This window comes from Anser cygnoides, chromosome Z (assembly GCF_040182565.1).
Source record: "Anser cygnoides isolate HZ-2024a breed goose chromosome Z, Taihu_goose_T2T_genome, whole genome shotgun sequence".
In the NCBI taxonomy this organism is placed as follows: Eukaryota; Metazoa; Chordata; class Aves; order Anseriformes; family Anatidae; genus Anser; species Anser cygnoides.
Genome location: NC_089912.1, coordinates 45,572,565 through 45,860,922, shown reverse-complemented (window position 1 = coordinate 45,860,922; position 288,358 = coordinate 45,572,565). Strand labels below are relative to the sequence as shown.

At 40.5% G+C, this 288,358-nt stretch overlaps 3 protein-coding genes and 6 long non-coding RNA genes across 19 annotated transcripts; 7 read left to right on the top strand and 2 right to left on the bottom strand.

The window, feature by feature from the left end:
- Positions 1-15,408: 15,408 nt before the first annotated feature.
- LOC136789083 (uncharacterized) lies at positions 15,409-16,758 on the top strand. Its single transcript, XR_010827865.1, has 2 exons — positions 15,409-15,825; positions 16,073-16,758. It is a non-coding gene; the product is annotated as an uncharacterized lncRNA (long non-coding RNA).
- A 10,124-nt stretch (positions 16,759-26,882) lies between these two features.
- On the top strand, positions 26,883-28,231 carry LOC136789097 (uncharacterized). Its single transcript, XR_010827886.1, has 2 exons — positions 26,883-27,299; positions 27,546-28,231. It is a non-coding gene; the product is annotated as an uncharacterized lncRNA (long non-coding RNA).
- Positions 28,232-35,606: 7,375 nt separating this feature from the next.
- LOC136789095 (uncharacterized) lies at positions 35,607-36,955 on the top strand. The gene is made up of 2 exons (XR_010827885.1): positions 35,607-36,023; positions 36,270-36,955. It is a non-coding gene; the product is annotated as an uncharacterized lncRNA (long non-coding RNA).
- Positions 36,956-44,329: 7,374 nt separating this feature from the next.
- LOC136789132 (uncharacterized) lies at positions 44,330-45,679 on the top strand. The gene is made up of 2 exons (XR_010827944.1): positions 44,330-44,746; positions 44,994-45,679. It is a non-coding gene; the product is annotated as an uncharacterized lncRNA (long non-coding RNA).
- A 5,066-nt stretch (positions 45,680-50,745) lies between these two features.
- On the top strand, positions 50,746-52,544 carry LOC136789150 (E3 ubiquitin-protein ligase Topors-like). The gene is made up of 2 exons (XM_066989026.1): positions 50,746-51,612; positions 51,859-52,544. Exon 2 carries the CDS (start codon positions 51,888-51,890, stop codon positions 52,524-52,526), a length of 639 nt encoding a protein of 212 aa, XP_066845127.1. The 5' UTR covers positions 50,746-51,612; positions 51,859-51,887; the 3' UTR covers positions 52,527-52,544.
- Positions 52,545-71,333: 18,789 nt separating this feature from the next.
- Positions 71,334-81,814, bottom strand: LOC125180301 (uncharacterized). The gene is made up of 3 exons (XR_007158653.2): positions 80,077-81,814; positions 72,975-73,039; positions 71,334-72,521 (listed from the first exon to the last, which is right to left on the bottom strand). It is a non-coding gene; the product is annotated as an uncharacterized lncRNA (long non-coding RNA).
- LOC136789070 (uncharacterized) lies at positions 73,029-76,182 on the top strand. The gene is made up of 3 exons (XR_010827837.1): positions 73,029-73,515; positions 75,039-75,145; positions 75,586-76,182. It is a non-coding gene; the product is annotated as an uncharacterized lncRNA (long non-coding RNA).
- Positions 81,815-81,977: 163 nt separating the features above from the next.
- Positions 81,978-203,271, top strand: VPS13A (vacuolar protein sorting 13 homolog A). 7 transcript variants are annotated; one of them, XM_066989086.1, is made up of 73 exons: positions 81,978-82,135; positions 89,267-89,310; positions 89,818-89,860; positions 90,854-90,949; positions 91,227-91,328; positions 92,139-92,248; positions 92,545-92,604; positions 93,749-93,808; positions 94,031-94,111; positions 94,546-94,603; positions 96,782-96,909; positions 97,128-97,234; positions 97,932-98,103; positions 98,474-98,536; positions 101,893-102,028; positions 102,724-102,818; positions 103,612-103,754; positions 105,322-105,523; positions 108,763-108,877; positions 111,916-112,052; positions 113,018-113,150; positions 113,969-114,086; positions 120,751-120,889; positions 123,730-123,814; positions 125,874-126,046; positions 128,602-128,758; positions 129,131-129,210; positions 129,433-129,492; positions 129,585-129,741; positions 133,407-133,523; positions 133,607-133,710; positions 134,104-134,271; positions 134,889-135,196; positions 135,919-136,066; positions 136,887-137,037; positions 138,371-138,495; positions 139,399-139,568; positions 140,202-140,422; positions 140,975-141,207; positions 143,729-143,821; positions 144,360-144,716; positions 145,490-145,591; positions 146,889-147,044; positions 147,148-147,409; positions 148,423-148,583; positions 150,301-150,404; positions 152,652-152,949; positions 154,071-154,466; positions 155,170-155,274; positions 155,373-155,519; positions 157,212-157,250; positions 158,344-158,472; positions 159,191-159,324; positions 162,006-162,135; positions 163,961-164,196; positions 168,130-168,283; positions 169,002-169,148; positions 169,715-169,796; positions 171,155-171,224; positions 171,766-171,871; positions 174,101-174,214; positions 176,038-176,183; positions 176,298-176,379; positions 177,027-177,140; positions 177,596-177,671; positions 177,777-177,940; positions 178,293-178,338; positions 178,590-178,713; positions 180,366-180,480; positions 194,115-194,200; positions 194,845-194,968; positions 197,588-197,662; positions 200,017-203,271. In XM_066989086.1, exons 1-73 carry the CDS (start codon positions 82,036-82,038, stop codon positions 200,065-200,067), a joined length of 9,624 nt encoding a protein of 3,207 aa, XP_066845187.1. In that variant the 5' UTR covers positions 81,978-82,035; the 3' UTR covers positions 200,068-203,271. The 7 variants fall into 7 exon arrangements, 6 of the variants coding, with proteins under 6 accessions (XP_066845187.1, XP_066845188.1, XP_066845189.1 ...); XM_066989087.1 differs by lacking the exon at positions 157,212-157,250; XM_066989088.1 differs by lacking the exons at positions 194,115-194,200; positions 194,845-194,968; positions 197,588-197,662; positions 200,017-203,271 and adding an exon at positions 182,520-183,157.
- LOC106045455 (guanine nucleotide-binding protein subunit alpha-14) lies at positions 195,549-285,675 on the bottom strand. Of its 5 annotated transcripts, none has more exons than XM_066989092.1 (8): positions 285,233-285,463; positions 252,445-252,629; positions 213,730-213,884; positions 211,885-212,013; positions 211,136-211,265; positions 209,305-209,458; positions 208,258-208,334; positions 195,549-196,866 (listed from the first exon to the last, which is right to left on the bottom strand). In XM_066989092.1, exons 1-8 carry the CDS (start codon positions 285,351-285,353, stop codon positions 196,765-196,767), a joined length of 1,053 nt encoding a protein of 350 aa, XP_066845193.1. In that variant the 5' UTR covers positions 285,354-285,463; the 3' UTR covers positions 195,549-196,764. The 5 variants fall into 5 exon arrangements, with proteins under 5 accessions (XP_066845193.1, XP_066845194.1, XP_013051411.1 ...); XM_066989093.1 differs by lacking the exon at positions 195,549-196,866 and adding an exon at positions 206,506-206,826 and having other exon boundaries at positions 285,233-285,461; XM_013195957.3 differs by lacking the exon at positions 195,549-196,866 and adding an exon at positions 256,534-256,647 and having other exon boundaries at positions 206,867-208,334; positions 285,233-285,365.
- Positions 285,676-288,358: the final 2,683 nt, after the last annotated feature.

Here is a 288,358-nt window from a genome sequence, read left to right as displayed (position 1 = left end):
CATCTACCTTGTACATTGAACCTACCACAACTTCTCTTGGCAACCTGTTCCAGTGCCTCACTGCCCTTACAGTGAAGAATTTCCTTCTAATGTCTAGTCTAAATCTACCCCCTTTTAGTTTAAGACCATTCCCCTTGTCCTATCATTATCTACCTGAGTAAAGAGACCTACTCCATCCTTTTTGGAAAACCCCTTTAAGTATCGAAAGGTCACAATGAGGTCTCCCTGGAGCCTTCTCTTCTCCAGGCTGAACAGCCCCAGCTCTCTCAGCCTTTCTTCATAGGAGAGGTGCTCCAGCCCTCTGAGCATCTTTGTGGCCCTCCTCTGGACTCATGCTTATAAGTCCACTTCCTTCTGGTGCTGGGAGCACCGAACCTAGACGCAGTACTCCAGGTGGGGCCTCATAAGGGCAGAGCAGAGGGGGACAATCACCTCCCTCCCCTGCTGCCCACCCCTCGGTTGATGCAGCCCAGGATGCAGTTGGCCTGCTGGGCTGCGAGCTCCCACTGCTGGCTTATGTCAAGCCTTTTGTCCACCAGAATCCCCAAGTCCTTCTCTGCAGGGCTGCTCTCAAGGAGTTCTTCTCTCAGTCTGTGCTCATGTCCGGGATTGCCCCAGCCCAGGGGCAGCACCCTGCACTTGGACTTGTTGAACCTCATTAGGTTCATGTGGGCCCACTTCTCCAGCCTGTCCAGGTCCCTTCCCTTGTGGACCTGTCAGCCTTCCCTTGTGGACTGATGCAGTTACTCCATCATAGAAGGCCACCAGATCAGTCAGGCACGATTTGTCCTTGGTGAAGTCATGCTGGCTGTTCTGGATCACCTCCTTGCCCTGCATGTGCCTTAACATTGCCTCCAAGAGGATCTTTTCCATGATCTTGCCTGGTACAGAGGTGAGGCTCACCTGTCCGTAGTTTCCAGGGTCTTCCTTTTACCATTTTTAAAAATAGGAGTGATGTTTCCCTTTTTCCCATCACCGGGGACTTTACCTGACTGCCATGATTTTTCAGATATGATGGAGAGTGGCTTGGTGACTACATCAGCCAATTCCCTCAGGACCCTGGGATGCACATCATCAGGGCCCACAGACTTTTAGTTGTTAAATTGCATCAGGAGGTCCCAAACTTGCTCTTCACTTAAAGTGGGAGGGACTCCGTTCCTCCAGCCCCCACCTACAGGTTCAAGAGATGTGGGAAGCTTGACCACCAGTGAAGTCTGAGGCAAAGAAGTTAAGCACCTCTGCCTTCTCCTCATCTGTCATTACCTTTTCTCCATCTCCCTTTGTCAGAGGCTATACACTCTCCTTAGTCTTTCTTTTGCGGCCAATGTACCTGTAGAACCCCTTCTTGTTATTCTTTGCATCCCTTGCCAAGTTTAGTTCTGTCTCCTGATCCAGGAAAGCCAAATGTTTCCCTGCGCATCCAGACAGCATTTCTGTACTCTTCCCAGGGCACATGGCCCTGTTTCCACTGTCCGTGCATTTCCTTCTTGTGCCTAAGTTTGACCAGCATGCCGGTCAACCATGCCGGTTTCCTATCTTCCCTGCTTGCTTTATTACATATGAGAACAGAGAACTCTTGCACTCCAAGGAAAACATCCTTAAAGAGTTGCCAGCTCTGTTCAGATCCTCTGACCCTAAGGACCATGTCCCATGGGATCTCCTCCACTAATTCTTTGAACAGACGGGAAGTTGGCTCTTCTGAAGTTCAGGGTCCTGACTTTGCTCTTAGCCAGGCCCGTATCCCTCGAGATCATAAACTCAACCACGGAGTGGTCACTACAACCCAGGCTTCCTCCAGTCTTCTTTAATGAGTTCTTTTGCATTAGTGAGTACCAGATCCAGTAACGCCTCTCCTCTGGTTGGTATGTCTAATACCTGGATGAGGAATTTGTCATCAGTGGACTCCAGAAGTCTCTTGGATTGCTTACTGCCTGCTACGTGGCTTTCCCAGAAAGCATCTGGATGGTTAAAATCCCCCAGGAGGATGAGAGCCTGTGAGTACAATGCTTCCGGTAGTTGGAGCAAGAAGGCCTCATCAACAGGATCCTCTTGATCATGCTGCCTGTAGTGGACTGCAAGCACAAGATGGCCTTTGTTGGTCTGGTCCTTAATTTTTACCCATAGGCTCTCAACCTGCTCTTGGCTGTTTCTTAGAGGGAACTTTTCACAATCTATCCATTCCTTAAGATAGATGGCAACGCCCCCACCCTTCCTCTCTTGCCTGTCTCTCCTCTAAAGCTTGTAGCCTTCTATTCCTGTGTTCCAGCTGTGTGATATGTCCCACCACATTTCCTTGATAGCAATTAGATCATAGTTTTCTAAGTGCACCGTGGCTTCCAACTCCTCCTGCTTGTTTCCCATTCTATATGCATTAGTATACAAGTATATACAAAAAATGGCAACATAATTTGTTTTGAAACTTAGTAAGATAAAACAAAGTCTTCTGTGAGCACGTGAAACACTAAAAGCTGGGGCACTGTAGACTTCTAGCCTGTGTTCCCCAAAGCCTGTCACTCTCAAATCCCCACCTGAGTCTCAGCTGTTCGCTTAGTTACCAGTCTGCATGAACACTGAAGAAATTTCATACTTTTGAGATTTCTAATTCTATATTAAGGCGGAGGCTTGGCTGAAATTAACCGGGTATTCACAAAAAGGAAAGAGGAAATACTGATTGAAAGTCTGACTACATTTTTTTTTTTAAATTTGTTAATAAAATAAGAGAACAAAATCATAGTGGTAATGTAACCAATACAACACAGCCAAAGACAGTGTTTGGACTATTTCAGACTGAACTATTAATGGGGACAAGATTTAACAGATCCAATATAAAATCAAACATTGTGAATTACAGGCTGTTGATAGGCCCTTAGAAACATAAATTAATTAAAACGTACTCCCCATACATCATTTCACAAACACGCACAGAGAAAAAAAAAACACAGTACTAACAGACTAAACCCTGACTACAGCTGATGTACAATTTGCACTGATATTTATGAGAGCTTTGGCTTAATAAAAACAGTTTAAATTATGCAGTCTAGTGAGTCTCACAGTAAAGCTTAGAGACTAAAAGTCATTCTCTTTATTCAAATTACCATAAAACAGTGGCAACTGCATTTGAATAAGGGTAACAAAGCTGTTAAGATATGTCATGATGAACATAAGATCCTGGTTCTAAGAAGAACAAGAGGTTGTATGTATTTAATTTTTTAAAATATTGTGAGATTGCCTTTAGTTCTTGTAAAAACTGATAAATATGAATGTGAAGATGAATAAAATATAAGGTCATCAGCAGCTCACCCTGTTTTATGAACTTTGATCATGTAATAGGGTTTGCATTTGTTTCTCAGATATGAATGGAGATGGAATTCAAGATAAGATATTAATCATAATTAAACTGACTATGACAGGTCTATGGTGACAAATTCTTAACGACCACAAAGAATGCTTATCCATAATGAGCTGCTTCATTCATTAATTTCCTCATTAAGAGGGCCTCCCCTTAATAAGTCCAGTAAAAAGTTGATATAATATTGTATTTGTATTCTCTTTTTTATCAATTTCTACTTTAGTGGTATATTATTCAGAAAATGAAATAAATCATTTAAAACATATAATTGCTTGTATATATTCATATAGTAATTCCCTAAGCGATGCTGTGTTTATAAGTTGTCAGTGTGCATATTAATTTGTCATACCCACCAACCTCATGTTCATTTATTTACTACTAGCCATTGAGAAGTAGATTAAAAAGCACATGCTGCCCCTTCTTTGAAAGTTTTATTAAGGCCAAGTAGGCCAAACAGTATATTCCAATTGAAACCTGCTGTTTGCCAGGACTCGAAAATTACTAATTACAGTTCTAAGTGACTTAATATGTTTGTATGCATGATTATTTATGAATACACGTTAAGTGCTGCATAAAATAACACTTTCTCATTTCAATATTAAGACCTATTAATTGTTCAGTATGTACAGGTTCATATGAACTTGTTGAATATCATTAATTCATTGAAATGTGTGTCATATTAGTAAAAACTGGTGATGGCCATGTGCAGAATAAACAAAAAAATGGACTAAAAATGTGTCATCTTTTTCCCTCTTCTTCCCTCCTTCTCACCATCAAACTAGACCCTCATGAATACCTGTATTACTACTACCCAGAGAAGTTACTGACTAAGCTTTTACTTCACAAAACAACAGAAACATGCACACAAGCAGCACATCAGTAAGGACAAAAATCATGTTGTTCCTACCTTTGCCAGACACTGTTCAGAATGACAGATTCACAGAACATCTGAGGAAGAAACGACCTCCTGAGATCACCTGGTCCAGGCTTCTGCTCAAACAAGGTCAGCTACTGCAAGTTGCCCTGGACCATGTCCACTCAGGATTTGGTTGTCTCTAACCAAAGACAGAGGCTCCTCATCCTCTCTGAGCAACCTTTGCTGATTTTTGGCCACCCCACAGGAGAAAAGTGTTTCCTTGTGTTCAGATGGAATTTCATGGTTTTTAATTTTTGCCACTTCCTCTTTAGCTGTCAGTGGGCACCACTAAGAGTCTGGCTCCCTCTTTCCCATTCTTTCCCATCAGGTATTTACACACGCCCTGAGCCTTCTCTTCTCCAGGCTGAACAGTCCCAGTTCTGAAAGAAGTCCTTTCATCACAGGAGAGATGCTTCATTCCCTTCATCATTTTTGTGGCCTTCTGCTGGACTCATTCCAGTATATCCTAATCTCTCCTGTACTGGGGAGCCCAGTACTAGACACAGAACTGCAGATGTGTTGTGGTGGTTTTACACAGCTGGGCATCTGAGCTCCACCACAACTGCTTGCTCCCTCCCGCTCCTCAAAGGGAAAGGGGGAGAAAATACAATGAAAAGGGCTCAGTGGTTGACACAAGGACAGGGAGATCACTCAACAATTATCGTCACGGGCAAAACAGACTCAGCATAGGGAGATTACTACAATTGATTGCCTATTACTAACAAGCTAGAGAAGTGAGAAACAAAGGAAAGAAGCCAAAAAAACCTTCCCCCCATCCGTCCTCTTCCACCTTCTCCTCCTAAACAGTGCAGGGGAATGGGGAACGGGGGCTGCGGTCAGTCCCTAACACTTCATCTCCGCCGCTCCTTCACGGTCCCTCTCTGCCCCTGCTCCCCGTGGGGTCCCTCCCACGGGATGCCGTCCTTCCCAAACTGAGCCTGCGGGGGCTGCCCACAGGCAGCAGCTCTTCAAGCACTGCTCCCACACGGCTCCGTACCACGGGCCATCCCCCAGGAGCAAACTGCTCCAGCACGGGTCCCCCACGGGTGGGCGGCAGCTCCCCCCAGACCCCTGCTCCTGCGTGGGCTCCTCTCCACGGGCTGCAGCTCCGGCCCGGGGCCTGCTCCTGCGGGGGCTCTCCATGGGCCGCAGCCTCCTCCAGGCCACCTCCACCTGCTCCAGCGGGGGCTCCTCCACGGGCTGCAGCGTGGAGATCTGCTCCGTGTGGGACCCATGGGCTGCAGGGGGACAGCCTGCTCCACCAGGCCGCAGGGGAACTTCTGACCTTGGTGTCTGCTTGGCTGTTTTTCTCGCATTTTCTCACTCCTCTCTCCCAGTTGTTCTTGGGCAGCACTTTCTCCCTTTCTCACAATGACGCATCCAGCGCCGTTCACTGGCTTGGCTCTGGCCAGCAGCGGGTCCTTTTTGGAGCTGGCTGGAACTGGCTCCGATCTGATGTGGCAGCTGCTGGGCTCTGCTCATGGCGGACGCCCCTGCAGCCCCCTACAAACCTTGCCACATAAACCCAACGTAAGAGCTCACAAACTTTGCCAGACATACAATGATTTCTTCATATTTGACTGGTTAAAAAAAAAAAAAAAGTAAGGCGCATGTCAAATATCATCATGCAGAATCGTAGTATTTCTTTCCCACTAAAAATGTGCAGCAAAATAAATTATTTTCTTCAAATATAGTCATAATGTTTCAGCAAGTTTAAATTTGTTAGTATTCCAGGTTGGCTGACAACTCCAGAATGCTCCCAACTCTAGAAGAGATCAATTTTGACATCCTATGAAAATGTGGCCCATAAAGGTGGTGTCAGAGTATACTTAGAGCTATCTTGCTGGATCTGTGTGGTGGGTGAATGCTTCGTTTCATTCTGTGACGCAGTTTAGATTCTCTAAATTTTCACCTATCCAAACTGCAAGTTGAATTGTTGTCTTTTCCGACTAATAGAATCTGTTACGTACTGTTGAACCTACTAATGTGTTCCTATGCAGAACAGTGGTTGATTAAGCTTTTGTTGAAAAAAAAGCAACTCAAAAGTAGTAACCAAAATTATTGTTTGATTTTATTTTGCTGAAAGGAGTTAGACAACAATCTCTCTTGAATTGGAGAGAATTTTATTTTTTTTAAATAAGATTGTATTTCAGAATTCTTCATCCTTCCTTTCTTCACATAAACTTACTGACATCAATTTCAAAACTATTGTTCTCGTAACTATTTGACGATTTCCCATTGTGTGGGTTATCTTTTTGTTGTTGTTGTTGTTTGTTTTAAGGAGCTTTGAATTTACACAGCTGATGCAGTTCTCACATTCCTTTCAGGCTTATTGTCATCATACCTCTCTCTGTTCAATATTATCAACACCGGCCCACTTATCACAATCCCATTTGAATCAAAGGCAACTTGCTTCTTGTTGGTGAAAGCTTTCAAGCTTCCCCCTTGGGAACATGGGTCTTCCTCGCTGGGCAGCCCCAGAGACCCCTGTGATGTCGCCAAGCAGCGACTGTGACTGCCCGTGACCTCAGTGCTTTTCAGCAGCTGTAGGCTCTGTCCCCGTGCCTTTTGTCCAGGAGCTCCTGCGGGTGCACACGCGAGGCGTGACAGCTCCTGCAGGACCGTGGCTTGTGCTTCGAGCTGTGGCTTTTGGAGAGCAGCGGCTCTGGGCGCAGAGCAAAGGCAGCCTCTTGCAGCGCTCCCCTCCACGCTGACAGCTGCAGGGTGCTGCGTGTGGGTCCCACACGGCGGCTGTCCCAGGAGGGGGCCAAGGTCTTTGGCAGCGCTGAAGATTCCTGGAGAGTTTCTCCACCGTCCCTGAGCGCCTCTGTCAGGTACCTCAGTTCACCCCAGTCATACAGGGCCTCAGGGAGAGAGCACGTGGAGATCAGGGGTCGTGGACACCCCGGCTCTTCCCCAGAGCCCCAGAGCTGACGGGGGAAGGCAGGGCTGGAGGGTAGCCCCTGAGGCTGGCTGTCCCACAGGACTGCTGCTGCTTCTCAAGCCACAGGGAGCCCCTTTGGGAGGCCCTTTCCTACCCTCTCCCTCAGCTGAGGCTCCCTTTCTTTTTCCCCTCCTAGCACCAGACAAGGTCAGGCACGTGGCAAAGATGTCGGGGCAGGACATGGCAGCGGGTGCCCAGAAAGCTATGGAGGAGTGCGCCTTAGGCGTGACTGCCGGCGCCAGCCAGCAGCAGCAGGCCAGGCCGTTGGAGGCAGCAGAAGACCTCCTGTGTCCCATCTGTATGAATGACATCGAGAACGCAGCCTACGTGGCCTTCTGCTTGCACCGCTTCTGCTTGGAGTGCATCCAGCAGTGGGCCGAGAGGAAAGCCACGTGCCCCATCTGCAGGCGGCCCTTCCACCGGCTCCTGCACTCGGTGCGAGCGGACGATGACTTCCAGGAATACGTCGTCGTCTCTTCCACCCGTTGCCGCAGGGACGTGGCCAGAGAGAGGGACCGGAGCAGGTCCCCGCACCGGCAGTCCAGCCCACACAACTCGGCCGCTGACCACAGCCCTTCAGCACCCGGAAGGAGGCCTGTGGGACGTGACCCAGCATCCGGAGAAGATGCCATTCGGGGGCCCTCCAACACCACCTCCCAGCAGGCTCCCACATCCGGCACTTCTGGGGAGCCAACCCGGCTGAGTACAGGGCAGCACCCGGCCGGCCCTACGGCCGCACCTCGCGCCAGCTTCAGAACAGTGCTGCGGCGAGCTCTGGGGCTTGACTTCTGTTACCTCCAATAAACATCTGGGTGACATTCAGGGGAGTGTTTTTTAAACTAACAGAACAACCCACACTAGGGAATGGTTTCCGCCACTGACTCAGCAGGGGAGGAAATTTCCGGGTCTGACTGCTGACTTGGTGTAGCATAAATGCCACAACAGAGCATGTCTCCATGCTGCTCTCCCAGACTCCTCCTTCCCAGCACCGGCCCAGTGGTGCACAAGCCCTCTGACCCCACGGGTTGGTGGCAGATCCTCAAGACCTGCACACAGCTCAGCTGCCATAAACACGGCCATGCTGACAGCCCCATCCCTGGGGATGGCTCTTCTCTTTAGGGGAATCACTGTCTGTTTTGGAAAAGCCATTGCAGGGGAGTGAGGCCCTTTGTTGACCTACACGCCTCTGCTCGGTCTCTGTGGGCAGAGGAAAGCTCTGGACCCCCAGCCTTCTGGGAGTCCTGCAGAAATCCAGCAGCAGACTGCCCTTCAAGCAAAACACAGTTTTTCCACAAGTGGAAGCAGCAGGTGAATCTGTGGGTTGCTCCTGCACAGCCTGCTCCAGGTGACCCTGCTTGAGTAGTAAGGAGGTGGCTCTTCTGCCCACCCTCAGTGGAAAGGTGCTAGCGTAAGGGCCCAGAGCGGCCCCTGTGGCTGAGCTATGACCTCCACGTTGACAAGGCGGAACCAGGCTCTTCACAGCAGTGCACTGCGATCTGAAAAGTGTGTGCCCACCTACACTGAAAGAAGCCAAGTTCACACTGGAGAGAAAGGGAAACCTTTCTGTTCGTGGGGAATCTCCAGAAGGGAGCAGGTTGCCCTGAGAGGCTGCGCCACCTGCATCCTTTCAGCTTCTCAAGACCTGGCTGCAGGAATCGCCAGGGCCATGTGGTCTGACGTCCTTGCTGGGGCTGCTTTCAGCAGCAGGTTTTCCTGGGGACCTCCAGGGCTCCTTTCCAACCTCAGCTTTCCAAAATGTTCATTCCCATATGTTATAGCCTCTATTACTCTGGAGGATTTTGTGTCTTCAAAGACTTTGTGGGTTCTCCTCACAGTGTCTGAAGGCCTCAACTCTCAAGGAGTTCTTCTCTCAGTCTGTGCTCATGTCCGGGATTGCCCCAGCCCAGGGGCAGCACCCTGCACTTGGACTTGTTGAACCTCATTAGGTTCATGAGGGCCCACTTCTCCAGCCTGTCCGGGTCCCTTTGAAAGACATCTCTTCCTTCTTTGGTATCAACTGCACCACTCAGCTCGCTGTCATCTGCACACCTGCTGAGGGTGCTCTCAATCCCATCGTCTACATCGTTGATGAAGATACCGAAAAGCACCGGTCCCAAGACAGACCCCTGAGGTACACCGCTCTTCACTGGTCTCCACCTGGGCATAGGGCCATTGTCCACCATAAAAGGCCGCCAAATTGGTCAGGCATGATTTGCCCCTGTTGAGGCCATGCTGGGTGTTCTGGATCACCTCCTTGATAGGACAAGGTTAGATAGATTAGCGGGCAGTGAGCTGGTAAGGGTTGTGCAAAATAACAATTTTCCCCAGGGGACAGTACTGCTCAACATGTCATTAATGACCTGGACCATGTGCATCCTTCAGCACATTGGCAGATGATACAAAAATGGGAGGAGTGGCTGGCAGACCAGAAGGCCATGCTCTCGTCCAGAGAAACCTTGACAGGCTGGAGCAACAGGCTAACAAGAGATTTATGGTGGTCAATGGCCCTATGCCCAGGTGGAGACCAGTGACGAGCGGTGTACCTCAGGGGTCTGTCTTGGGACTGGTGCTTTTCGGTATCTTCATCAACGATGTAGACGATGGGATCGAGTGCTCCAAGATGACCCAGCCCAACCTCTGACCTAACACTAACAAGTCCTCCACTAAACCGTTTCACTAAGCGCAACGGTTCTCCTTCTCCCCCGGCCTTGCCATTATTCCCCCTGGCACAGCTCCAACAGGCCTTATTTCTGCCCCGTCCCCCTTCTTACCTAGTTTAAAGCCCTCTCAATGAGCCCTGCCAGCTCCTGGGCTAGGATCCGTTTTCCCCTTAGAGATAGGGACCCGTCTGCGGCCATCAGGCCAGGTGCCCAGTAAAGCGCCCCATGGTCAAAAAAAACAAAATTTCTCTGTTGGCACCAGCCTCTGAGCCACGTGTTAATCAGGTGGGCTTTCCGTGTCCACTCTGTACCCCTCCCTGCTACTGTAGGGGTGGACGAAAACACCACCTGTACTCCCGCTCCATCCACTAACCGTCCCAGTCCCCTAAAGTCCCTTTTGATAGCCTTCAGGCTTCTCTCTTCAATATTATCACTGCCAGCCTGGACTATCAAAAGCGGATAGTAGTCAGAGGGGCAAACCAGGTTGGGAAGCTTTCTGGCCACATCCCTGACCCCGGCCCCAGGGAGGCAGCAGACTTCCCTATGGGTAGGGTCAAGCCGACAAATAGGGCCCTCTGTCCCCCGGAGAAGGGAGTCGCCTACAACAATTACCCTTCTATCTTTCTTGGTGGAGGCAGTCTTGAGGCGTGGAGTCGACCTCCTCACCCTAGGTATCCTCCTGGGTAGACTTTCTACCTCATCTTCACCCAACGGTCTCTCAAGCTCTAGGGCCTCAAACCTGTTTGTGTACGCGCACCTGGGAAGGTGGGGGCAGTAGGGGGGGGGCGTCACCTGCGAGGTCGAGCAGGGACCTGTCTCCATTCCTCCTCAACGCCTAGGTCCCCTCCCTCTGCCCGACCGGGCAGGGGGTCCACCCCCATTTGGGGTGTCTCACCCCGGTACCTCTCCTTCACGCCCTGCAGGGAGTCGCTCCACCAGTCTATCTCCCGCTCACACTCCCTGATAGCCCTCAACCTCTCCACCTCCTCCCTGAGCTCTGACACCAGGCGGACCAGGTCGTCCACCTGCTCGCACCTCACGCACACAGTCCCTCTGCCTCCCTCAGATGGCAGCAACAGGCTCGGACACTCCCTGCATCCAGAGACCTGAACTGCCGCATTGTTGAGCGGGCAGTCAGTCTGGGTGGTTACAGACTCTCTAGAGAGAGCAGTCTGCCTGGTGTAGACCACTGCAGCCCAGCTAGCGGTCAACAGCCGTTAGAGCAGTTGTTCGTATGGGCGGGGGGGACACCTTCTGCCCTCTCTGCCCGCCCTGCCTGCGCAAACTGCCGCGCCGCTCCTTTTTGACGCGCCGCGCCCTGTTTACCCGCCCTGGCCGCCCCGCTCCCGGTCGCCCGCGCTCCCTAGGGGCTGCTTTTGAACGGCCGGGGAGGGGGCGCTGCTGGCTCCGCCTACGCCTCGTCAGCCTCCCTCGCGAGGGCGGCCGGGTCCTGGCGGCTCCCTCGAGCGGCCTCGATGTCGGAAAAAAAGCCCTGCCTGTCCCGATCCCCCGCTCCGCTGCAGAACGCGTGTGCCCCGGAGCCGATCGCCTCGACAAGAGCTGCCCTTCCCGAACTGAGCCTGCGGGGACTGCCCACAGGCAGCAGCTCTTCAAGCACTGCTCCCACACGGCTCCGTACCACGGGGTCCATCCATCCCCCAGGAGCAAACTGCTCCAGCACGGGTCCCCCACGGGTGGGCGGCAGCTCCCCCCAGACCCCTGCTCCTGCGTGGGCTCCTCTCCACGGGCTGCACCTCAGGGGTCTGTCTTGGGACTGGTGCGTTTTGATATCTTCATCAACAATATAGATGATGGGATTGAGTGCACCCTCAGCAGGTGTGCTGAGTGGTGCAGTTGATACCAAAGAAGGAAGAGATGCCTTTCAAAGGGACCTGGACAGGCTGGAGAATTGGGCCCACATGAACCTAATGAAGTTCAACAAGTCCAAGTGCAGGGTGCTGCCCCTGGGCTGGGGCAATCCCGGACATGAGCACAGACTGGGAGAAGAACTCCTTGAGAGCAGCCCTGCAGAGAAGGACTTGGGGATTCTGGTGGACAAAAGGCTTGACATAAGCCAGCAGTGGGAGCTCGCAGCCCAGCAGGCCAACCGCGTCCTGGGCTGCATCAACAGAGGGGTGGGCAGCAGGGGAGGGAGGTGATTGTCCCCCTCTGCTCCGCCCTTATGAGGCCCCACCTGGAGTACTGCGTCTAGGTTTGGTGCTCCCAGCACCACCAGAAGGAAGTGGACCTATAAGCATGAGTCCAGAGGAGGGCCACAAAGATGCTCAGAGGGCTGGAGCACATCTCCTATGAAGAAAGGCTGAGAGAGCTGGGGCTGTTCAGCCTGGAGAAGAGAAGGCTCCAGGGAGACCTCATTGTGACCTTTCGATACTTAAAGAGGTTTTCCAAAAAGGATGGAGTAGGTCTCTTTACTCAGGTAGATAATGATAGGACAAGGGGAATGGTCTTAAACTAAAAGGGGGTAGATTTAGACTAGACATCAGGAGGACATTTTTTCTGTAAGGGCAGTGAGGCACTGGAACAGGTTGCCAAGAGAAGTTGTGGATGCCCCATCCCTGGAGGTGTTCAAGGCCAGGCTGGATGCAGCCTTGGCCAGCCTGGTCTAGTGGGTGCCATCCCTGGCTCTGGCAGAGGGATTGAAGTTAGCTGGTCTCTGAGGTCCCTTCCAACCCAAGCCATTCTCTGATTAGTCGGTTTGTTTCTGAGGATGTTAAGAGACACGGTGTCAAATACCTTACTAAAGTCAGGCTAAGCAGAATGAACTGCTCTTACACCATCCACCAAGCTGATCACCCCACAGAATCATAGAGTCACAGAATATCCTGAGTTGGAAGGGACCCACAAGGATTATCGAGTCCAACTCCTGGCTCCATGCAGAATGACCCCAAAATCAAACCCTATCTATGTCTGAGCGCGTTGTCCAAACGCTTCTTGAATTCTGTCAAGTTTGCTGCTGTGACCACTTCCCTCGAGAGCCTGTTCCAGTGCCTGCCCACCCTCTTAGTAAAGAGCCTTTTCCAGATATCCCTCTTTCTTGCTGATGAACCGTTACCTAGCAAAAGGGGTTACTGAAATTACTTTCACCCAGAGTCCCACGGCTAGGAAGAAACTCCGCCTTGGACAGAAGATCTGAGGCAGGAAGCGACCTCCTGAGATCACCTGGTCCAGGCTTCTGCTCAAACAAGGTCAGCTAGTGCAAGTTGCCCTGGACCATGTCCACTCAGGATTTGGTTGTCTCTAACCAAAGACAGAGGCTCCTCATCCTCTCTGAGCAACCTTTGCTGATTTTTGGCCACCCCACAGGAGAAAAGTGTTTCCTTGTGTTCAGATGGAATTTCATGGTTTTTAATTTTTGCCACTTCCTCTTTAGCTGTCAGTGGGCACCACTAAGAGTCTGGCTCCCTCTTTCCCATTCTTTCCCATCAGGTATTTACACACGCCCTGAGCCTTCTCTTCTCCAGGCTGAACAGTCCCAGTTCTGAAAGAAGTCCTTTCCTCACAGGAGAGATGCTTCATTCCCTTCATCATTTTTGTGGCCTTCTGCTGGACTCATTCCAGTATATCCTAATCTCTCCTGTACTGGGGAGCCCAGTACTAGACACAGAACTGCAGATGTGTTGTGGTGGTTTTACACAGCTGGGCATCTGAGCTCCACCACAACTGCTTGCTCCCTCCCGCTCCTCAAAGGGAAAGGGGGAGAAAATACAATGAAAAGGGCTCAGTGGTTGACATAAGGACAGGGAGATCACTCAACAATTATCGTCACGGGCAAAACAGACTCAGCATAGGGAGATTACTACAATTGATTGCCTATTACTAACAAGCTAGAGAAGTGAGAAACAAAGGAAAGAAGCCAAAAAAACCTTCCCCCCATCCGTCCTCTTCCACCTTCTCCTCCTAAACAGTGCAGGGGAATGGGGAACGGGGGCTGCGGTCAGTCCCTAACACTTCATCTCCGCCGCTCCTTCACGGTCCCTCTCTGCCCCTGCTCCCCGTGGGGTCCCGCCCACGGGATGCCGTCCTTCCCGAACTGAGCCTGCGGGGGCTGCCCACAGGCAGCAGCTCTTCAAGCACTGCTCCCACATGGCTCCGTACCACGGGGTCCATCCCCCAGGAGCAAACTGCTCCAGCACGGGTCCCCCACGGGTGGGCGGCAGCTCCCCCCAGACCCCCTGCTCCTGCGTGGGCTCCTCTCCACGGGCTGCAGCTCCGGCCCGGGGCCTGCTCCTGCGGGGGCTCTCCATGGGCCGCAGCCTCCTCCAGGCCACATCCACCTGCTCCACCGGGGGCTCCTCCACGGGCTGCAGCGTGGAGATCTGCTCCGTGTGGGACCCATGGGCTGCAGGGGGACAGCCTGCTCCACCAGGCCGCAGGGGAACTTCTGACCTTGGTGTCTGCTTGGCTGTTTTTCTCGCATTTTCTCACTCCTCTCTCCCAGTTGTTCTTGGGCAGCACTTTCTCCCTTTCTCACAATGACGCATCCAGCGCCGTTCACTGGCTTGGCTCTGGCCAGCAGCGGGTCCTTTTTGGAGCTGGCTGGAACTGGCTCCGATCTGATGTGGCAGCTGCTGGGCTCTGCTCATGGCGGACGCCCCTGCAGCCCCCTACAAACCTTGCCACATAAACCCAACGTAAGAGCTCACAAACTTTGCCAGACATACAATGATTTCTTCATATTTGACTGGTTAAAAAAAAAAAAAAAGTAAGGCGCATGTCAAATATCATCATGCAGAATCGTAGTATTTCTTTCCCACTAAAAATGTGCAGCAAAATAAATTATTTTCTTCAAATATAGTCATAATGTTTCAGCAAGTTTAAATTTGTTAGTATTCCAGGTTGGCTGACAACTCCAGAATGCTCCCAACTCTAGAAGAGATCAATTTTGACATCCTATGAAAATGTGGCCCATAAAGGTGGTGTCAGAGTATACTTAGAGCTATCTTGCTGGATCTGTGTGGTGGGTGAATGCTTCGTTTCATTCTGTGACGCAGTTTAGATTCTCTAAATTTTCACCTATCCAAACTGCAAGTTGAACTGTTGTCTTTTCCGACTAATAGAATCTGTTACGTACTGTTGAACCTACTAATGTGTTCCTATGCAGAACAGTGGTTGATTAAGCTTTTGTTGAAAAAAAAGCAACTCAAAAGTAGTAACCAAAATTATTGTTTGATTTTATTTTGCTGAAAGGAGTTAGACAACAATCTCTCTTGAATTGGAGAGAATTTTATTTTTTTTAAATAAGATTGTATTTCAGAATTCTTCATCCTTCCTTTCTTCACATAAACTTACTGACATCAATTTCAAAACTATTGTTCTCGTAACTATTTGACGATTTCCCATTGTGTGGGTTATCTTTTTGTTGTTGTTGTTGTTTGTTTTAAGGAGCTTTGAATTTACACAGCTGATGCAGTTCTCACATTCCTTTCAGGCTTATTGTCATCATACCTCTCTCTGTTCAATATTATCAACACCGGCCCACTTATCACAATCCCATTTGAATCAAAGGCAACTTGCTTCTTGTTGGTGAAAGCTTTCAAGCTTCCCCCTTGGGAACATGGGTCTTCCTCGCTGGGCAGCCCCAGAGACCCCTGTGATGTCGCCAAGCAGCGACTGTGACTGCCCGTGACCTCAGTGCTTTTCAGCAGCTGTAGGCTCTGTCCCCGTGCCTTTTGTCCAGGAGCTCCTGCGGGTGCACACGCGAGGCGTGACAGCTCCTGCAGGACCGTGGCTTGTGCTTCGAGCTGTGGCTTTTGGAGAGCAGCGGCTCTGCGCGCAGAGCAAAGGCAGCCTCTTGCAGCGCTCCTCTCCACGCTGACAGCTGCAGGGTGCTGCGTGTGGGTCCCACACGGCGGCTGTCCCAGGAGGGGGCCAAGGTCTTTGGCAGCGCTGAAGATTCCTGGAGAGTTTCTCCACCGTCCCTGAGCGCCTCTGTCAGGTACCTCAGTTCAATCCCAGTCATACAGGGCCTCAGGGAGAGAGCACGTGGAGATCAGGGGTCGTGGACACCCCGGCTCTTCCCCAGAGCCCCAGAGCTGACGGGGGAAGGCAGGGCTGGAGGGTAGCCCCTGAGGCTGGCTGTCCCACAGGACTGCTGCTGCTTCTCAAGCCACAGGGAGCCCCTTTGGGAGGCCCTTTCCTACCCTCTCCCTCAGCTGAGGCTCCCTTTCTTTTTCCCCTCCTAGCACCAGACAAGGTCAGGCACGTGGCAAAGATGTCGGGGCAGGACATGGCAGCGGGTGCCCAGAAAGCTATGGAGGAGTGCGCCTTAGGCGTGACTGCCGGCGCCAGCCAGCAGCAGCAGGCCAGGCCGTTGGAGGCAGCAGAAGACCTCCTGTGTCCCATCTGCATGAATGACATCGAGAACGCAGCCTACGTGGCCTTCTGCTTGCACCGCTTCTGCTTGGAGTGCATCCAGCAGTGGGCCGAGAGGAAAGCCACGTGCCCCATCTGCAGGCGGCCCTTCCACCGGCTCCTGCACTCGGTGCGAGCGGACGATGACTTCCAGGAATACGTCGTCGTCTCTTCCACCCGTTGCCGCAGGGACGTGGCCAGAGAGAGGGACCGGAGCAGGTCCCCGCACCGGCAGTCCAGCCCACACAACTCGGCCGCTGACCACAGCCCTTCAGCACCCGGAAGGAGGCCTGTGGGACGTGACCCAGCAACCGGAGAAGATGCCCTTCGGGGGCCCTCCAACACCACCTCCCAGCAGGCTCCCACATCCGGCACTTCTGGGGAGCCAACCCGGCTGAGTACAGGGCAGCACCCGGCCGGCCCTACGGCCGCACCTCGCGCCAGCTTCAGAACAGTGCTGCGGCGAGCTCTGCGGCTTGACTTCTGTTACCTCCAATAAACATCTGGGTGACATTCAGGGGAGTGTTTTTTAAACTAACAGAACAACCCACACTAGGGAATGGTTTCCGCCACTGACTCAGCAGGGGAGGAAATTTCCGGGTCTGACTGCTGACTTGGTGTAGCATAAATGCCACAACAGAGCATGTCTCCATGCTGCTCTCCCAGACTCCTCCTTCCCAGCACCGGCCCAGTGGTGCACAAGCCCTCTGACCCCACGGGTTGGTGGCAGGTCCTCAAGACCTGCACAGAGCTCAGCTGCCATAAACACGGCCATGCTGACAGCCCCATCCCTGGGGATGGCTCTTCTCTTTAGGGGAATCACTGTCTGTTTTGGAAAAGCCATTGCAGGGGAGTGAGGCCCTTTGTTGACCTACACGCCTCTGCTCGGTCTCTGTGGGCAGAGGAAAGCTCTGGACCCCCAGCCTTCTGGGAGTCCTGCAGCAATCCAGCAGCAGACTGCCCTTCAAGCAAAACACAGTTTTTCCACAAGTGGAAGCAGCAGGTGAATCTGTGGGTTGCTCCTGCACAGCCTGCTCCAGGTGACCCTGCTTGAGTAGTAAGGAGGTGGCTCTTCTGCCCACCCTCAGTGGAAAGGTGCCAGCGTAAGGGCCCAGAGCGGCCCCTGTGGCTGAGCTATGACCTCCACGTTGACAAGGCGGAACCAGGCTCTTCACAGCAGTGCACTGCGATCTGAGAAGTGTGTGCCCACCTACACTGAAAGAAGCCAAGTTCACACTGGAGAGAAAGGGAAACCTTTCTGTTCGTGGGGAATCTCCAGAAGGGAGCAGGTTGCCCTGAGAGGTTGCGCCACCTGCATCCTTTCAGCTTCTCAAGACCCGGCTGCAGGAATCGCCAGGGCCATGTGGTCTGACGTCCTTGCTGGGGCTGCTTTCAGCAGCAGGTTTTCCTGGGGACCTCCAGGGCTCCTTTCCAACCTCAGCTTTCCAAAATGTTCATTCCCATATGTTATAGCCTCTCTTACTCTGGAGGATTTTGTGTCTTCAAAGACTTTGTGGGTTCTCCTCACAGTGTCTGAAGGCCTCAACTCTCAAGGAGTTCTTCTCTCAGTCTGTGCTCATGTCCGGGATTGCCCCAGCCCAGGGGCAGCACCCTGCACTTGGACTTGTTGAACCTCATTAGGTTCATGAGGGCCCACTTCTCCAGCCTGTCCGGGTCCCTTTGAAAGACATCTCTTCCTTCTTTGGTATCAACTGCACCACTCAGCTCGCTGTCATCTGCACACCTGCTGAGGGTGCTCTCAATCCCATCGTCTACATCGTTGATGAAGGTACCGAAAAGCACTGGTCCCAAGACAGACCCCTGAGGTACACCGCTCTTCACTGGTCTCCACCTGGGCATAGGGCCATTGACCACCATAAAAGGCCGCCAAATTGGTCAGGCATGATTTGCCCCTGTTGAGGCCATGCTGGGTGTTCTGGATCACCTCCTTGATAGGACAAGGTTAGATAGATTAGCAGGCAGTGAGCTGGTAAGGGTTGTGCAAAATAACAATTTTCCCCAGGGGACAGTACTGCTCAACATGTCATTAATGACCTGGACCATGTGCATCCTCAGCACATTGGCAGATGATACAAAAATGGGAGGAGTGGCTGGCAGACCAGAAGGCCATGCTCTCGTCCAGAGAAACCTTGACAGGCTGGAGCAACAGGCTAACAAGAGATTTATGGTGGTCAATGGCCCTATGCCCAGGTGGAGACCAGTGACGAGCGGTGTACCTCAGGGGTCTGTCTTGGGACTGGTGCTTTTCGATATCTTCATCAACGATGTAGACGGTGGGATCGAGTGCTCCAAGATGACCCAGCCCAACCTCTGACCTAACACTAACAAGTCCTCCACTAAACCGTATCACTAAGCGCAACATCCAAACGTCTCTTAAAGACCTCCAGGGATGGTGACTCAACCACTTCCCTGGGCAGCCCATTCCAATGCCTAACAACCCTTTCAGTAAAGAAGTTCTTCCTAATATCCAACCCAAACCTCCTCTGCCGCAACTTTAGCCCATTCCCCCTCGTCCTGTCACCAGGCACGTGGGAGAATAGACCAACCCCCACCTCACTACAGCCTCCTTTAAGGTACCTGTAGAGAGCGATAAGGTCGCCCCTGAGCCTCCTCTTCTCCAGGCTGAACAATTCCAGCTCCCTCAGCTGCTCCTCGTAAGACTTGTTCTCCAGACCTCTCACCAGCCTCGTCGCCCTTCTCTGGACTCTCTCGAACACCTCGACGTCCTTCTTGTAGCAAGGGGCCCAAAACTGAACACAGCACTCGAGGTGCGGCCTCACCAGAGCTGAGTACAGGGGCACAATCACTTCCCTAGACCTGCTGGCCACGCTGCTTCTTATACAAGCCAGGATGCTCTTGGCCTTCTTGGCCACCTGAGCACACTGCTGGCTCATATTCAGCCCACTATCAACCAGTACTCCCAGGTCCTTCTCTGCCAGGCAGCTTTCCAACCACTCGTCTCCCAGCCTGTAGCGCTGCTTGGGGTTGTTACGCCCCGGGTGCAGGACCCGGCACTTGGCCTTCTTGAACTTCATACAGTTGACCTCAGCCCATCGGTCCAGCCTATCCGGTTCCTCCTGCAGAGCCTTCCTACCCTCGAGCAGATCGACACAGGCGCCTAACTTGGTGTCGTCTGCAAACTTACTGAGGGTGCACTCAATCCCCTCATCCAGATCATCGATAAAGATATTGAAGAGGACTGGCCCCAGTACTGAGCCCTGGGGGCCTCCACTAGTGACCGGCCTCCAACTGGATTTGACTCCATTCACCACAACTCTTTGGGCCCGGCTACCCAGCCAGTTTTTAACCCAACGAAGCGTACGCCAGTCCAAGCCACGAGCAGCCAGTTTTTTGAGGAGAATATTGTGGGAAACGGTGTCAAAAGCCTTACTGAAGTCAAGGTAGACCACATCCACAGCCTTTCCGGCATCCACTAAGCGTGTCACTTTGTCATAGAAGGAGATCAGGTTCGTCAAGCAGGACCTGCCCTTCATAAACCCATGCTGACTGGGCCTGATCGCCTGGTTGCCCTGTAAGTGCCGCGTGATGACACTCAAGATAATCTGCTCCATGAGCTTCCCTGGCACTGAGGTCAAACTAGCAGGCCTATAGTTCCCCGCGTCTACCCTCCGACCCTTCTTGTAGATGGGCGTCACGTTTGCTAGCCGCCAGTCGACTGGGACCTCCCCTGATAGCCAGGACTGCCGACAAATGATGGAAAGCGGCTTGGCCAGCTCCTCCGCCAGTTCTCTCAGTACGCTCGGGTGGATCCCATCCGGCCCCATCGACTTGCGTACATCCAAGTGCTGTAGCAGGCCGCCAACCATTTCCTCGTGGATAGTGAGGGCCACATCCTGCTCCCCATCCCCTTCCACCAGCTCAGAGTACCGGGTATCCAGAGAACAACCGGTTTTGCCGCTAAGGACCGGGGCAAAGAAGGCATTAAGCACCTCAGCTTTTTCCTCATCCCTTGTAACTAAGTTTCCCCCCGCATCCAGTACAGGATGGAGATTCTCCTTAGTCCTCCTTTTGGTGTTGACGTATTTGTAAAACCATTTTTTGTTATCTTTAACAGCAGTAGCCAGATTTAGCTCCAGATGAGCTTTGGCCCTTCTAATTTTGTCCCTGCACAGCCTCGCAACAGCCTTATAGTCCTCGTGAGTGGCTCGCCCTCTTTTCCAAAGATTATAAACCCTCCTTTTTCTCCTAAGCTCGAACCACAACTCTCTGTTCAGCCAGGCCGGTCTTCTTCCGCGCCGGCTCGTCTTTGGGCACGTGGGGACGGACCGCTCCTGAGCCAGTAAGATTCCCTTCTTGAAGAGTGCCCAGCCTTTCTGGACTCCTCTGCCCTTCAGAACCACCTCCCAAGGGACTCTGCCAACCAGTGTCCTGAACAGCTCAAAGTCAGCCCTCCGGAAGTCCAAGACAGCGGTTTTACTGGTCGTCTTCCTGGCTTCGCCAAGAATAGAGAACTGAACCATTTCGTGGTCACTCTGCCCAAGACAGCTCCCAGCCACCACATCTCCCACCAGTCTGTCACTGTTTGTGAACAGAAGGTCTAGCGGGGCACCTCCCCTGGTAGGCTCTCTAACCAGCTGCGTCAGGAAGCTATATTCCACGCTCTCCAGAAACCTCCTAGACTGCTTTCTCTGGGCTGTGTTGTGCTTCCAGGACATGTCTGGGAAGTTGAAGTCCCCCACGAGCACAAGCGCTGACGATTTTGCAACTTCTGCCAGCTGCCTGTAGAACTCCTCATCCGTCTCCTCATCCTGGTTCGGCGGTCTGTAACAGACCCCCACCAGGATGCGTGCCTTGTTGGCCTTCCCACTGATCCCAACCCACAGAGACTCAACCGTATCAGTCCCAGCCTCAAGTTCCACAACATCAAAACACTCTCTAATATAGAGAGCCACACCACCACCCCTTCTGTGCTGCCTGTCCCTTCTGAAGAGCCTATAGCCAGACATTGGAGCACTCCCGTCATGAGAGTGGTCCCACCACGTTTCCATGATGGCAACCAACTCATAGCCTGCCTGCTGCACGATGGCTTCCAGTTCCTCTTGTTTGTTACCCACGCTGCGTGCATTAGTGTAGATGCACTTCAGTCGGGCCACTGCCTTCTCCCCCGGCCTTGCCATTATTCCCCCTGGCACAGCTCCAACAGGCCTTATTTCTGCCCCGTCCCCCTTCTTACCTAGTTTAAAGCCCTCTCAATGAGCCCTGCCAGCTCCTGGGCTAGGATCCGTTTTCCCCTTAGAGATAGGGACCCGTCTGCGGCCATCAGGCCAGGTGCCCAGTAAAGCGCCCCATGGTCAAAAAAAACAAAATTTCTCTGTTGGCACCAGCCTCTGAGCCACGTGTTAATCAGGTGGGCTTTCCGTGTCCACTCTGTACCCCTCCCTGCTACTGTAGGGGTGGACGAAAACACCACCTGTACTCCCGCTCCATCCACTAACCGTCCCAGTCCCCTAAAGTCCCTTTAGATAGCCTTCAGGCTTCTCTCTTCAATATTAGCACTGCCAGCCTGGACTATCAAAAGCGGATAGTAGTCAGAGGGGCAAACCAGGTTGGGAAGCTTTCTGGCAACATCCCTGACCCCGGCCCCAGGGAGGCAGCAGACTTCCCTATGGGTAGGGTCAAGCCGACAAATAGGGCCCTCTGTCCCCCGGAGAAGGGAGTCGCCTACAACAATTACCCTTCTGTCTTTCTTGGTGGAGGCAGTCTTGAGGCGTGGAGTCGACCTCCTCGCCCTAGGTATCCTCCTGGGTAGACTTTCTACCTCATCTTCACCCAACGGTCTCTCAAGCTCTAGGGCCTCAAACCTGTTTGTGTACGCGCACCTGGGAAGGTGGGGGCAGTAGGGGGGGGGCGTCACCTGCGAGGTCGAGCAGGGACCTGTCTCCATTCCTCCTCAACGCCTAGGTCCCCTCCCTCTGCCCGACCGGGCAGGGGGTCCACCCCCATTTGGGGTGTCTCACCCCGGTACCTCTCCTTCACGCCCTGCAGGGAGTCGCTCCACCAGTCTATCTCCCGCTCACACTCCCTGATAGCCCTCAACCTCTCCACCTCCTCCCTGAGCTCTGACACCAGGCGGACCAGGTCGTCCACCTGCTCGCACCTCACGCACACAGTCCCTCTGCCTCCCTCAGATGGCAGCAACAGGCTCGGACACTCCCTGCATCCAGAGACCTGAACTGCCGCATTGTTGAGCGGGCAGTCAGTCTGGGTGGTTACAGACTCTCTAGAGAGAGCAGTCTGCCTGGTGTAGACCACTGCAGCCCAGCTAGCGGTCAACAGCCGTTAGAGCAGTTGTTCGTATGGGCGGGGGGGACACCTTCTGCCCTCTCTGCCCGCCCTGCCTGCGCAAACTGCCGCGCCGCTCCTTTTTGACGCGCCGCGCCCTGTTTACCCGCCCTGGCCGCCCCGCTCCCGGTCGCCCGCGCTCCCTAGGGGCTGCTTTTGAACGGCCGGGGAGGGGGCGCTGCTGGCTCCGCCTACGCCTCGTCAGCCTCCCTCGCGAGGGCGGCCGGGTCCTGGCGGCTCCCTCGAGCGGCCTCGATGTCGGAAAAAAAGCCCTGCCTGTCCCGATCCCCCGCTCCGCTGCAGAACGCGTGTGCCCCGGAGCCGATCGCCTCGACAAGAGCTGCCCTTCCCGAACTGAGCCTGCGGGGACTGCCCACAGGCAGCAGCTCTTCAAGCACTGCTCCCACACGGCTCCGTACCACGGGGTCCATCCATCCCCCAGGAGCAAACTGCTCCAGCACGGGTCCCCCACGGGTGGGCGGCAGCTCCCCCCAGACCCCTGCTCCTGCGTGGGCTCCTCTCCACGGGCTGCACCTCAGGGGTCTGTCTTGGGACTGGTGCGTTTTGATATCTTCATCAACAATATAGATGATGGGATTGAGTGCACCCTCAGCAGGTGTGCTGAGTGGTGCAGTTGATACCAAAGAAGGAAGAGATGCCTTTCAAAGGGACCTGGACAGGCTGGAGAATTGGGCCCACATGAACCTAATGAAGTTCAACAAGTCCAAGTGCAGGGTGCTGCCCCTGGGCTGGGGCAATCCCGGACATGAGCACAGACTGGGAGAAGAACTCCTTGAGAGCAGCCCTGCAGAGAAGGACTTGGGGATTCTGGTGGACAAAAGGCTTGACATAAGCCAGCAGTGGGAGCTCGCAGCCCAGCAGGCCAACCGCGTCCTGGGCTGCATCAACAGAGGGGTGGGCAGCAGGGGAGGGAGGTGATTGTCCCCCTCTGCTCCGCCCTTATGAGGCCCCACCTGGAGTACTGCGTCTAGGTTTGGTGCTCCCAGCACCACCAGAAGGAAGTGGACCTATAAGCATGAGTCCAGAGGAGGGCCACAAAGATGCTCAGAGGGCTGGAGCACATCTCCTATGAAGAAAGGCTGAGAGAGCTGGGGCTGTTCAGCCTGGAGAAGAGAAGGCTCCAGGGAGACCTCATTGTGACCTTTCGATACTTAAAGAGGTTTTCCAAAAAGGATGGAGTAGGTCTCTTTACTCAGGTAGATAATGATAGGACAAGGGGAATGGTCTTAAACTAAAAGGGGGTAGATTTAGACTAGACATCAGGAGGACATTTTTTCTGTAAGGGCAGTGAGGCACTGGAACAGGTTGCCAAGAGAAGTTGTGGATGCCCCATCCCTGGAGGTGTTCAAGGCCAGGCTGGATGCAGCCTTGGCCAGCCTGGTCTAGTGGGTGCCATCCCTGGCTCTGGCAGAGGGATTGAAGTTAGCTGGTCTCTGAGGTCCCTTCCAACCCAAGCCATTCTCTGATTAGTCGGTTTGTTTCTGAGGATGTTAAGAGACACGGTGTCAAATACCTTACTAAAGTCAGGCTAAGCAGAATGAACTGCTCTTACACCATCCACCAAGCTGATCACCCCACAGAATCATAGAGTCACAGAATATCCTGAGTTGGAAGGGACCCACAAGGATTATCGAGTCCAACTCCTGGCTCCATGCAGAATGACCCCAAAATCAAACCCTATCTATGTCTGAGCGCGTTGTCCAAACGCTTCTTGAATTCTGTCAAGTTTGCTGCTGTGACCACTTCCCTCGAGAGCCTGTTCCAGTGCCTGCCCACCCTCTTAGTAAAGAGCCTTTTCCAGATATCCCTCTTTCTTGCTGATGAACCGTTACCTAGCAAAAGGGGTTACTGAAATTACTTTCACCCAGAGTCCCACGGCTAGGAAGAAACTCCGCCTTGGACAGAAGATCTGAGGCAGGAAGCGACCTCCTGAGATCACCTGGTCCAGGCTTCTGCTCAAACAAGGTCAGCTAGTGCAAGTTGCCCTGGACCATGTCCACTCAGGATTTGGTTGTCTCTAACCAAAGACAGAGGCTCCTCATCCTCTCTGAGCAACCTTTGCTGATTTTTGGCCACCCCACAGGAGAAAAGTGTTTCCTTGTGTTCAGATGGAATTTCATGGTTTTTAATTTTTGCCACTTCCTCTTTAGCTGTCAGTGGGCACCACTAAGAGTCTGGCTCCCTCTTTCCCATTCTTTCCCATCAGGTATTTACACACGCCCTGAGCCTTCTCTTCTCCAGGCTGAACAGTCCCAGTTCTGAAAGAAGTCCTTTCATCACAGGAGAGATGCTTCATTCCCTTCATCATTTTTGTGGCCTTCTGCTGGACTCATTCCAGTATATCCTAATCTCTCCTGTACTGGGGAGCCCAGTACTAGACACAGAACTGCAGATGTGTTGTGGTGGTTTTACACAGCTGGGCATCTGAGCTCCACCACAACTGCTTGCTCCCTCCCGCTCCTCAAAGGGAAAGGGGGAGAAAATACAATGAAAAGGGCTCAGTGGTTGACATAAGGACAGGGAGATCACTCAACAATTATCGTCACGGGCAAAACAGACTCAGCATAGGGAGATTACTACAATTGATTGCCTATTACTAACAAGCTAGAGAAGTGAGAAACAAAGGAAAGAAGCCAAAAAAACCTTCCCCCCATCCGTCCTCTTCCACCTTCTCCTCCTAAACAGTGCAGGGGAATGGGGAACGGGGGCTGCGGTCAGTCCCTAACACTTCATCTCCGCCGCTCCTTCACGGTCCCTCTCTGCCCCTGCTCCCCGTGGGGTCCCTCCCACGGGATGCCGTCCTTCCCAAACTGAGCCTGCGGGGGCTGCCCACAGGCAGCAGCTCTTCAAGCACTGCTCCCACATGGCTCCGTACCATGGGCCATCCCCCAGGAGCAAACTGCTCCAGCACGGGTCCCCCACGGGTGGGCGGCAGCTCCCCCCAGACCCCCTGCTCCTGCGTGGGCTCCTCTCCACGGGCTGCAGCTCCGGCCCGGGGCCTGCTCCTGCGGGGGCTCTCCATGGGCCGCAGCCTCCTCCAGGCCACCTCCACCTGCTCCAGCGGGGGCTCCTCCACGGGCTGCAGCGTGGAGATCTGCTCCGTGTGGGACCCATGGGCTGCAGGGGGACAGCCTGCTCCACCAGGCCGCAGGGGAACTTCTGACCTTGGTGTCTGCTTGGCTGTTTTTCTCGCATTTTCTCACTCCTCTCTCCCAGTTGTTCTTGGGCAGCACTTTCTCCCTTTCTCACAATGACGCATCCAGCGCCGTTCACTGGCTTGGCTCTGGCCAGCAGCGGGTCCTTTTTGGAGCTGGCTGGAACTGGCTCCGATCTGATGTGGCAGCTGCTGGGCTCTGCTCATGGCGGACGCCCCTGCAGCCCCCTACAAACCTTGCCACATAAACCCAACGTAAGAGCTCACAAACTTTGCCAGACATACAATGATTTCTTCATATTTGACTGGTTAAAAAAAAAAAAAAAGTAAGGCGCATGTCAAATATCATCATGCAGAATCGTAGTATTTCTTTCCCACTAAAAATGTGCAGCAAAATAAATTATTTTCTTCAAATATAGTCATAATGTTTCAGCAAGTTTAAATTTGTTAGTATTCCAGGTTGGCTGACAACTCCAGAATGCTCCCAACTCTAGAAGAGATCAATTTTGACATCCTATGAAAATGTGGCCCATAAAGGTGGTGTCAGAGTATACTTAGAGCTATCTTGCTGGATCTGTGTGGTGGGTGAATGCTTCGTTTCATTCTGTGACGCAGTTTAGATTCTCTAAATTTTCACCTATCCAAACTGCAAGTTGAATTGTTGTCTTTTCCGACTAATAGAATCTGTTACGTACTGTTGAACCTACTAATGTGTTCCTATGCAGAACAGTGGTTGATTAAGCTTTTGTTGAAAAAAAAGCAACTCAAAAGTAGTAACCAAAATTATTGTTTGATTTTATTTTGCTGAAAGGAGTTAGACAACAATCTCTCTTGAATTGGAGAGAATTTTATTTTTTTTAAATAAGATTGTATTTCAGAATTCTTCATCCTTCCTTTCTTCACATAAACTTACTGACATCAATTTCAAAACTATTGTTCTCGTAACTATTTGACGATTTCCCATTGTGTGGGTTATCTTTTTGTTGTTGTTGTTGTTTGTTTTAAGGAGCTTTGAATTTACACAGCTGATGCAGTTCTCACATTCCTTTCAGGCTTATTGTCATCATACCTCTCTCTGTTCAATATTATCAACACCGGCCCACTTATCACAATCCCATTTGAATCAAAGGCAACTTGCTTCTTGTTGGTGAAAGCTTTCAAGCTTCCCCCTTGGGAACATGGGTCTTCCTCGCTGGGCAGCCCCAGAGACCCCTGTGATGTCGCCAAGCAGCGACTGTGACTGCCCGTGACCTCAGTGCTTTTCAGCAGCTGTAGGCTCTGTCCCCGTGCCTTTTGTCCAGGAGCTCCTGCGGGTGCACACGCGAGGCGTGACAGCTCCTGCAGGACCGTGGCTTGTGCTTCGAGCTGTGGCTTTTGGAGAGCAGCGGCTCTGCGCGCAGAGCAAAGGCAGCCTCTTGCAGCGCTCCTCTCCACGCTGACAGCTGCAGGGTGCTGCGTGTGGGTCCCACACGGCGGCTGTCCCAGGAGGGGGCCAAGGTCTTTGGCAGCGCTGAAGATTCCTGGAGAGTTTCTCCACCGTCCCTGAGCGCCTCTGTCAGGTACCTCAGTTCACCCCAGTCATACAGGGCCTCAGGGAGAGAGCACGTGGAGATCAGGGGTCGTGGACACCCCGGCTCTTCCCCAGAGCCCCAGAGCTGACGGGGGAAGGCAGGGCTGGAGGGTAGCCCCTGAGGCTGGCTGTCCCACAGGACTGCTGCTGCTTCTCAAGCCACAGGGAGCCCCTTTGGGAGGCCCTTTCCTACCCTCTCCCTCAGCTGAGGCTCCCTTTCTTTTTCCCCTCCTAGCACCAGACAAGGTCAGGCACGTGGCAAAGATGTCGGGGCAGGACATGGCAGCGGGTGCCCAGAAAGCTATGGAGGAGTGCGCCTTAGGCGTGACTGCCGGCGCCAGCCAGCAGCAGCAGGCCAGGCCGTTGGAGGCAGCAGAAGACCTCCTGTGTCCCATCTGTATGAATGACATCGAGAACGCAGCCTACGTGGCCTTCTGCTTGCACCGCTTCTGCTTGGAGTGCATCCAGCAGTGGGCCGAGAGGAAAGCCACGTGCCCCATCTGCAGGCGGCCCTTCCACCGGCTCCTGCACTCGGTGCGAGCGGACGATGACTTCCAGGAATACGTCGTCGTCTCTTCCACCCGTTGCCGCAGGGACGTGGCCAGAGAGAGGGACCGGAGCAGGTCCCCGCACCGGCAGTCCAGCCCACACAACTCGGCCGCTGACCACAGCCCTTCAGCACCCGGAAGGAGGCCTGTGGGACGTGACCCAGCATCCGGAGAAGATGCCCTTCGGGGGCCCTCCAACACCACCTCCCAGCAGGCTCCCACATCCGGCACTTCTGGGGAGCCAACCCGGCTGAGTACAGGGCAGCACCCGGCCGGCCCTACGGCCGCACCTCGCGCCAGCTTCAGAACAGTGCTGCGGCGAGCTCTGCGGCTTGACTTCTGTTACCTCCAATAAACATCTGGGTGACATTCAGGGGAGTGTTTTTTAAACTAACAGAACAACCCACACTAGGGAATGGTTTCCGCCACTGACTCAGCAGGGGAGGAAATTTCCGGGTCTGACTGCTGACTTGGTGTAGCATAAATGCCACAACAGAGCATGTCTCCATGCTGCTCTCCCAGACTCCTCCTTCCCAGCACCGGCCCAGTGGTGCACAAGCCCTCTGACCCCACGGGTTGGTGGCAGATCCTCAAGACCTGCACACAGCTCAGCTGCCATAAACACGGCCATGCTGACAGCCCCATCCCTGGGGATGGCTCTTCTCTTTAGGGGAATCACTGTCTGTTTTGGAAAAGCCATTGCAGGGGAGTGAGGCCCTTTGTTGACCTACACGCCTCTGCTCGGTCTCTGTGGGCAGAGGAAAGCTCTGGACCCCCAGCCTTCTGGGAGTCCTGCAGAAATCCAGCAGCAGACTGCCCTTCAAGCAAAACACAGTTTTTCCACAAGTGGAAGCAGCAGGTGAATCTGTGGGTTGCTCCTGCACAGCCTGCTCCAGGTGACCCTGCTTGAGTAGTAAGGAGGTGGCTCTTCTGCCCACCCTCAGTGGAAAGGTGCTAGCGTAAGGGCCCAGAGCGGCCCCTGTGGCTGAGCTATGACCTCCACGTTGACAAGGCGGAACCAGGCTCTTCACAGCAGTGCACTGCGATCTGAAAAGTGTGTGCCCACCTACACTGAAAGAAGCCAAGTTCACACTGGAGAGAAAGGGAAACCTTTCTGTTCGTGGGGAATCTCCAGAAGGGAGCAGGTTGCCCTGAGAGGTTGCGCCACCTGCATCCTTTCAGCTTCTCAAGACCTGGCTGCAGGAATCGCCAGGGCCATGTGGTCTGACGTCCTTGCTGGGGCTGCTTTCAGCAGCAGGTTTTCCTGGGGACCTCCAGGGCTCCTTTCCAACCTCAGCTTTCCAAAATGTTCATTCCCATATGTTATAGCCTCTATTACTCTGGAGGATTTTGTGTCTTCAAAGACTTTGTGGGTTCTCCTCACAGTGTCTGAAGGCCTCAACTCTCAAGGAGTTCTTCTCTCAGTCTGTGCTCATGTCCGGGATTGCCCCAGCCCAGGGGCAGCACCCTGCACTTGGACTTGTTGAACCTCATTAGGTTCATGAGGGCCCACTTCTCCAGCCTGTCCGGGTCCCTTTCAAAGACATCTCTTCCTTCTTTGGTATCAACTGCACCACTCAGCTCGCTGTCATCTGCACACCTGCTGAGGGTGCTCTCAATCCCATCGTCTACATCGTTGATGAAGATACCGAAAAGCACCGGTCCCAAGACAGACCCCTGAGGTACACCGCTCTTCACTGGTCTCCACCTGGGCATAGGGCCATTGTCCACCATAAAAGGCCGCCAAATTGGTCAGGCATGATTTGCCCCTGTTGAGGCCATGCTGGGTGTTCTGGATCACCTCCTTGATAGGACAAGGTTAGATAGATTAGCGGGCAGTGAGCTGGTAAGGGTTGTGCAAAATAACAATTTTCCCCAGGGGACAGTACTGCTCAACATGTCATTAATGACCTGGACCATGTGCATCCTTCAGCACATTGGCAGATGATACAAAAATGGGAGGAGTGGCTGGCAGACCAGAAGGCCATGCTCTCGTCCAGAGAAACCTTGACAGGCTGGAGCAACAGGCTAACAAGAGATTTATGGTGGTCAATGGCCCTATGCCCAGGTGGAGACCAGTGACGAGCGGTGTACCTCAGGGGTCTGTCTTGGGACTGGTGCTTTTCGGTATCTTCATCAACGATGTAGACGATGGGATCGAGTGCTCCAAGATGACCCAGCCCAACCTCTGACCTAACACTAACAAGTCCTCCACTAAACCGTTTCACTAAGCGCAACGGTTCTCCTTCTCCCCCGGCCTTGCCATTATTCCCCCTGGCACAGCTCCAACAGGCCTTATTTCTGCCCCGTCCCCCTTCTTACCTAGTTTAAAGCCCTCTCAATGAGCCCTGCCAGCTCCTGGGCTAGGATCCGTTTTCCCCTTAGAGATAGGGACCCGTCTGCGGCCATCAGGCCAGGTGCCCAGTAAAGCGCCCCATGGTCAAAAAAAACAAAATTTCTCTGTTGGCACCAGCCTCTGAGCCACGTGTTAATCAGGTGGGCTTTCCGTGTCCACTCTGTACCCCTCCCTGCTACTGTAGGGGTGGACGAAAACACCACCTGTACTCCCGCTCCATCCACTAACCGTCCCAGTCCCCTAAAGTCCCTTTTGATAGCCTTCAGGCTTCTCTCTTCAATATTATCACTGCCAGCCTGGACTATCAAAAGCGGATAGTAGTCAGAGGGGCAAACCAGGTTGGGAAGCTTTCTGGCAACATCCCTGACCCCGGCCCCAGGGAGGCAGCAGACTTCCCTATGGGTAGGGTCAAGCCGACAAATAGGGCCCTCTGTCCCCCGGAGAAGGGAGTCGCCTACAACAATTACCCTTCTATCTTTCTTGGTGGAGGCAGTCTTGAGGCGTGGAGTCGACCTCCTCACCCTAGGTATCCTCCTGGGTAGACTTTCTACCTCATCTTCACCCAACGGTCTCTCAAGCTCTAGGGCCTCAAACCTGTTTGTGTACGCGCACCTGGGAAGGTGGGGGCAGTAGGGGGGGGGCGTCACCTGCGAGGTCGAGCAGGGACCTGTCTCCATTCCTCCTCAACGCCTAGGTCCCCTCCCTCTGCCCGACCGGGCAGGGGGTCCACCCCCATTTGGGGTGTCTCACCCCGGTACCTCTCCTTCACGCCCTGCAGGGAGTCGCTCCACCAGTCTATCTCCCGCTCACACTCCCTGATAGCCCTCAACCTCTCCACCTCCTCCCTGAGCTCTGACACCAGGCGGACCAGGTCGTCCACCTGCTCGCACCTCACGCACACAGTCCCTCTGCCTCCCTCAGATGGCAGCAACAGGCTCGGACACTCCCTGCATCCAGAGACCTGAACTGCCGCATTGTTGAGCGGGCAGTCAGTCTGGGTGGTTACAGACTCTCTAGAGAGAGCAGTCTGCCTGGTGTAGACCACTGCAGCCCAGCTAGCGGTCAACAGCCGTTAGAGCAGTTGTTCGTATGGGCGGGGGGGACACCTTCTGCCCTCTCTGCCCGCCCTGCCTGCGCAAACTGCCGCGCCGCTCCTTTTTGACGCGCCGCGCCCTGTTTACCCGCCCTGGCCGCCCCGCTCCCGGTCGCCCGCGCTCCCTAGGGGCTGCTTTTGAACGGCCGGGGAGGGGGCGCTGCTGGCTCCGCCTACGCCTCGTCAGCCTCCCTCGCGAGGGCGGCCGGGTCCTGGCGGCTCCCTCGAGCGGCCTCGATGTCGGAAAAAAAGCCCTGCCTGTCCCGATCCCCCGCTCCGCTGCAGAACGCGTGTGCCCCGGAGCCGATCGCCTCGACAAGAGCTGCCCTTCCCGAACTGAGCCTGCGGGGACTGCCCACAGGCAGCAGCTCTTCAAGCACTGCTCCCACACGGCTCCGTACCACGGGGTCCATCCATCCCCCAGGAGCAAACTGCTCCAGCACGGGTCCCCCACGGGTGGGCGGCAGCTCCCCCCAGACCCCTGCTCCTGCGTGGGCTCCTCTCCACGGGCTGCACCTCAGGGGTCTGTCTTGGGACTGGTGCGTTTTGATATCTTCATCAACAATATAGATGATGGGATTGAGTGCACCCTCAGCAGGTGTGCTGAGTGGTGCAGTTGATACCAAAGAAGGAAGAGATGCCTTTCAAAGGGACCTGGACAGGCTGGAGAATTGGGCCCACATGAACCTAATGAAGTTCAACAAGTCCAAGTGCAGGGTGCTGCCCCTGGGCTGGGGCAATCCCGGACATGAGCACAGACTGGGAGAAGAACTCCTTGAGAGCAGCCCTGCAGAGAAGGACTTGGGGATTCTGGTGGACAAAAGGCTTGACATAAGCCAGCAGTGGGAGCTCGCAGCCCAGCAGGCCAACCGCGTCCTGGGCTGCATCAACAGAGGGGTGGGCAGCAGGGGAGGGAGGTGATTGTCCCCCTCTGCTCCGCCCTTATGAGGCCCCACCTGGAGTACTGCGTCTAGGTTTGGTGCTCCCAGCACCACCAGAAGGAAGTGGACCTATAAGCATGAGTCCAGAGGAGGGCCACAAAGATGCTCAGAGGGCTGGAGCACATCTCCTATGAAGAAAGGCTGAGAGAGCTGGGGCTGTTCAGCCTGGAGAAGAGAAGGCTCCAGGGAGACCTCATTGTGACCTTTCGATACTTAAAGAGGTTTTCCAAAAAGGATGGAGTAGGTCTCTTTACTCAGGTAGATAATGATAGGACAAGGGGAATGGTCTTAAACTAAAAGGGGGTAGATTTAGACTAGACATCAGGAGGACATTTTTTCTGTAAGGGCAGTGAGGCACTGGAACAGGTTGCCAAGAGAAGTTGTGGATGCCCCATCCCTGGAGGTGTTCAAGGCCAGGCTGGATGCAGCCTTGGCCAGCCTGGTCTAGTGGGTGCCATCCCTGGCTCTGGCAGAGGGATTGAAGTTAGCTGGTCTCTGAGGTCCCTTCCAACCCAAGCCATTCTATGATTAGTCGGTTTGTTTCTGAGGATGTTAAGAGACACGGTGTCAAATACCTTACTAAAGTCAGGCTAAGCAGAATGAACTGCTCTTACACCATCCACCAAGCTGATCACCCCACAGAATCATAGAGTCACAGAATATCCTGAGTTGGAAGGGACCCACAAGGATTATCGAGTCCAACTCCTGGCTCCATGCAGAATGACCCCAAAATCAAACCCTATCTATGTCTGAGCGCGTTGTCCAAACGCTTCTTGAATTCTGTCAAGTTTGCTGCTGTGACCACTTCCCTCGAGAGCCTGTTCCAGTGCCTGCCCACCCTCTTAGTAAAGAGCCTTTTCCAGATATCCCTCTTTCTTGCTGATGAACCGTTACCTAGCAAAAGGGGTTACTGAAATTACTTTCACCCAGAGTCCCACGGCTAGGAAGAAACTCCGCCTTGGACAGAAGATCTGAGGCAGGAAGCGACCTCCTGAGATCACCTGGTCCAGGCTTCTGCTCAAACAAGGTCAGCTAGTGCAAGTTGCCCTGGACCATGTCCACTCAGGATTTGGTTGTCTCTAACCAAAGACAGAGGCTCCTCATCCTCTCTGAGCAACCTTTGCTGATTTTTGGCCACCCCACAGGAGAAAAGTGTTTCCTTGTGTTCAGATGGAATTTCATGGTTTTTAATTTTTGCCACTTCCTCTTTAGCTGTCAGTGGGCACCACTAAGAGTCTGGCTCCCTCTTTCCCATTCTTTCCCATCAGGTATTTACACACGCCCTGAGCCTTCTCTTCTCCAGGCTGAACAGTCCCAGTTCTGAAAGAAGTCCTTTCATCACAGGAGAGATGCTTCATTCCCTTCATCATTTTTGTGGCCTTCTGCTGGACTCATTCCAGTATATCCTAATCTCTCCTGTACTGGGGAGCCCAGTACTAGACACAGAACTGCAGATGTGTTGTGGTGGTTTTACACAGCTGGGCATCTGAGCTCCACCACAACTGCTTGCTCCCTCCCGCTCCTCAAAGGGAAAGGGGGAGAAAATACAATGAAAAGGGCTCAGTGGTTGACATAAGGACAGGGAGATCACTCAACAATTATCGTCACGGGCAAAACAGACTCAGCATAGGGAGATTACTACAATTGATTGCCTATTACTAACAAGCTAGAGAAGTGAGAAACAAAGGAAAGAAGCCAAAAAAACCTTCCCCCCATCCGTCCTCTTCCACCTTCTCCTCCTAAACAGTGCAGGGGAATGGGGAACGGGGGCTGCGGTCAGTCCCTAACACTTCATCTCCGCCGCTCCTTCACGGTCCCTCTCTGCCCCTGCTCCCCGTGGGGTCCCTCCCACGGGATGCCGTCCTTCCCAAACTGAGCCTGCGGGGGCTGCCCACAGGCAGCAGCTCTTCAAGCACTGCTCCCACATGGCTCCGTACCATGGGCCATCCCCCAGGAGCAAACTGCTCCAGCACGGGTCCCCCACGGGTGGGCGGCAGCTCCCCCCAGACCCCCTGCTCCTGCGTGGGCTCCTCTCCACGGGCTGCAGCTCCGGCCCGGGGCCTGCTCCTGCGGGGGCTCTCCATGGGCCGCAGCCTCCTCCAGGCCACCTCCACCTGCTCCAGCGGGGGCTCCTCCACGGGCTGCAGCGTGGAGATCTGCTCCGTGTGGGACCCATGGGCTGCAGGGGGACAGCCTGCTCCACCAGGCCGCAGGGGAACTTCTGACCTTGGTGTCTGCTTGGCTGTTTTTCTCGCATTTTCTCACTCCTCTCTCCCAGTTGTTCTTGGGCAGCACTTTCTCCCTTTCTCACAATGACGCATCCAGCGCCGTTCACTGGCTTGGCTCTGGCCAGCAGCGGGTCCTTTTTGGAGCTGGCTGGAACTGGCTCCGATCTGATGTGGCAGCTGCTGGGCTCTGCTCATGGCGGACGCCCCTGCAGCCCCCTACAAACCTTGCCACATAAACCCAACGTAAGAGCTCACAAACTTTGCCAGACATACAATGATTTCTTCATATTTGACTGGTTAAAAAAAAAAAAAAAGTAAGGCGCATGTCAAATATCATCATGCAGAATCGTAGTATTTCTTTCCCACTAAAAATGTGCAGCAAAATAAATTATTTTCTTCAAATATAGTCATAATGTTTCAGCAAGTTTAAATTTGTTAGTATTCCAGGTTGGCTGACAACTCCAGAATGCTCCCAACTCTAGAAGAGATCAATTTTGACATCCTATGAAAATGTGGCCCATAAAGGTGGTGTCAGAGTATACTTAGAGCTATCTTGCTGGATCTGTGTGGTGGGTGAATGCTTCGTTTCATTCTGTGACGCAGTTTAGATTCTCTAAATTTTCACCTATCCAAACTGCAAGTTGAACTGTTGTCTTTTCCGACTAATAGAATCTGTTACGTACTGTTGAACCTACTAATGTGTTCCTATGCAGAACAGTGGTTGATTAAGCTTTTGTTGAAAAAAAAGCAACTCAAAAGTAGTAACCAAAATTATTGTTTGATTTTATTTTGCTGAAAGGAGTTAGACAACAATCTCTCTTGAATTGGAGAGAATTTTATTTTTTTTAAATAAGATTGTATTTCAGAATTCTTCATCCTTCCTTTCTTCACATAAACTTACTGACATCAATTTCAAAACTATTGTTCTCGTAACTATTTGACGATTTCCCATTGTGTGGGTTATCTTTTTGTTGTTGTTGTTGTTTGTTTTAAGGAGCTTTGAATTTACACAGCTGATGCAGTTCTCACATTCCTTTCAGGCTTATTGTCATCATACCTCTCTCTGTTCAATATTATCAACACCGGCCCACTTATCACAATCCCATTTGAATCAAAGGCAACTTGCTTCTTGTTGGTGAAAGCTTTCAAGCTTCCCCCTTGGGAACATGGGTCTTCCTCGCTGGGCAGCCCCAGAGACCCCTGTGATGTCGCCAAGCAGCGACTGTGACTGCCCGTGACCTCAGTGCTTTTCAGCAGCTGTAGGCTCTGTCCCCGTGCCTTTTGTCCAGGAGCTCCTGCGGGTGCACACGCGAGGCGTGACAGCTCCTGCAGGACCGTGGCTTGTGCTTCGAGCTGTGGCTTTTGGAGAGCAGCGGCTCTGCGCGCAGAGCAAAGGCAGCCTCTTGCAGCGCTCCTCTCCACGCTGACAGCTGCAGGGTGCTGCGTGTGGGTCCCACACGGCGGCTGTCCCAGGAGGGGGCCAAGGTCTTTGGCAGCGCTGAAGATTCCTGGAGAGTTTCTCCACCGTCCCTGAGCGCCTCTGTCAGGTACCTCAGTTCACCCCAGTCATACAGGGCCTCAGGGAGAGAGCACGTGGAGATCAGGGGTCGTGGACACCCCGGCTCTTCCCCAGAGCCCCAGAGCTGACGGGGGAAGGCAGGGCTGGAGGGTAGCCCCTGAGGCTGGCTGTCCCACAGGACTGCTGCTGCTTCTCAAGCCACAGGGAGCCCCTTTGGGAGGCCCTTTCCTACCCTCTCCCTCAGCTGAGGCTCCCTTTCTTTTTCCCCTCCTAGCACCAGACAAGGTCAGGCACGTGGCAAAGATGTCGGGGCAGGACATGGCAGCGGGTGCCCAGAAAGCTATGGAGGAGTGCGCCTTAGGCGTGACTGCCGGCGCCAGCCAGCAGCAGCAGGCCAGGCCGTTGGAGGCAGCAGAAGACCTCCTGTGTCCCATCTGTATGAATGACATCGAGAACGCAGCCTACGTGGCCTTCTGCTTGCACCGCTTCTGCTTGGAGTGCATCCAGCAGTGGGCCGAGAGGAAAGCCACGTGCCCCATCTGCAGGCGGCCCTTCCACCGGCTCCTGCACTCGGTGCGAGCGGACGATGACTTCCAGGAATACGTCGTCGTCTCTTCCACCCGTTGCCGCAGGGACGTGGCCAGAGAGAGGGACCGGAGCAGGTCCCCGCACCGGCAGTCCAGCCCACACAACTCGGCCGCTGACCACAGCCCTTCAGCACCCGGAAGGAGGCCTGTGGGACGTGACCCAGCATCCGGAGAAGATGCCCTTCGGGGGCCCTCCAACACCACCTCCCAGCAGGCTCCCACATCCGGCACTTCTGGGGAGCCAACCCGGCTGAGTACAGGGCAGCACCCGGCCGGCCCTACGGCCGCACCTCGCGCCAGCTTCAGAACAGTGCTGCGGCGAGCTCTGCGGCTTGACTTCTGTTACCTCCAATAAACATCTGGGTGACATTCAGGGGAGTGTTTTTTAAACTAACAGAACAACCCACACTAGGGAATGGTTTCCGCCACTGACTCAGCAGGGGAGGAAATTTCCGGGTCTGACTGCTGACTTGGTGTAGCATAAATGCCACAACAGAGCATGTCTCCATGCTGCTCTCCCAGACTCCTCCTTCCCAGCACCGGCCCAGTGGTGCACAAGCCCTCTGACCCCACGGGTTGGTGGCAGATCCTCAAGACCTGCACACAGCTCAGCTGCCATAAACACGGCCATGCTGACAGCCCCATCCCTGGGGATGGCTCTTCTCTTTAGGGGAATCACTGTCTGTTTTGGAAAAGCCATTGCAGGGGAGTGAGGCCCTTTGTTGACCTACACGCCTCTGCTCGGTCTCTGTGGGCAGAGGAAAGCTCTGGACCCCCAGCCTTCTGGGAGTCCTGCAGAAATCCAGCAGCAGACTGCCCTTCAAGCAAAACACAGTTTTTCCACAAGTGGAAGCAGCAGGTGAATCTGTGGGTTGCTCCTGCACAGCCTGCTCCAGGTGACCCTGCTTGAGTAGTAAGGAGGTGGCTCTTCTGCCCACCCTCAGTGGAAAGGTGCTAGCGTAAGGGCCCAGAGCGGCCCCTGTGGCTGAGCTATGACCTCCACGTTGACAAGGCGGAACCAGGCTCTTCACAGCAGTGCACTGCGATCTGAAAAGTGTGTGCCCACCTACACTGAAAGAAGCCAAGTTCACACTGGAGAGAAAGGGAAACCTTTCTGTTCGTGGGGAATCTCCAGAAGGGAGCAGGTTGCCCTGAGAGGTTGCGCCACCTGCATCCTTTCAGCTTCTCAAGACCTGGCTGCAGGAATCGCCAGGGCCATGTGGTCTGACGTCCTTGCTGGGGCTGCTTTCAGCAGCAGGTTTTCCTGGGGACCTCCAGGGCTCCTTTCCAACCTCAGCTTTCCAAAATGTTCATTCCCATATGTTATAGCCTCTATTACTCTGGAGGATTTTGTGTCTTCAAAGACTTTGTGGGTTCTCCTCACAGTGTCTGAAGGCCTCAACTCTCAAGGAGTTCTTCTCTCAGTCTGTGCTCATGTCCGGGATTGCCCCAGCCCAGGGGCAGCACCCTGCACTTGGACTTGTTGAACCTCATTAGGTTCATGAGGGCCCACTTCTCCAGCCTGTCCGGGTCCCTTTCAAAGACATCTCTTCCTTCTTTGGTATCAACTGCACCACTCAGCTCGCTGTCATCTGCACACCTGCTGAGGGTGCTCTCAATCCCATCGTCTACATCGTTGATGAAGATACCGAAAAGCACCGGTCCCAAGACAGACCCCTGAGGTACACCGCTCTTCACTGGTCTCCACCTGGGCATAGGGCCATTGTCCACCATAAAAGGCCGCCAAATTGGTCAGGCATGATTTGCCCCTGTTGAGGCCATGCTGGGTGTTCTGGATCACCTCCTTGATAGGACAAGGTTAGATAGATTAGCGGGCAGTGAGCTGGTAAGGGTTGTGCAAAATAACAATTTTCCCCAGGGGACAGTACTGCTCAACATGTCATTAATGACCTGGACCATGTGCATCCTTCAGCACATTGGCAGATGATACAAAAATGGGAGGAGTGGCTGGCAGACCAGAAGGCCATGCTCTCGTCCAGAGAAACCTTGACAGGCTGGAGCAACAGGCTAACAAGAGATTTATGGTGGTCAATGGCCCTATGCCCAGGTGGAGACCAGTGACGAGCGGTGTACCTCAGGGGTCTGTCTTGGGACTGGTGCTTTTCGGTATCTTCATCAACGATGTAGACGATGGGATCGAGTGCTCCAAGATGACCCAGCCCAACCTCTGACCTAACACTAACAAGTCCTCCACTAAACCGTTTCACTAAGCGCAACGGTTCTCCTTCTCCCCCGGCCTTGCCATTATTCCCCCTGGCACAGCTCCAACAGGCCTTATTTCTGCCCCGTCCCCCTTCTTACCTAGTTTAAAGCCCTCTCAATGAGCCCTGCCAGCTCCTGGGCTAGGATCCGTTTTCCCCTTAGAGATAGGGACCCGTCTGCGGCCATCAGGCCAGGTGCCCAGTAAAGCGCCCCATGGTCAAAAAAAACAAAATTTCTCTGTTGGCACCAGCCTCTGAGCCACGTGTTAATCAGGTGGGCTTTCCGTGTCCACTCTGTACCCCTCCCTGCTACTGTAGGGGTGGACGAAAACACCACCTGTACTCCCGCTCCATCCACTAACCGTCCCAGTCCCCTAAAGTCCCTTTTGATAGCCTTCAGGCTTCTCTCTTCAATATTATCACTGCCAGCCTGGACTATCAAAAGCGGATAGTAGTCAGAGGGGCAAACCAGGTTGGGAAGCTTTCTGGCAACATCCCTGACCCCGGCCCCAGGGAGGCAGCAGACTTCCCTATGGGTAGGGTCAAGCCGACAAATAGGGCCCTCTGTCCCCCGGAGAAGGGAGTCGCCTACAACAATTACCCTTCTATCTTTCTTGGTGGAGGCAGTCTTGAGGCGTGGAGTCGACCTCCTCACCCTAGGTATCCTCCTGGGTAGACTTTCTACCTCATCTTCACCCAACGGTCTCTCAAGCTCTAGGGCCTCAAACCTGTTTGTGTACGCGCACCTGGGAAGGTGGGGGCAGTAGGGGGGGGGCGTCACCTGCGAGGTCGAGCAGGGACCTGTCTCCATTCCTCCTCAACGCCTAGGTCCCCTCCCTCTGCCCGACCGGGCAGGGGGTCCACCCCCATTTGGGGTGTCTCACCCCGGTACCTCTCCTTCACGCCCTGCAGGGAGTCGCTCCACCAGTCTATCTCCCGCTCACACTCCCTGATAGCCCTCAACCTCTCCACCTCCTCCCTGAGCTCTGACACCAGGCGGACCAGGTCGTCCACCTGCTCGCACCTCACGCACACAGTCCCTCTGCCTCCCTCAGATGGCAGCAACAGGCTCGGACACTCCCTGCATCCAGAGACCTGAACTGCCGCATTGTTGAGCGGGCAGTCAGTCTGGGTGGTTACAGACTCTCTAGAGAGAGCAGTCTGCCTGGTGTAGACCACTGCAGCCCAGCTAGCGGTCAACAGCCGTTAGAGCAGTTGTTCGTATGGGCGGGGGGGACACCTTCTGCCCTCTCTGCCCGCCCTGCCTGCGCAAACTGCCGCGCCGCTCCTTTTTGACGCGCCGCGCCCTGTTTACCCGCCCTGGCCGCCCCGCTCCCGGTCGCCCGCGCTCCCTAGGGGCTGCTTTTGAACGGCCGGGGAGGGGGCGCTGCTGGCTCCGCCTACGCCTCGTCAGCCTCCCTCGCGAGGGCGGCCGGGTCCTGGCGGCTCCCTCGAGCGGCCTCGATGTCGGAAAAAAAGCCCTGCCTGTCCCGATCCCCCGCTCCGCTGCAGAACGCGTGTGCCCCGGAGCCGATCGCCTCGACAAGAGCTGCCCTTCCCGAACTGAGCCTGCGGGGACTGCCCACAGGCAGCAGCTCTTCAAGCACTGCTCCCACACGGCTCCGTACCACGGGGTCCATCCATCCCCCAGGAGCAAACTGCTCCAGCACGGGTCCCCCACGGGTGGGCGGCAGCTCCCCCCAGACCCCTGCTCCTGCGTGGGCTCCTCTCCACGGGCTGCACCTCAGGGGTCTGTCTTGGGACTGGTGCGTTTTGATATCTTCATCAACAATATAGATGATGGGATTGAGTGCACCCTCAGCAGGTGTGCTGAGTGGTGCAGTTGATACCAAAGAAGGAAGAGATGCCTTTCAAAGGGACCTGGACAGGCTGGAGAATTGGGCCCACATGAACCTAATGAAGTTCAACAAGTCCAAGTGCAGGGTGCTGCCCCTGGGCTGGGGCAATCCCGGACATGAGCACAGACTGGGAGAAGAACTCCTTGAGAGCAGCCCTGCAGAGAAGGACTTGGGGATTCTGGTGGACAAAAGGCTTGACATAAGCCAGCAGTGGGAGCTCGCAGCCCAGCAGGCCAACCGCGTCCTGGGCTGCATCAACAGAGGGGTGGGCAGCAGGGGAGGGAGGTGATTGTCCCCCTCTGCTCTGCCCTTATGAGGCCCCACCTGGAGTACTGCGTCTAGGTTTGGTGCTCCCAGCACCACCAGAAGGAAGTGGACCTATAAGCATGAGTCCAGAGGAGGGCCACAAAGATGCTCAGAGGGCTGGAGCACATCTCCTATGAAGAAAGGCTGAGAGAGCTGGGGCTGTTCAGCCTGGAGAAGAGAAGGCTCCAGGGAGACCTCATTGTGACCTTTCGATACTTAAAGAGGTTTTCCAAAAAGGATGGAGTAGGTCTCTTTACTCAGGTAGATAATGATAGGACAAGGGGAATGGTCTTAAACTAAAAGGGGGTAGATTTAGACTAGACATCAGGAGGACATTTTTTCTGTAAGGGCAGTGAGGCACTGGAACAGGTTGCCAAGAGAAGTTGTGGATGCCCCATCCCTGGAGGTGTTCAAGGCCAGGCTGGATGCAGCCTTGGCCAGCCTGGTCTAGTGGGTGCCATCCCTGGCTCTGGCAGAGGGATTGAAGTTAGCTGGTCTCTGAGGTCCCTTCCAACCCAAGCCATTCTATGATTAGTCGGTTTGTTTCTGAGGATGTTAAGAGACACGGTGTCAAATACCTTACTAAAGTCAGGCTAAGCAGAATGAACTGCTCTTACACCATCCACCAAGCTGATCACCCCACAGAATCATAGAGTCACAGAATATCCTGAGTTGGAAGGGACCCACAAGGATTATCGAGTCCAACTCCTGGCTCCATGCAGAATGACCCCAAAATCAAACCCTATCTATGTCTGAGCGCGTTGTCCAAACGCTTCTTGAATTCTGTCAAGTTTGCTGCTGTGACCACTTCCCTCGAGAGCCTGTTCCAGTGCCTGCCCACCCTCTTAGTAAAGAGCCTTTTCCAGATATCCCTCTTTCTTGCTGATGAACCGTTACCTAGCAAAAGGGGTTACTGAAATTACTTTCACCCAGAGTCCCACTGCTAGGAAGGAACTCCGCCTTGGACAGAAGATCTGAGGCAGGAAGCGACCTCCTGAGATCACCTGGTCCAGGCTTCTGCTCAAACAAGGTCAGCTAGTGCAAGTTGCCCTGGACCATGTCCACTCAGGATTTGGTTGTCTCTAACCAAAGACAGAGGCTCCTCATCCTCTCTGAGCAACCTTTGCTGATTTTTGGCCACCCCACAGGAGAAAAGTGTTTCCTTGTGTTCAGATGGAATTTCATGGTTTTTAATTTTTGCCACTTCCTCTTTAGCTGTCAGTGGGCACCACTAAGAGTCTGGCTCCCTCTTTCCCATTCTTTCCCATCAGGTATTTACACACGCCCTGAGCCTTCTCTTCTCCAGGCTGAACAGTCCCAGTTCTGAAAGAAGTCCTTTCATCACAGGAGAGATGCTTCATTCCCTTCATCATTTTTGTGGCCTTCTGCTGGACTCATTCCAGTATATCCTAATCTCTCCTGTACTGGGGAGCCCAGTACTAGACACAGAACTGCAGATGTGTTGTGGTGGTTTTACACAGCTGGGCATCTGAGCTCCACCACAACTGCTTGCTCCCTCCCGCTCCTCAAAGGGAAAGCGGGAGAAAATACAATGAAAAGGGCTCAGTGGTTGACATAAGGACAGGGAGATCACTCAACAATTATCGTCACGGGCAAAACAGACTCAGCATAGGGATATTAATACAATTGATTGCCTATTACTAACAAGCTAGAGAAGTGAGAAACAAAGGAAAGAAGCCAAAAAAACCTTCCCCCCATCCGTCCTCTTCCACCTTCTCCTCCTAAACAGTGCAGGGGAATGGGGAACGGGGGCTGCGGTCAGTCCCTAACACTTCATCTCCGCCGCTCCTTCACGGTCCCTCTCTGCCCCTGCTCCCCGTGGGGTCCCTCCCACGGGATGCCGTCCTTCCCAAACTGAGCCTGCGGGGGCTGCCCACAGGCAGCAGCTCTTCAAGCACTGCTCCCACATGGCTCCGTAACATGGGCCATCCCCCAGGAGCAAACTGCTCCAGCACGGGTCCCCCACGGGTGGGCGGCAGCTCCCCCCAGACCCCCTGCTCCTGCGTGGGCTCCTCTCCACGGGCTGCAGCTCCAGCCCGGGGCCTGCTCCTGCGGGGGCTCTCCATGGGCCGCAGCCTCCTCCAGGCCACCTCCACCTGCTCCAGCGGGGGCTCCTCCACGGGCTGCAGCGTGGAGATCTGCTCCGTGTGGGACCCGTGGGCTGCAGGGGGACAGCCTGCTCCACCAGGCCGCAGGGGAACTTCTGACCTTGGTGTCTGCTTGGCTGTTTTTCTCGCATTTTCTCACTCCTCTCTCCCAGTTGTTCTTGGGCAGCACTTTCTCCCTTTCTCACAATGACGCATCCAGCGCCGTTCACTGGCTTGGCTCTGGCCAGCAGCGGGTCCTTTTTGGAGCTGGCTGGAACTGGCTCCGATCTGATGTGGCAGCTGCTGGGCTCTGCTCATGGCGGACGCCCCTGCAGCCCCCTACAAACCTTGCCACATAAACCCAACGTAAGAGCTCACAAACTTTGCCAGACATACAATGATTTCTTCATATTTGACTGGTTAAAAAAAAAAAAAAGTAAGGCGCATGTCAAATATCATCATGCAGAATCGTAGTATTTCTTTCCCACTAAAAATGTGCAGCAAAATAAATTATTTTCTTCAAATATAGTCATAATGTTTCAGCAAGTTTAAATTTGTTAGTATTCCAGGTTGGCTGACAACTCCAGAATGCTCCCAACTCTAGAAGAGATCAATTTTGACATCCTATGAAAATGTGGCCCATAAAGGTGGTGTCAGAGTATACTTAGAGCTATCTTGCTGGGTCTGTGTGGTGGGTGAATGCTTCGTTTCATTCTGTGACGCAGTTTAGATTCTCTAAATTTTCACCTATCCAAACTGCAAGTTGAATTGTTGTCTTTTCCAACTAATAGAATCTGTTACGTACTGTTGAACCTACTAATGTGTTCCTATGCAGAACAGTGGTTGATTAAGCTTTTGTTGAAAAAAAAGCAACTCAAAAGTAGTAACCAAAATTATTGTTTGATTTTATTTTGCTGAAAGGAGTTAGACAACAATCTCTCTTGAATTGGAGAGAATTTTATTTTTTTTAAATAAGATTGTATTTCAGAATTCTTCATCCTTCCTTTCTTCACATAAACTTACTGACATCAATTTCAAAACTATTGTTCTCGTAACTATTTGACGATTTCCCATTGTGTGGGTTATCTTTTTGTTGTTGTTGTTGTTTGTTTTAAGGAGCTTTGAATTTACACAGCTGATGCAGTTCTCACATTCCTTTCAGGCTTATTGTCATCATACCTCTCTCTGTTCAATATTATCAACACCGGCCCACTTATCACAATCCCATTTGAATCAAAGGCAACTTGCTTCTTGTTGGTGAAAGCTTTCAAGCTTCCCCCTTGGGAACATGGGTCTTCCTCGCTGGGCAGCCCCAGAGACCCCTGTGATGTCGCCAAGCAGCGACTGTGACTGCCCGTGACCTCAGTGCTTTTCAGCAGCTGTAGGCTCTGTCCCCGTGCCTTTTGTCCAGGAGCTCCTGCGGGTGCACACGCGAGGCGTGACAGCTCCTGCAGGACCGTGGCTTGTGCTTCGAGCTGTGGCTTTTGGAGAGCAGCGGCTCTGCGCGCAGAGCAAAGGCAGCCTCTTGCAGCGCTCCTCTCCACGCTGACAGCTGCAGGGTGCTGCGTGTGGGTCCCACACGGCGGCTGTCCCAGGAGGGGGCCAAGGTCTTTGGCAGCGCTGAAGATTCCTGGAGAGTTTCTCCACCGTCCCTGAGCGCCTCTGTCAGGTACCTCAGTTCAATCCCAGTCATACAGGGCCTCAGGGAGAGAGCACGTGGAGATCAGGGGTCGTGGACACCCCGGCTCTTCCCCAGAGCCCCAGAGCTGACGGGGGAAGGCAGGGCTGGAGGGTAGCCCCTGAGGCTGGCTGTCCCACAGGACTGCTGCTGCTTCTCAAGCCACAGGGAGCCCCTTTGGGAGGCCCTTTCCTACCCTCTCCCTCAGCTGAGGCTCCCTTTCTTTTTCCCCTCCTAGCACCAGACAAGGTCAGGCACGTGGCAAAGATGTCGGGGCAGGACATGGCAGCGGGTGCCCAGAAAGCTATGGAGGAGTGCGCCTTAGGCGTGACTGCCAGCGCCAGCCAGCAGCAGCAGGCCAGGCCGTTGGAGGCAGCAGAAGACCTCCTGTGTCCCATCTGCATGAATGACATCGAGAACGCAGCCTACGTGGCCTTCTGCTTGCACCGCTTCTGCTTGGAGTGCATCCAGCAGTGGGCCGAGAGGAAAGCCACGTGCCCCATCTGCAGGCGGCCCTTCCACCGGCTCCTGCACTCGGTGCGAGCGGACGATGACTTCCAGGAATACGTCGTCGTCTCTTCCACCCGTTGCCGCAGGGACGTGGCCAGAGAGAGGGACCGGAGCAGGTCCCCGCACCGGCAGTCCAGCCCACACAACTCGGCCGCTGACCACAGCCCTTCAGCACCCGGAAGGAGGCCTGTGGGACGTGACCCAGCATCCGGAGAAGATGCCCTTCGGGGGCCCTCCAACACCACCTCCCAGCAGGCTCCCACATCCGGCACTTCTGGGGAGCCAACCCGGCTGAGTACAGGGCAGCACCCGGCCGGCCCTACGGCCGCACCTCGCGCCAGCTTCAGAACAGTGCTGCGGCGAGCTCTGCGGCTTGACTTCTGTTACCTCCAATAAACATCTGGGTGACATTCAGGGGAGTGTTTTTTAAACTAACAGAACAACCCACACTAGGGAATGGTTTCCGCCACTGACTCAGCAGGGGAGGAAATTTCCGGGTCTGACTGCTGACTTGGTGTAGCATAAATGCCACAACAGAGCATGTCTCCATGCTGCTCTCCCAGACTCCTCCTTCCCAGCACCGGCCCAGTGGTGCACAAGCCCTCTGACCCCACAGGTTGGTGGCATGTCCTCAAGACCTGCACACAGCTCAGCTGCCATAAACACGGCCATGCTGACAGCCCCATCCCTGGGGATGGCTCTTCTCTTTAGGGGAATCACTGTCTGTTTTGGAAAAGCCATTGCAGGGGAGTGAGGCCCTTTGTTGACCTACACGCCTCTGCTCGGTCTCTGTGGGCAGAGGAAAGCTCTGGACCCCCAGCCTTCTGGGAGTCCTGCAGCAATCCAGCAGCAGACTGCCCTTCAAGCAAAACACAGTTTTTCCACAAGTGGAAGCAGCAGGTGAATCTGTGGGTTGCTCCTGCACAGCCTGCTCCAGGTGACCCTGCTTGAGTAGTAAGGAGGTGGCTCTTCTGCCCACCCTCAGTGGAAAGGTGCCAGCGTAAGGGCCCAGAGCGGCCCCTGTGGCTGAGCTATGACCTCCACGTTGACAAGGCGGAACCAGGCTCTTCACAGCAGTGCACTGCGATCTGAAAAGTGTGTGCCCACCTACACTGAAAGAAGCCAAGTTCACACTGGAGAGAAAGGGAAACCTTTCTGTTCGTGGGGAATCTCCAGAAGGGAGCAGGTTGCCCTGAGAGGCTGCGCCACCTGCATCCTTTCAGCTTCTCAAGACCTGGCTGCAGGAATCGCCAGGGCCATGTGGTCTGACGTCCTTGCTGGGGCTGCTTTCAGCAGCAGGTTTTCCTGGGGACCTCCAGGGCTCCTTTCCAACCTCAGCTTTCCAAAATGTTCATTCCCATATGTTATAGCCTCTATTACTCTGGAGGATTTTGTGTCTTCAAAGACTTTGTGGGTTCTCCTCACAGTGTCTGAAGGCCTCAACTCTCAAGGAGTTCTTCTCTCAGTCTGTGCTCATGTCCGGGATTGCCCCAGCCCAGGGGCAGCACCCTGCACTTGGACTTGTTGAACCTCATTAGGTTCATGAGGGCCCACTTCTCCAGCCTGTCCGGGTCCCTTTCAAAGACATCTCTTCCTTCTTTGGTATCAACTGCACCACTCAGCTCGGTGTCATCTGCACACTTGCTGAGGGTGCTCTCAATCCCATCGTCTACATCGTTGATGAAGATACCGAAAAGCACCGGTCCCAAGACAGACCCCTGAGGTAAACCGCTCGTCACCGGTCTCCACCTGGGCATAGGGCCATTGACCACCATAAAAGGCCGCCATATTGGTCAGGCATGATTTGCCCCTGTTGAGGCCATGCTGGGTGTTCTGGATCACCTCCTTGATAGGACAAGGTTAGATAGATTAGCGGGCAGTGAGCTGGTAAGGGTTGTGCAAAATAACAATTTTCCCCAGGGGACAGTACTGCTCAACATGTCATTAATGACCTGGACCATGTGCAGCCTCAGCACATTGGCAGATGATACAAAAATGGGAGGAGTGGCTGGCAGACCAGAAGGCCATGCTCTCGTCCAGAGAAACCTTGACAGGCTGGAGCAACAGACTAACAAGAGATTTATGGTGGTCAATGGCCCTATGCCCAGGTGGAGACCGGTGACGAGCGGTGTACCTCAGGGGTCTGTCTTGGGACCGGTGCTTTTTGATATCTTCATCAACAATATAGATGATGGGATTGAGTGCACCCTCAGCAGGTGTGCAGATGACACCAAGCTGAGTGGTGCAGTTGATACCAAAGAAGGAAGAGATGCCATTCAAAGGGACCTGGACAGGCTGGAGAATTGGGCCCACATGAACCTAATGAAGTTCAACAAGTCCAAGTGCAGGGTGCTGCCCCTGGGCTGGGGCAATCCCGGACATGAGCACAGACTGGGAGAAGAACTCATTGAGAGCAGCCCTGCAGAGAAGGACTTGGGGATTCTGGTGGACAAAAGGCTTGACATAAGCCAGCAGTGGGAGCTCGCAGCCCAGCAGGCCAACCGCGTCCTGGGCTGCATCAACAGAGGGGTGGGCAGCAGGGGAGGGAGGTGATTGTGCCCCTCTGCTCTGCCCTTGTGAGGCCCCACCTGGAGTACTGCGTCTAGGTTTGGTGCTCCCAGCACCACCAGAAGGACCTATAAGCATGAGTCCAGAGGAGGGCCACAAAGATGCTCAGAGGGCTGGAGCACATCTCCTATGAAGAAAGACTGAGAGAGCTGGGGCTGTTCAGCCTGGAGAAGAGAAGGCTCCAGGGAGACCTCATTGTGACCTTTCGATACTTAAAGAGGTTTTCCAAAAAGGATGGAGTAGGTCTCTTTACTCAGGTAGATAATGATAGGACAAGGGGAATGGTCTTAAACTAAAAAGGGGTAGATTTAGACTAGACATCAGGAGGAAATATAAGGGCAGTGAGGCACTGGAACAGGTTGCCAAGAGAAGTTGTGGATGCCCCATCCCTGGAGGTGTTCAAGGCCAGGCTGGATGCAGCCTTGGCCAGCCTGGTCTAGTGGGTGCCATCCCTGGCTCTGGCAGAGGGATTGAAGTTAGCTGGTCTCTGAGGTCCCTTCCAACCCAAGCCATTCTATGATTAGTCAGTTTGTTTCTGAGGATGTTAAGAGACACGGTGTCAAATACCTTACTAAAGTCAGGCTAAGCAGAATGAACTGCTCTTACACCATCCACCAAGCTGATCACCCCACAGAATCATAGAGTCACAGAATATCCTGAGTTGGAAGGGACCCACAAGGATTATCGAGTCCAACTCCTGGCTCCATGCAGAATGACCCCAAAATCAAACCCTATCTATGTCTGAGCGCGTTGTCCAAACGCTTCTTGAATTCTGTCAAGTTTGCTGCTGTGACCACTTCCCTCGAGAGCCTGTTCCAGTGCCTGCCCACCCTCTTAGTAAAGAGCCTTTTCCAGATATCCCTCTTTCTTGCTGATGAACCGTTACCTAGCAAAAGGGGTTACTGAAATTACTTTCACCCAGAGTCCCACTGCTAGGAAGGAACTCCGCCTTGGACAGAAGATCTGAGGCAGGAAGCGACCTCCTGAGATCACCTGGTCCAGGCTTCTGCTCAAACAAGGTCAGCTAGTGCAAGTTGCCCTGGACCATGTCCACTCAGGATTTGGTTGTCTCTAACCAAAGACAGAGGCTCCTCATCCTCTCTGAGCAACCTTTGCTGATTTTTGGCCACCCCACAGGAGAAAAGTGTTTCCTTGTGTTCAGATGGAATTTCATGGTTTTTAATTTTTGCCACTTCCTCTTTAGCTGTCAGTGGGCACCACTAAGAGTCTGGCTCCCTCTTTCCCATTCTTTCCCATCAGGTATTTACACGCGCCCTGAGCCTTCTCTTCTCCAGGCTGAACAGTCCCAGTTCTTTCAGCCTTTCATCACAGGAGAGATGCTTCATTCCCTTCATCATTTTTGTGGCCTTCTGCTGGACTCATTCCAGTATATCCTAATCTCTCCTGTACTGGGGAGCCCAGTACTAGACACAGAACTGCAGATGTGTTGTGGTGGTTTTACACAGCTGGGCATCTGAGCTCCACCACAACTGCTTGCTCCCTCCCGCTCCTCAAAGGGAAAGCGGGAGAAAATACAATGAAAAGGGCTCAGTGGTTGACATAAGGACAGGGAGATCCCTCAACAATTATCGTCACGGGCAAAACAGACTCAGCATAGGGATATTAATACAATTGATTGCCTATTACTAACAAGCTAGAGAAGTGAGAAACAAAGGAAAGAAGCCAAAAAAACCTTCCCCCCATCCGTCCTCTTCCACCTTCTCCTCCTAAACAGTGCAGGGGAATGGGGAACGGGGGCTGCGGTCAGTCCCTAACACTTCATCTCCGCCGCTCCTTCACGGTCCCTCTCTGCCCCTGCTCCCCGTGGGGTCCCTCCCACGGGATGCCGTCCTTCCCAAACTGAGCCTGCGGGGGCTGCCCACAGGCAGCAGCTCTTCAAGCACTGCTCCCACACGGCTCCGTAACATGGGCCATCCCCCAGGAGCAAACTGCTCCAGCACGGGTCCCCCACGGGTGGGCGGCAGCTCCCCCCAGACCCCCTGCTCCTGCGTGGGCTCCTCTCCACGGGCTGCAACTCCGGCCCGGGGCCTGCTCCTGCGGGGGCTCTCCATGGGCCGCAGCCTCCTCCAGGCCACATCCACCTGCTCCACCGGGGGCTCCTCCACGGGGGGGCTGCAGCGTGGAGATCTGCTCCATGTGGGACCCATGGGCTGCAGGGGGACAGCCTGCTCCACCAGGCCGCAGGGGAACTTCTGACCTTGGTGTCTGCTTGGCTGTTTTTCTCGCATTTTCTCACTCCTCTCTCCCAGTTGTTCTTGGGCAGCACTTTCTCCCTTTCTCACAATGACGCATCCAGCGCCGTTCACTGGCTTGGCTCTGGCCAGCAGCGGGTCCTTTTTGGAGCTGGCTGGAACTGGCTCCGATCTGATGTGGCAGCTGCTGGGCTCTGCTCATGGCGGACGCCCCTGCAGCCCCCTACAAACCTTGCCACATAAACCCAACGTAAGAGCTCACAAACTTTGCCAGACATACAATGAATTCTTCATATTCGACTGGTTAAAAAAAAAAAAAAATAATAAAATAATGTAAGGCGCATGTCAAATATCATCATGCAGAATCGTAGTATTTCTTTCCCACTAAAAATGTGCAGCAAAATAAATTATTTTCTTCAAATATAGTCATAATGTTTCAGCAAGTTTAAATTTGTTAGTATTCCAGGTTGGCTGACAACTCCAGAATGCTCCCAACTCTAGAAGAGATCAGTTTTGACATCCTATGAAAATGTGGCCCATAAAGGTGGTGTCAGAGTATACTCAGAGCTATCTTGCTGGATCTGTGTGGTGGGTGAATGCTTCGTTTCATTCTGTGACGCAGTTTAGATTCTCTAAATTTTCACCTATCCAAACTGCAAGTTGAATTGTTGTCTTTTCCAACTAATAAAATCTGTTACGTACTGTTGAACCTACTAATGTGTTCCTATGCAGAACAGTGGTTGATTAAGCTTTTGTTGAAAAAAAAGCAACTCAAAAGTAGTAACCAAAATTATTGTTTGATTTTATTTTGCTGAAAGGAGTTAGACAACAATCTCTCTTGAATTGGAGAGAATTTTATTTTTTTTAAATAAGATTGTATTTCAGAATTCTTCATCCTTCCTTTCTTCACATAAACTTACTGACATCAATTTCAAAAATATTGTTCTCGTAACTATTTGACGATTTCCCATTGTGTGGGTTATCTTTTTGTTGTTGTTGTTGTTTGTTTTAAGGAGCTTTGAATTTACACAGCTGATGCAGTTCTCACATTCCTTTCAGGCTTATTGTCATCATACCTCTCTCTGTTCAATATTATCAACACCGGCCCACTTATCACAATCCCATTTGAATCAAAGGCAACTTGCTTCTTGTTGGTGGAAGCTTTCAAGCTTCCCCCTTGGGAACATGGGTCTTCCTCGCTGGGCAGCCCCAGAGACCCCTGTGATGTCGCCAAGCAGCGACTGTGACTGCCCGTGACCTCAGTGCTTTTCAGCAGCTGTAGGCTCTGTCCCCGTGCCTTTTGTCCAGGAGCTCCTGCGGGTGCACACGCGAGGCGTGACAGCTCCTGCAGGACCGTGGCTTGTGCTTCGAGCTGTGGCTTTTGGAGAGCAGCGGCTCTGCGCGCAGAGCAAAGGCAGCCTCTTGCAGCGCTCCTCTCCACGCTGACAGCTGCAGGGTGCTGCATGTGGGTCCCACACAGCGGCTGTCCCAGGAGGGGGCCAAGGTCTTTGGCAGCGCTGAGGATTCCTGGAGAGTTTCTCCACCGTCCCTGAGCACCTTCGTCAGGTACCTCAGTTCACCCCAGTCATACAGGGCCTCAGGGAGAGAGCACGTGGAGATCAGGGGTCGTGGACACCCCGGCTCTTCCCCAGAGCCCCAGAGCTGACGGGGGAAGGCAGGGCTGGAGGGTAGCCCCTGAGGCTGGCTGTCCCACAGGACTGCTGCTGCTTCTCAAGCCACAGGGAGCCCCTTTGGGAGGCCCTTTCCTACCCTCTCCCTCAGCTGAGGCTCCCTTTCTTTTTCCCCTCCTAGCACCAGACAAGGTCAGGCACGTGGCAAAGATGTCGGGGCAGGACATGGCAGCGGGTGCCCAGAAAGCTATGGAGGAGTGCGCCTTAGGCGTGACTGCCGGCGCCAGCCAGCAGCAGCAGCCCAGGCCGTTGGAGGCAGCAGAAGACCTCCTGTGTCCCATCTGTATGAATGACATCGAGAACGCAGCCTATGTGGCCTTCTGCTTGCACCGCTTCTGCTTGGAGTGCATCCAGCAGTGGGCCGAGAGGAAAGCCACGTGCCCCATCTGCAGGCGGCCCTTCCACCGGCTCCTGCACTCGGTGCGAGCGGACGATGACTTCCAGGAATACGTCGTCGTCTCTTCCACCCGTTGCCGCAGGGACGTGGCCAGAGAGAGGGACCGGAGCAGGTCCCCGCACCGGCAGTCCAGCCCACACAACTCGGCCGCTGACCACAGCCCTTCAGCACCCGGAAGGAGGCCTGTGGGACGTGACCCAGCATCCGGAGAAGATGCCATTCGGGGGCCCTCCAACACCACCTCCCAGCAGGCTCCCACATCCAGCACTTCTGGGGAGCCAACCCGGCTGAGTACAGGGCAGCACCCGGCCGGCCCTACGGCCGCACCTCGCGCCAGCTTCAGAACAGTGCTGCGGCGAGCTCTGCGGCTTGACTTCTGTTACCTCCAATAAACATCTGGGTGACATTCAGGGGAGTGTTTTTTAAACTAACAGAACAACCCACACTAGGGAATGGTTTCCGCCACTGACTCAGCAGGGGAGGAAATTTCCGGGTCTGACTGCTGACTTGGTGTAGCATAAATGCCACAACAGAGCATGTCTCCATGCTGCTCTCCCAGACTCCTCCTTCCCAGCACCGGCCCAGTGGTGCACAAGCCCTCTGACCCCACAGGTTGGTGGCAGGTCCTCAAGACCTGCACACAGCTCAGCTGCCATAAACACGGCCATGCTGACAGCCCCATCCCTGGGGATGGCTCTTCTCTTTAGGGGAATCACTGTCTGTTTTGGAAAAGCCATTGCAGGGGAGTGAGGCCCTTTGTTGACCTACACGCCTCTGCTCGGTCTCTGTGGGCAGAGGAAAGCTCTGGACCCCCAGCCTTCTGGGAGTCCTGCAGCAATCCAGCAGCAGACTGCCCTTCAAGCAAAACACAGTTTTTCCACAAGTGGAAGCAGCAGGTGAATCTGTGGGTTGCTCCTGCACAGCCTGCTCCAGGTGACCCTGCTTGAGTAGTAAGGAGGTGGCTCTTCTGCCCACCCTCAGTGGAAAGGTGCCAGCGTAAGGGCCCAGAGCGGCCCCTGTGGCTGAGCTATGACCTCCACGTTGACAAGGCGGAACCAGGCTCTTCACAGCAGTGCACTGCGATCTGAAAAGTGTGTGCCCACCTACACTGAAAGAAGCCAAGTTCACACTGGAGAGAAAGGGAAACCTTTCTGTTCGTGGGCAATCTCCAGAAGGGAGCAGGTTGCCCTGAGAGGCTGCGCCACCTGCATCCTTTCAGCTTCTCAAGACCTGGCTGCAGGAATCGCCAGGGCCATGTGGTCTGACGTCCTTGCTGGGGCTGCTTTCAGCAGCAGGTTTTCCTGGGGACCTCCAGGGCTCCTTTCCAACCTCAGCTTTCCAAAATATTCATTCCCATATGTTATAGCCTCTATTACTCTGGAGGATTTTGTGTCTTCAAAGACTTTGTGGGTTCTCCTCACAGTGTCTGAAGGCCTCAACTCTCAAGGAGTTCTTCTCTCAGTCTGTGCTCATGTCCGGGATTGCCCCAGCCCAGGGGCAGCACCCTGCACTTGGACTTGTTGAACCTCATTAGGTTCATGAGGGCCCACTTCTCCAGCCTGTCCGGGTCCCTTTGAAAGACATCTCTTCCTTCTTTGGTATCAACTGCACCACTCAGCTCGGTGTCATCTGCACACCTGCTGAGGGTGCTCTCAATCCCATCGTCTACATCGTTGATGAAGATACCGAAAAGCACCGGTCCCAAGACAGACCCCTGAGGTACACCGCTCTTCACTGGTCTCCACCTGGGCATAGGGCCATTGACCACCATAAAAGGCCGCCATATTTGTCAGGCATGATTTGCCCCTGTTGAGGCCATGCTGGGTGTTCTGGATCACCTCCTTGATAGGACAAGGTTAGATAGATTAGCGGGCAGTGAGCTGGTAAGGGTTGTGCAAAATAACAATTTTCCCCAGGGGATAGTACTGCTCAACATGTCATTAATGACCCGGACCATGTGCATCCTCAGCACATTGGCAGATGATACAAAAATGGGAGGAGTGGCTGGCAGACCAGAAGGCCATGCTCTCGTCCAGAGAAACCTTGACAGGCTGGAGCAATAGGCTAACAAGAGATTTATGGTGGTCAATGGCCCTATGCCCAGGTGGAGACCAGTGACGAGCGTTGTACCTCAGGGGTCTGTCTTGGGACCGGTGCTTTTCGGTATCTTCATCAACAATGTAGACGATGGGATTGAGTGCACCCTCAGGAGGTGTGCAGATGACACCGAGCTGAGTGGTGCAGTTGATACCAAAGAAGGAAGAGATGTCTTTCAAAGGGACCTGGACAGGCTGGAGAAGTGGGCCCTCATAAACCTAATGAGGTTCAACAAGTCCAAGTGCAGGGTGCTGCACCTGGGCTGGGGCAATCCCAGACATGAGCACAGACTGAGAGAAAAACTCATTGAGAGCAGCCCTGCAGAGAAGGACTTGGGGATTCTGGTGGACAAAAGGCTTGACATAAGCCAGCAGTGGGAGCTCGCAGCCCAGTAGGCCAACTGCGTCCTGGGCTGCATCAACAGAGGGGTGGGCAGCAGGGGAGGGAGGTGATTGTGCCCCTCTGCTCTGCCCTTGTGAGGCCCCACCTGGAGTACTGCGTCTAGGTTTGGTGCTCCCAGCACCACCAGAAGGAAGTGGACCTATAAGCATGAGTCCAGAGGAGGGCCACAAAGATGCTCAGAGGGCTGGAGCACATCTCCTATGAAGAAAGACTGAGAGAGCTGGGGCTGTTCAGCCTGGAGAAGAGAAGGCTCCAGGGAGACCTCATTGTGACCTTTCGATACTTAAAGAGGTTTTCCAAAAAGGATGGAGTAGATCTCTTTACTCAGGTAGATAATGATAGGACAAGGGGAATGGTCTTAAACTAAAAAGGGGTAGATTTAGACTAGACATCAGGAGGAAATTTTTTCTGTAAGGGCAGTGAGGCACTGGAACAGGTTGCCAAGAGAAGTTGTGGATGCCCCATCCCTGGAGGTGTTCAAGGCCAGGCTGGATGCAGCCTTGGCCCACCTGGTCTAGTGGGTGGCATCCCGGGCTCTGGCAGAGGGATTGAAGTTAGCTGGTCTCTGAGGTCCCTTCCAACCCAAGCCATTCTATGATTAGTCAGTCTGTTTATGAGGATGTTAAGAGACACAGTGTCAAATACCTTACTAAAGTCAGGCTAAGCAGAATGAACTGCTCTTACACCATCCACCAAGCTGATCACCCCACAGAATCATAGAATCACAGAATATCCTGAGTTGGAAGGGACCCACAAGGATTATCGAGTCCAACTCCTGGCTCCATGCAGAATGACCCCAAAATCAAACCCTATCTATGTCTGAGCGCGTTGTCCAAACGCTTCTTGAATTCTGTCAAGTTTGCTGCTGTGACCACTTCCCTCGAGAGCCTGTTCCAGTGCCTGCCCACCCTCTTAGTAAAGAGCCTTTTCCAGATATCCCTCTTTCTTGCTGATGAACCGTTACCTAGCAAAAGGGGTTACTGAAATTACTTTCACCCAGAGTCCCACTGCTAGGAAGGAACTCCGCCTTGGGAACTGAAGAGGACTTCCTATGTAAGAAACATGGTGTACACTTAGGAGCTGTCTGAGGGTGGAAATGAATTAGAGCAGTGGACATTAAGGAGTTTGTGGAGCTAAAAGAAAAATAAAGGGAGCTGATGTCCAAATTTGAAATGCCTTTCTGAGTATGACTCACACAGTACCTGTGGAGAATGAAGTGTAGGAGCTTCTGCTCCTGTGCTGCCTCTGGTGAATTAACCATAGTGTAGCTTGTAACAATAATAGTTTACCACATTTGAACATGAAAACACTTGTTAATTCTGAATGAATGTCTTTATGATCTGCATTAAGCAACTTTTTAAAACTTTCGTTTTTTCTTTTTCAGAATAGTAGATGTCGACTTGAAACAAACAACATGAATAACACTTATAAGGTAAGGTCTTATTTTGAAAAGAGAAGAAAGCCTCAAAACATAACCTTTGCAGAAGATACTGTTTTTTGTTTGTTTGTTTGTTTGTTTTTCTCTAAATATAAATGATTGGTCTTACTTGCTTATTCAAGAACAGATTTGACTGAGATTCCTACCCCGAATCTGCTTTAGTTACTTTTACTTAACCTGAAAAAAGAATTTCGCAAACCAATTCTATATCCTCAATACACTACTACTCACAGCTGCTCTAGATAAATAATAAGAATATTGTCCTGCAGTTACAAATAAAAACACACAGATTATAAATGTTTCAGGTATTTTCTCTAAATTGGAGGTCACTGCAAAAAGATGTTAAGATAATAAATCTACCGTATAAACATATTCTCCTGGCACTCAGCAGGGGCCCGCTTGGGATCATTTATCTCCACTTCATTATCTTGTCTGCATTATTCAGCAGCCTAGTTCCTGCTCAATGGGCTTCGAACAACTTTTAACAGCCAAAATCTTCTTCAGTTTTGACTCACTATCTCACTTTGCATTTAAGGTTCAAAGTTGTTCAAATAGCTATGAAAAATTAATGTAATTAATGCCATAGTTCAGTGTTTGTTATTCATATGGGACTGTAAATATTCAGCTTAGAATTAGACGATATACATGGCAAGTTCCCATGTAAGCAACATTACATTCACTTTCATATATGAATAACAAGTGTTAATTCATAAGGCATGTGATACAACCTTCAGGTATATATAGATCTTTGTGAAATTATTATTATTATTTTAGAATTACAAATACTGTATTTGTTTTATATACAAGGATGAAGAAAAGATCAGCATCTTGTTGAAATGAAACTTTGAGCAAGAGTAAAGTTTTATTGGCATGTATTCCTAAGTCTTTGGCATGTAAAGTACTTAAAAATCCATAGAAATATGTATTAGAACCACGTATTCCTGAAATATGACCAGAACATATTTCAATCTAAGGGTGTCAAAGGGATCTGTAATACTGGTTTTCTAATTCCTGGAGTTCCAAGCAAACTTCTTGACAGTTGTGAGACCATAATCAGCATTAATTTTTGTAATGGTTAAGTCTGGTAAACGAACAGCACAGAAAGTATGGGATTATCTTAATCTCCAGGATAGACAGATATATTTTGCATTCTGCACATTGTTATGTCTGGTAGCTCTATCTATTGCCAGAACAAAGTGTAATTTGACTACTGGTGAAATGCTGTGAGAGGTACATACAAACAGTAGAGACTATATAAATGCCATCAGTCAAAGCCATATTGAAATTTATATCACATGGAAGACTGCAGATCAAAGTAAAATATTTTTTTCCCCCTCTCTAACATTGGAGTAACACAAATACCAAAACTTTGGAAAACTGAAGAAGTATTAAATATTCTTATATACCCATGTTAAACTTTCTACATGCTTATCTTTGCAAACCAATATGTAAAGTTTCACTGCTGCAGACGAATTCTCTCTTAAGTCCAAAAATCATGCCACTGAATTTATCTCAGCACCAACTGATGCAAACTTGTTTAACTAAATTTCATAATCAAATATAGAACAAAGTTCTTCTATAAGAAAGTGATTGCAGGAACTGCCAGGAATGCATGTCAACACAGGACAAGTCTGAAAAGTGGCAGTGCTGTAAAACAAAAGGAATTTGCAAAGAAATATCTGCTCCCGATAAGGATTTTCCATTAGTGTAACTTCACAGTATCACAGATTTCTAGGTTGGAAGAGACCTCAAGATCATCGAGTCCAACCTCCGACCTAACACTAATTACTCCACTAAACCATATCGCTAAGCTCTACATCTAAACGTCTTTTAAAGACCTCCAGGGATGGTGACTCTACCACCTCCCTGGGCAGCCCGTTCCAATGCTTAATAACCCTTTCAGTAAAGAAGTACTTCCTAACATCCAACCTAAAACTCCCCTGTCGCAACTTTCGCCCATTCCCCCTCATCCTGTCACCAGGCACGTGGGAGAACAGACCAACCCCCACCTCTCTACAGCCTCCTTTAAGGTAACTGTAGAGAGCGATAAGGTCGCCCCTGAGCCTCCTCTTCTCCAGGCTGAACAAGCCCAGCTCCCTCAGCCGCTCCTCGTAAGACTTGTTCTCCAGACCCCTCACCAGCTTGGTCGCCCTTCTCTGGACTCGCTCGAGCACGTCCATGTCCTTCTTGTAGCGAGGGGCCCAAAACTGAACACAGTACTCAAGGTGCGGCCTCACCAGAGCCGAGTACAGGGGCACAATCACTTCCCTAGACCTGCTGGCCACACTGCTTCTTATACAGGCCAGGATGCTGTTGGCCTTCTTGGCCACCTGAGCACACTGCTGGCTCATATTCAGCCGACTATCAACCAATACTCCCAGGTCCTTCTCTGCCAGGCAGCTTTCCAACCACTCATCTCCCAGCCTGTAGCTCTGCTTGGGGTTGTTACGCCCCAGGTGCAGGACCCGGCACTTGGCCTTCTTGAACTTCATACAGTTGACCTCAGCCCATCGGTCCAGCCTATCCAGATCCTCCTGCAGAGCCTTCCTGCCCTCGAGCAGATCAACACACGCACTTAGCTTGGTGTCATCTGCAAACTTACTGAGGGTGCACTGGACGCCCTCATCCAGATCATCGATAAAGATATTAAAGAGGACTGGCCCCAGTACCGAGCCCTGGGGGACACCACTAGTGACCGGCCTCCAACCAGATTTGACTCCATTCACCACAACTCTCTGGGCCCGGCTATCCAGCCAGTTTTTAACCCAGCGAAGCGTACACCAGTCCAAGCCCCGAGCAGCCAGTTTCTTGAGGAGAATGTTGTGGGGAACGGTGTCAAAAGCCTTACTGAGGTCAAGGTAAACCACATCCACAGCCTTTCCCTCATCCACCAAGCACGTCACTTGGTCATAGAAGGAGATCAGGTTCGTCAAGCAGGACCTGCCCTTCATAAACCCATGCTGACTGGGCCTGATCGCCTGGTTGCCCTGTAAGTGCCGCGTGATGACACTCAAGATAATCTGCTCCATGAGCTTCCCTGGCACTGAGGTCAAACTAGCAGGCCTATAGTTCCCCGGGTCTACCCTCCGGCCCTTCTTATAGATGGGCGTCACATTGGCTAGCCGCCAGTCGACTGGGACCTCCCCTGATAGCCAGGACTGCCGATAAATGATGGAAAGCGGCTTGGCCAGCTCCTCTGTCAGTTCTCTCAGTACCCTCGGGTGCATCCCATCCGGCCCCATCGACTTGCGCACATCCAAGCTCCGTAGAAGGCCGCCAACCATTTCCTCATGGATAGCGAAGGCCACATCCTGCTCCCCATCCCCTTCCACCAGCTCAGAGTACTGGGTATCCAGAGAACAACCGGTATTGCCGCTAAAGACTGAGGCAAAGGCGGCATTAAGCACCTCAGCCTTTTCCTCATCCTTAGTAACTAGGTTTCCCCTCGCATCCAGTAAAGGATGGAGATTCTCCTTAGTCCTCCGTTTCGCGTTGATATATTTGTAAAAGGATTTTTTGTTGTCTTTAATGGCAGTAGCCAGGTTGAGCTCCAGATGAGCTTTGGCCTTTCTAATTTTGTCCCTGCACAGCCTCGCTACATCCTTGTAGTCCTCCTCAGTGGCCCGCCCTTTTTTCCAAAGATTATAAACCCTCTTTTTTCTGCTAAGCACAAGCCGCAACTCTCTGTTGAGCCAGGCCAGTCTTCTTCCACGCCGGCTCGTCTTTGGACACGTGGGGATGGACCGTTCCTGTGCCATCACGATTTCCTTCTTGAGGAGCGCCCAGCCTTCCTGGACTCCTCTGCCCTTCAGAACCGCCTCCCAAGGGACTCTGCCAACCAGCGTCCTGAACAGTTCAAAGTCAGCCCTCTGGAAGTCCAAGACAGCGGTTTTACTGGTCCCCTCCCTGGCCTCGCCAAGAATAGAGAACTCTACCATTTCGTGGTCACTCTGCCCAAGACAGCTTCCGACCACCACATCTCCCACCAGTCTGTCACTGTTTGTGAACAGAAGGTCTAGCGGGGCACCACCCCTGGTAGGTTCACTGACCAGCTGCGTCAGGAAGCTATCTTCCATGCTCTCCAGAAACCTCCTAGACTGCTTTCTCTGTGCCGTGTTGTGTTTCCAGAATATGTCCGGGAAGTTGAAGTCCCCCATGAGGACAAGCACCGACGTTTTTGCAACTTCTGTCAGTTGCCTATAAAACTCCTCATCTGTCTCCTCATCCTGGTTCGGCGGTCTATAACAGACCCCGACCAGGATGCTAGTCTTGCTGGCCTTCCCGCGGATCCTAACCCACAGGGATTCAACCTTATCATTCCCAGCCTGGAGTTCCACAACATCAGAAGATTCTCTAATGTAGAGAGCCACGCCACCACCCCCTCTGTGCTGCCTGTCTCTCCTGATGAGCCGATAGCCAGGCATTGCAGCACTCCAGTCGTGGGAGCGGTCCCACCACATCTCCGTGATGGCAACCAAGTCGTAGCCTGCCTGCTGCACAATGGCTTCCAGCTCCTCCTGTTTGTTACCCATGCTGCGTGCATTAGTGTAGATGCAACTTCTCGCGTGATGTCTTTCATGAGTTTGACCACATCATGATCCTCCTAAAAAATTAATAGTTGAAGCTTACACTTCTGTTTCCATTCTAAAAATACATGAAAAGGAACAAAATAAAATAGTCAAAAATATTTTGCTTTGAAAAGCACTGTGTTTAACGAAGTCTCATATCTCCCTGAAGATCAACTAGTGAAATTTGTAGACTGTGTACTGGTAGTTTTTTTGATTCCTCTGGATGAAGATATCCACATTGAGGCTTTGGATAACTTAATAGACTTACAGAGCACAACTCCACTCATGCTCTTCAACCATGTTTGAATACTTAATAGCATCCTGAGAGAACACAGCCCCATTAAGATACTTGAAGAAGAGACAGAGAGAAAGGGGACAAAAAGCAAAAATACTGCAGATCTTGGGCAGGCTGTAGCTGAGGAAGAATGTCCCTGTCTGAAGATGTGAATTTTGGTACACTAAGTGTATTTGGTACACTGAGTGTATTTGGTACACTGTCTACTGGCTTTTGGGCTACAAATCTGAGATTTCCTCATGCCAAGAAAAAAGCAGAAGCTGAAAAATTTGAATGAATATATAATTTTCTTAATGCTTGCCTCCATGCTGAGATAGATTCAGTACTGAGAAAATCTAAAAGTGGCTTAATATTGGCCAAAGGAGCTCTCTAAATTTTTAGTACTTCTGTAGGCTATGTGAAGACACAAATTTGTTATAATAATGCTGCTAGAAATGAACAATTTGTGAGTCAGACAAAGTGACTGACATACATATGATGGAACTTCTATATCTTATAACTGTTTTTAAAAATTATTTTCAGAAGAATAGTTTTCTTGAGGTGGTAGAAACAGTTTACTGTGTAGACTTATTTTCATAACAGATTTATTAAGAGATTTGGTGCCTTGGTTTATATTATTATCTCCCTACCAGTTAAGCAATCTAGCAAGAAATTTTGATTTTACAGCAGTGAATCACTCTCAAGAGTATTTTCATTCCACTGTTTACTAGGAAATTATTTGAATGGGATTAAGAACAACTATGTATGAGCGTACCAATGGTAATGATACAGTAAGCCAGATAAGGTAAACCAGAAAATAAAGAGAAAAACTATGAAACATTACTAGGCATGATAATTCACCACTCAGAGTGAGGACACCAGTCCAGATGTTCCCATGCTTCACTGATTTGCATTTATTGTGTGATATATTTATTTATATTTCAGATAGAGGCAATATGCCTTCAAAATCAGGGTCTTTTTTTTTCTTTTTTTTTTCTTTATTTTTTTTTTTCACTTATGTAATTATTGGAAAGAATTGCTCATCCTCAGGAGCAAATGCGACAACACTAGTGTAGCTGTGCCAGCAGTTGAATAATATATGTTCTTCTGTCAAAGGCTGTTAAAGCGTGAGACCGTAGCAGCCATAAAGAGACAAATGCAATCACACAAAGAGTTATCAGCTTTATGATCTGAGGAGTCTTGACACTACTGTACGGCTACTGGAAGGAGGGTCAAGCGACGAGGAAGGAATACAGGGATGCTGTTCGTGTTTGTAGGGAGAAAATTCATGTGGCCAAAGCCCAACTAGAGTTGAAGCTGGCCATGTCTGTGGGAGACAATAAAAAAGGTTTTTTTTAGATATGTGAACAGAAAAAGGAGAACCAAAGAAAACATAGGTCCACTACTAGATGGGGAGGGTCTCCTCACAGACAATGACATAGGCAAAGCAGAGACATTTAACGCCTTCTTCGCCTCTGTCTTCACCACTGATGGTGGGCTTCGGGACCCAGGGTACCCTGAGCTGGAGGACCATGATGGTGGGAATGACAAACTCCCAACCGACCCTGAACGTGTGCGGGATTTGCTGCTCCACCTGGATCCATACAAGTCCATGGGTCCAGATGGGATTCATCCCAGGGTGCTTAAAGAGCTGGCAGACATCATCGTGGGACCTCTCTCAATTATTTTTCAACGATCTTGGGAATCTGGAGAGGTCCCATTGGACTGGAAGCTGGCAAATTGTGCCAATTTTCAAGAAGGGTAAGAAAGAAGACCCTAGCAATTACAGGCCTGTCAGTCTCACGTCGGTGCCTGGTAAAATTATGGAGAGGATGATCCCTGAAGTTATTGAAGCGCACCTGGGGGACAATGCAGTCGTTGGTCCCAGCCAGCATGGGTTCATGAGGGGTAGGTCCTGCCTAACAAATTTGATTTGTTTTTATGATAAGATCACCCATCTAGTCGATCACGGGAAACCAGCGGATGTGATCTTTTTGGACTTCAGCAAAGCTTTTGACATGGTTTCCCATAGGATCCTACTGGACAAAATGTCCAGCATACAGCTAAACAAAAACATCATCCGATGGGTGAGCACCTGGCTGATGGGCAGGGCTCAAAGGGTTGTGGTAAATGGGGCCACATCTGGCTGGTGGATGGTCACTACTGGGGTCCCTCAAGGCTCCATTTTAGGGACAGTCCTCTTCAATGTTTTCATAAATGATTTGGATGTAGGACTAGAAGGTGTTTTGAGCAAATTTGCTGATGACACCAAACTTGGAGGAGTTGTGGACTCGGATGAGGGTGGAAAGGCCTTGCAGAGAGATCTGGACAGATTGGAGAGGCGGGAGAACACCAACCACATGAGGTTTAACAAAAGCAAGTGCCGGGTCCTGCACCTGGGATGGGGCAACCCTGGCTATACGTACAGACTTGGGGATGAGATGCTGGAGAGCAGCCCTGCAGAGAGGGATCTGGGGGTTGTGGTTGACAGCAAGCTGAATATGAGCCAGCAGTGTGCCCTGGCAGCCAGGAGGGCCAACCGTATCCTGGGGTGCATCAAGCACAGCATTGCTAGTCGGTCGAGGGAAGTGATTGTCCCGCTCTACTCTGCGCTGGTGCGGCCTCATCTCGAGTACTGTGTGCAGTTCTGGGCACCACAGTACAAAAAGGACATTAAACTGTTGGAGAGTGTCCAGAGGAGGGCCACGAAGATGGTGAAGGGCCTAGAGGTGAAGGCGTATGAGGAGTGGCTGAGGTCACTGGGCCTGTTCAGCCTGGAGAAGAGGAGGCTGAGGGGGGACCTCATCGCAGCCTACAACTTCCTCGTGAGGGGGATTGGAGAGGCAGGTGACCTATTCTCTGTTATCACCAGTGACAGGACCTGTGGGAACGGTGTTAAGCTGAGGCAGGGGAAGTTTAGGCTGGACATCAGGAAGAGGTTCTTCACTGAAAGGGTGGTTGCACACTGGAACAGGCTCCCCAGTGAAGTAGTCACTGCACCAAGCCTGTCTGAATTTAAGAAGAGATTGGACTATGCACTTAGTCACATGGTCTAAACTTTTGGGCAGACCTGTGCGGTGCCAGGAGTTGGACTTGATGATCCTTATGGGTCCCTTCCAACTCAGGATATTCTGTGATTCTATGATTCTATGATTCTACTTGACATTCTCAATTCCAAGCTCAGGTTTCTCCTGTTGATTGAGCAGCACTACAAAATACCTCACGTAAATGAATGGATTTTGTGTACCCAACATAGTGTAAGCAGCATGCTTCACTTTTTAAAGAAGTTTGGTTAGCCAACAAAGCACTAAATGCTTATTTATATTTGACAGCAGCCACAGACAAATGGAAATGGCCATCTTCTGTAAAAAATCACTAAAACTGTTAATTCTCCTCTTTTACCCTTCTTCCAGTTATCAGTCCAGGTGGACCTGTTTGGAAGATGAGTTACACAGTGTGTGGAAGAGCAAGATGTTCTCCAACCTGCATATTTATTTGGGGTAACAGCTTTGTTTTAAAATCATTATTATATCCTGTTCATATTATTAGGAAACTAATGAAGTTTCGCATGAAATTCACCAGTCACATGAACCAAAGAAGCAATCTATTAAACTTAGCAGTTTGTCTAGCAGAAAAATTATGTAATTGCTTCCTGTTTAAATTCTGATTTCTACCTAATTTGTATCTGACTCAGTTGATTAGAATCTTGCGGGCACAACTAAAAATGCTGTCAAAATTCCTAAACTAAAAGTAATTTTGGAAATAAACCATATTCAATTTTCAGTGGTGTTCAATGACCAGAAGAAATATAGATATAACAATTTTTTTCTTTGCTGATCAATTTTGTGGTATTGATGTATGATAGTTTCATTTAAGACATTTTGACATCTGCACTTTTCAAAGCATTAATTTCATATTCTGTCCTTTTACTAGTTAGATGTCATTTCAGATACCTTAACAGCAGTCTTACCAACATTTCCACAACTAGTGCAATGTTGAATCTTTCTTATGCAAAACTGTACAATAAATCTGGGCTTTTTTATTTTGATTCCTGCAAATTAATTACAGCCACTTACTTCTCCTTTGAGTTTATATTTTGTCCATTTTTTTTTCATTACTCTTTCCTTTGCACAGAGAAAGAAATTAAAAAGATCCACAGTTGTTCTGTTTAGAAGGTAGTGGAGCAGATTCCTGAACATACTACTGCAACACAAAAAATGTGTATTATAGGTTCATGTATTTTTTCCTCTCATTTCTTTCCCTTCATGCACAGCTGTTGGACTATCGGCAGCCACAGACAAGAAAATCAAATGTTAAAAGTTAATAGGAAAGGAATATAAGACATCATCATTATATCAGTGAATAAACATTGCTATATAAAACCAATGTCCCACTTGCAGCCTGAAGAGATAAACTAGAAAACAAAATACAAGAAAATTAAAATAGGCTATAGACATATAAGAAGAAAAATCAAAACTGAAGGTTTTTAAAATCATGAGTGGCTTCCAGGTGAGTTTTGATGATAATTAGGCCTTATATCAAAATAGCTATACTACAGCTCTTCAAACTTAAACTCTTCAATTGATGTTGATATCACAAAAGTATTATTTCATGATGTATTATGTCCATTATATTATTCTCAGCTCTCCTCTGATCCACTCTTATCTATATTGAACAGGGAACATGTTTTTCTTTTTACCTTCAGCAATAACTGTTGAGCTATCTACTCAAAACTTGCTTTAGTATGTGGCCTGGAATGTGATTTTCAGAAGGGATTTTCAACTACGCCCATCAGTTTCTGTGGGCAAGTGTATTCTAATAAAAATGTATAGAGAGTATAGTCTGTATTTACTCCCACATTTCCACAAATAAAATTCCACAAATGCGTTAAACCTCCTGCACCTCTACTTGCCTGTTTGTTGCTCAAGTCTTGAGCTGGCTTCCCATCCACTCTGCAGAATTAGGAACAGTACATCAGTAACTAGTACACTGAGGAGAAACAGACCTCAGTTTTAGGTGTTCCCACCAACCTCCATGGCAGCACTGCCCTCATTCTGAACCATCCTGGCATAAGCATCTAAGTTATCCTCTGTCCTCATGAATACTTTCAAATGTTGGTATGTCAGAAGTATATGCAGAAGTATAAACTATCTTCCAAACATGTCCTGTGGAAAACTTCAGAGATGGCTGTAAGCAAAACAAAACAAAACATCATTATACATGTGGTTTTGTATTATCAGCGAATGTATTAGCCAGATCATTGCATTATTTGTTTGGCGTATGCACGCTGACAGCCCCTCACAGCATTAGTCTTTTCAAATGAATAAATCTGTTTGAAATGGATTAGCCTCCTTACTTCCCTGTGTAAGAATAATGCTACTGATGCAAATGTAAATCAGCTCTTTTCTGTCACACACCACATTCAAAGCAAGTGCTTGCATTACAAAGGATATTGATTTGCTCTGAAGGTGTGAAGTAGTGTAGTGGTAACAAAATTCTAGGCAACACTTGCTGCCATCTTCTGGTTTTATGAAAACCAACAAATATATTTTTAAATGTCTTTTCCTTGAGCTGAAATATTCCTCTAGGACAGACAAAAAATGAAATACTACACTACTTTAAAAATCTACTCTTCAATTTCGTAGCGATGTTTATGTCTTAGAAGGATAAGTCTACAAAAAAGTGTATATGAAGTTTGCGGTTTTGACAAAATAAAACAAGGAACAAGGACAAAATACAATGAATTATGTTTTATTGAAACTAAGACTTCCTGAAGATTTTCAGTGCAAGTAGTCAGAGACATGCATTATGTTGTACTATAGTATCTGTATGATAGACATGTATTATTGATGCATTATGTGCTGTATTTTATGCTGTATAAACATGTTACATGTATTAAAAAAAAAAAAAGTGATTCAACAATAACAACAACAACAAAATAGAAGGTTAAGGTAGGTTTTGGGCTTAAGTCCTGTTGACATTGGGAGCACATTCTGCTTTTGGAAATTGAAATTTGGCTTTTATGCAGTACTAGGAGAAGTAGGAGATGGAATCAGGAGAATGCTAAAGAAAATTCTGAGGCACAAATCAACATGAATTCAGCAAAGGCATGAAATCGGAGACTAGACCCTGAATTCTTAGGTCCAAAACACCAAAAGTCATGTGAGTACTGAACAGCAGCACGAGGGTCTGCAAGTTAGCTCCAAATAATCTCATTCTGGAATTGGATGAGGACCTTCATTTCCAAGAAAGTAGGTTAATTAGCCTGGATATATAACCAAGCAAATGATTCAATAATACAAAATGCATGCATGATGCCATACCACAATTTATGAACGTATTATTTCTTTTGCATGGTGGTCACCAGACACCTGTGCTGTTCAGTTTGAAAAATGTCATTTTCACTATATCTTTTGGGTCTCTGTCCTAGTTTGGCTGGGCTAGAGTTAACTTTCTTTATAGCTGCTGGTATGGTGTCATGTGAAACCATGTTTATAAGGCAATGATGTTGCAATTGTTGCAGAGCAGTGCTTACAAAAAGCAGAGGACTTTTCAGCCTTTCATGCTGCCCTGTGAGGAGACTTGGGGTGCACAAGAAGCTGGGAGGGGACAAAACCAGGACAGCTGGCCCAGACTGGCCAAAGGGACATCCCATAGCATATGGTGTTATGCTGAACAATAAAACTGAGGTGAGCTGGTTGTGGGAGGCTCTGCCATTGCTCGGGGACTGGCTGGGCATCAGAGGCTGGAGGTTAGCAATTGTGCTGTGCATCTCCCCCCTTCCCCTTCCCCTTCCCCTTCTTCCCCTTCTTCCCCTTCCCCTTTTTAAATTGTCTGTACCTCAAACACCGGTCCTTACACTTCTACCTTTTCCAGTAATCTCCCCTATCCCCTGTGGGGACTAAGCGATCAACTGTGTGGTGCTGAGCTGCCTGCCAGGTAAACCACAACTGTCTTGGTGCTCAAAGACCATTTTTGCTTGAGAAAGAGGAGATAAAAGCCTCCGCTCCCAGTAATTCAGCACTAAGACTATTTCAGCAGAAGCCACAAAGCACCTCATATCTTTGTCTACAAATCAAAACCTGTTCTTTCAAAACCATATGTCATTCTCCTCTACGTGTCTGTAAATCTACTACATGCCACTGAAATCCATAAAATTACTGTAATCCAGCTGCCTGTGCCTTTAAACCTCTATGATTTCACTGCTGTGATGCAGGAAGCACCCTAAAGTGGAAGTGGTTTAGATGCATTTCACTTTGAAGGCTCTGAAGCACAGCAGGCAGCCTGCCTTGCCTGCTGGCTAGAGCTGTTTGCCTGTGTTCGGCCAAACTACTTAAATAGCAAAACTTTAGCATGCATTTAATGTCCTGGTACCTCAATTCAATTCCTAAGATTCCCTTCCTTTTTGCTATACTTTCCCAAATAATGTATGGGCAGCCTGTGGACATGTCTTGGAGATTTCAACAGCCATCAACGTAGATTAAGAGATACAAAATCAAGTTGAGCAACTTCATGTGCCTGTGACAAGATAAACATCATGCATTTTTTAATACTCATTCTTTCAACTACAGATGGTTGCCCAGTGGAAGCAAAATTTAAGAGAGACAATTTCACATAGAGATGACCATTATGTGAGTTCTAGTCCTTATTACACACTTGAACTGACAGGACTTGAACTGACTGAACGAACTGGAGTTCAGGTGCTGTGTGGTCTGTAGATAAATAAGTTCAATACAAGTGAAAATACGTGAAGAAATTGCTAAACAGAATTCTACAGCACAGTGTCAGGTAGAAACCAAGAATCAGCCTAGACCTGCCATGAATCATTAACATGTTCTTTGAATAGTTTAAACAGATACCTTTGAAAACTTAGAGAACAAATAGGTAATAAGGTTATCTGCTATTTACAAAATTTTGTCACCGCATTAAAAAAGAAGGTAAGAAATGTAAAATAATCAAAATAATCATTTTTCAATATGTGAAAATTTTAAATATTTGGTAATTCAAAGATGTACACTGATGTTGAATAATTTAATTATACTACAGATTCAATAAATGCAATAGTATGTTTCTACTTGCCAGTGGCACAAAAACATGTACTACTGTCAAGGCCACACAGTATTAGAAATAATTTTAAAATGCTCTAGACAAAGGGTCACCAATTTTTTATTTTTCGTTTCATAAAAAAGAAAAATTAATCACACTGAGTTTTTACTTTGGTAAGTAAGATGTTTGATGGCATAAATCAAGAGGACATATAATGCTAATGTTACTTAGTGACTTACTGATATAGTAAGTTCCCTGTACATAAAGTAAAATACATGAAGTAAAGGACAACCTTAAATTGCCTAACATTGATTTAATACACCAGTGAAGAGTGATTTCTATTTCCTCTTATATAATTTCCTGAAGTACAAGTTATCTCTATCTATCTCTGATTTTTTTTCTCTGCTTTCATTTTTATTTTTTTAACTTTCCGTGGCCCTGTATCCAAGATGCATTTTAGCTTCACTAATTTTCAAGTCATTTTATACTAAAGTCTAGATGTGTTAATCAGAACAGCTAAAAACCACCCCTTTTCTTAAGTCAGAAAAATTGTTTTGATGAGGTCACAAGTTTCCTTCTCTATTTCTTAACTTAATTTCAGCTGCCTCTAAAATTTTACTTATAAGGCTGATTTCACTAGCAAAACCAGATAATCAGGAATATTCCATCACAGCAACTGCTTTAAACTAAAAGAAGTTTTAATCAAAAAGAAGGAGGTGAAAGTATAAACAAGTGAAAATACACAAAACATTTTTGCATTTTTGCACTCCTCTGCCTTAAAGAATTTGTAAGGTACAGTCTGCAACGTAATTACAAAAGCAAAAAACAATTTTTAGAAGGGAGTGTACCCCACTGCTTTTCTTGAAATCCTTAAAACTATCTTATAGTAGATATGTAAGTTCTAACTTGCAGTGTACTTCATTAATGTGATACTTATTAAATTTCAGCTGAAATTTAAAATATGTTTCAAATTTTCTTTTGAAAAGAAAATGTACCAAGAAAAGAACGTACCACAACCTAGGATCTGATGTAAATTGTATTGTCTAGACTGACATTTGTGAAGGGCTTGCATGAATAAATAAAAAGCTAAATGCCGCCTTTCCAGTGAGATATATCGGTTCTTAAGAGAAAGAATACTGACTGATAATAGCATAGGCACTGCTTTGCAGGGAGGGAGTGGTTTCAGCTCAGTATCAAGTAGCAAAGGACAAAGCTCAAGCAATGTACATGTGCAGACTTTGCACTTTGAAGATGGGTGGGTCTCTGCTTTTCCATTTTGCTTCGCTGTGTTTCCCACGTGACCCTTCTATTTCTTATCAGTGATGACTAGCATCAGCCCCCCTGAAGGATTACTGAGCATGAGTTATTAGCTACTTCTGAGTAAGTCTGCACTCTGCTCTAGCGTGTTTCCCATATATAAATTTATGTATATTTATATCATATATAAATATATATATGGGAAACACGCTAGAGCAGAGTGCACACACATATACATATATATTTAACAAGAGCAAGTGCTGGATTCTGCACCTGGGACAGGCTAACCCTGGCAATATGTGCAGACTGGGGGAGAAGAGTCTGGAGATCAGCCCCACAAAAAGGGATCTGGGCGGTTCTGGTTGGTGGCAAGTTTAACATGAGCCAGGAGTGTGCTCTGGCAGCCAAAGGGGCCAACTGTACCCTGGGGTGCATCAGGCACAGCACTGCCAGCTGGTCGAGGGAAGGGACGGTCCTGCTCTGCTCTGCGCTGGTGTGGCCCCACCTCAAGGGCTGTGTGCAGTTGTGGGTGACACAGTATGAGAGCAACATAAAGCTATCAGAGTGTCCAAAGGAGGGCTACAAAGATGGTGAAAGGTCTGGAGGTTAAGACATATGAGGAGCGGCTGAGGTCCCTTGGTTTGCTCAGCCCCGAGCAGAGCAGGCTGAGGGGAGGCCTCATGGCGGCCTGCAGCTCCCTCACGAGGGGAGCGGAGGGGCAGGCGCTAAGCTCTGCTCTCTGGGGACAGCGACAGGACCCGAGGGAACGGCATGGAGCTGGGACAGGGGAGGGTCAGGCTGGGTGCTAGGGAAAGGTTCTGCACCCAGAGGGTGGTCGGGCACTGGGACAGGCTCCCCAGGGCAGTGGTCATGGCACCGAGCCTGCCAGAGTTCAAGAAGCCTTTGGACAACTCTCTCAGACACATGGTCTGGTTTTTGGGTGGTCCCGTGTGGAGCCAGGAGTTGGACTTGATGGTCCTTTTGGTCCCCTTCCAACCCGGGATATTCTGTGATTCTATGATAATGATAAATGTAACCATTCAATTTCATTAGACTACCTGGGCAAAGTGTTTTAAAACAAATTGTGCTCTAATGTCATGTGGATTTTAATTACAGAGATCCATCACTTTCCTGATAGAGTACAACTGCCAATATGCCCTGTTCCTGTAAAGAAGCTCACACAGGACAACTACTGGATTCAAAATTGCCATATGAGCAATGGAGTCCAAGTACCTTCATTTACAACTGCATTGAGTAATAGTGCAGAAGGATCATGTAATGAGACATGGCAATGGTGTCTCCAGTCCCTCTGGACTGAGCAGGGTTGTGAAAGCCAACACCCCACCACAACAGGGTCACTGTCCACACCCAAATGATACTTTTAAAAGCTGCTTTGTCAAGGCCTGTCTGCAGAACCTCTCCACAGATTACACTATCAGTGACTTTTTAAAAGGGGAGACAAATGTAGAATTAATACCTAGGACTTCTATAGCTTATTTTCAGTGTGTACGTTGTCTTCCTTACACTGTGGACAGAGATAAACCTCGTAAGAATGTCTTATAATTGGCAACCAGCTCTATCTTTCCTTCACAGCTTTTGACCTATATCACCTATTAGTAATATAGGGAGATCACATAGACTTCCTCCACCTACTTCCATATAGAAATGATCCACTTGCTACTAGATGATTGCTGCGATGCCATGGGTGCCCTCCAAAGGCCAATTCCACCTGAAATCCAACTGTGTTTCTGTTATATGAATTTATGTTTACCCTGTGCATTTAATTTAAAAGGTGACATAAAAAACCTTCAAATTATTCCTGTTAATTGTAATTATTTTTTGAATATACACTACCAGAAAATGAATGTTCCCATAAATCCAATGCAACGCCGAGAAATCTCCTTAAATCCACCAGATGGCGGTGTCTCTGTCATTTAGCAATGAAGGCTCTCCAACTGCAACTCCAAGGTCCTTAAAATTACTGGCTAGATCGTTACTTCACTCTGATTCCTGCGGTCTAGCAAGGAAAAACACCAAGTGTCAAGTTCAGTATCCAAAGGTTCCACTATGGTTAAGGCTTCCCACTTGTATCTGAGATTTGTCATAATCTTTACTTATAAAACCATTAAAATTTTTATTTATTTTTTATGTAGTCTTGCCTTTTAATGTCTTTTTTTATTTGCTTGCTTAACACATTCCTATCAGCTGCTCCATGACACAGGACAATTTTAAAAATACAGTTACTGCAAAACAGTTCCAGCAATGCATACTTCATGAGAAGAAGTCGTATTTCCCTTTTGGCCATCTGATAGAAACAAAGAAAAAAAAAATCAGTCACACACAGATCTTCAGATCTTTCACCACACACTTCATTTTTCTCTTGTCTTCATCCCTAATTTTTCCTAAACCAAAAAACCTACAAGCATGTTTTTAGCAGACTAAACAGTCTTACAAGCTGAATCCAGCCTACAAAGTACCATTTGACTGCTACCACTACTGCTACTACTGAACTGCAGCATTGTATCAGTACAGCTGCAAGCAAAACATTTTTTTTCTTTTTTTTTTCTTTTTCTTCCCAGGGTTCAGTAGTGCAACAACAGAAGTATGAATACAGCATAGGAAGTGCAGGCTTCATTGACGACTAGTGCTTAGGGTTAATTAAAACACAAATAACATATTCAGTAATTATCTAGCATGTATAAACAGAAGTAAAATGCCACACGTTGTGCAGGATATGCAGCATACTCTGAGTATTTACCTTTTCAGCAGAGCAGGAATGCACATAGTTGCTGAACAAATGGAGCTGTGCTTCTCCTGCAGAAGCTAGGAGTAAATAAAAAGATGAGGATGGCTTATGAATGAAGTGATTTCTTGAAATTAAACAAAGGTGTATCTAGCTGCCATCTGAGTCCAAAACAGGTCTGGGTTATAGCAGACCATATATAGCAGACCATTCTATGATTCATTCTAAACAAAATAGCTGGTAGAGTGTAGCCCAGGCAGTTCTGTCAATAGCACCAGTATCATGCAACTGATTTTATTAATGCTGGTTTCTTTTCTGTAAATTTGTCACATCAAACAGATATAATTTGTATTTCCAGTATTCAGAATCGCCCTACTGATGCTGTTTCTGCTGGAATAACCCCCTGTATAGTTTACTGCTAGGAGGACCAGTGACAACACAAACACTGCTCTTCTGAAAACAGACAGCAAAAACAAATGCTACTGCAAACCTCTGCTGTTTGGGAACCTGGCTCAGAGTGTATGTGGTTGTGGTCCAGGAAATTGCCGCTTTTGAGGTTAGTTGCTAACATTGCTGCCTTTTTTTGGTTTAATTTTTTCAATTTGAACTCTTCAGAGCTCTTTCTCCATGTTTTACCTACACAGAAAAATTAAGGTCCAGTACAGAGCGCCAAAATACTGTGAGTTATAATAGAAATACAATATAAATAGGCTTGAAATGAGTCTAAGAGCTCAAAGGATGAAAGGTCTCAATGTTTAGTCATTTTATAGCAGAGCCATGTTCATAGTATGTGTGTTCAAGATGTGTATTCCATTCATTCTTGTCCTTTCCTCCGTCAACTTTTTTTTTTTTCCTAACAAAACTTTACTATTAACCATTCAGTTCTACAGAATATTTTCTTTTAGTAAAGTACTATATTTATGAGGGTTTGTTTTTTTGTTTATTTCTGTTTTTCTGATCAGCCCCGGTAATGAAAGACCTAGAAAAGCCAAAAATTACATGTGGAGAAATTCCCTCTCAAACAGTTCAAAACACAGAAGGAATTATTTATCTCACAAACTTTTGTCTTGATTAATGGCTTTTCATTATATATTTTTTTTAAACTGGAAATCTCTTAAGTCTATTTGTTGGAAAGAGCTATTGCTAATAAAAAGTTGTGAAAGATTTTTGTCTGTGTGAAACTGCAATCCACAGATCTGGAGGCTTTTTTTTTTTTTTTTTTTTAAATATAGGTATATGGCTACAGTATTTCTTCATATTGCCTCCATTCAGATTTTTTTCTCTAGGCTTGACTTCAGTCCAGGTGCTTTCTGTAGTTCCTTTATTTGCAACAAATTCTACACAAATGCCTTAGGTGAAAAAATCTCTCCTTCTATCACTTATGAAACCTGGCTATGTGTCTGTTGTTAAAAGTATGGATGTACTAAGAAAGTCATGGATACGGCTTGAATTAACTTATTTTTCTAATTAGTAAGGTAGGTGCTACATTTAACTGAAAATATTTGAAGATTAAATTCAAGCATTTTCAGGATAAAATAAAACTCTTCTCAAGTGAAGAAAGGTTTAAAACATTTTCAACATAGTAGGCATCAAGAATCAGAGAAATGAAAGACATTTTAATTTCAACAAATCTATACTGATTTTAAAAACAACACAAGATCCCATAATGCAGGGTATAGCAAATATTCACAACATGGCTAAGTGTATAGCATAATTCTGTATTTTAAACTATGTTTAGAGTTTATCTACTCTTCATGCAACTATCAATTCATATGACAAACTATGTGTGTATAACTTAACGCGCACACACACACCACCACCAACAACAAAAATCAACCTGTAATTGCAGGAAACATATCTGGGTTTAATTCTAAAACACTGTCTGAAATAAAGCAGATCCTGGCCTACTAGAAACATCATTGATCTACTACTTTGCTTCTCATTCTCAAAGGAAAGATGGTGTCCTCGTACTAAAATTAAACCTTCCCATCAACAGTAATTTCTTGGGCCAGTCTATTGTTTTTGATTGAAATAATTGAAATCCCAGCTTTATTTGTGATGCCTTGTGTTGTCTGACAGGCATTTCCATGAGTCAAGAGAAACACGAGAAAGTAAAACAAAATATGCTCAGTGTGCTGTGATTTAAATTTATCCTGCCAACAGTGCCACATCAATATTTCCAGCTGGTAAGACAAATGTGTATTATTTTGAACATGCAAATATAGTATTTCCAATTCTATTTTTCTTTCTTAGTCATGTTGCTTTTCATTGTTTATGAGTGATTTACTGAATCTTAAATGAAATGCAAACATTTGAAATCTGGTGTAAATTACATTTATTCATATCAAGAGAGTACATATAATTTTAAGTGTAGTACTTCATCAGTTCTTTTAATCAACTAAATCTGTAAATATGTCAAGTATATTAGAAGAAACACTTTTGCCTACTGCTTTTTTAGACTGCAATTCCTTTTACTGTATTTTCTGCTTACTTAACAGAGTATGTGCTGGTTTTTGCTATTTGTACTGTCTGTTTAAAATACTTTTAATGAAAATAAAAATAGAACTTCTAACTTGTTAATGTTTCTCCTGATTTTTATTGTTTTCCTCAAAACACTTCAAAACAGGTTCCTACCAACCCTGATAATCCTTCAAATAATTATGTAGAGGATTAAAGAAAATCGTGAAAACACTGTCATAAGCCCATCTGGTGAAAATCAAAGAATTCCAGTAAAGATGGTATTTCACATGACAGGAAAGCCAAGAAATGTCTTGAGTCCTGAAAGGATTCCCAGATTCTTTATTCCCCCTAATCAAGACCAATGAAGATTGTAAGAACCAGACCAATATATCTAATCTACAGGAATGTCCCATATTAATTAAAAATAAATATATATATATTTTTCAAAAGTCTCACTTATTGATTATGAAACAAAAATTATAATCAATAATAATAATCAATAAAGCAAACTATAACAACAACAATAACAACAACAACGTCGTTCAATTACCAAGCTACCAAAATAAAATGAGGACTATGGAAAACATCAGTCTAAATGGCATATGTGTTGAATCACATGGATTAAGTGCATGGCAATTGTCAAAGCATGGCATTTTTGAATTCCTGGGATATTTGTATGCAGGAAAGGAATCTGTATTCCAAATAGATTTTGCAACTACCGCAACAACACAAAAAGAAATTTCAAAGCAAATATATATGAAACTTTTTTAAACAACTAACTGCAGACATTACCATAAAATTCACGTGAATTAGGTCAAAACTACAACACATTCTTACAAGAAAGTACTGCCCATTAGGAGAGAAAAATGCCATACTTCTCTCTTTATGAGGAAGTCAGCTCCGAGATCCTCACCGACTGAATTTATTAGTAACTATATCTCCAAAATGACATCTAAGAAGACTTAGCAAAGCAAATCTGTGTCTTCTACAGAAAAATGCTGATCTCCAGTCAGTAACTCTGAGTATCTGATAAAAAAACATAGGCTCATTTCTTACGTTGTTTTCTGCTCCAGCATTACCCCTTGATTTCATCCTGTATAAGAAAGTACTGCAGAAACCACGAGTGAGGTTCTTGCTTTCTGGTACAAGTACAGGAGATCTGTCAGTGCAGACAGGTAAGTATCATTCTTACTCTTCCAGCCAGGATGACTCTCCACCTAAAAACCTCTCCACATGTACTCTTCTATTTGTATGTGTTTACAATATAATAATAGAGACAATGTGTGGATGCAATATATTTGGGCTTCTTTAGCATCAGGCAAAGTTATGCGTTTCCCTGCTCTTGCCATATGTCAGCTCTTCAGTTAAGGTAGGAAACTCCCACTTGGTTGTTTCTTCTCTGTTACCCATTCCCATGTAGGGCCAGATTTTTATAGTTGTTTAGGCACCAAAAAATAGACACTGGTTGTTAGTGCTGTGAGCGATTGCAACTGTTAATTCCTGCCAGCAGGCATCAACAAGAGAAACCAGTTCCCATCTAACAGGAGAAAAGCCACAGCTTACACTATTAGGGATCAGCTGAAAAAAAAACCTTGAAGATCAGTCACTTGCACGAAGAGAATGTATTCAGAAGCCTACTAGGCTGAAGGTTTCCGATTCACCAAACCACCAGAACATGTTTCTTTAATGACAGCAGGAAGAATATAATTATTCTCTATTTTGTTCTAGAACTGCAAGAACTGAGTTTAAAATTAAGCTAAAATGTCTTACTGATAAGCAGCCCTCACACTTTTTATAGCATGCTGTGATTGGAAGGGAAATTCAGGAGGGGTTTTGCCTCTGAGTTCCAAAGGATTTAAGGAGTTTAGGTACCTAGCTCAGTACTGTGGACTTACTTGAGCAAGATTACTACACTTTTCAGCAGTTACCAGATTGCTGATTGCATAATTGAAGTAATTTAGGACGTACATATACTTCACCTTGTCCTGACGGAGAGGAGTGTGTAAGTAGAGCAAACAGATTGTTGTTGCACCATGATTCAGCTGATTCTGAAGGAGATTTAAAACCATGGAGCTCTGAGAGATTTAGAAGCAAGGAATCCCTGTGGTGAGTGGTTTTACTGCAGTTCTGAGTACATTCTAAAATAGTTCATGGGTTTTGACATCCCTGCAGGACTGATGCGATCCTGGTTTGGGGGACACACTGAGTGAAGTTCATAGTCCATCCTGCTTTATTCACCACCCTTCTGGTTTCTTTAAGTGTAAGCCAATTTGAAAGCACTATGTGCAACGTGGAAGAGGCAGTGTTAAACACTTTCATATCTATGAAGATGAAAATAAATGGAATTATGGCAGTATGCCTGAAGTTACGTAACTTCATGAGATCCTGGAAACTAGGCGTTTGTGAGGAAGACAAATCAACCAGAAAACATACTTTACCTTTTTACTATGAGCAGATTTAGTTGCCTGAACTCCAATATGAGTCTGAGAAGGCTGTCAGTGGTTGCCCTGTAACAGAGGACAGCACTGCAGATGGTCTGCCATCCCAGAGAACCTGTGAGATGTTGACTCACTTCTGTAGAAATCTGAGCAGCATTCATGCAGTAATCAGCATTACTGATTACTGAAAGAAGGCTATCCTCCTGGGATGCCTCCTTCAGCACGAAGAAGACTGTGGCCTCCAGCCTCAGCTTGAAGAAATGGTATGAGTGGGAAGCCTGGAAACCTGATTGCTAATACTGAGGTGATTGTTAAACATTTTTGGTAAGGGTTTGAAGTTTTACCGAGGTATCAGCAATGTTAACCATGTTGATTCAGGAAAAACACAGATTATTAGTGGATTTATACGGGGACTGCAGGATCACACAGAACACCAGGTCAAGTGCAAAAATTCTGTCCAACTGGCTGTGGCCTGTATGCAGACAGGGTTCTCAAATTTCAGAGAAATCCCAGGGAGAAATTTTGGTCCATTTGGCTGGACAGGTGGTCAGCAGATACGCTACTGTCTGATGTATTCCATCCCATACTTCTCAGCTACTGCTCCAGTGGGGCTTGAAATCACTCTGCTGGTGTTAGTCAGCTGTGGGGCCATGAAGATGGATGGAGGGGAAAAGAAGGACTGGCCCTCCTCACCTTGGCAAAGCTGTATTGTTACAGATTTTGAATTATATTATAGTCACTAGTAGGGATCATATATTTATGTGTGGCCTTCTGTGCCAGACTTACCAGTTCGTCAGCTGTAAGCAGTTTTTTCAATGGAGCTTCAAGGCTAGCTGACTGCTGTGGCAGACTCACCAATATTTTTTGCAGTGGAAAGATCCACCATACCGAACAATTTTTTTGTAGCCACAAAAAGAAAATTCTAAAGCAGAGAAGCTTTATCTATACTCTAAGAAGCTGCAGATTGACAAAAGGAAGTTAATTTTGAAAACTGACTGCTGGAAGAGAATTCTGAGGTTGCATGCTGCCAAAGTCCAACTTCTAAAGTAAGTGAACAGGAATAAAGCATAACCGTTTTTAACAATTAGCTCTCTCACAGCTAAATGTGAAAACATGTGATTTAGTCACAAAATAAGAAGTGCCCTGTGTTCACACTTCAAAGACCTCTTGTAAGAAATGTAAAAGACTGTATGTATGTATTTGTGTAAGACATACAAAGAAAGACTGCTGCATAAATGTGTATGTGAATGAGTGCACGGACAGTTACATTTGATGATGGTATGATTTTTCATTGTCTGCTATCCTTCTTCAGTCTCACTCTTCCCCTCATGCTTTGTGTTGATAGACAAAGAAAAACAGCAGCATCCCTGATAAAAGTGTGCTTCCTTAAATCAATCAACTTCTTTGTAAACAATTCTGCCTGTCGGGGGGGAGATAACGCATCACTGAAGCAGCAGGCTGTGGGTAAATACCCAAGTACATGCCACACAGTAGAAGGAGTGGTCAGGAAATGAGATATGTAGCATTCATTTATTAGTATAAGGAATGAAACAGTGTATCATTTCTGGCAGTCTTTCCATTCCTACTACCCTCAGTAATTAAGACATACTAAATTTAATTTAGAGTATCTGCTAAAAGATATTCAGAATTTGTATTCTGAAATAAAAAATATTTTTCTAGTGCAAGTACACTCTAAAACAGCTGCCTGATAACTGATCTTTCAAGAATAACAGAGTGCAACTAAATCCAGAACTTAATTAATCTTCCCTTTAAATATTTGGGCCTAGTTTAAAAGCAGTAAAAAACACCACCAAATTCCTATCACTGAGCTCCTATTGCATCTCTTTCTTTAAACCTGGGATTTACATTTTGTTTACAAGTTGTTTTGGCACGATCCATAAGTACTAAAGGAAGGAGTCAGTCTTCTACAAGTCTTTCTTTTACAAATCTACTTGCAATTTACACCAAAATAAAATGTCTGTTATGCATTTTTTCACTTCTAAATGTTTTGGGCTTCTTTCTTATTCTATGTGCACATGGAAAAATGAATCCTAAACTTACTGCTTACTCTTTGCTCTGTGAAGAGCAGTCACAGAAAGGCTGAGTTTGGAAGGGACCTTTGGAGGCTGAAGCACAGTGTTCATTTTCTACATAACAAAACTTCTGAAAACAAATATATTTTCAAAGCTTTGAAAAAATCATAGTTATATTTAACTTACTTTTGGTAAAAAAGAGAAGAATAGCCATGTCCTCTTTCCACTTTACAAGTCACATGAGCAGCAGCAACCAGCAAGTCCTGCTAACTGATATCAGCAGAACATTTCACATTGAACCAACGTGCCACAGCTGACATTGTTTTAGCAGGTTTTATCTTTCAAAAATATTAGTAAGCAAGATTGATTCTTGCTTACAGATGCATTTCACTTTAATGGATCATTGACAGACTTGATGTGTGTGGTGGGCTGACCTTGGCTGGCTGACAGATGGCCACCCAGCCGCTCTCTCACTCCTGCTCCTCAACAAAATAGGAGAAAATGAGGAGGAAAAGCTCCTGGGTCGAAATAAAGACAGGGATCAATAAGCCTCATGGGCAAAACAGACTAATCTTGGGGAAGATTAATTGAAGTTATTGCCAACTGAAAACAATGCAGGATGGCAAGAAACAAAGACAAAACTAAAAACACTTTCCCCCGCTCCTCCCTTGTTCTGAGCCTCGACTTCACCCCTTCGTTCCTTAATCTTCAGCTTCCTCCATGACCCTGCCTAAACATTACAGGGGGGATGAGTACTGGGGATTTCAGTCTGTTCAAAACACTTCTTCTCTGCATGGGGTTCCATCCTAAAATTGTCCAGCATGAGTCCTTTCTATGGGCTACTGTCCATCAGGAACAGACTGCTCCAACACTGACCCCCCATGAGCCACAGTTCCTTCCAGACCTCCTGTTACGTGCCTCTGTGGGCTGCGGCTCCTCCCAGGATCATGCCTCCACTGTGGTCTCCTCCACAGGCTGCAGCGTGGAGATCTGCTCCACGTGGGACCCATGGGCTGCAGGGGGACAGCCTGCTCCACCAGGGGCCTCTCCACAGGCCGCAGGGGAACTGCTGCTGCGTGCCTGGAGCACCTCCTGCCCTCCTGCTGCACTGACCTTGGGGGCTGCAGGGCTGGTTCTCACTCCTCTCTCCCTGCTGCTATCATGCAGCAGTCTTTTTTTTTTTCTTCTTCTTTTCTTTTTTTTTTTTTCCTTCCCTTCCTTCAATTCGCTTTCCCAGAGGCCCAACCAGCGCTGCTCACTGGCTCGGCTCTGGCCAGCAGCAGGTCCCTTTTGGATGTGGCTGGAGCTGGCCCTGACCTGACATGGGGCAGCTGCTGGGCTCTGCTTACAGAGGACACCCCTGCAGCCTCCTGCCATTGAGCCCCTGCCACATAAACCTAATAGATAAGAAGCTATAAGAAGCTATAAAAACTCCAGGCTCTGCTTATCAGCAGAACATTATGAGCTGATATTAAACCTAATTTTTGCAGTTCCAGGAACAAGCTGAAGAGTAATTATATGCTTTCTGCTGCCATCAGAGAAATGCATTGTGACTGTCTCGCAAAACAAAAGCCTCGTGGGTGCGGAAGGCATTCACTCAGGGCAAACATGACCCAGATTCTTAACTTTTATTGACCAGATCCCCCGCCCAGTGAAGTGCATGGGAGCCGACTTCTCCGGAGACGCGTCTTAAATTCAGCAGGGTTTAGTCACGCTGCTAATAATAGCCCGGCGACTTCCAAAGAGCTGGGAGATGTAGCGACTTCTATATTTGCCTAGCCTGGGCAGGAACAGAGTTCTTAAAAATAAATAAATAAATGAAAATACAACGACAAAAATCAAAACAATAATAATAAAAAAATAAAGGCAGAAGCATCGTGACCACGACGTTTAACCCCCCCCCCCCCCATGCCAGCCAGCTGACACCTGACACAAATCACCACACGGGCAGGAACCTGCCCGCCCGCCCCGCCCCCGCGGCGCCAAACGGCCGCCCGCGCGCATGCGCCGGGAGCAGGCGCCGTAGACGCTGGCGGGCGGGGGGCGGGGCGCGGCGCGAGTGGGCGGGGCGGGCGCGGCGGGTGCGGGCGGGGCGGGGCAGCGGCCGGGGCCGGGGCCGGGGCCGGGGCCGGGGCCGGCGGCGCGATGGTGTTCGAGTCGCTGGTCGTGGACGTCCTGAACCGCTTCCTCGGCGACTACGTGGTGAACCTGGACAGCTCCCAGCTGAAGCTGGGCATCTGGGGAGGTGCGGGCCGGCGCGGCGGTTGCGGCGGTTGCGGGGGCGGGGCGGCGGCGTGAGGCGGGGGGCTAACGGCCGCCGGGTGCACGCGCTGCCCCCGCGCGGCTCCGCACGGTCCCGCCCGGCCCCGCCGTGGCGTTGCGGCCGTCGGGGGCTCGGTCGCCGCGCCCTGGGCGCTGGCGGAAAGTTTGCCGCAGGCCGCCTCCGTGCGGGGCCGGGCTGGTCGCCTGGGCTTTTTGTTTTTTTATTATTATTATTATTGTTCTCCCAGAAAGAAGAAGCTAAAAATAAACGCCGCGGGTTCTGGCGGCGTGCTGAGCGCCGGCGAGGTGCCGCGGGGAGTGACCAGCCTCGGCGCAGGCAGCAGCCGCGGTGTCCCTTCGGTGCCGTAACGCGGAAGCCTGCGATAGCCGTCTGGTAACGCGGGGGAGCCCGCGATAGCTGTCGCGTTCCCTTTTCCAACGCGACAGAGTCACGACAGCGGGTGCCGGCGGGGCGGTGGCCGGCTGTCCTGTGGGCAGCACGGTGGGCGCGCAGCCCTGCCGAGCCCCCTGCGTAACAGATGCACGGGGGAGCCGCAGCACCCGTCTCGCTTCCCTGTGCGTTTGGGAAGAGTAGGCTCAAGGAGAGGAAGAGGCGTGCAATTAACGGGCGCGTCTGCGGTGACCGCCCCGACTCAGTTTTCAATGTGCGTGCCAGGCGTCTGCAGCATCAGCAAAAGCATACGGAGGTGAAGGTTTTTTTTTTTTGTGCGTGTGTATGTGTTCATACGTCTGCAGGTATGAAGCATCCTCAGGGTATTCGTGCCTAGGATTCTGTTCCCAGGTACTCACGTATGTGAATCAGATTTTGGATGCTCCTTCTGGACGTTTTTTTGCATCTTGGATGTTTTTGTTTCGCTCTGCAGTTTTTGGAAATGGTGTCTTTATTTGATTGCGTCTCTGTGGCAGTATTTTGTCAGCTAGTCAAGGCATTTATTTGTAGGATGTCTGCAAAGTTCAGGCTCTGTATGGAGTCTTAATACTGCAACAGCACATGTAACTGCTGGTGAGAAAGTAGTAGTTCTTGGTCTGCGGCATTAAGGCCAGATATAGCATATTTATTCCAGATTGTGTCTTATTTGAAAAATGTGTTAGACTGGTTCATTGTGAACTTAAGTTGTTTGGTTGTCATAGTTTTTTCTTTCTATTCAGGGAAGGCAAGAAAAATATGTAATGTAAAGTAGAGAATGTTCTATTTGGCTCCGTTTATACATTACAAATGGGTAAAAACTTACTTTTTAGTACTGCAGATTACTGGTGATTGCTCTTGGCAGCTTATGCTTCTATGAGGCAACTCTTACCAGGTTGTATGTGTCTTAGCTTTCTCATCTGAAGCAAAGCCAAAACCTAAATAGATGTCAAGTTTTGATATTCAGCTGTGACATTTTATGTATATGTGGAGCTCAGTTTCAGGATTTTCATATGATTTCCTCCTTAAGTAGTTTTAACATTTTAGAGGTTTTTGAATATATTTTTCTTTAAACTAAATTCCTTTTTCGTTAGTATGGTGCCTTTGCGCTAGATTCAAATTAGTTCTTCTCTATATAGTTTGTACACTTGTGTTACGTGAAAATTGATACGTAATGCTATGTCTTGCTCGGATGCCCAGAACTGCTGTGTAACGTTGTTGAGAAATCATCCGTAGAAGGTTACTTTTGCCTGGTCCATTGCACAATGATGTTTCATGTATGTACATCTTCATCTATGTTTAATGGTGTGTTCATCTGTAATATTTTTTTCATTCCAAAGATCTTGGAGATCTTTGTTCCTCTGACTAAAAGGCAGTAACCATTAGTAGTGGTAGTAGACATTTTGTTATGTGGAGGCTGTCACTGATTAATAGATGCTTATGTACATGGAACCTGATTTACTGATCAAGTCTACTGATAATTTTATTGCCTTCCTTATAACTATAATTGTGGAACTGAATTCTCTCTCTCCACCTCCCCCTTCCCCCCTCAAGAAAAAAGCACTTTTTTTTCTACGTATTTTGTGTAAAGTTAATGCATTTGCACGTTTGTTTGCTCTGAAAGCGCTTCGGTTACAGCTAGGTGTTTGTCATGGTTCTGTGCTGTGCGCCTTTTGGATGCTATGGCACTGTTTGGGTGCTGTGCATTAATGTATTACATTTTTAAAAGCGTGTGTTTCGTCCACCTCTGATAGATTAAATACCCGAGGGAGTTTATTTAGGTGCTGTAGTGAAGAAGTTCTGTCATTGTGTATTTTATAGCTAGCCTGTTTACGTTGATCTTCTGTTGGCAGACTCTGAATATGTATATACAGTTCCCTCTCCTGCGAATTTGGCAGCTTTATTAATAACTTTAATAAACACACATAACATTCGTTTCGGTTTTGTATAAAGAGAGAAGTCAGGATGTCATACGAAAGTCATTAAATTTCGATCTGTGGAATAAAGTTGCATGATGACACACTTCTGCCAAGACACATGGACACAGTAACTAGACATGTTTTAAAATGTTTTCTTCTGCTCACTGAAAAAGTCAGATGGAAGGATAAAAATCCCAACTGTCTCAATACTACAGATGGGATGCCTGGAAACAGGCTCTTGGCTGGGAGAGTTGCAAGAACTTGGTGACCTGAAATATAAAAGGTAATTCAAAAAGGAGAGTGCAAAACAAACTAGAAAAGTTAAAAAAAAAAAAAATCAATTTGAACATGTAAGGCGTACACTGGAAAGACAAGGGCTCAGAAACAAATATAATGGGAAAATAAATTGTTTTCCTTAAGACCTCCATTTGTATGAAGTAGAATAAAACGTTATTTAGTGTGCTTGGCAGCCATCAAGGAAAGTTATTGATCAGATGGGAAGGCCAGTGATTTTGTTATGGTCTTTGCTTACAAAGATAGTGTCACTGAAAATGCTGTATTGATATGTAAGAACTTGCCTTAGAAGAACAGGTTAGATGAATAGTTAGATATTTTAAGACATTTTATAACTTGTCAAGTTATAGCTAATACCTGAAGAAGTGATTGAAGCAGTCTGAGATGTTGCTGGTTATCTTTCAGCAGTGAGGCATTGGTGAGATTTCCAGACACCATGGCAGACCAAGCAGTTGTTTCACCAATGTCCATGAGACTATTATTTCTTTCGGCTGTGTCTAAGTAACTTCATTCAGTGTCTTGATTAGACCCTTTGAACTGCACTTTAAAATTCTCTGCTGACTTGGGCACACCCACTAATTAGCTAATGTCTCAAGTATATCTTACATAACTTGCTATTTGAATAGCTGGTGTCTCTTATTGTGGCAGATGTATCGGTAGGCTGATACAGGCAGATACTTGACACAAGTTTATGAGCACACAAGCACTTCTTACCTACTTCTTCTGGCTACACCTATTAGTATAATAAATGACTAGTTCTTTTACATGCTGTGCCTTGTTTAAGTATAGCAGGTGCAGTCCTTGCCCTCACATATCAATAAAGTCATTTGAACTGACTGAGGGATGTAGAATATCTAGTAGTTTCTGCTGCCTTTTGTGATCTGTCAATAGATGTCAATAGAGAATGTGTTATGGCAGACACTCAAACCCTTGAAGACTTCTATCCTGTCTCCAGAAGGTATGATTAAATACTACTAATTAACAACACAAATTCCAGTGGGAAATGACTGGCAAGGCAGCCATTTGTAGAAACTGATCAAAGGGTTTCACAAGCTCAGCTTGTCTCAGTAGCGTGATGCTGTTGCTAAAAAACAGAAATTCTGTTAAAATATGAGCAGGAGTGTTTGATGCTGATCAGAGATGAGCTGAGGTATGTTAAGTTTCTGTTGTCTGTCATCTTTAATATCTCTTTCACTCATCTTTCCCATCATCAGAAGGTCTCACCCCCACCCCTTCTTATTTACAAGGACAGCAAAGGTGTAAGGCATCCATAGGTTAAATGAGCAGGATTTTTGTGAGGATTAATTTCCTTCTCTACCTGTAGCTTTTGTTGACATCCATAACAAAATTTCAGTTAGGCCCCTTTAGTGAGACGGTTTACTAAATGTTATCTTATTTTCTTGGTGTCTCTTTGTGAGACACCTAAGTCCTTGGTAGTAGATATTGGCTCATGCACTCAAAATATAAATACGAGTGTCTAAAATTAGGGCTATAAACCTATATGATGAGAATGATATAAGAATGATGATGAATGTTAGATTTCATTGAATTAACTTGCAATGTCCAGAGATTAGTGGAGGTAAGAATTTGATTCCTTTATAGGCCTAGTAAACCCTAGACTGGGCTATATGTAATTACAAAGGTTTTGTTTTTTGTTATTGTTTTGGCTGTAAGCCTGCATGTTTTACCATAGATATTTATCCAAATCCAACTACTTGTATATACAGTTTTAAAGGTTATTTAGATGGGCAGTTTTAACACATCTTCTTACCTGCATGCACTAATGTCTTCAATACAAAGAAACATCCAACTGCCCACAAGGGGGAGGGGTAGGGGGGTGGGGAAGAACAAAAACCACAAATCTTGATGTATTTTGAAATGTTTGCAATTAAAATCCAAAACAGTAAAATCGAATGGCTCTTTTATGTCCAGCACCAGACCTTTAGTTCCTTATTTCAATACTTATATTTTTTAGTGTGGCTTAATTTTTTGTAGTAGAACAGTCCCCATATGATGTAGTTGCACTTACAAATCGGTACCATTGCAAGTGAAACATTTGTATGTGATAGAGACTAAATTTTGGCAAAAAAAAGGAGTACAGACATGGTCAGTTACAGTGTCTCTAATCATGAGTGTTAAAAGTGGGTGCCAGCTGAGGTCTCCTACCTTTGGAAGTAGTTCAAGTTTGCTTGCAAGATTATTTACTTGGTCTCTTCCTTGCACTGACTGCTGAGTATAGAAAAAATAAATGTTGCATAAAGGCACAAAACACAGTACTTCAGTAGCCTTCTGTGTGCCTTGATAGTCTATTCAGAGTGGTCAGACTCTCAAGGTTTTTGTAAGTAGGTTGTGATATTTTTAGTAAATGTTGAGTAAATTGATATTAAAATTGAGATGATCACAGCTTTACTAATTTATGTATCTTCTAATGATTTCAAGTAAAACTGTTAAACTTATAAAATTTAAAATCATAAACGTAGGAAAGTGGTGAAAATTTTTTTATCCTGCTCCCCTATCTGAACTCAATATAGAATTGTCAAAAGCTTCTTTTTTGAAACAGTACAGAAAAAACATCGTGTTTACTCTCTGTCAGTATGACATGCTCAGGTAAAATAAGCTATAGCTGTCCATGACAATTTTTTTTTTTTTAAGTGCATGGGATAATAATCCTTGCTCACTTTGCAATGATTTGTTTTTGGAAGCATCAGTGCTGTCACATTACAGCCCAAGGAACTGTGCTTCAGCTGAAATGTGTCATATGCCAAACCCTTGATAAATGCAACGTAATGTTTACTTAGCCCACAGTGAAAGTGAAAGAAACTAAACCCAGTTAAATTACTTCATATGTCATGTAGTCTTAGAGTTGTCTGATGAACATCTCAGCTGACATGTAAAAATATAAGCTGTGGTAGCTTGATTACAAGTCTGAACCTTTATGCTGTATATCTCTTGAATTACTTACCATGGATACAACTAGTGTTGTCTTCTTGGAGAAGATGAATGCATATTATTTTTATTTATTTATTTATTTATTTATTTATTTATTTCCCCCCTCTCGTATAATGGAACTTTCTCTGGTGAGTGTTAAAATGTTCTGTTTAGGGTAAGCTTTGTCGGGGGATAAATTTAGTATAGAACTAACCCCAACAGTAAATAAAAGGCACTGCCTTATTGTTTCCTATAGAACAGGTATAGTTACTAGAGTAGTTACAGACTACCACAGGGAATGCTTTTTTTTTTTCCCCCCCATTTTCTAGTGCTTCCGCCAATTTGTTTGTATTGTAAGGTTTAAAAGTGGAGCACACAGCTCAAAACCAACCTTTTGTGTAAAGTATTTCTTTTGATAGCCTGGTAGCAGCACATAGCAAATGTATAGAATTGTACTGGAAATGGCTATCTATAGATTGTTCTGATGAATACATTAGATCATTTAAAACTTCATATTTTGTGAGTACTGCAAGATGGGTAGGTTAGTTCGCCTAGACAGGTCTACAACAGCAGTTCAGCAACTAGAACCAACTCTTGCAATAAACGTCCTTTTGAGATTAGAGTCCCGTTTCCCAGAATTGATGCTACTTTGAACAGCAGTCCAAAGTAGTCATCACTGTGTAACTGCGAGAATAATTCTTGTAGTTGGAGGTCCTGTCCCCTGATAGGTTTGCCCATTTCTAGCTTGCATCTCCAAACGGAAAATATTATTGAATCAAAGAAATCGTATTTGCAATCTTAAGTCGTACTCCTTTGCAGGCTTGTAATCCACTTCTGGTTTCCTGAATCTCATTTATGCCTCTGTTCATCTGTATCAGGTGTCTGTTCCATGTGTATACATTAACACTATACAACTAATTCAAAGGTAGCAATGTCACGAATTTCCTGGACACTTAAAATGTTCATTTGTGATGGCAAGCATTTGATGTGGAGTATGTTGTAAAGACAGATCTTACAATTAGAATGTTCTGTGTTTAGAGGATACTGAAGTTACTGTTGTCTTACATCTAAAAATTAGATGTACTGAAGTGCTTCCTGTGAACTTTCATAAGCCTGTAAATGCAATTTGCAAAACTAAGGTCTTTCAGGAAAAAACAAAAAAAACAAAAAAAAACAAAAAAAACAAACATGTAAAGCTAAAGCTGTAGTGTGGCTTATGTTCCCTTCACAAGTGTAGGAAGCAGATGGTTGAGGAAACAGAAGCAAATTTTTAATTTTGAATGGGTCCTTATGAAATGCGACAGTCATTTCCTACATTTTTATTTTGAGGAATCATAGGTTCTTTTCCATGGACATGCAAGCTCCATGAAAAAATCCCAGAGAAAGACTGTTTTGTAGCGGCTGTGAACAGTGTATTCTTAATCGTCTTTCGTGAATACTTGAGGTGTGGACTGGGGGTACCTTCCACAGTTGTTAAGGCTTGTTTAGTGTGTACCACTACTACTTTGCTTTTTGAAGTTTTACCTATTGGCTTCTTTGCTTTTAGGAGCTGTAGCACTGAAGAATCTTGAAATAAAAGAAAATGCACTGGTAAGTCAGTGAAAGCAAAAATAAAACTGCTGCAAAAATTATTCTAGGACATCTTTGGGGTTGGTTTTTTGGTTCTTATTTTAGAATATGCCGACTTTAAATGAAAACTTACTGTTCTGTTTGCTTTGCACTAGGGTGTGGGTTGTCTAATAAATTTGAGATTACATTTGAAGATGAAGGTATACGTTGGCTTCAAATAGTATGTTTTGCCAAAAGAGTACTCAACAATTTCATAAAGTATTGTGTTTAGGTAAAAAAGAATACTGGAAGAACTTTTTTCTCCCTACAGCTTATGGAGGTAGGAGCTTGCTCTTAGGAATGTATTTAGCATAGCATGGCTGAACAGTCTAAATCAGTAATGACTTGCATATTCTATTGTATTCAGTGTTTTTTTCTTCCAGTGATTCAGGGGTATGTTTGTTGTTAAGGTTATTTCTGTCTTCTCTTATTAGTGAACATTTCACAAGTTGCTGAAATGAGTTTGTATTCTAAAACACTTTCTTTTAGAGTCAGCTGGATGTGCCATTTAAAGTTAAAGCAGGACATATTGGTAAGTTACATTTTGTAATATACCCATGCAGGGGTTACTAAACATACTGCTCATCCTTGCAAGTAGCTTTGGACATCCTAAGCAAGTAATTTTCATAATTTGCTTGATTTGCATGCTTTGTACATCCTGATTTTTTTTTTTCCTGAAAAAACTTTATTGAAGAAGTTTCTTCCTTGAGCAGAGATGTTATAGTTAAGACATTGGATTATTGTCTAGTCATGTCAACATTAATGAAAAAATAACCTGAAATAGAAAAGATGAACAACTGAGTAGTACTGAGTATCATCTGTTTTTTAAAGCAAGATTCCACAACTGATTTTGCTACCCTCTTCACTTTTTCTTTTCACTTTTATGGAAGGTTTTCTCATTGCCAGTTGACTCTTGTAAAAGTTAATGGTTTCTTAAAGTGAACTAAATCTAAAGCCAATATGTTTCCTTCAAATCTGCCCAGGAAGAAATTTTTCTTGTGACTGACTTCGTAGTTTACTAAAATTGGCACTTGTACGAAGAATGCGAGACACTGTAATGTCGGGATCCCCATGCTCGCAGACATGTACACTCTATTTTAAGACTCTCTTTCGCAGGAAAAGAAAGCAAGAAAAATGTTCTAAAAATTCTGCTTTTGGTAGTGTTAAGCTGACTGATTATGTATGAGCTACCCATGTTTTTTTTTTTTTTTGTTTATGCGAGTGCTGCAGTGGTTTTGGAAGAAGGAGACGTTATTAGGAAGACTGACTATAATTTAAAGGGGTAAGGAGAGGAACTGCAGACGTATTAGTTCAGTTGGTGGAGAAAATTTGCTGAATTTTCATTTGGATGCAGTGTAAAACAGACAACCGAAAGGACACCTACCTCAGATGCACTTTTTTTTTTCCTTTTTGATATAATAATTGTTCAGAGCTTTTGTGGTTAGTGTCAATTACCTTTCTAAAAATCTTTCTCCTAGTCATGTATTTAACTGTATAGCTGAACTGTTCTTCTTTGTGTTTCTAGGTCAACTTAACTTACAGATTCCATGGCAAAACCTTTATACTCAACCTGTTGAGGCAGTTCTTGATGGAGTTTATTTGCTTATTGTGCCCACAGCCAGTAAGTTAATATAGTGACAAAAGTGAATGTGAATGGATGGGATTTCAAAAGTCTCTGTAATTGGTTGGTATTGCGCTTTATTTTCAGTAGACACTCTTATGAAATTCACTTAAGTAATGGCAGTGGGGTGTCCTTCACCAATTTAGATTTAGTCAGTTAATTTTTCCTTGTTATGTAAGTGTTAACAAAATGTGTAAATAATTGTTTTTGAAACAGCATCTTTCAAAAATGTGCAAAGTTTTTCATATTTTTTACGTTTTTCACATTGTGTATCTAGGCATAAAATACGATGCTGAAAAAGAAGCCAGGCAGCTCTTGGAAGCAAGGCAAAGGGAATTGCAAAGGATAGAAGAAGCAAAGCAGAAAATAGCTGACCAAGGTAAGAGTAGGAAAAGACAGTGAAAGTGATGCTATTTTTTTAAATCCAGAAAGATGTTGTATTTATCATTTAGTGTTCTAGATTCATGTTTTCCTCCTGATATTTAAAGTAACCTATCAGTTACAGTTTTCTATTTACATGTAGAAAGTTTGCAAAGTGTCCTAACTGTTATTTGAGTTAGCTGTTAGCTGTTGAACATTTTGTGTGAAATAGTGTTCATCTTTGGAAATCAGATGCTGTCTTGCATAGAATTTTGATTCTCTTGTGTGTAGGTGCCATTAATATTGTAGCATGTGTATCCTGAAAAGAAAAAGTTTCAAAAATAATGTGATCTGATGTAAATAAAGCTTTTGAAATATTGTTTCTCTACTTGTAGCATGTTGCCTTTTTCTTTCCTTTTCTTTTGAAAAAAAAAAACTCTCTATTTTTTTCCCCATTAGCAGTAGAATTTTATTACTCTTTTTAAAGATTTTGTGTAATTTGTATTTTGATGGATGTTAAATCTTGTCATCTTAAATAGAACTTTTGGTACTTCTAAAGAATATGTCTTGACCACTTTGAGTATCAGTAGCCATCTCATACTTTTGAATAACCTGTGTCAGATAATACGCTGAAACCTTACAGTCTGAGGATATAAATGTTACAGATTATACTGAAAGAGAATATTTGTATGAAGTTAGAGTACAATTTAAGAAAATACAAGAAAATTTAAGTATCTGTCAAATGAACTTTATGATGTTTTTTCCCTCTAGTTTAGTTCAAAAATACTTAAATGCAAATGGAATATTTAATTCTTTTCCTTAAACTTAGATAAAGTAAAAGAAGAGAAACAAGACACTTTTGTAGAAAAACTAGTCACTCAGGTCATCAAAAATCTTCAGGTGAAAATTTCCAACATCCATGTTCGCTATGAAGATGATGTAAGTAATTCTGTTTATCTTAAGATAAGGCATGTGTACTGTAACATTAAATTAGGAACCTGTCTTTTTTTCCCCCCCCTTGTTACTTTCTGTGGTGAGAGAAAACTAGTAAAGTTTTGAAATTTCATAGTCTTCCACTAAAAATGAAAACTAATAAAAAGGTATTATAAACATTGTTGTAGTGAAGATAATAGTGTTGTCAGATCTTTCATATATATGTATTGTAGGCTATTTATTTTCATATTTAAATTTAGAGCACATGATAAGATTTTTTTGTATTTTCTTCACTTTATTAGATCACAAATCGGAATAATCCCTTGTCATTTGGGATTTCACTTCAGAATCTAAGCTTGCAGGTAATTTTATTTTTCATCTAAAAAGCATGCTGATGTAGACTGAAAGGTGAAGTTTGATTTTTTCTGTCTGGTAACATACTGTCTAATGAAAGAATACCCACAATCTTAAGCTATGCATAATGGTAACTACTTGGTTTATTAAATCCAGAATAAATATTGATAGGGTTGCCATTAAAGATAAAAAGCTTGGTGATAAAACAGACCTTTGGTAAGAAATTTTTATTCTTCTGCCTGCTGCACTTTGTGGTTGCCAAGCATCAGACTTAACTAGATTTGTGCTCTTCATAATCTGTGAATATTTTATTGAAAGTGCTGTGAGGCCCAAGAAGGAAGCTACTACTCTATCTTAGGAAGATTAAAAAAAAAAACAAAAGTGGGTGGCATGTTGTTTCAAACTGGAGTTCTGTTCTTTGATCTGCAAACTTCAGTTTATGGAGCAAATATTAAGGTATTTTAGACAGTATACATTTATTTTGGAAGAATACCTAGTAGAAGCAGCCTGCTAGTTTGCTCTGATTCAGTAGCTTTTCTGTAAAACTAGTAATTCTAAAGAAACTGTATTTAAGTATTACTTTCTTGAATGCAATAATTGTCATATGAATTCTTGTTTGTAGCCTGTTTAAGACACAGTGAAAGCTTTTTTCCAGCCTTTTCCCCCAAACAATTTTGCATGATGAACAAAAACGTGGGTATTCTTAATACATCGCTATTGAAGTACTTGTCACACTTGTCTTGAAAATGTACAGTAGGTTGTACAGGTTGCTGTTGAGCTTGAAATAAGCTGCTACTTCCAGAATTACAAAAGAATTCAAGTCCCTTTTTATCTCTTTTGAAAGAGTTTACCTATAAATAACATAATTATAATAAATATAAATAAAAATATTTTGCAGTACTGGAATCTTTTGGTTCTTGTGTGCAGCCTGCCAGTCACTTCATGTATACATATGTTTTTTCAGTAGCCTGATGAAGTTTACACTTAAGAAAATAGTGGTTTAGTCATCTGAATTCAGAAGATGGTTCCCATTAATTTCAGTGGGTTTTCATTGTGCTGATAGTTCTGCCTGTTCTACTTGTTTGTTTCAGTGATGATAAAATGTTGGTGTATTACAGGTAGCAGAATAACTTTCATTAATTCTCATTTCAGACCTCAGATAAGAATTGGAATCCGTGTTTACATGATGAAACTGCCAAGTTGTTCTACAAGGTACAGTATAAACTGTATGCTAAAGAAACAACTGTTGCAATACAAGCTAGCAATGAGTTTCAATTCCTTTTATAATAAGAAGCTATAACTATAGGCTTTAAAATAAAAAGATGTGCAGTCTGCAAGGAACATTCTGAATGTTTTTATTCATCCAGACTGTGAAATTCAAATTTCATGTAAAATTTGTAGATGTATTAATACATATGATCTGGTTTTTTTCAGCTTGTACGACTGGATAACCTTTTTGCTTACTGGAATGTGAAATCGGAGATGTTCTATCATGGGGGTTATGATGAATCATTGGTAAGTAAAGGTGTCTACTATTCTAGTTCAGACTGTGAAGCACTGACTGTGCTTCACATTCAGTTCTGCTTCCATTTATGTTGATGTCCTCGGGAAATGCTTTGTTAGTAATGATTTATTAGGAAAAACAGTAAATGTTGAAGTTTTTATGTGATTGAACGCTCACCTGAGAGGGAGGAAAAAAAAAAAAAAAGTCCTGTGCAATTACAAAACTATATACAATAGATGGTCATTTTACAATCCAGTGATTTTAGTAGCTAAAACAATAGACCTCTAATAAATTTTATTATGTTTAAAAATAGATGACTGTTTTGAATTGTACTGTGTTTGAGAGGGATTATCTGAAACCCATACCAAATCATTAACCTTTTGTATTTTAAAAGTTTATCATGAAATAGAAATTAAACTCTTTTTAAACTCCACTATATGTTTAGGTTAACTTGAAACAGGGAGTTGCCTGCCACAACGTGATTCCAGAGGGTTATGATTTTGGTAAGTGTTATTACTTTATTTGGAGCTGTAATATACATGTACATTTTAGTTTTCATTTTTAATACCTCTCAGAGATTGATAATTTGTCTGTTATTCAAAGATCTTAGTAAGGAGCATATTGTGGAACGCATTATTTCATAGGATTAACTGTCTCTCTTACACTGAATACAGTACTGTATACGTATCCTTAAAAAGCCTTTGATTAAAGTCTTGAATCATGTATCTTTCAATTGTAGCGTCATAAATACTCATTGTTCACATCCATTGAAATTTCTTTAAGAAGTTTATTAATAATCCGTGTATCATAGAAGTTATGTGAATCAGGGTGGTTTGAAAAATAGATTGATAGTCTTCGGGTCACACACCGTAAGGGCCGTGTATCAATTTTTGTTAGAGGTGGAAAAAGTAGCCAAAAAACTATGATGCATCAACCTTTTTTTATATAACATAGCACTGCCCTATTGCAAGTTCTAGTGCTTTGAGCGTTGCTTACGCTAGTCAGAAAATCTCATTGGCTCCACTCAAACATGGTAGTTGTTTACTTATCATTGCACAGAAGAATACATGGGTTTTATTTTTCATATGCTTATTTAGTAAGTGTTTACAAGGCAGAATGGCTTTTGAAGAGCCTGCTGTAAAGCAAGTTTGTAGTTCATCATACACAAGGTTAAAAAGCATTAGTTTTTATCGATTTTTCTTACTGCCTTTGCCTGAAGAAGGAAGCCATTTGTTTGTCACTATTCAACTGCCAGAGTACTATTTAGTAATATGTTCCAATTTGTAATCTATCTCTTTCAGTTGCTAGCTTTGACTTTCTTTACAAGAAAATAATTGTAAACATAATCTGTTGTCCAAGTCCTTACACAGTAGTTCAAAATGATTGAATGCAAAATTCCAGGATTCAGAATTTAAGCTCTTAAAATTTAGCGGTGCCATCAGACACACAGATATTTTAAGAATTATGTCATGCCAGTATTCTGTGGTAAATAAAAATTGTCTGTTGCAGAGCTGTTCTAATATCTCTCGAGTGAGACATTGATAGGAATGTATAAAGTCTGTTTTTGTTGCTTGAATTCAAGCAACGTACACAAGTTCATAATCATACACAAGCATAATAGTAACACGCAGGAAGGATGAAAAATTAAGTGTAAGAAGCTAAATACAGGGAGAAAATGAACAGAAATGCTACCACATAAATTTCACAAAGAATAATGAGCTTAAAGTAAAATGAAGTTAGGTAGATGTAAACATTGCTTCATCTTGGAAGGGTGCCTGTTTTCTGCATGTATGAACCTGACAGTGAATTTAGAATATTTGTTATGTAGATGATGTGTCAGTATTTCTGTTAAAGGAGTTCTATTTGATAAAAATACGGTTTACACGAATTCAACCAATATACTAATTCTTATTGTTTGATTGCTTTCCTGAAACGGATGGAAAAATTGAATCAGATGTGATGTCTGAAGGTTATATTGAATGCCTGCTGTTGCCAAATTGAAGAACAGCATTTCTGTTCTGAATCTTTTTTCACATGTGACCTGCTTCACTTTACTTAGCATCCATATTGATTTTTTTTTCCCATGGTTACTTAGGCTTTTATTTTGGAAAGGTGGAATGTTTGCTACCCACTAGTGTGAGCATAACATCAAAAAGCCTAAAGCATCAATACCATTAATAATAATAATAATAATAAAAAGGTTGTTTTCATTTTCTCTTTTAATGTGTTACATTTTAGGCAAGTCTGCGTTAATGTATAGTCTTGAAACATGGAATCAAAATTTCCTAATACAAAGGAATTACAACTTCGGAAATTAATACAAACTTAGATTGCTTGAGCAATGAATAGCCTTTTCATTTTTGGAAATGAGTATTCTGAAGTAAAATGTAAGGCACAATCATTATGGAATAAGATTTGTAGTGAAATGCTATTTCTAAGACCATTTTGTGCTATAAATAGCCTATATAATAGGATTTTTTTTTTTGCAAATATAAATTGTTAATTGAAACATCTGACATGTTTTAGTGCATACAGTAAATTTTCGGGAAATGTTCCACTAGCCATATCACCAGAATAAAACTGGAAATCTGAGTAGAGATAATTTTAAGCTGATAAGTATCATTTATGGCAGTCCTAAATAATTTATTTGCCCTTTTTAAAAATCAACGTCTGTTTTTCAGTATTCCGTCCAATTTCAGCTAAAGCCAAACTCCTTATGAATCCTCGATCTGATGTTGATTTCTCATCTCCGAAAATGGATTTAGATGTAAAGTTACAGGACATAGCTGTTGAATTCAATAAACCACAGGTATAAATTATTTTTTGAAATTATATGTAGTGGTAAAAAGTCTTGTTTGCAAACATAATAGGACAAAGTCTGAAATGTTATGATAAGTGCACAGAATTGATTCTCATAGTGTTACTTTTCTTTGTAAATTACTTTGTCTTTAAAGAAAGAAATGGTTTACATTGTTGTTCTCAGAAAAAAACAATAACACTCAGGTTTGATTTTTTTTTTTCCCCTAGTATTTCAGTGTTATGGAGCTTCTTGAGTCTGTTGATATGATGACTCGAAATCTGCCGTATAGAAAGTACAGACCTGATGTTCCATTGCACAACAATGCCAAGATGTGGTAGGCCTCCTCCGACTTTGAAAGCAATTTGTCAGTTTTTCATTTGAAATAGCTATCCAAGGGTTATTTCTTAGTTTCAGGAGGAATTGACTTCTAAACTCCTTAAATAAATCCTCTGTTTTGTTTAATATTTTCACTAAGCTGGCAGTACTTAAAAAAAACAAAATCAAAAAAATACTGCTGCTGAGGTCCTCAAACCAAAGATACGGAAACAATATTTGAAAGTGTGTATCTACTGTCTTAAGAGACTGTTACCAGAAAATTAAATCTGATAATATTTTAATATCCAAATTCTGTTTTGATGAAGGAGAGGTCATTGTGCATTAACTACTGTTACAAGAATATGGCTATGCAGATCACAAAGAGTTTTCATTTCTTTTTAGAAGTTGTCTTAGAAGTAGTCTTATGAAATTGTTTTGATATTGTGTGTGTGTGCGTGCATGTATGTAGATATATTGCTGGGCACTTTTTCTACAAGATTACTTACTAAGTTTAGGGAATAGCATCCTGTCAACATTGGGTGGAAAAAAAATTACATTTCTTAAGTTCTTTTGTTGAGCACAAGTGTGGTATTAAACAAGGGATTTGACTATTTCACAACTTAAAGTTGTATTAAGTGAGAGTCTGCATAGCTCTAGGTGTCTTTTCAGTGTGCCGACAGAAATGTAAACTGTACTTCACTTGACTGTGCTTTTAGGTGGAAATATGTTATTTATGGCATCCTTGAAGTAAATGTTCAACCTAAACTCCAAATGTGGTCATGGGAACATATTCGGCACCACAGAAAACAAGTGAAGAATTATAAGGAGATGTATAAAATGAAGATAACATCAAAAAAGCCAAATGAAGAAATCTTAAAATTTTTGGAGGTGAGCCATTTTACATTAAAGGCTTAAATGTTGTTCATCTCAGTATTTTCTTAAACATTAATATTTACATGTTCATCAGTCAGTACTAATTTACAATAAAAATTTTCAGCGGATTGATTTGCAACTTCAACAGTACCTTTCTCTGTGAATAATATTAGTAAACACTAGTTATTTTTTAAAATTAATAATTATGGTGAAGAAAAACATACATGGATGTGCTTTTCTTTTCTAGATTTATTAAAGTTTTGAACTTCAGCACATTACTTGGGTTGTATTGAAAGAGTCGTTACTGTTATTTACTGTAAGACTGTGAGCCATGAATTCTAACCAAATGCAATTGTCAAAAAATAATTTGTTGCTTTTCTTCTAGGAATTTGAAAAGACCTTGGATATTTTTAACATCACTCTAGCAAGGCAACAAGCAGAAGTTGAGGTAAAATTTCATCATTTAATTGAGTCCAAGAACATCCACAACATGAGCTTGTGGACATTTTAAGCAAATGTGTTTTAGTTTTGATGTTTCAATTATGCAGTCTTCTTATTTCCCTTGTGTTTCATATTTGTTATTATAATGCATAGTTAGTATCAGACTACAATTAAGCAAAAGTTAAATAGCTTCATATACTACTTATTTAGACTAACGGATTTGGGGGTGAATTTCTTTCCCTTTTTGGCAAGAAAGATCTATCGCAAAAATGCAGTCAAAGGATGATAGAGTAAGTCAAGTTGGAAGCAATTATTTCCATAGCTTGACAGTTTTCAGGCTTTTGTTTTGTCCCCAAACAGCCTAGAATTCACTAGTTTATTCCTCTCCTTCCTAATGCCCTGTTGAAGTGGTCTGAACACCTATTTATCTAGTACGTTCACATTTTGTTACTATTTACAGATGTTATTCCAAATATAGGTAATACAGAATAAATTTAAATAGATAATCACAATAAAGCAAGATGATGTGGTTTTAGAAGTAGTTACACCTAACTTGTTAGCATTGCTTTTCCTATGATAGTATGTATGCTCTTTAGTTCTCAATATAAAATAATGTCTGAGCATTGTCTGAGGAGAATATGAAATTTGGAATCTAAGATGTTGTATTGATAGTAAAACTTCATGAATCGCGATCATTTATTATCAAAATGCCTGAAAGAGACATGTGAAATTGTTGTTTTGTGGAGTATATTAGTTAACGTATGAATGCAGTTGCACAGTGATAGATACGGTATTTCCAAAAACTCTAGTCAGAGATCTGTAGATGTGATTTTTCCTTCTAGTTGTCTGTACCTAAATCCAGACCTAGGTGCTTGTATAGTCACTTTTCAGCCTTCCTCAGAACAGGAAGACACGTTCACGTTCCTCCTCTTCAGTTGTTTGGGTGAACTGGAGTGTGTTTCATTAGGAGTTTTTTGTTTGGATTAGTTCTCATTTAATTTTGGCTTGTTTTTATCTTGTACCATGTAGTTTCTTTTGGTTTTATCTCTTCCCTCCTACTTCGGGTGAGGTGAGGGGGGTCTCAAAGAATTTCCATTTTTTTTCCCTGTTTTTTTTTTCCTGCTGACCTAATTTTATCCTTTTCTCCAACGTGACCTTGCTGCTTACAAAAGGTTATGTCAGACTGCATTCCTGTGATGATCATGTTCCAGTCATGAGTTTTAAGATAGGTTCTGTCATGCTTTGAAGATGGTTGCAAGCAAATGAGTTTTATTTCTTTGGGCCTTAAGCCCTGCATGTGAATAGTGTTAGGGAAGCACCTTGAAGGGTAGGGTAGGGTAGTTCAGCTGGAAAGGACCTTCAAAGATCAACCTAGTCCAACTGCTAGCTAACCCTCTGAAATAATTTCCAGGTATTTAATATCAGGTTACGGTGATCCTGAACTGTTCTAACTCTATTGATGGGTCAGAAGCCATCTGCCTTATTGGTATCAGGTGACACCTCTCAAGAAGGTCTCAAAAGGATATTGTAAGAAGCAAGCCTATTAGTAGCTTGGGATCCTGACGGTTAGCTTTAAGTCAACTAGGAATTTAAAGGAACACCATATAAATGTGGGCTGAGTAAAAACAGATGAAAGACCCTATTGTTTGTTAAGCTATTTGTTTTTTTAAAATCACACCTAGAGTTGAATTTCAAAGGTTTGATTTTCTCCAGACTGTGAAATCAAGTTCCCCAGAGCTCAGGTTTGTGATGCCAATGCCATCTGATCTTCTGGGAACTTTGTAGCAAGAATTTTCTACTGCAAACTCTAGGCCACTTTTTAACCTTTATCACTAGCACCCTCTGCACCAAAAACCAGCTTCAGTGGTCAAGTCCCTGTATCAGCCTGAGAAATTCTTGTGCTTTCAGTCTGGAGAAAACTTTATAGATGATTCACTTAAATCAGAATAGATGATGTTACTCTTGGTTCTCCCTTTCTTTTAAGCAGAAAAGTTTACCTTGCCAACAATACTTCTATAGACTGGGCTTATATTCATTTCAAGGCCACTGTAAATGAGGCAGGGGAAAAGCTCAACAGGATTTCTTCAGAAAGGGTGAACTTCACATCACGCAAAGAAATTTTCTATATCCTTGTATAAGTACATTTTCCTCCCTTCCTTCTATATGCTTTCTTACCTTGGGCTCTGGTGCCAGCTGTAGCCTCAGACATATATGGAATCATGCCTTTATGTGTCACTTCATGTTTGTGGAAGTTGTTCTTGAACACCTACTCCTTGGTGTCCTAGAAATCTCAAATTTTAGAGGTTTAACATCATTTTTTTAAACATTTTGTCCATTCTTTCCTTGGGTCATTTGTTCTCTGACAACTGCATGATAACTTGGATGATTTTGTGCAAAGTTTTTGAGATCTGGTGTTCATTAGCTGATGTTCTGCATCATTCGTCTTAGGTAAAGCAATAGTACCAGTTCTGAAGCCTTTATGTTTTTATAGTGAGGCCTGCGTTCAACTGCTCTTCAGTGGATAAATGTAGCAAATCCCTAAAAGAAAGTTCTGGTTTATTGCTAGCTGTTTTCCATAGTTGGCATATGTGTCAGAGACTTCTGTTTAAACAGCGAGAAGGAATCCCTATGTCACTGACTTTAGGTATCACATTCACTAGAACATCTCTAAAGTCAAGGCTGATCTCTAAGAGTTTGTCTTTTGTGATTATATTAGTCACAAAAATACTTAGATGGTATGCTCTGCTATGGTTTGAGAGCTAATCTGTCTCTTAGATTGCTTGATGTGCATTTGCCATCCCTTATGCCAACCTGTGGTCAATTCGTGATGTAGGTTGTACTTTCTATGAGGACCCAGTATTAAAGTCATCACTGACATCAGGCAAGATGTCTCCTAGCTTTTGAAATAATCAAACTGGGAGAAGGCAGGGCATTTGTACTGTTGTAGTTACATGTATCAGATCCAGAAATGTGTTCTTCTATTCTTCAGAGTAAATATTTTATTACTGAAGTAATATTTTTTGTTTTTCCATGCTGTTTCGGACATCCACCTTGAAATGAAAAATATAGGGATCATTTAAAACTTGCCCTGTGCTAACTATTTAGTAGCTCACATGTGTTTTTAATTATTCTTTTTAAGGGCACTGTTTTAATGCAGATAACCATGTAAAGTTGGAGTGTTTGGGTTTTGTGTGTGTTTGTGTGTGGGGGAGAGCTAGAGAGAAAATCTGTGTAAGAAACATTTATTGTCTTAAAATCAATTAACTTTTACTCACTCTTTTTGTTGAGAAAGGTGATTGATTTTATCCAAGTGAGAAGACAGAAGCGTGAAGAAAATTACTTGCATGTGTTTGATAATTTCAGGCAACTAAAGCTGGATTAAAAATATACAGACCAGGAGTGAAACAAGATGATGAAAATTCTGGTGGCTGGTTTAGTTGGATATGGGGCTGGTCAGGTGAAAAAAAGGAGGAACAGAAACAAGAAGTAAAGGGTTCAAGTATGTTCATTTATTGCTATTTTTTTTCTGTTATTGAAAATTACTTATTAGAATAATAGGTCCTTAAAAACAATTTCAGAGGTTTTTTTAACACTTGGGCTACTAGTTGTTTGGCATTTGCATTTTCTCTTATTCCTCCCCCCCTTTTTTTTTTTGCTGATGAGGTTATAACTTACTTATTACAGTGATATCTTGTACTTCCTTCCATAGCTGTTTCTGAACTGTCTTTGATTCATGCTTTCTCCTTTCCCAGTTTTAACAATTGTCCGCATAGAATACTGGGGGGGGGGGGGGGGGTTGAAATGCTAAAAAAACAGTAACAGTTAACAGAATGTAAGCAATTTTATTTCCATTATTTTTCTAATTTGGCTATTTCATGCAGTGTATTAGAGTATGATTCACTTAAGTACAGAGCACCTAATAAATGTTCTGAAACACAGAAGTCGAGCCAAGAAAGGTGTTTGCTTTGTTAGCAAGGTAGGAAATGAAATATTTCAAAATACATGTGTAACTGCGTTTTAGAGCGCAATTTAGGAGACTTAAGACTTTACTCTAAACGTAATTTTTTTGCTTTTACTGATTCTGGGCATTGTTGGCCTATCTACCATATGCTACCTACCAAATACTTGAAAATATATAGCAATATTTGTGTTTTTCAGATATCTATATTGTGTTTAACCTATTGCATGTCACAGGTCTTGAAGAGCTGATGACACTTGAAGAGAAAGCTAAACTTTATGCAGCAATTGGATATAGTGAAACAGCTGTGGATCCAACGCTTCCAAAATCAGTAAGATATAAATATAATGTTAAACAACTACTAATTTTATACTAGAAGCCAAAATCTAAGGGTTATAGGGTATCGCTTTTCAAATTACTTGAAACTCTGTCTCTATATTTGAGTAATGTCATGACACTTTTAAATTAAGTTACTGCCTGCGGCCTTTGAACGGAACATACTTAGGTGTAGTTTCATGAGAGTGGTTATAGAGCTTACTTTGAATATTCTGGAAAAGCTCAGAATGAAATCTTGCCCAATTAAGTTAGAATAAAATCATATACGTAGTATATTGTTGTTTAAATTATGAAATATTTCATATATCCTCTTACAATAGTCAGAAACTCTTAAGGAAAGTACATTAACTGCTTTACTAGACTCTTAAACATAAATTGTAATAGGCGGAGTAGGTGAGTAGATGAGGATAGAGATGATTGGACTAGCTGAGTAGGTCAGGAAAGAGATGATTGAAGGACTGTAATGGGAAAGAAGAACATCTTTGAACCATTCAGAAATAGCCTGATAAGTCATCTTTAGGTGAGATACCATGCACAGTACAACAGACTGCCTTCCAGCTCTGTCAAACACCCTTTTTATCAAAATGTGATACAGAGACCTCTATATCAAAGGCATATGTTTGCAAGCATAGTCTACCCTTACTCTAACCCTGCCTCTTCATAGTAACTATTTGGGATTACTTGTTACTAGCTAGGGTGAAAGCTACTTGTAGTACTAGAAAAATTTTCACCACTTCATAAGCTTTGTTCAAATGTATTTTGTAATTCACTTTTTCTTGCTTATCTAGTATGAAGCCATGAAGTTGTCTGTGAAACTATTAAGCATGTCTATATCAATAAGAGAAAACAAGCAAACCCCTGAGCTGGTAAAATTTACATTAGATAGCTTGAGTACGGTATTCACACAACGGCCAGGTGCACAAGCAATAAGGTGAGCTTTCTCTGTCAAACTGTTTTTGCTTCTTATGCAATGTTGATGATGGCTAACAGACATTATAAGACTCTAATGACGTTTAACTTCCGTTTTTCACTTTGATTTGTTGTGCAGTTAGGGAGCTGAATCTTCATGCAACCAGTGGACCAAGTGAATGGGTATTGTTTCCAGAACTAAATTCTCCATCTTCAGATTTTTTTGTGCCAATACACATCTTCTGTTTAACCAGTTTATAATTGTTATACACAAGCAATCCCATTACTAACTTTTTTTTTTTGCCTTGAAAAATGTCTGTTACTCCTTTTGAAACTTAATCTGAACAAAGTTATCTCATAACTGCTGGTGTAAAGGCATCAAGCCTTAATAATTTGATCTCCTGCTATGATAAGGTCACATGCTTGGTGGATGAAGGGAAAGCAGTGGGTGTAGTCCTTCTGGATTTCAGTAAGGCCTTTGATACTGTCCCTCACAGTGTTCTGGACAAACAGTCCAACTGTGAGATGAATGGGTTCATGCTACTCTAGGTGGTGAACTGGCTTGATGGTAGAGCTCAAAAGGTTGTAGTGAATGGAGCTACATATGGCTGGCAGACGGCCCCTTCCAGCTGAACTATTCTATTCTAACATGACTGAAAAGTTCTTCCATTTTTAGTTCAATTTCTAGATTTGCAGAAGAAAACTGTAACTGATGATTTTGACTTGTTTTCACGTTCTCACACTAGAGGACAAAAAGCAGTGATATGTGAAATATTTGATTTACATTTCAAATATGACTTAAATTCTGGGGAAGGATAGGCTTCATGTTTTAAACTTTGTCCTCTTTGCTTTGGGGCATATTAGGTTATACTAAGATAATATTGATTTTGCATAGTGTTAAAAATATTTTTTGGTTTATGTTTTGCTTGCATCGTTTCTGTTCAGTCTCTTGAGCATCTAAATGGCCATGCTAATGCTGTCATCTTGAGAAAAAGGGAGAAAATATTACGGTTGTACAGGGAAACATTTTTGAGTGTTGAGACATTAAGATCTTTAACTGAGAACTGTTAAAGAGGTAGTCTGGGTGACAGGAAAAATAAATCCCAAACCTAAAAAGAATACTCCAGATTATCCAGCAGTAATGAGACTATTAATCTTGTACACCTCTTGTGGATTCTCTTTTACTCTCTGCACTGGAACCCACTCCTCTTTGTGTCAGTGTTCCCTGGTATAAACACTGCCATTTAATTTTTGAACTCATTCTACAGAACTTCCATTTGCATCTTTGTTCCCTACCCTGACACCTCTTCTCATGAAAAATGTGAGGTGAATAATTTGGATTCCCTTTCTTACTCACTTTACTCAAGTGTGGCTAATAGACACAAAAGATAATGAAATGAAGAACAGGTAACACACAGATATACAGATATCCTTAGACTAAGCTATTTATATTTGAGGATGGTTAGAGGTGATGTGCAGGTGTTTTGATTTTTTTTCAGTTCCTTGTACTTTTATACTTTTATAATCTAATTGCACATATGGATATTACATCTGAACATGCCGCTCATCTTTCTTTTTTTTTTCTCCAGATTTGAAACGAAAGTAACCTCACTTGAAGTTACGGGCATGTCCCGAGAAAACTGTACACCCTGTCTGCTATCTTCTCGAACAGTCTATTCAGACAATAGTACCTCACTCTTAAGCATAACGTTTGAGACTAATCCTTTGGATGAGAAGGCAGATCAGAGGCTTAGAATTGAATCACAGCCACTGGAAATAATATACGATGCAGTAAGTAAATATTTGAATGAACGGTGTATCTTGAAAAAGCTTACGTAATAGTAAAATAGCTACTCGGACCATGGGACTTGCTCTGACAAACCTGGTCGACTGGGGGCTGATGGGTACCACCTGCCAGGGAAGGGGAAGAGCATCTTTGGTCATAGCCTTGCCAAGCTGGTGAAGAGGGCTTTAAATAGAGTTGCCAGGGCAGGAGAACCTCAATCCATCCCACTCCTCCCAGTTTGATGCAAGTGCCAGGGATAAACACCCAGAGCCTGGGGAAGGGTCATGGGTCAGCAGGAGAGCACCTGAAGAGCAGCAGCACAAGGGAATTCCAGCCACTCCAGCCAGCGAGTCAGTTTCATCAGGGGCCCAACTTAAATGTCTCTGTGCTAACACAAGTAGCATGGGGAGTAAAGAAGAGGAGTCAGAGATGTACGTATGCCTGCAGGGCTTTGTTCTCATTGGCATTAGAGACGTGGTGGGACAGATGGCTCCCACGACTGGAGTGTTGGAAGGACGCAGGCTGTTTGGGAAGGCCAGGCGAGGGAAGCAAGGAGGGGGGCATCACCCCGTGTGTCAGTGAGCAGCTGGAGTGCTTGCAGCTCTGCCTGGGGATGGGTGAGGAGCTGAGAGAGAGCTTGTGGGTCAGGATTCCAGGGAGGGCAGGGACAGGGGACCTTAGAGTGGGAGTGTGCTACAGGCCACCTGATCAGGAAGACCAAGCAGACGAGGCCCTCTATAGGCAGACAGAAGCAGCCTCACATACGCAAGCCCTGGTCCTCAGCGGGTACTTCAAGCAGCGTGGTACCTGTTGGAGGGACAGCACAGCAGGGCATAGGCAGTCCAGGAGAGCCCTGGAATGCGCTGATGACAAATTCCTTCTGCAAGTGATAGAGGGGCCCACAAGGAGAGGTGCTATGCCAGACCTCATTCTCACCAACAAGGAGGGTCTGGTGGGGAATGAGAAGCTGAAGGGCAGCCTTGGCTGCAGTGATCATGAAATGGTGCAGTTTTGCATTCAGGGGGCAGCGAGGAGGGGGCACAGCAAGCTTGCTGACCTGGACTTTTGGCGTCTTGAGGGATCTGCTTGGTAGAAGAATACCATGGGCCAAAGCCCTGGAGGGAAGAGGGGCCCAAGAAAGCTGGCTAATATTCAGAGATCACCTCCTCCAAACTCAGGAGCGATGCTTCCCAGCAAAGGGGAAGTTGGGCAAAAATGCCAGAAGACCTGCATGAGTGAACAAGGAGCTCCTGGCCAAACTCAAGCAGAAAAAGGAGGCATGCAGGGAGTGGAAGCAAGGGCAGGAAGCCTGATGGGAATACAGAGAAAATGTCTGAGCAGCAGGAATAAGGTTAGGAAAGCGAAAGCCCTGTTGCAATTAAATTTGGCCAGGAACGTCAAAGGCAACAAGAAAAGCTTCTATTAGGTACATCAGGGTTAAAAGGAAGACTAAGGAAATGGTGGGTGCCCTCCAGAAGGAAATGGGAAACCTGGTTACCCAGAATATGGAGAAGGCTGAGATACTCAATGACTATTTTGCCTCAGTCTTCACTGGCACGAGCTGTAGCCACATGGCCGAGGCCCCAGAAGGGAAAGGCAGGGACTGGGAGAATGAAGAACCACCCAGTGTAGGAGAAGACCAGGTTTGAGACTATCTAAGGAATATGAAGGTGCGTAAGTCCATGGGACCTGATAAGATACATCTGTTGGCCCTCAGGGAACTGGTGGATGTAGTTGCTAAGCCACTGTCCATCATATCTGAGAAGTTGTGGCAGTGTGGTAGAGTTCCCGCTGACTGAAAGAGGGGAAACATAACCCCTATTTTTAAAAAAGGGAAAAAAGGAGGACCGGTGAACTACAGGGCAGTCAGTCTCAGCTCTGTGCATGGCAAGATTATGGAGCGGGTCCGCCTGAAGACTCTGTGAAGGCACATGGAAAATAAAGAGGTACTTGGTGACAGCCAACATGACTTGACTAAGGGCAGATCATGCCTGACAAATCTTGCAGCCTTCTATGACAGTTACAGCATTGGTGGAGAGGGGAAGAGCAGCTGATGTCATCTACCTGGACTTGTGCAAAGCATTTGACACTGTCCTCTATGACATCCTTGTCTCTAAATTGGAGACACGTGGATTTGATGGGTGGACCACTTGGTGGGTAAGGAATTGGCTGGATGGTCGCACTCAAAGAGTTGTGGTCAACAGCTCAACGTCCAAGTGGAGATCAGTAACAAGTGGTGTTCCTCAGGGATTAGTACTGGGACCAGCACTGTTTAGCATCTTTGTCAGTGACATGGACAGTGGGATTGAATGCACCCTCAGCAAGCTTGCCAATGACATAAAGCTGTGTGGTGTGATCGATGTGTTGGAGGGATGGGACAGCATCCAGAGGGACCTGTACAGGCTGGAGAGGTGGGCCTGTGTGAACCTCAGGAGGTTCAACAAGGTCAAGTGTGAGGTTCTGCATCTGGTTCAGGCAATCCTAAGCACAGATACAGGCTGGGCGGAGAATGGATTGAGAGCAGCCCTGAGAAGGATCTGGCGGTATTGGTTGATGAGAAGCTGAACATGAGCCAGCAATGTGTGCTTGCAGCCCAGAAAGCAAGCTGTATCCTGGACTGCTGTAAAATAAGCAGGGCCAGCAGGGCGAGGGTGGTGATTCTCCCCTTCTACTCTGCTCTCATGAGACCCCACCTGGAGTACTGTGTTCAGTTCTGGGGCCCCCAGCACAAGAAGGACATAGACCTATTAGAACAAGTCCAGATGAGGGCCACAGATGATCAAGGAGCTAAAGCACTTATAGGAAGACAGGCTGAGGGAATTGGGGTTGTTCAGCCTGGAGAAGAGGAGGCTCCAGGGAGACCTTATAGCATCCTTCCAATACCTAAAGGGGACCTACAGGAAAGCAGGAGAAGGACTCTTTTGTTAGGGAGTGGAGTGATCAGACAAGAGGGAATCTCTTTAATCTAAAAGAGGAGAGATTTAGGTTAGATAAAAGGAGGAAATTCTTTACTCTGAGGGTGGTGAGGCACTGGACCAGGTTTCCCAGAGAAGCTGTGGATTCCCATCTCTGGAAGTGTTCAAGGCCATGTTGGATGAAGCATTGAGCAACCTCATTTATTGGGAGTTGTCACTGCCCATGGCAGGGGAGTTGGAATTCAATTATCTGTAAGGTCCCTTCCAACCCAAACCAATCTATGATTCTGTTAAATTTGCCATGTTTAATTGTTGCTTTATTTTAACAGAGAACAATAAATAGCTTAGTAGATTTCTTCAGGCCTCCAAAAAATGTACATTTAGAGCAATTGACGTCTGCAACTTTGATGAAGCTTGAAGAATTTCGTGAGAAAACATCAACAGGCAAGTGCTGCATGCTCTTCTGACGAATTTTAGATTCTACAAGTATGAAAATATTTAATATCTTTCTTTATGTGGATGCATTGACCCAAGTCATAGGTTTGTAATAAAACAAATAAGTTGAATGCTTTGATCTTGTTACAAAGCATTTGTTCTAGGAATTGGGCAATTCTATTTCTGTATCTTTTTCAACTTCCTTTGTAAATATGCTCCATGCACTGAGGTAGTGTTTCAATATTTATACAGTTGGATTCCATACAGAGGTAAAACAGTTTGTTAATTCCAGTTTTTCCATTTTTGTTCATCTGAGTATCCAAATAACCTTAATTGTGTCTTATTCTTGATGATACCGAGATATAGGTTGTCTCATAAAACTCTTAAATCCTTTTCAGAGTTGTTGCTTTTCAGCACACATTCTTCATTTATAGGTGAATGTTGATTTTGATCTTGACTGACTGAAGTCATATAAACTATATCTGTCTTTCAGTTACTCAGCATTGAAGCCATTCCCCTCATTTTAATTTCTTAATCTTAAATTATCTTAAAAAATCTTAAATTTTTATCTCTGGAGGTCTTGTATTTCAACATACAGATGAAAATGGTAAATACCTTTGAGACAAATACTGAGATATGTGGAATTAACTTGTATGAGTAAGGGTGTCTGAGGCACTATAGGTCAGAGGCGTGTCCAGCTCAGTGTCCTGTCTTTGACTTGTGTGTGGGAGAGGGTGCTAAGGGGAGTTTTCACATATAAATTCTTTTTAAAAGAAAAAAAAAATCAGTGTGAGTTTTACCTCATTTAGATCTGTAATATGTTAATATTTAAATTAACATATGAACGTTCCATAATAATAAGTTAAATCATAGAAAACTCAAGTACTGTGTATTTCTTTTATCAATCTAGTATCAGGAATGAAATTGGGCATCATTTATATATCTACTTGTTAGTTCTTCTTTGGCTGAACTGTGTGCAAGCCTTTATACTGTTTAATTAAGGACTGAAGTCAAAATAACAAGTCTATAGTTAGGTGGATCATCTTTCTCATCTTTCCTGTCAGAAACTTCTCCAGCAGTATTGAATATATTGATATCGCAGGTCATTCCTGAGATTATTTTGGAAAAAAAAAAAAATTTGCTTAATTGCAATATGCTTGGCTCTCTACTCATTATAATTGAACACTGATTCTGAGCATGATTCATTTATTTCTGGAAATAAGAAATGCTACGATGCTTCAGTTATAACTTAGATATAGCATAACTTCAGAGGTATATCCCTACCAGTAACTCTTACTTCTTCAAAAATATTGAGTTGCCAGTAGTAATCCAAAGGCTTGTTTCTTTCATGAATGAAAAACCCAACTGAAATTTCTAAAAATAAGTGGTGTGTTGCTTGTAAAAGAAAAAGAAAAGAAAGAAGGCAGATTAACATAGTCCCTTGCAGCACAGTATTCTGCTGATCAGAGGTAGAATTAAAAAAAAAAAAAAAGGAATCATATCATTGATATGTTCAGACTTGCTGTCCTTCTCAGTAAAGAATATTTTACACGTGTCTTTCAAGCAGTAAAAGATAGCTGGAAAATACTGGGGACCTGTGAACTATAGAGCTGAAGAAACTCTCTACTCCAAAATAATAATAAGTTTCAGTACCACTGAAAGGCATTACAGAAGTCTGGTTTCCCAGAGTGCAGTTTATGGACTCACTTAACTGAGTTCTTTTTTCAAAGGAAATAAAAAAGGCTGTTCTGGAACCTTCAAAGTCACTCAAGTATGGTTAGGTATTGAAAACTGAAAAAAATCTTTTTATTAATCTAAGTTACTTTACCTTGGAAATTCTGTACTGTGTTTGTCATCCAATTCTTCATTGACTAGTCTATCTGTCCTATGGCACTACAACCATTGATAATGTTGGAATAGTTTTAACTTATTTCTTCCTTAATATCTGAGTTGAGCAACAAAGTTTCCTATGTGTTTTGTACAATCACTTCATGTTTTGAAATCTAACCTCTTTACACTATACTTCTTTTCCTTACTGATGTGGGTGTTCTGCAGTGCGATGTCATCTTGATCACTTGTTACATCTAGTTCCGTGATTAACTTGTTTCATCCGGTAAATATTTAGCGGGTTGTGGCTGCATCATAAGGCAGTTTTCAGTGCTAACGTGAAGCAAGGCTACTCATTCCTCTTCAGATGGGGGGGGGGGGGTGAAGAGAGAATTTGATCTCAAACGTTTTGACAATCTGAAACTCCCAACCAGTTGAATAATTTTTGAACAGATTTTTTGCAAGACCTTGCACTTGCTGATCATCAGGATAGAGATGCTAGTCAGCAAAATCAGTGTAAATGTCAGTATCTTAGTAGTAAAAATATGGGCAGTTTGACAACCACAGTTGGACACTTCCAGTAAGAGCTGCTGGAGCAAGTTAATTTCTGAATCTGCAGAGCACAATGGGTTATCTCTGCAATTGTCAAGTTGCATTACACTTTCCAGTTACCATTTCACCTCTGCTCAGTATGAAGCTTTTTTTGGAATTGCATGTTTCTGTGTTGTATTAGTGTTTCTACTTCTGCATTAGCATTGTTCGCCATCACCATGTCATCTATTTGGTGGGTCTTTTAAAGATATCCTGTGTTTTTTGGCTCAGAAGAAATTTAAAGAGCATCTGTATGTATAATTAAACATGATAATTAGATGGCAGTAGCAATATGGGAGATGGAGTAACTTCCTTCTTGCAGAAAACTTTCATGCATGAAAACTCTGTTCATGCAGAAAGAAGAGATCTGCTGAAGGGGATGAGTAACTATGCAGAGAGTACAGATAGGAGGGGTGTGTATGTACTCTCTGCTTACAGAAGCGTGGATCTGTTCTTCATGTTCAATAGTTTCAACTCCAGATGCTATGGGTCTTGCTGAAAAAGAACTAGTTATATAGTGTTCACAGCTCCATTAAAGTTAGGCAGGAATTTCTCTTATAGCTTCTTTTAATTCCGTGGGTTTTGTGTGGATTAATTTATTCATATTTACTAACTGTGTTGTTTTTCAGGTTTGTTGTATATTATCGAAACCCAGAAAGTTCTTGACCTCAAAATTAACCTCATGGCTTCATACATAATTGTTCCACAAAAGGGATTCTATGACTGTACATCAAATCTACTCCTTTTGGATCTTGGTAGTCTTAAGGTATGTATTTACCTGATGAAGTAATTCAGCAAAAATGTTTGGCTTTTATGTGATTTGTTGTTTCTTGAATTTGTATGTATTGTATCTTAGTGCGTATATGTACCTAGACTTCTTTAAGGTTGCCCAGGCAATATTAATGTGATTATTCTGAGTGTTCAATCTACTAATTATTTTTAATGTGAAAGTAGTCATAATTCAGTAGCACTCAAAAGAGAAATGTCTTAAAAACGAATATTTAAACTGTTTTCACTGTTATAAACCTCACACTGAGCACTGTCTGGCTCTGACAAAAACAAAGATCAGTGCAAAAATTATTAGACATTCTAAGGATGATAGACACATCTCATTGGAGATGAACAGCAGAGAGGGCACATACAAATGTAAGACACCAAAGAAGGGTAACCCAAAGCTGAATCAAAGACGTAATGACTGATATTAAAGCTAAGACACTGAACATTGATAATGAATGGTCCAAAGCCCCTTTTCTGTTTTACTCAGAGTTTGTGTAATAAGTTACAGGGTAATGCCACACCTAAATTTAATAGATAGATAAATTTTAAAATAGATTGTGCTACTATGGTGATTAATGCCATATTTTTGTATATAGAAAAGTGAACATTATGATGTTACTGATTATGAAGAGTTTGAGACTTGTCTGGATTATGAGTCACTTACTAAAGGAAATTAAAATAAATTCCTTCTGTACAAAATATTGTATGAAACTTGATAGATGTTAATTTCTTTCTTTCCTTGAAGAAATGATGTTTAGTACTTCCCATTTTTTGTTTTGATATAGCTGCTTGTGTTAGATATCTCCTCTGCTGTGATGTTTCTAAGACTCTGTGCCCTTATAATGAAGGTTTAAATTTAATCTTTTGTCGTGGTAGGATCAAGTATTCATAGAATTACTACTTTGACTATTTTGAAATTAATTACTGCTTTTTTTTTTGTGACTGTGGTTTAAGATGAAAAGCAAAAGTCGTTCTGATTTATCGGAACTTAAAGTAGGACAAAGCAGTATTGAAGATATAATGTCAAGAGCTTATGACAGTTTTGATATCCAGCTCACCAGTATACAGTTACTCTACAGCAAACATGGTGAGTATTCATAAAAGTAAATCTGTCTTCAATAGATTAAAAATATTTCAGTAGTTGATGTACCTTTGTATTTTTAACTGAAACGGTGGAGAATCTTTGGGACATGTTTCTTTAAACTCAGATTTTAAACTCCATCATGTGAACATACTAAGAACTTCCAAAACATACATCTAGGTCTTAGATTCCAACCTTATCTTTTGCTAAATAGATGAACCAAACCCCCTGTTTTTGAAGATTCCAAAATGCCTCATTTGATTTAGAGCGTAATAAATACGTACTTTTGCTCTTATTCCAACAGTGTAATTAATTTATGATGTATTTTCATTCAGTGCCTTTTTCTGACTTCCGTCTAAATTAAAAGCAGAATCCATGAGTAGTTTCAGGTATGATCATTTTGTGAGGGTAAAGAAAGGATCAGAATCCCTTATTGAGGGAAACTTCTAGTAGTAGTTTGTGAACTAACAATGTAGAAAAAGTCAGAATCAAAGAAGTCTAAGACATTTAATTCTTGTTCCGGAGGAGAATCCAAAGCCTGAACTCCTAGTACAATGCATGTTAAGAATTAAGTCCTTAGAAATCTGCATCATTGTTTGGGTAGATGTTTAGATGTGAACAGTGGAAAGTATTAAGTACTGCAGTGTGTCTGAAGTCCTGATCCTGTACAGTATGCATGTATTGAAGAGCTATTAAAGAGACTCTGTCACCTAAATTTTTAACAACGTATATTAAGTAATATCAGGTGCCTTAATTCCGTAATATGTGTAATGGAAAGAAATATCATTCAGTTTCAAAGCTTAGGGATTTTTTTGTTCCTCTAGATGAAAACTGGCAAGAGGCTCGTAAGCTGAAATACTCATCTCAACATATCTTGCAGCCCTTGGATGTGAAAGTGGAATTTAGCAGAGCTATGGTTGTCACAGATGCAAGAATGCCCAAGTAAGTCTAGTTCCTGTTTTTGAATTTTACAGTAAATTGTTTTTTTAGGGGGAGAAGAAAAGATAATAAGTATCTATTTATAATTCTTACGCTATTTTACATCAGCCACATGTATCGCACTTCTAAGATTCACATTTGGTCCTAAATACTTTATTAAATATACTAATCATAGTCCAAATTAGGTTTTTCTGATACACATTTTAGTCCTCATTGGAAATACAGAGGGACGGGAAATGTGAACTTACAATGCCTCTCTTATAAACATCACAAAATACTTTGAAAAGTGATTTGCTGTCTTACTCCCTTACTTTTGTTTAGGTTATTTGTCAGTGATGTTTATCTACCTCAGATCTCTTCTCAAGGAAAGAGCTTTTAATGCATAGAGTGTACACTTAGGCTTATTTAGCAGAAAAGTTATTGCTTATGGAAGTTGTACTCAGAAGGCGTTTTCATGTTACTACTGTTGAAGCAAATTTGATGTCCAAGACCACTGAGACAGAAGGGCAAAGATAATTCTGCATATATTTTGGAAAAAACATCCTCACTAATGTCCGACAAGGACACTACTTGCTAAAAATTCCATTGTTTTTGAAGTGCCATTAATGCATTACAACATAATATGTTTTTTAGGACAATCATGATACAACAAACTAGCTTACACTTCATTCTTAAAACTATTAGAAATTCAGATTTTAGCTAGGCACTTATGGGCATAAGAATTGGCATAGGCCGTGGCAGAAAAAAAATGTTTAGCACAGTCAGGGGGCAATTTATGAAATGAAAATTGAGAAGAATGTGAAGATCATAAAGACCAGTTGTTCTCCAGGTACCCTGTCCTCTGAGCTGGTAGATGGGGAGCAGAGTGAAACCCTCATAACTGGCGAGGAAATGGTTAGCGACCTGCTTAACTACTTAGACATATGCAAGTCTTTGAGGCTGGATGGGATACACCCAAAGGTACTGAGAGAGTTGTCAAAAGTGCTCACCAAGACACTTTCCATCATTTATCGGCAGTCCTGCCTATCAGGGGGAAGTCCCAGTCAACTGTCAGCTAGCAAACATGATGCCCGTCTGGAAGGAGTGTCTGGGAAACTCCAGGCCTATTAGTGTAACCTTGGTGCCGGGGAAGCTCATGGAGCAGATTGTCTTGAGTGCCATCATGCTGCATCTACAGGGCAACCAGGTGATCAGGCCCAATCAGCGTGGGTTTATGAAAGGCAGGTCCTGCTTGACTAACCTGATCTTCTGTGACAAAGTGACGTGCTCAGTGGATGAGGGAACAGCTGTGGATGTGGTCTACCTTTACTTCAGTAAGGCTTTTGACACTGTTTGCCACAGCATTCTCCGGGAGAAACAGGCTGCTCATGACTTGGATGGGTGTACACTTCATTGGGTTAAAAGCTGGCTGGGTGTCTGGACCCAAAGAATTGTGGTGAATGGAGTTAAATCCAGCTGCAGTCTGGTCTGGTCACTAGTGGAGTCCCCCAGGGCTCAGTACTGGGGCCAGTTCTCTTTAATATCTTTATCAGTGATCTGGATGAGGGGATCAAGTGCACCCTCAGTAAGTTTGCGGACAACACTAAGTTGGGCACAAGTGTTAATCTGTTCGAGGGTAGGAGGATTCTGCAGAGGGATCTGGATAGGCAGGGGTGATGGGCTAAGGCCAGCTGTATGAAGTTCAGCAAGGCTGAGTGCCAGGTTCTGCACCTGGGGCACAACAACCCCATGCAACCCTACAGGCTGGGGGAGGAGTGGCTGGAAAGCTGCCTGGTGGAAAGGGACCTGAGGCTATTGGTCAATAGCCAGCTGAACATGAGCCAGCAGTGTGCTCAGGAGGCCGAGAAGGACAACAACATCCTGGCTTGTATCAGAAATAGTGTGGCCAGCATGACTAGGGAAGTGATTGTCCCCCTGTACTCGGCTCTGGTGAGGCCGCACCTCAAGTACTGTGATCAGTTTTGGGCCCCTCGCTATAAGAAGGACATCGATGTGCTAGAGTGTGCCCAAAGAAGGGCAACAAAGCTGGTGAGGGGTCTAGAAAAACAAGTCTTAGGAGGAGCAGCTGAGGGAGTTGGGGTTGTTTAGCCTAGAGAAAAGGCTTCGGGAGACCTTATCATGCTCTACAATTACCTTAAAGCAGGCTGTAGCGAGGTGGGGATTGGTCTCTTCTCCCAAGCGCCAAGTGATAAGACAAGAGTGGAAATGGCCTTAAGTGGCACCATGGGAGGTCTTGATTGGATTTTAGGAAAAATTTCTTCACTGTAGGGGTTGTGAAGTATTGGAACAGGCTGCGTAGGGAAGTAGTTGAGTCACCATCCTTGGAGGTCTTCAAAACACAGACTCACAGAATATGCGTCTAGTTGTCAAGCTTAGTGACATGGTTTAATGGCAATGCTAGGTTAAAGGTTGGGCTATATGATCATAGAGGGCTTTTACAACCTAAATGATTGTATTCTGTTCTATGAATCTAGGATTTGTTTACTCAGAAGTAAAATAATGCATACCACTGATGCTGTGTGTTGTGAATACAGAGCATTGATTTTGTGGTACAATGGTGCCACCTTCTGGAAAGCTGGGAAGCTAGCTTCTGAATTTTGATGTCTGACATGGTAAAACATTGTACTCTTTTTCCTCCTTACCTTTTCTATTTGGTGGAAAAGGTTAGATAAGAGAACTAAAAAGACAGATTCCTGAGAGTTGTACATCAGGAAGCCCAGGGAGAGAAAGTGAGATTTCATTTCTGTGGTCATATAACAGACTGTTGTTTTAATGTAGGTTTGTAATTGGGTTATGCTAATATAACCTGGGTTAAGGAGTGTCTGCTCTTAATGAAAGCACCTATTGCTGTATCATATTACTACTTGTCATGGCATGCGACACAAAGAGAAGCGTATACCAGTTGTGCTTTTCCTTTTGACTGTTTATCTCTGTCAAGACTGATTCTAAGAAATTTTTCCATAATGTATGTTATTTGTGTTCCATATTCTCATATGGTCACTTAAATGACAGTAAAAGGTTTCTAACTACTTGCTTTTGTTGTTGAAGCATTATTTCTTGCAGATCAGCTGGTGCTCCTTTGAGTGTCTGTGCTATCTCACAGCTGTTTGATTGTGATAAGCATATACCACAGTGAGTTAAGGATCAAAACTAACATCTTAACCCTCACCAAGAGCAAATAGCCAATCTAGCATAACTGAACTTTTTACTTTCTTCAATCTCCAGATGATTCTAGGATGGATTTTGAAGATGATACTGTAATACTTTAGTCCTCTACCAGTCTCAAAATAGCTGGGATAGCAGCTCTTCACATGATGGTGGAGATTTGACCTTCTCTTTAACGGCTTGCTGCTGCTGCTTCTTGCTTCAAATTCTTTAGAAGTTTGAAGTATTGAGAACTTGGATTACCTTCTGGATAGTACATATCCTGTTATGACTGTGTGACAAATTTTCAAATTTGGTTATCTATCTCACAAATTGGTTAAAACAACAAATGTTTTAATTGTTCCTGTTTTTTATCTCTCACTATTGTGGTGGTTTTAACCCTGCTGGGCAGCTAAACTCCACCTCAACCACTCTCTCACTTCCCCTCCTCAAAGGAAGAGGGGGAGAAAAGGAAAGGAGAAACTGAAAGCAAACTAAGAGCACCTTCCTCCCCACTCCCTTCTACCTCCTCCCCCCAAGCAGCACAGGGGAACAGGGAACGGGGGCTGTAGTCAGTCCCTGACACTTCTCTTTGTCTCCTCCACGTCTTCACGGTCACTCTCTGCCCCTGCTCCACATGGGGTCTCTCTCACAGGATGCCGTCCTTCCCGAACTGAGCCTGTGGGGGCTTTTCACAGGCAGCAGCCCTTCAAGAACTGCTCCCACACGGCTCCGTACCACGGGGTCCATCCCCCAGGAGCAAACTGCTCCAGCACGGGTCCCCCACGGGCGGCAGCTCCCCCCAGACCCCCTGCTCCTGCGTGGGCTCCTCTCCACGGGCTGCAGCTCCGGCCCGGGGCCTGCTCCTGCGGGGGCTCTCCATGGGCCGCAGCCTCCTCGAGGCCACATCCACCTGCTCCACCGGGGGCTCCTCCACGGGCTGCAGCGTGGAGATCTGCTCCGTGTGGGACCCATGGGCTGCAGGGGGACAGCCTGCTCCACCAGGGGCCTCTCCACAGGCTGCAGGGGAACTGCTGCTGCATGCCTGGAGCACCTCCTGCTGCACTGACCTTGAGGTCTGCAGGGCTGTTTTTCTCACATGTTCTCACTCCTTCTTACACCTAAAAAGCTTGTAATTGGATGCTTGTATTTTCTTGATTCTTTAATGTTGCATATACTTCTTCAGGAGACCCTTGAATCCAGTTGAATTATTGTTCAAAACAGTAATGAATTTACCAGGCCTTAGTGCTGGCTTTGCTTAGGAAGGCACGTCTCTATATTGATGCCTGAATGAGAATAGTAATTTATGTGATTTACATTGATTAAAGAGCACTAGATCAAGGGCCTTTCATTGCTGACTTGTATTTTTAAAATATCAAGGCATCTGCTCATATTTTTTTTACCCTTAAAATGAACTTTCACTCTGTGTTTGGATCTGATTATCTGCCTTTCATTTCTGAGAATAGGATGCAGCGCTCCTTATAGTTTCTGTGCTTTCGTCTTTGGGAACACTAATAAGATTCTGTTATTTTGTAGACTGTTTAAGTTTTTTATTTGTTTTCTCTGGTTGTAGGGTTCCCCCATTTTGTGAAGCAGGTTACTGGGAGAATGTCGTGTGTTTTTTGAAGGTGTTTGAAGGTAGTACTAGGATACCAAAGTTGAGAGCATCCTACTATACAATATATAGTCTCCATTTAAAAAAATAAATACGTCCTATTTGAAGGAATGTCCATATATGACTGGAGCTTTGAAAGTGGTTCTACTTTAGACAGAAGGAAATGTTAAGGATGCCAGTCTGAACCATGGCAGAAGTTTCTGCACAGATTCCTTCATGGACCGAAGTACCGAACTCTTCTATTCCTCAGTTGCTGCCCACAAACTGAGAACAACTGCATTCTACTTCTAGATGTTTTCTGTATGTTAAAAGCTTTTTTTAAAGGACCAGAATTATTTGCATTATCTATGCCTTGTGTCTGCTAAATGCTCTCTTATGCCAGGTATATATGGGCTGTCCGTTTTACAAATAGTCATCAGAAGCTGACCTTTCCCTCAACAACTAGCAGGCAATAGCAGGGCATAGAGTAAAGGATGGGTGCAGTTGATTACAATATGAAATCTTTATCCTAGTTGCTGTAGTCTTGCTTAAAGCTAGTAAAGATGAGAGTGAAGACTTCATCTCTCTCTCTCTATATATATATGTATAAATCTATGGGAAAAAAAGAATGATATCCATCTTTATCGTACAGCTACACACTTGTCTGGTTGTCCCCCTTCCTCTCCCCCTCCCTGTCCCAGAACCCCCTACCCTGCCCTCCCTCGACACACCCCCCCAACACAAAAAAAAAAAAAAAAAGGAAGAAAAACGGGGACAACAAAAAGTGTAAATTTCTTTCTAACAGTACTGGAATTATGAACATAAATCATAAGTAGATGAAATTAAATTCCTTCAGGCTTTATGGATCAAAAACATATACATAGTAAAAACCTAGAAACTTGCTGCTGCTATTTGACCGGTATAGATTCAGGTTTGCTCAGTTATGAAGTGTTTTTTCCAGTTACTCTTGTATCTCAAAGTTAGTTGAGGGTGACTGAAAACTTTGGATTTTTTTTTCCCCTCACATTATCTCCATGTTCCTCTGGAGACTGAGCCTTGAGTTGAGCACAATGAAATTGACAGGAAACAACAGGTCCTGTTTCTTACATCCACTGTGTTAAGCGTCTGCTGCTGCCCGCTGTTGGTGATGGTTGGCTTATTGAATGGACCAGACCTCTTTTATATGTTCTAATTAGCTGTTGGAATAAATACATAATAAGTTTCTTGGAGACAGTTTTCTATGCTGCTCAGTTCTGTGAGGAACTGGGATGCGTTTTATGTCTTTAAAAAGACAGTGACTATATTCAGTTCTACTTCATATCATCAAAAGTCTATTCAAACAGAGTTAAAATACATTTTATTGATGACATTTTTAAAGAGTTATTTTATTCCCCTGTGTCTTTTATGTCTATGACATTTAGTTTACATAGCGAACATGGAAATAATATTAGAGCCAGGTTAAATATACATAACTTCAAGAAAGTTATTTGTGAAAGTACACAAAATTGTAATTTTAGGTTGAAATTTTAGGTTGCAAACATTCTTACGCAAAAAGTTTTTTTTTTTTTTTTTGTAAAATACTGTGTGAGGGCTTAGCTGTGTGATTTACTGCAAGTAATTAAATGAAAAATACGAACAAGAATGAGCAATTTCTGATTGTAAGGATGGTATGCTTTATGTAACCAAATCAGGAGTTATTTGCAGCCTTCATCCAGAAGACTTTGTACCAAATGCAAATATAAATTAATATCTAGATATTTGTTAGTTAGTGATCTCTTCTGTGTGCAACAGAAGTTACATGTCTGTATTAAATGTAATGGTTAGATGACCTTCCTTCTGACCAGGAAGAGTAGTGTATTTTTCAGAAGAAAATGAATGTGATGTCTGAATGAAATAGTTATACGATAACATCGATTATTTATGTAACAGGTTCAAACTGTCTGGACAACTGCCTTTACTTTCAGTCCAAATATCAGACCAAAAGCTGACAAGTATCTTGGAGCTAATTGATAGCATTCCTAAGCCAGAAAGTGCTCCTGCTACCACTTCTCCTCCAAAAATAACTGAGGTAAGATTTTTAAAAATTATTTCATCAATACTAATGACAAAAATAAATTTCTTGTGGTTAGCACTGCAGTTATTAAATGAGCAGAGGAAAGTGAAGAACAAGCATTTACTTAGAACCTCTCAAAACTTGTAGCTAATTCTGTAAAGCTATAGAAATTTTACTTGTCATTTAGTTTGTGTTCATTATGATCCTTAGTCTGTAATTACGAGATTTATTTATTTTTTTTTTAACTCAGCCACCGGAAAACTATGACAAAAAAAGTACTTTTGCGACTCTGGGACTTTGCTTCGTATTAATCTTGATGAACGTGTGTTCATCATTCATGTTTAGCTGAAGATTAATTTAATTTTACCTTCAAGCTTACACATGCATCATAGTGTTTCAGAGTTTCGGTTCAGCTATTTTGTTTAGAGAAAGAAATAGCTAAAATTTCATAATTTTAAGCAGTTTAAATACTATGTAGATGTTAGGCAGCAGTTTAAAGCAAAACAAAAATACCCCATCAGTGGTTAGTATTGGCGCAATAGTGCCTGTCTAACAAAAGTGGTATTTGTCACTGCTTCAGTTCAACTCACTTCAGTTTCTCACAGCTTTTTAATTATTATTATTGTTCACTTATATAACACACTTGAGTTAGTGCCAGTTCTGTCTTGTTTTTCTAAGTTCTTGGAGTGTGGAGTGAATTCTATCCCTATTTCCCTACCTCCTTTCCTAAGTGAAAATCATTGGAGTCAATGTTTTATGCTTTCTTAAAGGATTGGTACTTTCCTGTTAGTATTCCTGAAAAGTGTATATTAACTTTTGATAATCATCTGTTTTTAAGAAAATTAGGAAGTGAACTCCTAATTGCTTATTTTTAACATCACTCTAATCTGCACAATCTGGCTATGTTTTATATATATATTTTTAAAACAGTTTTCATTGTAACACATGCAAAAGATTCTTGTTCCACTTTCTACATGTAGTGGCAGAATGGTGACAATTCACACATTCTCAGTTACTGCTCTGGGTTGTAGGCAACTGCATCTTAAAATTACAGACTTTTGTTAACACCCGTTTCCCCAGATACATCACAGAATGATGATTGCCTTCCACTAGATCAGGTGGCTCATAGTCCCCTTGAACCTGGCCTTAAACACTTCAGGGACAGGGCATCCACAACTTCTCTGGGCAACCGGTTCCTGTGTCTCACCACCCTCAGAGTGAAGAACTTATTTGTAATGTTTAATCTAAATCTACCGTTTTTTAGTTTAAAGCCATTCCCCTTTGTCTGATCACTCCACTCCCTGACAAAAGAGTCCCTCCCCAGCTTTCCCATAGGCTTCCTTTAGGTATTGGAAGGATGCTATAAGGTCTCCCTGGAGCCTTTACTCTTCTCCAGGCCGAACAACCCCAATTCCCTCAGCCTGTCTTCATAGAGTAAGTGCTCCAGCCCCTTGACCATCTCTCTGGCCCTCCTCTGGACTTGTTCTAATAGGTCTGTGTCCTTCTTGTGCTGGGGGCCCCAGAACTGAACACAGTACTCCAGATGGGGTCTCATGAGAGCAGAGTAGAAGGGGAGAATCATCTCTGTCTCCCTGCTGGCCATGCTTCCTTTGATGCTGCCCAGAACACAGTTTCTGTGCTTTGTGTGTGCATTGCCAGCTCATGCTGAGCTTCTCATCAACCACCACCCACCGGTCATTCTCCTCAGGGCTGCTCTCAATCCATTCTCCGCCCAGCCTGTATTTGTGTTTAGGATTGCCCCAGCCCAAAAAAAGGTCCAGCAAAGGACCTTGCACTTGGCCTTGTTGAACCTCATGAGGTTCACACAGGCCCACCTCTCCAGCCTGTCCAGGTCCCTCTGGATGGCATCCCTTCCCTCCAGCTTGTCAACTGCACCACAGAGCTTGGTATCACCGGCGTAGTTGCTGAGGCTGCACTTGATTCCATTATCCGTGTCTCCAACAAAGATGTTAAACAGCGCCAGTCCCAATACAGACCTCCAAGATACACCAGTTGTTGCTGATCTTCCACTTTGATGTTGAGCTGTTGACCACAACTCTTTGAGTGCAACCATCTAGCCAATTCCTTACCCACTGAGAGGTCCATCCATCAAATCCGTATGCCTCCAATTTAGAGACAAGAGCGTCATGGGGGACAGTGCAAATGCTTTGCACAAGTCCAGGTAGATGGTATCAGTTGCTCTGCCCCTGTCCACCAAAGCTGTGGTGGAGCTCTACAATACAAAGCTGTATTGTAGAAAGCCACCAGATTTGTCATGAAGAAATTTGAACACAATGTGGACAATCTTGGACAGAATTTTGGACACAATTTTGTCATGCATGATGAAATTTGGACACAATTCTGTCTACTATTATATTCTCTCTATCCCTTTTTTCTTTTTTCTTTTTTTCCGTTCTTTTTCTGTTCTTTTTCCTTTTTCCTCTACTGCCACTGGTATTGTGTAATTTTATAAAGAACAGCTAGTCTTTTACTGTTCTCTGAAGTTGCCATTCTGTAATCCTTTGAGGGACTAGGTTTTGTCTTTCCTGTGTTTTGTATGATGTCCGGTCTGTGTCCATATTTTGATCTGTGAAGTTGGATATTTGAACTTCTTTGCTCTGTTTCCAGATGGATTATCTCTGCAGCTATTCAACTGTGTAACACCTGCTGTTTCTGTTCTATTTAAGCCTCTTTTCTTCCTATACTTTTAGTTATTAATAACATGTTCATTTAGAATGTTTTGTGCTTAAAATAAAACTGATTAAGTTCTAAAGCTTCTATGCAGCAGCATTTGTGCATGCAATAGCATGAGCAAAGAATTCAAGCAAAAATTTATATGGTGTCTTCTATTTCAGGCTGCGATATCCCCTGTACTCTCAGTGCCACATTTATCACAAGGCGTGCTTCCTGTTTTGGATCTTCATTCGTTTGCAGAATCAGGTAATACAATCTATTTTACAGTCTGATTTATTGAACAGTTCAAGTGAATTTTTTAACTACATTGGGTTCATTTGTTTCTCCTGGAGTAAGTTACCATTCTGAGGCTTTGTTTCAAATTTTTGAAGCTGCGCTATATTCTGTTTAGTTTCTTATTCACTCTGTACAAAACACTTATGCATTTACTCTGTACAAAACATTTATGCATTTTCTCAAAGCAGCACAACTTTCAGTGCTTGCTCTTTCCATTACTTCTCTTGAAGTAGAACGTTTCTTTCACAGGATGGGTTGTTTATTTTTTGTCTTTGGATATGATACAATAGATATCTATCAGAAAAGACATGTGGTGACTCATACTGTGTTGGAAAATGGTGAGACTTGTGATGGCCTCTATTTATATGGGTCTTTAATCTGCCATTGTTCCCTACTGAGTAAATTTTTAGCAGAATTTCAAGTTCTTCATATTTCAAAAAGCTTTAGGTTTTAAGTCATTTTCATTAAGTGTGAAGAATTCTGGGTCTATGCTCATTGTGAAATAAATTCTGTAAAGAACTCTTGTAGGACATAGAGAATAAAATTAGCTTTTTCAATAACCTGTTAACCTGATGAAGTGTGCAGCAGTGCTCTGAATTTTAGTTTTTTGAATCAAACCTTGGACATTCTGGTGAGCATTCCTGGTGGATTTTGAAAATCAAAACTAAATTGAGAGAAAAGCAAAGATCCACTAAGTAATTAAGTGTAAAGTTAAAAGTCCTAGGAGTTGGATATTCAGGGTGTTGATTCAGAACGTCTGTAGTAACATGTATGTCATTTTTTGCTTCAGTACATACTTAGTCCTCTCATCATGATTTTAATTATTTTCTTTGAAGGTTTTTATCTTTTACTTTGTTGCATATAGTACAATTAAAAAATACTAAGTGACTGTGAGAAACTACTGTGTTATAAACAAACAGCATTTTGACTTTCACAGGATCAAGCAGAAGATACACTACAGAGGAACTGATCATGTTTAATACCAACTTTCTGTTCAAACAGTTTAGCTTAATTGTAACATTCCATCTAATAGTTATAGTTGAAGAATAATGAAATATATCAGCGTTGTTTCAACATCAGTTGCCCTACCTTTGCCAAAACATTCAGTTGTGGAAATAGAGAAGAATACTTTCTCTGCTCTCCCAAAGTCGATGATGGATGTAGTTTGTGACACTAGCAGAATTATAAGCAAAGCTAGTTATTTTTTCATTGATGTAATCACTTCTAATTCAGTGTGTGTACAGTGTGTATACAGATATGGATCTGTGGATCTTCATCTATTTTTATGAGTTCTGTTAGATGCCCAAAGGTAAAATATCTTTCCCTTCTTAAAATTAGGGTGAGGTGAGAATGAAAACATGTAACAGTTAATTTGAGAAAGTAATAACTAGATTTTGATCGAATCAGGTTTGTTTTTAAATTATATCATACATGGCAACTGTGCAAATGTTTTGATTGACTCATGTATTTCCCTACCTTCCCCCCAGATTCCAGGGTGCTTTTAAACCATAGAATATACCTCCTCAAGTCATCTGTTCGGTTTTGTCAGAAGAAAGATAGATGTTCCTTTAACTTCACAGCTGCTGGTTTCTTGGTGAAAGGAAAAAGCCATATTAGACTGTTCTATCTATTGGTCATTGTAATACATGTCTAATAACGTCAGGTGGAATAAAGCTTTGCTTTTTCTCACAAAGCTGATGAAGTCAGCAGCAGTTGGTTCAGCAGAAGAAATGTCTTGCCTTTAGTGTGGACTAATAGCTTAATGAGACACTGTGCTCATTTTTGCATAGCCAGTAGTGAGAGAATGCTGTCAAAGGAGTTAATGAGAGTTGATGATGTGGTAGTGCAGCTGTAGGTGTTGTGGAGGCAGGAACTGAGGCAAGTGTAGAAACAGATTTAGCTAGGTGATCTTCCCAAAGTTGTCTACATCTCTAAATATTTACATGTACATAAAAATTCTAGGTCATATTACTGCAAAATACTGGTTATCTAAAATGTGTATGTAACATTGTTGTGAATTAATCTTTAGAATCAGAAGAAGAATTTTATGATGCTCTAAGCAGTCCTGTGGAGGACATGCCATTTTTCGAAGCCCCATCTGGTTCCCTCACACGAGCTAGCAGTATAAAGCGAAAAAAACTACGTAAACAAGAATCTTTGAAAAATATGACTGAATTTCAGCTGAGGTTTGAAGTAGCTGAGGTAAAGTTACATTTTTTTTGTCTCTCCAAAGCACACCTGATCTATGACTCTTTCCTGTTCATTGTGTTCACAAATTCATGTTTGTAGAATTACTGATTCGCTGTTTCTTGCTCAAACTATTCTGGAGTGTTCAAGAGGTTGTTTTTGCTTTCAAGTCACAATTATGCTTCTGCATCTTCATCTGTACTGAAATACCTTGTTTTGTCTACTTTCCCAATTCATTTTATCATTGAATTTCCTTTACCTAACCATCACTGGTAGAGCTCAGAAGCAGTATTATTCTTTGTGCGTTCTGTTTTTTTTTTTTGGCTTAAGATGTAGTTTTTGACATCTCTTTTCCAAACACTTCTGTGACCACTGGGAAAACTTAATTAATGTTTCATGTCATACAATCACCCTATTTTTACCCTCTGTTTCTTTTCCAATTCTGTTGAACTCAAACATAGCAAGTTCACTGTGAGGCATTTAATGGTTATTCTTGCTGCTTCAGACTTGAAAAAGAGTATTTTACCTAAGTGCTATCTGACTACATCAGTTGGTCTAATAACAGATAGTGGCAATGACAGTGTTATTGCTGCTACCCAGTGTATAGCTTTACAGACAAACCATACAAAGTCAGTTAACTTTACAGATTCTGTTTTAGGGTAGGATTTACAGAAAGGCTTCAACACATAGTAACTAGCTTGCAGCTTCTTGTTATGCTCTAGACTTCTAAAAATAAAAAAATAATGAAAAATCATTACTATTTTTTTTCTTAAGAATGGCTAAGATGTTTTATTTTATATTCTTCTTTACTGGTAACTCTACCATTTCACAGTCTCTAAGAAAATGATATAAATAAAATCTGTAAAAAATCACCTACCTCTCCATTTGTTGCCTTTATAGTTTAAAAATGGAAAGGAAGACTGCGTATATTTATTTTGCTTAGTTTATGAAAGACGATGACAATGGACAGCTCACGTAGATATTTATTTAACAACATCTTTGTTGCGTATGATTGAAAAATCTGGAACTTCTCTTGATTGATGTTCAGTTTGCAAATTCCTTAATGGCAGAGCTCAAAAAAAAATCCAATCACAGAATCATTAACGTTGGAAAAGACTTTCAAGATCATCTGGTCCAGCCATCACCCTACTACCAATGTCACCCACTAAACCACCTCCCTGGTCCTGCTGACTACACTATTCCTGATACAAGCCAGGATGCCGTTGGCCTTCTTGGCCACCTGGGCACACTGCTGGCTCATGTTCGGGCGAGCATCGATGAGCACCTCCAGATGCTTTTCCTCTGCACAGCTTTCCAAGCACTCCACCCCAAGTCTGTAGCGCTGCATGGGGTTGTTGTGACCAAAGTGCAGGACCTGGCACTTAGCCATGTTGAACTGCTTCCCTTGGCCTCTGCCCATCGACCCATCCTCTCCAGGTCCCTCTGCAGGGCCTCCCTACCCTCCAGCAGATCGACACTTCCCCCCAGCTTGGTGTCATCTGCAAACTTGACTTTTAAAAACTCTCTTTTCACCTGAACTGTGGGGGGGTTCTTCTGTTCCCCGTACCAGAATTCCAGGTCAGAAGGATGAGTACCCTCAGGATAACTGGTCTGGCTAGTAAAGACAGATGCAAAGAAGGCGTTTAAAACCTCAGCCTTTTCCTTATCCTCAGTAGTCGTGTTCCCTTCTGCATCCAGTAAAGAAATGGAGATTCTCTTTGGCCCTCCTCTTGCTATTAGTATATTTATAAAAACATTTTTTGTTATCCTTGACTGTAGTGGCCAGGTTGAGCTTGTGCTGGTCTTTGGCCTTCCTGATTTTTTCTCTGCATATGCTGGCAACTTCCTTGTACTCTCCCAGAGCTTCATGCCCCTTCTTCCACCAGAAATAAACTCTTTTTCTCCCGAACACACAGCAAAATTTCTGTGTTCAGCCATGCTGGTCTTCTTCCCTGCCAGCTCATCTTATGGCATACAGGGACAGCCTGCTTCTGTGCCTTTACGACATCCTTCCTGAGGAGTGTCCAGCCTTCCTGGACCCCTTTGGCCTTCTGGACTGGCTCCCAAGGGGCCCTCCCTGCCATTGTCCTGAACAATTCAAAGCCTGCCCTCCAGAATTCCAAGGTAGCGGTTTTATTGACCCCCCTCCTGACTTCACCAAGGATAGAGAACTCCACCATGTCATGGTCATTATGCCCAAGACAACTCCCTACCACCTCATCTCACAGTCCTTCTCTGTTCATGAACATGAAAGCAAGTAAACAATGTCCACTGAAAATCTAGTTTTGACTGAGTTGAACATTACTAAATGCTTTACAGAACACTTTTAAAAATTAATTAGATCCTATAAGTGTAACTTTTTTCAAACATACATACAATACATTTTTGTTAAATCAGCATCAAACAGTATTCTAGTAATTTTGCTTGTTGAACTCTTTATTTTTTCCATGTCTTTGGCTGTATAAAGTTTAATGATCAATATGCCTTAACCAGTAAGTATATGTAAATATATGATCCTAAGTAAAATCTAAGAAGATAATTCCCTACCTTTTTTTTTAATTTTTTCATAGGTCTTAATAAAATTATGCCGCCTTACTGATAATATCGAGACACCTGTGCTGCAGCTTGAGGTTGTAGGGTTAGGCACTGAACTTAAATTAAGAACGTTTGACATGACTGCAAATGCTTTCCTGCATGAAGTTTGTCTGCTGTGCCCAGAGTATATGGGTAAGTGTTTGTATGCTGGTCAAAAAACCGATTCATTAATAGCTAATAACACTTTGAATGTGTCTTCAAAAAGCCTGCAGGGCTTTCTTTTGTAAGCTGAGGAGGATCCACTTCCGGAATTAAATATAAGGTGTAAAAAAGGGAAGATAATTCTGGAGCTCATTCTGTTAGTAATGCTTTTGTAAATTTGTTCCAGTGCTGATGATTTTAGGAGAGGCATCTATTTTAGGTGTGCAGAAGAGCTTTTTAAATTAAATAGTCATGACAGCTAATAGTCTAGTTTATAGGCTATAGGTGATCAAAAGATGCATAGGTACCTCGTCAAATTTTTTTTCTTTATTAAAAAAAAAATCCTTTTTCTTTTTTTTTAAGACGATAATGGAAAACCAGTTTACATAATTACTACTTTGGATAATGTAGAAGATGATCTTCTCACTTTGGAGTATATAAAGGTGGGAAAACAGCAGACTTTTCTTTTGAGTCATAAGTTAATAACAAACTACAGTATCACCGAGAAATGCTTTTTCCTTACTTAACCACTTCTTCATATATTGAATGTTATGTGCAAAATCTGTCTGATCCCTAAACAGACTGACTTACATATCATAAGCTATAACTTGAAATTTGCAAACATCTCCTGTTTGTCTTGTTTATGTGCATGTTTGGTGGAATAGGCTGATATTAATGGACCAGAACTGAAGACTGCGTATCAGAATGTTCTACAGAAGATAAAGGTACGATACATATATATTTAAACATTTTTTCTACATTTGGGGGACTGATTCATTTATAATCTGATTAATTAATAATCTGATTATTCTTTCAGGTGAACTTTTCTTCTCTTGATGTTCATCTGCATACTGAAACTCTCCTGAATGCCATGAACTATCTAAACAATCTTCTACCCAAACAAGAAACTAAAGTTGCAGAAGAACCAGTTCATGAAAAAATTGAGGAGAAGAAGGATGTTCTTAAGAAATTAAGTAAGTTTCTTTATTCTTTTTATGTCTTTCTTTTCTCTTCCCTCCTCTAAGACAGACAGATAACAGACATATTTGCTATTTTTTTATAAGTTCACTTCACAGTTTTTCTAATTTTGATGGTGATAAAAATGTTAGCTAGCAGATTATTATTGAGTAGCAAGGGTATGGTGTTACTCCTTCGCTGGAAGAGTGTAGCAGAGAAATAACTGTATAATTAAATGATCTAAGGTAGTTGCTGCAGCTGTTGACATTTCCTGAGGTAGAAATAATAAGCATGTTGTTTGAGTACTTGTCTTCAAATTCGCTTAGTTATGATAAACTGTGTTAAATAGTAGCTTATTGAAAATTATATTCCTAATGGTGTTCTGCAATATAATAAATATTTTTGCATTACAACGTTTATAAAAAAAAAAAAAGATCTGTATAAAAATTAAGGAAATAAAGATCTTGATGGGTTAGAAAATTTAGCACAAAGATGAAAACTTTTGCTAATAAGTGTATTGAATGCATTCTAGACAATTTTGTGCTTTCAAAGTTATAGCACAATGTGAATTTAACTATTCAGTGAGATGACTTTGTTCACCATCTTTGTTCCTATCATAAAAATATTTTTATTAGTTTAGGTTTGTAATCTACTCATTTAGCAATTTATTAATATGTAAACACTGACTGTAGATGTGAATACAAAATAGACACTGATGCATTTCATAAGCTCCAGGACAGGTCTGTTTATTAGTGAGCTACTCAGTTGCTGAATGAATAAATTCTATCTGGCACCAATTTTGTTGGCATAATTTGTTGGACTTACTGCTTTAGATGTATGAACTTGCACATGAGTTTGGATTTAGTTTGTAGTGTAATAAATAGATGGTCCTTGCTCAGTGGAAGCTGGATTTGAGCATTTAAAATCTTTTGTTATGAGATGCAGGTAATATAGTTCATTAATATCAATTACCATGTTTTCAGGGACACATAAGTAGCACATAAATTCCTGCAATTTACAAGTGATCTGGTGAGTCTCTTTATCAAAGATACCTGGTACTCTTGTAGGTACCTGATTTGTACATATAAATTTAGGGCTACTCACCTTCTTTGGCATTCAGAAGAAATGTTGCATCCTGAAAGGGATGCGGACCAGTCGATTATCCAATAATATTGGTCTGAAGGAATTATGCTACTGCAGTAAGGTTCATCTCATCTCCTTCCATGTTCTAAGTGTTTTCTGTCACTTATGCCTTGGACAAGGCAAAAGATAAGTACCTGTCTATTCAGTAATAATTATGATTGATTTCTTTTTGTCTATTCAAGGCACATAGCATATAAAAATATAAAAAAATTCTCTTTTTCTGGGATGAATTGAGACTTTTGATTTCCTTACAGTTAATTTATCCTCTTTGTTTGAGGAACATCAGTCTCTTGTGAATAACTTGCTTGTCATGCAGTCCTACCATTCTCTCACCAGGAATTTGATGTGTCTGATTTGTTGATAATGTGGAGCAGCAACAAACAACCAGATCACCTCCCTTGCTTGCTCTTGTGTCTGGGAGCTGCTTTGAAATTAATACTTACATTAAATCCTCAGCAGTATGTCAATAATATTCCTTTCTGCTGTGAGAAGGACTTCTCTGAGATCTTTGCAATTGTTTCTTTCTATTAATTTTAAAACAATTAGATACCTGCTATTTATAGTAAAAAATTATAATTGAAATACCCCAAAACAAAACAAAAAAACACCACACCCTACAGACAAAAACTAGGGCAGAGGATAATTCTCAAGATGATTCTTGTTAAAGTGTTTTAATACTCGCTTTTGTGTAAGCGATTTCAAGGAGCTCTGTCATCTGACTGACCTGGTAAACTGGTGAGATCTTTCTGAGGCTGCCCTCCTTCACTGACATGAATTCTGACAAGCATTTTGAGTTAAAATTCTGTACTAGTTCTATATTCTTAAATCCCAATATCACATTTGCAAAATTTGATGAGATTGTCGAGAAGGTTGCTGCCTCTACAAAGAAATATTTGGCACAATAACATGGTTTAGTGGGCAGTATTGGTGATAGGGGACAGTTGTACTGGATGAGTTTGGAGAGCTTTTCCAACCTTAACCACTCTATGATTCTGCGTTTGTAAGTCTAGTAGTCAGTGGCTAATATTCATACTCAGTGACTCATAGTGACTAATTCACAATGTTACTAAGGGTTCATGTTTTTCTTACGGGAGACAGGTGAAATAGTATCCTGATTGTGTTTTTTGAAGAAAAATTCGAGACTGAAATAATACCTATATTAGGGGAAAAATAAGCAAGCTTTTGGGTGCACAGCATTTTTGGGGATTCGTGTAATTGTTTTCCATATGCACTTAAATGAAATAAGTTATGTTAATTGTTTAAACATTATGAAAGGAAAGGTAATTATGATCTCTGTGGCACAACAGGTTATAAATAAAACAGGGGAACATAAGGTTTGTAGCCTTTGTTTTTCAGGGGGTACAGTGGAAGATGAAAGGTATTTGCCTTAGGATTGATGAGAGTTCAGTTGGGGTGGGATGTGGAAAAAGCGGTAGTAATGTTACACAGTGTCTTTCAGTTGATGATTTCTAAATGTTCCATCAAATTAGTAAGAATTTTAGATTCTCAGCTCTTTTTCTGAAAGTGTTTTGTAGGACTCTATTGAACAATAGAACAAAGAAATAAAGGATGGAAAAATTGTTCTGTTGAAAAAAAATTCTTCAACTATATTTTTTCTTATTTTTTCTGTAAGATCGTTTTAATTCATGGTGGGTTTTAATTTCAGTTGTACTGGGACATGCTTGGACACAAGGTACATTTGTGTACAGATTATGTTCTGTGAACTTACAGATTCTGGTCTGTGGTTTACTGAACTGTGAACAGATGATTCAGCGCTTCTTTATTTTTGAATCATTTTGCTATGAAAGCAAACACCAAAGTGCTTGAAAAGCCTTGTAATGAACAGCAACAAAATAGACTTTCTTAGGTGATGCTCTTCCCTTCTCCCCCACTCCTGTATAACTTTGCAGACTAAACTTTTACTGTGGATAGTTGTTGGCTGAGGAGTTTTCTTTTGTTAGCAAGGTACAATAAAATCGTATGACTGAACCTAATATATTTATGGAACTGTAGTTTGAGTCTAAGGATTGAGAAGGCCTTAACATACATGCAATACTTAGATGAAATATCTCATCTGAAAAGCTGTTTAAAACTTGGATTTAGGAAATTGAGCACAGATACAGGAAAAAATCTCCTTCATTATGTAAACAAGACCATTAGTTGGAAATGACTCATCAATAGAACAGGTAGAAGAGTATATTAATGCAGCTATCATGTTAACGCTATTTGAAGTAAACTGCTTAGTCCTGAATACAGTATTTCTAATTTTGCTTTGTGCCATGTGGATATATATAAAATGTATTTCAGTTAATAAAATACTGATGTTGTATACCAAAGTTTGTGAAACACATAACGATCACTGTATATGCAATCAATTCCTTCCTGTCCTACTTGTTAGAATGTGTGCTGTGCATCTTGTCCACACTGTAGACTTTCTAGACTTCAGAGAAGGGGTACTAAATTTTCTGTCTCTTCTTGAAGAAAAATTATTTTTGTCTCCTCCTTGAAGAGCTGCATTTTTTTTTGGTATTTCCTACAGCATCAAAAAAATCAAAGTATGAAGATGTTATCGACCTCAATATCTGTGCGGATTTGTCCTGTTTACGTGTCTTTATTAGAGAGAAAAAACACAGAATAGCTGAAATTCACATTGAAGGTAAGAATAAAATTTTAATAACAGAGGCACAAAACTTTGTAACCAGAAGAATCTCTAGATCTTGTATGTCAATTTTTTTAAAGGTCTGGATAGCCAAGTGATCATGAAAAAAACAGCAACAGAAGTGACTGCAAAATTAAAGAACATCATTATCATGGATTCTGATGAGATGGCATTGTATAAAAAGGTATGTATTTGCATGTATCATTGATCTATGAATGGATTATAGATGCTAAATTGACCTGAACTGTGAAATCTACTTTTTCTATGTTTGCTAGGAGCATTATTTTCTACAGGCAGACTTGTTTCTCTCCATAGCCAGTATTGTTACACCAAAATTTTGTCGATTTTGTGCAACTGTGATTCCTGGTTGCTTATTAGGCTCAATCAAAAGAATTGTTCAAGATGAAATTCTAACTGAATATTTTCAGCTATTTCAAAGATGATGATGTTGTTTGTTTGTTTCATTTACTGTTAAGGTATTTAAACTAAAAATGTTAGAAGCGTGAGATACTATGTTGGAATTTGTTTTCTCTAGCATAAGTTTTTACATTGGAGGTGCTCTGTTTTTCTTCCTAAGGCTCTTTACATCACGGGAAAAGAAGTCTTCAACTTCAAAATGATATCTTATATGAATGCTACAGATGGAATTGCATATACAGATATGGATGTTGTTGACAATAGTATTAGCCTAACAGTTGGGTGTATTCAAGTAGTTTTTGTCAACAAGTTTGTTTCTTCTATTTTGGTAAGTTAAATTTTCCAGTTGATGTTCCTTAGCATGCAAACAACATTGCCAAATCTAGAAAAGGATAAAGCATCCCATGTAAGATGGTGCCCATTTGTGTTAGAACTCTTGTAATCTTGTAAAACCTTTGCTGAATATATGATTGAACTATTTACTTTTCTTCTCTATATTTTCATTATTGTGGAGTGGATGGTTAAGCAGTAATATTTGCTGATATTATCCCTTTTTTTAATGATCTGTGGCAAATTATAGATACATGGACTGTTTTGTGGTGATGAAATATAAGTATTAAGCCATGAAAATGAATGCTTTTTCTATACATTCTGCTAAATAAATCTATCTTTTACACTGCAAATGAGTAAATAATTCATACAAGTCATGTTACAAGATCATTGCTGTTGCCATCTGACTTATCAGATATTTAGTATGGAATTTTATTTTTATATAGGCATATTTTGTCATATTCTGGGAGAGATTATCCTACTAAGGAATTCAGAAAAAGTGTTTAGCTAAAACAGTATCTTTAGATGGTTTGCTATTTAAAATACTATGATTCTTAGAGTTCTTGAAGTAATGTAATTCTTAATAAAACTCCCAAATTCTGTATTTTTTCCTAGGCTTTTATAAATAACTTTCAAGCTGCCAAAGAAGCTCTTACTGAGGCAACCGTTCAAGCAGCAGAGAAAGCAGCTACAGGTGTAAAAGAGCTAGCAGAGCGTAGTTCTCGTTTGGCACTAGATATCAATATCAAAGCACCTGTTGTGATAGTTCCACAATCAGCAGTGTCTGCGAATGTCCTGGTGGCTGATCTTGGTCTAATCACTGTAAAGAACCATTTTTTTATTGCTAAATCAAAAGCTTGGTACAATCTCCCACCTGTTGTTGACTCTATGACAGTGAATTTGAGCGAACTGAAGTTATACAGGTAACATTGTGTCAAGATTTTTCAAATTTCTATAGTCATTGTGGAATACTTCAGTTGAAGAGCTTTGAGAAGTTGTTATATCAAAATAATTAATGGTTGGTTATTGCCAGATACAGTAGTATCTTGAAATATAACAGCAAATTAATACTTTGTAAAAGAATTAAAATTTATGGCTTAGGAGAAACAGCAATCTACACATCTCTTAATAGAAACAAATGTCTGTTTACAGACTGTCATGTAGATTAATAAATTTGGGAATTATTTACTGCTTTGGGACAAGTTAAACCACTTGTAACTGGGTATTTTAGCCTTTTTTTTAAAGCTGTTTTTATCAGGAAATAAATAAAGGCAGATAGATGTAAAGAAACATTCATAAATGGGCTTTGGTACTGGGGATTAAGAGCAGGAGAGGAAGAGGAAGGGGATTTTCAAACAGTTGAAGAATACTGAAGAGAGGAGGAACTGCTCTTCAGCTGATCAGAGGTCATAACTTGCAAAAAGCTAGTATGCAGGACATATGCTCTGTATATCTCCTCCCTGCAGAGAAAGGATGTTGCTGGAGTAAAGCTTTAACTAGAAATTCTAGGAGTAGTGCACTCAGCTATGAAGACTGTTTTACAGCACTTTTCAAAAAGATTAGGAAAAGACTGAAACGTGTTCATGTTTGTTAGAACATATAAGTGTAGTATGTTGTGCTGAGAGTACTTAGTTTCTCTTCACAGATCATACTATGAGCAGGACTCATTGCAAAGTGAAGTACAACTGCTGCAACCACTCAATCTGGAAGTAGTTGTTGAACGAAATTTAGCTGCTGCATGGTATAATGAAGTTCCCGATATTGAAATATCTGGACGACTCAAGCCTATGAATGTAAGCAGTCATTTCTGAAAGCAACTGTTAAAATACCTATGGAAAATAGATTTATTTTTCCTGTCCATAAAAAACCATGCTCACTAGCTTATTATTTGATCTAAAGACACAAAGGTAGAATGGATTTTGTTGTTTCATACAGGAAAAGGGAAGTGAATACATTTTTCCTCTAATCTGGATTTCATCTGCAATACAGCAGATAGACTTTGTGCTATATATCACTGTTGCCATTTAGAAATAAGTATGCTTTTATAGCCTTGTTTTATGCATCTTTTGGTATCTTTGAAGGATGGAGTGGAAGAACTTGGGTTTTATTCGTCAGTTTATTAGTGACATGGCCAACTGCAGAACTCATACCTACAACAAGCTTCAGTTAGTGCACATTCTCATTTAAATTAAATGTCATAAAACTTAAAGCATGTCAGATGTATGAGGAAACCTTTTTGCCAAATTTTGAAATAAAAGTAGTAACCCTTGTTTTGAAGTACCCTTTGACTAAACACGCTTAACAATTTTAAGCAACTATAGGTCAAACTGTATGTGTATTTTCTAAAATTCAAATTCTAAATTGTAGCTTTGCAAAGAACGTTTGTGGAAAAAACAAAATGTGTGAACAACTTTTGATTTCTAGAATTTACTTTAAGGAATTGTGTAGATTTTGGAAAACTGTTTTACTTGTTTCTTTAGTCTCCTAACTAGTGATTCAAATTAGATGAACTTTGTTTATTTATTTATCTAAAAACTTAGATTTCAGCTACCAAAAGTGTAATGAATAGATACGGTCTAAGTTTAATAACAATCCTTTTTTTTTTTTTTAAAGCTAATTCTCAGTCAGGAAGACATTACAACAATATTGAGGACACTAAATGAAAATATATGTGGAAGCTCAGATGCATCACCACCTTTACCAGAACCAAAAGATACGACTAGCCATTGTAGTGATATCCACAGTACTTCACAGCAATCTGCAGGTAATGTATTCTATAATCAAATGTTGTCTAGCTTTTTAGGTATTACTTTCAACTTATTCTTTTTGTTGTAATTACGTTTATGAAAAGATGCCAGATTCATTTGTTTTTAACAGTATTCCTCTATTATCTTGACATCGTTTGTTGAAGCATACCCAGCATTAATGGTAATGACTAGGACCGACTAGGCTGCTGTAGTGGGTGTTACAGAATGATGTGTTTTACTGCTCTTCTGGCAGTAATGCAGTGAGCACATAAAAGGCTGTCACCTGGATTTGGTAACATCCTAACTTTAGAAAGTTGCTCTATTAGTCTTTTTCCTCTGTATGCTCGTTCTGTTGCTATTAGTATTTTAAAAGTTTGTCTTGTCGTAAGTATAGAATAGATCAAAATAGTGCAGTTGGAAGGGACCATCAGAGAACTTCTAGTCCAGCTGCCTGACATCTTCAGGACTAATCAAAAGTTAGTGTTGTAATGAGGTCACTGTCCAAATTCCTTCTGAACACTGACAAGCAACAGCCACCTCTCCAGGAAGCCTGTTTCAGTGTTTGACCACCCTCACAGTAAAGAAATTTTTCCTGATGTCCAGTCTGAATCTACCATGGGGTGGCTTAGTGCCATTCCTGCATGTCTTGTCATCAGTTACCAGGGGGCAGAGACTGGTACCTCCCTCTTTGCTTCTCAGAAAGTTTCAGAGAGCAGTAAGGTCAGCTCTCAGCCTCCTTTTCTCCGGACTAAACAGGCTAAGTGTCCTCAGCCTCTCCTCATAGGACATGACTTCCAGCCCCCTTACCAGCTTTATTGTCCTCCTCTGTAGGCTTTCAAGGACCTTAATGTACTTCTTATGTTGTGGAGACAAGAACTGCACACAATATTCAAGGTGCAGGCCTCACTAATGCTAAATATAGTGGGAGAATCACCTCTTTTAACCAGCTGGCTCTGCACCCCAAAATGCAGTTTTGCCCTCTTGGCTGCTGGGGCATACTGCTGGCTCATGTTGACTACTTCTGGCATTACTAAAAGTTATCCCTGCTGAGTAGGCATCATTAGTCATAAACTGCTCAGCACACACTCAAAAACAAAGTAGGAACTTGCATTCTGAGTAACATTCCTGCATGGAGTACTGTATATCATTAAAGGAAGCTGTACGCCTGTATCTTAAGTGGTCAAAACTGCATATAGAAGATACATGAACAGCATTTTACGTTCTCAAATGTATGTGATTTTTCTCAACCTGATTGGATTATAGTTTATTATAGTGATTTTTGAGGATATATATTATTTTCCTTATTTGCTGTCAAGTTATTTTATTTAATGTGTTTCTAATTTCTGAAAGGTGTAACAGTCGTGACATCAGCTGTAGTAGAATTGCATTCACCTGTAAAAATAAAAACAACACTAAAACTGGATTTCAGATTCGACTCCCTGACTTTGGTGCTGTATAGTCCAAACTCAAAACAGGTAGGTATAGTTTTGGTTTCAGGGAGAAAGAAATAATTTTGAGGTTGCCTAGAGTCCTGGAAATTATGCACAGGAATATTTCAGTTTATGAGCAGAGAGAATGATTTCTAGTACTAATAACAAACACAGTATAAATGATAAACAATTATTTTAACTAAATCACCCATCAGGAAAGACAATGAATGGCCAACGGTAACACGTCATACATGGCAGCTTCTCTGATGTGATTTGACTTCAAATTTGCTGACTTGATTAAAATCTTGATTAAAATCTTTTAATCTTGATTAAAAGACTGTTTTGGGGTAAAAATACAGAGGAATGCAGGCCTTTTTTTAGTTATACATACTTGTGTGGATACACAAGTAAAGTTGTGGAGAGAGATTTAGAATACGTATCACAGCACGAATGCATTTTTAGTTTTATTGGTTTAAACTTCTAAAACTTGTCAGCAAATTTCTGACAAAAGGTATGTTAATATTTTGTTGTAAAAAAGTGTATTAGTTTAGATTTTGAAGACTGGCTAGACACAACATAGTGTCCCATACAGCCATATGGGAAAAAATTAATATCTCACATTTGGCATTTTTTGCATATACTGCATGTTGTTAAACTTAAAAACAGCAAAAACAATCAAAAACTACATATGACAGTTTATTTTAAACAGTCTCCCTTTTACTAATGCGGACTTGCTCTAATGATCTTGTAGAAAGGTAAAGCTTTCTTTTAACAGAACTTTCTCTGTATGTTGCTGATTTTTGTTGTCTTTTGAATTATCAGTGAGTTCATTTAGTATATTGCTATTAGAACTCTAACCAGTTACAATAAAGCTGTATATCACACCTGTGTGTAATCTCCATTTCCTGTAAGCAAACATACAAATATATTTTCATTCCATTTAAACAGGTTACAAATTTGGATCAGAGAGATGACCTGTTGAAGCTTGCAGAGTTTAAGTTAGTTTTAATGTCAGCTGCAGTCAAAATGTTATCAGATGGTTCAATGAATGCTTCAGTCAAGCTAGCAAACTGTACATTAGATGATAAAAGACAGTCAATCCAGAAGGCTACACCAAGGTCTGTGTTTTGACATAAATTACTGTTTTATTGGAGTTTGCCATAGAGTTGCAAATATTTCTGTTTTACTGTTCTTTTAAAAACAACTGTTTTTGATGTAGGTAGTTCTTATTGTACATGTTACAATTTCAGTGTTTGTGAGTAAGACTTGTGTTTCCTATTTGCCATTTGTTCCATATGTTTTTGTGACAGACCAATATAGATGCTATTGACAAACTTGAAGTAACTAAGTGCTAAAGGAAACTGCTTTTACTTTCATTTTACTGTTTTTTTAAATTTACTGCTTTAATAAACCAGTGGGTAGTAAGACTAAGATTTTCTTTTCAAAGAATAACAAACTTAGGTATGATACTTTGAAATGTAAACAAATAATTGTGATAGTCTATCTTGTTAAAATTATGAACATCTTTAGTTGCCAATATGCAGGAGTCATGTCAGTTTTGAAGTTTTATAGAATTTATGTTGATACTGATTTGTTATGTTTTAAAGCATTGGTTAAGCTTTAAGGTTTTCAGTATTACTTTTTAAGTACAGTTTTGTTAATGTATTGCATCTGGAGAGAATTGAGTATTTTTCAGTATTTGTGGCTCTTTTCTTATTGTCTCCTTAAATGCTGCCTTAATGGTTTTTCAGGATGGTGGAAATGAAGCATGGATTTGAAAAGAAAGTTATGGTGGATATAAGCTATAAGCAGGGGAGAGATGGCACTGTTCTTGACATGATTGTTCAAGAGATATACCTTTGTGCAAGCATGGAATTTCTACTTACTGTTGCAGATATATTCCTAAAGGCTAATGCAGAAAGTGCTGCTGCACAGAGAAATCTCAAGCAGTCATTACCTTTAAAAGAGCAAGGTACATGCTGGAAATACTTTTTTAAAAGAAAATAAATAAATATATTTAAATAAATATCTAGTTATATTCAGCATTATAATACTCTAAAAAAAATATAATACTCTTTTCATGTTGTTTTGTGTGTATAGCACAGCTTCTTTTAAGCATTGATGTTTCTTTCTTTGCATCACCAAAATTGGTTTATGACCCTCAGTCTTCACTTCCAAATGATGCTCTGTCTTCTCAGAAATGCCTAAAAATTGATTTCTAAAATTAAATAAGTTGGAAAAGGAGAGTTACATCTGGCAATCCCTAGATTTGTTTGTCTACCACAATCATGATTTTTTGTTATGTCTGAAAGCAGTTAAAGCTTTAAAAGTTTTTTATCTCCAGTAAAGTCTAGAAACAGGTCCCCTGGCAGGGATCTACATGTTTCCTGATGCCAGTTTTGCTAGATCTTAGCACTAAATCTTTAAAATACTTCTAAATGTTATAAACAATCAAAAAAAAATAGATGTAAATAATGACAGTTTAAGCTTTGAGCAATTAATCAAATCGAATTTGTTTTTGAAGCACCTGTGCAGCCTGTATCTACAATGGAAATGAACATTATTGTTAAAAATCCGGAGATTGTGTTTGTGGCTGATTTAACAAGAAGTGATGCTCCTGCATTGGTGGTTACAACACAGTGTGAAGTCTTCATTAAAAATAGCCCTGAAAGGTATAGCATGACAGCTGCTGTTAAAGAGATACAAGTGAAAGCATGCCCATTTCTTCCAGAAAAAAGGAAAGGGAACGTTACTACGGTGAGTTTAATAACATCCAGTTTGTTTTGAAAAGACACTGTATTACTTGTGCTACTAGAATGTAAGTTACTTCTGAAGCTTTCATCATTAGAATGTCTATTATGGACATATGAATAAAATGTTGTGTTTGCATTGTATTGTTGCTTTTATTCTCTTCTGTGTATTAAGCCAAAAAGTCTCATCTTAATCTGTGGCGTTGAGGTTTGCTTTCAATGACAATGGAAAAATTAAGAGCCTGGAGGAGTAAAAATGTAATAATCTCTGATGTCCCATGTAAGCCAAATAAATGGTATTTTGTGAGAATACACTATTTCAGATACAGTGTAGTCAATTTGGAATTTCAGTCTGAAACTTTGTGTTAAATAGCTGTGTTAGTGAATAACAAAGGATCACAGACAGAATGGAAAGTATATATTATGAATTGTCTACAGTAAGCTATTCATAAATTTCTTCATGTTAAGGTCCATATACCATTGTATTAGTGCTTTGTGTGTATTTTGGCAGCAGAATCAGACTTGTTCGTCACTGGCCAGCTGACTCCTGAAGCTTCTTAAAGCTTTTCTGCATCTACAGCAGACTAAATGTCAGTTAACTCTAAAATGATATTTTATCAGAGAAAAACAGTATATCCAGCCACATATCTCTGTCCTCAAACTGCAGATAAATTTTGAAGAACTAGTCCTTTCAGCTCTTATTAATGCTCGCCTACTTTATGGAGCTATGTAGGCCAAAACAAAGCTGTAACTGCAAAGAATAGGGGCTTCCACTCTATCTCTTTATCAGATACATTCATGGAAGTCCATCCCTGGAGGCATTCAACGCCAGGCTGGTTGTGACTCTGGGCAGCCTGCTCTAGTGATTGGCAACCCTGCCCAGAGCCAGGGGATTGAACCTAGATGATCTTTATGGTACTTTTCAACCTAGGCCATTCTATGATTCTATTATCTTACTCCTTGGGTAGACAGTCTTTGATTGCATTAATCTGTTAAAAATCTGTGGTTGAGAAAGTAATTTTTGCATTGATAGACACAGTACAGTGCAGAATCTCTTAATTTCCATTTCTGTAGATGGTGAATGTGGCACAAATGTCGCCATCTTTATAGAATGCAAGTAAAAGCATTCCGGCCCTGCTTTCATTTTTACAAAAACATCTCAAATCAGATGATCAGATGCCAGATTCTCGCATCTCAGACTGTAGAAACAGAAGATCTGTCTGACAGAATCTTTATGATGAAAGAAGAAGCGTTTTAGGACGTTAGTTTTGGTGCTCAAAATAGTATCTGCCCTCTTGGAATGATTCAGAAAGTTCTCAAGATTGAAAATTCTCAAGGGGTCAAATAAAACGTTCTCTGCAGGTAGCATTGTAATTAGCCCCTTTTGAAAAATACAGAGAAGAAATCTCTGAACCCAGCTTTTCCATAAACAATATAATTTCAGTCAGGTAAATTAATAAGAGATCCAGAGATTCAGATGACATTCCACTGAATTTAGTCAAGCAAGAAAATGTATGCTATGATGTTTTATGAAGGTTGTAAGATTTCTGAAGGCTCATATTCACATGAAGATTTTATGATGCCTAAACCTTGAGGACACTAGTAGTAGATGAACTTGTCCTCCAGGTGAATAGATTCCCCAGATCTCAGCAAGCTAGCTCCTGAATTTAGAGTGGTGCAAATGATGAAGTTCTTTCCATACATTTCTCACATGTACATTGCTCTAAGGAAGAATATATTATTTTTCATTCTTTATTGTACCACCAAAAATGTATTATAAATAAATAAAATAGTGAATTTGAGCAGCAGTGGTTGAAATAATAACATAGACCAAAAATTGTTAGATCAAACTCACTGGGGAAAAGGATGGTAAAAGTGATTCAGAGTATATCTATGCCTCCAACATCTGATTTAGATGTGGACAGAGATGCTGGGAAAGATTACAAAATTAACATTGCTGGAAATTATTTTTAAAAAAACAACCTTATCTTCTCAGGTAAGGGACTCAAGAGTGAGTTTTGCTGTCAATACAGTTTCATTAGTAGCTGTACTATTTACATCAGCCTGCTTTGTTAAACGCGTAGGTTTTGGTTAACCTTGGTAAATGGGAGTATGTAATGTTTGTAAAATAAAGCTATAACTGAGTCACTGTGATTTAGTGATGTATTTATTCAGTATGTTTGCTTTGTTTTTAATGTCTGAAAAGTCTGGTCCTCCTCAAAAGTCACAAGCATGATGATGCACAGTATATTTGAAGATACCTGCAAATTTTACCTAAAGAATATAGTTTCTATAGTGTAGTACATTTTCCTGTAGTTGACATTTGATGCTCTGATGATTGAGAATAACTGAAATGGTGCTTCTGATGCTTTTTTTCTTTACGTTGGAGCACATATTATTGTTAAGGTTGCTCTTAATTTCGAAGAACGAATAATGATAACTTTTCAGTATTTTTGACGTATGGTATTTAAAATTATATGCTTTTTAGAATATTTTTTTTCTCAACGTGTTTTTACTCTTTTGTGTAGGTACTACAGCCTTGTGACTTCTTCTTTGAGATGAAACAATCGGGTACTAATCCACAGTCAGCTGATCTAACGATTAAATCTCTGACAGTAAAAGTAGGTAGATATTTTCATGGTTTTTAGTTCTCTACTCCTTCCTGCTCAGAAGGCTTTAAAGTTGCTTGTGGGATACGTTTCTTAAAAAAAAATAAATAAATAAAAATCAGGAATGACTGAAGTGGTGAATTGTTTCTGTTCTTCATCGGGTCACTTTGCTGTTTAGGATGTAAAAACAAAAAAAATAATAATAATAACTATTATGTCACAGTATTTTTGGATGTTGAGTACTATAAAATAGCCTGATGTACAGAATTAAGTTTTGAAGTATTCACATATGGTGTTGGATGATGTAGTTTCAAAAGCTCCTATCTGGAAGAAAGGCAGGGGTTGAAAATCTGAGCAGGTTAAAATGTAGTTTATGGAAAGAAATCCGTATTCACATGTGAGGAAAGAGTCCTGTAAGAGAACAGAAGAGTAAGAGAACAGAACTATTTTGTTGGTGTAACATAATTCGTTAAGATTTTGTGTCTGAAAGTAGCATACCTTTTCCTGTACTAGCTTCTCGTTTCCAATTATTCCAACTTCTTTTTTGTAGGTTTCACCAATAATCATAAATACAGTAATCACTATTACCTCCGCCCTTTATCGAACTGCAGAAACAACAGAAGAAGAGATCAGTCAAATTCCTCCAGACTTGTGGAATATGAAAGATGTAAAAAATCTAAAAATGTGGTTTCTTGAAGAGTCAAATGAAAATGAAAACACAAATCCAACCTCTGAACTGATTCCCACAGGAGAGTCATTGAAAATGAGTGTAGAATCTGTTGTTCTAACACTTGAAGCTGGGGTTGGCCACCGAACTGTACCAATGCTCTTAGCCAAATCCTCATTTCTTGGAGAAGTCAAAAACTGGAGTACACTTATCAACCTACATTCTCAGCTTGAGCTAGAGGTGGGGAATCCTAGATGAGGAAGAAGAGTTCTCTTAAGATATTAAGCTCATTATGTTATTTAGAAAATAAAAAAAAAATAACCTGTATATTTGATGATTAAGCTCTTGATGATACATATTGTAGTAGCAGGACAGGAATAAGGTGTTAAGGTAGCTAAAGTGAAAATCTAATGCATTAAATATAAGGTACTAATCATAGTAATTGAGTTTATACAATCTGACATTTATCCACATTTAAAATCAATACAGCTTCCTAGAGGACTGTTGTGACAACATTAAGTTTTGGAGTAGCAGCTTGCTAAAACTCTTTGACAATGTTAAATTAAGATTGCTATATAAGATATTCATATGTCATTTCTATAAAGTATTATGCGATATCAGTTTCATACATAAATCTCCAAAAAATTTCCAATATTTGGAAATTAGTGATATAAAATTCATTGGTCATTGTAGGTAGATTTGTCCTTATTTTATAGTGTTTTAGACTTGTAGTGCCTACAGCATAAGCAAAAATTATAGTTTAAGTGGTAGACCTTATGCAACTTAATTTGGAAATGGGTCTTTCCAGTAGAGACTTACATACCTCATTTATTTACTTAATTTATTTGCTTCGTCTCATGGTAGGAGTTGACTAAAAGTCCAATCTGACTGTCTTTTATATTCCAAAGTAATTAATATATTTGTAAATCAGAATTTTAAGTCTTAAAATCCGTAGAGCTTTTGTTGATTTAAGCTGTATGCAATTTCCTAACTGACATTTCCATTTCCCATAGGTACATTATTTTAATGAGATGTTCGGGGTGTGGGAACCATTACTTGAACCACTAGAAATTGAGAAGACTGATTTATTCAAACCCTGGATTCTAGAAATCAAGGTATATTTCCCAAAGCTGAACTCAAATCTTTTAATTCCTTTGGCAGGGGGGTGGGGGGCATAAAATTATATTGTATATACTCCACACCTTTTATTACTGATATTAAAAAAAAATAACGATTTTGTTCCTTCTTCTTGGTTATTGATACTTTTTTTTTCCCCTGTTAGTGAATGAAACCAGGTCTTTGCACCAGTAAATATACAGACTCTCATATCTTTTAAATAATACTGTCTTTTAGGTGACAGGAAGGTTTGATTCCTATTGCACTAGATAATCATGACGGTTTTATGTAAGTCTCTAAAGTCAGGTCATATGTTATTGATAGATTCAGTGGCTTTGGAAAGATAGAAGAACACTCGTATTGTTCCATGGTAGTATCTGTACCGTACTGGAAGCACTGACACCCGTGGGAGTACTGCTCTTCTTATTTCAACTCCATTTTGAAAACAGTCTTGATTCTGGTTTCAAAGTAGTTAAGGAATTTTTTTAAGGAAAGGAGATGGTGTTTTGTGTTTTCCCCGCTCTCTCTTAACTCTCTTTTATTGCATTGTTTTCTGATTTGCGTAATTTTTCAATTTTTTTTTTTCCTGAGAGCTTGTTCAGAATGGGAAAACTGTCCTCCTCCTACAACAGTTAGTATCAAACAGCTTTCTACAGCAGTGGCCTCGGAAATTAAGAAATTGCTTTTATGAATGTTCCTAAGAAGATAAGAGCCCTAATGCAGGAGGAAGGTATGAGGTAGTGAGTCAAGGCTCATATTTTTTTGCCTAGATTTGAAATGTAGCATTTGGAAATGCATCATTTCCAGAAACATTGAAGTCCTGAAAAATTTTTCATATAGATGTTTTTGTTTTTTTCTTTTTTCCTGTCAAATACAAAAAAACATACAAAGTGAGTACATGGTTTGGAAACGTAAACTATATTTGGAGTTAGTGTTTTAAGAATGAGAAATAAACTATGTATATAGTTTTTATATAGTGATATTAGATGTGTTAGGATGAATGTTTTCACACAGCATTAACTAGGTATGTTAGTGTATGGGTATGTTTATTTTTGAATAATGATAAATTTAGCTGCTATAATTGGAATTTCATTGACTTCTGAAATATATCTTTTGCTTGTTGCCATCTTCTTTCCCTCTTTTTGTTTTAAACTGAGAATAAAACCATGAGCAGAATAGGAAAATAGTATAGGGCATAGAAGTGGGAAGAGAAGAGGAGAAAAAAAAGTCATGAGATGAAACTTGCTTTACAGAAAGAATGATCAGATAAGAATTTAAAAAAAAATCTCCTTTCAGATGAAGAAGAAGCCTAAAAAAGCATTAGTTGAATCGGATGCAGAAGAAAACTACAAAGTTCCAGAACACAAAACAGTAATAAATGTTTCCTCAAAAGACCAGCTGAATATTACACTATCCAAATGTGGTTTACAAATGTTGAGTAACTTGGGCACGGTAAGAAAAATAACGAGTGTCAGATTTGTGTTAAATGTATTTTTGCACAGGTTTTGTTGAAGCCTTACTCAGTATATTTGTGTTTTGTATCTTTGCTTTCTAGGCATTTGCTGAAGCAGCAAGTCAAACTTCAGACATCTTCAAAAAAGACCGAGCACCATTTGTACTAATAAATTCTTTAGGACTTCCCATCACTGTCTCACCCAGTGATTCCTTTAGTGTCCTCAATGTCGAATTTGGAGCAAAAATATTTCATTTAATAGATGGAGAGAATTTAAATATGGAATATGTCAGAACTAAAAACGAGAGTGACCAGTTCACCGCAATGACCACTCTGAGTAGCAAAAGGTTTTACATTCAAATCAGTAAGTTCCAAAATTCATAAACCTCCTGTTTTTGCAGCATGGGGCATGATGCATCTTCTACTTGTCAGTAAATACTGGAGGACTGCACAACATGAAAGGAATGATTCTTCATATTCTAGATGCATCTCAGTGTTTGAAATCCTGCTTTGGTCTTTTTAGCTAAAAGTTGCCTGTATATTGCTTGTTAAATAAATTTCCTACTATGGTAACTTATTTAGATAACTAATATTTATTTCCTAGTTTTATTGCAATCAAATGCTTTTTGTTCGTATTCACAAGTTAATGCAGAATTAAGCTGCCGATTTTTTTTTTAACAATACTGAAGGCTGCATATATACATGTTGAGAGAAGTTACTCTTAAGAAAATAATGTTTTAATTTAAAGAACACAGTTAAAGCTGAAATAAAATTTAACAATTTTTAATGGTGTATGAGTTAACCGTGGAAGTTGGTTTGTCATAGCAATTGACGGTTTTTCAAAACTGATTTGGCAAACAAATCTTGACCATATGATTTATTAATAGTTGAATTATTTTTCTAATATTTATGTGCTGTACTTTTTTAATAAGCCATAATATTTTGTAAATATTTCTCTCTAGGTACCAATTTTATTTGCAGAGGCAAAAGATGGAGTGTACTTAGGTTATGTACATTCATAATTTATTCATTTATGCCTTTTCCTGGGGCGGGGTGGGGGGTGGGGGTGTAGAATCTTTCCTAGGTTGGACCTGGCACTTAGGGACATGGTTTAGTGGGTGGCATTGGTAGCAGAGGGATGGCTGGACCAGATGATCTTGAAGGTCTCTTCCAACCTTAATAATTCTATGAATCTATTTATTTGGTGACACTACAAGTTTGTCAGTGAGACTAAAAGTGGTGATTGTCCTTACTTGTTTGCTTTAAATTTTTGTGGAGATAACGTGGTACAGAAAATACTCTTGTGTACATTTTTGTATTTTAAATGTATCTTTATCCCCCTGTTGAGACTTTCATTTCTCACCTTGTATGTTCTAGGTCCACATAATCATTCCACTGTGGAGAAGATTCCGTTAACAAAAGTGGGTCGATGTATTTACAGAGTAAGGCATGAGGAATCAGGTGTTGAAAGGTCCATTGTCTGCCAAATTGATACTGTTGAAGGAAGCAAGATAATAACTATACGTTCTCCTATCCAGGTATATATCCAGTACATATCCAGTATCCCCTATATTATAATTAATTTTTTTGTTAAATTTTTAATGAATGTAAATGATCATAAATATATAGTCTATAAATAAATATTTTTACAGCTGTATTTTACAAACTGATCTGAACAATTAATATCAATCTGCTGCTGTGTATTTATTATAAGGAGATTTAGAAGAGATTTTCAAGAACAAAAAGCTTTTTCAAAATGATGAAGGGACATGGATGGAGTAGTATTAGAAATGGACCAGATGTTAGATCAGCATAATTCATCACTAATGTTTTCTAATACTTGCTCTAATCTTAGTCTAGTGAAATATTTGCTCTGTATGAAATTTTCGAACCTCTTAAATTTACCTTTGTTCCTCAAGGTTATCCTTCTGTTGGATTATTTCTTTTTCTTCATCCTATACCATTGACACTTGCATTTCAAATTTAATACCAAACTAACTGAAGAGTGAGCCCTTTCAGTACACCTTTAATAGTCTTTTTGATAGACATGTAATTTATTAGGCCAAGGCAAACAGAAGTGTATGGATGGTCCAAATAGTAGTATTCTATGATAGTGTCCATTGTTACATGGTTAATGATCAGATTTACTGTTTTTTTCCCTATGTTAAACTTCAGCTTTGATATCAACGTGGTAACTGGATTTTGGTCAGTGTCTAGGCTTTCTTGTGGTTGCACAAGATCCTGATGTAACTGCAAATGGGTCAAAAATAAAAAAGCATTTTTCTAGTATTTGTGTGCTCGTTACATAATGAGAGCTTGGATGTCTTAGTACAGGAAATATAGCACTTCAGAGGGGACAGGAAAGAATAACAAGTATATTCTATATATTCTATATAGGGTTGTGTGCTGAAATATCAGAACTGGGTAACTATGCAGCATTTATAAAAAGTTATTACGCTTTTTGTAAAGCGTAAAGAAGAAGTAAAGCGTAATGAAGAAACTGCTCTGCTTGGAAACCTAATAGAATTTTAACATTAACTTTGAGTTATTAGTATACATTAATGACATGAAAGAACGATATTCTATATTTGTTTAATGCATGCTTTTAAGTTAGGTAAATCTATATATGTCTATGTAAAATTTGTAGAGTATCTAGGCAATATTAGACATGTCCTCCAGAGAGACCTGATAAGGAAAACATTAAATAATTGAAAAATTTAAAAAGGGAGCAACTGATTATGACTAATTTCCCAGAGTTAATAATACAGTTAAATAAACACTGAAATAGAAAACTGATGTTTGCAAAGAATGAAAGAGCTAAATGTTCACCCAAATTCAATGTATGTTAATGGTTTAACTGTGAGTACAGTTTTGCTTCCCTTGTGTTTTCTTCCATAAGAATTTTGACCCACAGACCTTTGTATCTGTTACATTTTTAAAAGAAAGTTCTTTGGAAAGTTATTAGACAGTTCAGATTTATTTGTCTTTGATTTTGCAGGGTATGTTTCTCCTTGAAAAGAATTTTACAGCTAATTTAGTAATTTCATAATTAAAATATAACATTAAACTGCACAACAAAATCATTTAAGGAGATTTGCTGGTATTAGAGACAGTTCTTTTGAAATACCTGACCTTGAATGGCAAATGGGTAAGACGAACAGTGAGAGAGTCCTCATTCTGTACTCTCTTAGGCTCAAAAAAGTTTATTTTACCATTTTTTCCTAATGTATCTTGCTGGATTTTTATTTTACATAGATAAGGAATCATTTTTCAATCCCGTTCAATATTTTTGAGGAGGGAAGATGTTTAGGGACTGCATCACCAGAAAATGAATTCAACATACCATTGTCCTCATACAGGTACTTTATTGGTTTTTTGTTTGTTTGTTTGTTTTGTTTTTGTCATGGAATATGTTTATACATTGCCAGTTATTGTATCCGTATAACTATACAAAAAAAAAAAAAAACAAAACTGTTTCCCATTCCTACCTAATACTGTAATATAGTATAATTATAATACTGTATATACTGTATATAATACTGTAATATAGTATAGTTATAGTATAATATTATACTGTGATTATACTATCATTGTTGGTTAGGATCTTCTCAGAGCATCTGTTCTCAGTTAAATTAAAATACCATTTAATTGAAATGGATTTTTTAGGCACTTTTGAAATCCATTTTACCAAACAAATTAGCTGAGCATTGACTGTCTCTAACAATTCAAGTCCAGGTGCTTCTGGGACACAGTCATGCTTATCAACACAGTACAGACATTTTTCTTAATGGAATGATGTCTAGTGATGTACTACAGCTGCTTTGTTTTTTTTTTTTAAAAAAAAGTCTTTTGTTTTTAGTGATACTGAAATGTAAAGTTGAAACTAATACATTTAAGCACTTCATCACACATTACATCAGTGATACAGAAGAAGACATGCCAACCTTAGAAAGACTTGGCTTCCAGCACAGCTATGCTATTAGCACCTTCAAGATAACACCCAACTGAAACTGCAGTGAGTTCATAAGTACCATTTAGCTGAACTGTCACTAACTTTTAGGCAGATGTTTGCTTTGACTGTTTCTAGAAATGTAGAGGTTTTTTCCGTCTGTTTTCACGGAAACATGTCCCCCCCCCCCCTATTTTTTTTCTTTTCTTTTTTTTTAAGGCTGATAGGTAAGTACTGGCAAGTATTACAGTATGCAGGTTTCTTTGTGCTGAAGTTTGCAAAGCAACCATAACAGTTATAGAATGCTTCCGTGTTCTGCACAAGTCATTGGAAGCAATCCTTCTGTTTCAATTTTCTTTTTTTGTTAAATAAGCTACAGTGTACTGAACATGCTATTAAGTTCAACAGTATTTCTACCTATATATATTTTATTTAATAAGATTATTTCTTAATAAGGTTTAGCAACCTACTGATTAACTACATGGGTATATTGGTGAGTCTCCCTAGACAGTCACAAAATGTTCATTGACAAAAATCTTCAGTCAGGGAACAGCCTATTGGGCTAAAGCAGATGCCTTACAAAAGCCATTTCTATAAAAATAATCCATTAATTTAATGCATAACTTGCCCAGAAAGAAGGGCACATTTTGCAGATCTGTCTAAAGAGTGAATTGTTTATTCATATGTTTTTCATGGAAAACTGAGTATAACAGCTCTTGTAAGGGATTTCAGCAGCCTTTCATAAGAATCCCCAACAGCCCCTTCTTTCTGAGTAAAGCATATGAAGGTATGGAACAAAAACCCACAGCCGGTACAAATCTAGGAATCTTTGGGATCTAAAATACTTTTAGCTACCCCACTTGAGCAAGACAAGGCAGCCAATGAATTACTGTCAGAAATCATCAATATTTTAAGTAATACTAGGGTTGTTAGTATTACTAACTTATTTTACTAAATTCTCGTGGCCAAGAGGGCTAATGATATCCTGGGGTACTTTCAGAAGAGTGTTGCCAGCAGGTCAAGGGAGGTGATCCTCCCCCTCTACTCAGCCCTGGTGAGGCCACAGCTGGAGTATTGTGTCCAGTTTGGGGCTCCCCAGTACAAGAGGGACATGGAGCTACTGGAGTAGAATAGTTCAGAGGAGGGCTGAACTTGAGATGATCAGAGGGCTGGAGCACCTGTTGTACGAGGACAGGCTGAGAGAGCTGGGCCTGTTTAGCCTGGAAAAGAGAAGACTGAGGGGACACCTCACCAGTGCTCATAAATATCTGGGGGGAGGATATCAAGAGGATGGAGCCAGTCTCTTTTCAGTTGTGCCCAGTGAGAGGACAAGAGGCAATGGGCACAAACTGAAGCACAGGATGTTCCAGCTGAATATGAGTGGGCACTTCTTTACTGTGAGGGTGACAGAGCATTGGCACAGGTTGCCCAAAGAACTGGTGGTTTCACCTTCTCTGGAGATACTCAAAACCCTCCTGGCTGCCATCCTGCGCAATGAGCTCTAGGTGATCCTGCTCAGCAGGGGGCTTGGCCTAGGTGATCTTCAGAGGTTCCTTCCAACCTCAGCCATCCTGCGATTCTGTGATTGCATCCTACTTTATTGTAATTAAAATATTCAATCTCATACTGAGTTTCTTTTAAATGTTTTCATTTACAGATCCGCACTGAGTTTGCAACCCGTAGCCAATGAAAGTGGAGTGGATGCAGAATATGATTTGTGTGAAGGAATTACATTTGATGAAATTATGAAAAATGTTGACAGCTTATTACAAAGGAAATGCCAGTCTGTGAGGTCAACTAACCACTCCTTTGTCATCAATATTGTTATAGCAAAAGACACATTGATATCTACTTTATGTGCAGATGATCAATGGGATTTTCCGTATGTCGTTCATTTATGGCCTTCTGTTCTTCTCCGCAATCTTCTTCCATATCACATTACTTACTCTGTAGAGGTAATTCTTCAATTCTTCCATTTTTGTGGTGTTGCCCATCTGTGTCATAAAAGTTGATTAGCTGGTTGAACTATATTTGAAAATGGGTATTAAAAGAAGTGGCTTCTGTTAGAGTTTTTCTGAAGCAGAGTTTACAGATCTTGGAAGGGTAAGTCTGTATCTACAAAAATGAAGCAGCACCAGAATGGGAAAAATGGTGGGTTTAATCATCAGTAATTACTCATATTTTAGATACATAGGTAAAGACAAATTTACACTGTATAAGCTTAATCCTATGGGAGAGTCACTTTCTGATTTCCACGTGCAGCTTGAGCCTAACTAAGCAGTGAAGTTTTTCCAATGGATTATGATCACCTCAAGCAACATAAATAGGTCAGCCTACATTAGCATTTTATGTGCTGTCACTAGCTGTCACTAACTTTTAGTAATAGCATGCTTTTAAGGAGTTCTCCCAGTGCTGCATTTTTGCCAGGTTTTGGCTTGAATTGCAGCCAAAGTGCAAGACAGTGCACTCTTTTTAGAAGAAATTAAACAATTAGGTGCCCTTTAACTGTTAGTGGGCCATCATTCCAAGACCAGACATGAGCCACTGTCAAGTAAAACACCTAAACCATGTAGTGTTGACACTGGTTCCTCAGTACTAAATGTTTCATTTTGAGGATATGTCCTGATTGTGTTCCACTACTTACTGATGTAGGTTTAGAATAATAGAGTAGACACTGAAACATTTTTTTGAAACGGTCTTAGTGATTAGTATTTGGATGCAGGTAAAATAATTTAATAATAATTTTTTATTATGAATGCACAATTACTAGAGCTAGAGACCATGGCCTCTGCCATGTGTTTGGAAGTAACAGGCTCTTTCTGTATCTCTCTTATGAATTTAATGAAAGAAATATTGCGTTGAAGAAATCTGTCATTTAAACGCATTTGAATTTTGTGACAGTTTTTTTGTTAAATACTAATAACAATGCATTGATTTTTTGGGGGGGGGGTAAAATATATTTAGATGTTTAAGAATGTGACAGTTACGTAATATAATAATCATTTTACAATTTTGCCTAAATAACTTGTATCTTAATTGTCAAAGATAAGAAAATGTACACTTTTTTTTTAATAAGGGAAATGGGAACAAATATAACACTCTGGAAGATGGATGTTCAGCCCAGATTCATAATGCAGTCTTGGATCAAACAAAACTAGATTTACAGTTGCTGAACTATCTAGATCAAAACTGGAAAAGTGAGTACCATATAAAGAGTAATCTACCAGAAATCAGCTTCACAACATTCTACTGCATCACGGAGCTGGATAAGACTGAACTGGATATTGCTGTCCACGTGACCTACACAACTGGGCAGATGGCTATAGCAATTCACAGTCCATACTGGATGGTAAATAAAACTGGTCGAATGTTGCAGTACAAAGCTGATGGTATCCACCGCAAGCATCCTCCGGATTACAAAAAGCCGCTACTTTTTTCTTTCCAGCCCAAAAACTTCCTCCAAAATAACAAGGTATTACAGCTAGTAAAATTTGATAGCTCTGTACTTTGCTCGTGCTGTACAGAAGTGTTTTTACACTTTGAAAGCTATCTGCACTGTTATGTTCCATAAACAGCATGAATCTTACTGTATTTCTGTCTAAAGGCAGAATATTTTAAATAATACAGTGTGTTGATTTGTGTATGAGATTTTACTTGTGACAAGTTGAGGACAGGATCTTCATGTTTACTTCTTCTGGAGTATCTTACACTTAAAATGCGTGTTCCACATAGCCTGTAGTTAATGGTGGCAAAAAATATCTTTATGTGAGTCAATACTGACAATTGCAATGTCTTGTCTTTTTAATAGAAACATTAGTATGCACTTACGTTTACATTTGTATACTCTATATGATTTTAAAAGACTTAGGATTTGTTTAAAAATGTAAGGCTCCGGTGCTTGAAAAGTGAATACTTGCAGTTGTGGTTGTTAGATACAGTCTGAGTTGGTAGTAAGCTAAGGTTAACTTGCAGCTTACCATTTGACTTTCCTACTTGAGGTTTTTACTGCTGATTACTACTGACTGAGGAATGAGTCAATACTGGCAGTTGTCTTGTCTTGATTTCTTCCAATGTTTCCAATATGTGCTTACATTTATATGTATACATGTCTATATATGTGATTCCAAATGTCAGTGTTTGGAAATTGAAAATTAACACAGGCTGCTGCTTTATAGGTACAGCTTATGGTAACTGATAGTGAACTGTCAGATCAGTTTTCACTGGACACCGTTGGAAGTCATGGTTCTGTGAAATGCAAGAGTCATAAAAAGGAGTATCAAGTGAGTGAAATTTATCTTGCAAATTCATTACTTTCTGAAAAATATAAATGAAGTAAGAACAGACCAGCATCTGTCTAACAATATTTTTCTACTCACAGGTTGGTGTCACCATAAACAACAGCAGTTTTAATATTACTAGAATTGTGACTTTCACTCCATTTTTTATGATCTCAAATAGAAGCAAATACACTTTGGAAGTATCTGAAGAAGGCAAAGAAAAGTGGATACCCATCGTTTTGCAACAGGTAAACTTACCAAGGAAGCTATTCCGGTTGTTTAAGAAAAAAAAAATAGTTTTGACACTCAGTGACAGGAGGTAAGAGCCATGCAGTGTTCAATGACAATGTCTGAATAAATTGTATTGCTTTTTTAGTAAGTTATCTGTGTTCTCTTACCTTTTCTCAATGTTGTTTTAGGACTTATTGTAAACCTGCTTCACATTTATAATTGGAATGTTTTTGGTGTTACCAGCATCATAAGCAGTGGTATGCGGAAAAAGAGCTTTACTGTTACTGTGTTATCTCTCTCTGCAGTGGCACTGAAATTTCTGTTCCGTTTTTGCAGTGATACCCGGTAGAGTGGTTTGGCTGACCTGGTACATTACATGCTATGCCACTTGCTTATAGGAAGAAGGTCCCTCGTATGGGTCAGTTCAGATAGGTCCAAACTGTTTTTCTGTCTCACTTTTTTTTTTTTTTTTTAACTTCTTAATATGTTGTTTCTGGAGATGGATCACTGACACCCAGGCCAAGTGGTGCAGAAATGGCAGCTTTTGTCTGTGTTGACAAAGTCTACTCAGCTGAAGACCGGGCATGCAGCTTCACTTTTTGCACTGCAGTACCCTTGTGTCCGATACAATTATTTTGTGTGTGTAGTTTGAGTTCAGTGCCTCTGAGTTATTATGTTGAGAGCTTCCTTCAGGACATGTAGAAGAAACACAGCCAATCTGTGGGAGATTTTTAGGTCTGTGAAAGCTGAAAGAATACTGCCTTCTGGGAAGAGTGAAATCTCCCTCTGCCTCTCCTCCAATGGGTCTTGGAAGAGAGCATACCCAGAATAGAGACAAGCCTGTTAGAATGTTAGTTCATAATATCTCAGCTTCATTCACTTCCCTGCCCAGCATCCCCCACTCCTTCATTCTACTTTGTTGTTTTCAGTTAAGCAGAATCCTTTCTGCTGCGTTTCTCTTTTTTTCCACTCTTCTTTCTTAGCGACCAATAGCCTGTCTTCTCAGGGAAAGAACAATGCTTGTGTAGAGCCCATCTATTCTTGGACTCGTTTCCTGTCTGGAAAGCAGTTGATCTGTCAGAAACTTTAATTTCTACTTTTAAGAAAAATCAATTGTTTCCCAAAGGTTGCAATAAGAAGGAGTTGTTGGATATTGACTAGCATGAAATAGCTGGTCAAGGACCATCCTTTAAGTTAGGTATAGTGCAAGACACCTGACCAGCATGCATGTGTAGAAAAAGAAAGAAAGAAAATATTGACCAAGACTGTACATAAGATTGCTGCTAAATACAGATTAGAACTCTTGACTACGGAATGGAGATAAAAGTATAAATATAATGTCTGGTGAAGCAGTTAGCTAGCAAGTGTGTGGCAAAACATTTGAAAACAGCATCATTTTATGACTATTGCAGTAAAGACCATTGCAAAAAATATTTTTTCATTTCTCTATAGTTGCTTCTGTAACTTCTTAAACTAATCCTCTTTACTTATTTTAGTTTTGGTTTAAAGCTTTAATTTATTGTTGACTGATTCTCTTCAAATTTCCTCTGAGCTCTCTTATGCTTCACGTTAAGACTTGCTTGCTGTACTTGACGCTACATTACAACACAATTTGAATTTCTTTTGTCTGTACGGTATGTGTTGGCGTAGATAACATCTTCAGTCTTGCGGTTTAACTATATTTTTTTCCTTTGTCTTTCTGCTTCCTGTGGTGTGAGAAACAATGGGAAAGGGAACTTAGTGGCATGGTAAGTTGGTGAACTAGTATTTCACCACTGAAGATTTAATTCTAGGATTCAAATGGAATTGAATCTAAACATTTGTTTTCATAATCTGTATTGAAAAGAGATGCTTCTGCAGCTTTGAATGTTGCAGGTGAACAGTTTGAAATACAGGAAAAATTATGTGTTTAGATAGTCTTTGGTTTATGCTGGTCTTTTCATTCTGAGTGTAGAACCACCATGAACTTTATAAGAATGCTGTTGAGTGTTTGTGAATGTAATTGAGAGTTATGGCTAATCATAGTTTGTTCCTTGGCAGGACTATTTTCATTTGCTCCAAAGTTTTCCTTGGTTGCAATTAAAACTTCTTTCTTTCGTGCCTCCCTGTCTTATCCATTTAGAATGTAAACTATTGAAGAGAGATTGTGGGATTTTTAAACCTAGAAGGGCTGTGATTTCGATTGTGGGTGAAAATAGCAGACTGTGCACTCTGATTAAGGCTTCATATTTTATTTCCGTATTTCATATGCACACACATACATACATAAATATGCGGGCTTGTGTGTGTGTATACATATATATAAATATATATATATATTATCACAAAAGAACAGCTAATGTACCAATATCCTGCTTTCTCAAGTTACTTAGGAGTGTATTTACGCTAATATCTTTTTTTGTCATTGATTATCACTACAAGACATCTATAATTTAGACTTGTTTTGCAAGAGATCTGTTAATGGAAAAAATACAGGTTTGTCAATGGATTTTTTCTTTATTTCTTCTAGCAAGCAAGTCCATTTTGGTGTTGTACCTCTGCTTGGCTTTATACTCTGTATTTTGCATACATTATCCATTTTAAGACTACTTGCTCTTATGAATATGAAGTCTTACCTTTTTTACTTTTAGCTCCTTACTGCCTCTGTTCCTTCACTGTAGTCTGAGTTTCTTTTGACTTACTTTCAGTTTATTATGTTCAGGTAAGTAATTATTTCAGGTGTTTTAATAGAATTCCTGGTTAGACCGCACTACACTTGTGAGTAAAATTTTAGAAATGAACTTTGGGCTAAAGTGGAATGCCATTGTCTTCTCACTTAAAAATGCCTGATTTTTTTAATAGTGTATTCCCTTTTGGCCTGAAAATGATGCCAACAAACTGCTTGTTAGAGTTGAAAATTCAGATCTGCCTCCAAAGAAGATAAATTTTGATAAGCAAGAAAATTGTCTCTTACTGCATTTGGACAACAAGGTAAATGACCTTTGGAAATTAGATAAAACAGCATAAATAAGTTCTCCATTTCCATTCTCCAATTTTTTTTTGCATTTACACTCAGTCAAATATTTCAGAACCTTAGCTGAGGAAAAGGCTATATATATGCAAGTATATTATTCTCATTCTTGCACTGTTGTGTGCGTATAAGGATATGTACATGTTTCATTTTAAACACTTTTTGGAGAAGCAGACTGTTGAAGCTGTAAGAAAGATTTTTTTTTTTCCCCAGTGTTTTCCAGCTAAGGCTGAGAAGTATTTACATTAACTGTGAAGTGACACTGCTACTTTGAAAAGTAACTTTGCCACTAAATTTACCGCTGTGTTGCAAATAGTCTCATCTAGTAGCAGTTCTGAAATACTTGAATGTTTTTAATAGTAGAATATTTTGAGAGGCATTATTGAGTATGAGTGGTTCAAGGAAGATTCCTCTACTACCAGCCTAGATTTTGAGAGTCTAGAACCCCTATTTTTTTTGTAATTTTGCAAAATTTTTGTTACTGATTGCAGTGTTCATCTCCTAATAACGATACGATTTGGAAATTTTTTTACAAGCATGTTAGAACTGGTTGTTTGTTTCACTGTTTGGTAGTTTCATCCTATTAGAGTAAAAGTTTCAGGAATATTTGAATTACATTTGCTTTATCAGAAATTAATTCTGCTGTTATTTATTTTACATTTTTTTTACATCTGATAGCTTGGAGGAATCATAGTGGATGTTAACCTGACTGAACATTCTACAGTGATCACCTTTTCTAATTACCATGATGGCGCAGCACCATTTCTGTTGATAAACCATACTGAGGAAGAAATTATTGAGTATGGACAAAGGTATGCAAGAAGGGTTTTTGTATGGATATCTGCAATGAGACACGTCAGTTACTTTATGTATTGTAACCATGTCTGCTTAGCAGCAGAAGTAATAGGGAGGTGATCCTCCCCCTCTACTCAGACCTGGTGAGGCCACAGCTGGAGTATTGTGTCCCGTTCTGGGCTTCCCAGTACAAGAGGGACATGGAGCTACTAGAGCGAGTCTGGAGGAGGGCTATGAAGATGATGAGAGGAATGGAGTACCTCTCATATGAGGATGGGCTGAGATAGCTGGGCCTGTTTAGCCCAGAAAAGAGAAGACTGAGGGGAGACCTCATCAATGCATATAAATATCTGAGGGGAGGGTACTGAGAGGATGGAGCCAGTCTTTTTTCTGTTGTGCCCAGTGACAGGATGAGAAGCAACGGGCACAAACTGAAGCAAATGATGTTCCAGCTGAATGTGAGGGGGCACTTCTTTACTGTGAGGGTGACACTGGCACAGGTTGCCCAGAGAGATTGTGGAGTCTTTTTCTCTGGAGATATTCAAAACCCTCCTGGCTGCCATCCTGCGCAATGAGCTCTAGGTGATCCTGCTCAGCAGGGGGCTTGGACTAGGTGATCTTCAGAGGTCCCTTCCAACACTGCCCATTCTGTGATTCTGTGATAGTAACTACAGTTACAGCATATCTGAAGTGGTGATAAAAATGTAGGCCGGACTGTTATGCGTACAGCTTGTGTTACTGTTGAAATTATGCTTTTAAGCCTCTCAGGTCAATTGTGTACATTTACAAAATGCCTCAATTACATACAGAATTAACAAAATACACACATTCAATGTTTTAGGTTTATTTAATAATGGGAAGAAATTAGAGTGCTGTGTAAAACAGTATTGAAATGATACTCTGTAGAATAGTCTCATCTCCCTACACAGGAACATGTTTTTTCAATTGTATCAGCAGTCTATGAAATTGTAGAGCAAAGTAGTTCAGTATCCAAAACTTTCTTTTCATTTCAACTACGTAAGCTGAAATAATGGAGGAGAAAAGCCTATTTCTTAAGAACTGAATGTCTAATTTTGTCAGAACACCCACAAATCTTTTGTTTTATAAACTGAATAGGATTAGTAGTTATAAGAGTGGTAAAGCCAGTCACCTGTTTATAGAAACAAAGAAGTTGTTTTGTGAGCTAAAGAGGCATGGGTCTCATTTTATAAGAATTGTGTGTCCTTGCATCCCTTTTGGGGCAAAGGATCTGCTTGGCTATTCTGGAACTATCCATGTGCTGACTGGGTAGAATAAGTAATAGATGAGCTGGAAAAGTAGTTAGATTTGAAACTTCTCCTGTGCTATCAAGTTTAGTTGAGAGTTAGCAGAAATAATAAAAATTTATAAGTTAAAAATTTATAGGAGAGATGAGGGAATGGACTGGAAAACAGATAGGTAGTTATGTAAGTTTTGTTAAGTTGGACTGAAACTTAGGTTATTTTAACATATATGAGTTATCTGCAATCACTGAAAATTTATTTCCATCTTGGTTTTACTCAAACACCTGATGTAACTGGGGTAAATGTTTGAAGTTGAGGGTGCAAGTCTTTAAAACATGAATTCTTCTGTTCACATTTTTCCGCATAAAGCATCTTTCAAGGCATATTACAGAGTGGTGCCAAGTATTCTACTTGTGTGGAATGACTTAATGCTCACAGCAAATTATGTTGATCAGCACTGTGCTGCACAACCTGAGCGCAGCTGTACTGCTTCTGTTCTCAGGATGGAATGTCTTCGTAATGCTTTGCTACTGTATGCTTATACTTGCAGTGCATAGTATAAGCATTATTATTTTGCAGTGCAAAGTGTAAGGATTATTACCGTGCTCTTGGACTGTTTCCTTTTAAAAGCAAAACGTACTCTTTCAGACAGTCAGACCAGTGTTGATAAAATATACTTATTTCAAAAGTGGAAGAGTTCCTACTCAAATACAAAGATTGCAGCTGTATGCTGTTCCTTTTTATATGAGGAGTAAAGTTCTTTTTTTTATCTGTAAGGATTAGTCATTTTTATTTTGTCTGGATTTTGTTCATCTCCAATGTAAATTTAATACATAAATATTGTAATGAACTATATATGGCAATGGGCAAGCTCCTTCCAGAGCTGTAGCAGAAAAGTCTGCCTGTTTTAACTGTGCAAGGGTAATAGTGTTTAAAATCTGTTTGCCTGAAAATACCCACTGTATCCCGATACTAAATACTAAATATTTTTCCCTTCAGCAAATTGTGTAGAGGAAAGCTTTCCTAAACAGTGGACTTCAAATGCTTTATTTTTTATATCTCTTGGAGTATTAATGTTAGACAGCACAAACCTCGAATTTTTTTCTTAGTGTGTAAGCTCTGCTTTCTAAATTTTCTGTACTTAATGTTTCCATATTAATCACAAGTGGTGAAGAAAATGATTTTTTGAAATCTACTGGGTATAATTTATTTCTGAAGTATAAATATTTGTTTTGAAGTTTAAATAATACTTTTATTATTGTGCTGAGGATGTTTTTTTGCATGTTTTTATACCCTTAATGCTGTTTTCAGTTTTCATTTTCATTACGTAGAAAATAATAAAGGTGTTCTTGGTTGTTTAATGGATATGTTAGAATGCAAATGTCATTGATGCAAAATGTTTATTTACATTTTAATTTAGTATTACTTCATTCTAGCTCCCTCAGTCAATTGGAAGGCTGTCTTCAGCCAAATAAGGCAGTGTTGTACACTTGGGCAGACCCAGCAGGATCTAGAAAATTGACATGGAAATGTGGAAAAATAACTGAGGAAATCACCCCAAAGGAAGTATGTCTATTATGTAGATCTCCTTTAAATTTTATTTATTATCCTATTCTGTATCCAGTGTTGCAGGTTGTTTACTTTTTTGTTTGTTTTTCACTACTTTGTTAATCTAGGCATTATTTGTGTACAAGCACTGTACAGAGCAGATTCACTCAAATCACAATAAAGATGGCTGTTCTATAGCTTCATATGCAAAAGCCAGAGATGTTAGTTTGAATAGTGATGTGTATGCTGGCTGTACTTTTATGCATGGTTTTTATTATCCTCACATAGAATTAGTTGGAAAAGGAAGAACTGTAATATTCTTGACAATTTATATACATGATTAGAAGAATAGCTAAGTTTGCATAATAGCATTACGTTTAGCCGGTATTGGCAGTACAGGAAAGATTTTCACCTTCAGAACTTCGTCTTGTTGTAGACCTAATTCAATTCTGGGTTAACTGATACAGGAGGAACCTCATTTGATTGAATCAAGACTGTTGGGTTGCCTTTCAAATTGCATCTCCTACTGCATTTTTGTCTACTCTCAGGGAAATAGTTCAACAGTAAAAATTGAGGTGCTTTAGGAGAATTGTTTGCAGAATGAATGTGCTGACTTGTGCAGCCATGACTTGGTGATTTTCAGATCACTAACCATGGAAGCTAATAAGCTTCTGCCATAACTGCTACATAATGAAATTACTTGCTCTTGTTTTACTTCAAAAGGAAACTCCTAAATATTTTGTTTGGTGTTAGTCACTTTCTTAATAAGCTTTTGATTCTTTAACTGAAGCAAAGGTATATTAAAGGTTCTAGACACTTAGGTGTTTTTTCCTGCAAGTTCTGTAAGTCTTATCTGTGATAAAGAGTTAAGTTGTTGAGCTGTTCATGGTGTGGTTTTGCTCACAAAGCAGCACAGTATCATTTGAGAGAAGGAAAGGGATAGTATCCTTCTGGCCGTGGCTTTTTGTCCAATCCATGCAGACGACGATGCCTGTCAGAACTTTCTGTGAGTTAATACAGCACACAAAAATGACAGAAAAAATATGGTGCTGTGGTTTACTTATTTGTTCCTGAATACGTTCAATGAGGGATCTAGTGAATACCCAGAGGTGTCTGGTGTATGGCATAGTGGAGAACTTCCCTTTGTGGTACTTTGTCTCAGTAAAAAATTGAGATAGCATGTGTTAAAAGGTGTCTTGTATTAAACCTATGTATAAATTACCAAAACAGCTTCATTCAGTTTAAAAAGTAGGGAAATATTTTAGAATGGTGTGTTTTCATGTCATTATTGCCATAATAAAGAAGGTAACATGCAGTGTCTAGGCAAACATTTGTGATTTTTCTGAAAGTACATCAGATAAAAATAGGGGTGTATTTCAGGTGCTGCTTTTAAAACATTAATGGATTTCAATGGATCTGAGAGTGATACGGATTTTTGCCATTTAGTTAACTTGTGGTGGGGAGAAAATAAAACAACACCCAACAACAAAACAGCTGTGTTTTTGTCTGTAATTGAGATTAGCATACATACGAAATTCCATATACATTAAGTACGATAAGGAATCACATAGCTGAGGTTTGGGCACTGAACTGTAACAGCACTGTGTTTGCTGGAGCTTATGCCAGTAAGTGGTGTTTTCAGTTCAAAAGTGTGTGTGTGTGTGAGAGAGAGAGAGAGAATGAAAGACTTCTGTAAAACTTCATAATTAAAATTTTTGTTATTTTCTTATACCTTTATAAAATGGTCTCCTATTTCAGTTCATGTTATTAAGACTTTTACATTTTCTTGTAGTGGGTAGAGTGGTGAATATAGTTGTAAAAACTTTTCCTCTCTTGTTTGCAGGACAAAATGAAAGTACTCAGCCTGGACTGTAGAAAAGTGGTCTATTTAGCATCATTTTTTGAAGGTTTGCAGCGTATTGTCCTAATCACTGAAGATGAGAATGTTTTTAAACTGGCATACGAAAGTATAAAGGCAGAACTAGCAGAACAAGAAATCATTCTGTCTTTACAAGATGTCGGAATTTCATTGGTTAATAATTATACAAAGCAGGAGGTGTCCTACATTGGAATTACAAGGTAACTTACGTAGTGTGCAGCAATATAAAATGTTTAACTTAAGGTATTTTCACTAACTGAATTTCATTTTTGGGTAGGAACACAGAGAGAACAGAAATCTGCATAAGAGTATTTAGAACTGGATTTTTATATTTTGCTGTTGTAATGGGAAGTGGTTTCATTGTGTTTTATATTAATGCAAATGCTTTCTGTATATGTGGGTGGATGTATATATTTTTGCAACATAAGCATAACTGTATAGCAAGCTTTCCCCAATACATTGAACAGAGTTGTTTCCTGTCTGTATAGTTTGGGGAGTGATAATAGAGATTTAAGGAGTAGTCTGTGAGGATAGTTTGTCAGTGGATTTTTCTGTCTTCAGATAGAATCAGCAACATTTCTGTTTTCTATTTTGAAAATTCTGGTGCAGCAGTAGCAGCTTGTAGTTCTTAACTAGCTTCGATTGAGAAATTATCCTTTAGCCCCTAGGTACTTTCCCACTTCTTTTCCATGAAGCTGGCAATCCTTATTAATCGTAGACAGCAGGAGAATACTCAGTTCTCTAAGATTGATCCCTCCAATATTTCTGCCTTCTTCCTGCTTTTTTGCCACCTAACCTTACCCATAAAAGTGGCCTAGAAGAAAGCTGGACAGGGACTGTATCGGGGAGTGTAGCCATGGAACCAGGAATAACGGCTTTGAACAAATGGAGGGGAGATTTAGATCAGATGTGACGTGAGGAAGAAATTCTTCACTTGCAGCACAAAGCACACATGGGAATTAGGGCTGAAGATGCACCTTGCTGCAGTTTTTTTCCATAAAGAATAGAATGAAATTACCTAAAAACCAGTGTTAAAAATAAACCCAGGGCACAGGATGGGAGGTGGAGAGGGCAGTCCCTGTGGTCGAGGGGCAGCCTTTCTCTCTGGCAAGCCAAATGGCCCGGGGGAGCCAGCCCCAGAAAAGGAGCACTCAGCCCCCCCAACCCCCCTCCTTGTCCATGTGAGGGCATCTTCCAGGCTGCTCCCAACACAGCCGCCTTTGGCCATGCCTGGGACACTCCATCACAGAGGCTTGCTGAGGCCACAGTGGCCACCACTGCCCCACCTTTGCTGCGGGCCCTACAAAACAGGCCCCCTGCAGCTGGCCCAGCATTTGCTGAGCATCTAGGCCCTCTGACTGTCAGCTTGTGTGGCAGGAAGAAGACTAGAAGAGCAAGGCGAGCAGCAGGCCTCCTTGGTGTGCGAGGACAGCGATGCAGTTCGGTGAAGCACCAAGAAGGAATGCGCCTGACCAGGAGGAGATGTGTGCAGAGGGATGGTGCTGGTGGCACAAGAGACACCAGTGCCCAAGGGGCCTCTGGCGCCCAGCCCACAGACAGATACAGGCAGTAACATTGGCACCGCAATGATGTGGGGAACAGGCCGGCCCCTCACACACCCAGCGACAGAGGGCCTGGACCGTACCATAGGCGCAACGGTGACGTGGGGCGAAGTCAGGAACATCAGACAGACAGCCGCGGGGAGCAGAGGCGTGTGCCCATAGTCCGGAGCACAGTGCAGGACCCAGTAATGGCCATAAAACAGATGCCACCATCAGACCCATGCATGAAAACCGAGCCAACAGTGGCATGGGACATTGGGGTGGAACTGGATGGCACCCTGGCCTGAGAACATTCTGGATGGAAGGCATCCCGTTTGGGCAGTCCCGGTCAAGGACTGGCTTATCCTTCTACCCAACACCGTGGAGCCGATGGAGCTGGATCCACCAGATGTGGAGGAACGGATGGAAGTGGATCCACCTCTGTCAGAACAGACCTGGGTCTACTGCGGCATGTCTTTGTGCTCTGCCATCCGAGAGCACCAACAGCATTGCAGCAGTGCCCGGTGAGCCCCCTACTCGTTGCTCAGGCTCCATCGCAAGCATTAGCTTGGAGCCACCAAGCACCATGGGCATCTTGCAGGTTTATCTGCAAGATGTCCCGGCACTAAACAGCTCTTGCCGATTCTCAGGGGTTGTGTGAGTGCTTCTTTTTTTGGGGGGGAATGGGTTAAAGTTGCAGCAGGGGAGGTTTAGGTTGGGTGTTAGGAAGAACTTCTTTACTGAAAGGGTTGTTAGGCATTGGAATGGGCTGCCCAGGGAAGTGGTTGAGTCACCATCCCTGGAGGTCTGTAAAAGACGTTTAGATGTAGGGCTTAGCGATATGGTTTAGTGGAGGACTTGTTCGTGTTAGGTCAGAGGTTGGACTCGATGATCTTGGAGGTCTCTTCCAACCTAGGTGATTCTGTGATTCTGTGATTATGGAGACTTGAAGGCTGTAATACCTTTGCTTTGCTACTGTATCATTTCAGAGGGGAACAGAAAAGAAACTTTACAGTACTTAGGAAGTATGGGCTGTGATGTGTTCATACAGGGCCTTTTTAGAGTACTAAAGGGGTACTTGTATATATCACTGCCATACTCCACCCACTTTTGTATGTTCATATCTGTGAGGTTGCTAGATGGAGGATTTTCTTTTTCCTCTGAATTCTTTGCACTTCACTGCAAAACAAGCAGAAACTTAATGTATGTGTATACTTCACATATTCACCTCTGCCATTCACTAAGAAAATTCAAGTCCTTGCCCTCACTTGAGAAACAGTGCTCTGATAACTATCTAGACAGTGGAAATCTAGACTTTTAAAAGTGGCAGCTAAATGCCCAGATTCAAAATAGGGATTTCTTTTGGGAAGTGGTCATCCATAGTCAGGAGTCTAATCATGATTATAGATGGTACTGATCTGTTATTAATCAAAGGAGATGTCAAGCTCCTGAAGCCAGTTTCTGAAGATGACAGATTAATCCTTGGTTATAGTGAAAAAAAACACTGTCGTTAAGAATGTTGCTTTTTTTGATCATCTTGTCCAAAAATAGTGTAAGTGGCAGTTTGTATCTAACGTGATGCAGAAACAAGTTTTACCGTGCCAGAAATGGGATCACAGTGCATTTGGAAAAAGAAAAAGATAACAAAAACAAACAAACAAACAAAAAACCCACAGCTGTTTCAAATCAGTACTCTATTTTATAGCTGTTATTTTGTCCTCTAGCTCACGTTTATATTTTACTTTTTTAGGTGGTTCTGCCATTGATGTACCTGAATACAGACACAGATGTAGCTAAAAGGAATTGGATTAGGGAGCTATGTATTTTGTATAGTAACTTGAAGGAAAGAAGGAATATTCTTAACTTGTCTGATAGTTGTTGGTTTGTGCCCTATATCATACATTGTTTGATTGCAAGGTGAAATCAGACATAAGAGCTTCTCACAGAAGCAGTAGAACTAAGCAGAAAAGCAGAAAAGACGCCAGAGCCCTTTAAAGGTAATGGATAACTTAAGTCTTTCATTAATAATAAAAGAAGGAAAGAATAGAAAAGAATGATTCTGGGATACCATAAACAAACAAAAAACAAACAAACAAATCCTTCAACACCATGAAATCAGTAGAATAAACACATAAACTGAAACACTGTCTAGTAATTTAGGCAGATCAAGTGGAGAAACTATCTATCAAATATAAGAAGCAGTTCAGGCAACATTTTCTGTTGACTTGAAAAACTCAATTTCTACTGAATCAACCATGCCAAAATATATGCAGGAATATATGCAGAAACCCACAATGAGTGTGTCGAATAACAGATGGAGTACTATTGAAGCTGAGTTTCTTGACAAAGTGTCTTTACCTGCCTATCTTTGTTAAACTGGGGAGTTAAAAATACTTGCTGTTATCTTTCCTTATTTCTTTAGTGCAGAGAAGGAGGTGGGTGATTTGGGTCATTTTTATTTACCACACTAGTGCTTTATGATGTGTTTTTTCATTCCATAGTTACTACATATTAAAAGCTATACTAAGGCATGTAAAACTTGTTTTGAACTTACTAACTCTTTTCTCTTGGTCCATTCTTTTGTTTTCAAAGTTCTGATGTGGTTTGGGAGACAAAACCTGAGAAGAAATCAAGATGGAGACCAATGAGTGTTAAGCAAACTGACAAATTAGAACAAGAATTCAAAGATTACAGTGAGCTAACTCCTTCAGAAAATAAGATTATTGAGTTGGAATCCAATGTCTTGGTAATACTGATCATTCTCTAAATCTGTTGTTTATAGGTGTATACAGGAAAAAGATCATGTATCCATTTTTGCCGTATGTGAAAAACTTCCAGTGAAAATTTAGATGATTAATTTACTCAGTTCATTTGAAATCCCATCTTTTATCTTTGCCTGGAAAAAAAAAAGTTTGTCTAGAAAGAGAAATCCATAAATATTTGACAGCTTGCTGTAGACTTGTTTTTGTTAGCCTCTAACTTTGAAATTGCACTGTAACATTTTTACAGGTCATGGGACTAAATATGCACAAAGATACAATAAAGAAATTTTGCATTTTTTTCATCTGCTATACCTGGAAGGAGGGCAGGATGTTAGTTTGAGGGAGTGTTTGTCTTAACACAAAATCTTGTATTTACCCTCGTTGTGGTATATCACAGTGAGACAAAATTCAGCTGTGTCATTCAATCACGTAAACACGAAAAAAACATTCCAGAAATAATTCTGGAAAGTAAAAGCATGGTATGCTCTGAATGCTCCTATCCTTGTCTGTAGATAAATTCAAGATACTCATTAGAAATGTGTTGTAGGTAAATTAACATAGTATAGGTAAAAAGCTGCAAAACTTTTACTATTAAACTTTTATTACAATGTTAACGGGAAGTGTGAATTTTAAAGTAGATTATAACAATCATGTAGCATAACAACTTTTCTTTAACACAAACAACTTTTCTTTTAACAATAGGTGTGTTTAACTCCTAATGGATGTAACATGAAAATTCAACAACCCAATGAGATTCCTATTAGAAGGAATTACCTGCCAGCTTTGAAAGTAGAGTACAGTTCATCAGCACATCAGAAGTCTTTCAGAATTCAAGTTTACAGGATACAGGTGAGTCTTGTCAGAGAACAGTGAATTATTCATTAAGAAAAAGTGCCTTTTAAGGAAACTTGGATTTATTTTCAGATTTGTTTGGATTTTTCACGTTTTGAATTTAATTGTACTCAGTGGCTTCAACATCAGTGCTTCTCAATCTTTGAAAAGAAATACTTCTTAAATGCTTCTGAAAAAAAGCCCACCATGGTCACCTATGACTGTTGAGGAAAATGTTACTGTTCATATTCTATGCTTTTTCCTGCTCTTATTTACAACCAACTAAAAATCAGGTGTAATTTGCTATATTCAGCAAGTTACATGTTAAAGTTTTTAAAAACAAATCCTTTGTAACAATTTTGTGGACCACTTAAAACCACCAACTGGGAGAAGCTTTTCTAGATTGGATAGTTTCATTTTGAAAACAGAGATATTGTGAACCATAGTACTTGCTTTTTTCCTGCTTTTGAATTGGTGGAATGCTACAGGTAATGCTCATAATTCTTGTGTTTTTCCTACTTGTGAAATATTTAACTACTGAAAAGCTAACATGCTACACCTTGTCCTGTCCTTACCCCTATTAGATACAAAACCAGATTCCTGGAGCCATATTTCCCTTTGTGTTCTATCCTATTAAACCTCCAAAGTCCATCACCCTGGATTCAGGTTTGTTATTATAGCTTAACATAATCTTTACTAATAAAATTACAAGATAGCTTGCTTTTAATGAAGTGAACCTTGCCACTTTTATCAGATGAAGACCGTTAGTGCTTACTGACTACATAGAACACACATACTAATTCTAGAGACAGGGAGGTAATTTGGTAATTTTCTCTACAAAGAAGATACAGAGAAAACCATCTAAACAGCAATTAGAATAAACAAACAAAAACAACTACAAAGCATTTTATCCATTGATATCCATACCTTTTAAGCACATCTTTCTGGCACATCAATTCATTGCTCTTGGAGATCATAAGGTGTAAGTTAAATTTGTTTTGAGCTTAAAATGGGCTTTTTGCAGTTGGATTCAGACCACAACTAACACTGAGAGCTGACCATCCTAGCAGGGGAGTTCCCTGATGAAAATAAGAAAAGTTCAAAACTTTGCTACACTTGATGATTGTGAATCTGTTGCATTGGTTCTGTATTACTTGTGTTTGAAGTTCAGAAACAGTGAGGATTCTAATAGTCACTTTTCATCTTCAGTGGCTGTAATTTTCCCTACTGCCTAAAATAAGTTGCTCATAGTAATCATGCTGTTTAAAAAGCATGGTTTTTTATTTGCTTGCATACAATACATGACTAGTGACTTAACTGAATAAGAAAAGAAACGTGCTAATGCCAGTCTGAACTCAAAACTGCTATGCGATGCACCATCTCCTCAGATGGCAAAGTATATTTTGTGTGTTTTGTTTGTAACCTTCCAGCTTCTCCATGGAATGGAGCGTAGACCTCAAAGTCAGTATACGATGTGGGGAACTGCAGTCTTCTGTTAACTTATTTAGGGCAAGTCACTTGGAAGATCAGCGTAATGTCAAGAGAGATTCTGAGTTGAAATACAAGAATTTGAAATACAAAGAATACTGCCAGTGATTTTGTACAGAAGCTATTAAAATGACAGGATTTTATCCTGAATATGATCAATTTTAAGCTAGAGTTCATAAAGCTGAAGATTGTTTTTTTAGTGTATATTTTTTTATTGGTCTTTGAAGATTTTTTTCCAAGACTAGGAAAATTACAGGTCTAAGATTATATCACGATTAATTTGAATTTAGATGGTACGTTTTCAGAGATAACTGAAATAGGATTTTGATATTCCATTTCAACCTTGTCTTCCTATTCCTTCCTGTTCCTGCTCTTTTAAGTGATTTATTTGTTTGCCAGTCACATCCATTATATAATCCTGCTCCATAGGATTGAAAAAATCCAGAACGCATATGACATTTTCATATTAAAAACATAAAGATATGTCTATCATAGAAAGATCTGTGCTGATCTGTTTTTATTTTACAACTTCATAGCACCAAAACCATTTACCGATGTCAGTATTGTTATGAGAACTGCAGGACATTCACAAATATCTCATATTAAGTAAGTATTTTGACATGTTCCATCTTTTTGCCATTGATTATGTTTAATCAAGCTTTAAAATTAAAATCGATTAGGGGCAAACATAATGCAAGATAATTTTACACCCAGTCATACTGGTAAAGATAAGAGCTCTTCAGAAAGAGAGGTGAAAACTCAGCCCTCTTTATTAACCACATAACTGCAGAGTAATCAAGAATTTTCAATTCTTCTAATGAAGATTTTTAGTCTTTTCCTAATTTGGTAAAAACAAGCAAACAAATTAAAAAAAAACCTCTACACTTAACAGTGCTATCTACAGTGTTAAATGCTGCTAATTTATTGAAATTATTCTGGATACAGAAAATGTATTTATCTTAGAGCGCTGTAGGAAACCTTTTGACCAATAATGACAAATTCCTTAAAAAAATCTGAAGTTCATTAAGTAAGTGATATAAATACCCCGGATGATTACATTTTGTAGTTCACCTCATTTCATAATCTAAAGTATTACACCTTTTTTTTTTTTAAACAGTTCGATAATATTTTTTTGATTTATGTGTAGGTACTTCAAGGTCCTGATTCAAGAGATGGATCTCAGATTAGATCTTGGTTTCCTCTATGCACTGGTTGAATTCTTTACACAGACTGATGTACCAAATGGCCAACAGGTAGAAACCTTCTGTTCGAAGATGAATAGATTTTTAATCTGTAATTATTCAACTTATATTTTAAAACAGAATCATCAGGAAAAAATATACAAAACACAAAAAAATTGATGTTCTGTGTACCGGTACTGGTTAAGTGTTGTGCCTGGGACTAATATGAAGATGTGATGTTTTCAAGAGTTACTGTTTCCTGAGGCAAATAGTAAAGTCTTTTCTTTATCTTCATGTTGCATGCTATGCAAAGAAGGCTTTAACACCTTCTGAAAAGAATAAAAGTAGTAATGATGTATGTAGAATATTGGGTCTTACTAATGCCTGGGAGATTAGTTCATTAAGGACCCAGGACAGGAGAGAAGTTAAAATAATAATACTCTTTTCATTAACCCGTTTTATTTTAAAAAACAATATATGAAAATATTGGCCAGGAAATCAGTAAAACTTATCTGCTCATCAGAGCAAGAGAATGTAAGAGGAATAGAGAGACAGGTTGTTCAAAAAAGTGAAAGTGTCTTCAGCAATTTTATGCAAGATTGTTAAGTTGCTAGATGATGCGGTTGACGTGTTTCCACTGGGTTGAAAGGAGAGGGCAGTGGAAGAGAAATGAATTATTACAGAGGGAGAACACAAGGAGTTCATACTGAAGAAGAGTAGGAAAAAAAAGATAAAATATGAAGCATAAGGTAGTTTCCTTGCGGATTAATAAGGAAAACCTAAGATACAATCAATAAGTAACAGAGGAAGCGGAATGTCACAGACTTGCCAAAGAAAACAAGCCAAAAAAAAAAAAAGGTGATTAGCTGTATACAAAGCAGATAGGATATGTGTTGAACAAGCATTTCCTGTTAAGAATATTGAAGTTTGCATGTCAGTACAATGTATGTAATAATAAATGATTTAGTAAAAAGTGTGATGGTTATTCTCTGTATTTCTAAAAAATATATATGCTGAATATAAATTATAAGGCAGTGAGAAATTAGTTTCTGGAATAACATTTCAAGCAAGATAGCAAACTTGTTAAAATTTAAAAAGCTAATGTCAGGGAAAAAATCTTGTAAGACTTACCTGCTATTGGTTGTGGTTCAGTAGATACTTTCATCTAAATAAAGTTGCCACTCTTACATGGTATAATGTGCTAAATATGTCCTAAGCTTCCTAACTTCAAGTGTGTGGATTTCTCTGTTTTGATCTTTAAATGAAGATCCTAATTTTGGTGGGATGTTTGTATATAGAGGAAACTAAATGTATAGTCCAGTTCACACAACACTTGCATGGTTCCCTTGAGTTTGGGGTTATCAGGTACTGGGTGTTTCTTCCCAGTAATGCTGTCTTTCCTGTGGCCTTCCTTTGAAACCTATGGGGTTCTTTGCAGAGATCTAATGACACCACAGTTTTGGGACGACTTACAAAATATATTATTTGCTTATTTACTTAGGAAATTTTTTGTTTGTATCTTGGTTGTGACTGAAATTTTTAAGTGAAATGTTAACTTTGAGTAGGAGCCTTTCTGGTGAGAGGCATCTTAACTCTAAATCAAGACCTAAACATGCATTAGTATTCAGCACTTTTACAGTTTAGCTTGTTAAAGTAGCAAAGTGTTAGCTGGTTTACTGTTCTGGAGGGACATACCACAATATTTTTGGTTAGAACTTTGTTTATTTTGCTGGTTAAGTCTTTTCTGAATATTACTTGAGAATTTTGTATTTTAAAACCTTTTTTTTTTTTTTTAATTTGGCCAGTTCTTCGAAAAATATTGTTAAAGAAACCTGTCTTTTGAAGGAGAAAAGCAGAAAGGCTAGATGGAGGTCATCTGAGAATATGTATGTGTCTAGTTTCTGTGTAATAGAAAATTATCTCTAGTGTAGATTTTTGTAGTTTAAAACCTACTTGCTGTATGGCCAAAAGGGTATATATGTGCGCCTTTGTTTGTCATAGAGTAGGTAAAATTTGTCTGAAACTTCACTTCAAAATATTTGGTATTTGAACTTCCATTTTTTTCTAGAAAATAGGTGGGTTTTGGATTCTTTTTATACATATTTCCTTTTCTTCATACAAATAAAGACAGCAAAAACTAATTAAAATTCCTCTGAAATGTCAACTCTAGTCAGAAAACTAGGATCAGGAGAGTGAAAGTGCTATCACTCAATATATTGCATCTCAATGGCACGTTAGATTAACAAGTTCAATATGCTCTAAATTTGAAAGTAATATGTTTTTTTGAAAATGCATTCACAGCTAGAACTTTTCAAAAAGGATGTGGAGTCTCTTCAAGAAGAACTGATGAGTGTGTCATCAATGGATACATCACAAATCAGCTTGTACGAGTACTTCCATATCTCTTCAATTAAGGTATAACTTTTTCATAGTACTGTCTATGCTTGCTCTCTAACTGAAGGATTTTTATCTCCTGGAGAACAGTAGATACTGGAAAGTTAGAAAATGTAGAGATAATTAAGAATAAAATAAAAATGTCCTGGAAAAATGCTTTTACTGTCACTGCTAATTTATCTGGGGTTTACCTTACGGAAATACTTCCTAAATATTAAAGACTTCATTATTTCCTTCCAATCCACAACCTTCTTCGCAAATAGTAATTCTTTTTTGTTATTTATCCTTTCAAAATGCTATAGCTCTTATGTCCAGACAGCGCATAGTAGATTAGGGAACTATATCATTTCTGAAAAAGAAAAACTAACAAAACACAACAATGTACAATCACCTTTACTGTGCAGTGATGTTTTCTTCTTTATCATTATTAACCCATGAAGAGCAGTTTTGTACTTTGATTCCAGTAAAGTTGTCTTTTGGCCATTTCCCTGTTCCCATAAATATTCATGCACAGCTATTGAACAGTGTATACATACTTAACATGGAAACAGCAGCCTGTTTGCCTGTATCTCTCATACATTTTTTGCTTACGGGTCTTGTTTTTTGCTTATTGCTTAGCTGACTTTGTTAAAATTTAAAGCACTTTGTAGGCCTTGTAAGAATTTGTATTAAGACATTTTCCCCTCCATTCCATGGGAAATAGATCAAAGAAAGGTTTGAGTTTTGTCTTTTTACAGTATTGGGTGGGATGTTAGAAATGCTCTGCTATTAAAACAGATAATTCTAGGTAATAGTGGGCTAGCCACGTAAACAACGTAGCCTAACTCATTCCACATATATTTAGTAGCTACTTCAGTGCATCTTTATTTAGGGGCTATGTCTCCAACTGATATAACACAAAAACCACTTAGGACTTGACAAAGTAAAATATCCTTTAAGTTTTGAGGTAACAAAATGAAAAAAGCTTACTTCTGAATTTTGCAAGAAAAATTACATGGAAGAGATAGGACATAATGGGCTTCAGGTTTTAATAAAAGCTAGTTTTTAACAGTTAGGAAGTCACAATAAAGTTGTGAATTGTGACAATGATTCTGCAAGACAAGAGCTACCTGTAATAGAAGCGAGCTATAATTAAGTTCTGTTATGCCATAAATGTAATGAATGGCATGTGGCATTGTCCTCAGAATCAGGAAAAGGCATAACCTCTTTTCATCTGATTTGGAAAGCTACAGTTGGCACTATAGAGCCCTAACAGCAAACTTCCTGAACGTTTATTCTGTTTTTAAGAGTGTCACCTTAATTTCTGTGAAACAAATATTTTGATTACTTCAGGTCTGCACTATTTTTTGTTGTATATACTTTTCAGTTCTTGTTTATTACCTGTAAAATTTGCATAATTATTTGTCTTCAGGGTTTTGTTTCTCATTCCTGCTTGGGCACAATGCTATGTTATCATTTTTAGTCTGCTTTGATACTGTGTATTAGTTAGAGAAGCAAAACGCTTTGGAAACAAGCTAATAAATTGTAGCTAAAAGGTTCTGGAGACCTCATCTGAAAATATGGGTAAGCAATTTAGAGTTCCTGTTTTCTTAAAGGTATTTAAGTTATTCAATTTGACTTTAAATTTCAGTGTTTTTTTAAAACCCTAAATGGTGTGTATATATTCTCTATATATGAATTCAGTATGATTTCAGTCAAGATTAGAAATGCCATATCTCAATGTAGATAATATAAAAGATATGCCATATCTCATATAGACCATAAAAAAGATTATAAAGCTAAAAATATGAAACTTTTAATAAAAACAGTCATGTTATTTCCCAATCTTGTTTTTTATCCTTTAGTTACACTTAAGCTTTTCACTCAGTACGGGTGGTGAAGATAGTAACAAAGAAGAAAGAAAGAATGAATTGATACCACTTCAATCCTTGAATCTCCTTCTGAAGAGTATAGGTGCGACCCTCACAGATGTACAAGATGTCGTCTTTAAGTAGGTTAAAAATACAATTGTAATAACTGCTTCCAAAAAACAATTCAATATTGCCAATGATAGATTTTATTTCACTCTAAATAATATGGATATTTTGTTTCATTATTTTTTTAGGTTGGCATTCTTTGAACTCAATTATCACTTCTGTACTACACAGCAGCTCCAATCAGCAGTGTTAAGGCATTATTCAAAACAGGTTGGAATAAATAAATTTCAGTATTTCAGTAAACTTACATTTTCAAAGAGCTACTGTGTGCTTTGGTTTTATGAAAATCAATAAAATTACTTTCAGCCTTCCATGTTTGTACACAGGTTAAGTACATATGAAATATAAAAACTTGTTACTCATTCATGCAATTCTGCTGCCTTTATTTTGGGGGCAAGTAACTGCAATATTTCTAAATTACGACTACAGGAAGAGTGGTGTGAGTAACAGAACAACTTACAGGGATGGATAGTGGAAGCAAACACAATGCAGATCTGATGTACTTTTAATTTTTTATAGTCATAATCAACAAAATTCTCTCAGCACACAGAAACAGACCAAATTTTGTTCAATAGCTGTGTAAAGTGAGAGAAATCTGGGTGATGTGCACGCTTTGTAAAATCGCAAGAGACTTAATCTCAGTTATTTATGAAGTACTTGAAAGCACTAAAGTTTGATTAAATATGATTTTCTCTCTGTATGATCATTTTTAATAAAACTAAATGTACTTTTTACAAATATTGAATTTTTCATATTAAACTCATCTTTCCTGCTGTTTTATTTTGAGTGAACTATACTGCCTTAATGGCTTTAGTGTGATTTGAAACATTTTTACTGAATAACTATTTTTATTTTAGGCTATTAAGCAGATGTATGTGCTTATTCTTGGCCTTGATGTCTTGGGTAATCCATTTGGATTTATAAGAGACTTGTCTGAAGGAGTAGAAGCATTCTTCTATGAACCTTATCAGGTAAAAATCTCTGGCTTATTGTGAAATGTTGCAAAAATGATTAGATATGAATTATATTGTAAATTTGGATATATTAATAGCTTGTTTAGTTTTAAATTCATATTTAGAATTGAAAATTCAAAGTGAAAGTGACAGGAAAAGTTACTGGAGAACTCAAGTGACATAAAATTTCACTTAATTCATGATTGACTGGTCCTTACAAATCTTATGCTAGATTAAGTCTGTTTGAATGATTTTGACTTAAAATAATCAGACTTCCATGAATGAATTAGTATATTAAAGTAGGCTTTCTTTCTCATGTGCGAGCTCTAGTGGGTGATCTCACACTTTCACACTCACTCTCCTGCTCTCTTTAAGTATATATAAGTTCCAACAAAAACATAATATTTAAAAATATGTAATATATACTATTTGAAACTTAATGTAAATGTGTCTTTTTTCTTCCCACCCCTCAGGGAGCCATCCAGGGTCCTGAAGAATTTGTAGAAGGAATGGCACTAGGACTTAAAGCTCTAGTAGGGGGAGCTGTTGGTAGGTTTCAGAATAATCATAGTAGTATACTTATTAGTAAGCAATATAGGTGAGTATTTGTAAACTGCATTGGCATTTTACTTAGATTGTTTTGTTTTCTAATAGGTGGATTAGCTGGTGCTGCTTCAAGGATCACTGGTGCTATGGCAAAAGGAGTAGCTGCAATAACTATGGATGAGGATTATCAGCAGAAAAGGAGAGAAGCCATGAATAAACAGCCCACTGGTCTGAGGGAGGGTATCACTCGTGGAGGAAAAGGATTAGTTTCTGTAAGGAGAATAAAAATGATAAAAAGATTAATGGATTTTGTGCAGGCAAAAGTAACAAATGTAAAGTCTGCTGTAGTCACCGGAGAGTTGTTCCTCTAATTTTAATTCTGTTTTTTCCATTTAAGTGGCCATAATTGAGTGATAGCTTTAAAGAAAAATACATGAGAATTGGAGAAAGTAGGAATTGCAAAGCAGGTGAAATATATATATTCTGATAACTTGCTGTGGGTTTTAGAATACTCCACCGCAAGTACTTTGAGGCTATTCACCAATAAAGTAATAAGAAATATGTAAGAAAGAAAAATATAACATGAAAACGTATTTGTGTTCATTTTTTCATTTCTTTTGGTAGGGTTTCGTCAGTGGCATAACAGGAATAGTTACAAAACCAATAAGAGGTAAGTGTAGGTCTTCTGATAGATTAAATGTTCATATGGTTTCAAATTCTTAATATGTGATGAAACATTTTAAGTTTACCAAGATTTTATGTTTTAACTGACATCTAATTTAAAAGTTCACATGAACTTTGTGTGGAGGAGACTATGTAGTTGCATATCAAATAAAAGCAAATGCAACTCCTAAGTAATGTTGTAAGAAAAAGTCTTTTTTTTTCTTTTTTCTAAAAATTTGCTGCACTTAATCCTTTTAGGAGCTCAGAAAGAAGGAGCAGCTGGTTTTTTCAAAGGTGTTGGAAAAGGCTTAGTGGGAGCAGTAGCTAGACCTACTGGAGGAATCATAGACATGGCAAGCAGCACATTTCAAGGTATCAAAAAGTAAGTAAAATCAGTATGAAGAATGACAGATGGTGTGAAACAATAGTGAGAGTACCTTGTGTCTTTGTATCACTTCTGTATTAATCTTTCTAGATCTTTCTACTTTATCATTAATGGAAGTGAGAAGAAAGTCTTATTCATATCGTTATTCATATAATAAATAGGCAGCTTGTTTCACTACCCACTGTTGACAGTGTTTAAAGCCACAGAATTAAATCTTCGGTGTTTTGACCATTGCCAGTGAAACTAGTTTAAAAGCCTTGGCAATCAGACTTCCTTCAATTCCTGATTTGTTCCTTTTATCTCAAATATACAGGGAACAAAAGACTTTTCCACTGCACCGAAAGTTAGGTTTTGTATTATTTGTATAACAAAAGGGGAAAACAAGTTCCAAGACTACCAGATTGTGCCAGGATGTACTTTCATTGTTGTTCAGCCTAAGAGCTCTGACAGAACTGCATATTGAATACCGTGGTAGTCTCACTCCCTTACATCTAACTTTAATAAACCCACTGTTGCAGATTTTCACAGACTGCAATGTGTAAAGAAATTGGAGAAAGAGTTTTGAGAGGTCGTTTAGTATCTCCTGCTGATTACACTTGTTAATGGCCCTGTTCTCAGTGAGCTGTCCCACTTTTGCTACCATAAGGTTGCCTTGTGTCTCATGAATTTTACCCTTTGAACTCTTCACAAGGGAAATGCAAGGAACACGTCAGAGCCGAGGTTCTGTAGGGCACAGATGACTTTAACCTTCAAGTTTTTTAGTAGAATACTCAGACATTAATTAACTAAGTGTGCCCTTGCTGCAAAGAAGGCTAATGGTCTCTTGGGCTGCGCCATGCAGAGTGTTGCCAGCAGGCTGAGGGAGGTGATCCTTCCCCTCTACTCAGCACTGGTAAGACCAAACCTGGAGTATTGCATCCAGTTCTTGTCTCCTCAGTGGAAGGAAGTGAGATGTGGACACGCTGGGGAGAGTCCAGGGAAGGGCAACAAAGATGATGAAGGGACTGGAGCACCTCTTCTATGAGGAAAGGCTGAGAGAGCTTCAGCCTGAAGAAGAGAAGGCTCAGGAGGGGTCTTATCAACATCTGTAAATACCTGAAGGGAGGATACAAAGAGGATGGAGCCAGGCTCTTTTCATTGGTGCCCAGTGACAGGACAAGAACTAAGGCAGTGGGCACAAATGAACATGAGAGGTTCTGTCTGAGCATCAGGAAACATTTCTTTACTGTGTAGAGATGGAGCAGTGGCACAGGTTGCCCAGAGAGGTGAAGTCTCCCTCCTTAGAGATCTTCAAAAGCTGCCTGGGAAGGGGCCTGGGCAACCTGCTTGAGCAGGAGAGTTGGACCAGATGACCTCTAGAGGTCCATTCCAACTTCAACCATTCTGTGCTTCCATGAAGTATTGCAGTTGTGTGCTGCCTTGTGCCATCTAGTCTTCATTCTCTGAAATATATTGCATTTCTGAGTAAATTCTATAATTATTTCATAAAATATTTAGTGTCTATTCATGTGTCAAAGTGTATATAGACAACAGTTGCTGTACTAGTATGTAAGTTTAACTTATATTTAAAATACTGTAAAGCCTTTGCTAAATGTTAAAGCTGATTAGAAATATTGATATATAATTTATTTTTTTTTCTTTTTTCTCAGAGTTGCAGATTCATCAGAAGATGTGGTGAGCCTGCGCCCACCTCGCTTCTTTGGTGAAGATGGAGTTATTAGACCTTACAGATTAAGAGATGGAACCGGAAGTCAAATGTTACAGGTGAAGAAATGGCATAAATTTTAACTCATCATGTGTTGAAATAACTATTTTGCAGAATTACCAATTCCCTATTTTTTAATTTTTTAAAATTCCATTACCTAGTAACTCTGTAGTCAAGAAAGATCCATTTAATTTCATAGGTTTACAACCACTTTGGTGGCTTAGTTTCTGTGACAGAACTTTTGAAAAAGGCACCATAATTTATGGCAGTGTATCTGTAGAGATTTGTGCAAGATACAGAACAGTTTAAAAGAAGAAAAGGGTTTATATGTATAATTAAAAAGGTTTATGTCTTAAATTTTTTGGTTTTGATAAACAGTGATGGTAAACCCAAAATACTGTTTTCATTAATTTTATAATACATATTTTAAATGGTGACTTTTGAATCAGTTTTGTGTAAAATAGCACATGAAACATATAAAATATTCACATCATACTACATCCACTGAAACAATGTTAACTATTTTGAAGTAGAATTCTCTCTTTGCATGAGGAACATGCCAAGAAGCAATTTGGACAGCTTTTCTTTAGTTTAGGTTCCATTGAAGCAAATTTGACTCAGATGTCAAAGTGGAAATAATTTCCACTGTTATACAGCTTACGAAGTTTGTATTTTTTCTCTGTTATAAATAAAAGTGCACTTTAGAAATACTTAATTCTAAGAAATAAAAAAGCATTTAGAAACTGCATGAATGGCCACTGGGGATGTAAACAAGTTCATAAATTTATTTTTAAATAATTGAAGGATTAGCAGCTTGCAAATGTTGGAAAAGTCATATGGAAATAACCTTTTGGGAGATTTAGATATGAATTAAGTAGCCTGTGGAGAGGATTTTTAGACTGCTTTGTGAATTAACACAGCTGTTTGTTACATGTCCAGTTCCTGTCTGGTTGTTTCTGTTTCTTCTGCATCTCATTACTGTATCTTCTGTTTTCTGGTAGAAGAGGATTGTCCTGTTTGGGTCATCTCATCTTTGTTTTTCATAACATTCAGTGATAATATATCAACAAATTTTGAAAGGTTTTCTTGATAACAGTATGCCTCTGCCTTTCTGTTAATGAGTTGGCTTCAACCTCGGCTCTTGAAATCCAGTTTCATATAGAAGTATTACCTTAACTAGAGCATAAACCTAATCATTAAACTGCATTGCTTTTTCTTTTTTTAAATTTTGTACATGTTTGCATTTGGGGATTTTTATCTGAGAAACCTTTAGAAAATTCTGCAATGTCATATGCAATTCCAGTTTTTCTCTGTTGTACGGTTGAGTGCAGTACCACTTTTCATTTATAAATGGGCTAATGCATTCCAATTAAGCAATGACTGTCATATTTTGTGACGGCAGCCACCATTTGAACGGAACAAAAGTTGAAAAACTCTGTTTCATATTAGTTTTCACTACTGACGATTCTATGGCAGAACTACCCTTTAAGAAAAGTTTTGAAAACTCCAAACAGTTCTCCCCGTAGACAGTCAAATCAGAAAATAATAAATTGTGTCATTTTTATTCAGACATTAATTTCTGGCATAGTATATTTGATGTCTTAATCCTGTTGTTCCTCAAGTGTAACGAGTTTTTTGGTTCTTAATATTTCTGATTCTAGAGATATTTCTTTGTCTTACATTATGCTCAGTGTTACATATCCCCTATGTGAAGCAGTTTGGATAGCATAATATTTTGCTGTGGGGAAAAAGGTTAATCCCCCAGCCCTCCCCCCCCCCCCCCCCCCTTTTATGTTACTTATTTGCATACAGGTCTGGTAACTGGCCCCAGCGCATTTACTGTGTTGTAGTACTTTCAGCAGATTACCAGATTGGATCTAAATAAAATTTCTTTTAGTGACTTAGAGATTCTGTCTGCTAACCAAAATGAATAGACTGTAGGGTGATTTAGTGTGCTTGTACTGTGCCCTAAACTAGGATGTGACTGCAGAATTACTGTATTTTTTTATTTTGCTTTAATTACAAAAACAAAATGTCAGCCAAACAAATCCTTCTAAACTAATACTTCTGCTTTCTTCTTCCCTTGTCATGCTTTCAGAAAAGACAGGCCTACAGGGAATGGACTAAGACTCACAATAGTAGTGATGATGATGACAGTTAGGATAATATGGACTGTAAGATGTACATGGCCTTTGTCACATTCTTTTGACTGTTCAGTATTAAATGTTGTCACTTTATTTCCTGCTGAGAAATTGGGGATGTCTGCTACTAATATTTTTAAAATTGGGAAAAAGAAAGGGGGGGGAGAGAGGGAGGCAAATAAAATGTATAAGTGCTAGACAAAGCAGCAAATATATATAATATATAACAAATACGTACAACAATAAAAAGTCATATATATACACAACTGGATATTAGGTGAAAATCGTACTGAATAATATAAAGAAATAATAATACCATGACTTAGAGTTTATTTACAGATGTGTTTCTATCAAGTGTATTTAATGTTTTTGCATTTGCAAATTGCCTTTTCCAGTTTTTAGTTATAATTTGCTAGATGGAATGCTTTTAAATGTGTTCAGTAGTACTTTACTGAATTGTACAGTCATGATTGGTATTAAAATGCTGTTTGACTGTTTAATATTCTATTTATTTCATATTTCAAAACTATTTTGTCTGCTTTTCTTCTTATAAATAAACACATTTAAATTATATCTAAAGTGGATTCATCTGTTCTCTTCCAACATTGTTGTTCCTGTTTCCTGAAACTAGGTTATGTCAAAACACTAAATGGCTTATGAAAGTATTTAATGATAAAATAAATGTATTTTGAAAGGGACATTTGTTTTACCACAATTTTTAAATGCTTATGTAGCATTTGGAATCCTTAGATATATGAAATATAAGAGCTTCTTTAGGTATTTTCAATTGTGACCACAAATGATTAGTTCTTAAATTAATATTTTTTTCATTCATAGCAACAACAACAAAAAGTCAAAAACCCACCCCAGATCTGAAACTTATGTACAATCATTGACAGCTTGAGAAAATGCCAGTACTTTTACAAGTCTGTGTGGTAAAACATATGCAACATGCAAAGAGGGTTTGATTTAGGTAGACATGGAAGAACACTAAATAAAACCACTGAACCGTGATGATTCTGTATTGTAAATTCTATAATAGCGCTAACTTCTACAACATAGCACTACTTATTTCTTTAAGAATTAAGTATTTATTCTGTATTCACTGGAAGGCTTGCATAATTTTCTTTTTTGTGGTTTGTTGCCAAGTTTACATTTTGTATTGCATTTTAAGGTGCCTTGCAAAAGATATTTATGTACCAGTAAGTAGCATATTAGTATTAACTCTTCAGCTAAATTAGATTAATTAGAATTTCTCTAAAGCAAAGGAGCTTTAAAATTATTTCATATTTATCAAAGATTATGTCACGTCTTTTAGTATCGTCTTTCATTTCTCAACATTCTGAAGGAAGAAGTATTAAAACCCGTAAGTCTCATTATTCTGGCTGTATGCCTTCAAAAGCTGATCTCTGGGCAATGAACCAAGAAATATACATATACATGTAACCTCCTAGACAAAAGAAGGGAAATCTCAGTTTCAGAGCTTCTTTTAGCTGAAACTACTCATGCTGAAGTCTGCTGCTTACCTTGTGTTGTTAGATAGTTTGTAATAGTGGCATCACAATTGGAAGTCATACAGGAGTAGATTAAAGATTATGTTAATGGCTGAAACACTTTGGGAAGGCTTTGGAATATTTTGGATATAAGTGGATATCCAAAATATGTTTGAAGAATGTAGGAAATGAAAAGAGGCATGCCATGCCTAAAAGTTGAGGAAATTTTAGGTTCAATTTTCTGAACGGTTACTTCTCTCTTTTTCCTAACTTTACTGGGTTTTTAGTACCTTGAGTATGTTATCTGAAGTTTTCTTTTTCCTTTTTGGCTTTTTAGCATACGTCTTTACTCTCTAAAATTATGTTTTTCTTCTATAGTGACCTGTCTTAAACAGTGCATATCAATTTTTGTAACGAAACATATTTTTCCTCACTCTAAAACACCATTAGATAGAAACGTAGTTGTTTTTTGACTTAAGAAGCATCCCTGAAAAAGCAAGAATTTAATTTTTAGAAATGATACACTTTTCCTATCAAGTTGACCTAGCTTTTTAGCTGTTTTGAATTTACAGTTCTACAAATCATTACAGAATATGGAAGTTAAATTTAGCATGAATGGTAGTATTTCTTGGTCAGGTATCACTACTTCAGGTTCTGCTGGATAAGTACCACTGGAATAAAATTGCCCTGGAACAAAGAAGAGTTTTAGAATGCTAGACAGGAGAAAAATAAATAAAAAAATACACGCTATATTCGGTAAATGTGTTCATATACCTTTGATTATTTTGTCTCTTTCATGATGTATAGTTGTATTTTTGAAGTGTCTACAATTACATATATATAATTCATTTCGTACAAGTTTTTATTTGTTTCTGTCACAAGTGGTCTTCTGTGAATATGTATAGTGGGAAAATAAATAATTTGGATTTAGGATAACAAAAATTTGATAATAGAATTTCATTTCTCTATCATGGAACAAAAACCTGTGAAAAGTATAATAGCTCACTAGTCATAACTGATGCATTTTAATGCACCAAAGATGACAGAGATCTTTTTAAAGGGATTTAAAGTAATAGATTTTTGTTGTTGTTGTTTTTAAAAACAAAAAGACTAACTCTTGAAATCTATTTTTTTAATTAAGTGTATTTTAATAGTTTAATTTTTGGCTGCGCATTTTTTTTTAATATTATTTTTCACGGATTAATTGAAGGAGCAGCCTTATGTTGACAGGCTCTGGTTGTCACAGGTGACACTGTAATACCTGTTGGAGGAATACCGTAGTAGATCATAGGCAGTCCGGAAGATTCCTGGAGTGCCTTGATGATAGCTTCCTTCTCCAAGTGACAGAGGAGACAATAAGGTACTCTGCTGGACCTCACATCCACCAGCAATGAGGAACTTGTTGGGAATGTGAAAGTCTAAGGCAGACTTGGCTGGAGTGATGATGAGATGGTGGATTGAAAGGTCAGGAAGGAGGATGAAAAGCAAGCTCACAACCCTGGACATCATGAGAGCAGACTGGCGTCTTTAAGGATCTGCTTGGAAGTGTCCTGTGGGATAAGGTCCTGGAGGGAAGAGAGGCCCAAGAAAGATGGTTAAAATCAAGGATCACCTCTATCAAGCACAAGAGCAGTCCATTCCAACAAACAGGAAGTGAGACAAAATGCCAGGAGGCTTTCATCGATGAACAAGTTGCTCCTGACAAAACTCGGAACACAAAAAGTGTACAGAAGGTGGAAACATGAACAACTAGCCTGGGAGGAATGCAGACACATTGTCCAAGCATCCAGGGATGAAATTAGGAAAGCTAAAGCCCAAATGGAATTGAATCTGGCCAGGGATATTAAAGACAACAAGAAGGGCTTCTGTAAGAACACAAGTAGCAAAAGGAAGGCTAGGGAAAATGTGGACACTGCTGAATGAAGCAGGAGACCTGATTATATAAGAAGTGAAAAGACTGAGGAACTGAATACCTTCTTTGCTTCAGTCTTTAATAGCAAGACTGGCCTTCAGGAATCCAAAGTCCTAGAGAGAGAGCAGGGAAAGGATTAGAGCAAGGAAGATATATCTTTGGTGGAGGAGGATCAGATCAGGGAATACTTAAGCAAACATAAGGCTATGGGCCCTGGTGGGATGCACCTACAAGTGCTGAGGAAGCAAGCAGACTGAGAGTGGCATTGCAACAATACAATCTGCGGTTGATCATGGTAACTGGGAGAAGTCTGAAGACTGGAGGAAAGCAAGTATCTCTCATGTTTTCAAGAAGGGTAAGAAGTACATGGCAAACTGTAATGATGCCAGTCAGCCTCACCTCAGTTCCTGTGGAGGTGATGGAACTACCATGGAAACCATTTCTAGGCATGTGAGGGAGAAGGAAATCAAGAATTGTCAGCATTGATGCACCAAGGGGAAGTCATGCTTCACCAAACTGAGAGTTGCTTTAATGAAAGCACCACCCTGATGGATGAGAGGAGAACAGTGGATATTGTCTTCCTAGACTTCATTAAAGACTTTGACACAGTCCCTGTGTATGATTCTCATAGAGAAGTTCTTGAAGTATGGGCTGGATGAGCAGGTGGGTATAAACCTGGCTGAATGGTTGAGTCCAGAGGATAGTGGTACAAAGTCTAGTTGGAAACACAGGTTATAGTGGACTACCCAAGCAGTCATTACTGGGTCCAGTTTTGTTTAACATCTTCATTAATGATCTGGACAGTGGGGCAACCAGAGTAAATTCACAGATGACATAAAATGGGGGAGGCGAGGCAGCACTGATGGACCAGAGGGTTGTACTGCCATCTGGAGGGGACCTCAGTAGGTTGGAGAAGTGGGTTGACAGGAACCTCTTGAAGTTCAGCCGTTCTCCATGAATTTCTCCGTAATCACCAGTGATAAGACCCGCGGGAATGGTGTTAAGCTGAGGCAGGGGAAGTTTAGGCTGGACATCAGGAAGAGGTTCTTCACTGAAAGTGTGGTTGCACACTGGAACAGGCTCTCCAGCGAAGTAGTCACTGCACCAAGCCTGTCTGAATTTAAGAAGCGATTGGACTGTGCACTTAGTCACATGGTCTAAACTTTTGGGTAGACCTGTGTGGTGCCAGGAGTTGGACTTGATGATCCTTATGGGTCCCTTCCAACTTCGGATATTCTATGATTCTATGATTCAATAAGGAGAAGTGGACATTCTTGCAGCTGGGGAGGAACAACCTCAGGAACCAGTACATGCTGGGGGACACACAGCTGGAAATGCAGAAAAGGCCCTGGAGGTCCTGGTGGATACCATGTTGAATGTGGGCCAGCAATGTGTCCTTGCTGCAAAGTTATCCTGGGCTGCCCTATGTGGAGTATTGCCAGCAGGCTGAGGGAGGTGATCCTTCCCCTCTACTCAGCACTGGTAAGACCAAACCTGGAGTATTGCATCCAGTTCTTGTCTCCTCAGTGGAAGGAAGTGAGATGTGGACACGCTGGGGAGAGTCCAGGGAAGGGCAACAAAGATGATGAAGGGACTGGAGCACCTCTTCTACGAGGAAAGGCTGAGAGAGCTTCAGCCTGAAGAAGAGAAGGCTCAGGAGGGGTCTTATCAACATCTGTAAATACCTGAAGGGAGGGTACAAAGAGGATGGAGCCAGGCTCTTTTCATTGGTGCCCAGTGACAGGACAAGAACTAAGGCAGTGGGCACAAATGAACATGAGAGGTTCTGTCTGAGCATCAGGAAACATTTCTTTACTGTGTAGAGATGGAGCAGTGGCACAGGTTGCCCAGAGAGGTGAAGTCTCCCTCCTTAGAGATCTTCAAAAGCTGCCTGGGAAGGGGCCTGGGCAACCTGCTCTAGGTGGCCCTGCTTGAGCAAGTGTTTAGTTTTACTCTTTTAGTGACTGTCATTGTGGTAACGTCCAATTCATGTGCTTCCTCCTTGCTGAGGTGAAGAATTGTCTGTGCTCCTTATCTTTGATGTTGTCCAGTACATCACTTTTATCTTTTGTCTTTTTTGTTTTACCAACTGAAGCTCTATAGACTTAAGTTGATATGGATAGGTATTATAGAAAGTTTCTGGAATCGTTTAAAAGACTAGTAATACTTTTCTTGTTAAGTCAGTAATACAATCTATAGACTTCTGCCAGAAATCACTGATTTTTGTCCTGCTAGTAAATAAGGCTGAAAGAAAGGCTAGTCTCATGCTTACGTTAAGTTATTAACAGTTCCACCATGAAATTAGTGGAGTTCTTTGTGCCATAGGTGAGTGTCTACTGAAAAACAAAGTAAATTCAAAACCTTTAAAAATTTCTTTTTAAATTGCCTTCATAGTGTGAGAATTTGTGAGGGCTTTTCTAAAGTACTGTATAGGGGCTGCTCCCCCAACCATGCTGCTGTGGATTTAAGCTTACAGAGAAGTTAATCCTTTATAGCAATTTGTGTATCTTATTATAACGGGGGGGAGGAGGAGGGAATGTTTGGCTTTCAGTTCAATGTACCTTTTTTGGTCATGAGTTGAGCTTCAGATCAAACAGCAGAATGTTAGAGTGATCAGATAGATCATACGCTTGCTTCTTGGTATTCAAACTTCAATCTGCCAAAAAGAACATCTGAGGAGTAGAAGAAGGTGTGATACTCCTTTCTCTCCTTCCTTCATGTCTCTTGGGCTTAGGTTCACATCAAAACTTAAACATCCATATCCTCTAAGATTGAGATTTTATTTCTTAAATTTATAGTTAAAGTTCTTTCCAAAATTAATAACTTCTCCTCTTCCTATATCATTCTGAGCTTTACCAGGTTCTATTCATGCATAGTATCTAGTTTTCTTCTCCCCTAGTTGAGTCACAGTTGTCATTATCTTTCCTCTCTTAGAAAGCTTGTTGTTTCTGGGTTAGAGAAAAGAATGGCAACCTTACCACTGGCACGTGCAACACTTGAATAACATTTCATTGTCATTGCCCATCCCCAAATAAAAGACTTGAAGATATTTACAGGCTGTTTGGGACTGCAGCTAACACCAATTCTTTAAGATGAATGTGTAAGCTTGTTTGACTTAGTTTCATTTTAGCTTGCAATTGAAACATATATACGTGCTTCATATGTATATATGGTAGAAAAGCAAGTAATGACTAGAAGTGTCCTAGGCAAAGTATACGCCAACTTGTTGTATGTCAGAGAATGTAGAAAATGGCAATCTTTTCCCCTGGTTTCCTACAGATCCAGTAAACACTTCAGATGCTACATATTGAAGAACCTTTGTTGTATTGGCAGGAAATACTAAGAACATCTAGATGCGGTCATCAAATGAAAGTGTAGATTGGTATGATTTCTCCTTTCAGGGCATCAAAAGAATTCTTCTGGTATTCAGATCAAAAATTGGCTGAGACATTCTGCCAGTTTACACAAGCAAACTATATTTGTGTTGTGAAGGAAAAACAAAGTTCTGAAAGAAAGATACTTTCCTAATTTTTATTGTCCTACATACTGTGGTCTTGTATCAAAATTTTAACGTTGACAAAAAATGTCTGTTGTTTTGAACAGAAATGTGCAGAGCTCAGATTTGGTGTTCAGCATAGCTGAATGGAATCTTGAATTTGGCCAGTAATAGACAAAAGCCTTAATTTTGTTTTTTATAGAGTGACATTGCACATTAGGATAACTGGAATGAGAAGATTAATATTAAAGGATTAATATTAGTTCTCATTAATAAAGGATAAGGAGAGAATTTTGCATAGCCGAAAAATGAATGTTTTATATGCTATTTTGTCTCTTTTTAACAACTTTTCTCCTTTTTTAACACATTTAAGCTAAATCTAACACATTACCTAAATGCTGTTTAGAATTAATAACATATTTCTGTGGAAAAGATTGGATATGTAGTAATACCAGATTAACCTACTGAAAATAGTAATTCTACAACTTTTAAAGCAGTTGTCCAATGATTTGAGCTGAGAGATGCGTTTGGTATTGTAGTTCCTTGCAGCAACAACAGATTGCTTTCACAACTCAACCATTTTGGACAGTAATCAGTTCCTGACTGATTTTGGCTGGGATAGAGTAAATTTTTTTCATAGCAGCTGTCTTTGTGCTATATTGTGGATTTGTGACCAAAACAGTGTTGATAGCAATGATGTTTTAGCTCTTGTTGAGCAGTGCTTACGCAGTATGAAAGCCTTTTCTATTTCTTATGGAGTCCCAACATCAGGTTGGCTGGGGTGCACAAGAAGTTGAGAGGGGACACAGCTGGTATAGCTGACCCAAACTGACCAGAAATATCCCATACAATATAATATCACGATAAAATCTGTGTGAAATAAGGAGGAGGAGGCATGAGGGAGAAGGATATTATGGTAACTGCCTTCCCTCTCCCTGGGGTTCCTACTAGCTCCTCTGGGATTGGTTGCCAGACCCAGTACAATGAAGAAATAGACTGGCAATCTAAAAGCCTTTAAAAATTTCAAGTTGATCTGAACAAGAGGAAAGGGTAACAGATTTGTTACTACTTTTTAAGTAGTAATGGTGTTTATGCTATTTTTTACAAAATTGGTTCAGTTCAGAGGTGTTCAGAAAAGATGTCAAACATTTCAACTTTTGTTTTTCATGTATTTTTTAGGAGAACTATGACAAGAATTATCATAGTTTTTATTTTTTTTCTCCACTACCAGCACTTTGTTTTTCATTTCTAACTTTGTTAAAGGCCTCTGTCCTTGCTTTCCAATGAATTAGGGACATGTGCTGTGATTTGGAGTCTTTCCAAATGCAGAGATGCCATGTTTGGACACTGAGCATATTTGTGTATTCTTCCCTGCATAGATGATCACATCTATGATTAAATTATTGCAGTGATATCTAAGTATTTGTACTACAGGTAAGAATAATTTTCTAAGGAGGGGATTCGTGCTTTGATTGCTTTGCATTTTACAGCTGCTGGAGACTTTTTTTCAACAGATTAATTCAACTTCCATGTGCAGTCAATGAATCAGAACATATACTAGTATAATAAGGTTATTAAGCCTTTTTAAATTGAAGTATGGCAGTTGTTTTAAAAATTAGTGCTTGTTTTCTTACAGTTGTGAAACTGATATCAAACAAACAATGATGTTAACTTCATAATTTTCATCATCGGGTCTAAGTTGCTATCTTTCTCAAAATGATTAATAACTAAATAATGTAAAATTATAATATTAAAACATATGTATCTATATTAAGGGATAAATTTTATATATCTTTTTATGTTTGAGTTCTATAAGCCATTTTGGTAGCCGTTATCAGCAGTAGATTGGTTTATCCCTCTGTGGTGTATTTCATAATGGACAGGTGCAAGGAATAGAGAGTTGGAAAAAAAAATGCAGTGGGGGTAGAAAAATCTAAAAATGAAATAAGCTTAGTCTGTATATGTAGTTACTGCTTGGCATTTGACATAGACACGTGTATTACCTTTGCAAATGGACTCTGAAACACATGTCCTGTGTTAATTTCCTAATTAATATCTACTGACTACAAAACTATAGAACACAGATGACAGAGTTTATGATCTTTGACTTATAGCTACCAATGAGTAGAAGTTCAATCTCAATTCAACTTTCAGGAAGGAAAGCTTTGCACACCACACACTAACAATATTTCTGTGCTGACTGAGTCTTTTGTTTGTGAATTTCAGTAGAATAAAATAGTTTCCATGGAATTTTGGGGACGTTTGAATAACTTCTGTATAGAATTGCAACCTTTGTGACAGTTAAGTAATGCACTTCCATAATAATTTTCTCACTTCTTCACGAGGGGAAGCAGAATGGGAGATGCTCATCTCTTTTCTGTGGTGACCATTGAGTGATAGGACCTGAGGGGATGGCATGAAGCTGCATCAGAGGAGCTTCAGGCTGGATGTTAGGGAAAGGTTCTTCACTGAGAAGGGTGTTCAGGCACTGGAACAGGCTCCCCAGGGCAGTGGTCATGGCAATGAGCCTGCTGGAGTTCAAGAAGCCTTTGGAGAATGCTCTCAGACACACGGTCTGATTTTTGAGTGGTCCTGTTTGAAACCAGGAGTTGGACTCGATGATCCTTGTGGGTCCCTTCCAACTCGGGATATTCTGTGATTCCAATTACATAGTTCTCGGTACATTATCAGTAAACTGAACAAGTTACAGTGGGGTGATGCGATCTGTCAAAAATTACCTACCAAGCTAATGGAAAGACAAAAAGAGGTAATTAGCTCTCATAAGTCCTACTCTTCCCTTTACCCTAATGCTGCACAAAAATTAAGAAAGTTATCTTGCTTTGATGCAGGAGAAAGAAGTTTAGTCTAATTTGGATGGGGAGGATCTTTAGTCTATTTGCTTTTTCTCCCCAGTAATTGCTGTTAATGGAAGAGAGATACTGGTTATACTTTGGAATATTTAGAATGTGTTTGGTCAGTAAGAGAAATTGCTGACTAAATTTGAGAACTTGTGCCCAAATCATTACAGAGTCCTGCAGATTAAATGCAACTGTGTATTGGTTACCTCTATTTAGCTATCCTTCCTCCTTCTGCACACCTTAATGCTGGAACATTATGAAGACAGCCTTGTGAGAGGTTTCTTTAGTTACTTTGTGATCAAAGCTCCTACTTCACAGGAGAGGCAGGAAGAAACTCAAATCTTCTGATGACAACCCCTAGACAAAGCCTGAATAAGAAGTTTTTAAAAGTCTTTCTAGAAGAGCAATAGACAAAGAAAACAGTTTTCCAAGCCCTTAATTACTCATTGCTTCTGCCTTTCTTTTTGCTGTATTCACACTGCTCTTGACACTAGATTTTGCACTAATAAACTCAAGCAATGACTTACATAGGTAGGCATGTGATCACTAGTTGTGGTTTTGCAGCCCAACAGGTTTGGGGAGAGGAAAGTAATCTGAATTTTCTGATATGCTGTTCATGTACTTTCTAGAAAGCTTTCTTTTAGGAACGTGTTACTGAAAGGTTCTTGTGTTCCATTCATGAAAGAATCAGCATTTTTGAGGGAAGGCATCATTTGTTGAAAAATGTTTGTGTGAAGTTATCTCCGCTGTCGGATTTCCAGTCTTAGTGTAGACCTCGTTAAATGTCCGTATCATTTTCCAGTGTTAATGAATACTCATTTAATGGTTTTGTCATTTTGACTGTAGTGAGATCTAACATACACGTTTTAAAATATTCCCATACATATCTGAAACAATATGTTTATAGTTAACTGTTTATTGAATCATACTGCTTTATACTAATCTATATTTACTTCCAATTTGTAACAGATAGGAAGCAGGCAGGCAGTTGGAACTGTTGTTACTCGTAACTGAGATGCACCAATCTTAATTTGGTCACTAATCTGATCACTCGTTGCTTGGAAAGTCAGAAATCTCATGGTTGCCTAGTCATGTTAAAATTATAGACCCTCTATTTTTTAAAAAAATACTTAATGTGATGTCATTGATACTTTAAATTTAATGACTAGTAAAAAATATTCAGCTACAATATTCACAGAAATTTAAAAAAAAAAAAGGATTAAGCAAGTTCAGGGGAAAATGAAAGAATATAGAAGAATGTTAAGCATTACCTTAAGTGTGTCATTAAGTATAACTGTATATATGGTAAGTGGGTTTTTGTAGGCAGTTAAGTATAGATTTAACCTAGGGCTAGTGACTCCGGTGTTTTGGTGATGATTCTATGTAAAAATTAGGAAACGAGTCCTCCTTAGTTGTATTTTGACTGTACTGATTTCTTGTGTTGTCTTTGAACTGTATTAGCAGAAGTTTGGAATGTAGCAATAGTATGTAGAAAACTGAGTCCTGAAATCTTTGGGGAAATTAAATTGTTCCTTGCCAGTTTTTGTTAGGGTTGATTTCTGTTTGCACAGCTGCATTTCCAGGGACCAAATAATTCTATATAATTATATATTATATAGCTGTCACAGATCTGTTAGTCACATTTTGACTTACGAAAGTAGTTTCTTTAAAAGTATGTGGTATATTCTTTGTTATAATTTATACTTTTGGGCGATAAATACATTTAAAACAAAAATTAATACATTAATTTTGTACTAGCATATTCAAAGCTGTAAAACTTCTATCTCTTTTAGAAAATTGAAAATGGAAGATTTGCAAAACTCAGATATATTGCACATGCTATGGTCAACAGTACAGATCTGTTAATGGTGACAAAGAGGTAAACTTTTGGCTATGAATAAGTACTTAAAACTCTATCATCAAAAATGTGTATGCCTTAATTCTTGATCAGTAACTAGGCTTTGATGTGTCTATCATTACAAATGTAGATACAATAATGATTAAGGCATGTCTAGTGTGCTTCTAATTATCTTATTCAACAGCAGCATTTTTCATTATAGGAGTAGGTTATTTGAGTGTCATAGTAATTTTGCTATTTAAGGAGAAAAAAGAATGTTGGGCTTCTGGTTTCTGTAACTAAGATGTGTTTTTAAATTTGGTTAGGTTGAAGTTAAAACTATGGGATTCACTTCAGTTAGCACTTTAAAGGAAAATGGATGATAAAGGAGTGGAGAATCAGTAACGTCTAACAGTAGAGTATCAGTCATCCTTCATAAATGAAAAGTCTTTACAACATTTTTTAGAAACACAGCTACAAATACTGTTATGCTCTTGCTATGAAACAATATTTTATGTAAGAGGACGTTCAAAATTCAGACTTTCAGAAAGCATGCTGTATAGTTATATATAGTTAGACGAGAACTGTATTGAAACAATGTATGGCTTCACTAGATCTACTGTAACTTGAAAACTTAAGTATTTTTACATTAATTATTAAATTATAATTTTTTTTCTCTTGTCTAGTGGCGTCTTATTTGTAACAAAAGGGACATTTGGACAGTTGACATGTGAATGGCAATACACTTATGATGAATTTACTAAAGAACCATTCATTGTTGATGGTAGAAGATTACGCATTGAAGCAAAGGTATATTAACCTGATCGTGTTTTGTTCTCTTTTTGTGTTCGTTTATAATATTGAACTTTGAACTCCTGATCTGTCTTCTAGTTGAGATGCACTTATAGGTAGAAGGGAGTTGAAATTTGGCATTGGGAACTTACTATCTTCTGACTGTTTTAAGCAGAATGCTAACTGGGTGTTTGATTATACCTCGAGTCCTAGGGATTTTATGTTGGTATGCACCGGTTTGTCTGAAATTTCCAAATTTCATACTTTGGAAAATGGTGATCGCAGTGGTTTTACTCAGGTGGGCAGCGGAGCTCCACCACAACAACTCTCTTACTTTTCCTACTCAAAGGGAAGTGGGGAGAAAATACAGTAAAAAGGTCTCAAGGGTTGAGATACGGGTGGGGAGATCGCTCAACAGTTCTCATCGAGGGCAAAACAGACTCAGCACAGGGAAATTAGTAAGATTTATTGCCTATTACTAACAAGCTAGAGAAGTGAGAAACAAAGAAAACAAACTAAAAACACCTTCCTCCCATCTTCCCTCTGTCACCTCCTCCCCCCAAACAGTGCAGGGGAAAGGGGGATGGGGATTGTGGTCAGCCTATAGCACTTTGCTGCTGCCACTCCTTCATGGTCACTCTCTGCCATGTGGGGCAGTCTCTCCTTGTGGGGTCCCTCCCAGCTGATGCCGTCCTTCCCAAACTGATTCTGCATGGGCTTCCCACAGGCAGCAGCTCCTCAAGAACTGCTCAAAATAGGGGTTAGTACCATGGGGTACCTCCCCCATCCTTCAGGAGCAAACTTGTCCAACATGGGTCCCCCACAGGCAGCATCTCCCACCAGATCACCTGTGTGGTCCCCTCTCCATGGGCTGAAGGTCTGGCCTGGAATCTGCTCCTGCGGGGGCTCTCCATGGGCCGCAGCCTCCTCCAGGCCACCTCCACCTGCTCCACCGGGGGCTCCTCCACGGGCTGCAGCGTGGAGATCTGCTCCGTGTGGGACCCGTGGGCTGCAGGGGGACAGCCTGCTCCACCAGGGGCCTCTCCACAGGCCGCAGGGGAACCGCTGCTGCGTGCCTGGAGCACCTCCTGCCCTCCTGCTGCACTGACCTCAGGGTCTGCAGGGCTGGTTCTTACTCCTCACTCTCCCAGCTGCTGTTGCCCAGCAGTTTTTTTTCCCTTTCTTAAATCTGATCTCCCAGAGGCACAAACAACGTCGCTTATTGGCTCAGCTCTGGGCAGCAGCAAGTCCCTCTGGAGCCAGCTGAAACTGGTCCTTATCTAACAAGGGTCAGCTTCTGGATTCCTCTCACAGAGGCCACGTATCTGTAGCCCCCCACTACCAAAACCTTGCCACGTAAACCTGCTGCAGTGATACAGCAAAACTTTCTCAGAAGGTTGGAGAATATTTTTATTATACACTCTAGTACTCATGCCAATATGTGGAAGTCTTCCCTATTGCCTTCCCAAAGATTCAAATATATCAAACCAATCCATCTTCATGTGCTATGCTTCAAGGATTTTTTCCTCCATTTGTTAATTATTAAGTTAATCAAAAATACAATAAGGTGTTAATGTCTTCTTAAAAACCACGATGACAAGTGCTTTCCAATTCAAGTTGAAGAATGTTGTTCTCAGTTGTGATTTTTCATGAAAACAAACAAAAAAAAAACCTTCCCTGGTAAATTGTGAAAGGAGAATAAGGAGAGAGATGAGCACTGATGACTGAAACAGAGGCAATATTCCTTAAAAAAAAAAAAAAAAAAAGATAAAATCTTGAATTCTTGTTGAGATGGTAACTGAAAATAATTTGAATCAATAAATTTTGCTGTCAGGGAGTTGGTTTGTTTCTGTTTTATTAAGTTTCATGTGTGTAATCGTTGAATCTTGGATGTCAGGACAGTCCTGATGTTTTACCTGCAAAGAACAAAGTCATTCAGTATTTCACTCAGATTGTTTGTTTCTATTGCAGAGCATAAAAGGCAGAGCCACATTGTTTTGGAATCCTCCAAACTGGATTTCTGACTGCAAATCAACTTTTGCAGGGTGAAATCCTACCATAATTCTTAGTTTCTACCATTTCAAACAATGCTGAATAACACATCTTTATCCAGTATTTCAGGGTCCGTTCAAATGTCTGCAATATGTTCTTCATTGAAATCTGTGGTTGAAAAGTGTTATTTTGCGAATCATTGCCCATGTTTTATTTCTAAGCCTAGATTATTATATTCAGTATCTAAGACCACTGCTGGAAAATCAGTACCAGTAGAATGCCAACCTAGGTAATAGCTTGAAGGAGGATAAAAAGATATTAGCATAGGGTACTGAATTTTGTTACCCCGTACTCCATTATTTGCATTCCATTCCTACTTACTTTGCAGGCCAGTCTCCAGCAACTCCGTGATATAGAAAGAGGTTTGTTGCTGTTGGTATGTTCAAGTCCACTGTGTTTTCAGGCAGAAAATGATGTTTCTCAGGGTGTGTGCATGTGATGTGAACATACTCAGATTAGTGTGATGGGTACATGATGCTTGGTGCTCTCTAAACTATAGCTGCCTTAATGGTAAATAACTTCTTACACATGAAGTTTGAAGAAACTAACTCTACAATTACCTAATTACTTTTTTTTTTTTTTTAGGAACGAGTAAAGTCTGTGTTCCATGCCAAAGAATTTGGAAAAATTATTAATTTTAAAAGTCCAGAGGATGCTAAGGTAAAATCAAAATATTATTACAATTATCCAGTGTTGCATTTGGCTTAAAAAGTGAAAAAAAATATTCTTAACCTTGAGTGTTGAAAATAAAATGTTTCATACTTGGTACTCTCTCCCATTGGACATGATCTCTCCTAACTGAGAGATCAATTGAGATCGTGTTTTAGACCCTGCAGCTCTTTAAAGCTTGTGTTTACAGTGTGAAATACCAGCTCCTTCCACTTTCTTATGCTTATAAAAATTCTCATCAGTCATATAATGCACATCATCTCCCTAGTGTCTCTGATAAATCTTAGTTTATAAATCTGACTACATCTACAAGCATAATGGTTGCTGATTTAGCGGATGAAGATACAAAGTTTCTGGGAATGTATGTAAAAGGTATATAATTTAAAAAAAAAAAAGAGTGAATTGGAGTGTTTCAGTATAAGCCAGAGTGCTACAATGTGTATAGGGGATTCTCTAGTTTAAGTTTCCATACAATTATTATGAAACTGTTCTCTGTTTAAAATTCAGTATTTCCACACAGGCCTTAAACAGATGGAAATAGCAATGATCTATTCATTACTGAATTTCAGAAATACTCAATCCAAACACCAAACTTATACTTACTTTTATCTTTGGAATTATAACTGTCAGACAGCTGATTTAATAGTACTGCTAATGAAAGTAAGCAATTGAGAATATGAATTAAAATAGTAAGATTTAGTAGAACAATATTTGTAAACTACCCCCAGAACTTAAGTTTAAGAATGAGGAAAAATCTTAACAGAGAATCAAATAGCTTATTTGATATATGATGTTATAAGAATTAGATACATTCTATATGATCTCTTCATTTTGACATCACTAGTTTTCACTGCAACAGAGTGGTTCAGGTCTGCTACCAGCACTATGAGTTAGCAAGGTTGCTAAAGTTCCGTCATATTTTTAATCAGTGTGAATCATTATTTTCACAAAGAATAAATTAATCTTGTATATATGCACACCTGTGGAATATGGTACCCTGGGTTCAAGCTTTGAAACAGTCTGTGAAAGCTGCATCTACTCGACAGTTTGTTGCTTTTTTTTTTTTGGCAAGGGTAGTTTACAACTGCAGCTGAGTGATACCTTTTGACTCTTAGCTCAAAAAGAATCACAAATACTATCAAGGTGTTTGAGAGCCCATTGCTGAATTTTACTTCTCTTGTACTCTATAGAGGTACTGAGCTCCTTTTTTTTTTTTTTTTTTTTTAAGCAGCACTGTTGTGGACCGTGAATCATGTTATGCATACTATAAGTGTTTAACCAAGGAAAAGAAAGCAGAAAAAACTGCATACTTTTCATTAAAATGTTGGTTTGCTTATTTTTCAGAAAGGTCCAAGCACCTCACACACAAAACCAACAGGAATGCAGATGTGAGGGGGTAAAAGTTCCTTGTCAGACAGACTTGGTACAGACTGTACTTATATCTTAGTGAAGGAATACTTAAAAGTTTCATCAAGAAATGCTGTCAGGGTCTTAGGGGCTGTCCTACTGAAAGTAAGATGTCTTTGAGAGTTCCTTCTGGGCTGTCTAGCCTACAGCTCACTTCTACAAATGTTAAATTTGTGCTTGTATATATACAGTGAAGACACCAAGGCAAGCGTTTTAGGAACAGTAAAAATGAAACTGAGACCCTTCACAGTAAGGAGTATGAGGTCACTTCAGAGACACTGCTTAGTGAATTTACTCCCCTTTTCAGTCTAGAGGACACTGACATAGAAAAACCTAGTTCTAGAGTTCCCAGAGTTCCGAGTCCTAGTGTAGTGTCCTAGAGTTCTGCATCTGTGAGAAGTGCCACATTTCTCTTCCGTGTTCAGCAAATATGAGAATTTGAAATTCATGAAAAGAAACCGAGTAGATGAGAAAAGCTTTTTTTCTATAAATAACTGTATTATCACATTGCTGCAAGATATTCTTGTCCACTGTCTTCTGTTATCCTTGGTTTTATAGTGTCGTCTGGGACTAGATGCATCTGGTGTTGTAGACTAATGCAGAGGGTTAATAATAATGTGCATGAAATAATGATTTCATTTACTTTTATAAAGTATTATTCATTGAAATGTAGTCCAGGAAACTGAACTATCAACCTAGGCAGCTTAACTAGTTGTGGTATTCAATGTTGTCATGTCAGATATTGGTACTTCAATGCCTCCATTTTCGTGTGAGAAAATCAGGCATTTATAATCTACGGTAGAATTTTAAGTACTGTGTTAAAACTTGGGGAGGGAGCAGGTAGTGAATTGTGTGGCCATCCCAACCATATTTGCAGCTGCTCTACATGGTTTTTACTTAAGGATACATTTTCATTATTTCCTTTTCCTTTCACACAGTGGATCCTTTCTAAACTGGAAGAAGTGAGAGAGAATCAGCCAAAATCATAACGAATTTAGAAGCACCAAGATATGAAGAACACTGAACAGCTACCTTCTAGTTTCCTTTGTACAAGTAGAACTATATGCATAGTAACAACAAAATTAAAAAAAAAAAAAAAAAGAGGGTGGGGAGTGCGGGGGTGGATTGATGAAATTATTTGTGGTCACTCCAGTCTACAGATACATCACAAAAGTAGCTGCTATTAAGTTTAAAGAAAAAACTCCAGTGATCAAATAATTTTGCCAAGTTTCAGCTTCTTGGATTTTTTTTTTACTTTATAGATTTCATTTTACTTAAACATTTTTTTTTTTTTCAAGGTACAGTTTTAAATGAATTTGTTTTACCATTACATTTGGCACTGAAGCTGAATTCTGAAATAATTCTTTTGGTACTATCCAGAGCAAATCTTTTGGCTTTGGAAAATCAATATTTAGTTTCTGTCTTCATTTTCTTAAGACTTGAGGCTGTGTTGAAATTCAAGCTTCTTTTGAAGGAAATGTTAACTTAATCATCACTAGTCTTACAATTCAAATTCTAAGAAGGTGTCTGTTCACCAGAAAAGCCTAATTTAGATGATCACAGGAGGGGCTGCATAGTTACCAAATATTTTCTTTTTGTAAACAAATAGACCAGGTCACGATGGATTTACATTACAATATCACTTTTAGTGTAAACTTTTTTATATCCTACTCAAGGAAATGTTGCAGCACCTTTATCATTATTCAACGAAAATATAACAGTTTACAAAAACTTACAATGGGGATAATTAATATATGTCTGCACTAGAAATATGAATTAAAGCTTATTATTCTAAATAAATGTTATTAACAGATTTGCAACTGAAGAAGGAAGTTTTGAGGTTATAAGGGCACTGTTGCATACCAAATATATGCCTTGGATATTGTGTGCTAAGCAAGTGGCAAATAAAGTCAGATTTATATTAAATAATAAATACAGTATTTCACAGTTGCGTTTTTCAACTCTTTTTACCTAATGGAACGTTTTTGTTTCATATCCAGACAGTAGAACTTTAATCAGGAGAGCCTGAAGCTGTGTGATACTACTTACTTCTTAGATGTGTTAGTCATAATATTGTTGAGTGGCTGATTACCGTGGTTGATGTAAAAAATTCAGGAAACAATGCAGTGTTAGGTAAAGGTTTCCATTAATTCCCAAATCAAAGTCTTCAGAATTTCTGGTATATATATAGTCAGTATCCACTGCCAAAATATTCTTTCCAAACAGTTGTTTGGAATGCATATATCTGTGGGATTTAATTATTCTGACACTGCCAGTGGTGCTTGTGAGATCCAAGTTGTTGCATTATTGTAAAATCTAGAATGACTAGCATGCTAACCTGCAATTGCAGTTCCTTACTGTAAGTCTTGTCTTAGGTGTTAAGTAACCAGTTAGTTGTTTACAAAATACAGATGATTTTTTTAATTTTTCCCATAAATTGCAAAGTGAATCAAAAGATTATATGTGAATTCTGAACTATGACAATGACTGTTACTCCGCTCGTTTATACAACAGATACCAAAAGTGTTAACTCAGGTTATATTCATGCAAAAATAAGAGAATACTTTGCCTTAGGTAGTACTGTCTTTAGGTGCACTGAATAACATTCCACATCCATATTTTTTTTAAATCAATCATATTTAATCATAGGCATGATAGTTCAATTTATTTAGTTCAATTTATTTATTTTGCCAACAAACTCGTGATTCTCAAACCTCAACTGTCTCTTCAGTAGTATTTGAGCAATTTAATCATTAATGTTGTTTAATTTAGTTTAAATTTTAAATATGTGTGTCTGTGGTTAAGCTTATGTTTCTGGAAAACAAAACAATTCCCCCAAAGTTTCAATTTTTCTATGAAGTATAAATTATTTTGAGCTCCTGTGCTGACTAGAGCTGTTAACATGAGAACTAGAACAGTGGAAGTGTGCTGGTCTGATCTACATCCAAAATGTTTGAAAGTCAATGTGGGATGTTTCACCACCTCCCTCCTTGTCTTAGCTTTTAATGACAACATGATTTTCTCTAGCTCAATTTTTTCTAGTCAGTAAATGGTATCTTTTTCCTTTGCTTTTTCATATGCTTTCTCCATACAGTCATGAATCAATTTTGCCATTTCTCAGCAGACATCAGTTGTCTCTGTTTTAACTGTAAATCAACTTGGAAAGAGGAGAAAAGTATTCAGAATTATGCTGTTGCGTACCTTAATGGATTGCTGAAAATTATTTTAGATGTCCACTCTGGTGTGCCTCATTCCATATTTCATTTTTTTCAACAAGAAAGTAGAACAGATGTATTAATTTTTATTGAATATGTATATGCAATTATACAAGGGAATCTCAACAACAAAAAAAAATGTAGGTATCTAAATCTGTCCACTGTAGTGCCTAAAAGTATACTATGGCCTTTGTTGAAGAATGGTTTCTATTCTGGGCAAATGTTACCTAAACTTAAATCCTTTAAAAAATGTCATTTAGATTCCCAGTAGTAGCTTATTACTGGTTAGACTTCCCTCTCTGAAAGGAATGATCAAAAGTAGAATTGAAGATGGTGACGAAAAGTACTGCTGGGTGCAGGTGACCGGATTATGCAGTGTTCTAAAATGAGCAGGGCACATTGCTAAAACAATTGTTTGCACCTTTTTTTTTTTTTCAGCTGCATGGCTTTGCATGGCATGGCTTTTTTGTTTCCACCCTCTGCCCTGCTTTCCCCCCCAGCCCATCCCAGTCTCCTCCCCACTGACAATAAAGTAAAACTGAATTTTATTTGACTGGAATTTGATTATTGTTTGTTTTCCATATATGTTGCATTAATAGCTGTGTGTTTTTGTTTTTTAATTTATTTACGAGTGACACTTATTCAAAATTTGGTGAGTAGAAATTGACAAATGAAGTCAAATCACATCTCTGAGAACACAGGGTCAAGCTTCTGTTCCAGCAATACAGACGTTAGTCTTTACCTTTGTAAGGACAGATTTAATTACTAGATTTATTTATATATATATATATATATAATTTCCCTCTGGTGTAATCTTTTTCTCTTGATACATTGAAAAAACGTAGGTGGTATTGCCAAATCACCAGCTTCTTATGAAATCATCTTGATTTTTCCAAAAAATTATGTTCATATGCCATTGACTATTTATTATCTGTACCATTTCAAAAAAAAATACACTCACATATCAAAAATCACTAAGATATTTTGTTCCTTTTGAGTTATTTTTAGTAAATATATCTGCAAATAACATTAAATATCATAGACTAGTCAACACAAGAATACTACTGCTATGTAATGGTAGTTAAAATTTAACACAGCACAGTCCTGAATATCAAGTTCAAACCCTCAGTTTTCTAATTATTCTGCTGATGTAAAACAGTTTCAATAAATGTCCCATACGTTAATAGGATTGTTCAGTCTTGTGGCTTGTTTGTAAATATTTCCATACTATGTTTAAACTGATATTATGTCTGATTTGTATGTATTTCCTGGTCTTGTGTTAGCCTCAAGAATTAGATTATTCTGCAAACTATTCAGACTTCTCTTACCCTTCTTAAGCTTTTTACATTTGAATTCCAGAAAAGAACAATCTAAAGACTGCATTGCTTGGAGTCATGTAAGTGTTGTACAAGGCAAGAGTCTGCAGTGTTTCTTCAGCAAATCATACAATTCTACTATTTATTTATTTATTTATTTTTTGATTAAAGTCTCCCTTCTACGATAGGGTTACAGCATTGGTGGAGAGGGGAAGAGAAGCTGATGTCATCTACCTGGACTTGTACAAAGTATTTGGCACTGTCCCTCATCATATCCTTGTCTCTAAACTGGGGACACAAGGATTTGATGGATGGACCACTCAGTGGGTAAGGAATTGGCTGGGTGGTTATACTCAAAGAGTTGTGGTCAACAGCTTGATATCCAGGTGGAGACCAGGGATGAGTGGTGTTCCTCAGGGGTTAGTATTGAGACAGAGTTGTTTAACATATTTGTTGGTGACATGGACAGTGAGATCGAGTGCACCCTCAGCAAGTTTGCCAGTGACACGAAGCTGAGTGGTGCGGTCGACAGGCTGGAGGGAAGGGATCTGGACAGGCTTAAGAGGTGGGCCTACATGAACCTCATGAGGTTCAACACGGCCAAGTGCAAGGTTCTGCATCTGGGCTGGGACAATCCCCAGCACAAATACAGGCTGGGTGGAGAATGGATTGAGAGCAGCCCTGGGGAGAAGGACCTGGGGATGTTCGCTGATGAGCAGCTCAATGTGAGCCAACAATGAGCGCTTGCAGCCCAGAAAGCCAGCCATATCCTAGGCTACACCAAAGGAAGCGTGACCAGCAGGTCGATGGAGGTGGTTCTTTCCCTCTGCTTTGCTCTAATGAGACCCCACCTGGAGCACTGCATTCAGCTATGGGGCCCCAGCACAAGGAGGACATGAACCTGTTAAGACTGGGTCCAGAGGAGGTCCATGAGGATGATCAGAGGGCTGGAGTATCTTTGTTGTAAAAACAGGCTGAGGGAGTTGGGATTGTTCAGCCCGGAGAAGAAAAGGCTCTGGGGAGACCATATAGCATCCTTCCAATATGTAAAGGAAGTCTAAGGGAAAGCAGGGGAGGGACTCTTTGTCAGGGAGTGTAGTGACAGGACAAGGGGGGAATGGCTTTAAACTAAAAGAGGTTAGATTTAGATTAGGCGTGAGGAGGAAATTCTTTACTCAGAGGGTGGTGAAGCACCGGCAGTTGCCCAGAGAAGCTGTGGATGCCCCATCCTTGGAAGTGTTCAAGGCCAGGCTGGATGGGGCTTTGGGCAACCTGGTCTGGTGGGAGGTGTCCCTGCTCATGACAGTGAGTTGGAATGAGGTGATCCTTAAGGTCCTTTCCAACCCAGACCATTCTATGATCCTGCTCTGTTGATTCTGTAGTGACTAATTCTTACTGAAGATGCAGCAAAAACTGAAGGAGTATCATTGTATCCAGTATCAATGAAACATTCACCTCTCAGGAGCTAAGGATATGTGTGTGTCAAGTCTCTAACAATTAATTACTGACTTTTTTTATGTTGATCAATTTATCTAAAACTACAGAGGATGGCTTTAAGGTTTGATTTTACTAAAAAGCTTTTAGTTTAAAGTTACTAAAACCAGCCAGGGTGATGGAGCTGTCCATCTTACTATATTGTGCATATTATTTCTGAAATTAGTTCAGAACTGTGAAAAGGCTTGTGTTTGTTTGTTTGTTTTTTACTTAAAGCATTGGGTCCATATATTTCAGAAGAACCTGTTTATTACATGTAGGAACTGTTGGTGAAAAATACTGCTAACATGCACCATGTATTTGCGATTGTTCCTGATGCAATGCAAAGTCTGTTTCTGACTTGACTTTTATGTGTATCATGCTTGTCTCATGAAGCATGTCAAAATTGTACAAAGCATACTTCTGTTTTCATTCAGAAAACTTGCATTTATCATCATCTTATCTTGAAATGCAAATTGACATATTTTGTTTATGCTATTCTTGAATGTCTTATGCTTAGGTAACTGACACCTTTTTTCCTGCCTATAAATCTATTGCCCACTTAAAATTTGACTGTTATTGTTACCAGTGTCTTACTTTGGAATTTTATGGTCAGTATATGTAAGTATATATATGCATCATCTAAGAGCTCATCATCTAGAGTCACGCTTCTTGCTTTTGTGACAGTAGGTAGGATCTAAGTATCTATATTTACATTTACAGCAGACACGGGATTTTTATAAAGAGGTTTTTATTTTTTCCTGGGCAAATCTGGAACAAGAGTTCAAAATATTCCTGTAATACTTTGAAGGAGCAGTGAATTCCCTGTGAAGTCTCCTCCTACAAGGAGTAAAAAAATGTCCAGTGCCATTCATTCTTGTTAACTCATCATCCCCTGAGCAATATATCAATGGTTGAAACAAACGTGACTGCTGGAATAAGTATGGCGAGCTAGGACACTAATAGGCAAAAAGTGAGAAAACCTCAATTTTCATTTTGTTGGATCTCTCTTTTTTTTTTTTAATCTTTATGGATTTTCACTTTGTGTATCAAACATGTAGAGAATTATGTGCAGAAGTGTGTCTGGGTAAGTGACTTTACAAAGGTTTTAAAGTGTTGGTTGAGAGGTGTTACAGAAAAGCTTGTACTGATGAGTCCTGTAAAATGCTAACTGTCTCACCATCTGCAGTGCTTGTTCTCCAGAAAAGCCTGACTCCCGGATTTCTGGTATGAAGGTACTCTTCAAATGAAATATGAAAGTGCTGAGAGTTTAAGTAGATGTTTTCCCAGGAGTTCCTACAGAGCTCAAAATTGGATCAAGAAGTTCAAGCACTTGGGCACTTTATGCTTTCCTCCATCAACTTTGCTTCCCTAGAAAAAGTTCATATTTCTGTTTCTATGTAATTGGAAGTTCTGAAGTAACTTTTGTTTTGTTTTGTTTTGTTTGAGCAAGAGTGTTTAGCAGAGGCACATTGGAAGAATTGTAATGTTGTTAATATTTTTAGAGAGGGTAGAGATAACATACTGGGAATTCAGAAGATATATGCAGAGTCTTGCTGCTGTATGCTGGACTTCCTGTTGCTCCTCCTTGGTCTTTTCTAGTCTGACAAGTGGTACTGTACCCTGCAGCACCTCATTTCATTGTATACTGCACTGTTCCCTCAGTGCTGATTATTGCCATATAGCAGTATGGGCAAAACTGTAAAACAGTGTTAAGAACAGTCTTCTACAGCTTGTTCCAACGCTACAGAAAGAACAAATGAATCAAATGTTACAGGGTGTTTTCTCATTAAGAATTAAAAAAGAGCTCTGGACATACTTTATCTGTACGATTAGGCAAAAGGTAGCTGCGCTGTTGAATTTGTGATTCAGTAAACATCTTTTATGAACAGTGAAAGGTCAGGGTGTGCTTTTCACAGGAGTGAGCTGTGAGAGCTATTAATCCGGCTCAACACACAGAAACGTTATGCTGAAAATCAAATAATTTTAATTTTTCTGTGATGTATGGAAATCACTATTTCATATTGATTTTAAGAACCGTTGCTATAATACTGCTTGGAAAAATGGTATTGTCATTCATTTGTATACAAGAGAATCTTGGCATGTCTTTAGAGCTGAGTTAATGCTGGTAACAAGAGTTCAACTAAAACAATCCCTTTACTGGTGTTACGAGGTTAATTAATTAAATGCCAATTACTACCATGAGGTTTTGCAATGGGTAAAAAGGGTTTTCAAAATTGCTGGAGTTGGTCTGCCTAACATCTTCAGACACTGCTGGTCTGAGAATTTTTAATCAGATGAATAAGAATTGATCGAGGTATTAGTGATCCTGGCATCATTACTGGAGAAGTTTGTAGTTGGACAGTGCAAAGGGGATCACGTAATGGCTGGAAGTCTTTTGGAGGAGAGGTTTTACTGGTTTCTAATCCATGCAAAACTACCTGTGGAACTCAGTAATGGGGAAAATGCAAAGTGTAAAAAGCAAGTTAATGCAAGTTACTTTACTGACTTGGAGGAATTTAAGGACTAGATTATCCACAGGCAGCTGTGTGGATAATCTTCCAGTTCCTGTGGCAGTGAATCCTGAGAACATTTACTAAACACATTTAACCCAGTCTTTTGACTACGTTGCTCAGAACAATAATTAAAAAAATATCTAGCACTTTAAAATAACACTAACTTGCCATTTTTAAGGCATCACTGTTTGAAATTTTATAAGCTATGATTGAAAACGATAAGCTTAAAAAAAACGTTAGGAAGTACCACCTGGGCAGCAATGTAGTTACAAACATTCTTTTAAATATTCTTAATTCCCACAGCTGTCACAAATTAACTCACAGGCACAACTGGCATGGAAAATATGAAAAGAGATTTTTAAATGTATAGTTTACGAAGTAAATGTTGAAACTTAGTCTTTAAAGTTCTCCTAATCCATACTTCAGTAAATATAAAAACCTCTTCCCATTTCTGTAAATGGTATTTAAAAGACACCGTTTTTTTAAATCAATAGAGGCTGTGCTATGAGTAAATCACACTCAGTGGATACAAGCACATTTTTAATTTAAACCAGATTGAACTCCCTCAGGTTTAGTTGCAGGATCGTGTCCTTGACAGCAGCAAAGACAAAACGAATATTTTCTGTGTCTGTGGCACAAGTGAAGTGGGAGTAAATTACTTTCTCCTTGTCGGGGTTCTGATCCTGATACAGCTTCAAAATGAAGTCTCTGGCAGCTTTGACATCTTGTTTAGGTCCTAGTCAAAAACACAATTGGTGCTTTTAAACAGTTGAAAACTATATAGGTCAGCAAAGAAATATGACAGTATATGAACAGCCTAACTTCATATTTAAATATGAAATAGCTATAAAGGCATACTCCCTTTTTTGGAATGTTCTCATTCATATGTTAGTGGGGCAAAAGATGCTGTAACACTGCTTAGTATAATGTGTGTGGGTTTTTTTAAAGTAAACCTTACAGTTCAAAGTAATTTGTTGTAATACCCTACACAACTGAAATTACCCAGCACATTTTAATAGTTTGCTACACTTGTAGCATCTCAAAAACCATGAGAGAAATTTTATAAAACACATGTAGTAAACAGCTTTCTCTTTAGCCAAGAAGGGGATCTGCGCTTCCTCTGTAGCTATGAAATCATTGCCACTCCTTTTTTAATTAGTTGAAGGATGTCTTGTAGAATACAATACTGTATTAAGTTATGGAGTATATCTGTGATTATTTTCTTCATTCTTTTGGGTACTTTAATTATCAGTAATGTTTGTTAAGGAAAGTTATTCAGGATGTTTTTTAACTTTGAACTTTAGGTAGTTATAATAAATGCAAAATTATACTGTGGATTTTTACCATAGAAAGAGTTGGATTAATAACCATATTACCCAGGTTCCCCCCGTATCTTGTCTCTTGACACTGAATATAGGTGGAAGAGATGCATCTGATAACTTAATAGTGACAATGCCATTCAAATGGTAACGGAGTGGCTGCAAGAAATGTCTCAAGAACCCATCTGCAATGGTTCAGTTAACAAACAAATTTTAAAAGCAACTGTAAAACTGAGTAACTTAAGATTGTATTTTAAAGGAGAGGGTAGAAAAGCAAAGATATGAAATATACTGCATAATTCCACTTTCCCTGCTACATTTAATGAGGAAAAGCTGATTTAAATACAGCTTTTATGTTTGTGAACATAGTCTGGAATAAATGCTTACCCGTGTATTCTGGAAAGTAACTAATTAGATCGGAATACATGATTTTCTCTTCTAGAAGATCTTTTTTATTTAAAAACAAAATGACTGAAGAATTCAGAAACCAGGGGTATGTAATGATAGTTTTAAATAAGGCCTTGCTTTCTTCCATTCGATTCTATAAGAACAAAAGTGAATATGAAGTTACACTCTCTAAAGAGTAGCATATACAAATCACATCAGCCAGAGATCATAAAGGTGTTTTTTTTAAAGCTATTTTACAGTATATATGTGTGTGTGTATATATACAACCTTTATAAAGTGCAATCACAATTCACTGGTTTATTATTACTATTTGTTTACTGGGTTTTGGATCCCCCCCTATGAATGGCTTAATGGGACATGAAATCAAAGTAAGCCTTGATAATAATTTCTTTTTTTGAATTTTTGTGTGAATTAGTGAGTAGCCATGGACTGCTAAATGAAAGCCTTTGATGACTTTACAAGTGAGAATTGAAGCAGGCTGTATCTGATCTGTGATCTTGCTGATCTCTTCTCTCTGGTGACAGTGATAGGACCCAGAGGGGAGGAAATGGCATGGAGTTGTCGTGGAGCTGACAGGGGAGGGTCAGGCTGGTTATCAGGAAAAGGTTCTTCACCCAGAGGGTGGTTGGGCACTGGGACAGGCTCCCCAGGGCACAGGTCATGGCACCGAGCCTGCCAGAGTTCAAGAAGCGTTTGGACAATGCTCACAGACACATGGTCTGATTTTTTTTTTTTTTTTTGGTCCTGCGTGGAACCAGGAGTTGGACTCGATGATCCTTGTGGGTACCTTCCCACTCAGGATATCCAATGATTCTGCATTATAATATACCTAAAGGACAAGAGCATAGGTATTCCTCTATATTAATAATAAAGTCTGGTCATGTTGTTCATTTCAAGAAAGATCTTAGGAACAACACAGTTGGAGATTGCTGGTTGACATTTCTGAACACAAATTTGTGATGGAAGTCACTTTATTTACCATACAGACTTATGTCCAAAATGAACATAACAGAATATCCAAGACAGTGGAAGTAAAAATATTACTTACAGTTACCTATGTTCATTCATCAAAAGATGACAGAAAACTTTGAAGACTCATTCTAAACTACAATAAATGTTGTGACACTTCAGAAAGTGAAGTTAGGTTTGCTTTTCATAGTTCAAACAGATCTTTAGAAAATGATCTGATAAAGGCTTTGCCACTTTAGAGATCAAATGGTATTAAGAGTATCTGGACAACATTTTAAGTAATCCTCTAACTTTCAAGATGGAAAGCAACCATTATCAAAAATAATGCAATTCCATCTATGTGCTTTTCTCCCAAATTGTCTAGTATTTTCTTTTTTTTTGCATCGTTCTCTGCAACATCTGGCCACTGATGATGATGGCATTCTAGAACAGACAGAAGAACCCAACTAACATTTCTTAACCTTGGGAAAGAGGTAAATTTCAAGTTACTTTGTCTCAATTCTCCTTAATTTGGGTACAGGTTAATTCTGAAGTGTCAGGGACTTAAATAAATAAAACCCACAACTGTTTACAGTTGATTGAGGTAGTTTTACTTGTTTAGAGATACTGTTAATATTCATTTTTATACATCCTGAGGCATGGTTTAAATCATGTTTTTAAATTAGTTTCCTCTTCTTTTTTTCAGGTAGGCTGCTAATTTAATACAACCCAGGAAGCTGATCGAGCAGTCACAAATGTAGTTCTAGTATTTGCAAATGCTTTTATGAAAGACATGTAAATGCTGTCTTTCTTACAAAAGCACACACCTTTTTCTGTACATAATTTAGATATCCCCACTTACCTCATTGTCACATTCTGCCAAGACTTGATCGTATTCACTTAATGCAACTAAGAAAATGATGGAAGTAACACTTTCAAAACAATGAATCCACTTCCTTCTTTCTGACCTTTGGCCACCTACATCCACCATCCTGTTAAAGAAAAATACAGTCAACATTTTAGTCGTTTCCATAACATACTTTAAATATATCTAAAGGCCTTATAATAGCTCACCTACCTACGTTATGCTTGAACCATGAAGGTATATCTTAATATTATTTGTTCTGTTTAATATTTAAATTCTATTCACTTGCTGAAGTGCCACAAATTTCACTGCACTTCACTGTAAGCACATAAAGCGTACATGCCATCTGAGGCACAATACAAATATAATGCTGTTTTATTGTTTTGGTAGAAATTTAAAGATATTTAAATAAATTTAAATAAAAATATCAAAACGTGGTCCACTTTGTATCCACACACACTCCAAAATTCCTCCTGCTCCCCCCAGAAAAACAGCGTAGTCACATCTCTATTCAACAATCAAAATTAAATACATTATACATGAATTACACCCATATCTTATTACAAGTACCACCGCCCTCATTCCAGACTTTTTAATTAAAGTAATAGTTCAGAATACATAGTGATTTGGCTGAAGTGCTGAAAATACAATACCAATTGAATACAAAAGCTTGAAAGACCTTGGAAATGAAGTTTCAGCAACTACTTTCATAATTGTATACTGAATCATTTGACAAGCAGTCTTACCTAAATATAATATTTTCTAAATCAAAAGGATACTCGATAATTCCTGTAGTTGGCACTCTGACTCTAAGAATATCTTGCTGAGTTGGCACAAAGGAGGGCATAGCAATACGATCGATGTCAGTAAAATAACTGAAAAGTTAAATATACAACATAAACAAGATTAATGCAGTTCCATAAATTAATCATACAGATTCAAAACCAGAGTACTGATCAGTGATCACAGGAATGTTCCCACAAATGCAGCTGAACAAAAATTCACTTGTATGTGGCATAACAACAATTGTTGCTAGCATAAAAAAAACAAGCCTTTACTTACCTGACACTTAGGTGTATGTTTCAGACAGAATACTACTAGTTAAGAGATGATGCTTGAATATTCTATAGACAATTGGCCTACACCCAAAATGATCAACTTTATTTGTATAATCTTTGCTTCTACCTCAAAGTAAATATGATAATTTCCTGTGTAAATATGATAATTAAGATTTGAACACATAATTATCAATTCTAACTATAATGCTAAGCAACATTCCTCCTATCCCCTAGCATTTTATCTGTGATGCTAATATTTCATGTGAACGTGAAAGTGTGCTGGACAAAATTCAGAAGAATAATTAATGGAAAGCACTGCAAACATGAATGCTTCCACCTTATATATTTTAATGTAAAAGGTGATGCATTTAGCTTGTGCTTTTCATACATGTCTTTCTAGAATTTAATCACAGCTATTCCTGTGCCTAAATAAATGAGCGGTGTGTGAGGAAGTCAGACAAAAAGAATTGATGCCTGGTATCCCTGTCTGCAATCTATCTTCCCACCACTAGAAAGCAACATTAGATCATCCTGAATGCTACCATGGCCTATAAAACCTGTAAATTGTATTCCAAATCATTCTATGTGTTTGTAGCACAAACCTTCCTTTATCTGAGCACTAATTCTCCCTCTTTGTCTTTGGTGATAGAGGAAGAATGTCATTGTACTCTCTTCTTGCTGCCCAGTCATCTCTCACATTTGAGCACCAAAATAAAAAATGCTCACACTAAAGAAAAGTTAGCTAAGAAATGTTTTCTAAGTTTTCTCTTCTGAATGAGAAAATTCTTCCTCTCCAGCAAAGTCACAAATTGCTATCGAGATCTTAACTGCAATTAACAGTAAAATAAAGATTTAATCAAATTTAAAGTAAAACTAGTTTTCAATTTTGGTTAATTTCTTAGAAAATGAAGCTAGAATAGACAGACTGTCAAGTAGCACCCTTCTCCAATGCAAGATTATTTAAAAACAAAGCAGACAGACATCTGTTAGGAATAAGGCTTAACACACAAGAGCAGATTGCCCAAGTGTAACCCTTTTGAATCAAAGTTTACCGTAAATGCCTCATATGAATGTTCCTTGCTGAAATATAACTTTGCTGCTTTTCAACCTTGCAGAAACAGAAATTTATTTTTTCTGTTTTCTTAAAGCAATCATTTTTCATAATTAAATTCCAGGAAAACTGGGGGAGAGGTATATCCTCATTCTTATTTATACCCCAATATCTTCATGTAATTATGAGCTTTCTGACCTGCCCGCTTGTTGTCAATGTATTTTGTACAGCTGTTTTTCATGATTTCTCCCATGGGAAACTCAGTTATGTACCAGCTGTGTTGACCTCAGAACTGGGAGGGATAATAGTCCTGGCATGCTCAGAAAACCTCAGATTAGTTTGTTTCATCACTCCTGCTTAAAATCTTCTGTTTATCACAGGCCAGCAGAGACACAGGTACAAATAATAGAATCAGAGTAAACCTCTCTCTTTATTAACTACATTAAGGCTGGATTCTTCTTGTCATTAGGTAGTGTACTTACTATTTAGCAGAGTCTGAGAGCTGGTACTCCCTCCGTCGGTCGTAACACTCTTGAATTCCTGGGTCTTTCCAGAGATTCTTGATTGCTTCAACTTGCTTTATTTCCAGCACTGTCACTTTATCCACTTCCACTTCTCTGATCATCTGAGCACTCTCCTAATTAATTAAATGATTACACTATTGTGAAAAAGTATTGCTAACTGTCAGCATGCAGAATGCACTCTCCCTTTTCTTTATTATAAGCATTCCCATTGATGAGACTAAGCATCAACAAGGAACCTAGGAGAAAGAAAACAGTTTCAGTCTTTGAATGTATTTAACTTTTGAAGTCAAATGACTGCTACTGAATGTCTTGACCAAGTTAATCTCACGTACCATCACCCAGTTGTGATTTATTTATTTATTATTTGAAAGGGGACTTTTACCGAGGCCAGGAGGAACTCTAAACTTACCATTCTAAAATTCACTAAATTTTAATACCAATTTGTAACAGTTGTAACTTTTCTAAATGTCTAGATACTTTTTTAGTATAGATACTGTTGTTTCTGGACAGAGCAGAGGCTAACTATGTGTAAAAAATCATCAAGCAGGCATCAAATTCCTGCAACACATCTGTTTCACACCTACCTCATTTAGATACAGGCAAGGTATTACTCTGTGGAAATAAGTGATTTTTATTTGCTCTCTGCTGTTAACTGTTAGAGGTACTGCAAACATAAACGTATGTCTTGCTTTTAAGGAACACAAAAGAATATATCAAAGAATTTATCTTTCTCTATTAACACTCAGTGGGTTACATACTGATGCTTGCTAATACCTTTAGATCTCTTAAAAAGTATTGTTCTAAAATGCATTTAGTATTGAAATAAATTATTTTGTGTTTTGAACATAACAGTTTGGTTACTGTAAATTCAGTTTGTTAACACTTTTTCCAATACATTCCTAGCTGTCATCAAGATTTTAACTTACATTCTCTTTAAAAATGAAATAAAATTTCTTCCCTATCTCTTATTTAAGCTTGGGAAAGCCACAGGTAGTAACTCTGCATACCAAACTGTTTTGTGTAACTGAATCATGATAACATGCTCCACCAGACTCCAAACTTTTATTTTTCTGTTGTAGAGTTCCACTACCAGGAATTCCAGAAAAGAATTATTAAATGTTGTCCAAACTTTCTAAGTTTACATTTTAACGAGTATCTTCTGGTATCGACAACAGCATACCACAGAATTAGTTTAAATATGAAACTTTATAATGGGATTTTGCCAGGAAGTCAACTTCATTGTTACAAGTAGACAGGGTCGTATTTTAAAACCTTCTCTGCAACTTGGATGTACACTAGAAGTATAGTTTTATTTTTTTCCAAAGCTAGAGTGGAAGTTTATAGAATTCTCACCAGTAAGAAGCTAACCCAAGAAACACTGTGAAAATACGCTGCATTGCACTGCATGAGCAGTAGGTGCTTCACAGAAAGAAAAGAAAGGACTTACTAACATGAGAAGTAAAGGAAAGGAAAGGAAAGAAAACAAAACAAATACACAGACATTACAGACTAAATCAAGGAACAAAGAGGGAAAATGCAAAACAGCACAAACACATGTTAACAATATCAGTTATTGGCATGGATTTTTTTTTTTAAATGAAATTCAAGCAACAAATACATTCCAGAATTCATCCTTAATTAAAATATGTATAGCACATTATGCTCTCTCTAAACATGGTGTAAGAAGGAACAGCAAAAGTGACAGGAAAAGTACTGACAGAAAAAAAAAAAGCTAAGGAATATTGGATACAACAGAAGTAGGTGACTCTTTGTTTCATTAAACAAAAAACAAGCCTTATGATCATGGAAAGAAACTGTGTATAAAAAAGTGGAAAAGTTATTTGGCAAATCCACTCAAAACCTGTGTCTAAGCTGTTTAGCATATCAAAAAAATCTATTAGCCTTTTAAAAATCTATTAAGTTACTTTCGACTGGAAATCCAACTTAATCCTGCATTGAAAGGCCAACAGACAATGCATAACAAGCACAATATCAACATTAAATTGTTAATCTGTGTTCTTCAAAAAGGTGTACTAGAGAGGAACAAAATTATCTGGATGGGTCTTGAGTGTTCCTTTTTCACTTCACACAGTAATTTAACTGGGTAAAAGTTGCTTTCTCATCATTTGTGGAAGTGCCAAAAAGCATGCACAAATGCCAGCTGAATGGATACAGTATTATAAAACAACAAATCTTTGCCCAATAAGAAATAGGTAACACCACAAGTAGCAATTGCCTTTTTTTTAGCTATATGAATAAATTTTATTTTGAGCTGTTACATGTAACACATAAAACTGATTATTTCAGAAAATCTTCTATTTGGAAGCTCTAGATCTCCAGAGTTGGGGAAAAAAAAAAAAGACTTTACAAAACATTTTGTGATTGTAAGGGCCAAATTTAGATACATACTTGTTTCTTCACTCATAACCTAGATTATTATTCCCTTTAAAAGGTTTCTAAGAAAAGTGGTCTGGTTTGGAGCAATAAATAGTGAAAGCATTTTCCAAATATCCAGTGGTGAAGACAGGAATTACTTATTTAACAAGTGCTGAGAGAAATAATGAAGCTCCTATTTTACTAAGAATTTATGTTTCATGCTGACCTCAGTTTCACACCCCAGATCCTTCCTCATTTGCTGGGCAAAACAAACTACAAAATTTTCTATAGAAGTAAGATGTGGAAACTATAGCTGTTTCTTCACAGAAAATAGAGGATCACAGGAATGGAAAGAAAATGGGTATTCAGTATTGGAAAGTAACAAGGACACCCACTTCGGGGTGTACACTGCTCCCTGAAGGCAGTTTTTATCAAGAGATATTTAGGCACTTTCAGGTGTTTAATTTATACTACGTGAATAGGAAGTTTGTATCACTGAAAAGAGCACATTTTATATCTCTAATCACTTGTACAATGCCCCTGAAATATGGATTTCCCTCAATACAGAATACATAGGAATATGCAATTACATACTTGCTTTTTTTCCATGCTATGGATAAGCGCATAAATTGAATGGACAATTTTGCACTATAATGTAAATTTTGCAAAACAACTTTGCAATTTTTTGCAAAATAATACAATGTATTTTGGAAGTCACCGTGTTTTACTAGAACCATGTTGGTATTCATTTTCTTTTTTTTTTTTTAACACAGTCATCATCCAATTTGACATAATGAATAGGGTGTGTTTGTTTCTAAAGAAACAAAATGAGAAATCATAAAACAGAAAAGAAAAAAAAATGAGGTTTTATAGTTCACCACAATGGGTACAGGAAGCTTCTATTCCCAGGCTATATATAGTTTTAGTAGAAGCTGTTGATTAACAAATAACATTTTAAGTTTTACTGAGAAGTTATCTGAATTTCAAATTCTGTTGGATTGTTGGTGTTGAACATTCTTTAAAATGGAATCAAAGACAAGCCCAAACACTTAAAGCAGTCAATCTCTCAGTACCATCAAGGCTACTGTTTATTAAGTTTTGCTGAACTACAAGTAGCTTTGTACAAGTAGTGCAAAACACAGCTCCCCTGTTTGAGGCATGTTATTTTTCATATCTCTATTATGAAAAATAATTACTGATGAACACAGGGATATGTTTCTAAAATTAGCTCACAATCACCTATGACAGCTTTGTTTGCATATTTTGGGTACAAGGGAAACTGAACATGAACAAATTACCCTTAAAACTAAGAGGAAGCTAACAACTGGTTGAATGGTACATAAAATGTATACACTACTGCTGTTGCAAGAATCTCCTAACAACCACCAAAGAAAGAGACAAAAGTTAATTGCACTTGTGTTGGCTTCAATTTCCAAGTGAAAGAACACTTTGGAAGAAAATTAAGAAAGATTAAAAGAGCAAGAAAACTTTATAACTCAAATATTTAGAATTGGACACTGCAGTCTAAAGATAAACAAATTTTGTTTATTCTGCAGTCTCTCATTATTCAGATTTAGTAATGCATTGTTCTATTGATACGAAAAGGTACCTGGTCATAGTCTGGATATCTGGATAGGAACAGTAAATTAAGTTGAAGATAAATTTTTGCACATTAAAGCATTAAAGTGGTGAATTAATATCATCCTGGTTGTGCACAAACCACTTGCCATCAGCTTTTATTATGTATTGCTTCCTGAGCCTATTTGGTCTGCACCCATTGTCAAGGTGTTGGTTGTTTTTTTTTCTGTTTTGTTTTTGTTTTTCCAGTTTTCCATCATTATTAATTCACCTATGACAATAGCAGCAACAGTAAACAGTACACTAGCTAGCAGTAAGCAAAGAAAGGCTAAGAAACACAACTGTAAAAATACCGGGACAAACCACCATCCAGACTGTAATTGGCAACACAACTTTTAGCAAAGACTTGATTGGAAACAAGACCTCACAGTCAGGTCTTTTATAAAACTTAATGAATCACCCATTTAAAATTAAAAAAAAAAAAGAAAAAAAAGAGAGAGAGAGAGAGAAGAGAATCACAAGGGCTTTGTTTTCTTCTTCACAAAATGAAATAACTTGCAATTCATCTTCCTATCTTTTGTTAAATTTTATGTTTGAGCATCCACATATATGTAAATATTAGACAACTTTGGCAAACGCAAAAGGGTTGATTCCTGCAGGAGCCAACCAAAAGTGAGCATATACGTGTATAAATATACAAGTACACATATATATAATTTGCAGCTTCCAAAACTCAGATTTCCAACACTTCTAGTTGTCAGGGGGAAGAGAAAAGTGAAAACTGTCAGTGTAACATCCCCAGATATAATCAACTGTCAACCTTTCTTTTGTAGTTGGTTTCCACTCTGAACAGAAACTATTATTTGGCACACTGCAAAAATGTTTGGATTGCAACTTGAGTTAATAATCTCCATTTGAAATAGTGGTTTTAATCGTTTATGGTTTCTTGTTTTTCTCTATTTTTGTTTTTGTTTTGTTTTGTTTTCTTTACTACCCATTGCCATCAGTAATAGTTTTAGAGAACTGTGTGCAAGATTGAGGTGTATTTGTATTCTTTCCCACATTTACAAACCCACAGTAGGTTTAAAAAAATAAGGGGAGGAAAGAGAGTTGTTACTTTTATTAAAGCATTCAATATTAGGCCTAGATGGAAATGGAATAAAAGTACTACAGTTTAAAAAACAAACAAACAAACAAATAAATAAATAAAAAACTTTCTTTTGCAGGATGAAGAGACCAGAGAGAGACAGAGAATCCCTCTAATTACAAACTAAAATGCCTCCCATAAACCAATTATACTGGTCTATTTATGCAAGTGGGGATTTATACACATTAACATTTCTTTTTCTTCTTCATAGAAAATGTATGCAGTGTTAAAATCTTTGGTCTTGCTAGAGACAGAATAAGACTGCAGACTTGCAAGTAGAACATTGCTTCCTGCTAATGTAAACGATCACTGAAACTTTGTTTGTAAGATTGAGCAGAAGCTTCACTTTCAACATGACAGCAATGGTATCAAGTTCTAAGTTCAACGTTAAGCACACATAATTTTTCTCCATGCTTACACCTCACAAATAGAGGGAGAAGTTTCTGTTTCTTATAAAAAAAAAAGGGGGGGGGGCAGGGGGCTGCTAGGTTCCTTTGAAAAATTAATTTTCCTAATTCTCTGCAATATTTATCATCTTGTAAATAGAAATACAGTCCTCAAGATCACTAAAAAGCATCCACATAGCCTGAAAATTTTGAGATTGACAACCACCTCTCCAAGAAGGAACCAAAGATGGTAATTGTTGGTGAATCCCTTCTGGAAGCCTCTGTCATATTAACACCCCTTGCCCTAGATTCCAGGTGCCAAAGGACCAAAAGGACCATCTGCTACTGCTACTTCTCCCTGAAGTTAGTAGCTGTTTTCCCAGAAATTTCTTCTGAACTCAAAAATTACAAAGAAATTTTGCTAGTAATGATCTGGAGTTGATTCACAAGCTGAATGAAAATTAGAAGTATTATCTTGGGAAGGAGGGGAGGAAACACTTTCATGCAGACAGATTTATAATCACTTGTGTGATTAGTCACTTTGTGCACAGTATTTTTAGCTCGTGCCTAGCATGGAACTGTCACACATATATTGATGATTTTGGGTAACCTTTCTGATGCTACAAAAAGTCATGGAAGTAAATTTTCGATTTGCCTTTCTAAGAACAAGACTGACCAACTACTCTGAATTCTTTCATATTTTGTCCAATATATTTATTTAGCATAAGTATTGGCAATGAGCTAGCAATAGCAAAGTTGGTATAAAAGATTTTCTTTGAAAAGGAGCCTGGACTAGCACCATCACTGAGTAACTGGAAGCAATATTTTCAAAGAAGTTCAGTGTCAGTGCTCAGCTACAACATTCTCAAACCAAATATCTCTTACAAAAAAATCCTGGTAGTATTTTGAAGCAAATATACAAAATAACTCCAGTAACTGATTAGACCACATGATGTTGAAGCAGATGGTTGAAGGATGTTCCTAGGAGATCCCTACACAGTGTGGGATATATTGGGTGAGAAATGCACTTGAGAAAATCCGTTCCTGTTTTTTTTTTTTTTTGGGGGGGGGATATGTGTGTGTAGGGGGAGAATTTCTCAGAAAGATTAAGTAAGATAAGACTCATCGGCTGTTTATGCTCTTAACAGATCAGCACATTGTAGCCAACCTAAAAATCATCACTCATTAAAAAAATCACAAAAAAATAAAATACGTAGATGGGGAATTTGTTTTGGTTAGCTTTTTTCTTGAAAGTACACTTTGCTCACATCTCAGTTTTCTTCATCTGAAAGCATGCTTATTTACCTAAGCCTGACTTCTTCTCCCAGGTAAGTACAGTAATCATTTCATTGCTCATGCTCATGAGCAGTAACAATCATGTAGCTTCTTCGTGTAAGTTATTCTTTCTTTATGTGAATAGTTAAAATGACAGAGAAGCCATTAGTGAGGTCAAAGCAGTTAAATTTTGCTCTGCTATCCTAGGAGGATGAACTGATTGCATTTCCTCAATCACTATACTAATATACAGTATACTAATATTTTAGTATGTTTTATATCATCAGATAAATCTTTCAGAACAGATGACTGTTCAGCAAGGTAATACCTTCTCTCTGCTCTTCAGGCTTCTCCTGACTGTATAACCAAAGATGAAGTGTCTCTCTCTGTTATAATAATATATAAAAAATCATTTTCAACCAGTTACCTAGTCTTAGCCTCAACTCATTTTTAAAATACAGTCTGGTCAACATTCTTGTTTCTAAATACTGCCTACATTAACTGTCCGAGTAAAAACATAATGATTTAATTACTTAAATTTTATTCATCGAATTTTATAAACATCATTATTCAGTACCTCCTTATCTATAACCTCAGAAATCTGAGCATCAAGAGATGAAATAGGTTTCTACAGCCTATCACCATTCAGACTTTGATACACCTGATTAACCGTCACCCCATTTCTCCATTCTTTTAATCAGCTAGTCATTCTATGCCAATTAAATTGACATAAGGGGTTGCTTATCACACTCCTTTGTGGCTAACAGGATTCTGAAATTACAGTTGGCTCGAGGCAATTCCTGAGCTTACTTGAATAAATCTCAGTTCCAGTTCTGTTGTTTTTACATCATTACTAGGTCTAGGTAGCCTTACAAGCAATAGGATTGAAGCTGATTGAAGACTGTTTTCTTTCATCCAGAAATGAAAAATATTGGCATTCCTACAATAGATTCTCCTTGAGATGATGTGTGTGAACCTGCTGATCATATGTTGTTAAAATAGTGGAAACGTGGAAATTTCAAGTCGACATCTGACTACTCTTCGGTTAATTAAATTTGAACCTACATGAATTGCTAATAACTTTCAAAAGAATTTCATTTTTGATATAGGTGTGCCCTGGTTGCAAATAAAAGATCACAAGTAGAGACGAAATCATAGAATCACAGAATATTCTCAGTTGGAAAGGACTCATAAGGATCATCGTGTCCAATTACTGGCTCCACACAGGACCACCCAAAAATCAGACTTCATGTCTGAGGGCGTTGTCCAAAGGCTTCTTGAACTCCATCAGGCTCGGTGCCATGACCACTGCCCTGGGAATCCTGTCCCAGTGCCCGACCACCCTTCTCGGTGATAAATTGCCAGATTATCAAACAGAGAAGTAGTCAAAAGACAGAATTCATTCATTTGATAATGCCATATTCTTTTTCAAGAGCATTGAAGCTTTTACAAGAAGAGAAAAAACAAACAAACAAAAAAAAAAACACACCACATTCTGATGTTTCTCATTTTTATATTTGTTTAACTTACCCTGGATCTACTAAAATTCAGCAGTTAGCTACACAAGTTTCAATCCTTTCTGTTTCAAATATTAGTAATACAAGAGAACAGCTTAGAAAAACCATATATAGTAAGTATTGCAGTAACATACCACTGTTAAGACAACTGGCATGATAAATTAAAGAGATTACATTTCTGTGTTTCCCAGCAGTGCTTAATAAAATGAACTAAACTGAATTTTCATCCTCTTCAAATAATAAATGAATCCATAACAGAAAGTGTTTCTTTTCCTGAAGAAATCATTCTGATTATCTAACCCTGGAACCCAGACTAATTTGGGCTACAGAATTTAATCCAGCAAATCCTGCACATAGCTTCTGATTTACTTACAGCGTATTGTGAAAAAGGCAGCCAATTTTTGTGTGAGGATGTGAATGAATACCTCTCATTGCTTCAAAGGTTAAATTGGAGGAGCATTCCCAGCACACAACACCAAAAAAAACCCATCCCTGGGTTCTGTAGCAGTACAGTGCTAATGCTTCTTCAGCGCTGAGGCACAAGCACAGAATCTTTACACATCCCCTGCAGACCAATATTTTCTTGCCAGCTTCTCCTAGATCAAGATACATGTAACAATTTTCTCCTTCATCCAAACACCTTTATCACAAAACCTGCCAGAACCTAATTACCTTTCAGATCTGTATCTGTAAATTTGGCTGACACATCAATGGGTTTAAACATTACAAGGGACAAAGAAAGGTAGCCAAGCACACAGTACAATCAAAAAACACTTGTTCAGGAGACTGGACTCATTAGTTTAAAAATGTCTTCCTGCATTATAAAACAATTGAAAAGCCTTATGAATTAGCCACAATACATTCTAAAAAAATTCCCAAGGAAGAGAAAAAAAAATGTTTAAAAATCACATGATTCACTCCTACGTGTATTCAAACTAGGGAGAAAGTTGTTGTGGGGGATTCTGATATTAAGTTGGTATGTACATGTATTCCACCGCTGACTGTAATAGAGTTCTGTCAGTGCTACACTGACTCAGGAAAAGCATGAATAAAGTTCTCTAGGTACAATATATGTAGATTCCTGAAAGGAAGGAAGCAAATTCAGGGCAAAAAGTTGTGATTAGATAATGTTAATCTTAAATCAAATCAAAACACAAAAATGCAGCTGGCTAAGATTAGGAAATTGATCCATGTTTTAGTTTCCTTCCTTGGAAGTAATGAGATTCTCAGATCAAAAGGTCTTCATCTCTGTTCTGTACAGCCCTGTGTTTAGCACTAACCTTTCAATCAGTCAGAGAGCTGGGACTCCTGTTTATACAGACTACTTGGAGATTTCCTAGGCTGAGGAAGGAGACTTAATTAGTGAATTCAGAGAAACAAAACAAATCAAAATCCAAGCATTAGGATGAAATAGAATCATCTTCTGGCAAAGCAACAAATTCAACTATTAGTCCAAGAAAACAGCTCTTTATATAAAGTTTCTTACTTCTGAGGTGCATAGATTTAAAACACTGGAATTTTCACAGAGTAATCTGGCAAGCATGAGAGGAAAGTGACATAAAGTTATTTAAAGATATGACTAATATTCACATAAGAGCTACTGAAGTCACAAAGTGGTTCTTCAACCAACTGGAGACTGAAAAAATACGGTGTTGTAGATGTCTAACATCTATAGTTTGGTTGAAGTTCACTAGTTTTCCCCCTAGAAAACATACACCTTTTCACCTATTAATGCACTAAAGCTCTGCAGGAGTAAACACAAGAATTGCAAGATCAAATGTTATCTCATTTATGTTGCATGTCTGCTAAAACATCTGAACTGCTTGCAAACAGAAAATAATCAACTTTTTTGGGGGGATTGTAGATAATTAGAATGTCATGCAAAGGAAGTTATGCAGTAAGTATGAAATGGATATTTGCAGTGTGCCAAAATATAACAATTTCATGTTTCTATGCTCTGTGTGCAACTTCTTATATTCCGTTGTGTTGAGGTTCTGCCTCTCTGGCCTCAGAAGACAGACACAGATGATTTAGGCTTTATGATAGAACAAAGAGCATCTCAAAAGAAAAAAAAAAGTCTTTCCTTTCCAGGACTGTCTCATAAAAAGACACATACATGAAAAGACAAGAACTATTTATCTCTGCACCAAGAGCTCTAGACATAGCAGCAGCTCGGCCTCTGCATATCTCAAATAACAAAACTACTAATAAACAAAATTCTTGGAAAAAAAAAATGTTTCCTGAAATGATATTGTGTCATTTGGTCTCTATACACAGCTTCCCATCCCTGGTGAGCACTGGATTACTTTTGATACAATAAATTCTGAACTGAATGAAGAAAATACATGACATCACATGCCATCAGCAGGCACCTTCCTTGCATGAAATCACATATTGTCTTATTCTTAAGACATATACGAATGTCCAGCTTGAAACTAACAAGAAATACCTCATGCCCTAGGAGACTTCATGTTAAGAGCATCTCCAGAAAATGTGACTTTTGACAACCTGAAGTTTCTGCAACATGTTAAAAGCACAGAGGAAGCAAATAGCACAGTTCCACCGAAGCCTTTCAGGACACAATGCTATATCTCCATAATCACGCAGTACTTGACACTGACAACATTCACCCAACACTCTCTACATATTATCTTCATTTTTAAAACAGATGGACATTTAAAAAGTATTTGACAAACCACACCATACCTCAAGAATTCACTTGCAGCCCCACTATTGTACTTATATGATATGAACTATTTTCAGAAATAGTTTTGAAATGTAGATAGTAATTTCTAAGTGTGCTTCACTCTGATGTATAACAGCTTCATCAGATAAAGCTGAGTATTTGCATAACAGTGAGATATTTACTGAGAACATGACTAATACAACTATTCTAAATTAAAAAAAAGATAGCTCTATGTTTTCCATTTCCCCATCTCAGAGTCTAGCCTTCAATATATTTAGACACAAAGGGTCTTGATGGATTTGTTTTTTTTCTTTTTTTTTCTCTTTTCTTTCTTTTTTTTTTTTTGAGTTTCATTTTTTAGTTCTACATAAGAATATAACATGAAATGCAGTAAAATAAAGATATCACCTCTCAGTGAAAACACCACGTACTAAATACTCTCATTAATTCAGTATACAGGGAAATATCAAAATAGTAGCTAAAGAAAATAGCAGTTTTAGAAAAAACATTAGGTCTTGCCCAACAGTGGTCTCAATATGCAACATAGTCTCATAAAGTAATATAAGTTTTTGTGAATCATCTGTAATATTTCACTTGTTAGTATTAACATTTTAGTTATACTGCAGTATATACTAGGTTGGTTCTTCCAAACCCCTCCTTCATTGCGAAGTAATGCAGAAGTGTAATTTCTAAAAAAAATTAAACACAGGAAGCACCAGATATCTAACAATATCTAACAATCTGCTTTACCACATTTCCAGTCCATATTTGTAGACATAATTAATTTAGATACTGTTGCTATCTGAACTAAAATGAACTCTAAGTCTTTTGATCTTCACCCATTACTAAAGACTGTTTTTAAGGACAATGTCCTTGGAAGGACATGCTTTCCCACCACACCAAGCTGCTCAGTTCTCTCATTTCCTTGCTAAGTAAATTCCTTGTATATTATGTAGTATTGTATGGGTACATCATGTTGTACAGCAGGTGAATGCTGCCAAACATAACATGTCCCTGCCCAAAGAGATTACAGTCTAAAGACGCTTCAGACACCTCATAGCCCATGTGAACATGGTGTGCCTTATACCAGTCTGAAATGCTTCCTCCATAACCCCTCCAGCTCATGTACAGCACCAAACAGTGTTGGCTCATTCCAGTACCTAGCAGAAAAGCAAGAAAAGAAAAGACCACAAAATGCCAATATTACTATCACTGTTATCTGTTTGAGTATACATCTTTCGGTAGGCTTCTGTTAATATAATTATCTGCTAGTATTTCTCTAGCCAAGTTCTGAATATTTTGCATTCTCCGCTTCCATTTCATTCATTAAATACTTGGTTTAAGTACTGAATAGACAATTTAAGTGATTAATTCCACATTTTCATGAAAGCCATTTCCTATTCCTTACCCTCCACTGGCCTTTTTAAAATCCATAGACATGAATGTCCACCCAGTCTTTTCTTTCCTCTTATCTGCCTAAATATAGGAAAGGAGAGAAATCTACACTTTGGTTTTGACTTCCGAACAGGAAAAGGAAAGGAATGAGATTATTCTTATTTCACTGTTAAGCAATGAGACCCTCTAACTGAAGAGACTTCAGGCTATAACACAACTCCAAACTGCACAACTGATTACTTTCAGCTGTCTTCATCAGCAGTGCCACTGGATGATGAAGGCCCATTCTCACATTTCAATTCCTATCACAATTCTATTTTTATAAAAAAAAAAATCCAAGTTTATTGACTACAGCAAATATCAACCCATTTTCTTTTGTAACACCTTGACGTTCTTATATCTCCTGAGGAAAATACTGGACATTACAGAACACTGTCAAATAAGCATCAAAGTTGAATTGCTTGAAAAATCTGGGGTGTTAAGAACAACACAACAGGACAGAAGATGCATTTTTAAATGTCTGCCCATTCTGTTTCTGATTTACTATGAAAAAAAATGGAAAACCCTTTTTTCTCTAACATGCAGATGATTGTTACTGCAAAGAGATACAAAATGAATGGAAGAACCTAAGCACTGACATTTTAGCTCGTATGTTCTGGTATCTTATTGTTGGTTATTTGTTCCAAATGCTCTATATCCTTTGTGATGGGAGGGTGGATGTGTGGGGGTGAGGGGGAGAGAGGTTATTTCTCACCCAAATCAGCCTTCACATGGGTCTCACAAATCCTAGGTGTGGGCTCTAATTATATTAAGATTTAGCTCCATGGAAGTAGTCAAAATCCTATGCTCTTGTGTTCTGGTGTCTGGGCAAAACACTGCAACAGCATTTCACAGAGAGCATGTCTGACCAGTTCCCATAATTTCTGTGTTCTGCTCCGAGTCTTATAGTTCATATAATGTGTAAAACTAAAGGGGTGAAGCTTTTTAACATGAATTAAACACTCCTTACAACAAGGACAGTGTCATTATTTACAAATTATTACTTAGAAAATTATATTTACAAATGCAGGACAGAAAGAACCTCTTTTCCTTTCTAAACAATTTGTTAAAGAAATCTGCAAAATAAATGCCATGAAATTTTAAGTCAAGAAATGTTTTACATTTAAAAGAACTGAAGAATAATTCTATGCTTTCTCCATGACAATCAGTATTTTCAGTGTCTATATTTTTTTTAATGTAAGAATACTTTATACTTGAAAGATTTAACATCTATAATTCAGACCTTCCTCATCCTGTTTGCATCTAATACCTCAGATGTAAAATACTGTTAAAAGTGAATGCCTTGCAAACTATTAAAAAAAAAAAAAGCTGATCAAATAGTTGGGTTTCATGACTGCTCACATTATTTACTAGTAACTCAATTTTGCTTTAAGAATGAGAAAACATCATCGTAATACGTTCCAACTGGGTGCAGTGGCAGTAGTAAAATATAAAAATCCACAAGACTCTTAATAAATAAGGCCACAGAACAGACTTCATGCAGTTACATCCAACAATAAAATTTGACTACTCTTTTCATGATGTGAAACCACATCCCACCTTTCCAGCAGAGCAGAAACACTGACAGTCAGATGATGGGCTGTTTGAGAGACAGACAGTTCCCATACTATTTGCTGAAATCATAAAACTTCTAATGGACCAGTACTTCAAAATGACACTTCTCAACAGTAAATATTCAGTGGGGACTAGGAATCTCCCTTTTCTGGATGACAGTCTAAACAGCATAAGAATAGTCTTTCACACTCAAAGTCACTTTAGCAGAAACAACAACAACAAAGAGGAAAAAAGACATTCCCTCCACTTCCTAATTTAGAGGTTACGGCACTCGCTTGAAAAAACAGAGACATAAAGTTTAGTCTCTTCTCTGCTGTGTACTCAGCACTTCTGAATCTTGCTATTTTATATTACGCAATGCAAAGTGTGGCACTTCCTACAAGAGGGGCTCAATTTCTTTAGGATATCTGGCTCAATATGCTGTGTTTAAGTTGTCCCTGTAACAAACCTGACAAACATCAAAAAAGATCAGTGCTGAAATGCTTGATATAGCAATGCCTAAGTCTGCATTATTGGTTTCAGTCCAAATGACAATTCTTCACATTACAGAAAAGGACACAACCCATCATGCACAAAGGGCCTACTGTATATAAAAGAATTGGAAGATTCATCCCCTAGTGTCCTTTCTTCACTAGTCCCTGCTTCCACAATAGTTTTCAGCAGGTGTTTTTTCCTGTTGTATGCTGTAGTCCTGTAAAGCAAAGAGAAAGTGGCTTTTGTAAGAGGCGTCCTAGCTCACAAATCTACCAAACCTCTAAAAAAATCATTAACTACATTAAGAAGAATGACACAGCTTCTATAGTAGTACACTTGGATACACTTTGAGAAAACCCCTTAAACAAATGCTGTTAGAGATGGTGAGATATCACACTTGAAGGATAGGAAAGTAATCTTTTGGTCTAAGAAGCAGTTGAAAGACAAAAAAATAAACAGGAAGTTAAATGACCAGTCCTCACTGAGGGAGGTTCAGCAGCAGATATAATCAGGTATTTGTTACTCCATTCCACAAATAATCCAGAAAGGATTACACTGTTACTGAGGCTACAGTGTCTGAAGGTAATTACAACAGGCAAAGCTAAAGCTGACATTGGGATAGTGTGGATTTCACAAGTGCTAAGTGACTAGAAAATAAATTGTCAGATCAAACAATTAAAAAAAAAAAAGAGGATTGCTCATTAGTGAAACTAGGAACGTCTTGATTCTGGCCTGTTTCATACAACATCCACACACTGGAAAGACTCATCATAATGAATCAGTATAATCACACCCTGTTTGTTATAGTCTTTCCTTAAAAGCTCACTAGTAGGCCCTAAGGCTCACTGGTAGGACTAGCTGGACTTTCAGTTTTATATGGCAGAACAGGATTTATGATCTTTAGTAGAGTTCAGCTGTCTGCATTTGATTGGTCACTTAATTTCTGTGGAAAGAGAAAAATTATTTTCTCCAAAGCTACAAAGCTACAATGGAAACCATAAGCTATCTTCAGTGTTCTTTGAATCCTTTGGTCTCTGAAACAAAATTATTTTTCAGCATTCATATAAGCAATGACCTTTATTTTCTAATGTCCAATCACTTATTCATGACTGTTCAAAGTAGACTTTCATTATACAAGCATGCTTTCCCCAGTCAAAACTACACTGTTAAGGTTTTGATCTGTTTCCCAAGACCACCCAGAATTTTATCCACAAGGAAGAATGCCAGAAACCTTTCAGGACAAATCCTTGCAAATTAATAAGTTTAAACAAATTTTAGATGCATACAGTTCCAAAAGAAATTACTTTTAAAGTATAACTCTCCTGCAAATTTTAAATCACCCTTCACTTGTTTGTATTCCAATTGACAAGTACAACAGAATAGTGGTGTCACATTACTGCAAATTATTGCACAGTCTTTCTCAGCTAAGAACTCTAGCTTGCAAAAATAGGTTTCAAAACCAAAGCTCGCTCTCTCTCTCTCAAGTATGTGCTTCAAATGCAAAGGCACTTTGGCATTCTATACATTTCTTATTCTTTTTCATCCCTAAATAAGGAACCTTTTCACATAAGAAAATGCAGAGAAAATTGAAGGTACCCCATTTTAAGTTCTCTGTTAAAAAAATGTTTCATTTAATGTGAATTTACTTTTTCTTCTTCTCAGTGAAGAGTAAAATCCAAAGTCCAACTCTGAGCCACCTATGAAGCATAGTAGCAATCTAATGCCTATCTATTTGGTCAATGTCATGAAGGGAATAATGCACTGGTAAATTAGCAAGAAAACAAACAAAACAAAACAAACAAACAAACAAAAAACATAGACAAGCAAATAATGAACCTGAAAAGTTAAAACAAAAAAAAAAACAAACAAAACCTAACCCTCTAATCAAAGAGATTGAAACATCATGTCCATGCTAGGATTTATTTAAAAAGAGGATATAAACTTACTTCCCCATCTTCCCTTTCATTTATTCTTGATTATGTTTGTACGTGGTTAACATTCATTTGCATTTCCTAATGGAAAGCAAATGACAGCACTTCTGTTGTACTTTCTCTAACACAAACAAAGTGCAGTGAAGAAAACAAAATATCTACACCAAAAAGTCAAATGCTCTCTATAACAATGTGTCCCAGTGCACCAAAGAGCCTGAAAGAGAAGCCAGTGCATATGGTTAGCAAATAAAAGCAGGTTGGAAGGATCACTGAGCATCATCAGCTCTGATCCCTGTTCAAAACAGGACTTACTTTAGAGGAGGTTTCTCAGTGCCTTCTCCAGGCAAGTTTTGAGGTTTTCTTCTAAGACAGAAGAATCAAAAGTTTTTGTGGGCATATTTGTCCCGTGCTTACCCACTCTTGCTGCAAAGATTGTCCCATATTTCCAAATAATATTTCCCTCATTGCAGCTTGTACCTTTTGCCTCTCATCCTTCTAAAGAACCTGCTTCCATCTCCTCCATAACCACCCATATCATTTTTGAGACCTGAACAGTAGCAAGTTGAGCCATTAGTTTCCAGCCAACTTTACATCCTCAGCTTCCCTCTCTCTGCCACCTGCTCCAGCATCCTGAACATTTTAGTTGCCCTTCATTGCCCTGGCTAACTGAGGAGGTCCCAGGTCAGCAAACATGGCTCCAATACACAAGAAGGGCAGGAAGGAGGAACCAGGGAACCACAGTCCCATCAGTGGTACCTCAGTACTGTGGAAGGTTACGGAGCTGATCATCTTGAATGCCATCACACAGCACATATGGGACAACTGAGTGATCGGATGCAGCCAGAATGGGTTTATAAAGGGCAGGTCCTGCCTGACTAACTCGATCTCCAAGATGAGATGACCTGCTCAGCAGATGAGGGAAAAGCTGTGGGTGCTGCCTACCTAGATTTCAGTAAAGCACAAAAAAGGAGCAGTCTCCCACCCCTAAGAAATTTCTTCAGAATTACTGAGAGTTTTGAAAGCAATTTATATCTGAAGGACAAGACACATGTATATATGCATACTCACCACAATAATACTGTATGATGGAGGGTTGCAAAATGAAAAAAAAAAAATAATGCTTAAAGGTCGATAGATATAGGAATATAAATATACGCCAACACAAAAGGCACACTAAGATTAAGAAAACATAGCGTGATCCTATTATTTTAGGACTGACTTTCTAGTTCTACATATATGCAATCAATTTTAGATATTTTATTGTTAATTACCTTAAAAATACATAAAACATAATTGAGTTCTTTATTTCATTGTATGTCAGCTGCTTCTATGGAAAGCCCCTCCCTGTTTCTAAACAGTTATGAACACAGAAGAATCTTCAGCACAGAGTTACTACTGTATGCAGTTTAGCTCATCAAAATATTTCTGGTATGAAATAGAAAGATGGGCAGCAAAATATTGTTTGTTGTAGATATAACAAATCTTTTTGTTTCCTAAATGAGTAAATCTTCAGATAAAGAGGAACAGATGCAAGAGATGAAGAAGGTTTATGATTTTTCTAATTTTTAAGAAGTTATGATGTAAGCATTAGCAACTCCACAATATTGCACTTGCCACTGTGGCTTCCAAAAGTATGCAACTACAGAGTAAAAAGTCTCATATCATAAGCTTTTCTGCATTAGTTTGAAAGCCTAAAACCAAACGTACCAAATTACATAACTACATTACAAGTCTACAAACTTACTATGCCAACAGAAATCCTTTCTCCTTACATCACTGAAAAAGTGGTTGCAAGAGCAAGTACCGTCACTGGAGAGAAACAGACAGACAGACAGACAGACAGAACCTTTTTTTTCCTAGCAGAGTATTTCTTGGCCTTTAAGAATATCAAATTCACTGCCTACGCACAATTACATAGGAAATAATAGGCCTGTAATTCCTGAAATAAAATAAACTTCTGTTACTAAGCTTTCATCTTTCTTCTCTGAACCAAATTCTGAACCTCTGAATTTCATCAGCCTAGAAACAGACTTGTGATATGAACATCAATACAACTAGCCGTGTTAGAACCAGTGAATTTTCTGACACTTCAGCCAGGATGCTGCGTTAATCACCCTATTATTCCTTTCTAGTAAACAGACTTTCCAGGGACTCAGGATGGAAACTGACAGAAAGTATCAGCCCTGCTATGCTTTAGTCAGTGTTCAGGTTCATAATTCTGGCAGTCTACTCTGGAGTTAAGTACCCCATGATGAAATCATTACTACAAAGTGGATTTGGGGTTTTGTGCCTGGCTGCCCTAGAAACTTACTTTGTATACCAGCAGAAGCTGGAGTGACTACTGACAAGGGAGGCCAGAGTAGCTATTTCCTGAAGACATCAAAAATCTAACTCATCATTATCTTACTGTGATGTGAACAATATCTAACCAATAAGCTCTGCTTCTCAACTTTTTCATTCTTCTTCCTTCAACAAGTTGTCCCAAAGAAGGAAAATTTTCTCCCTTAACAGACTTCAGTGACATAACTCAAACTGACTGAGGACAAGTGAAAATGATACAGATAAAAGTAAGGGAATCTCACAGTAAATAACTGAGAGGCAAACTAGGCTGTGCCTAGCTCACAAATTCCCATTTCTGTTCCTTAAAACAGCTTGTTCCTGAGGCAGATGACTGTTAAAGGTACAAAGCATCAGGCACCTTCTTGTCAAACTGTTATTTTATAAAATTCAGACAAGTTTCACTTTTCTGTTGAAACACTTAGAAAATAAGAAGCACATTTTTGTGTTTACTTGTTGCTTTTGTCACAAATTTCACATTTCTGTCCCAAGAATATGGAGACATGCCCCCAACCACATCAGAGAGCATACATGAACTATCCCACCAGGTCTCATCACTGGATTTCACCTGAAGTAAAGAAAAGATCTTTACCCTCACAAATTGGCTTCTGTTTTAATCCCCTGAAAATGTGCCTTAAATATTGGCAACGATCATCTGACATCTCTAAATACAATGTCATCCTTCATATTTTTTTCAAAATAATTTCCTTTGCTTTATGCAAATATGTTAAATATCTCTTTCTAATTCCCCAAAGAGGACATTTTCATTTGTTTCTGATTCAGCAATGTCTTTTGTAAGTGGAAACAGAATGCTTGCAGAACTTGCTCGACAAAGATTACTTTGAGGACTTCAGCATCTCTGCCCACAGAAGAGAAAACTGTTTTGTGAAGGGTCTGCAACCATTTGAAGTGCTTCACCAAGAGAATCCAGAATACCAAAACCAAGAGTTTAATATTACATGCCAGCACATCTGATGTTAGAACTTGCCTCCAGACAAGAAACTACTGCTTTCCTACAGTTATCTTTATCTTCTATGCCACAGACATTGATACTGATCTAATCTTTCTGGTTTTATCAGTGACTCAGTTTCATATTCTTTTACTCTCTTCTATGTTCACACATCATCCTGTTCCAATCTCTTAAATTTTTCTCCCTGAAGTCCCTTGCACACTAAGAAACAGCTGGTTCTAAGCCTCCAAAAGCCAAATCATTTTCTTTGGAATTTCTTGAGAAAGACTTTCTCTACCATGATATACATCTAAGAAAACTTCACAAAGCTGTCAGTATAGATTTATGGCCACTGTTTCACATGTTGACTACAACTGCCTATTACATCTATGTCTCATTGATTTTAAACATCCTGGGCTTCACCCATTCTTCTTAATTATCTTTTACATAAAGTTGAATATAATAGGCTGCTGTTTCGTGAACAGCAATACTGAATGCTAGCACCTTTCATAATTCATATTATTGTTAACAACAACCATCAGCAGCAGTTGAACTTGTTCTGCACCATCCAATATATAACAAAAATATACTAAATATGCCCTTACTCAATTACAGGAAATTGTTAGACAACAATTTCAGACAACATCAATGAATCAATGTTATATAATTATGCTAACTTATAACAGTTAAAACAAGATTATTCAACAAGAATAATCAAACAATGTGAATGCAAAACAATCTCTTTGTGATACTTCAAGCTTTCAGATGCAATAAGTACTACCTAAATCTCAGAACCCAAGTAGAGTATTTGTTTTAAAAATGAGGATGTAAGCAAGCTGGCATGTTACCCTCTGCTTAATCAATTCACATGGGTAAAAAGAAAATATCTATTACTGAGCAATCCTACATATCAATTAAGAGATTGGTGTGAGATCCTAATTATTCTGCTATGAAATAAGTATTCTTAACAACCTCAGGAGTCAAAAATAGGGATATATTAATTTTCCTTTACCGAGACTGTCCAGCATTTAGTCTTATGGTCATTGGGAACCAACAGTGCCCAATACCAAATGCAAATTTATTCTTTGACAAATTTTTCTTTTTCTCTCCGAAGCTGCTAAGAGTACTCCTGAATTTGTCCTTATAAACACAATCAGTCAATATACTTCTGTAACACAGAGGACCAAAAGGAGCCCAAGGATGTTCCTGTTTGCTAGACTACAGCATGAGACTAAACACATTCAACAACCTATTTTTACTTCCTCTAAATTGACAGAAGCATTCTTTGCTTCGATACTTATCAACTCTTTTCTTCTGATGTTCTAAAATACATTGTGTAAGCAAACATGCAAACCAAAGAACAATAATTGGGGTTGATAAAGAGATTCTCTTAAAAAAAAGAAAAGAAAAAAAAAAACAACACTCTTTATCCAAAGTAAAACACCAGTGTAAAACTATAATAGTGTAAAACTATTTTTTATGGGAAAAAAAAATAAAAATAGCCAAGTTTTTCAGCAATCTCTGGTCTTTATGAGGATTACACTGGTATCTTAGCACATGAAAGCAAACAAGCAAAAAAATAAAAAACACAGCTTAAGCATATTAACTAAGCTATCAACCTAAACTTGCTCTAGCACAGCAGAACTACTCCAAACTGTTTGTTTAGACTACAGTGCAAAGAAAGTCCTGAGATCTTTACTCAAATGCTGTGATATAGATGATTTTCCAGCATATTTTCTTAGCTAATATAGGCAAATTCCTGTAACTACAATGTGAAAAAAAAGCACAACTCCAAAACTAGTAAGTCATACAGCTTGAATGTGACAGGAATTCTTATGGAAAAATATGTGTTTCTTGAAATGTTTCATTTCACTGTAATTCATACGAGGATGCCCTCGTATGAGGGAGACTGCTGCCTAGGACATTAGGCTGACAGAAGCAGCAAAAAGTGTTGTCCTGCACTCCACTGTGGCTGTGTTTATTTTCATGAAGAACTTCCAGTCAAAGAGGAGAGCAAAGTTTCCCAGCTGCTTTGTGTCTCTCCAAGACAGGCATCATCTCCCACCAAGATCTGAGGAGAAGCTTTATGCTAGCTAGCCACCCTGTCTCTTGAATGGGTCTACCCCATGAAGAAGCTTGAAACTGATCCTGATTAAAGAACTAGAGCCTTACCTTATATGTGCCTTCATGAGACAATTTGAACTATTAAGGCATCAAAGAGAATAAGCAGAAGTAACTCAGTCACTCAAACTGTGGAACAGAAAGTTACAGATGACTTTTCAAGATAACCAGCAAATATGTAACAATAACCAAATGCCAAAACTGTAAACTCAGCACAGAACAGAACAATGTGCCTCTTCCATCCATTCTCACAAGTAACTTATCATTGGAATACTTTGTGCTAAGAAATTCACAAGTACAGTGATTTTTATTTTACTTTGAATTGGAGCATAACTTTTAGAAACACAAACAAGCTCTAAGGCAAGAAAGTTCTATGGTCTGTGCTTTACAGCAAATCAGACTAGATAATCACAGTACCATCTCTCTAGTCCACTAGTCTAAATGTTATGTTATTCTATAACATATCTTAGTGCCAAAAACTTTTGGGCAGATTTGCATGGCATAACAGAAAAATAGCAGTCAGCTTCTCAGATACTTTCAAGAAATGTTATCTCTTGGAATTCAGCATAACATTTGTTATGTTCCATGTATTTAATTCAATTTGCTCTTTGCAGGGACACACAGCAGAAGCCAGCAGAGCAGGGGAATTACAAACACATCTCTAGCATCAAAATTAAAAGGGGATACTCAGGAACTTAACAATGGACAACTAGGAAGAAAGTATTAATTTTATACAATATTAAGCTTTATTTACCTTTATAACTCCCTTTCCTTTTTCTAGTTCACTCATCTCCTGCTCTCTTTTGGTTTCCTACAAAGAAGTTTTCTTAAGCTTGCATGGCTGCATTCTAATCCCCAGTTCCAGACACTTCTTTTGTATAAGAATACTTTAGCTTTCCTTGTGGTGATGAGCATTATCCTTGATACATTCTTTCTTTTTTTTTCTACTTATCTTGAAAAGAGGAAATAGCGTTTTAAGTGTTGTAAGACTATTTTTTCTACTAATACATAAGGTTTTTTACTACTAAAGCAGAAATATGTTTTCCCTTTCACAGCATTCTTTCTGTGATGTCCACATTGTCTGTAGTCCTAAACAATTACTGTCTCCTTGGTTCTCATCATTGGACAACATTTGTACTGTTAAGTAGAAAAAAAATGAACAAATCAAAAAGCAGGGAGAATAGCCTAGTATTTCTGTAAGTCTCTTGACAAGTATTTTTAAGACTAAAATATTCAGTGCTAGTTACTCCTGGCTTTGCCACATGCCTGATTAACACAGGCCACGCCATTTCATGGCTCTGTGCATCTGTATGACTTACAGCTCTGTTTCACCCATGAAACCACGATTTGTTCAGCTAATGTAGTGTACAATCATACAATCCCTGGCTTGTATAAGAAACATTGTGGCCAGCAGGGCTAAGGAAGTGATTGTCCCCCTGTACTCGGCTCTGGTGAGGCCGCACCTCGAGTACTGTGCTCAGTTTTGGGCCCCTCGCTACAAGAAGACATCGAGGTGCCTAAGAGAGTCCAGAGAAAGGCAACAAAGCTGGTGAGGGGTCTGGAGAACAAGTCTTACGAGGAGCAGCTGAGGGAGCTGGGATTGTTCAACCTGGAGAAGAGGAGGCTCAGGGGCGACCTTATCGCACTCTACAGGTACCTTAAAGGAGGCTGTAGCGAGGTGGGGGTTGGTCTATTCTCCCACGTGCCTGGTGACAGGACGAGGGGGAATGGGCTAAAGTTGCACCAGGGGAGGTTTTGTTTACTGAAAGGGTTGTTAGGCATTGGAATGGGCTGTTCAGGGAAGTGGTTGAGTCACCATCCCTGGAGGTCTTTAAAAGACGTTTAGATGCCCTCTCCCACATCTTCATACTTGTAGAGATCACAGAATCAGAGAACGGCTGAGGTTGGAAGAGACCTCTGGAGTTCATCTGACTTTAAAACAAAATAAAATAAAATCCTTTTTTTTCCTGAAGTTTGTCTCTTATTCTATTAGCTAACAAGCTGCCCATCCCATCTAACTTCTTCCCAAAGACTGACTTTATTTTATGGTAGTGTGCATGGTTTGTAAACACAACTGCAGTGCTAAAATACCCCAGTCACTAGTAACACAAGTGCTTACATGAAACTCTGCCAGGGTAGTTGCTGTCTAGAACACATGGCAGAAGGCTTGCAAGGTGGTCAGTCTATTCACCCCAAATATGTGGGCAAAGAAATAATGTTGGGTGCATAACAGTTAGTATCAGGTCTGTACCTTCATTAATAGTACCTTCATTAATAATATCATCAATTGCATTTGTTACTGGAGTTCCTCTCTCAGGAGAGTTTTGACAATGCCCTCAGCTTTTAGGCATTATTTCGAAACTGCTGACCATTAGTTTACCCATTCGTGTAATCATATTGTTACAATCACATTGTTACATACGAGCTGGCAGGGCTGGTTGAGAGGGCTTTAAACTAGGAAAGAAGGGGGATGGGGCTGAAAGAAGGCTTGTTGGAGCTGTGCTGGGGGGAACAATGGCAAAGCCAGGGAAGTAGGCAATGGCCCGACTGAAGTGCATCTACACTAATGCACGCAGCACGGGTAACAAACAGTAGGAGCTGGAAGCCATCATACAGCGGGAAGGCTATGACTTGGTTGCCATCACGGAAACGTGGTGGGACCACTCTCATGACGGGAGTGCTCCAATGTCTGGCTATAGGCTCTTCAGAAGGGACAGGCAGCACAGAAGGGGTGGTGGTGTGGCTCTCGATATTAGAGAGTGTTTTGATGTTGTGGAACTTGAGGCTGGGACTGATAAGATTGAGTCTCTGTGGGTTGGGATCAGTGGGAAGGCCAACAAGGCACGCATCCTGGTGGGGGTCTGTTACAGACCGCCGAACCAGGATAAGGAGACGGGTGAGGAGTTCTACAGGCAGCTGGCAGAAGTTGCAAAATCGTCAGCGCTTGTGCTCGTGGGGGACTTCAACTTCCCAGACATGTCCTGGAAGCACAACACAGCACAGAGAAAGCAGTCTAGGAGGTTTCTGGAGAGCTTGGAAGATAGCTTCCTGACGCAGCTGGTTAGAGAGCCTCCCAGGGGAGGTGCCCCGCTAGACCTTCTGTTCACAAACAGTGACAGACTGGTGGGAGATGTGGTGGCTGGGAGCTGTCTTGGGCAGAGTGACCACGAAATGGTTCAGTTCTCTATTCTTGGCGAAGCCAGGAAGGGGACCAGTAAAACCGCTGTCTTGGACTTCCGGAGGGCTGACTTTGAGCTGTTCAGGACACTGGTTGGCAGAGTCCCTTGGGAGGAGGTTCTGAAGGGCAGAGGAGTCCAGGAAGGCTGGGCACTCTTCAAGAAGGAAATCTTAATGGCTCAGGAGCGGTCTGTCCCCACGTGCCCAAAGACGATCTGGCGCGGAACTAGACCGGCCTGGCTGAGCAGAGAGTTGTGGCTTGAGCTTAGGAGAAAAAGGAGGGTTTATAATCTTTGGAAAAGAGGGCGAGCCACTCACGAGGACTATAAGGATGTTGCGAGGCTGTGCAGGGACAAAATTAGAAAGGCCAAAGCTCATCTGGAGCTCAATCTGGCTACTGCCGTTAAAGATAACAATAAACGTTTTTACAAATACATCAACACAAAAAGGAGGACTAAGGAGAATCTCCATCCTGTACTGGATGCGGGGGGAAACTTAGTTACAAGGGATGAGGAAAAAGCTGAGGTGCTTAATGCCTTCTTTGCCCCGGTCCTTAGCGGCAAAAGCGGTTGTTCTCTGGATACCCAGTACTCTGAGCTGGTGGAAGGGGATGGGGAGCAGGATGTGGCCCTCACTATCCACGAGGAAATGGTTGGCGACCTGCTACAACACTTGGATGTACGCAAGTCGATGGGGCCGGATGGGATCCACCCGAGCGTACTGAGAGAACTGGCGGAGGAGCTGGCCAAGCCGCTTTCCATCATTTATCGGCAGTCCTGGCTATCAGGGGAGGTCCCAGTCGACTGGCGGCTAGCAAATGTGACGCCCATCTACAAGAAGGGTCGGAGGGCAGACCCGGGGAACTATAGGCCTGTTAGTTTGATCTCAGTGCCAGGGAAGCTCATGGAGCAGATTATCTTGAATGTCATCACGCAGCACTTGCAGGGCAACCAGGCGATCAGGCCCAGTCACCATGGGTTTATGAAAGGTGGGTCCTGCTTGACGAACCTGATCTCCTTCTATGACCAAGTGACGCACTTGGTGGATGAGCGGAAGGCTGTGGATGTGATCTACCTTGACTTCAGTAAGGCTTTTGACACCGTTTCCCACAACATTCTCCTCAAGAAACTGGCTGCTCTGGGCTTGGACTGGCATACGCTTCATTGGGTTAAAAACTGGCTGGGTAGCCGGGCCCAGAGAGTTGTGGTGAATGGAGCCAAATCCAGTTGGAGGCCAGTTACTAGTGGAGGCCCCCAGGGCTCAGTGCTGGGGCCGGTCCTCTTTAATATCGATGACCTGGATGAGGGGATCGAGTGCACCCTCAGTAAGTTTGCAGATGACACCAAGTTAGGTGCGTGTGTCGATCTGCTCGAGGGAAGGAAGGCTCTGCAGGAGGATCTGGATAGGCTGGAGCGATGGGCTGAGGTCAACTGCATGAAGTTCAACAAGGCCAAGTGCCGGGTCCTGCATCTGGGGCATAACAACCCCAAGCAGCGCTACAGGCTGGGAGAAGAGTGGTTGGAAAGCTGCCTGGCAGAGAAGGACCTGGGTTGATAGTGGGCTGAATATGAGCCAGCAGTGTGCTCAGGTGGCCAAGAAGGCCAACAGCATCCTGGCTTGTATAAGAAGCAGTGTGGCCAGCAGGTCTAAGGAGGTGATTGTCCCCCTGTACTCGGCTCTGGTGAGGCCGCACCTCGAGTACTGTGTTCAGTTTTGGGCCCCTCACTACAAGAGGGACATGGAGGTGCTCAAGAGAGTCCAGAGAAGGGCGACGAAGCTGGTGAGGGGTCTGGAGAACAAGTCTTACGAGGAGCGGCTGAGGGAGATGGGGTTGTTTAGCCTCGAGAAGAGGAGGCCCAGGGGAGACCTCATCGCTCTCTATAGGTACCTTAAAGGAAGCTGTAGAGAGGTGGGGGTTGGTCTATTCTCCCACGTGCCTGGTGACAGGACGAGGGGGAATGGGCTAAAGTTGTGCCAGGAGAGGTTTAGGTTGCATGTTAGGAAGAACTTCTTTACTGAAAGGGTTGTTAGGCATTGGAATGGACTGCTCAGAGAGGTGGTTGAGTCACCACCCCTGGAGGTCTTTAAAAGACGTTTAGATGTAGCCCTTAGTGATATGGTTTAGTGTAGGACTTGTTAGTGTTAGGGTTGAGGTTTCCTTAGTGCTAAAGCCTGTGACACATTTTGTGAATTTATGATCTGCTGACAAAATTATTCTTTGGAATAATCCCTGGAGGTCTTTAAAAGACATTTAGATGTGGAGCTTAGTGATATGGTTTAGTGGAGGACTTGTTAGTGTTAGGTCAGAGGTTGGACTGGGTGATCTTGGAGGTCTCTTCCAACCTAGATGACTCTGTGATTTCTGTGATCTTGGAGGTCTCTTCCAACCTAGACGATTCTGTGATTCTGTGATTCTGTGATTCTATTCAATCAAACAATCCGTACTATTACTTATACAGTCTTTTCAGTTTCCTTGGACACTTACAGTTATATTTCTGTTTTAAAAGAGTGTTTGCCAATCGCGAAGAATTTTCACAATATGTTTCAGATGACATGTTCAGAAACGAATGCAAATTACAAAAAAGCTTTAAAGAACTATTAGAAATTTTAAAATTCTAGTATATACCTAGAAAACTAAGATTCATTTTTGTTAATGAATGAGAGAGAAGGAAAATGAATACCTGTAGCACAAACACACACAAAACCACACCACAGCAAAAAAGAAACATACCAACTAAAGCATGCAACTAATATTGCATGCTAATATTGTAAATACTTATCTACATATGCAGGTATGAAAGAAAGAAGGGAAGATGCAGGCGATCTTTTTTTTTTTTAATCATATTGCCTTTGGTGCAGTCTCAATTTCAGACAGAGCCCCCTGGGTAAATCAATACAGACCTCATTTAGGAAGAATAGTGTATGTGCCCATTTAGACAAATGTAAACATGTATGCTAAAAGGGAGAATAAACTCACAGCTGAATTCAGAGAGAGACACCTGTATATTTGAGAAGCCAAATAACCATGTAGAAAAAAAAATAAAACAAAAGAAAACCAACAATTCTAATGCTCAAACAGGAATTCTGAATTTTCTTCAGAATTTCTAGTATTAAACTTTTTTTCACCAAACATGTTAAAAGGAGTATGTTAGAGAGAAGTTTGACTTTCAGTCAATTCCTTAAAGTTCATAAATAGTTGCATATGTAATTATAACATTTTACATCATCATCCTTTTCCTCTTTCATGTAAACTTTTTATAGTCTATTTATACTGTTGTTGCTTTGAAACTTTTTATGCACTGTAGCTGAAGGGCAAATAAGCCAACTTTTCATTTCAGTGTAGCAATCTATAAATATCTCAAAAACATGAGATACACAATCCTTGAAGTCACACACAAGTTTAGTATATTTTCAGACATATTTGCTAACTATGTTTTTATTCTAAGAAATATGAATTTTCAAGTGCACACAGAAATGCACTGTGAAGCAAGAATTCAAAAAAAAAAAATCAGTTCAAGTTTTCTCCCCCGTATCTTGCATCCTAATATGATTTATTCTACACTATTGCACATTTTCAATAAGCAACTAAGGTGATAAGAGTCAAGTAACAGAAAGAAAGATGTTTTGTTCAAAAGGTGCAAATGATCATGTCAGGCTTCCTTTTCCTGTGATGAGCTGCTGACCTGTGCATCCCAGCTTTCTTTGCTGCTGTTACCACACCTACCCCTCTTCTTGGGAAAGCTAATCTCACAATAACCCCTACCATTGCAGTTTTATAAAGCAGAGTGAATAAGGGCAGAAAAATCCATCTGGACTTCATGTACTGTACTCTTGTTGCTCTATGGATGAGTTAATAAATACTGGTTTGAGTGTCAAAGGCATTGAAATCTGTATTTTGCACAAGCAAACAGGACCTTTGTAGACTCTAAATGACTGCTACCAAGCACAACAACTCTCCAAGATTTGTCCAGCCCTCACAAATAGATAACACCATCAATATCTGCTCATCCAGAAAAAGCAACAAGAGACATCAGCCCCACTACAGCAGGAGAACCTCTTTTCTGTGCTTTGGTAATGCAGCCTCCAGATAGTAACAGGTATTTCTCCATGTCTCTAAATTCATCCCCCAGTCAAACACAGAGATTGTGGAAAAAGCATACAAGAAAAAACGTCAGACTGCATGCAAAGAGGCATTCAGTTGAAGTGCAGCATATTCTGTCCAAAAAAAAAAGTTCTATACTCTCAGGAAGGAAGGTCAGATAACTGAGCTTACTGACCAGCATCAATATAATGGTCTCTAGAATCATTTTATACTGAGCAAGAATATATAAATTAAACTTATGAAAAGAACAATACATATCATATTTCTATGTATGCAAAGAATAACAACAAAAAGAGTAAAAAATGGCACCATGGTGTTTGCTAAGAAACAGACTAACACTAAAAACACTTCATCATGGCAGAATTATTCCAAAGAATAATTTTGTCAGCAGATCATAAATTCACAAAATGTGTCACAGGCTTTAGCACTAAGGAAAGAAAAGGCCTAGAGGAGTTTTCTAGCTGCTTCTCTTTTTGAAGTGGTTTTTACATTCTTAACATAACAGCAGATGCTGATTTAAGTGATTTTGGTCTTTTCATCTGCCATTAATTTATTTGTCTTCTTGTTCATTAAAAGATTTAATTGCAGCAGCACAGAAATTTGCCAGTTTTCCTTTAGAAAAATAACCATTAAACTTTCCATTAAAAAAAAAAAAAGGTTAAATTTTCCAATGCAAGGAGTAAGTTCCATATTACAATAAATTCCTGTCTTTTTTTCTAGGAACAAGGATTTTTCAACTGCATAAGCACACTCATTTCTATCTCAATAAAAAGTGAAGTATGCAAGGAAGGCCGCACAAGAATAAACTGGAAAAAGTTGTCAGCAAAAACAGTCGGGCCTTCACGCAGAGAACCCGCCTTTTCTACAGCCAGTTGTGTGCATATATCAAAAGCCTCCAGCTGTGATACACATTTTCGAGTATCTTCCTTTCACGACTGATTCAACCTCTGGATCCTAGTGCCAAATCAGAAAATGCAGAATTGTCTGTTGTTTTAACCAATAATTTCTTAGAACTTCTGACAAATTAGTCGTAAAAAAAGATGATTTGTAGTCGCTTTCTGATCCAGAGACATTTTTTCCTTACTCTTCTGACCAAGGGCTCTCAGAGATGAACTCTGGCTAATTTTATTGTGACAATTACAGATGTGAATTTGCCAGACTGAACTCAGACAACAGAGCCAGAGGCATGTTTCCCATGCTGACTCTGACACTGAAGCATCAAATTCTGGCAGAGGAGCTGGGTGAGATAACATATTGATCCACAGCACCCTTTGTTCAGTGACTTTGTTTCAGCCTCTATAACAAAGTTTTACTGCTTTTTAACTTTCTAGCCCACAGCGCATACAATAAGTGAACTGGATTCTATTCCATCTTTTGTACCATTACCAGATTAGTTTACCAAGCTTTACTGTGTTTCAGTTGCCAATAAATAATGCCTTCACAGCCACAAAGAAGGCAATAGAATAATTTAGTTGTTACAAAGGAAGGGAACAGGAAGGAGGTTAGGCCTGCAGAACACTAAAATCTACTCTTAAAAAAAAAAAAAAAAAAAGTTAACTACTTGTACACATTCTTCTGGATAAGAAATCCTTCATTTCAAAATACAAAACTAAATACAAGTCTGGAGTCATCATTTATTAGCTATACATCATTAATTATTTTTTCCATCATGACTATACTTCCTTTTCATTATCAGATCACTTTTTATCTATATGTATTGTTTAGCCAGAACGATTTATAGCATTGTAAAATGAGAGGAGGTCTAGGTGCAATGAATTAACTACTGGCTGAAGAAGGGCTTCTGCCTAATCATTCATAATGAAGTAAAATTCTGCTGGGTTAGTTATGTGTTGTTAACGTGCTTGTGTACTTCTTTATGTTGTGCTAAATGCTGCACAGAAACAACAACTATTCAACTACAGCAATTTAGATGAAAGCCCATGTCAAGAGAAAAAGACTCAACAAATTCCAGAAGCTGCAGATGGATATAGCAATTTTTGTTAAACATGTAGCAAACTATCAATACTGAGAAGTACCTGATTTTGGTAGTAGTCTCTGGAACTCTACAGTTCAGACTCAGCTAAGTTTTGTGTGTTGGATCAATATTTTGTAAGAATTCATGCACATTTTGAAATGTTCATCAGCTTTACTGTTACATCTCTGTCCAAGCTTTCCTATTTATGAAAATATAGGCCCAATTATTGGTTAGAAGACTTTTAACATTTGTCACCATGTATTTCTCACCAGCACAACAGCACTAAGCTGCACCAGGGCAGGTTCAGACTGGATGTTAGAACAAAATTCTTTACTGTGAGGATGGTCAAACACTGGAACAGGCTTCCTGGAGAGGTAGTTGACACCTCATGCCTGTCAATGTTCAAGAAGCACTTAGATAATACCATCAATAAGATCCTTTAACTTTTGGTTAGCCCTGAAGCAATCAGACAGTTGGAATTGATGATCTTTGAAGGTCCCTTCCAACTGAACTATTCTAAAACCTAAATTCAAGATGATGTCAGTATCCACCAGCTTTACTTCTCTTTAAGCCAGTAGAATTCAGAGCACAGATGTACTTACAAGTACTTTAAGAGAAAATAGGTTCCTCCTAAAGAAAGAATTATGCAACTACCCCATAGACCAGAAGACCTCTATGAAATTCAAAATCACTCTCTAAGGAAATCCAAACACAACTCAGTTTAGAGACACATATAAGTTGACTCAGCCTAAACTTCCTTGAAAATACAATACACAAGCAAAACCTCAAGTGTATATGTTTTCTAAGATATATTAGTTTTATAAGATACACATTTCTTTTTTTTCTGCTATTCCACATGTGATATTGCTGCAGTTAAAGTTATTTATATGTTTTTTTCCTAAAACATCCAAAAGACACTTTTAAGTAGATGAAAAAAATTTGAAAGGTTAGCCCTATATTTCTGGTAAATTAAACCATCTTCCATGGTGCAAAAGACCAAAAGCAAAATCAAAAACAAACAAACAAACTAAAAACAACTTAAACAAAAGATTTCACTGACAGAAAGTAAAAAAATAAAAATTAAAAAAAATATATATAGAAACACACAAATACCACAAAACAAAGCAAAACAAACAAACAAACACTATGGCTAAATAACAAGAGGAAGACACAAAACTTAGAATGTGTTTGTGAAATAAATTAAAAGCAAAACTCTGTCAGGTTTCTGGTTGCTCAGAGATTTTAAAAAGTGAAGAAATGTCCTAAGATTTCCAATCAACAGACAATTATTTTGAAGGACAAATGAATATAGCAATTTCACTAGAAAATAGTGAAGTGGGTGTTTGGAACTCACATGTTAAAAAGAATAGCAAAAATATGTCAGTATTGCTCTTGCATCTGGGTGTATCTAGAAATTATTTACGAAGGAAATCAAGCTAGCAGTCTGTGATTCTGAATTTACCAAAGAAGAAGAGGAAGACAGAAAGTCACGCTAAACGTCGCCAGTCACATTGATTTAAATTCAACGGAGCAATGCAAACAATGATGCAAGTAACCTCTCTGGACAGGGAGAAGCAAAAGTCAACACCAGTATTCACCAACAAGATGCGATGATAAAGAAACTCAGATTTTAAAGTAAAGGAAGGAAGCCATAGTGCCTATATTTACAGGCATGTGAAGCACTCCTATAGGTCTCTTAAGAACAGTCAATTATTGTTTATAAACACACACTTGTACTATGACTTACCCCAGAATGAGATTTGCAGCATTCAAGGCAGTGATATCCCTTGGAAACATACCCATTAGGATTATGGCAATTTTTAAACACAATAAGGCATGCTGATTAACATGACTGAAAAAAAAAACAACCCACATCCTCAAAATTCCCATATATTCTTATGTCAACAAGCACACACACGACCCCAACCGAAAACATGCGTATCCTATGTGTGGAGCAGGGAAGAAGAACTTGAAAAGTTTCTTCCTGACTTACATGTGGAGAGCAGTAAATTCAATATTAATATGTTTTATACTTGTTCATGTAAAACAGCGCACAACTCTAATCCCCCAAAGTAGATACATAATCACCTTGCTCTAGAATGAGGCAATGTTCTCACTCAAAAAATAACTGACTTATCCTCCTACCCTTCCACAGAAAGATGCATGTAATCAAAATACTACACCCTGTGCTGTACAGGCGACAGAAGGAAGCGTCTCATGTTGCTGCCTGTGCCATAGAGTTTTAGACCGTATACTGGCAGATACAGGCTGGCAGATGAGACATAAAATCTAACAAAAAACTGTGTGCTTCCAAGGAGGAAGCAGAAGGTCTGATGTTGCGTATTCAGTGTCTAAGCATATGATGCTACATCCTCATGTGCAAATCACTGCCTGGTTTCTCACAGTTAAATGTTGTGACCCCCAGTTCCTCCCATAGATACTCTGACAGTAACCCTTCATCTGTTGATTGATTTTACTTCATTTTACTTTTTTTACTTAAAGTTACTTTAGAGCAACTTTCCATTTCTCCTTTCTCCTTACTTACTTTTAACCATCTAGCAGAGCTAAATGTTCTGAAGCCAGGAATTTTATGTTTTTAACTTTGACATTTTTGCTGAATTCAACTGAAATCAGACAGAAGGTCCAAAACCAGATAAAATTAGTCTCATTTCCTTGGAAAATCAAATTGAAACCTCTGTGTAGGAGTGCCTAGACCCACACTTTGTGCATTGGCCCATGATTAAACATGTTTGTTATGAACAAGGACGCAATATATTTTGGAATGTTTTGCATCAGCAACTCTATAAAATAAACTACTAAAAAAATACATCCAGACTGTCTATAAAGCACCTGCCATGAGAAATAGTTTTAAAATTTTAAAAAATGCAAAGAAGAATGAACTACGGTGAGTCATGTTCCACATTTTCAAATACAACCATCCAGATACATCAACCAGTAATTACTCTTTACTATGTTTTCCATTTGTTAGAGTTACATGACTTGCTTCAGTAATTCCCTAATCTCAATTTACTCCTCTTGTATTTTTGTATTCCTCTTTTTTAAGGTAAGTTACCTTTCACATAAATTTTTTTTTGACAGGGTCATACTTCCCTTGTTCAGACTAACATTAATTTTGCCAACACATACTCATGCCAGGGCAACTTTGTAAGACAGTAGGACATTAGAATACTACTTCTTACAAGCGAAAGATGCATTGTGGATATGCAACATGATGCTCTCTTTCTGAAATACATTTTTATGCAGTATTCTGTTTTTATGTTTAGGAAAAAATAACTGTACATACAGCTACAAAGATCTGTTGTTAATTACAAGCATATGCACTGTCATCTTACCAGGGTATTTTAAAAAACAAACTAAACCACAACAACAGGACTGGATTCCTATTCTATGATCCTCATCCTGAGCAGCTATATAAAAAGTCTTCACAGTGGGTTAAGTGCCTTTTTTTTCATACAAGTAAATTGAAACTTCTAACTTTGCCTTAATTGTGGAAGGGAAAGAGAGTGATTTTCCTGGGATACAGGATATATGTTAGTTTGAAAAATGAGGGAGAAGATTAGGTGAACTAATTTTTTAAAATCTCCAGTCCATTTCCAGTGCAAATAGGCTTGAACAATTTATTTCTCCCACATATCTGTAATTCAGCAAAGACTAACATAATCCAGCAAAAAGTGACTCATTGGCACATTGAAGCAACCCAGAACTATTTTAAAAGCGGCCTTTGAAGACTGATGTACTACTCACATGTGAAATAATCCCCTTCCTCCAACACCACCTGATTTCTTCCCCCTTTTGTTTGAAGTTGTGTTTTCTTTCCCTACACCTAAACTTATATTGATTAATAAATAAATAAATAAATAAAATTGAATGGTAAAAAAGAATGTTTACTATCTCTCAGCTATGAGCTGATTTTTTATTTCCCTTTGCCTCACATGAGCATTCATTCTTTCATTTACTTAAATCTTAATGTTCACATCAACTCAATCACAATTTCCCAAATGAGCCAGGAGACAGGCTGCCATTAACTTCTGTCTTGATTTTTTTTGACAGTCTCTATTATCATACAGAAAGAAGAAATGTTTTTAAAAGTAGATGACTCAGACCCTCACACAAAAAGACTATCCTGAGATTGTAAATAATGTTACACTACAACCAGATAAATAATCAACACTTAATTTATTAATTTCTACTCTATGACCCCGAAAAAATGACTTATAAATAATAAATACTTCTCCCCACCCCTCACCCCCCCAGACAGTTCACCTCTAGCAGTAAGTTTTATAGAGTGGTCATAAACAGGAACTAGCTAACTAACTAGATGCCAAGCAATACATTCAAAAAATATACTTAATAGGACATTTTTTCCTGGCATCATGACAGAGTGTACTTAGATGAGTAAGCAAAAAATTCTTAATGTTGTACAGCAAACAGCATGCAAAACACTTCTTAAAGAGAATGAAGACAAAAAGAGATAGTTCAATAGTCTTCAATTATTACAGCATTATTGTTACAAAAACAATATTCCTGCTTTTCATTGTTTTAAGTTAGGCTTTTTCCCTATAAAAGTAACAGAAGAGAATTTAATTGCAAATTCAATAAATATTCTTTTCAAGCCCTATCTGTTGAAGTGCCATTTTCCTGTTAGTTATTCTGTGGCAAATTTGGGAGGGACAAAAAGCAGCTGCAGCTACATTTGTAAATGCAGTCCCAAGAGAGTGTGTGAGACTACAGTAGTTTCACATAGTCAATTACTGTGCATGTTTGATTTTTTAATTTATTAACAGATTTGAGGAATCTACCTATTTCAATTTTCATAACTGGAAGTTGCATCCTACGCTGCAATGTAGATAAAAGTCAAAACAAAATTTATTATTGATACTAGAAAACCCTGAAAAGTCATTAGGACCCCAAACCTTAATCAATTATAAGAAAAAAAATATATTTGTAAATCATTCCCTGAAACCTTTCCAATCACAAATATTTTCACTATAGTAGAAACTCATATGTTCTGTGGGTTTCAATTAGTACTATAATTATGCCTTGAAGAATTAGATTCCTAAGCATTTGCAAGTTCTATGCTTAACATATACCCAAAATATGCCATGACACCTCCAACTTGAAACTGAAGATGAGACAAAGTATATACCACCTGAAATTACAATAAAAAATTGCTTGCTTAATTAAAATTAAAGGTCTAAGCAACTTGAAAAGCAACACCAAAAAACCTTTCATGTCTAAATGCAGAACAGACAATTTCAGTTAGCATCTGTTCGGCATCTGTAGAAAGTCAGACCATTTATTTAAATACTTGCAGTTGACAACAGCAGTAAAGAATCCCTTTATCACCTTCTGTAAAACTTGCTTTTATTTGCAAACACTAAGAAGCCTATTTGCATATTCTGTCCATCTATAAGTTACAGATTTGTACACATTACATTTAGAGGGAAGAGACACTCAGCACATTAACAATCTGTTCTCCACTGCAAAAACATTAAATGAAGAGATATTCAGCAGACAGAGAATTCCAGGGCCCACACAGGAGGAAATCTGTCCTGTCAAAGAACAACATGGATATAAGTAAAGCAATCAATCAATCAAACAAACAAATAAATAAAAGGGCCAGAGGAAAACATTTTTTTTCAGGCAAAAGATGGACTTATTGAAACATGGAGCACGCTGGACAGTTTTGGTATGGCCACTGGGCACACTGTTGTAATACAACTCTGACACAAGAAATACAACTTCTCTGTTTAATCTCTGTTGTCAGCTGTAGTCCATTACAGGCTTAACACCATTTAATGAAATTTAATAAGATTTACAGTGCATTGCATTGTATATTCACCACCTAATTGAAAGAGTAATCTGCAGCTTTGTCTTGCAAGTGGCACTTAAGCACTGCAATTTTCCTATCACCTCTCAAGTTTCTCCATGTGTAAGCAAAAATAATTTTTCTTTCTAAATGCCATCAAAACTGATCTTGTCATATGGTGCTTTTAGCACTTTGTTACCTTTAATAAAGAAACACCAGACCAAATTCTGCCTTTCTCTAAAAACTATGCAATAGAGTTAAAATCTTCAGCATCTGGAGACACTGGCAGCACAGCAACCAGCAGGAACACAGTTTAGCCAGAATACTGTGTTATGGGAAGGTGTCCAGCTCAGCACTCAGAGCCCAGAATGAGAAAAGGTTTGCTGTTTATTAAATGTTCATACTCTTTTCTTGAAGAGAAGAAAAACAAAACCAAAAATTCAGGAAGAGGCAGCACAAATGTATTTCTTCAAAGAGATTCCAATTATCATAATTTCAGGAAAATATACACATCTGAATTAGGATGAAATATACTCACAAACACATTTTCTGTTTTTGTAAGTATCTCCTTCCTTAGGATCTAACGGCATTTTACAAACAACTGATTATCCCTCAGGCTTTTTTTTGTTCTGTAAGAAAGAATTACCCTAACACCTCAGTTCTCTCAACTCCAAAATTTGTCTTTCTTGACACCATCTGTTCTTTCTGTGATTAAAAATGTAAAAAAGTAATGTCCTAGACCTTTACTTTAAACATTTTCCATTCTTCTTTTCTATTACCCAAAGTGAATACACAATAAAAAACAACTAAAACAAACAAACAAAAAATAATAATATTCTTCTTTGTATTCTTCATATATGATCATATTTACGAAGGAAAAGTAAGTTATCGACCATGTTTTCTTCACAGTACTTTAATCAAAAAAAAAATCTATAACTTATTTATTCTTGACACTTTTTATACACAGTTTTCCCTATCTTAAAACCAAAACTTAGTTAACTGGAAATCAGTATTAATTTTTAAAAATATCACCCAATAATTTGCTTATATATTCTTCATGATACTTGAGCAAAACAAACAAACAAAACCCCACATTTTAGAACCTGGCAAGTCTTAGTAATCTGGCTATAATCCTCCCACCCAACCACACCCCACCCCCCCCCCCCCAAAAAAAAAAAAAAAAGAAATAGAATATGCAACTGATTTAACGGAAACATTATTTTGCATAGTTCTACAGTCCCAAGCACTGAAAAAACAACAGCAACAACATTAACTGTATAACATACATTGAAACTAAAAAAGGTTGGAGAAGACCTTCTATATTCTATATTTTAGTGCATAAGGGTGCATCAAATCCATAGAAGGGCTGTAGGTGGTATGTTTCAAAGCATACCAGCATTTAATAGATGTAGTGTTTTCCTACAAAACAGACCCAAAGTTCCTCATTCTTGATCTCTGCTGACAAACAAGTGTGTATTACTGTCCAATCCAACTTTATTTTCTTCCAGCTTTATCCAACTTTAGATTCTTCCCCACCCCCTCAGAAAAAGCATTTTTTTACTTACTACCAACTTGCAACTTTGAAAGTTCTCTCTCCCCCCCCCCCCCCCCCCCCCCATCCCATATCCACCTTGCCCTGCCTCTGTTTTTACTAGAAACTCCCCATGTTTCCATCGAATCAGACTGTGGGGCCGTGAACTCACTGCCAGGTATGCAGACTTCTAAGGTTCTGAATGTAAGAAGTTAAGACTCTGATTATTCATGTATAAATTTAAAATTTGAATTTTCTTTGCACAGTCTTACCTCATTCTCTTCAGATGTGTATTGTATTTTGAGCGTGTCCATGGCTCTGATCATAGCTTGCATGGCAGTAAATATATTTTGGTAAACCAGTTTTGTGAAGCCTTTCCTGTCTTCTTCTGTGTAACCTGATCCGTGAATAATCCTCATTTGTTTAATGAAAGTACTTTTTCCACTTTCTCCTGTGCCTGTGATGGGGGTAGGGAGGAGAGAAAGAAAAAAAAACACTGTACTATTTGCAAATCCTGGCAGTTGAAAATACTTGTAAATACAAGTGCAAGGATGTGCACATTATCTAAGTAAGCATAATGATCACCATTAATTGTACTAGCAATTTTTCAATTTTCCATTTTCCATAACCTCTATAGTTTTAATAAGAATTTGTATTTCTGTGTTTGGGAGCTTTTTGGTTAAAGACACATAGAAGTATCTTTTTGTAATACATCTTACAATGTTTAACGCAAGTATCCTGTAGGTAGACGTCATATTACACAAGAAGCAAGAAGAGAACAAAGTTTGGATGAAATTCCTCAACACTGAAAGACTATACAAAGCTTATGTACTGTTTATGCCTTAATAATAAAGCCTGCACTAATCCTGAATCCTGAACAACAAATTCATTCCTATCTCAGAGCTTTTATGAGTGTTAAGGGCAGCCCTTTCTGTTCTTCCCCTACTGGAAGATCATAAAGGGCCAAAAAATACTCATTATACTTTCTTCTTAAGGCCTTCACTGTAAATTTTCAGAAGTTTAGCAATTAAATGCATTCTGGCTGAGCCATAGGGTTGGCTTCACTCCTTCTCTCAGACTGCTGTTGGTAAGACAGCACTCCCAGTAACAAGTTTTCAGTAATTTACGTTTAGTACCACTAGGTGTCGAAAATACATCAGCAGGACAAAGAGGAAGGAGTTCCTCTGTGAAAATTATGTCTTAAGATATAACAAAACAGAAAACTATTCTGAATCTCCATCTCATCACACAGTATCTCAGTACCACAGCAGACGGTAGTATCTCTTTAGTGAAATAGTATTCATTTATAGAGCTCCAAACATTAACGGTAATAAGCAAAACCCAGATAACCTGAAAGAGTGTAAACTGTTATCACCTATTACGTGTATAGCCATTTTTCTGAAACATTTGCCACTGGCATCAGTTCTTATTCTAGGGCCTTCTTCCCTATTTTGCATCATCCACTATGGAAATCCCTTCAAAGCTGTAGCTGTCCCGTATTCAAGCCAGCATTATTCAACTGTCCTTCTCTATGACACTGCTAGAACAGCTCTGCTCTACAGGTAACAGGACTACGGTGCTCATCAGAAGAGTGAAACATAGCTCTACTCTTTTTAATTGATAAATAAGAAGTGTTTAATACTTTTGTCTGCAAGAAGAAGGTCAGGGGAGACCTTATTTTTTTCTACAACTACCTTAAAGGAGGTTGTAGCGGGGGGGGTCAGTCTCTTCTCCCAGGCAACAAGTTATCACTTGCTGAATTCTTTCATAGGGGAAAGGGCCTCAAGTTGCACCAGGGGAAGTTTAGGTTGGATATTAAGAAAAAATTCTTCACTGAAAGGGTTGTGAGGCATTGGAACAGGCTGCCCAGGGAAGTGGTTGAGTCACCATCCCTGGAGGTCTTCAAAATACGTGTAGATGTGGTGCTTAGTGACATGGTTTAATAGTGGACTTGGTAGTGCTAGGTTAAAGGTTGGCCCAGGTGATCTTAGAGGGCTTTTCCAACCTAAGTGATTCTGTGATTCTAATATTAACATTGCTGTTCTTTCAACTAATGTTTGGGATTTTTAAAATTTTGGCATAGTATTGGTTTACTTGAGAGAGATGGAACATAGAGATATGTTGGAATAAATGTGAAACACAAATTCCTGAGGGAATTTGTTTTAGTAAAATGCCGATGTTATATTACATACCACAGCCTTAAGAAAGGTGGTCCTGCCATGCCAACTTTAAGCAGTCAACATAAAAACAATTCAAACGCAACTCAGTTAAAAACAAAAAAAACAACCCACCAAAACTCATAGCCACTGCCAGCAGAAACTTTTTTTTTTTTTTTTGGGGGGGGGGTGGTGGTGGTGGGAGGGGAATGGTAAACCCAGGCTGAGCTTCTGACCTGAATTTTTTATGGGAGAATAAACAGTCCTGTCACATTATAGCAGTGCCTTCTCCTAATGTTTCAGTTAAAGAAAAACGATTGTAAAACTGTTAACTTCACCATCACGGACATGCAGTGAAATTAAGTTTAAAAAGTGGAATTCATAACACTATCTACTAGTTTCTGTTTCTAAGCAAAGATGCTTTTTTTCTAAGCACCACCAACACCAAAATCAGTCTGGCACAGCTGCAGATGGTTTTGAAGAGATTATATGCAATTCAAACTAGAGTTCTTCCCTGCATTTATCTATCTTATTTTATTTTATTTTATTTTATTTTATTTTATTTTATTTTATTTTATTTTATTTTTGTTTTTAAGAAATCTAAGGTTAATGTTTTATTATTGTCCTATTAGATCTAACATGTATCAACCTACATAAATGGAAAATGGTCCATTAAAGTGACATAAGTACATGGGTATTAAACAGAGCCATCCTATTTTACCTTTTGACCTTTCATAATTGGGAACACAAGTTGATTTAAAGCTTTGTGCTCCAAACACCAACCTTAAGTAGATAGCAGTCTTCCTTATTTATTCTTCCTTCCAGTATCTCCTTTTGAGCCTAGCTCTGCCTCTTGTCATAAATCCAGAATACAGGGTCTCTATGCAAATCCAACAATACATGCTTTTTGTTTCTGCTTTCTCATAAGCTACCTAAAAAAATCTTCAGGGTTCATTAGCTTAAAATGAAACAAGACTTTTCAAGCACATCTTGACAAAGCATCATTTTAAAGCCAGTAAAAAGTGGCAGGGCTTTCAAAAAGAGTTTGAATGTGGAGTAGTCATGCCAATATACACACTTGTGAGATATTAAGCTAAAGATAATTGCATTTCAGGATGGAACTGTATAAACAACCAGATTTGGATTGAGTATCTTTCTAATTAAATTAGTTGGAAAACAAATAGAAACCCACAAATTGGAACTTGTTTTTTAAGACTTCAGGTGGTGCGAGTTAAGAAAATGGAGTACACTTTTTATGTTAGGAATAATAGAAATGGTAATAGGGTAATAAAATGCAGGTTGTCTGGAAAGTGTACATAATAGAACAATAAAAATTGATGTGATTATATACTTTGGATGTATAAAGTCACATTTTAATGCCATCCATTAGAGAAGCATTAGATGATGGAGAACTTTAAAACTTGACTATATACCCCAAAGGTATAAAAATTCAGTTATTACAGGCATGTTAAAAAAGGCATTTATATACTTATACAAATGTGTTAATAATACAGGCAAAGTGCATTTTAATCCTCAGTAACATTTGTGGTTAGTACCTGTACACAATCCATTTAATGCACTTATCATCAGGGAATGATTTGTTGAATCATTATTGCCAAAATATGGAATACATATTGACAAGTTCGAGAGACAGAATCTTCTCAGAAGGTGCTATATATATATATATATATACGTTAATGTGATATATTTATCTTCCTTCCATTCACTTCAAGCACTCCTTTTTCACTCTTTCAGCTACTTACTGACACAAACGTGTTACCTACTCAAATCTACTTTCTCAGTTAAAAGAAATATTAGAATTTTGTGGGTTAATTCATGGAATAAAGCATTACAACTTTGGGTTTTCTCTCTTTTATTCTTAACTCTTCCTTGGCCCACCAGTTTAATTTTCCAAATCTAATGTCTCGAGTTTTTATTGAGGAAAAAAAGAAGTTACAAAAAAAAATCTCTATGCCCTCTTATTCCTCTTGTTCTCCTAAGGACTTGATCTCTACAACTTAATAACATCACTGACTGGACAGTGAATACAGCCAAAACAAGAAAGTTTTAACTGCTAAGGACAGAGCAAAGCTGACTAACTAGTTTTGCTAACACAACCAACACAAGAGATGTTCTCTTTTCACTAGTAGATCTCAAACTCCAATGATAACTTCACCTACAGAATAGACCTGACTATGCACTCACTTTCACTTGCCATAGATGAATTGCCACAGGCAGCCAGTATGTTTTGTCTGTTGATGCACGAAAACAGGTTTCACTCTTGTTCTGGCAGCTGTAGTGCTGGTAAGGCCCATGTCACTGGATATCAATATGAGCAATGCCATTGGTCACAGCAGAAGCAAGAGAAGTCCACATTACTATCCTATTTGTCCCCACTATCAAGCACGATAAACATGATGCAGTCAAAATGACACAAGTAAAACAAAAAGCTGTTCATTTGACTAAAGAGATTTGAATATACTACAGGAAGAGAAAGAGGAAAAAAAGAAATAAAGGAAATAAAATGCAGGCACAACTAGTAGATATCTTAAAGACAGTCTCATGACCTAATCCTACCCTTTCTTTTACATAATTTAGTGGAATAGGTTGAGATATGGGAGCCATATGAATGGTTACGTTACTAGTCACAAGCATTTTCAATGGATGAGGGTCACTGACAGAATAGTTTTTTGAAATATAGTTGATTATCAGCTCTGCAAAACACTCTAGCCAGTATTGCTTTAAAGCCTCTAGGAGCACTTACATGCTGTGCCTCATTTCTGACTCCTTCTGCAGAAGAATAAGCAATGCTAACAAAAACAGCTATTTCATGGGCAGAAATAATTACAAGAATAAGGATATCAGCACTTGATAATTCAATTAGGAGATTTGCTGCCTGCATTAAAAACTAAATTACATATGAGCAGGATCTGTAATATTTTGTGAGGCAGTTATTAGGGCTGTTCAGCCAACGGAAACAACTTTCTACAACTGTAGGATTAATAGTTTCATATTCAGAACTAAATGGTACTAGTGCACAAAACTGGACATAACAAAAATGACTTTCAAGTACATAATCATGACTCACTGAAAATTTAAAGGTCAGAGCAACAGAAGTTTGTGTTTTAAAACAGAGGCAGAAGAATTACACAGAACAAAATTCTGTTTATTTCAAGAAGGAGACCTAAAGCAGGAGAAAAAACATTTTTCAGATTTGTGAGAAAGGAAAGTCTTCAGAGTCATTCAGCAATCTTGTGGATTACTCTGTGTATTCTGTTAACTTCTTTCATAGTGGTACCATATTAACTGCTGAAATTAGCTTCACAATATAAAGCACACAGTTACATGAAAAAAAAAAAAGGTACAAAATAAAACAAACAAACAAAAGCCACAATCATTTCTATTACAACAAGGCAGGGACAAGGCAGGGCTTTTAATGACCTGGGAAAAAGCAAAAGCAGATTTCAACTCTACAACTCATACACAGTTAGCTGTGTTTTTTTTTTTTGTTTGTTTGTTTGTTTGTTTGCTTGTTTTTTGTTTGTTTGGTTTTTTCCATTGAAATATAACCCAAAAATGAAGTGTGTTTTCACTTCTCTTGTTCACTTACCTATCAACATTCCTGGTACATATGTCAGACATAATTTTGAAGTATTTTCTGTTGCTTTTTAATACCCAACAATACAAAAGATGCCTCATGAAAGTATAAAGAAATAAATCTTGGCAAATTATTGTAACAGTAATAAGCAGTAACTATTTCAGGTACTTCATCCATTTTCTGTAGGATTCAAAACCACCTTCCAAATCTGTTCCCAGGGGAAAGGCTCTCATTCATTCTGCAATCCTAAATATTAAAAGCACATTTTCCCCTTTGGTGACTTTTCCCCTGCTGATGACAGGGAACATGACTAACAATATGAGCTTTGTGATTTCCAAAGTAAAAGTAACAGAGGCAGAGGCTCAAAACATATTCAATAATCACCTTCAAAAGCTTTCTAGAGGAAACTTTTTTGAATGATCTCTACATCCATATGGACCAGTGCTATGCAAGTAACTGAATGTTTTCTTCTGCACCATGTATTTGACACCTACATAACTACATTATTTTAATGTTGCTGTATTTTTCTGCTACTAAGTATAAAGGTAGAAGGGAAATGTATCTGAAAATGAATTACTTAATTACAGGAGTTGTAGAAAACAAAAACAAAAAAGCTTAAATACTGTCAGTAATCCTGCCTTGTCATGTCAGGTATCACTGTACTAGATCTGGCTGGGATGTTAACTTTCCCTGCAGCAGCCCATGCAGTGCTGTGCTCTGCACTTGTAGCTAGAACAGCAGTGGTATCACACCAGTGTTGTGTTTGCTGCTGAGCAGTGCTGGCACAGCATCAGGACTCTCTCTAACCCTCCTAGGGGGTGGGCAAAAAGTGAGAAAGGAACATCACCAGGGCAGCTGACCTAAACCAACCAAAGGGATATTCCATACCATATGATGTCACACTCAGCAATAAAAGGTGGAAAAAGGAAGAAGAGGGGAGGGGTGGGCTCTCGTTGTGAAAATGTCTGTCCTCCCGAACACCAGCTACGTGCGTTGAGGCCCTGCTTCAAGGATGTGGTCAAGCATCGCTCATTTGTGGGAAGTAGAGAGTAATCTCTTTCCTCCACACAGCCTTTACTTGTTTTGTTTTGTTTTTTCCCTTTCCCCCTCCCTTTTCCCCTTTGCCTTTTTTCCCTTTAGTTAAATTGTTTAATTAATAATAATCTTTCCTTAATAATTATTTTTTTCTCTTTAATTAAATTATCCTTATCTCAACCCGTGAGTTGTTCTTTCCTTTACTTCTTCCCCTCCTCTTCGAAGGAGGGGGAGTGAGAGAGCGGTTGTGGTGTTCAGCTGCCTAGCACGGTAAAACCACCAGTCACATACCTGAAAAACACAAAAAAGGTGTATTCAAGAGTCTTGGGTCATTAAGAAAGATAGAAAAATTGCTATTATGTCCATAAAATGTACCCATTCTATGATCAAATTTAGAATTGCATTAAGATTTCCAGTAAACACTGTAGCTAGTACACATACTCATTTTAAGATATTATGGATCATAAAACATTCTTAGGCATGAGGTGTTCTTTCATAGCAAACCCCAGCACACAGAAAATGTTTATGTCCCTTTATAGCAACCTATAGCCAACACATCCTGCCTTTGATGTCTCCTACTGACTTCAAAGGGCATTAAGCCTCTATAGTGATGGACAGATGAAAGACTTAAATGTTTGTAAATATTTTTAAAGGAGTAGTTTGAAAACTTACATTTCACTGAGAAACACTGCTAAACAGTGGCAGTGTGAGAACTTATGATTCACCTAACCCTCACACTCCAGACTTTCTTACTCTTGCAGATACTGACAAATCAAATGACAGGAAGTTTCCACCTCAAGCACACTACAATTTAAGTGATTCAGAGTATCATAAAGAGATGCAAAATGGGGCACATTACTACCAAAAAAAGTTAACACATATAAATTAGTGCTATGGATTTTTTTATTTTTTTACCATTAACAATTAAAGTTGAACACGAGGGCTCAAGTATACAGTATAAAGTGGTCAATATTACAGTTATTTAACTTATCATGTCATCATCAAATTCAAAAGTAATGCAATGGCAAGATGCCCAAAAGTTCTTCTGGGTCAGAAGCTCACATGGCAGAGATCTGAAAATAAGTGATACAAGAATCCAGAGAGATACAAACAAAAATATTTCTTTCAATATTAAGAAAGATATTTGTTTTAGCACCACATATCAGATGAAATCAGGAAGATAAAAGAGCTACTACTAGCAAGACTCCACCATATAACAATGTGATTTGAAGGAAAAATATCTGTCTCATTAAATGTAAAGGAAAAAGAGGAAAAAGCGCAGAAAGTGACTGTTACCATGCTGTTACTGAACCCACCTTTTCCCTCTTCCACCCTTTGCAGTCTCTCAGGTTCCCTTTCTTTCCATCCTCCCTCTGTTCCTTCCCAGTCTTAACAGTTTCTCATAAGTTCCCTCCTAACCTTCCTCTCGCCTTCTCACCATCACTCCTTCTTCAGTTTAGCTAGTACTTTTGGAAACACAGCCTTCACAAATATTCAAGCAGGCAACAAATAGTAACACGTATTTCTATGTTATATTCTTATCTTTCCACTCTTCATCTTTATTGAGACAGTATTTTTGGGATCTCTAGGTTTTTGGCTACATTTCTGTGCAATCTTCCAGGCAATAAGATATTACAAATTAATACTAAGAAATAATTTTAAAAATACATCAAACAACACTAAAAACACAGCAAAAACCAAGAATGCCAAAGCATATACTATGAAGGCCAACACCTTTACCCTGTCTAAATCACAGCATATCTGAACCTCTGAATAGGAGAGTCTTGCTATTGCTTTATTTTCTGACAGGTCCAATATACAGTCAACACTTTTCCTCAATCAGTTCTAACATTGCACTCTGGCCAGCACCATCTGCCAAAATTATATTCTTACCAGATCATTCCCAGGGGTAAAACAAACAAACTAACAAACTAACTAACAATCAATGTCTATCTGATATACCTTGATGCAATCCCCATAACCATGTTTCAACAGTGTTAAATGGGATAAGCATGGACAACTCCCTTTCCTATAATTTTCCAAGAAACCATAATCTAGCTCTTTATAGTGTATTGCATTTTTTTTTGCTACCAAAAAAAAAAAGTAAAATAACAATAATAATGTGGGTTCCAGTATTCTTGTGGATAATTAAAAACTATAAACTAAAAGTTATAGCATATAACTGATGACCAGGCACCATCTTTCAAAGCTCAGCACTCATTCCTGTGCTGCTCTCTTTGATTCCTTCCTTTGCACTTTGGATGCTGGGCACTTCTTACAAAGCCCAAATGTTCTCTTTACCCACAATGAAGGACCCTGTAACAACACCTCTTGTGTAACAACAGAATTCACAAGAATGAAAATGCCAATGTGCCAAGACACCTTACAATAGAACCAATATGAAATGATTTTAAAATACACTAAATCATTATACAGGATACTGGTATTCAGAAGTAAATTGGCCTTGATTCCATTTAGCTTGGTCTTCTAAAATCGATCTTTGATGCAGCAGGAGAACTCTGCTGTAACAGGTGATCTCTGAATCTTCAAAACTTGCCCTTGGGAGAGCTGTTCTCACTTCTGAAGTTTCTTTACTTATCACGGAGGACCAAAACAAAAGCACATGCATCTAGCTCAAGACAACACATTTTCTTTTCCTTTTTTTTTTTTTTCTTTTTTTTTTTGGCACCAATTGATTTCTGTGCTGAAAAGCCTAAGGCACTTGTGCATAGCAGGTTCACACTTACAGGCTAGGAAAATGAGTGGGCATTTCTATTTTCTATATGTTTTTGCTTCTCCCCGTCTGCACTCTGAATGAGAAAGTGGAAGCAAGAAAACTACCCAGCCAAAAAACACTTCTGAGAGGCAAAAAATATGTTGGGGCTAGGGAAACAGTCTGTGCCTTGCCCCAGAACAGAACTGGAAAAACTCTCACTGTTTTTTGGAACTCCTATAGCTAGCTTGAATCACAAGGGAAAGAAAAAAACCACCTCTCTACATTGCCTGTAACGTTGGCAGTTACATTGCAGTAGAATAATTTCCTACACAGTACATAAAAGCTAGTCAAAAAGTGAAATAATAGCCATGATTAAAACAGTAGTAATCTAAGGAGATTAAGAACACTAATCAGTGTTTTTTATTTCTTTGCAGTTTTATCTTAATTTGCATGTTCACTAACCTTTTCAATAATTTAGAGGTGTTCAGATTCTCTTATTCATATAGGACTTGTCTTTTTTTTTTTTTTTTTTTTTAACTGCAATAGTTAATAATTAAAAGTTTTGCACAGGAAGACTGTCACATATGTGCAGAGAATAGGCAAAGCAATGCACAGAGAAGCACAGCAACGCTCCTCCACCTTGCACCATGGATATCTCAATCCTCACATTAGGTAACCACTAGTATTCAGTGCAGAAATGCATTCTTTTGATTTAAACTTCATTTTGTTTTTAATTGACTAAAACCAAACCAAAACAAAAAATTTGTACCAAATAAAAGGAAACAATGAAGCAGCTTCCTAATGGAAAATCTTTTGCTGCTGCAGGATGTCCCAGATGATGCCAATAACAGTTTATATTACTGGTGTTGTGTGTGTAATAGGAAGTATTGTAACGAGCAGTAACAAAAATTAAACACAAGAAAAAGCTTGTTTAAAACTGACAAAATCCATCAGACATCAAGAACTCCAAATACGTATTCGTGTTTTGCTAGACTATTCTCTGTTAGTTATTAGCAGAAGGAATGGGTCCAGTGCAAGTGCAACTGCCAAAATAAACCAGCGAGGTCCCTCCACCACCATAAACAAGTAAATGCCAACAAGAGTCATCCTATGAATTTCATGTCTTCTACACTGTGTACAGAATTAAGCTTGATAACTCTTACGAAGGCAACTATTACTTTCATGCAGCGATAGGACAAACCTTTTCTTCACACATACTCTAACCAACACTTTCAAAATAATTGTAAATTAATTGGAAAATCCCTATAATCCTGAATACCCTCACTCTCAGTAACAGTAAGAAAAAAAAAAAAAAGTTGTTAGTATAGTTCCTGAAATCAGCCAAGAAATGTACACCTGACTTCTAAAAGTAGAACCCCTCTGCTGAAACACATAAATAAGTACATAAATCTCAAACTCCCTCCCCCCCATAAAAAAAAAAATAAAATAAAATAAAATTTATGCATGGCCTTGTTTAGGGAAACCAAACTCCTTCCTTATTTCCTTGTATTGTCACAACAGACTATGTCAAAACAATGTGTCGGTGGCCAAGGGCTCTCTGCCACAGACTCTGGAAGGACAAGAATAGAGAGGTCTGCCCCAGTGATGCTAATACATGTGCTCACACTCATTAATGACAGGCAATGCTTATGATGCTACCACCACTAAAGTATAACGTGCATCCCCTTCCTCCTCCACTCACAGAACAGCCGTTTTGAACAGCCTTGTTTCTTGCTTTCCCTATTCTGCCAGGCTATCTTAAATAGAAGTTAAAAAAAAAAAAAAAAAAAGCAAACTAGCACTGAAAAATTGTAAGAGCACAGATAATGTGTTCTCTTTTGTTACAAGGAAAAAATGGCAAGAATACATCAATAATTTTAAGAGAAAGTTGCCTTTTATATACCTAAAGCTATGGATACCATTGGTATATAGGCAAAATAGGAGTGGCAATGTATAACAATCACTTTTAATTTCAACTGCTGATGGCAATTATGCTGTTGTAAAAAATAAAAATAAATAAATAAATAAAAAGTAAAAACAAAACCAAAACAAAACCCCTCACGAAGTCTAGAATCTGAAAAATCTTTCTGTAGGCAACAGCTAAGCACTTTGTATCCGTAAGGAGGAATAGATCTGTCAAAAGAGCTCCTCTGTGTCCTTACAACACTGCTGAGTGCGGGTCTTCCAAAAAAGGTGAAGTGCAACCAGGACACTCACATGTCACGTTCACTGCTTAGGTTCTCTGCATTTATTAAATTAACTGTGAAGACAGGAGAGAAATTGGAAATGAGATCTGAAATCAGAAGCTGTGATGAAGTCGGTAAGAAAGGAAAGGGAAAGTTCATGCCCCGCAGGCACATTTGTTCTCTTAGAACAATAGTTAGACCTGCTCTAACTTTAAAAGCATTTCATCAGGGGATCTGAGGGCTGGTGCACACACCAACAGTGACACACAAGCTACTTCAGCAACCTGAGAATGATGCCCATAGAGTTGAACATCGGCCTTTGGCACGCATACATGGCACATGACCAAGAGAAGGTGTGGGAGTATCTGCATGCACCCCGTGATGCACAGGAGAAAAACAAAAACCCAAGGTGAGCATGAGACAGAAAGTAGAAGTGGAAGATCATCAGCACTCAGTATTCATGAACTTTAAACTTAGTCAAAGCTAAGTTTGAGGCATATTCTAGATTCTATTTATAAACACTTCCTTATAATTATACAAAAGTTTTGTCAGGTCATCTTATATATAGGCTGATAGAGTATGCACTTGATTAAAATAAAATAAGTTTTCCACTAAAGCATAACATCTGTAACTACCAGGATCACTTTTTTTTTTTTTTTTTTTTTCCCCACAGAGGATGGAGGCTAACGGCTTCTAAAAGATCTAAGCATTTTAGCACCTGAGTTTTTTGACCTCATAAAACACTTTCCCAAAGACACTTTCCAAAAAATGTACCATGAATTACTCATGACCTACCTCTAACTCACAAGTAGTCTGCACCCAGTATGATCCTATTTTGTGATATTACTCAAACACATAATTAGCAAATTGTTTTTTTTTCTTTTAATATTTTCTGATGTTATCTTTAGTTAGTCAGATGTTATATTACCACTTTGTGCTGCAGAACACAAGCAGATAAATTTGCTGTTGCCATAGTTCTCTTTTCTTTTTTTTTTTTTTTTTTCCGAAGAGGAAAAAGAGCTATTCCATCTCCCATCATGGCCCCATGCAAGGAACACAGGAATTTGTTATGGGTAGTTATATAGAACCTCGAGAAAAGATACAAGTTCCCATTTCAGGAGGGCAGCACTGAAGTATTTACAAAAGCCAAAGAACTTGCTAAGATTCCTTATCAAATTGTTGGTAAAACACAGATTTGTCATCAGAGATGATAATCTGAAACAAAACTTTAAAATACAAATGAAACTGTTTAATTTCAGACTTTCAGTGTTAACTTCCAGTTTTGTTTTCTATGCATTACCAACAGCGAAATCCCAACCTCCCTTCACATCCTCAGTTCAAAACACCTCCACATCCTCTGGGGTCTCTCTGCTGTTGAGGAAGCAGAAAGCATGCAGCAACTCTTAGCCATGTTGAAGTATAATTTGCCCAAAGAAAAGCACATAGCTTGACATTGGTTAGTAAAAGAGCTACTAGCTGCAAAAAGCAACAAGATTTTTATGCTTAAACCCATTAGAAGATACAACAAGTTGCACACAGCACACTAACAGTGTATTATGAACTTTTTTGGTATGTCACTGGGAAAGAGGGAAAAGTCACTAACATAAGTATTAGCATCATTTCTAAAACACTTTGGTGTTCTTTGCTATTTCATTTTTTAAATAGTAAACAGGTCAAAGAGCGCTTTGCTAGAAAAATCTGGAAATCATAATGATATCTACATTATTTACACTCCCTTCTACACATTTTGTATTTTGGAGCATGTACTATTGTACAGTATATTGCATCAAGGCCATAAAATAACTTTTTGTTCTTCATTTGTTCTTCATTTTGATAATGTTAAATTGTACAAACATTTAAGGAAAAAAATATTTCTGGACTATGAGTGATAAATAGAGAGGAATTGTGCAGGGTGAATTACAAACTAATGAATATAAAGGACTATAAAATAACTTAGTCAATTATTTAGTCCAAAACTGTACATACACCTTAACTTTCTAATGCTATCTCATATGTCAACTAACACTAAAAGTATTTTTTTAAATAAAAAATCATTCAAATAATTTAGATTCTCCCCAAATGCAAAGCGAGTATGCTGACAGAAAAGAAATCTAAGATCAGGTGGTAAACAGCTGAAAAGACTTCATTTCTGGTGGGTATTTGATAATGTGGGGCAAACTCATATGACTTTATGTAAATATAAATCTCATATAAAACAGCTTGTCCACTTATGCAAGATAATCCTATAATCATAAAAAGAACATATTAATAACTAGATTAATATATAAACTAGCTTAGCATTCAGTATTTCATGTAAACTGAAACACATATGACATGAGCGTATGTCTTACAATAGAGAAAACTAACAAAAGTAGGAAATTCCTTACTCTGTAATTTTGCAAAAGACCGTGGAAAGTTTACAGAAAATAATTATACTCACATTTCATCTGCAATAACCAGACATGCTAAGTAAATTATTAATCACATGTGATGGTGATCATCTAATGAGATTTTTCAAAAGGCTTTAGAATTTTAAATGTAATGTTTTATGAACTAACATTTCATAAAAATACGTACATTTTTTGCCTATGCTGTGCCAGAATCCAACCAGCTGAAACAGAGTAAGTTTTTGACAGTTCAGTTTTCCTCCTGCCATTGAAGAACAGAATAACTTATTCTGAGCTAAGAAACCCATCTAGTGAGCGAGCTTTAATTTTGTGGACCTATATGTGATATTTTTACTCTGTTTTTCAAATTCTATGCTTCACCAGTATCCAAGACATCACAGTATCCCATAAGAAATGCTGTGACTCCATGCATATAATCAAAGGTTAAATGTGCCTGGCCACCTTCCATGTTTCAGGACATAAGAACTACATAAAGAACTACAGCAACATCTTACATTCAGAGGAGTGGCTTGGTATGAAAAGGGCAGCTGTGACATAAACTAAAATGTTTCATGGTCCTGCAAAGTTTTGACTTTTAATATCCAAGTGGAACAGGAAATCAGATTAGTAAAAAGTAGTCTAACTATAAAAAATAGTACTGCATAATAACCTTACTTCAATAGTCAGTGACAAAAGAGTAACACTTTTGTTATTTATTTATTTAAATTGAAAACATCAAAATGTAGAATTGTTTTGAAGGTTCCTTACAGTGATGCAATTGGAAACAATTTGTTGTACTTTGGACTAAAACCTGCCAAACAGCATGGCATTTGTGTGTTTTTGTTTGTTTGTTTTTTCCACATCTCCACTGGAAGCCTTCATCTTAGTATTCACGGAAATTTTCCACTAGTGTAAGAAATTTTCAATTTATATATATATATTTAATGCAAGGTGTATATCAACAATGAAGAAACATCCTGTAAACTCTATGCTGCCCTGCTGGTAACTTCTTGGAAGCTGGCTGGTATTTCTACACAGTTAACCCAGGGGGATTTTCAGTGGCTGATTTTTCTCTGCTGGTTGCTTTCTCCCCTAGTTCAAGGAAGAAGAGTCAGTGTTCAGTGTTTGTACCAACAGGGCATGAACTTGCACAAGCAGTCAACTGACTTGATCTTTAAAAAATTCCTAAGTAGAGCATGTGCATGTTTCTCCCTCCTTCATCACTTTTATGCTATGGGATAGTGATGTTCTTTATATTATGATGTTTGGGTTTTAGGCCCATATTTTGGCCTGGGTAGTTCTCCTGAGCCCACAGAGTTTTCATCCAGGTGAGGGATTCACCTTGTTTATTATCTTAAAACTTTGACCTAGTATCCTAGTTAAAAATTTAAAAGTTTAAAAATTTAAAAATCATAGCTCATTGCATATGAGGGGTAACTGCTAATTCTGGCCCATGTGAGTATGACAACTGTGGATGTCGACGAAGATGGTGAAGGGCCTAGAGAGGAAGACATATGAGGAGTGGCTGAGGTCGCTTGGCCTGTTCAGCCTTGAGAAGAGGAGGCTGAGGGGGGACCTCATCACGGTCTACAACTTCCTCGCGAGGGGGAGTGGAGAGGCAGGTGACCTATTCTACATTATCACCAGTGAGAGGACCCGCAGGAACGGTGTTAAGCTGAGGCAGGGGAAGTTTAGGCTGGACATCAGGATGAGGTTCTTCACTGAAAGGGTGGTCGCACACTGGAACAGGCTCCCCAGTGAAGTAGTCACTGCACCAAGCCTGTCTGAATCTAAGAAGCGATGGGACTGTGCTCTTAGTCACATGGTCTAAACTTTTGGGCAGACCTGTGCGGTGCCAGGAGTTGGACTCGATGATCCTTACGGGTCCCTTCCAACTCGGGATATTCTGTGATTCTATGATGTGTTTCTACCAGCTGACCAAAGTTTTCTAGAGTGGAAAAGACATGTTTGTATTATGTATGAGACACTTTTGGCTCTTACATTATTTTAAAACTAAACAATTGGCAAGCTTCCTTGTTCTTCCCCATGAAGGCATTTGTAATCTTTTAATAACACTATGTTGCCATGTATTTGTTATAAAATTGTTTACTATAGCATTACTAGAGGTTACTTTACATGAGGATGTTGGGCACTGGTGACTGCAAGAAAGGGCAGAACTGCAAGAAAAGGAAAAAACATTTCCAGGTTTCTACACTCACCAGTATTGAATGGGATGACACAGACCTCATTCCTGTTGCAATTCACCTGAAATAAGCTCTGCCTGCTAAAACACAACTAGCTTATTAAACATGACTAGTAAGGATCTACAGAAATAGTGGAAAAACTGATACACAAGATGGATGTGCATTCAGAGGTACCTCAGCAGGCTGGAGAAATGGGCTGACAGAAGACCTGACGCAGCTCAACAGTGGGAGAAGCTAAGTTCTGCACCAGGGGAGTGTGGTGGTTTTAATCGGGTGGGCGGCCGAACTCCACCACAACCGCTCTCTCACTCCCCCTCCTCAAAGAGGAATGGGGAGAAAATACGATGAAAAGGGCTCAAGGATTGAGATAAGGACAGGGAGATCACACAGTAATTATCATGATGGGCAAAACAGACTCAGCATAGGGAGATAGTAAGATTTATTGCCTATTACTAACAAGCTAGAGAAGCGAGAAACAAGGGAAAGAAACCAAAAGCACCTTCCCCCCATCCACCCTCTTCCACCTCAAACCCCTAAGCGGCGCAGGGGAACAGGGGAATGGGGTTATGGTCAGTCTATAGCACTTCTTCTCCGCCGCTCTGTCTCGGTCACTCTCGTGCCCTGTGCTGTGGGGTCCCTCCCACGGGATGCAGTCCTTGGTGAACTGATCCTGCGTGGGCTGCCCACAGGCAGCAGCTCTTCAAGAACTGCTCCAGATATGGGTCCGTACCACAGGGTCCATCCCTCAGGAGCAAACTGCTCCAACCTGGATCCCCCACGGGCAGCAGCTCCTGCCATGTTACCTGCTCCTGCGTGGTCTCCTCTCCACGGGCTACAGGTCCGGCCTGGAATCTGCTCCAGCAGGGGTCTTCCACAGGCCGCAGCCTCTGTCAGTGCAGGTCCACCTTCTCCACTGTGGTCTCCTCCACAGGCTGCGTGGAACCCTGCTCCACCGTGGTACTCCATGGGCTGCAGGGGGACAGCCTGCTTCACCATGGTCCTCACCACAGGCCACAGGGGACTTCTGCTCCCGTGCCTGGAGCACCTCTCCCCCTCCTTCTTCACTGACCTTGGTGCCTGCAAGGCTGTTCCTCACTCCTCTCACTCTCCCAGCTGCTGTGTGGCGCAGCCTTTTTTTTTTTTTTTTCCCCTGTCTTAAATATGCTCTCACAGAGGCGCAAAACAACATCACTTATTGGCTCAGCTCTGGTCAGCAGTGGGGCCCTTACCAAACATGGGGCAGCTTCTAGATCCTTCTCACAGAAGCCACCCCTATGGCCCCCTGCTACCAAAACCTTGCAACGTAAACCCACTACAGGGAGGAATAAATCCAGACACCTGTACATGCTGTGGGCTCCCTGGCTGGAAAGCTGCTCGACAGAAAAGACTCTTGGGGGTCCTAGTGGGCATCAAGTTTAACATGAGCCAACAGCCTCCTGAGTTGCATTAGGAAGAGTTGCCAACAGGTCAAGTTAGGCAATCCTTCCCCTCTAGTCAGCACTGCTGAGATTGCACCTGACGTGCTAGGTGTAGTTCTGTGCTCCCCAGTACAAGAGAGGTGGAAATACTGGAGAGAGGCCAACACAAGGCCATGAAGATGATTAAGGGACAGGGGTATTTCTCATATGAGGGAAGGCTGAGAGAGCTAAGACAGAATCACAGAATCACAGAATCGTCTAGGTTGGAAGAGACCTCCAAGATCATCTAGTCCAACCTCTGCCCTAACACTAACAAGTCCTACACTAAACCATATCACTAAGGGCTACATCTAAACGTCTTTTAAAGATCTCCAGGGGTGGTGACTCAACCACCTCCCTGGGCAGCCCATTCCAATGCCTAACAAGCCTTTCAGTAAAGAAGTTCTTCCTAACATGCAACCTAAACCTCTCCTGGCACAACTTTAGCCCATTACCCCTCGTCCTGTCACCAGGCACGTGGGAGAATAGACCAACCCCCACCTCTCTACAGCCTCCTTTAAGGTACCTATAGAGAGCGATGAGGTCTCCCCTGAGCCTCCTCTTCTCGAGGCTAAACAACCCCAGCTCCCTCAGCCGCTCCTCGTAAGACTTGTTCTCCAGACCCCTCACCAGCTTCGTTGCCCTTCTCTGGACTCTCTTGAGCACCTCCATGTCCTTCTTGTAGCAAGGGGCCCAAAACTGAACACAGTACTCGAGGTGCGGCCTCACCAGAGCCGAGTACAGGGGGACAATCACCTCCCTAGACCTGCTGGCCACACTGCTTCTTATGCAAGCCAGGATGCTGTTGGCCTTCTTGGCCACCTGAGCACACTGCTGGCTCATATTCAGCTGCCTATCAACCAGTACTCCCAGGTCCTTCTCCGCCAGGCAGCTTTCCAGCCACTCATCTCCCAGCCTGTAGCGCTGCTTGGGGTTGTTGTGCCCCAGACGCAGGACCTGGCACTTGGCCTTGTTGAGCTTCATGCAGTTGACCTCAGCCCATCGGTCCAGCCTATCCAGATCAAGACCTTTCAGGCTGGAGAAGAGAAGGCTAATGGAGATCTTATCCATGTGCAGAAATACCTGATGGTGAGAGTAGAGATGGAACTAGACACTTCCAGGGATGCAAGATGCAAAAGACATAGATTGGAATATAAGAAATTCTGTTTAAACATAAGGAAAAACTTTAACAGTGAAGGTGATTGAACACGCAAACAGGCTGTCCATGGTGGTTGTCTCTGTCTTTGAAGGATATGCAAAACCCAACTGGATGCTGTCCTGAGGTCTAGGTGATTCTGATTTGGGCAGGGGCTTGGGCAACAGTCTCCAGAGGTCCCACCTGACCTTCTATGATTTTGTGACCAGGTGGATAAAAACACAGACCAAAATAACATGATAGTGAGGCAAGGAGAATAAGGAGAATCTTGAAGGTGACTAAAATCCATTCCCTAGGAGTAGGGGCACCTCATATGAGACCTCTGTTGAGCCAAAACAACACATTTTAAAAGGCTATTTCTGTCTCCAAGAGGACAAGAGAAGAATCTGAACACCAGTAGTCCTGCATAGCTCTGGGAGCCAGGAGATAGAATAGCATTCTACCTAGGGAAACAGTGGTGACTATGTGGAAACAGCCTCTTATGAGGTTTGGTGGGATTAAAACACGTCTGCTTGCACATCCAGTTCTGCACACCACCTAAACATATTGTGGAGCTTTGAACCAAGGATTACAGCTTTCTATTATTATCAGATTTTTTGATTACTGTTACTATTATTTAATTACTACAGGTCAAAAGCGACTGCAAGTACTGACCTATAAGAATTGGCAAGTCTTAAAAAAAAGTCAGGATCTAGGAGGGCATAGCTAAGCAACAGTAAAACTGTTCAGTGCTAGGAACCTACGTAGGAGTGAAAAAAGAGGTACTGGTACTGGACCCCTCTTAAGCTCAATTTCAACAGCTGAAAGCTTTTGTAGAACACCTGTATTTATCATATGAATAGTGAGATTGATACTGAGATAGAGGGCATTGTGCAAACTTACACCTTAGCCAAGAAATACAGCTATATTATAAAAGGGAACTGTTTTTCAGGGGCACTCAGAAGTCTGAGGAACTTCTCAAAAAATTTTAAATATAAAAAGAGACTATGGTGAATTCCTTAAAGAACTTTAAAAGGTTACTGTACCCAGTAACACACAAATACTATAATATAACTCCATTTGAAATACAGTAATATATACCAATGTAAACTGGAGAAAAACTGAACAGGATTTGTGGTCATGAGCTTAATCAAAAATCAATCAAACAAACAAACACTATTGTAAAATGAAAACAAAATAGTTATTATTAATTAACATGAACTCAAAGGTCAAAGCAATAGATGTATTCCACTACACAGAATCACAGAATGGTTGAGGTTGAAAGGGACCTCTTGAGGTCACCTGGTCCAACCCTCCTGCTTAAGCAGGGTCACTTAGAGCAGGCTGTCCAGGACCATGTTTTTGAAGACCAGGCTTTTGATGATCTCCAAGCTGGGAGACTCCACAAGCTCTCTGGGCAACCTGTACCAATACTCTGCCACCCACATGGTAAAGAAGGGAATGACTTCCCTTGGTGAATCCATGCTGACTACTCCTGATGATTTTCTTCTCCTTCACATGCCTGGAAATGTTTTCCAGGATTAGCTGTTCCAACACTTCTCACCCCCAAAAGACCAGAAGCTTATCGTAAGAATTATCTTCTATGACCCGTCCCCCAGATAATATAAACTTACATCAAACAGTTAATATTTGCTTTCCTGTGGCTGTTGTATTAAACTGAGCACAGCTGAATGGAACAATATTTTCCCCAAAATGTCGGAATAGGTAAACAGCATCCTAATTTGTTCCACAGCAGATTATATATTCTTTATGTTGAATGCAAACTGTAACACTATACAATCTCCCTACCTCATCTGGTTTCATAGCTTACAATTCAGTAACATTTGAACTAAGAATTGAAACATGCCAGTGTCACACAATGCTATCATTCCCTCGCTGTTGTCATCATACTTCTATCAATCCTCAATACACCAGAAATACTGTTTTGTATTTAATGTGTGTAACTCTATTTAAAATACAAGCTCAAAGTGTGAGGTACTTTACATACAGGATTTGCAGTAACAAGACTGCAAATACTAAATAGGTTCCTCTGTTTAGGCTACACGCCACAGAGGACCAGCTGTTTCTCCACATAGCCAAATAAAAAACAAGTAACATGCAATCCCCAAAAGATCCATTTTTTATTTTCCCAGTGCTTCATCTGTAATTTTCATATATCTTAGTATTAAAAACAATTAGCCGATGAGGACTTCAGGATTTAAAGTGTGAGAGATTACTAAATTAGACATTGCTGAAGACTGTAATTATTTAAAAAAAAAAAAAAAAAGGAAGAAGAAAAAGAAGATGAAGAAAACAAGACATGACAATGCATTAAAAAAAAAAAGAAAAGAAAAACACTTTAAATTTAAAATTAAGTGTTTCTATTTTTTCAGAGATAAGTACATCTCACAAAATGAAAGTTCTGCTGCATGGAGTTTAAGAAAATTAAGTAGCATACTTTCCACCAATAACAATAAACTATTCTATAATAAAATGAAATAAAATTATGTAAGAAACTGCTGCCTTTAAAACCAGATACATTTAATGATTCATAACTTTGTTGGGTTTTGTTCTTTCTCTCTCTCTCTCTCTTTAAAAAAAAAAAAAAAAAACCTTAATTGTTCTCCTGGGGGCACCTGAAGAGCTTAGATAGCATTTTCAAAAATGCTCTCATAACTTGAATATTCAAATTCCCCTGAGTTTTGCTGGGCCTGATAGCTTTATTTAGAAGATATATTTCTGCATCTGTTAGAACTGCTTACCTCCTCTATTTGGACTTCCGGCAAGCAAATGACTTCAAAACAAGTACAGAGGCTTGAAATCCGTCTGCCTCATATTGTGACAGGATGGTATCTGTCTCAACCCTAAATGTACTGCTGTCCAAAAATTTTACAGGGCCTCTGGTCTTTTGAGTTTAATAACCAGTGAAAACTTCCAGCAAAATAAACTTTGATTTCATCTACACAGATTTCACTCTGAGCTGTGACTGAAAAAAAGGCAAAACTGCAGTACTCAAATACATATGCAGACTCAAGGTCTGGCAACTCTGCACTACAGGATTGCCAGGAACTCTTCCCAAACCCAGGTTTGCAAGCTCCTTATTTTGAGGTTCATATTGTCACCATTTAACACTTGCAGCTGGAAGTTGGGACCTATATGTGTCTGCCAAGTAAGGAAAGTCAGCTCCTGCTGCAGAGGCCTTAGTGTCACAAAAGGTGCTGCCTAAGGAAAAAACACAAGCTGACACGTGGCTTTAAGATTGCGAAGCAACAATAAAACAAGCAGTTAAGCATAAAAGCTTCCTGCTTGGGTAATGAATGCCAAGTGTTTATATGAAACACATTTTTATTTCAAACACAAAGCTAGGAATTGTGAAACGGATATGTCCTAAGGGCTAAAACGAATTGTTTGGCCTTTCCTGTCAAAGAGAACATATCAGGCTGGGAACTTATTTGCTTTTTAAAATATATTTATGATTGTGGATAAATATTTGGCACAATTACCTCGGAAATATCTGAGTCCAAAAAGTATTTACTTGTAACTTAGAAAAAAAAAAAACTATTTTTTTTTTGTCACAGATTTTCACTTACTTGAAGTATTTATTTTTTCAGTTAATATTTCATGTAATTCCAAACCAGTGGCTAAAGACAGATACTTCAAGAATACTCTGCATGAAGTTCTAATGCTTTTCAGCAAAAGATGGGCATAAACACAAGCAGTAGGGAAAACAGTCACATCTGAATAATAGTGGAACCACAACACATTACAGGTATGTAATACATCTGGAAAGCCATCCTTCCTTTTTATTTAAATCTTATTTTCCAAGAGTTGCTTCCTCTGTGGACTACGTTCAGCTTGTAGTAATAAAAGAAGGTAACCTTTACATCCAATAAGCTAGTTCAGCTCTAGCTCAACACAGAAATTATAAAAAGTCTCACCAGTAACCTAATACTTCCATAGCAGAAATGATTGTTTTGGTACTGAGGAATATTATTACTGAAGAATACAAAAGAACTTCAATGATTAAATAGCTCATTCTGTTCCTGAAGTTTAATTTAGCTTAACTAACTCCTATTTAATAGTCATTACAAACAGACTCAATTTTCTCTTAGAAAGTTGGAATACTGTCTTGAAAAAGACTTTTCTAAGCCCACTTCAACTTCGTAACAACATCACATTAAAATTCCACAATGGAGAGGAGATATTCATAAGGAACAACAGTGTTACTGAGCACAGAGGTTTTGGAAAGGTATCCTTACCTGAACTACTCTTATAGAAAACATTTTGTAAACCTAACCATATGGAAAGGATACACTTCAAGAGAGAACCCAGCATTGCATGCTGAGTACACTGTCCACAGAAAGAGCTGAAAAGCCTGGAAGTGCGTGAATATGCAATGTGATAGACATATAATCGTCCCCATCATCATTCACACAATTTTTGTCTCTAATTAAATGAAAAACACAGAATGTGTTTCCACGTAGTAGAAACTCATTCCCACTGAAGCCACAGAACTTAACTCCTTTTACAACTTTTTTTTATAACTAGAGGCTTGGGCCAATAAAATTCAAAGGTAAATAGGACCAATGTAAATATATTTTAAATAATTGAATTTGAGTTTAATTACATATATATATATATACACACACATATATGTATATACACACACATATATATATATATTATGGTCACCACTACTACCTGCAGAAGATACTACATTCAGACAGCAAAGCCCATTTTCTCCAGTCACCAAGAAAAAAAAATGTTGCAAATTATTTCCAAGCACAAATTATTTTCCTATTTACAGTACAAAATGCTATCTAGAGAAAGTTAGTCATCCCAGTGTTACTTCATGTGATAAGTATACTCGAAGAATGTTAATGTTTGAAGACATACAAAATAGTGACTATTCAGTCAGCTGGAAAAGGTCACTTTTTAAAAGCACATTGGCAAAAACAGCAGCAAAATTACAGCTGCTGAAGTTGTTTTTTATGTTTTGATTTTTAAGAGCACACATGTCTAATATGTACTTGAGTTTGAGAGGCCTCAAATTTACTTTTCCTAAGACAAAACTTAGGAGAAACTAGATACTAAACACAGTATTAAATCCTGTTCCTTTTTCCTTTTTTGGACAAAAATAAATATATATATATTAAAAAAAAAAGTAGCTTTAACATATCTGAAACGTGAACATTGCTGTGCTAAACACAGACTGAAACAAAACTGCATAAATTATCTTTTTACCATTTAATATTTTTTCACACTGTTTCCCATAATACTTACTTCAAGTTTGTAAGTTTCCAGTGGAAAATGCTCCCCATCTGTGCCGTGTTTTCAATCCATAAATCAGTGAAAAATTTTCAAATAGAAGTGATGAAGAAATTATTTCAAAATTTTGTAGGCTGTAATTTTCACTCTGGGTTAACTACACAGGAGTGGAAATTTGGATGCCCAATAAATTGTAATATCTTTCTATGATTATAATCTAAATTAACTCAGATTTCACAGCTTTTTCATAACAGGCTGCTATATGTCGTCACTTTCATTTTTCAACTATATCTTACAGTACTGTTAGCACTGGCATTTCAGACAGATTTACAGTGGAAGTGGAAGGCTTCATTATACATAGTGTGGAAGGCTTCATAATTCATAGTATGTCAGTCAAAAATTACTGTCCCAATTTCAAAAAGAAATATAAAGAGGTCTACTCAATAGTCAAACGTCAAGCAATGTATCTGAGAAGCAGAAAAGGGCAAGGGTAAAAAACAACACTCAGCTAGGCATACTGAAAAGTTACCTTATTCATTCAAGAAATACTGCAAATAAAGTTGTGTCTGCAAAATTTTCACCTACATTTACACAGCATTTTATACATACAACAGAGTTGAAGCCAAGCACAGTAGTAAAGAAAGCACTAGGATACAAGACAGGCTGCATAACACAAAGTTTAAAATAAACAACCTAAAGAAGATGAGAATGGAAATTTCAATGATAAAAGTTATCAATAGGATTTTTTTTTTCTTTCTATCTGCAAAGCAAGGAAATCAAAATCTTTTTTTCGCAGCCATTTAAATCACAGGCTATATCAACTTGCTGACTGAAAATAGGGAAGTACTTGGGTGAAACAGATTCGTAGGTACCTGTTACTTACCAGTAATTTATTTCCTCAGTTTTCCTATGAATTTTATTGTAATCAGATTTTAATTTTATAATCAGATTTTATTTACTTGAATCAAATTTTAACTTTATTTTTAGCATATTGAAAATAGCAACCTTCACATCACATGCTATCAGCTAAAAATGAAGCATTCCAAGCAGCCACCTAAAATCATGTTTCAAGTATGCTTTTTCAGTGTTCATGTTTATAAACAATTGTGCTAACAGGATTCTTAAGTACTTATCAGCAAGTTGATCATTAATTCCAAAACAGGCCTGTAAGTAACTCTTAGTACCCACTGAGGTGGTCAAGTACTTTGTAAGTTACAGTAATTGGAAATATTTGGTAACTGACCCAAAACGATAACAAAAACAACAACAAAATCAGAATTTTCCCCTGCAGTGATAGTGACCCAAAAAGGTCCTTTACAAAGGCAGTTACCTGAAACAGCTCTAAAACAATCTAAAGTAGTGAAACAAGTTAAAACCAACAACAAAAACACAGTAGCTAAATAAAAATAAAAGAGAAGCCAGAGAAAAGGCAGTCAAGGTAAACTTCCAGCATTCTGGAAAAAACAACAGATTATCTTGCATTCAGAAAAGTTTTACCTTCATCCTTTGGAAAAAAAAAAAAAAAAAGAGTTCTGATCCCCTTTTGAAGTTTGCAAATGAAGCTATATGCTTAGATGACTATCCAAATTAAAGAGACTAAATGCTTATATATTTGCAACACTAGGAAATGGCAAATTCAATCAAGCACTTTGAAGATGCATTTTAAACAAGCAGTTAGTGAACCAACAACTTGTATAATGCTACTCATAAAACAAACAAATAAACAAACAGAAAACTTGCTTTCCTTGGCAGAGGAGATCATTGGACCTGGAATTGATTTACAGACAAAACAAACAAACAAACAAGAAAAAAAAAAAAAAACAACACCCTCTTAAAGAGTAAAAGGGAAAATATAACCAAAGTTTATATTTAATACTTCACTGCATAACCTAGAGCAAAACTATTTTCCAGGACAATATTTTCATTTTTATGTTTATTCTTTCCAACTGGAATGCTCTTTATGAAGCATTTATTTGTTCAGTTTGATCGTGTGCTCTTAAAAATCAAAAAGGAACAAAATTATTAATGGCTTTGTATGATTCTCATACTCAAGTAGAAACTAACCTGAAATATATCAGCACTTCCTAAACATAACATCAACATGAAACACTTGGAGAGCTTTTCTCTTTATTTAGTGAAAAAAAGTGACTTGGTGATATGCAGCTGACTTTGCTAAATACTTTTTGACAGAAAACTGCATTCAATTGTAGCTACAGATGGATAAAGATGTAGTATAGCCACCCTTACACCATGAAAAGAAAGTAAAGGAATAACACACAACAGTCCTTGCCTTCATTAGGTGTTTTCATTAGCACTAGCTTATTCTGGAGGTGAAACGGATGCTAGTCAGCTAGATATATTTATAAATATTTCATAGATAGTTAAAAAAAAAAAAAGCAGATCATCAATCTATGAGACCTAGTTAAACTGTATGGGTAAAAATGGGACTGTGATATCATATGACCATTTATTAACATGTTTGAACAAATCTTCCATTCACTTGGGAAGGTTTTGTGCATTAATGGTACTGAAAGTATGGCGCATGAAATGAAAGTTGTACGCATCACAGTGAATGTGATAAAATGAAAGCATGCACTATTGGGTTTCCTTTGTGCAGACAAAACTATTATTGCTTAGTTTACACAGCCACTGCTGCTCAGACAGTAATTCAACCAAGAGTCATGCTTCCTTTTGAGGTTGTAATTCCTTGGTACTGCCACAACATATCAGCTCCCATGTTCATTTCCCTTCGCTCAGCACCCAGTCCTTCGCTCACCATGCTCCTATAAAAGAGAGGAGCTGTGGATTCTTGAGAATTTATTTTAAGCTAGCCACTGTATTTCAGTTTCAAAGCAGAGAGATATACTACTTATTTACCTCTTTCTACTGTTACTAACATCAGGCAAACAAAGTAAATTATACAAAGAACAAATAACCAAATACTGTAAAAAAAGGTATCAGAAGGCAATCCTACCAAAAATCACTTAGCAGTTAGGAGAATTATTAGCATTGTCATAAAAATTAGTCGTTCATTTCATCATTTTTTCTTTCTCTTTCAGAAGAGTAAGTATGATTACATTATACTACTTACTAAACTCCCTCTTAAATAAAACCATATAATTTCAGAAAATCCTAATTTTGCCTTGCCTATTATTACTACTTCCTTTAGAAACAAGACCAGGTGGATCAAAGTGAGAAAAATATTAAATTATTTTCCTCTCTGATAGCAGACACAGAAAAAAAAATTGCATTTTCTCCTTTACTCTGTTTTGTTGCTTTCTTCAAGCAACATGAAGAATGAATACTAGATATCTCAGAAAATGATGGAGCACCAAAAATCCAAAATGATTAACAGTAAGACATTTAGACATTTATACTTTCCATAAAGTAAGACTTTATGGAAAAATTGGTGGCATGCCACTTTACTCCTTTCAGTATTGATTACCATTTTGGGACCATACAAGTAACAAACATTCTCAACAGATCATGTCTTCTTCTCCTCATTCCTCATCTACCTCCTTCCAACCTACTGGAAGGGTTTTGTAAACCAGGTGATTCAAAAATAAATAAATAAATAATTTAATTAATTGAAAGGAAACAAAATCCCGGGATCCTTTTCCTCCTAAAAATACTGTGCTTGTTTTGTCTTAAAACAACAACCATTTCTATTTGTCTAGTAACTGTTGTGCCTTTGAGCATTAAAATAAATAAATAAATGTTTTGATAGTATTAGCGTTAACTAGAAATGACAATTACATGCCCCCCAAATGAAGCTTAGAGCATACTAGAATTGGAAAATAACTGACACTTTCAACTAATACCCAGTGAAATTCAGAAATAGGTAAGAAGGAAGATACATTTGTATACTGACAGAACTGTTCTTAGACGTCCTCCCATGGTCACTGGACTTCATGCTTCACAATGCAAATCAGCCATACATGATCCAAACAGTCTGTAAATATTCTACAACTGCCCATAATGATGAAGCATGAGACTAATTGAACTGAAATTGATTTTTTCAGTATTTGTACAGATTAGCTTCTGAAGAAATGGATTGTCTTGTTGATTCTCAGAAACTGTAGTACACAATCAGAATTTCAAGGCATAACAAGCACTTGTGCATGGCATCAGCTTTCTCTAGAGAGTCAGTTGTGAGAAGCATGTTAGCAAACCACTAAAATAAAATGAAGAAGAATTAACCACATTCATGTAAAAAATACAATTCTTCAAACTGAGACAGCATCCTCCTGTTACACCTATACAACGTAGACTAGTTTCACACTATTTTTTCTTGTTACTAGCTTTCAAAAGCTAGAAAATAAAAAGAACAAATTCACCAGGTATTTGTTCACAGAAGCTGCCACAGGTACCGCAAATATGTCTGAAAAGGGCAGGCACAGACAACTTGGAGGAGGAGGGCTGCAGAGGAGCAAGCAATCATTATCAGATATGATCTCATGACACAGGGTACGTTCACTCCAGGGTACTTATCCCAGGAAGGAAAAACAAGCGCCATTATTGTCAGTGAGGAGCTGAGGCTCAGCAGCAGTTTTTCTCATGTATATGTTTGCAATGAAATACTGAGTTGCACAAAGATGCCCTGACTGCACCCTTCAACACCCGCATAGGGTCTGGTAAAGTCACTCCCGCTGATTTACTCAGATTCTGTCTCAGCCCTTAAGGTTTTCACTGGCCTTTCATTCACCACAGACAGGCCTGGCTACCGACAGGAATAAAAATCATACACAAAAAACATATTCCAAACAGAAGAGCAAAGAGTTTCTGGTAGTTGCAACCAGAGAGAGCTATAGTGGAAAACTGACAAGTTAGCAGGCAAAGCCATTAGTTTATTGACAAAAAATCCTATACATTCCAGATGCTCGATCTTGCCTCTTATATTATCCAGAGGAGAATATGTTTAAATCAGAGTAATTTATGCAAACTAATGATTTTTATTAACAAGAACATGGACAGATCTGCTAAGGACTTGGTAAGATGGACTCTATCTCCACTAGACTGATATGTATATATTTCCTTCCTGCATAACTTTCTGTCTCACACAAATTCAAATCAGTTTCAGCATGGAGATGCTTCTTATTCCTACACTAGCACTCAAAAATTGTCATATTTTAACACATCTATGAGTGTCAGCCTGACCAGTGCCAAGAAAAAAATTAACCCCACTGACACAGCTAGAATTCTCCTATTCTCAGAAAGACAAAACTGTGCTTCCCATAGAAATGTAATGACTTCATTTGGGAAAACTAAACGCCACAGGGTATTTCTTGCTACTGCAGTGAATGTCACGAAGTAATTAGAAGTCAGTCAACACCTGTTCTCTCTGTACGTGTCTCGGACACTTCTCCAAGAAATGCAAGAATCAGTGCTGGTCCTTTACTACCTCCGAAGCTCCAAAATGAATGGTTCTGTTAACCCTTACGTTTTAAATGGGAAAATTCTTAAGTGACCACAGTGTCCCCTGCACAACAGCAATGACAGATCCTCTAGAGCTTTCATTAAAGCCTGATTTTCTGTTCTCTCTCATTGCCAAAGAATGACCTTATATAAGACAAAACAAAACCAAACCGAGTGGTTCACCCAAATGATACCATCAATGTAAACCTTTCCAGATGCTTAAACGAACATTAAGGTCCACAACAGCATGTCTCTCAAAGGTGCAGCGTTCTTCCAGTGAGATCTGTCACGGCATTGTCTGTTTTGAGGTTTCCTACTTCCAGTCAGAAGTCAGAGTACTGCCAGTCTACCGTCTTTACACCAGTTGTTAAAACTGCTGTGGATTACAGCTCCCAGACGCATCTCTCTCTGCTCAAGGAATACTGAACTATCAAGGAGCAGTGACTCTGCCTGCCAAGTATGACCCTCTCCACACCCGGCCATTATAATGATGCACACTGGAAGAAAATCCACTTGAGCAAAATCCAATTGAGAAAATCCCCACTGAGCCTTCAGAAGGACCACCTGCACTAAACTCCACTGGTTATAAGTTATAATTATGATTATGTACAGTCACAAGCAGCATTATCTTCCCCACGCTTAGAGGTTTTACTCTGAAGTTTAATTCACAATCACAATTTAAGTGTTACTTTTATAAACTACCATGTACTTTAACAATATTCCTGGACAAGAATACAACAGTTGTCCTCTCAGACTTTAAAGTTGTTTTCTTAAAAAAGATATGCCTACTTCCTCCAGCACCAAATCCTCTTAATTAAGAGTTTTTAATGGGGTCTCTTTATTAACAGAAGTGCTTCTATTACTGTCATGTCAGGGAGCACCAATTTTTCACACCCTGACCTGACACAGCCAGCAAAGCTTTGTCATGTACCTGTGGTACTAAGGCTTATTTTAGGAACCTGAAATGTCACCCGCAAGGGTGTCTATTCTCCAAGAGGTCTCAGCGGTACAGAACAAAATGAGCTCCTTCCAAAGTCTGATCTGTCACTCAAGATGGGAAACTTGGTGTATTTGACTGCGGAGGGGAGTGGGAGAAAGTCAGAAACAGGCATTCAGGGGTAATAATGAAAACCAATGTTTTAAACAAAATGAAATTAAAAATAAAAAATCCATTACCCAGTATATTTCTCAAGAGTAATCAAGATTTGAAAATGTATTACATCCCTCTTCATTAGCACACAACTGCCATGCAAGCACAGTGAAGAAAAAAAAATATAATAATTTATTTGCTTCGGCTTGGAAAACAGATGACTGAGGAGGGATATAAAATGCCTGTAAGACTGGAAGACACATAGGGAAGAGTGAATAGGCACTGACAGTCTTCTCCCTCTTTAAAAACTATGTTAGGAGTTTTTAAATAAAAGGAAGAGGCCAAACCAAAACCAAAAAGAAATGGAAGAGGTTTCTCACACAAAACACAGGTAGGCTGAACATTCCCTGCCACAAAATGCTGTGGCTGGCTGAAAGATGCTAGGTAAATTCATGGAAGAAGAACCATGGAGGGTTGCTAAAAACTCAGGAACTCCACGTGTCTCAGGAAGCTTCTGCAACTGAAATAGTTGGGAGCTAAGAGTACCGGCTACTGGGAGGAGAGAAGCTGTGTTTATGCCACACTCATATCATTCCTTGAAGACCTGCTTTCAGAAGACAAAACATTGCTGGATGAACAGTAATCCAGAATAACCTTTTTTTTTCTTATCACATGTAAAAGAAAAAAGGTACTACAAAATTTACCAGACAAGAAGATATTTTTTTACTTTTTATTGAATAGAACCACATGCTTTATATTATACTTTCTAATGTATATTTGACATAACTGGACATGCAGGGTTACATCCATGTTCTAGAAAATACCTTAATTGCTATTGTAAACAAATCAGCCTTGTCACAGTGTTACATATTGGTAATGTCAGAAGGAAGTTTTAGTTTGTTTATTGCAACAGGTAGTTTCTAAAAAGGCTTGGTATTTCCCCCAGAGCCCTGAATATTGTCACCGAGGAGTGCTTTTGAAAAGCTCATTCTTTGAAAGCACTCTGCTTCTTATGCAGGTTTAAAGCCTTTTTTAAAGATTTTTCCTACACAACTCCATCTAAGGTTTTCCTCAATGTCTTTGCATTACAACATGCAAATAGTCTTTTCTAAAAGAAGAAGCTAACTACATTTCAACAAGAACAAGCAGATGAACATAGGACAGTACTCAACCTTACTGCAGACTTTTAAAGTTATAACTTTGCAATTACAAGTTTAAACTTGGACTCAAACATTATAAAGGACAGATTTGCCCTCAAAACAAACCAGTAACTTCATTTGACTTTGTAGCTAGCAGGCACGTGGGCATTCACTCTAATTTCTCTGTCAAACCTAAGGCCTAAATTACACAAAATCTTTCCTTTTTGAAGCCATAAAAATTATTTTCATTGAAATACCTCAAGGGTTGGAAAAACTCAGGCTCCAGAACCAAGCCCCCTCACGGCTGTCCATCCATGGGCTCTCCCCACCACGACTCACAGTGTTGGCCATGCTGGCCACAGCTGTGCAGCCAGAAGATGCCCGAGGACATCACCCCCAGTTAAAAATACCACCCCATCTCTGCTGTGAAGGCATACAAACACAATTCCTAGATGCAGCAGCTCCTCATGATTTGCCTACGAGGTTCTGCCTTTACATTGCCTACCAGGTTTGGTCTTTCTGTATACTTTCCTTTAACTTCTCCTAAAATCTCACTAAGAACCTGACATTTCTTGTTCAAAGACCTAAAAAATTATGCTTGTCCCCAAATCACAAGTAAGTATTATTTGTATATTTCGCTTTACTTTCAAGTGGACAACCTGATGAATAAAAAAGTTCTTTCAATTGCTGTGCACAACATGTAACATTCATAGCTGTACACTGATGCTCATAGCTGGAGAAAGCGTGTTTTACAACGATTTCAACAGCAATAAATACAAATAGAGTGCTGATGCAAGTTCTTTTGTTTGTTTGTGGGGGTATTTTTTGTTAGTCCGAGGTTTTTCAAAAATCCCTTATCAAAACGAATCCCCCATCGGTGTTCCCGGTTGAACAGCAGACTGACACAGGAGAACAGCGTGGGGTGCCGCAGGACCAAACGGAGGAGGAAGCCTGACACGAGTGCGCAAGGTAACACCTGCCTTGCACAAGGGGGTGAGGCTGCAGGGGAGTTCACTGGGATAACAGGCGCCTCGCGCACCTCGGAGGCACCTGCAGAAAGGTGAGCTAACTCCGCCGCCGCCACGCCGTGACGGACAGACCTCAGTCCGCATAAATACCCACCGCGAAACCCAGGGCATTTACCCGCTTGCCCCAAGCACCTCACTCAGACCCTCGCACCTAGTCCAAGGCAGACGTGCAGCACCACCACCGGCACCAGCAGGACCACCAACACCATGCCCGGATCCCGGTGCCCGGCGCCTCCCGGCACTCACCCAGCAGCAGCAGCTTCAGCTCCCGGCGGGCGTCCCGCTTGTCCCGGCGCAGCTGCCGCTCGATCTCGGCGCTGATGCGCTGCGACTCCTTCTCCTCGGCCGACAGGCAGCACCCGGCCATGGCCTGCACCGGGGGCGTCCCCTCCCGGACCGGCCCGCCACGGCCCGGCCCGGCCCGGCCCGGCCCGGCCTCGCCTCCCGCCGGCCGGCAGGTGGGGGCCGCCTCCTGCCCACGGGGCGGGGGGACGCGGGCCGGGGGCGGCCCCGGGGGCTGGAAACCCAGGGCTGGGGCCGGGGTCCCGTGTCCCGTCCCGGCCCTGCCCCGAGCACGGGGCCTGCTCTCGGCCGCGGGGCGGCTCGGTGAGGGGTCGGTGCCCCGGGGGCTGAAGGCTCGGCTTGGAGTTGGGGAAGAGCCGTGAGAGTGGTGCTGGCGAGCCTTCAACTCCCCTGACGGGCTGCCTGAAACTGCTCGTGGCTGTTACATCTGTTTTCGGGCGTCTTGCGGGTGGAAATTACCTTTGGTTTGTTTGGCAGGTGTGGTGGGAGCTGGAGGGGGAAGGGGCTGGTGGGGGAGAAACAGTACTGCACAGGAGCCGGACACTACGGTTTATAACTACATTGTGTAGACATTAAAAATAAAACGTTGAAGATACTTTTTTCTCCACTTTTTTAGTCAATTTATTTCTTCAAAGTTTTCTTCGATTCTCATTCATTACTCTGTCATCCGCCTATCACTTCTCTTCTGTTTCACTCCAAACACAAACCCTGCAATGATACTTGAACTTTTGAACTTGCAGAGTTTTAAATGAATCTAATAACAAGCAACAAGGTTCTGACTCAAAGTTTGTGCAACAGTGATAGGTGAAACCACTAGGAAAAAAATGGAAAGATAAGCAAATATTTTTTTAAACAAACATAACTGGCTGATTTGTTGATTTCTTCACCATAGGCAGTCGTGCATATGCATATTTTGAATGTAAAATACTTTTTAAAACAAAGCTTAGTATGTCTAGGTCCATAAAAGACAACCATCTCCACCTTCACCAGTTAGATATGCGGGAGTAAACAGTTATAAGGGAGTTGCTTCAAAATTTGAAAGCTATGTATTTTTAATGGCGTTCTGTTGCTGCTAACTCCTTAGGGTACCCTCCTGACATAAGAGAGAATGTGGGCAGGTTTTGAGGGCGTCAGGGTCCTCTGAGTCTGCTGATAGTGGAGTTTCATATAAATATGGCCATTCTCTGAATAATGTTATTCATTACTAATGCAGGTAAATATTTGCCTAGTCTAATAGTATTTGATGACCAGTACATACAGTTAGAGATAAGTGTCAGAATTAGTTTTTTTTTTTCTGGTGAACTACAGAAAAGTGTACACAGCAGTACAATTCCCATTGCCCTAACAATTTTGATAATTCAGATCATATCTCTGTTCCCACATTACGGTTGGCTCACCAAGGAAAAAGTTCAAAGTGTGTAATCCAAATTTAGCCTTAATCTATCTCTTACCCCTATTGCCATTTCTGAAACAAAAATAAGCTACAGAAGAGCTTTCAGGATTGTACCAGATGAGTTTTTTCTACTTGGTTCCATGAAGCACATACAGCTTGCTTCTTAAGAAGCGTCAATAAAAATCCCTTTTTCGAAAAACAAGGGTCCCGATTTCCTCACCAGTGGTTCTTCAACAACAACAAAAAAGCACCTTGATGCAACAGCCAAAGTAGGAGGGAAGAAAAAGGAAGCTACACAGATTTCTGTCACTTATGGGTAGTAGGGCTTGGCTCCTAGCTGAGGGTTTTTTCATGCCATATCGTCATCTAGACAATTTCTCAGTGATGGTGGACTTCCTTGCGAATTATTTTAACAGGCTGAAGAACTCTTTCCAACGTATTACGCTGTATTTCACTTACTTTGTCTAAGAACAAATTAGTATATTATAGGAAATCCTTTAGGCAATTTATTCCTGGAACTAGCATTTACGCAATATACGTAAGCTTTCTTCCAACCACCAGTGTCATTTTTTCAGCCAGCTTGTTGCTTTTTTGATAAACTTGCACTGCTTACCCTTGGATTATCCTGTAGCTGAGTAATAGATCTGTGCAGACTATAATATAGCTATTGAAAATTTCTGCTGAGATCCTGAGGGCTTTGTTTACCCAAAATGATGTTATATCTCTCAATGCAGTTGAAGAGAAATACAAGCACCAAAAAACATGTCACGTCCATAGCAGCCACTAGGCCTTATTATGGGTTACACTTAAAGAGGCTGTGCAGAACGGTACAACAGTGATATTTGGTACACCTAGCAGTAGTATCCAACAACACTTCCCATTAGCTCTTGGATTTGCTGTTGACTAGGCATGCCCTAGTCAATCTTAACTCCTAAGAACTGTGAAAAAGCTCGAGAGAGCAGGCAAGACTTCAGAACCAGGTTTCAGTTCTGAGTTGGTTACAGTAACCATCAGTGATGAAAACTCTGCCCTCAGCTATACAAAGTGCATGTTTTGCTAAGGGTAAACTGAAATTTTTTTAAAAATCTGGTATGATATAAAACTACATCAGCCCCAACATCTTATCACCTTGCATGTTTTACAGATAAAGATAAGTTTGCGTGCAGTGGGATGCTTTAAATTACTTATTTTTCTTAAAGTGGGGTTGTAGTTATGTTTGACCTCACAAAGGACAGTTAGAAGTCATTTTCAATATCTTGTAAAAACCATCATAAAACAGATACAAGGATCTGTACTTCCCTCTTCCTTTTGCTTCCACATTGTTATTCTTCAAAGGCATACAAAATCATATACTGCTCTTTTCTGCTGATGAGGTTTTCACTTTTGTTATGCTTCCTTAGAGTGAACATCAGCTTCAAATCAGGAGGGTACCAACTAAAAAGGCCAAGAAATAGTGCTCTGAAACAACCAGGAGAAGACTGGATATTGTGGTTTTGGGTGGAGGTAGGAACCTGGAGAACAGCTGCAGTCGAGTGAATTTCTAGATGTTTCACAAGATTGTGCTTTATTATGTGCCCTACGTAAAAAAAGTTGGCTGAATAAAAAAAAGGTAATGAGTATAGAAGTGGAGGCCGATTTTGCATTAGAAAAAACGTGAGCAGAAATGCATTGATGTT

What these genes read in the sequence shown, in the direction of transcription:
- LOC136789150 (XM_066989026.1), top strand. Translation starts at nt 51,888, where the DNA reads ATGTCGGGGCAGGACATGGCAGCGGGTGCCCAGAAAGCTATGGAGGAG.
- VPS13A (XM_066989086.1), top strand. Translation starts at nt 82,036, where the DNA reads ATGGTGTTCGAGTCGCTGGTCGTGGACGTCCTGAACCGCTTCCTCGGC. An exon ending in ATGTTCGCTATGAAGATGAT is followed by an intron (nt 92,249 to 92,544) that starts GTAAGTAATTCT and finishes TCACTTTATTAG; the next exon opens with ATCACAAATCGGAATAATCC. An exon ending in CTATACGTTCTCCTATCCAG is followed by an intron (nt 148,584 to 150,300) that starts GTATATATCCAG and finishes TATTTTACATAG; the next exon opens with ATAAGGAATCATTTTTCAAT.
- LOC106045455 (XM_013195956.3), bottom strand. Translation starts at nt 285,353, where the DNA reads ATGGCCGGGTGCTGCCTGTCGGCCGAGGAGAAGGAGTCGCAGCGCATC. An exon ending in TTAGAAAATATTATATTTAG is followed by an intron (nt 211,266 to 211,884) that starts GTAAGACTGCTT and finishes TTTCTTTAACAG; the next exon opens with GATGGTGGATGTAGGTGGCC. An exon ending in TTACTTTCCAGAATACACGG is followed by an intron (nt 208,335 to 209,304) that starts GTAAGCATTTAT and finishes GTTTTTGACTAG; the next exon opens with GACCTAAACAAGATGTCAAA.